The 234,896-nt window shown below is 41.1% G+C and overlaps 17 protein-coding genes across 21 annotated transcripts; 8 read left to right on the forward strand and 9 right to left on the reverse strand.

The window, feature by feature from the left end:
• Positions 1-20,862: 20,862 nt before the first annotated feature.
• On the reverse strand, positions 20,863-42,025 carry LOC146609602 (brevican core protein-like). Of its 3 annotated transcripts, XM_085346040.1 has the most exons (16): positions 42,006-42,025; positions 36,988-37,070; positions 36,496-36,873; positions 35,866-36,040; positions 34,640-34,767; positions 33,950-34,243; positions 31,505-31,872; positions 31,180-31,183; positions 29,730-29,956; positions 28,805-29,420; positions 22,888-22,995; positions 22,524-22,682; positions 22,352-22,434; positions 21,437-21,581; positions 21,120-21,302; positions 20,863-20,966 (listed from the first exon to the last, which is right to left on the reverse strand). In XM_085346040.1, exons 1-16 carry the CDS (start codon positions 42,023-42,025, stop codon positions 20,863-20,865), a joined length of 3,075 nt encoding a protein of 1,024 aa, XP_085202166.1. The 3 variants fall into 3 exon arrangements, with proteins under 3 accessions (XP_085202166.1, XP_085202165.1, XP_085202164.1); XM_085346039.1 differs by lacking the exon at positions 42,006-42,025 and adding an exon at positions 38,448-38,461 and having other exon boundaries at positions 28,805-29,759; positions 29,952-30,646; positions 31,021-31,872; XM_085346038.1 differs by having other exon boundaries at positions 28,805-30,646; positions 31,021-31,872.
• A 6,759-nt stretch (positions 42,026-48,784) lies between these two features.
• mrpl24 (mitochondrial ribosomal protein L24) lies at positions 48,785-53,069 on the reverse strand. The gene is made up of 6 exons (XM_085346312.1): positions 53,020-53,069; positions 52,586-52,772; positions 51,894-51,989; positions 51,360-51,463; positions 50,833-50,963; positions 48,785-50,491 (listed from the first exon to the last, which is right to left on the reverse strand). The coding sequence occupies exons 2-6, from the start codon at positions 52,766-52,768 to the stop codon at positions 50,355-50,357; spliced, it is 651 nt and encodes a 216-aa protein (XP_085202438.1). The 5' UTR covers positions 52,769-52,772; positions 53,020-53,069; the 3' UTR covers positions 48,785-50,354.
• Positions 53,070-54,875: 1,806 nt separating this feature from the next.
• LOC146609604 (hepatoma-derived growth factor-like) lies at positions 54,876-62,722 on the reverse strand. Its single transcript, XM_085346068.1, has 6 exons — positions 62,335-62,722; positions 60,487-60,563; positions 60,201-60,339; positions 58,896-59,054; positions 58,647-58,826; positions 54,876-57,452 (listed from the first exon to the last, which is right to left on the reverse strand). The coding sequence occupies exons 1-6, from the start codon at positions 62,419-62,421 to the stop codon at positions 57,432-57,434; spliced, it is 663 nt and encodes a 220-aa protein (XP_085202194.1). The 5' UTR covers positions 62,422-62,722; the 3' UTR covers positions 54,876-57,431.
• A 3,646-nt stretch (positions 62,723-66,368) lies between these two features.
• Positions 66,369-71,556, forward strand: prcc (proline rich mitotic checkpoint control factor). Its single transcript, XM_085346128.1, has 7 exons — positions 66,369-67,152; positions 67,242-67,289; positions 68,166-68,651; positions 68,913-69,005; positions 69,185-69,331; positions 69,479-69,544; positions 70,029-71,556. The coding sequence occupies exons 1-7, from the start codon at positions 66,847-66,849 to the stop codon at positions 70,113-70,115; spliced, it is 1,233 nt and encodes a 410-aa protein (XP_085202254.1). The 5' UTR covers positions 66,369-66,846; the 3' UTR covers positions 70,116-71,556.
• A 509-nt stretch (positions 71,557-72,065) lies between these two features.
• On the reverse strand, positions 72,066-74,771 carry mrpl9 (mitochondrial ribosomal protein L9). The gene is made up of 7 exons (XM_085346491.1): positions 74,599-74,771; positions 73,385-73,544; positions 73,164-73,288; positions 73,021-73,074; positions 72,834-72,935; positions 72,666-72,749; positions 72,066-72,426 (listed from the first exon to the last, which is right to left on the reverse strand). Exons 1-7 carry the CDS (start codon positions 74,671-74,673, stop codon positions 72,151-72,153), a joined length of 876 nt encoding a protein of 291 aa, XP_085202617.1. The 5' UTR covers positions 74,674-74,771; the 3' UTR covers positions 72,066-72,150.
• A 2,788-nt stretch (positions 74,772-77,559) lies between these two features.
• LOC146609607 (transmembrane protein 272-like) lies at positions 77,560-79,702 on the reverse strand. Its single transcript, XM_085346900.1, has 5 exons — positions 79,640-79,702; positions 79,515-79,557; positions 79,360-79,410; positions 79,066-79,257; positions 77,560-77,810 (listed from the first exon to the last, which is right to left on the reverse strand). The coding sequence occupies exons 2-5, from the start codon at positions 79,555-79,557 to the stop codon at positions 77,560-77,562; spliced, it is 537 nt and encodes a 178-aa protein (XP_085203026.1). The 5' UTR covers positions 79,640-79,702.
• A 2,449-nt stretch (positions 79,703-82,151) lies between these two features.
• Positions 82,152-84,450, reverse strand: LOC146609608 (uncharacterized). Its single transcript, XM_085346794.1, has 3 exons — positions 84,383-84,450; positions 82,580-83,150; positions 82,152-82,448 (listed from the first exon to the last, which is right to left on the reverse strand). Exons 1-3 carry the CDS (start codon positions 84,448-84,450, stop codon positions 82,152-82,154), a joined length of 936 nt encoding a protein of 311 aa, XP_085202920.1.
• A 6,411-nt stretch (positions 84,451-90,861) lies between these two features.
• rpz2 (rapunzel 2) lies at positions 90,862-93,452 on the forward strand. The gene is made up of 2 exons (XM_085346661.1): positions 90,862-90,925; positions 92,554-93,452. Exon 2 carries the CDS (start codon positions 92,601-92,603, stop codon positions 93,285-93,287), a length of 687 nt encoding a protein of 228 aa, XP_085202787.1. The 5' UTR covers positions 90,862-90,925; positions 92,554-92,600; the 3' UTR covers positions 93,288-93,452.
• Positions 93,453-95,132: 1,680 nt separating this feature from the next.
• On the forward strand, positions 95,133-103,454 carry krit1 (KRIT1 ankyrin repeat containing). Its single transcript, XM_085346017.1, has 17 exons — positions 95,133-95,261; positions 97,534-97,703; positions 97,904-98,060; positions 98,158-98,250; positions 98,355-98,484; positions 98,574-98,817; positions 98,901-99,016; positions 99,171-99,314; positions 99,451-99,607; positions 99,826-99,933; positions 101,365-101,521; positions 101,670-101,821; positions 101,916-102,082; positions 102,184-102,271; positions 102,369-102,575; positions 102,964-103,080; positions 103,166-103,454. The coding sequence occupies exons 2-17, from the start codon at positions 97,602-97,604 to the stop codon at positions 103,253-103,255; spliced, it is 2,229 nt and encodes a 742-aa protein (XP_085202143.1). The 5' UTR covers positions 95,133-95,261; positions 97,534-97,601; the 3' UTR covers positions 103,256-103,454.
• A 1,133-nt stretch (positions 103,455-104,587) lies between these two features.
• cyp51a1 (cytochrome P450 family 51 subfamily A member 1) lies at positions 104,588-109,169 on the forward strand. The gene is made up of 10 exons (XM_085345942.1): positions 104,588-104,828; positions 104,931-105,029; positions 105,613-105,789; positions 105,905-106,031; positions 106,140-106,314; positions 106,545-106,664; positions 107,197-107,392; positions 107,726-107,821; positions 107,920-108,088; positions 108,212-109,169. The coding sequence occupies exons 1-10, from the start codon at positions 104,667-104,669 to the stop codon at positions 108,388-108,390; spliced, it is 1,500 nt and encodes a 499-aa protein (XP_085202068.1). The 5' UTR covers positions 104,588-104,666; the 3' UTR covers positions 108,391-109,169.
• Positions 109,170-109,994: 825 nt separating this feature from the next.
• akap9 (A kinase (PRKA) anchor protein 9) lies at positions 109,995-175,647 on the reverse strand. Its single transcript, XM_085347021.1, has 56 exons — positions 175,418-175,647; positions 165,647-165,919; positions 160,620-160,664; positions 159,958-160,020; positions 158,080-158,229; positions 156,966-157,121; positions 156,609-156,764; positions 153,615-156,488; positions 152,649-152,711; positions 151,135-151,280; positions 150,897-150,969; positions 150,664-150,784; positions 150,370-150,467; positions 149,878-149,983; positions 149,088-149,310; positions 147,598-147,649; positions 146,422-146,757; positions 145,910-146,191; positions 143,027-143,154; positions 142,641-142,828; positions 140,429-140,661; positions 134,959-135,121; positions 132,759-132,853; positions 131,015-131,132; positions 130,352-130,390; positions 129,339-129,571; positions 127,171-127,290; positions 124,710-124,730; positions 123,116-123,292; positions 122,563-122,667; positions 121,968-122,120; positions 121,415-121,501; positions 119,967-120,992; positions 119,405-119,539; positions 119,273-119,317; positions 119,014-119,154; positions 118,544-118,588; positions 117,332-118,447; positions 117,115-117,172; positions 116,156-116,271; positions 115,674-115,862; positions 115,277-115,444; positions 114,990-115,095; positions 114,711-114,906; positions 114,389-114,539; positions 113,948-114,292; positions 113,549-113,839; positions 113,214-113,446; positions 112,994-113,099; positions 112,608-112,802; positions 112,102-112,302; positions 111,687-111,919; positions 111,511-111,605; positions 111,279-111,426; positions 110,816-110,946; positions 109,995-110,513 (listed from the first exon to the last, which is right to left on the reverse strand). Exons 1-56 carry the CDS (start codon positions 175,463-175,465, stop codon positions 110,470-110,472), a joined length of 12,639 nt encoding a protein of 4,212 aa, XP_085203147.1. The 5' UTR covers positions 175,466-175,647; the 3' UTR covers positions 109,995-110,469.
• Positions 175,648-181,216: 5,569 nt separating this feature from the next.
• mterf1 (mitochondrial transcription termination factor 1) lies at positions 181,217-183,627 on the forward strand. Its single transcript, XM_085346641.1, has 2 exons — positions 181,217-181,253; positions 182,340-183,627. Exon 2 carries the CDS (start codon positions 182,371-182,373, stop codon positions 183,532-183,534), a length of 1,164 nt encoding a protein of 387 aa, XP_085202767.1. The 5' UTR covers positions 181,217-181,253; positions 182,340-182,370; the 3' UTR covers positions 183,535-183,627.
• A 1,191-nt stretch (positions 183,628-184,818) lies between these two features.
• On the forward strand, positions 184,819-191,307 carry dus3l (dihydrouridine synthase 3-like (S. cerevisiae)). Of its 2 annotated transcripts, XM_085346255.1 has the most exons (16): positions 184,819-184,951; positions 185,159-185,249; positions 185,995-186,250; positions 186,362-186,710; positions 187,189-187,223; positions 187,322-187,414; positions 187,602-187,643; positions 187,804-187,956; positions 188,074-188,190; positions 188,411-188,476; positions 188,827-188,937; positions 189,205-189,301; positions 189,484-189,559; positions 190,532-190,720; positions 190,991-191,119; positions 191,235-191,307. In XM_085346255.1, exons 2-16 carry the CDS (start codon positions 185,173-185,175, stop codon positions 191,305-191,307), a joined length of 1,863 nt encoding a protein of 620 aa, XP_085202381.1. In that variant the 5' UTR covers positions 184,819-184,951; positions 185,159-185,172. The 2 variants fall into 2 exon arrangements, with proteins under 2 accessions (XP_085202381.1, XP_085202382.1); XM_085346256.1 differs by lacking the exon at positions 184,819-184,951 and having other exon boundaries at positions 185,074-185,249.
• A 1,207-nt stretch (positions 191,308-192,514) lies between these two features.
• LOC146609615 (zona pellucida sperm-binding protein 4-like) lies at positions 192,515-195,876 on the forward strand. The gene is made up of 12 exons (XM_085347006.1): positions 192,515-192,659; positions 192,886-193,206; positions 193,287-193,402; positions 193,482-193,728; positions 193,795-193,917; positions 194,002-194,174; positions 194,696-194,793; positions 194,925-195,070; positions 195,172-195,349; positions 195,425-195,560; positions 195,724-195,798; positions 195,868-195,876. The coding sequence occupies exons 1-12, from the start codon at positions 192,515-192,517 to the stop codon at positions 195,874-195,876; spliced, it is 1,767 nt and encodes a 588-aa protein (XP_085203132.1).
• An 8,389-nt stretch (positions 195,877-204,265) lies between these two features.
• On the reverse strand, positions 204,266-205,738 carry LOC146609616 (uncharacterized). The gene is made up of 2 exons (XM_085346267.1): positions 205,654-205,738; positions 204,266-205,503 (listed from the first exon to the last, which is right to left on the reverse strand). The coding sequence occupies exons 1-2, from the start codon at positions 205,736-205,738 to the stop codon at positions 204,266-204,268; spliced, it is 1,323 nt and encodes a 440-aa protein (XP_085202393.1).
• Positions 205,739-207,088: 1,350 nt separating this feature from the next.
• LOC146609617 (cytosolic non-specific dipeptidase-like) lies at positions 207,089-217,189 on the forward strand. The gene is made up of 12 exons (XM_085346265.1): positions 207,089-207,298; positions 208,423-208,501; positions 208,823-208,966; positions 209,061-209,223; positions 211,734-211,822; positions 214,353-214,553; positions 214,636-214,720; positions 214,815-214,975; positions 215,086-215,250; positions 215,714-215,855; positions 216,655-216,802; positions 217,013-217,189. The coding sequence occupies exons 2-12, from the start codon at positions 208,442-208,444 to the stop codon at positions 217,077-217,079; spliced, it is 1,425 nt and encodes a 474-aa protein (XP_085202391.1). The 5' UTR covers positions 207,089-207,298; positions 208,423-208,441; the 3' UTR covers positions 217,080-217,189.
• A 1,540-nt stretch (positions 217,190-218,729) lies between these two features.
• Positions 218,730-220,950, reverse strand: LOC146609618 (GTPase IMAP family member 8-like). 2 transcript variants are annotated; one of them, XM_085346262.1, is made up of 2 exons: positions 220,926-220,950; positions 218,730-220,306 (listed from the first exon to the last, which is right to left on the reverse strand). In XM_085346262.1, the coding sequence occupies exons 1-2, from the start codon at positions 220,948-220,950 to the stop codon at positions 218,730-218,732; spliced, it is 1,602 nt and encodes a 533-aa protein (XP_085202388.1). The 2 variants fall into 2 exon arrangements, with proteins under 2 accessions (XP_085202388.1, XP_085202387.1); XM_085346261.1 differs by having other exon boundaries at positions 218,730-220,309.
• Between the last annotated feature and the right edge of the window lie 13,946 nt (positions 220,951-234,896).

A 234,896-nucleotide genomic window follows, 5' to 3' on the forward strand; every position in this document is an offset into this window, starting at 1 on the left:
AGCAGTGACAATAATATTGTATGCTGTAATCGTACTGGGCTATTAGTGATACAAAAAACCTGTTTTATCCTGTGAATAAAAGTATATGTTTTTGTCAATGTACCATAATAACAGAAGCGAAACGCAATATTGTGTCAGGACAATTCACTATTTATGCACAATAAATAAAGGAGCATAGCGCGACAATTTCTGTTCAGCGCCAGACTTGCTTGTAACCTATATCACCAATTATGTTAAGAAAAATGACGCATTAACTACAACAGCAGACTGACCTTTGTGGAAATGCTTGGAGCAGACTAACCTGTGAGCTGGAGTGTTCTGGGACGTTATATTTGATCTTTGGATGGCTGCAATCCAGTCGCCTCTTTGTTACTTCGGAAACATGGCTCGAACAATTTCTCTTCAACGACGTAATCCGATAACAACCGATCTCTTTACCCGTCGGCTTCCCGTGGCTGTCATGCGACCGGCTATTGCAGTTAATAATACAACAGCTTCTTGACATTTTTGTGTTTCTTTTTATCGCTGTATAACTGATTTTAATTGAAAGCCTGCGTGCGCTAGTACCGCTTGCCACGAGTTCCCAGAATCCTTTGCGGTTCTACCCGTGAATGACGTCACATTTTCAATCTCTATATAATATGCATGTTAAATTTTATATTTGGGGTGAAATATCAAGTCTTTTCAAGTAAACCGGTTCAAGTCCAATTCAAGTCCCAGGTCATTGGTGTAAAAGTCCAAGTCAAGTCACAAGTCTTAGAACATTTTTTCAAGTCAAGTCTAAAGTCATAAAATTAATGACTCGAGTCTGACTCGAGTCCAAGTCATGTGACTCGAGTCCACACCTCTGGATATCGGTATCGGACATAAAAAAAGTGGTATTGTGCCATCTCTACTAGAATGTGAATGGCAATCATAAAGCAATAATGATCAATATTAACAGTGTCTATAACTTATATAAACTCATGCAAACACTAATCTTTCAATCCCACAACATTTTAAATGGTGTTTTCTGAGATGATTTGATATCAGGGAGGTACCTAATAAGACTCAACAGTATGACTGAGACTGGTCTCAAAAGTGTAAATTAAACGTAAATTTACAGTTTTTATTTATGCATCTTAAAATTTCAAAACTTCTAGATAATGATATAAAAAACCAAAATTATCTATCTTCATTTATTTCTTTATTAATTTTTAATTTGAAGATTCAAAGTGTCTCTGCTTTTTGAATTATTGGGGTTTAGAAATGATGCAACTGAATAAATACTACTATTATTGCTAAACTGTAGCAAGTTTGTGAATGCTTAAACTTACGGTAAAAAAACTACATTTTCAAGAATTTGTCAATTGATCGCAAACATGTTAACACTGTGAACCAAAGATAACAAGCACTGAAAATAATTCACAATCTGAAACTGATTGCATCATTGCTCAGCTGTTTTTGTATAGTTGCCTTAAAGGGATTTACATTGTAAGGTAAAGACCCTACAATAACAGAGAGAACCCCATCGATCCAGTGACCCCCATGACCAAGGCCTTGGCAGGAGTGGGAAGGAAAATTCCCGGTTTACAGGAAGAAACCTCCAGTAGAAGAAGGCTCAGGGAGGGGCACCTATCTGTTAGGGTGGAGGGTAGGCAGACAGGAAAAAAGACACACTGCAGAAGAGAAACTAATGATTAAATGCGGAGTGGTGTATAAACACATAGCGAGTGAAAAAGGGGAGTGAAGAAGAAATGTCCAATGCATCGTGTACACTTGAACATTTGGATTGAAGAAGCCTCAAACTGCTAACCTTCTGCTTAGATGACCAGCTTTACCCCCAGTAGTCCTGATAACCCTGATCTGTTTCCTATTTACTTTTTATATGAAACACAGCCAGATGAGCTTGTTTCTACCGCTACCTGTCCTTCAGTTCTGTCCTTCAGCTCCAAAGCTCATGGCTGCCTGCAGTTTTTCCAACGACAGTCAAAAAGACAACCTGTTTTTTCCCTCTATTACCCAGGTGTTCTCAGCAGATCCCCAAGTCAAAGATTAATTAGTCTCTTTGATTATTGTGTGGAAATGAGGAAGCTGCTTTTTTTTTTTAAGCATTCATACATTTAACATTTTGTTTCTTTTGCACAAATTTAATCAGAAAAATGTTACACCAGAAGTTTGATATGTTTTATAATGAGTCCATGCTCTATAGATCTGTTAAACCAACTTTTAGAGGAAATTTTTGTTTTTAAATTGAAGACTTTAAATATTAAAAATCGTGGCTATTAGTAGTTCAGTATATAATAAAATATTGTGTAAAATGTTGGAATTTAAACTGGCTCTAGTGGCACTTACTGGCTAATAATAAAGACAGCATAAATATGACACTGTACAGTATACTCAAAAAATATAAATGCATTGGTAAAACACAAACAGCCCTCTTAAAAATGACTGGAGATTCAGAAATGTCTGGAAAACTCCTGAACACATCCACTGATCAATGTTTACACGCAATGCACAATTGCCGATAATCGGAGTCACATCTGGATGATGTGTTGTGTCTGGGACAGGATGGCACAGCTGCTTTAAAATACATGCAGGCCAGTGGATCCAGCTGCTTCTGTGATGGATGCAACATCTAAAAAAAACATCTGGTTTGACAACCTCCTTACACAAACACTTTAGGGTTAAAGGTCACAATAAGAAAAGAGGTTCCAGAGTGTTGGATTTGGGTGTTAAAAACACGACAAATATAAAAATATCTACAGTATTAAAGTGGCCTTCAGCTCTCATACAGGGCGGCATGAGTGATGGAGATCAGTCATCTGTGTGTTTTTTATAATTGTTTTGCTTGTGGTCTTAATTAGGCATGTAAACTTCTTATCAGTGAAAAAAAAAAGACACATTTCTAATTTTAACCCTGTAACACCAAGTGAAATGTATTTGATACACGAGGTTTTTGCCAGTTTTTGAGACAGCTACGTCATTTTATGTTTGTTTTTTTTCCTGAATAACTTACACAAAAATGCCAGGTGTAGCAAAAAAATGGTCAGAAAGTTCAAGAAACACTCCAGTTTTTGGCAATTGTATCATGGTTCAGACTTTACACATTGTTAAAAGATTAATAAAAATGATGATTGTTTCTTTTTTCCTTCTTTTCCTTTTTTTTAAGATGAGTGTTTGAACTTAAAACAGACAACTATCATCCAGCGAGGGTTTCTTTGTGTCAGCTGGCTGGGATTTCTGCTTCAGGCTAAAAAACAAAGAGGGCGTTTCACAGGCTACCTGACTCTTCTTCCACACAAAATGATCCCTGTGAGCGCGCCACCTACTCTAATCAGAAACAATATCAGATGATGATAAAATGGTGACTAAAAATAAAGATCATAAAAAATATAAGGCAATGCTGTTGTAAATAAGAGATTATTGCTGCAGTTAATATGTTTATTTTAATGCTGAGCGCTCTCTCTGTGCCTCGCTGCACATTAGAGCTCTGAAACATTAATGATGACCAGACTTTAACAAACCATCAGGAAGCATTAAAAACAAAGCTGTATCTAAAACACCTGTTATATTACTTCCGAATTTGAGAAATGACTTTTGGTAACAGATGCTGATGAACTAATGTGTCTACATGGTGCATTTTGACATTTTAGGTTTAATAACAATACGTGTGATTTGTTCTAAATAAAACTAAAAGTCCAAAGTGGTTACTTCATAATGCTATTGATTAAATTTCACATGCAACCCCACATACTGTACGTGTAAGTGAAAATCACAATCAGCAGAAGTACTAGACTGCCTTACAAATGATTCCAGCACATGTGCTTCACTGACTGACCTCTCACCTGCCTTTAGCAAGCTACAATCCAATACCTTAATTAATAGGCTCTAAAAGCTGAGCAGTCATCACGAGAGCCAAATGTCAGCTCAATTATAACTCAAATATACTGGATAACTTGGTCTTAAAGAGACAAAAAAGTCTACCATACATGGAAAAATAACAAATGCAGGGGACATCAGCCACACAGAATAATTTATAATGTCAGAAAGAAATGAAAAGTGTTTTTAAGACCATTTGCATCATTTGTCATTTCTGGAAACGATCTAGTTTCGCTTGTTCTGCAAACACGAAAATTAACATAATTTTGCGTTGTAGGAGATGGATGGTCACCCAACTCAGTGTACCCGCACATTAAATGTGAGCAATGTTGCAGCAAACTACACGGCGAAACCACTAATCGTAAAGCATCAGTCCAGCCTCCTCGTGTGAAAATTACAGTACTTGAATTCAGCTGTAAGCCCAATTACAGAGTGTGCTGTCTTTTACAGGAGCCTAATTACAGAGCGATCAAGATCAAGGCCGTTTCTAGTCTGATGTAGGTCACTTTCAACACGATTAAAATATTATTAACATTTCTCAGTTCGTGCATTTGTCTAAATTCGATGTCTTTTCGGGGAATTTAGCTGCTAAAAGTGCCAACTTAAATGTATTTGAACATGCCACCGCTACTGTAAGCCTAGGCGCCACAATTGCTGTGGTAAACGTGAGAATTAATAGTGCGCACACTCACTTTAAAGAAAAAGATAAATCCTGAATGAATGTGCCATATGACAGGTAGGCCCTCTGCTGCAGTCAGCGCTGCAGCTCGGCCTCCAGACAGCAGGAAAGTTACGGGAACCGTCTGATTACGATGGAATCAATAACAAAACAAAAGACCATGTCTGGGAGGAAAATCGTGGGAAGTGCCGCCGAGGGCCTGATTAGCATTCTGTATTGCGAGTCCCCATAGGCCGTCTCCTAGAGCCCCCAGACCCACAAGTGAAGAATGGCTGCGCGGGAGGGGAGGGGGCGCTGAGAAGAGGCTGCAGAGGGCCAGACGGGGGATGTGGAAAGTCAAGGAAGACAGCTTCACAAAGGAAGGCATGGTGCTGAGGAGGGGGAGACAAGGGGAGGTGTCGGGGGGGCTCGAGGCTGCCACCGTGAAATCAGGCAGCGCGAGGGAACTGGGTTCAAGTTCAACAGCAAATCCCCATCTGCGTGCTGAGGTGATGAAGACGAAGCATAGAAGAAGACTTTAATGAAGAATCCTGATTGACTCAAACTGTGACTTCATCCCATCTGAGTGCGCCTGGTGTTCAAATGAAACTAAACAGAGAGGAACCTTCTCCTTCACCAGAACTCCATTTACCACTGACGAGTACGTGTCAAAGAAGGACATCACTAGTTGAAGCCAATACCAAAGCAAAGAAGAAAATATAAACATGCGAAGATTAAACATTTACACAAGTGTTTGGTTCACAAGTACATCGAAATACTCTGAATCTCAGCATCAAGCTGGCATCAAATATTTCTATTTGTTTAAATCACTGTGCAGCTGGGAGTAATAACCTTTAAAGAGTGGATTAGATGGCAAGCAGCTGATGACAAAACACTGTAAATTTCCTGCAGATCAGAACTGACAATGCCAAAAACCTTCTCACAGATTTCTAAGATTCCCGATCACTCACTGATCAACGCACAAACCACACAACAGCAACGCACATATCCTACAGATTACTTGTTTTTTTCTTGGATTGTGAAATGAAAATAAAGTTTCTCAGACTAAAATCCTCCAGGATTATATAAAATACAGGCAAAAATACAGGCCAGTTCCACCCCTCGGCCTCCTAGTAGATCCACCTATGGTATCAATTTCAAAATTCCACGTTACCTCATTCTCAGGTTATCACATTTATAAGATTTTCAGAAAACCTGACCTCTGATGTTGGCCTTGAGGTTGAGTTCACTAATATTTGAACTCCGAGATCTTTAATAGATCCACCTATGGTATCAATTTCAAAATGCTACATGCTCTAGTTCTGAAATGATCGCATTTACAAACTTGGATGTCCAAGCTACACACCCGCCCCTCGTGAATATCCCAACAATACCCCTCAGATATAAAAGACTGATGGGGTACAATACACTGTTTGCACTCTTCTGTGCTTATTCTAACTACCAACTGAATCACCAGGTTTAGACAAAGTTCTTCACTTCAGAGAGGCAACATCTTTAACATAATAAATCGAATGATTTGGAAGAACACCATATAAAAGCGTTGTCATGGGATATTAAAAGAAATTGATTTTTTAATATACTGGTTCTACTAGTTACTGGTGGGGGATATACCATTTTTGAGCTGATTTTATGCTAAATGTCAGCCAACAGATCTACCAATGAATGGGACTGACTGTCCTTCCTTTATTTTTTTTCATGTGGAATTTGTAAGTACCTTTAGTTATATTAACATGTTAAATATATGTTAGGTAAAGGTTTAAATCACCATGATGGACAGATTTCTCCACACCACTAGGTATTCACCTGCAGAAATACGCAGATATAAATGGAAGCTGTTTATAAGATAAGATAAGATAAGATAAGATAAGATAAGATAAGATAAGATAAGATAACCTTTATTAGTCCCACACGTGGGAAATTTGTTTTGTCACAGCAGGAAGTGGACAGTGCAAAAGTTATGACGCAAAAATTAGAATACAATAAGAATAAATACAGTACACAGCTGTACAGAATAGAATAAAATAAAATACTATATACAGTAGAATAAAATAGAATAAAAATATACAATAAGATAAAAATAGAATACGAATGTTATATACAACTGAGTAAAAATACAACGATGCCAGAAAAGATTATTGCACTTAGTGTTATTGCACATGTGTGGATGTGTGTGTTTGTTCAGTTAAAGTCTTTGTTGTGGAGTCTGACAGCAGTGGGGAGGAAAGACCTGCGAAATCTCTCCGTCCCACACCGTGGGTGCCGCAGTCTCCCACTTATAAAGATTATGCAAAACAAACTCTGAATATATCAACGTCCTCACCCTGCTTGAGGTCAGAAATTAAGTGTGACATCAAGAGGTCTGACCTCAGGGCACAAGGACAATGGTCACTTCCTCCTTACTTCATCACCTTTCTACACACGTTTAAGTGTTTGCATTCATGCATGTGTGTGCGTGTTTGTGAGTCATGGGAGAGTGTGACGGGAGGAGGCTGCACTGCATGACCCTTGTTGATGGCCTTTTAAATCCACAAGTTGTTTGACCTTTGATCCCTGTGATTGTTGTTCTGCTTCCTTGCAGGTCTTTTGGGATTTCCCATAAAGACACCTGTGAAATCCTGCTGGTTGGTTTTTATGCTGACTCACACGCTTGATTTAGTATTATTAATTCTTGCTGAAATGGACAGTGAGCAGGGGATGAAACAGTCAAGTTAGTGTAGCAGCATTACAAGCAGTGATCCACTCCTATTAACTGCTCAAACATTAAAAATCTACATTTTTATAAAGGCTTAAAGAACCTTTTTTAAATCATTGAGCTGTTAAAGTTAAAAGTTATAGGTGTTTCCTGTGAAACTAATAATGAAAAAGGTTCAAAATAAACAGCAGTTGCCTGTGCTTGGTCAAAAAGTTCAAACTTCTCTTTAAAGACTAACGGGGAAATTATGGTTCAGCCGAGGCAGCACATGAGCGGCCCCTTGGCAGCTTTGAGTGCTCGTGTACCTGCAGAGAGTCAAAAATATGAGGTGAAACCTCTCTGTGGGCCACTCATGCTTGTGCTGCTCTTGGTCCAACCAGCAAAGTTATAACACAAAGAGCTGACGTGAAACCAAGTGTTAAAAATGATGAACAATGTCCACTACAGCCAGTCTGTGCTTTTAATACTGCATTTTTTTCAATCTCTGATCTTTTTTCACATTTTTCCTATTTCCGATGAACTTCACTGTCGATCCCGTCCCTATTCTGGCTCATTAGTCAACCAATCAGCATTCTACCAACACGCTGTATCATCTATCTCAAATGGTAGCATGTTTGCAATGGTTGAAAACCCCTCTTCATAGGCTCTCTGTAGAAAAATATCTTGGTAAATGGACGCAACCATGGTACCATATATGGTAATGAAACAAAAATCAAGTAAATTGAAATGTATGACATCTTGATGGGAGTGCGTTTTGATGAAATAATAGACAGATATCAGGTTGACACATCCTGTCCATGGCTGGGGTGGGGGTCAGGGGGGTCAGTGCTGGATAAAGAGGTTGTTGACCTGCTGGTTTCCTGGAGTTTAACCTCTTGCCCCCCTTTGTGATGAAAGCTCAGAGGTTGGGACTCAGTTAGGAGGGGTCAAAGGGGAAGTCTTCCCCGGACGGTGGGCAGGAGGATGAAGCGTGTCGTCGGTCCTCAGCGGACGGTGGCAGTCGACTTAAAACACGTGCGTGCTCAGGCTCACCAGAATCTAACGGTTAATTTCTAAATGTATGCAAATATGTTCAGGCTGGTGCAGAAACAATAAACACACATGTTAAAAAGAATGTCCTGACTTTAGTTTCTGTTGCCACGTTTTGCTAGAGATCATGCATGGGAATGCTCGGCTCAGTCTTTCCCCACAAATGAAAGCTGTCTGAATTTTATTTTCCACCCAGAAGTCCTTCACTTGCTAGTTTTCCATTAAAAAAAACAAACCCATGTCTAGTGAACACTGGTGAACACTTTGTGAATTATCCTTCAGACCATTGACAGGGGGGCGGCGAGCTCGATGGGGAAACAATATCTCATAGATTGCAATGAAAAAACAAAACAAAAACCGATCCATCCAGGCGAAGACACCGGCACAAAACATGGCTAGAAATCAGCCATGAGTATGTCATGGCACGCTGGAGGGTCTGACTACTTAATTAGACATATAAAAAGGCTGGGTCAGACAGAGCAGACAGGGAAAGAAAGGCTGGCGAGATGAGGCCCTTCAAATTGTCTGCGTCACACTGTGGGAGTGTGTGTGTCTGGATGGCGCTGTGAGAAAGTGTGCGCCGTGTCGTTTGCATGTCTGAGTCTCGCCTGTGTGGGTCTGCGTCCGACTGCGTGCAGGAATGTGTCTGTCTGGTGCATCCGTGTGAGTTATTGAATAACATGTTTAAGGCGCGCTGTGGTGGCTTTTTTTGTTTGGTGTAACGGAGTCTGATTGTGTAAATCTGCTTTAAACCAGACGTGTACGGCACACACACACACACACATAGAAACACATGCAGCAGTTTAAGAGCACACAAAAAGCATCAGAATGGGAATCTTAAAGATAAAAACATTAAACTACTTTTGTGGTATGAAGCAATAACACATGCTAAAAATACGTGCTCATGAATACAGAGCTCGGTTGGTTGAATCGCGCCGTTGTCGGCCAGCAGATTCAACCCTCGCGGGGGTCGAGATTATTAAGATGCATGACTGATTAACAGAGCAGCAAAGAAGGTAAATACTACATCATATTACATTTTTCTGTCAGGCCTCCCCCTGCTCTTTATTTTTTATTCTCAGAGATTAAATTATCAGCATCACTGAATCATTTTTCTCTAAAAGTTATTTATATACCACAAGGTCAAACTATGAGAAATCAGCGACAAGGAGTCACCAAGAAGTTTGCACTTCGAGGTCTGTTTGAGGGTGACGAGGAGCCTCACTGCTTACATGAAGTGTTTGTAGCTTCAGGTTGTAGCTTTGTTTAAAACTGAAGTTGGAGTGTATGTTGCAAGGTTGAGCTAAAAACTCTTAACTGGAAAACGTCATGAGGTGAAAGAGAGCCGTGGTGCTCAGATGCAGGACTAACCAGCTGGCGTTGTTAATGTGTTCTGCTGTGGTCAAACTACAATATTATGAAATGTAGTTCATTCATCTAGCCTGATGTAAACATGGCTGAGGTTGAAATTTAACCTCCTGCCACCCTGCACCCTCATAAGGGGACTATTTTTGGCTTTCCTGGACTTTACACTTTATTGTGTTTAATCCTTTCTTAAACAATGGCGACTTTAATGTTTATGCTGTAAAATAAACCCTTTTCCCCCATATGTAGATCATAGCTCATCTGAGATCTTTAGGAGAAACACCTCTACTTCTACATCGCTTTGTTCTCAAGTCTGCCTGTCTGTCAAGCCTGCCCAGCACAATAACGAAAATACTCCATCAATCTTTAATGGCTGAGGGGTAAAAAACCCCAAAAAACCTACTGCTGGCTGCTCCCTGTGGCCACCACAGCAAGTAGCTCTGTTTGATCAGACAGAATTTATGCCGGATACTCTTCCTGACACAAACCCAACAGAAATCAGTGTGTCTGACTCGAATCAACCCAGCAACTTTCACTTGTCAACCAAATGTGTTAATCACTACATCAGCTCTCCAACTCTGTTTATCCATTAAAAATTCCTCAATGTGCTCACAAGTATTATCTTGTGTGCTGACGTAAAACTGTTTGACTGAAAACCTTGACGGAGAAATGAAGCACATGGGAAAGTGGATACTTGAGGCTGGCTCCAACAGCGGGTCAATCTCCAGACTTCACATGGTAAAGAACCCAGTTTGCAGAAGAAATAAATATATTTGCATCCTTAAACATATCATTCATGACAGCTGTATAGGAGTTTGATTAGTTTATTAGAGTACAATAGTCAAATGCTATGCATATTTAACATGGTGAATGTGTTTTTAAGTGTCTCTAAGGCACCCATGTTTTGGTAAACTTAGCTTTTTCTATCTGTTTTGGCCTTTTATCCACACAAACATGAAGCATTTTTAAAAACCAGGGTGCAAATGTGAAGTTGAAAAACTCCTTTGAACAAGATATCTGGAAAGTTTGCCTCACAACATTGAAAGGTGCACGCCTCTATCGCCTGTGTTATTGTTTATGACCTTTAGGAAAGGTAAGGAAAGCAGTTATCGCATTCACAAGATTTTCAGAAAACTTCTGCTGCTGTAGCCCATCTGCTTCCTGGTTTGACATGTTTTGTGTTCAGAGATGCTCTTCTGCATACCTTGGCTGTAACGAGTGGTTATTTTTCTGAGTGATGCATTTCTATCATTTCCAAGCAGTCTGATCATTCTCCTCTGGCCACTGGTATCAACAAGGTATTTTCACCCACAGAATCGGCGCTCACTGGATTTTCTCTCTCTTTATTATTTTTTTATTTTCTGTTGGTGGTGTGGGAAAATGGGAAAATCCAGCACCAACAACCATGTCCAAAATCAGTTAAAATCACCTTTTTTCCTCATTCTGATGCCCAGTTTGGACTTCAGCATGCTGTCTTGATTATATATAAATATGACTAAATGTATTACCCTGCTGCCATGTGATTGGCTGACTGGATAATGGAGTTAACGGGCAGTTGAACGATGTCCCTCATGAAGTGTCTACTGTGTATTTGTCCTCTCATTTCAACACAGCACCCTCTTCAGGACATTAAATACTACATATCTGAGCAGGTTTTGATATTAACCCTAGTTTAACTGTTTGAATTTTAGCCTCCACCGTGTCTCTTTAGACTGACCCGGCCTCCAACATGTTTAAACTACATTAAGTGAATCAGGGACTACATAGAATGTGTCCCAAGAAGTCGTTAACGGTCGAAACAACCACTTATAATAATCACTTATTCTTACTCACTCAGTGTTGCTTGGAGCAGACATCTCTAAGTCAGCCCGTGGGTGAGAACCAACTGGGAACCCTCCATCCCAGCTGCAGCTATTTGTTGTCTGTGAAACATAGAGGGGAGGTCAGAGGTCAAATAAGTTCACAGGAACACGATGCTTTCACATGTTAATGTTCCAGCACGGCACAAGAAAAACACAGTGGTGATTATAATGTTTTTAGGACACTGTTTAGTGAAATGTGTCGTAAACTCATGTTTGATGGATGCATCTGCTTAACTGGCGAGTAGAAATGAGACCGGGGTGCTAACTGTTTAAAATCAACACAAGAAAATACAGAGAAACAGGGTAGGGTGGTAGAGACAATTGTGATGATCCAGCTGCATTTAGAGAGTCATAGCCAGTCAGTTATTAGCATGTTATGCACAGTGGTGGAAAGAGGAATATATTAATTATGGTGTAAAACCTTTAACTGAGTGATTCATGTTCAATTCAGTGTTTTCAGATAGGCATTTTGCACTTTAATGCCACGCCATCTGACACTACTTGTTACTTTACAAAATAAAACACTCTAAAATCTTTTCAAACACTGGTATATTTGAATCCACCCAACATTAAGTGAACTAGTTAGGACACATCTCAACCCCCAACAACAAAAACCTTTGTTTAAGTAAGAGGATAAATCCTAAATCTTCTTTTTTTCCTGTGAGTGTGTCCTGGGCTTAGATAGACAGGCTTACAAACATACTGCACCACAGTGGAGGCAGTCTTGTCATACGGGCACGTATGGCTGCCAGTGGAACCGGCTCACTGGTGTTTGTTGGTGATGTGACTGCTGTTAGAAGCAGCAGAATGAACTGTGAAGTGTACAGGGCTATAATCGCTGCTCAGATTCAGCCAAGTGCTGCTTCACAGTGCAAAAGGATAATGACCCAATAGATAATGCAAAATGAGTCTAAGAGGTTCTCAAGGCAAAGAAATTGTGATGTTCTTCGATAGCAAAGCCGGTCAGCTGATCTCAACCTAACAGAGCACCCAGCTTTCCAGTTATTAAATACAAAACTGAAGAAGGAAGGACCCACAAACAAGCAGCCAGGGAAGGTGGGCCAGCTGAGAATTTCAAGGGAGAAAAAATGGTATTTGGTGATGATTATGGGTTCTAGACATCAGGTAGTCACCGACTGTAAATGATTTTCATCCAAGCAATAAAAACAACCCTTAAATCTAAAAGTATAAAATTATGCCTCTGAAAATAGTGGTTTATGTATAGAAACGGTTAAAGCAACATATTTGTAGCCTTCCTTGAATTAAAGCTGAAAGTCTAACCTTTCAACAACATACAGATTTTTTTTTTTGTGTTTAATTTAAAATCCTCAGTGACGGTGTGCCTACGGCAGCAAAAACTGCAGCAAAATGTGTCTTGGTCAAGCAAATTAAGGACCTAACTGTACACAACCAGCACTGAGGAGGTCTTAAGACCTCAAAATGCCACTGTTGACCGAAACCCAAGAGTGTCATAAAAAAAAGAAAAAATCAGGGGTGTGTGGGTTGAGTTTTAACCAGCTAATGCATTTAAAGACTCACTTTGGTCATGCAGCAACAACATGAGAGCTGATGGTGTAATCACGGTATCGCTGGCTTGAGACTGCAAGGACCTTTTGTTGCTGTTTCTCTTTCCCCCACCAAGTCTTTACTGTCATCTACATAAAAAAGTAAATAACCCTCCCACCCAACACCCTCAAAATACACTAAATATTACACAAAATAGAACAATGTTACACTATCTCACTAAAAATGGGGTTTGACGCTCACAAAAGTGTTATGAAGGCTATTGTAGAGGAATAGCTGTGAGAACAGACGTGTATGATGCTGATGTGAGCACTGACAATCACCCCCAGGACATTTTCACACAAACAGAGGATGAATATTCAAAAAGAATGACTCTCATGCAGTCATCCAGGAGGTACAACTTCAGCTCCTGGTGCCTCCTGCTGGAGCTCTGCAGCAACTGCAGCTACTGAGCAGCACCGTGAGGTCCGAACACTCAGAAAATAGGACCAAAAAAAAATATGACTTCCAATGTGTCTGAACTTTTCTTCTAATAATTTTCTGATTTTCAACACAGATGGCGATCATGTTGATCTTGAAATTTAAAAATGTGATTTTTTTTCCCTTTCTAAATGACTAAAAACAGCCAATTTGAAGTTTTTTTTAATGATTTTAATTATTTTTACTGCACTAGAAATAATTAGAAATTCTGCTTTATCTTATTTTTTTATTATAGCTTCAGCATTTCAAGATTTCTTCTCATCCTGTAGCCAAGATAAACCTGAGAGGGAGCAGAATTCATTTTAAATGACTGAAGAAATAAAGATCAAAATCATTTTGCTGCTATTGTGGAGATACCTGTTTAAAATCTATGTATTTAAATTTATAAAAGAGCTCTTTGCAGCTCATAAACATGTTCAAACAAAGATGGGGAGTTTGGTTTATGGGGGTTGCAACTCCAAAGAAACGGGGAAGGAGGGTTTCAGATAATAATGAACATCAACATGCAAACAACTCTTCCAACATGGAAGATAAACTGATGAAATAAAGTCGTTTTTCAGGAAGTACCTCACCGGTGCAAATATTTCATTTAACCAAAAAACCCCTGAACGTGGTCAAAGTTTAGACCCCAGTAAATTATACTCCCACGTGAAGTGTTTCCCACGCAGGCTGCCGCCTCCTCCTTGTTGCACCTCCACAGGTTCAAATTATAACCTATTTGTCTCCGTGTTCACACGGCTGCCTGTCAATCAGCTCTCCCACCCCCAGCGCAAATTGGTGCAGTGTGAAAACAGCCACTCCCTGATCCCCGTGGGGTCTAATTGGCTCGGATTTAAGAAGCCATTATATCAGTGGAGCTGATCTGAAAGCTGCAGTCTGCAGGCGGCCCGTACTTTTCATCGTGCTGAGAAACCGATACAGCTGCATCCAGCTGCTGCAGCCTCAGCCTGCACTCGCCTTACACTCCACAGAAGCTAACGACTCCTTCTGATATTTGTCACTGGCTGTTTGCAACGAATGATTAATTTTAAAAAGAATACTAGCTGACATATAATTCTAATCTTTAGTAATCAATACTGGAGGCAGGCCTAATTGTGTGTTTGGCTGTGACAGCGAGAAACAGTAAGGACTGAAAATTTTAAAAAAAGAGAGCGAGAGAGAGAAATGCTTGTGTTAGATATGTATTCATGAAACAGTGTATAGTGTTACAAACAAAAGAAAAAGCAGCACAGATGCTTCCTTATTTTATGTTTTATGAGAAATAACTGAACAAGAGCTTAGCCTTTAATGGCCATCACTGGCAGTCGTATGGTTTGCAGCATTGCACATTTAGAGCATGAAAAGTGCTTAACCAGTGACATTTTAGTCAAGAGCCGTGGTCTCAAACTGCTTTAAGCTCTAGTTTGAAGCAGTAAAACCAATGCATAATAACCTACGTTAAAAACACCCAAATAATTTTACTTTCTAGATTTTTTTGTGATATCATCCATTTACATTACAGACAATGAATGGATTAAGATCTCTTTTTAAAAAAGTGCAATTTACCATCTCAGTTTTCATTACTGGAAATGCTATTATCCTAACGCCATCATAAGGCTTAATGTGGTACATCATGCTGAGAGTAAAGTCTTTGTCAGTAACAGGCTGCAAAACTGGTGAGGATTCAGACCTGTGGATCACGTTAAATTAAATCTCATCCATTCCAATGATTCTGCTGCAAAATACACACGAACGTTCAAAAAAAGGTCATTCCCTCCTTCTCCGCAGTTCTGATCAGCTCACCGATTACTGTAAAATAAGCCTGAAATTCTTCAGTCTGTTTACTGAGGTCTATGTTCATTACTGTCTCTTAAGCACCTTTGAAAATGTAAATATGATTTTCTTTTTTTAAATGCAAAATTAAGAAAATGCAATTTGTAGACACACACACGCAATTACATGTCAGTTACATCCCTGAATATTGTAGTATTAAGTCCAGAAATCAGACACCCAAAACAAACAAATAAACAAACAAACAGAAAGCTTCTGCATTTTTCCAAATTGGAATTCAGAAGCACGAGCAGCAACAAAGGCTGTTTGTATCCCAGCGAGCTGTGATGGTGGGGTGAAGGAAGGGCTGTGGGTACAGCTCAGTGCCGAGGTTCCCAGCCAACTTGGCACGCCTTTTCAACTTCGCCCCCCCCACCCCCCTCTTTCTTTCTCTTACTTGTGCAGACGAACGCAATCGTGTTAAGTCTTGAAAGGATTGCCCGATCATTAGCGATATCTTCGGGGGTAAATCATCCTCCGTTTCTCCTGAAACTCTCAGCCGCCATCGCACATCGAATCGTGTAAAATCTGCCACACGTGATGTGGAGAAAGCTTTTCATTGAGAAAATTTGAAGAGCAATAATTCTTTATTTTGATATTTATGGTCTCATTTTTAACGTAAATGTTTTTTTTTTATTATTACATTTTATTTGCCTGTGGAAATAGTTTCACTCTGACTAGTAGCTGATTGGCTGATGGAAAGAAACCATTAAATTTGGGGGTTAATTTCAGTACAAACGTTTTCTATTTTTAGCTTTTAAAAATGTGGAGATTTCCCAAATTTCTGAGCTTTATAATCATTTAGGAAACACATATATTTAGTTCATACTGAGTTTTCAAGACTCAACTTACATGTATATATTTTAAAGGTTAAAATATTACCTATAAATGCCAAAAATAACCAATAATTGTAAAAAATAGTAACGGAGCTGAGCAAAACTGCCACAAAAAGTACTCTTCACTCAATTTTTGTCCCTTTGTTTCACTCCTCTCCCTGCACTTCTCTGCAGCAGTCACTTTTGGGCGTCAAGCGCCTCACACTTGAGGTTTGAGGAGGTGGTTCCTCAATTAGCGAGCCACGCGTCCCGTGGAAGAAAGAGGAACTCCATAAGCAGTCCTTAAAGCCTGGCCTCTGTTCACTCTCCCCTCACCCCATGACCTCGGGGGTCACAGGCCACAATGCGCTCCCGTCCGGAACGGTGTTATCGGCTCCACGACAAAGGGGACGGATACCGACCTCCCGCTTTCAGGCCGAGCTGTGTGAGGCTATTCAGGGCCTGAGAACTGTGGTCCTGCTCTGGCAGGGACACCACTCTCATCAGCTCTGCTCTGTGAATTCAGCTTCACCCCTCGATCACTTCAGATAGTACAGACCTGAACTGCACACACATATAGTGCACAGCAGGGAAGCTGCCTGGGGCAACTACAGACCTGTACGTGTGATCAGTGAGCAGCACTAATGAGGAACTGTTTCAAGCAGAAGTAAATCAATGGAAGTACTGGGAAAGAAAAGCAATTCCTGTTTTTCTTCACACAAAACTACTCTTTCAAAGTTACGTCAGTTGTGGCTGAAACCTCTACTTTTATCTTACTTTATTATTATCTAACTTTCTACTTTCTACTTTTAATTATTGTACTTTAACTGCAAATCTAAACTCCAAATAAATTATGATTTATTATAAATGGTTACGCTGGGATTTTACTGATTCCTTGAGGGCAAGCTATCCAATATAAATAGATAGATAGATAGTTTATTGATCCCACAGGGGAAATTATTGCGTTACAGCAGCGGAATAAACATTAAAACTAGTACAGTTTAAAATAAATAAGTGCCACAAGTGCATAGTGAGGGGCTTATAATGTGAGACGTGCAGTTTTTATATATACACAGCAGTGATAAAAAAGACAAAGAAAATAAAAAACAAATATAAAGTTGAAGATGAGGAAAAAGTAAGACTGACAACGTGCAAGAGAGTGGTGCAAATCTAAAAAACACAACTGCAAGAAAGTTAAATACAACATGTGTGTTTCACGTGTTACAGAAAGAAAATTCAACACTTGGAAGAGGTGGAGCAGACATATCCAAGTCTGTGCTTAGACATGTTTGCTTTTAAATAATCCCAAGATGTAACAAATATACTGAAACACACAAAGGTGTTGACATTAATAAAGCAGGTGAGTATCGTTGTGTTGAACGGCACACCAAGACAATTCTATACTTTTATACTTTCCTGCTAAACATCCTAAATGAACTGATTAATTTTTATTAGTAAAGGTTTTTAGCATAAATCAGAGTTCAGGCTTACACTGAAGATTAATTGGAAGTTTCAGCTTCCTTCTATCAGTAAATTAAAGGAAATACAAGAATAAGGAGATAAAACAGATTTTTAAACTGAACGCATTATAATCCACAGCAGTCTGAGGTATGACCTCGGTAGGTTGCAGATTAGAAATTCCCAAATGGATTATTCTCTATAGCTGCAAACGATTTTATTCCTTTTATTTCAAGAAACTTACTTGAAAGAAAGTGGTGGAAAATTCAAGGTAGAAGAAGATTTAACAAATACTGAGACTGCAGTGCCTGAGTCTCATAGCAGCTGTGTTTATTTGAGCCTTTCTGGTTATTAGTATGGCAGTCAGCGACACGTTTTTTGTTGTTGTTGTAAGTGCTCAGCTGTGACATTAAACACTCCATCGTCGTCTCCTGACAGTTTGCCATTTAGTCTCTCACGTGCAACAAATCGTGGAACAATGCTGCCACCTGGTGGTAGAAAAAAACTGTAACGTGCAGCATGTGAGCTATGATTGATCGCTTTGAAAAATACCGCTTGGTTAAAATTCTTTATTGTTATTAATTACAAATCGAGAAATAGAAACTTGGTGTATCTGCAATAATACTTACGGTAAATAATAATTAATTAATTACAATTATGTCTGTTTGCCCGTTTAAATGGCTCTCTCGACGCTTTTCACCTTTTACTTTGAAACGCTGCACATGCTAGCGTCCGAAAACACTCAGTTTCTCTTTCTCAATTATCACTGCACATTTGATTCACTGACACTTTAATCCGCTATAAAACAAAAAATTAAAAAAATAAATTAAAAATGCATTAAAACTTACTTTCTCGCTGTTATTGTTCCTCAATTTTCCTTACTTTCCCACCCGAAACCACGACACACATTTTGGTAGCCAATGAGCATTTAGATTGATCACTCGATTACCAATAGGAACGTCTATACAATCACCCCCCTCCCCCCCTGATTTTAGCAGCCACCTACGTTTAAACTAACCGGATTCACCTCATATCAGTTAATGCTGTCAATGTTTTGTGATTATTTTACTCTGCTGCAAGTAAAACTTCACTAAACTGCGTGAAATAAAAATGAGAGTCACACTGATTCTGTTTATGTACACGGCAGTGCTCACACGGCAGAAGAAAGCTGTGTTGAATTAAAATACCACAAAGTAACATTCATGTAGTAAATTTATAGTAGATGACTCCTGGGTGCACTAAATACGCATTAAACCCTGAGGAAATTTCAAAATAAGAGCTCTTCTTTTTCTTGGTTATTTTTTCTTAGACTTTACCTAATTTATCAAGAGTATTAAGAACAGCCTTTCCCTCATTTTTAACTTCACTGATCTGTATTTCTTTGAAATGATCATCTCGTCTAAAGAAAACTCGTCTAGCTTATGAATGAATTTGTGTAGTATCATAAATTAGTGTCACTAATTAAATTTCAGTCTCACCTGTTTAAAACTTGTCTCCAGTTTTTGATTTACTGACTGATATTTTTTCTTTTTCTTTCTCTGGTGATGGTATAGGAGAAACAGGTCACAATTCAGTAAGCTGCAAATATGAAGGTGATTTATTTCTAAAGAATGAGCAGCCATATTATCCTCAGAGTTTCCTTATGTTAACAAAAAAACCTAGTTAAAAACACAGTCTATAGTATATCTTACTAAAGTGGAATCACATAGAAACACAACAGAGTGTCAGCCGCTGCAGAAAACCAATATACAATTTTGAAAAACAAAGTACACCCTCGTTCATTTCAAAGGTTTTACATGTTAGAACATTAATTAGAACATTAATCATCTTCTTCTCAACAGGTCAAAATCGAGGTAATGAGGAAACTAAAAACATGAAATTACTCACCATTACATTATGTATTTAACAAATACTGAGCCAAGATACAGAATCAGCATGTGAAAAATCCCACCCCAAGTTCACCTGTACTGCAAGTACACTCTTACTGGTGTGTAATAACACAAATAATCATATCTTACCTGCAGTGGGTGTCTCAGAAAATTCAACCCAAGGTCAGATAGTGCAAGAAAAGAAAAAAAACCCCAAAGGCCTCACTTAACATGTTAAATCAAAGTCCATGACAGACAAATAACTGTGAAGCACGGTGGTGGAGGGCTAATGATTTGGGCTTGTTTGCATTCAGTGAGTCGACCATGAGCTCCTCTGTGTACCACAGTGTTGTAAAGTAAACTGTGAGGCCATCTGTCTGACAAATAAAGCTCAAACTGGGTCATGCAGCAGGACAGTGACCTCGAGCACAGCAACAAATCTCCAACAGAATGATTTAAGGTGTTGCAATGTTCACAGACTACTTCTGCATTCTGGCTTAGTTTTTAAATAAATACTGACACACTGTAATATGTCATGTGACGATGTTCATCTGAGGTTGTATTTAAATCAATTTAAGACCTGCTAAGGACCAGATGATTTTTTTAATGTCCTGATGCGGACAATCTCAGAACTGACAGAGGTGTACTTTTCCTTTCTCACGACTGTAGTTTCAGGTAACACACTGGCAGAAAATACAATACATGACATGAAGTCTACACACAGCACTGAAGGTGAAATAGGAGAAAGCTTTATTCTTTGCTCTGTTCTACAAAACTTTATTACAACATAAAGCTGACGAACAAAACTGCGTCTGCCGGACACGAAAAGTTTCTCTCTGGAAAATGCGGACATCATTTGAAAAGGACTCTATGTACAGTATTTATTGAGCGTTTGTTGAAGGTTCACTTTGGAGTTTTAGGAATCTTTGACAAAGAAGGAAGACGACACAAAGAACAGCAAAACATTTCTACTGGATACTTTACAAATGTCTCAAAGACTTTAGCACCATTTTGTTAAAAAGGTTCTTGATATAACAATGAGAAAAAATAGATTTAGAGCTGACCTGGTAACAAACAGTTCACACATTTATTTCTTTTCAGTCAAAGGGATTTAACAGGGAATCACTGGGAGAATTTTTGATTTTTTTTTTGCTAACTATTTAAGGCATACTTATCCAAACACGGTAGAAAATATTACAAAGGACAAGAAATAGGGCGTTTCATCTCCCTGCCTGTGCACTCAGTCTTGTTCTCATTGGCTGGTGGGAAGTTTTGCTTTGTGTCTTTTTGTGCGTCTGTGGGTTTTTTTTTTTATCCTGTTTTGATTGGTTCATTGGTAAAAAGCACCTGATTCTTTACACCCTGTCACGTTACAGTAACAAAGTTTGAGAAAGCAAGACAAGAAGAGCACGGCTGACTTTTAGAACCTGATGTCCCAGTACTGCAGCGTCGCTTTAGTGGCCTCAAAATCATCTTCGGCTGCAGCAAAATCGTTGTCGGTCGTTGACAGCAGGCCCCCGTCTTCTGAATTAGAAAAAAATCACCGTGGTTAAGACTGAATTTGCTCTTTTTTTCTTCTAATTTAACATTTATTAATCACTTCATATCAGCTATTAAAAGACGATTGAATATTAAATGTATGTTTCATGTCTTTTCTTGATTTTTCTCTTATCTCACCAGTCAAGCAGAGGATCTGCGGCCTCTCCCAGAACCCTCCAGACAGACACCTGATCAGGGGGTTAAACCTCTGCTGGAAGCCCTCTGCGCATCGATAGCGCACCACGGCGTTGGTCTCGTAAGTCTGTCGAGCTTTTCCATATATGGAGGCATTTCTGACCCTTGGTGGTGGTCCACAGGAGGCTGTGGGAGGAGTTAAGATGCTTAAGTGCCTTCTCTGGGCTAGAATAAGTAGAAAACAGCTCGAAGCATCAAGCTCACGAGGGAGTTAATGAGTAATGAAGTGCTCTTAATGATGTCCCATTAGTGTTACTCACAGGTGCCTTTCTTGCAGGTGTATGAAAGGTGATAGTTGCAGGGCACATCGCTCCAGCGTCCGTTATCGTGCCACACCATCACCACACAGTCCTCTCCGGAGAGAAAGTAGCTGTCTGGCTGACCCCTGTACCAATTCTCATAAAGCTGTGAGGTATGTGTTATGTATGTTATTTTTATGTGTATACAAAGAAACAATAATCACAATAGAAATAGTTGAAAAAGCATAATATACATAATGTTTTCATTCTCCTCTTCTTCTTTGAGGTAGTTAATATTTAATAGTCTGGTGCCTTCCTGCATCCTGCTTGGTTTGTGTCTTACATAAGAGGTTTCAAAAAGAAAAACATAAACAGCAAAACTCGTTATGATAATAGATTTTCATTCATGATCATCCTGGCCATCATAAATAATAACCTACAGATGTGCTACTTTCAGATGCTCCCTTATTCACAAGGGGTCGCTGGATTCCTCACTGTTTTCACTGTCTTTTTTTTTCCCTTGTTGTTTGTGCTACCACTTGACATAATTGCCTTTTAGGTTCAATTTTACGGTCACATCTCAGTGCCTGCCTAGCAAATGCATCAGTGTTTCATTCCCCGTCACCCTCAGATGTTCTAGAACCCAGAAAAATGTAACTAAGCACAGGTGCTGGATAGCATGCAATCTGACATCAAAACTTCCAAGTAACTTAAATAGACTACAAGGCAACTAAAATTAATCACGAAGCAAACACAAAGAAACAATATATTTTAGTTATCGTGGCTGCAAAAGAAAAAGAATCTTGATAAATAGAAAGTAGATCTTAATTAATACACCGGGTGTCTGGTTCTCCAGTTTGAGCATTTCCCTGTTTTTGTTTTTTTGTACTCTGCAGTTTTGTTTTGTTTTTTGCACACATAATAAAACCTCCTCACCAGTGGGTTCCCATCAGACCAGTGGAAATCATCCTCAATGGTCTTGTCATTCAGACCGGTCCACTGGTATTCCTTGTAGTTGTCTGTTGACCAAGAAGTGGAATTGAATTTATGAGGAAAGAAATGAAAGCCACATTGTTTTCTCGTTCCCAAATGTGTTAAGGAAACCTACTGTTGATGTAAGCCTGTTCTTCAGGGGTTATTATGGACACCAGGTGAGCTCCCATCATGCGGCAATGCTGCTCTGCAGCCTCCCAGCTCAGACGCTGGCTGAAGTGTCGATAGCAGAAACCATGAAATTTATCCCAGCCCGGTTCACATCGCTCCCGGTCTGAAAACATCACAGAGAAGAGAACAGGACAGCCAAACCAACAAGAGTCTTCAGATGTATCTGCAGGCTTTTATACTGAATAATTATATAATTTTCACTTCAGGCTGCATTGTAAGAAAATTACTGCTTGGCTTATTTTTGTTTGGAAACTTCTGGCTGATTCCCATCATATGTAACGTCCATTAAAGAGCAGAAGCGAGCTCACCGGCCTGACAGAAGTTTCCTTCATACGTCGGCAAACAGAGGCATTTAATGTGACCACCTCTGTCCGTGCAGGTGCCTCCGTTAAGACAGGGGTTGAGCAAACAGGCATCTGAAACACAACAGAGGGCAACTTTAAATCACTGTGCACCTGAAACCACTGGTCAAAGACTCATTTGTTATGTAACTGAATAATTACACATGTACAGGAAGACAGCCTTCATTTATGTGTAAGTCTAATTGGTGCCTGTGTTAATTAGAAGGCAGTTGAAGCACGTATGCTGACATTAGGTAAACAGCTGTAAGTAAATGTAGCAGGAACCATTTAGAAACTAAAGGGCATCAGGGTCGATGTTAGCCAACAGATGGCAGCAGAGGAGAACCTTTACAGCGTGGCCTGAGAGGGAAAAATCGTCAAATCTTCTTCTGGCATGTGTGCGATGCTTCCTTCTCTTTCTTCTTCATTTCTTCATTAGTAATAAACGCTCTCAAAAATCTTGTGGAAGAGGGAATCTAGACATGGATGTATTAATGTTGGGGGGGTGGGGGTTGTTTCCTATAATATGGAGCCCTGTGGTTCTAACAATTAAAAAAAGGGCCCACTGGTCATTTTATTAAGCGGTATGCACTGATTTGCTGGTGTGCCAGTGGTACAATGAACTCTTTTGTTTGCTTTGTTTACCATTTTAATCAAAAGATGAGATGATGAGATGAGAAAAACATGCCCTTTTTAAAGTCATTGGACAGTAATATTCAACTGACCACCTTCTGACCTGCTGCTGCTTTTCATTAAAATGTTGAATTGTGTACATTTATAAGTGAAAATTTTAAAAAGATGAAAAAAACTAAAGAAACACCCTTCAGCCGTGCTAAATGTTGACATTGCATAGTTTGTCCACCAGAAGGCACTCTGCAAATTCCCTGTTTGCATCACATGTCTGCAAAAACATAAAAGTATTCACAGCCTTTGCATTGACACTGAAAATTTAGCTACGTTACATACTGTTTCCACTGTTCATCAAAGTCAGACATTTTTACAACTTAGTTGGAGTCCACTTGTGGTGCATTAAGTTGACTGGAAACAATTTAGAAAGACACAACTGTCTTTATAAGGTCTCTTAGCTAACAGCGCATGCCAGAGCACAAACCAAGCCATGAAGTCCAAAGAACTGTCTGTAGAGCGCCAAGACAGGATTGTATCAGGATTGTACCAATGAGCACAGTGGCCTCCATCAACCGTAAATGGGAGAAATTTGGAACCACCAGGACTCAGAATTAGCCTCCTGGCCAATCTGAACGATTGGGGTAGACAGGCCTTAATCATTGAGGTGACCAAGAATCCACTCTGTTCACATTGACAGAGTAACAGCATTACCCTGTGAGGACAACCATTTGTGCAGCACTCCACCAGTCAGGCCTGTATGGTAGAGCGGCCAGACTGAAACCACTGCTCAGTAGGAGGCACATGAGGGCATACTTGGAGTTTGCTAAAAGGCAACTAAACTTTTTAACCTGAACATGAAGTGCCATGTCTGGAAGAAACCAAACAGAATTCATCACATGGACAATAACATCCGTAGAGTGAAGCATGGTGGTGGTAGCATCATGCTGGGATGTTTTTCAGCAGCAGGAACTGGGAGAGTAGTCAGGGTCAAGGGAAATAAGGATACTGCAATGTACAGAGACATCCTTGTTGATAACCTGCTCCAGAGTACTGTGGACCTTGGACATCTTCTATCAGGACAAATACCCTCGGCACTAACTCAAGAAACAAAGGAGTGCCTTCGGGATCACTCTGTGAATGTTCTTAATTAGTTCAGCCAGAGCCCAGTCTTCAACCCAAGATCTGAAAATGACTGCGGACCGATGCTCCCCATCCAGCCCGATGGAGCTCCAGAAGTTCTGCAAAGAAAAAAACTGTCCAAAAACAGGTGTGCCCAGTTTGTAGCATCATAGTCAAAAAGAGGCTTTAAGTGCTACTAAAGGTTCTTCAAAAAAGTCGTAAGCAAAGGCTGTGAGTACTTATGTACATGTTATATTTTTGATTTTTGATTTTTAATAAGTTTGCAAAAATTTCAAGCAAACTTTTTTCACTTTGTCATTATGGGGTATTGTATGTAGAATTTCAATGTCAAAAAAGGAATTTAGTGGGTTTTGGAATAATGCTGTAACAGGACAAAACGTGGAACAAGTGAAGCACTGTGAATACTTCGTGTGTACTGTATATTTATCCATTTTCCTAACTGCTTATCTAGTTCTGGGTCTGCAGGGGGGTTGGGGAATGTCTACTGGCATCTTGTTATATTTATCACAATCAGATGATATCTAAAGAGAAAAACACTTCTGAAGCTTCATTTTGCTTTTCTAAATTTGTAAAACAAAGGAAAAACGAAACCATGAGTGTTCAAGCTGGAATTAAACATTTTACAAGTGGATTTGGTTTGTTTGCTTCCTTTGACACCCTGTAAACAAGAACTATGTGCTGCCTGTCATTATCCCCACATATTGCTCTCTTCAGAAATCTCTTTCATTGCTCAGATCGTGTGTATGAAAGGTAATAACTGCTTTACACGAATCAAATGAGATTCACATGCACTCAAAGTTAAACCATCATTCAGTTTTGATGAAGAATACACAGATGGTGGATGGAAAACCACTGAGGTGCCTTTCAAGTCTTACCTATCAAAAAATGAAACTTTATACTGTGACGGTGTTCACATCTGAGACTTGTTTTTGTTTGTTTTTCAACAGAAACAGAGTTTAGATTCACGGCTCCATCTGTGAGCCGATTTCCTTCCCTTTTGTCAAACAACACAACAATAACTTGTCTGCAGACGACAATGCAAGGCTAGTAATTTCAATTACTGAATGATTGATGACTTTCTCATTGTGTTTCTCTGCCTCCTTTCCTCTTTAGGCTGCCGACTGCAGTATTTTATCACCATGAAGAGTCCATTGTATAAAGATCATTATTCACCCCAAAAAAGGCTTAATTATGGTGCTGAAGCTGAAATTATGTATGAGAAATAGGAAAGGCTTCTGCATGCACTAATCTATGTAATACTGAGGTTTTTGGGGGGAAGGCAAACAGTTTGGATGCTTGAAAATTGTCTTGTAATAGAAGTGCAGCTTGGAGAATGCACATGTTTTCCATATTTTTCATCTTTATGAGTCCATTTGTGGAGTAAAACCATGAAAAGCTTACTTACTTACTTAAAATATATAAACTTTACTTAACCTCCTAGGACCTGGCATCCACATGTGTTGTATGTGGACATCACATTTTGGGCTGTCTAAACCAAAATACAAAATTTTGCTCTACAAGGGCCTAATATCCACTTACGAGGACATTATACTTCCACTGCGCTATCGAAATTTAAAATGAATGTCCTCATATGTGGATCTCATTTTTCTCATAAACAAAAATCAGGTAAAAAAAAATCTGGTAATTCTTTGTTTTTTTATATTCATCAGGTCCCAATCAGCCCAAACAGCAAAGAGAAATTAAAAATGCATGCCATGAAAGAGTTCAGGTCTCAGGAGGTTAAAACAACAGCAAGTAAAGCCCGCTTGGGTCCAAATTAAAGTAATAAGGTTTGGCATATGGCGGCCACAGACTATTGTGACTATTGAGTGTGGAGGAGATACCAGTACACATGTTTTTCGGTGAGGAGAGCTGGACAGGGCTGTAGATGGGCATTAAGCCAACAGCAAAATAATTTCTGCTCCAATGTGGATGGAGGAACAGGAGAAGCACTATCAAAAACCTTAACCTCCTGCAGGTTACTTATGTGCGTGTTTCTGATCAAACCATCAGATCCAGACTCCATGAGGGTGGCGTGACAGTACAGCATCTTTTACTGGGACTTGTGCTCACAGCTCAGCATCGTACAACTCAATTGGCATTTGCCAGAGAACACCAGTACTGGCAGGTCCACCACTGTAGCCGTTTTCACCTCACAAAAAAGAGCAGGTTCACACTGAGCTTCTGTGACAGAGGCGAAAAAGTCTGGAAAAGCTGTGACAAACATTACGCATTCTGGTTTGAGAGTGGGTGGCCGGTGTGTATAGGCAGTTATTGGGGAACCAATGCGTTGATGCCATTGATTTACCCACACATCCCCCAGACCTGAATCTTATTGAGAGCCTCTGAGATTCAGGTCTGGGAGTAGATCCCCCACAACACCACCTGCCATCGAGTCAGGAGCATGACCAGACATTGTCACATTGTCAGGAGTGCACATGGGGCAATAAACATTACTGCTACATCATGAGACAAGTTGGATCCGACTGTGATTTTGATTTTTTTTAACGTTTTTTTTGCTGTGATTTCGAATCTACAGTTCTCAATTTCGTTTACCTCGAATTCTACATTCAGTAAAGATTTTTAGTGTAAATATTTTGTTTCTCAAGATCCACACGATATCTTAGTTTTTTTTCAAAAGTTGAATTATTCTGAATAGTGTTTGACTTACAATATTAACATACACCAGGTTGTCAGTGGCCTTTATTGACATACCCACATGGAAATCTTAATAGAAGAACTCTGAGGTCGACTTTTTCCAGTTTCTGAAACTGTGCTTAATGAAATGCAAGTCAAGCCTTAAATGGTTTGTTGGTGACCTGGTGGATGTTAAGAGCTTAAAAGCAGCTTTTCTCTTAAATAAGTTTCCATCCTAAATTTCCCATATTTCTTGAAGTTGAGTCCACAATGGCAGCTGCTTCTTTTGAAGATTCAATAAACCCGATTATATGGAAGCCAAGTGCTCCAATGGAAAAATAAAGTGCAGTTTTAAATAAGAGAATTAAAATTCAAAAATATTTCATTTAAAAGATGAATTTAAAACCATGAGAACTGTGTTTTATGTTTGTTTGTTTGTTTTGTGGAACAAATAAGCTTCCATACAATGCATCAATATCCACAGCTGCCACATGAAGTCAAAAAAACGAATGTACCAAAGGGAAGGAATATAAAGTAATGCATTTATCAACTTGTGGTAAGACAAGAAACCAATAAAGATTTGTTGCCTTTATCATTATTAGACCTAAAAACACAATACAAATCTAGAACAACTGTGATTAAACAACAATTTTTAAGTCGAGTATGAAACATTAATGACAAAAGGACACGTGAACATGTTGCTAAATGCAAACACTCGTGCAATCTACAATGAAAAGGTTTTGTGCTTGTAAACATAATAATCTGTGCTTTTTGTACCACAGTGACTAAAACAGCAATGAAAAGGAAGAAAGAAAATCAGTTAAGACTTAAATATAAAGCATTACTGCAGCTTCATTGGTCAGTGCTGTTACATTCAAAGTAATTGTTACTTTCCAGAGAACGATTAAGTCCCTTATTATGTTGCTTCCCAATTAATGGAAAAGATACTATGAAAATTGAAAGATAGCAAGAAGAAAATGATTTTATAATATCTTTTGCACCTGTTTGGTCCAGAGATGGATGATTTACAAATAAAATCTGATGAATTTAGCTATAACCATCACTCTGGCAGGTCCTCACTGGAGAAGAAACCCGTCATTCAAAAACACTAGTAAATACAGTACTTCACAGAAGTCATTCTTTGGATGAGGAAAAAACATCATGCATAACAAGACTGGACTGTGGACAAATGTCAAATGGGAGCTGTCCCAGTGTGAGAATCTTGGAGGGTAGAGCGGGGGAGTCACAAGGAGAGGAGTAAGGAGTGTTTAAGGGGAAGTGGGAAGAGTCAGAAGGGTGAGTGGGCTTGCTGAGACAACAGGTGAAAAAAACGTGGGAAGTCATTTGAAAAGCAGGACGGGTGTTTTACAGAAAATGGAGCAGAGGCAGGTTGGGCAGAGGAAAGACGAGGAGTTTTAGTGCATCACTGTGTCGAGCAGGAAGAGGACGGTTAGACTGATGAAAGTGGCATTAACATTACCTGAAGATTTCCCAGTACCGCCTACGGCTGCCCTCTCATTGGGCATGATAAGCAGAGTTGGCGGCTGGGTGAAAGTAATGTCAACATCTTCCAGAGCGTGACCCACTGGTGGTATCAACATTTTGGGGGTGGTGGTGGTTGGGCTCCAGGTGTGTCTGGACCGGTGTGTGGTGGTGGTGGTGGTAGCTGCGGTTGTGGTTGTGGTGGCGACAGTGGTCGTCTTTGTGGGCTTTGTACCTCGAGAAGAACTTGAAGCTGCTGTGGAGGTTTTTTGGCTGTACTCATTGCGAGATTCTTGGGGTTGAGTTGTGCTGGTCAACAGATCCCACTTGGATGTTTGAGAACTGGAAGGAAAGATGGCGAAGTCCTCAGAGGCATCAGTTTTCTCTTGAGATGTCGGGGAAACATTAGTTTCATCTTCGAGGGTCGGGGCAACAGTAGCCTCTTCTTCAAAGACACGGATTGGGATAACGTTGGCTTCGTCTTCATCAAGCACAACAGTTTGGGAAAAATCACTATCTTCTTCTAGGGCTGAGGAAACATCAGCTTCTTTCTCAGTAAAAAGAGCTGTGCTAACATTAGCTTGTTCATAGACATGGGTTGAAGAAGTGTTAGCCTTTTCTTCATACTCAAAGGAAGGAGCAACATTAGCTTGTTCAAAGACTCGAGCTGAGGACATGTTAGCCTTTTCTTCATACTCAAAGGAAGGAGCAACATTAGCTTGCTCAAAGACTCGAGCTGAGGACGTGTTAGCCTTTTCTTCATACTCAAAGGAAGGAGCAACATTAGCTTGTTCAAAGACTCGAGCTGAGGACGTGTTAGCCTTTTCTTCATACTCAAAGGTAGTAGAAACATTAGCTTCTTCTTCAAGGGTTGAAGAGGTGTTGGCTTTTTCTTCATACTCAAAGGTAGGAGAAATATTGGCTTCTTTTTCAAGAGCTGAGGAAGTGTTAGCCTTTTCTTGCAAGCTAATGTTTGAGGAAAGATTAGGTTCTTTTTCAAGGACAATAGTTGGGAGAACATCAGCTTCCTCTTTAAGGGTTAAAGAAGCATTTATCTTTTCTTCATACTCAAAGGTAGGCGTAATATTAGCTTCATCTTTAAAAACAGCAGTTGGGACAGCATTACTTTCATGGGCTGAGGAAACATTTTCTTCAAAATCAACCGTTGGAGAAACAATGTTCTCTTCTTCAAAATTTAAAGAAAAATTTGCTTCTTTTTGAAGAGCAAGGGTTGGGGAAATTTTTATTTCTTTTTCCAGAGAAACGGAAATGTTGGCTTCCTCTTCAAGAGTTAAAGACACTTCACCTTCAAAGGTTGGAGCAAATTTTATGTCTTCTTGAAGGGTGGTCCTAAGTGTATCAGGTACATGACCACTTGCTTCTTCATAAGTATCGGTCACAGTATCCAAATACATTCTGTAGCCTGATGTTAGATATAGTGCTGTGGGCGAACTGGTGGATGAGTGAGAAGTGTTTGAGACGTCTGGAGAGCGAGTGGTAACTGAACTTGCTCCAGACACTTGCAGGTCTTCAGATTTTGATGTGGGCAGCATTTTATCCTCATTTTCCAAACTGAGCGTGTCTTCAATTTCTAAGCTTGCACTTCCCTCCTGTTTAGAGTTGGGGGACTCCCACAGCTGTGAGGCTGTAGAAAGAATATCCAAGCCCAGTTTGTCAGAAAGGGGTGACTGAGATGAGGCTGTCAAATGTGGAACCACTGTCTGAGGTTCAGCATGGGTGCTGCTGGCAGAAGCAATGGGAGACGGGTGAGTGGTGAAGCCAGAAGTTGAGGAATCTGATGTGGAGATGAAACTGGCTGGACTCATATCGAGTTTGCTTTCTGGAAAAGAGCATAGAACATTATGGGATTACATATTGTTTTTGAGAAGTATATTTAATTGCTTGGATGAGAAAAATTAGAAGAAACAATAAGTCTACTGTCAATCTCTGACCTTCAGACCAAAACGATTAGAAACAGGAAAACAGCTAGCTTTTCAGAAGGTAACAAAATCTGCCCTCTTCACATAGGTGACCAAACTCTAGGACGTTACAGCTCTTAGCCAGAAGGTAGTCCAGAATATAACCCTTTTAGTTCTTCTATTATAATAAAAAACATAAAATGTGACATGGATATCTCATGCTAGCCTAACTCTTGACAAGAAAGTAATTTATCTAAGATAATAATGTTTGAACTTTTGTGGGACATGCACATACCTTCAGAAATATCTCCAGAACCATCCAAAGGAGCCCACACTGAGGTTAGCACCTCCGGAGTAGATTCAGTAGTTTGGGATAATTGTGTAAGAAGTGTTGCCTCTTCTTCTTCTTCTTTTGAGGCCTCAGTTGGGGGAAACATCTGCTCAGAGTCTACACGGGTCTCCTCCAGCTCCACTTCAACCATGGGGTTAAGGGTTAAAGTAGTAGCCTCCAATAAACTGTCCTCTTTAGTACGGTTGCTGTCGGTCTCACTGTAGTTGGGTTCTGATTTGTTAAAAGACAGGGTGGTCTGTTGTACTTCTTTGGTCTCATTCAGAGTTCCAGATGGCTCTGTGTTTACTTCAATATTTGTGTCTGGCTCTGTCTGGTTCTGCATCTCAGGCTCAAATGTGGGTCTTTCAGACTGCTGAAAGGTGAGACTCGAGTTCTGGCTGGAATATGTTTCATTGTAATCAGTGGGCAGAAATGATGTGTTCTCTGCTGAATTGTGGGTTTCTGTGATAGTGCTGCTCATCAGTGCTGTAGGATGCTGGGAATCGTAGCTCATTTCTGTGGGAGATAAAGTTTGGTCGAGCGGCTCGTGTAGTGCAGGCGTTGTGTGGAGGGGAGACTCTGTTGTGTCTGATATCAGCATTGGGTGTGTATCAACCGGGCTTTCTGTAGTTACAGAGACAGTAAAATAAGGCAATGATTCAAGCATGCTCTGGGCCTCTCGCTCCACCTGTTCTGCTAGTTGGTTCAACTGAATTTCTTGATATTTTTCCGTAAGAATAACAACATTGTGTTCAATGTCTTCAGGTTCTGTGCCCACATAGTCCATCGGAGAGTCAGTGGAAGCATTTCTGTTTTCTGCAGAGAGCAGACAAACAATTAAATGTAACATGTGAAATATGGAACAAACAAATCTAGTTATGCTTTCTTTCTTGTTAAATATGCACTACATATTGTTCCAACATCATATTTTTATTCCCTTCTAGAGTAGCTTTTCATGAGTCATAACAGTCAAAATAATGCTTATTTATCTGATGATGGGCTTTGATATGAACTCTCAGTTCATTCTCTGTCTAAATCAATATGTTTGGGCCCATCTCCCTTCAAGCCAAGTTTCAAGCTGTGTTTGAGATTACCAGGTTATCTTCATATACAGATGCCATCATATACAGTGGCTTGCAAAAGTATTCGGCCCACTTGAACTTTCCCACATTTTGTCACATTACATCCACAAACATGAATCAATTTTATTGGAATTCCACGTGAAAGACCGATACAAAGTGGTGTACACGTGAGAAGTGGAACGAAAATCAGACATGATTACAAACATTTTTTACAAATAAATAACTGCAAAGTGGCGAGTGCGTAATTATTCAGCCCCCTTTGGTCTGGGTGCAGTCAGTTGCCCATAGACATTGCCTGATGAGTGCTAATGACTAAATAGAGTGCACCTGTGTGTAATCTAATGTCAGTACAAATACAGCTGCTCTGTGACGGCCTCAGAGGTTGTCTAAGAGAATATTAGGAGCAACAACACCATGAAGTCCAAAGAACACACCAGACAGGTCAGGAATAAAGTTATTGAGAAATATAAAGCAGGCTTAGGCTACAAAAAGATTTCCCAAGCCTTGAATATCCCACGGAGCATTGTTCAAGCGATCATTCAGAAATGATCCCCAAGACAAGGCCGTCCACCTAAACTCACAGGCTGAACAAGGAGAGCACTGATCAGAAATGCAGCCAAGAGGCCCATGGTGACTCTGGACGAGCTGCAGAGATCTACAGCTCAGGTGGGGGAATCTGTCCATAGGACAACTATTAGTCGTGCATTGCACAAAGTTGGCCTTTATGGAAGAGTGGCAAGAAGAAAGCCATTGTTAACAGAAAACCATAAGAAGTCCTGTTTGCAGTTTGCCACAAGCCATGTGGGGGACACAGCAAACATGTGGAAGAAGGTGCTCTGATCAGATGAGACCAAAATGGAACTTTTAGGCCAAAATGCAAAACGCTACGTGTGGCGGAAAACTATCACTGCACATCACTCTGAACACACCATCCCCACTGTCAAATATGGTGGTGGCAGCATCATGCTCTGGGGGTGCTTCTCTTCAGCAGGGACAGGGAAGTTGATGGGAAGATGGATGGAGCCAAATACAGGGCAATCTTGGAAGAAAACCTCTTTGAGTCTGCAAAAGACTTGAGACTGGGGCGGAGGTTCACCTTCCAGCAGGACAACGACCCAAACATAAAGCCAGGGCAACAATGGAATGGTTTAACACAAAACATATCCATGTGTTAGAATGGCCCAGTCAAAGTCCAGATCTAAATCCAGCCAAGAATCTGTGGCAAGATCTGAAAACTGCTGTTCACAAACGCTGTCCATCTAATCTGACTGGAGCTGTTTTGGAAAGAAGAATGGGCAAGGATTTCAGTCTCTAGATGTGCAAAGCTGGTTGAGACATACCCTAAAAGACTGGCAGCTGTAATTGCAGCAAAGGTGGTTCTACAAAGTATTGACTCAGGGGGCTGAATAATTACGCACACCCCACTTTTCAGTTATTTATTTGTAAAAAATGTTTGGACTCATGTATGATTTTTGTTCCACTTCTCACGTGTTCAAATAAAATTGATTCATGTTTGTGGCTGTAATGTGACAAAATGTGGGAAAGTTCAAGGGGGCCGAATACTTTTGCAAGCCACTGTAGATTACAGACCAGACCTTTTTGAAGCCAGGTATTTATTGCAATCTGAAGCAGGATGTTATTATATCAAACTGTGGCCTTGTTAAATCAGATCAAATTAGAGAAACTGTATTAATCCCAGGGAGAAACTGAGTAAATACGAGCCAAAAAAGGGAAAATCATAAAAGGTCCACTTTAGAGTTTTTGTCAAATTAACAATCAACAGTTTGCATTTAAAGGCACAACATTATCACCTTTGAAACAGTAAACATCATGAAGGCTGGATGGCTCTGGGAAGCCAGTCTGGTTGCTGAATTGGTAGAGAGTTTTGACGCCAGGCAGAGCACCCCCACAGCGTTCCCTTGGGGTTATGATGGGGTACCGTACGCTGCCATCAGACAGCCAGCCAGGGCTGCAATGGTCCAGTCTTTCACTCCAAGCCAAGTAAAGCTGTGCTGTTGTAGCCAGCTCTGCCCCTGCAGCTCTGCAGTACGACTGCGCTTCATTAAATGTTAATTGCTGTGGGATGAAGTCATGGAAAACCTCCCCTACAGACAGAAAATTTGTTCAGTCTTTTACTTTTTCTGGATACAAGTGAGTAAAATGCTGGCACATAATGGCACGACTGCAATTATGTGCCAGTCTTAATTTATAATGGATATTTGTATATAGTAAGTGGCATGTTTTTATCTGATGTGACGCATGACATTTCACTACAGAAAGTAAAAACATATAATTATATGTTTGAACTAAATAAAATCATTGTAATAGTTATTGTCCATCACAGATCCCTAATGCCGTTTTCCAAATGTAAAATGTATAATTTGACTTACTGACAAATTAGGCCAGATGTATCATTATTGCATTAAGCCTACTGGCAAAAAAACAAAAAACCCAAATCCTACTATTTACATATAGAAGTTATTAAACTGTTAAATTCCTACCATTAATTTCGTCTACATAACAATAAACATCGAACAGATCATCTGGATCCATTGTCCCATAGTTTCTCACTCCTGGTTGCCCATCCATGTCTCCATAGCAGCCTTCACGAGGCACTTGGATTGGATACCTGCAACAAAGCAGCAAAACAACCATCATCCTCACTTAAGACTCGACAAACATGTGACATAACATCAATGCTGCATTTGGCGATAGCTTGGTAAATCTGCAACATTACCAACTGGTAATGTTATGACACGTTTACTCTGTGGCCACTCAATAACCAGCTCACACATGGGTACTTATAGAGCAACACAAATATAATGTATTTACATATAACAATAACTATATACAATAACTATAATGTTATTTAAGAGTCTGGGTGTTTTTTTTTATCATACTAAAAGGCCTACATGCCCATGCTACTTTATTGTTTCCTTTGTTTATGCTGATGGATGGATGGTAGGTAATACAGGATTTCATAACTCCACTCCACTCCAACTCCAATTTACCTATGTATATCGACAACATGCATATAATGGCATGCCATTTTGATCTTGTGGGTTTGACACATAGTTTCAAATCTCATTGCCTTAAGTACATTTATACAGTTATTTAACTGACATTACATTTTTGATATAGTCTCTAAATACAGTAAACTAGTTTTGTGGGTCCCTTGCAATACTCAGGTGCTGTTCTACTATATAAAATGTTTTTTTACATCATTGTTAGATGGTGTCATTCATATAAATTAGATTTTATTGTCATGAGCCTCTTTTACTGTATGGGTGTATGTTTAACAGAAATGAATATTGCACTATACAGTTAAAGAGGGTGGACAGTGTGTTGCTAATGAAGTTGTTATAGGTGCATAAATGGGTCAGTTTAGAGGTTGGTGAGTGGTTTCTTATGTTAGGTAAGTATAATATGACATTGTTTTGTAATGTTGCTACCATAGTAAGATAATTTTGTTTGTATTGAGATGTGAAGCACACCTGAGGGGCAGGTGGAGAACGGTACCGCTATACTTTGTAAGTAAGCAACCTCTGAAACACTGTCTGACCGATGAAGACGTCAGTGATTACAAACTTATATCAAGAAGTCGAGTAAAACAACAAAAACATCTATATCAGCTGCATGAGCCTGTAAGATATGTTTTATCTATCTCTGTCTTTTTAATAAGTTGTACTGTGAGCATGATACAGAGGGCACACAGGTGATGAAATACCTGACAGACTGGTCTGCGAGCCAGCCCGCGTCACACTGCTCATATCCGTCGTAATAAGATGCAAGCAGCTGGTCGGCGGTGGCGATTCGTGCCCCGATGGCCTCACAAGCCCTCTGGGCCTGATGGAAGGTGAAGGCATACCGACCCAAAGCATCTCTGTAGTGGAACACAACACCTAAAAACACACACAGCATGCACATAATAACATACCTACAAATACATTAACTGCATTACCTGTTTCAACTGTTTTAAGTCAATAATTTGGAAAAGCTCCAGGAACAAAGACATCTTACTAAATGGAAAGAAACTGAGCTGGAAACTGAGCTACACAACTAGAAACAACTCATTAATTATCATTACACAGAGGATTGGGTATCTTTGGGTTCAGGCAGTTTTCAGTGGATTCTACTAAGATGAGAGATTCAGATATTTTCTTACCAAAATCACAGTGTGGAACCAATAATCAAACTGCGATATGATTTCAAAACACAGGAGTTTTAGCAGAGTCAGTATCCTTCTTGTGGTTTTTCTTTCTTTTTCTGAGAATTGTAGTTAAAAAACACAGTCTCTAATAATTCTGTGTAATCTACCCCAAACTTTACTAATGAGCCATGTCTTTCATCGCGTTACCTTTGACCTTGAGCTCCACGAGGTCACTGGCGTCCTCCAGGCCCTGCTGCACCTCGCAGCGGTAGTGAGCCGAGTCGCTGGAGCGCAGATCTCCCAACCAAAGTGACGCATCATCAGGGAAGGAGGTGTAGTTGAGCAACGCCGCTCGGTCTCGGTACGTTTCATTGACCTTCACCTTGTGACCCTGTACCACTAAGATCTGCGTTTCAACCCCCCTTGATATGACTGACCACTTGACCCTCGGTACAACAGGCGTCGCGGAGGTGGAGTTGGAGATGGGGGACAGAGACACCACACAAGGGATGGAAATGGAGCTGCTCAGTGGAGCAACAACTGGTCCTGAGTGGGGGATGCTCACGTGGAGCTGCTCCACCTCATCTGGAAATTAATAAAAAGAAAAGAAAAGTGAATCATGCTCCCACTTCTCAATGCACTTTTGTAGTCTCTGTTTATGGAATCAAAAAGTGATCAGGGGAAATGTAGACACCGTACCGTATGTGTACCGTAGAGTTTGGGTGGGAAAGGCCAGTGTGAGATGGCAGACTGCATAAAGAAGTGGAAGTATCTGCACATGTCTGTGGAGATTAAAAAGGCAAACACAATAAAATATTAATAAAATGAAGAAGAAAAGCAGATATTTTTCTTCCAATTTCACAAATATGTAGAATTAAATAAAAATGGATTTTTAATAAGTACAATGATTTCTGACATCGGAGGTCATATGTTGTGTCGGTTCATCTTATCTTATCTAACCTATAAGAAGGAACAAATGTCCCAGACACATAAGAAAACTGAGGGATTCAGTTTCAGTTTTCAGGATATCAGTTGAAAGACTGAAATAACTATCCATATTATATTGAACAGACTTGGTGTTATCCCGCTGACATAAAGGAGCTGTAATAATGTTTTATTAGCTGCACAAATGTAATTTCTATCCCATAAAATGTCAGAAACAGGTCTCAGTATAATACCAGAGCTTTTAAATTTACCATAAACTTGGCCTCAACACATCAGTGAAACTGCTTCAACAAACACTGAGCATTATGGTTCTCATAAAACTACAATTTACAGCAGGCCTTTTTCCTATAAGTCAGGATTAGTTTTAGCTGAGCACACTAGAAAACTGGCAACAGAGTTTAAACATTAAAAAAATACAATAACTATAAAATTTTGTGAGAAAGACCTTTTGTTTTAAGTTGTAACTTTGGAGCAGAAGCTCTGAGTAAAACACACGTGTCCCAAAAAAAGCTCAGCCATACAGTATAAAAGACCAACTTCTCTGGTTTTCGAAAGGAAGCTGGAAGCAGAGGTTCCTGACCACAATTCATTCATCACCTCCAGGAGCTAATGACACGGCGTTTCAGCCCAGCGGCATCCTGCCAGTTCTCCGTCACCAGCCTGGCCCTGTTATTAACCCAGCAGCCGTGGCAAGACATCCACAGCGACTTCACACAACCTCCTGATTGGGCCGTCATTGAAAAACAATTAAATACTGGACAGTTTCAACAGTCGTCAAGGTGTTTCATCAGTATTCCTGTCAGTGTCATATTCAACCAACCTCACACTTCACCAGAAACACTGATAGTGCAAGGTTAGACCTTTAATCTTGCTACCTAAAGTTGTCGGATAAGAAATTTCTTTTATTATAAAACAGAAATTTTACACTGTACAATACAAGTCTTTATAGTATTAACTTCAGCCACAACACTTGAAGTTGGAGTAAATACCATTAATAATCTCATTATACTGCAATGTTCTGCTCAGCCTAAACGAACAGCACAGCACGATGGCAGCACTCTCCCCCAACAGAAGAATGCTCTCTGCAACAGCATAACTAGACTGAGCATCAACGACAGACGCCTAAATAATCCTGATCGCATTAAGACCCAGCCCACAAACCACAGGACCCAGAGGATTCCCTGGTCTCCTTCTGTGCCCAAATGGGTCAGAACTGTTTTGGCACCATGACGAGGATGTGTACAATGTGAGGCTGGTGGTAATAACCGGTGGCACCATTGCAAAGCAAGCAATCTGACTGTATATTGCTGTACAAAAAAAACATAGAAACACAGTTCAAGCACTGTAAAAACCTGTGACGCCTGCTTGTGTTTTCTTTCAAAAGAAAGTTTAGTATTTACAGTATACCGAGTGATTAACTGACATAGTGGGAGAAGCAGAAACTTAAAATTGTGGCAGAGGCCACAATTTTCATGCCACACATGTCATTTTATCACTGACTCATAGGAAAATTAGTCTTTTTTCAAATGCTCTGTTCCTCCAAGTCAACAGACTTGCACTTTTAGATCTCAAGGCATCTGAGTGATCGAGGGTTTCTGGAGAAAAATGAAAGTGATCTCTATTTCTATCTCACCCCTGCGACCACAATTTTAACATCAGAAACATTAAAAAAAAATTACAGATACTGTGGAGCAATGACTTGGGATCCTTATGCTTTTTAAACCTGTGTAGAGGATATAAGCAGTTTCACAAGAGGTGAGCGAAGCTTGTTTGAGAGATTTGGACGGTTGGATACTCTGAGTTACACAAAATGCCATGACCATGGTAACTAACCGGGCTTGAGCGACACAGGTGGAAGCAACTGACAGCTGGTGGACATTTGATTGGTGGATTTAAATTTCCTCTCTCCCTCTCGCTCTCTAATCAGCATGACTATCCGGTGCCTAACAGGATCTCTGTTTCTTAGTGGAAGACCAGTGTGTTTTTACAATGCCAAATTTTAAACCCCAACCCAGCGCAGACAATCCAACACATCGAGTCCAGCAGTAGCAACAATCACACCACTGATAATCTTAAATTTTTACTGTTCTTGTAATGACGGAGATCACAATCTCCGTCATTAACAGCTAAGGAAGGTGGAGCTTTTGCACTGATTAGTGCTTTGCTGATACCACCGATCCAATAAAGCTGTAATTTGCAAAGAGCGTTAAAGATGATGGTTTAAACAGCCATATATGTTATCACATCACTTAGTTTTTTCCATAAACTTTCTCAATATGAGCCTCAGAGCCTCTAGTTGTCTTCTGCAAGGTACGGTACTACAAGAATTGACCTCCTGTATATCAAGTAGATCCCTGGTAAGGAGTCGGCACACACAGCTCAGTAACTTGTGTCACATTAAATGGCCTTCTTTGATGGTAGAATAACTGTTGTCTGTTTTCTTGCCAGCTGGGTGGACTCCATGATGCTGGTATCACTATTAGTATTCTTGAGAAGACGTTTCACAAAAAAAGCGAGGAGCGGGCCAAGAGGACAGCTGCACACTGTGCTTTCACTTCATACCAAGTCCCTTACAAAGGGCTTCAGGGAAAATTAAAGGACAGGGCACTGGCACACTTGCTTGCTTTTTCTCTTTTCTTTCTTTCACCCCTTTCATTGATGGAGAAGGAAGTTTCAAAGCACTAAGAATCATTCTAGGGCAGGCTTTGTACAAAAGAAAGGGCCACATTAAGACCCCGCACACTGATTCAAATGGTATAATGTGACAGTGTGCTTAAATACCGGTTTGTGCTTTCAGATTGATGACAGCAGAGAAAATCCTAGTTGCTGCTGGTTGTTTTGTGCCGTCTTTAGATCGCATTTTTCGGCCTCGCCTTCGCCAAGCACTTTGCAGGTCTGCTTGTTTTAGTGAGGTTAGCAGTGAAGACAAGTCAAGCTGAAATCAATGCCACCCACTGCAGCTACGGCCCACAAACTGCAGCCAGCACTCTATCCAAAAGGGCAACTAATCCAGAATCTTCTGTGGAATAATCAGCTACAGACTAACGCATTTATGGAAAAGAAAACATAAGAAATTGGCGTTAAATAAACCTCATCAACTTTATGCAAACATCCCTGTCAGTGCTGCACAGACATTCCTCTGCAGCCTGCATCAGTGTCAATGCACACAAACCAGGAAGAGGCTCCTGATCCCAGTTTAGCCAGCTCAGACATGTCAGTTTGACTGATGTGCTGTAAACTCGGAGGAGTGCTGAGCTGGAACTGGCTTTAGGAGGGATATGTCCAGGATAAAACAGAACAGGGTCCCATAAAAATGCACAGTTTTTGCAACTATGGTCTATTTGTTGTCTTCTTTTCTTCTCCTTCTTTTAATATTTAAGATTTCAGTTTTCAGACTACATGTAAACAGAAGTTAAATGTAACATAAAGCAGCCTGTTCATTTATTTCAACTTCTTTTCTTTTTCTAGTGTATGAAAAAATTATTTAAGCACAGAGTTTATACTCTATCCAGCAGCTGCTTCCTAATGCAATTAACATTGAACAAGATGTTTGACCTGGAAGAAGTTTAAACCATATTAACTAAATCAATTTTATTTATTGGCCCTACACACCAGAACTCTGGTCAGCAGCTGGATATTCAGTTGGACAGTTGTGATTGAATAACTGACTCCCACAAGTATACATTCTTGCTGCTATTTGCCTTAATAACAAATCCATTTATGTTGATGACATTTGCCTGACCTAAACCAGACAGAAACCACTTTTACATCCAGCTCAAAACAAATAAACTTAATGTCAGTCTTTACTTCATTTGGAGACCTTGGCAGGGTCAAAGGAGGTGATTCAGTTCAGAAACATCAAACCCAGACTTTGAATATAAACACTGGCTACTGTACACTTAACAGCAGAGCGAGTTGGTAAATGAGGCTATTCACTCAGCACCACACCTCCAACTCCCTACATCATCAGTGGTCTGTCTCCTGTCTACAAGATTACCACTTTGGAAGAGCCACCCACCAGCTGATTCACCACCCACTTTGTCTGGGAACAAATTAAAGTGTGTTTTGCGCAAACACCTGATCCTAGGCTTGACTCAGTGGATCCACAGATGAAGCTCAGCCTGTACAGCTGTCCTTTTATACACAGGAGGCAATTTCCGCTTGTGTTCAGGATCAGGTGGGCTCTGCTTTCTGAGACGCATCACTTTCTTCGTTCAGGGCAAACATGCCCAGGAGTCAGGCACCTGCAGTTTGAGCTCAAATCTGCACTCAAATACTCAGATACACAGACTCTACTAAAGTAGCTTTGCATGAGCGATAGTTAGAAACACTGCAAAGTCTTTCAGCTTACCTGCTTTCTGAAACAAGCTCCTTCCCTTTTAGAGAAGAACCCCTTTAAATAAATCTTATTTTGACTGGCTGCCCCTCTCAAGAAGAAGGTCTTTGTAGGAGTCCAAATTGATAGTAAATGCGTTTAAAATAGCCCGTTATCCTTCCTTTACCTTTATAGGTGTGCATGCGTAAAACACGGAAACACGGTTTAAACACAGTGGGGGACAGCAGTTTACAATTAATTTTAGGACCTTTCGGAGAACATCAATTACTACAGCGCAATTAAGTGGCAATGAGTATAATTGTCTTTAATCATACGTCCATTTAAACTGACACAGGAGATTCAAAAGAACTTTGGAAAGACCAAATCGCATCATCTACTGCGTATCATTGACCCATCGACCTTAAGGGAGAGAAAGAGACAGAGACGGTAAGCCTACCGGATGACTCTCAGCAGCATCTCAGCTGATGCAGGTTGCACTTCTTTGCTGTAAAGAGTATTTTCCGTGAGCGCCTGTCAGCGTGCTGCAGTGCGACTGTCCTGTCACGGGAAAAGCGGCTCTGGATGCTCTGCGCAGGTAAACGGTGGCTGGGACCGGCACACTCAGAGGCTCGGGGAGAAAAGAGGGAGTTGGGAGAAAGTGACGCCAGATATGAAACCCTGAACTGCCCACTTTTTCACCCAACAATCGGGATGGAGATGGCGCATGCCTGTCAAGGGGGATTGGGAGGGATGACAAGTAAAGAAACCGATGTTATAGGCTATGAAGTGAAGCCTGCAGAGAGGAGATGACCTGCATGTTTTTACTGCAGGGAAGCGGAGAACTCACTGAGCGTCACTTGGATGAACCAGGGTGAGGGGAGAGCAGTCAGCGCAGCGGTCCGGAGTGAGCTGCTGAAGCTGCTGCAGGTATTGATATTGCAGCACAGTCACATATCCCGGAGAACGATAAGGGACAATTTAAAGTACCGCCTCCTTCGTTATCTGTCACACCCCGCGGTATATTTTTAAATCATCATGAATAGCTTTGCATTCTGGCGCAGAGAGAGAGGTCTGGAAAATCCTGCACAAGAGCATTGCCCTGTCATTTACAATCGGAATCTGCAGAGCATGCTTGATTTGAATGGAACAAGCTGAAAACAGTATGCAACCCAGAAGCTTTTGCTATGACTGAAGGGTCACAACAAGATCACTTTTACCACTTTAAAGTATGTTATTTACAGTTGAAACTTTTATTTGAAATTGATGCATAAATAAATTCATAAAACAAAAAGATCTGGCTTTTACTCAAGGCCAAATGTGGCCATGTTTGGCTGACTAGCCTCAGACTAGCCTTCCCTATAAAGAACAGATTTCAGGTGTCCTGTGCCATAAATGAATCATAAGTAGCCCACATAGGGCCAAATATGCAGCACTTCTATGAAATGTGATTACTCCTCATCGAGGTTCTGGCAAAAATGAGCAACAATAAAACTTTTCTTCAATGAACAAATTAAAGGCAGGTTGAAAAGTCCACAGTTACAGTCTTATTCATGATGTTGTGTAAGTGATACAAGTGCAAAATGATGGCTGAAGAATGAAAGACTAGAGAGAGAGACAATTTTAGCTCCTCTTGTTTTCAAATTCACATAAAAGGTAATTTTATGTTAAAGGCCTCACAGTACTGTATCATCTCAACACAGCACTCCACTCTCACAATGCTGTCTTACTTGTGGTTCCTAGAATATTTAAAAAATTAAATGGGAGGCAGAGCCATCAGCTTTCAGGTCCTTCTTCTGTAAAACCACGAGGAGGACCATATAGGGCTGCAGGTGACCATGAACAATATCTTAGTAACAAGTCTAAGCTGCTGAGGGTTTCCATTATCCACTATTTCTTCTACATTCATCTCATTTCACTCACTATGTGTTTATACATCACTCTACATTTAATTAGGAGTTATTAGTGTGTGTTTTGTCTCTATCCCCTCACCCTTAGCATGAAGCAGCAGATGGCTGCACTTCCTTCAGCCTGGTTCTGCAGGAGGTTTCAGCTAATATTGTGCTTTAATGTTGTATATTTAAAAACTGTTTTTCTATTCTTCATTTCACACAAACCAGCAGAAACACTATAGACCGAACGTCACTGAGAACCACACAATCAGGCTTTGGTCCTGCCATTTATGGGGTGTGCACTGGCTCATCTCAGTCAGTAAAATGTGACAAAGTGGAAAAGTTAAAGCTTGATGCACTCAATTTGTATTTTCAGCAACGTTCTACAACATCTGTTAATGAAATACGCAACAGACACACACATGAAAGGAGCAAATGTTAGAGCGTACTTGTGCACTCTGCAGCGGGAGTGAATGATGCTTTGTAGTGGTCATACTGTGACTCGGCAGCAGCGGTCGATGCTGCACACCTGAGGAATCTCACACTCAGATAACAGCGGGACTGTCTGGGAAGGAAATGTCAAAGCCCGGAGAACAGACAGCGGTCACACTTACACCTATGAGTGTCTGTCATTGAGCTCTTTGGCACTTAAGGTTCTGAAATCCATCCTACATACAGCAAACCTGCGGCTGAGCTGAGGCAGTGAGACTCACTCTGAGTCAAGGCAAATGTGACACAATCATGAAATGAAGATGCAGGCAGGGCGTGGGCAAAGAATGTTATATTTCACTAGGTTTTCAATAGCCATTACTTGTAACAAAGTTTTAAGTATGCAGTTCATTGATGAATACTCAAAACAAGGACTTACCAATCGCTGAAGAAAACAAAATCAATTTAAAAATTGTTTTAGAAATATATTCATGAAGTTATTTAGATTTAACACAGAGTGGATCCTCAATTGATCGGGTTGCTGTTTCTAAACAGAGCTTTAATGTCTTTTCAGTCCTGAAGATTTGAAGCTGTTGCAGACTTGCTGCTGTGCTTTGAATCATTATCTTGTTACATGACCCAGTTTCGGTCAAGTGTTAGCTGTCGGACAGGTGGCCTCACATTTGGCTATAAAATACTTTGGTATACAGAGGAATTCATGGCCAGCTGAATGACTGCAAGATGCCCAGGTCCTGCAAAACAAGCCCAAATCATTATGCCTCCACCACCGTGCTTGGAATTTGGTTTAAGGGTTTGTGGTGACATTCTGTTTGGTTTTAACCAAATGCGGTGCTGTGAATGCCCAAACATCTCCACTTCAATATCACCTGTCCAAAGGATATTGTTCCAGAAGTCTTGCGGTTTGTTCAGATGGAACTTTGCAAACCTAAACTATGCTTGGAAGAGGCTTCAGGCTTTTTTTTATAATTGTGCTGTCATTAACTTTAAAATTTAACATGCTAACCTAGGCCTGTAGAGTCTGAGATGTAGATCTTGGGGTTTCTCTGAGTATTGCATGGTAAATGCATTTGATTAGCAGTATCTGTCTGCTGCTAACCTTACTAATTCCCATGTAGGCAGTAAGGGTGCAGTTTAGTCCTAAAACTTTCTTCACATGACCTCATGTCCTGAAATCATGACTAAGGAATAACCACAATTTTTTCCACATCAGATTTCTTTTGTCTGAGACAGCCCAAAATAGCACAGTTTCTAGACAGCATTAGAACATTTAAATGACACATTTAAAGGTTATTATTCTTTTTGTGTGTGTGTTTGTGTCCATATATATGTTTCCTACATCAGTTTTTAGATTTTACACACAAAACAAATGACTACTTTACAAAATGTACATTCTCATACAAGTGAAACCTACTCATATATATAAGTAAAATTTGCCACATCTGAACAAGCAAAAGGATTTCAATTCTTCTCTACCTATAATAATAATATCAATAATAACAATAAACACTGAAAACTGGCAGGAGTTAGCATTGTTATTGGATACTTTTACTTAGCAACAGGATGAAATTACTTCTTCCACCACTGATGCCAGAGCCTCGTCAGATGGTTAATAATGTAATGTTAGTAACAGAGTGAGCTTCAGTCTACACCACTCCCACTTAGACTACACTGAATTCAGACAAGGAGTTAAAGAGGTAACAAATGATTTCTTTAGGCTCTCATATACTAAAAAAATCTTCTTGCAACACGAATTTGGAGGGGGATGTTTACTTTAGATTACCTTTAAACATTTTAACTGGCATCTCTGCATAGATGAAATACGTTTAACTGCAGGAACATTTCCTAGAACATGTTGAATGTGCTGAGATGCTGTTTTGCTATCTAAATAAAACATATGCAGCTGCTTTTTCTGTGAACTAAAGGTCGGCATTTAAATGACCCAGCTAACATGAGCATAACATCTTAAAAGCAAAGCATGGATGAGAAAATTAAAGCCCAAGACGAGAAGGAAGAGCTGTGTTTTGCCGACTTTTTCATCTCTTAATTGTGACATATTGAGTTCATGCACAAAAATCCACTGGGAGCCAGCTAAATTAGACCAAACATAGTTAAACATGCATGTGTGCCATGCCTCAGACCTGCATACAAGCTAACGTTAACATTTTCCAGCAGCCTTCAAACAACCAGCCTGTAATTAGACACTATCATTACATTGTAGCTGAGCTTAGATCATCAACTGAGTCAAGAGCAGCACTCAAATTTAGTTTTAAAGTGTCTTCAGATGTTTGAGCTGTTACAAATCTTTCTGGGAAACAAATTTTTAACCAGCTTGTGCCCAATTGCTACAGCATCTATAAGCTTAAGACACATTTTGGACACTTTTAATGTAATCTGACCTGTTAGACTGACAAACAGTAACACCTCTGATGGTGAACGTGACTCTTTCATATACAGCGTGCACCACCAGGTGGGATTAATTAGTTTAAGTTGCTCAGCAGCAAGGGTGACTCAGTTAAAACACAGAGCCCACCATGCAGTTTATTTAAAGTAGTTTTAATTCTGCTTGAGTCATGTCAGTGGTTTCATTTAACTGGGTTGCCAGCATAGCTGTCAATTTACCACAAATTATAAGATGGACAAAAAAAAACTCCCCTGCAGAAGTTAAGATTCCCATAAAAATGTGCTTTTGTGAGTGTAAATGGAAAATGTTCAGACAAATGGAGCAGCATAGAGGTTCTACTTCACCTTGCTGCAGTTGCAGAGCAAAATCTGTACAACACTCATGAAATGACAGGAAAGACGACGAGCCTTTGAATCATTTTTCCTCCCATAAAGAAAAAAAACCTCAAAACCCAGTTTCCGCTGACTGGCTGCTTTTATTCCCTCTTGGATGCAGAGCGGCAGAGGCAAACCGGTTCAGGAGGGACGAGTCTGGGAAAACTGCTGCACTCATCCCGCAAACTGGCCAAACCATCAACTTGCCATGCTTTCTGCATGATGTTGACTGCACTGACCAAAAATTAGGGTATGGAGAGCCACTGTGAAATTTTGATGCAATTATATTATCTGTGACACATCGTTTTTTTGTTTCAATGCCTGGCAGTGACGCTAGTTGCTTCGCCAGCTGGAGATCTGGAAGCAAGTCGAGTTGGTCTTTTAGTAAATCAATATGTGTGGTTAACCAGTGAGGAAAAAGAGACTGCGTTTGCGTCATAAGCTGCCAAACTTATATATCAGTGATAAAACTAGAGCTGATTTTATTCATAAGGATAATTCTGGATATTTATAGCAATGCTAAGATATTTTTTACTGAAGTAACTGTTTTTGTTTGGGCTGACTGCTCTTTTAATGGGGCCTATTATACTATTATCATATATTCCAGCTCCATATTTTTCCTCTTGGACTCTTGGAGAGCACCATTGCATGATTCACAGCTCAAAATAATCTTGGTGCAACACTTCAGTTCATGTAGTGTCTGAAACAAGCCGTTTCAATTGAGTTCAAATAATTAAACGTATATAACGCCAATTCACAACAACAGTTGCCTCAAAGCACTTTATAGTATAAGGTAAATTCTCAAGAATATTAGAAGGAAACCCCAACAATGAAACGCACTCCTATGAGCAAGCACTTGGCGACAGCGGGAAGGAAAAACTTCCTTTTAACAGGAAAAGGAACCAGGGGCAATGATGGGAAGCCAAATTTAGTGCTGTGTGATACTGCAGATTTTGATATTGATCCGATACCAGGTATTGCAGATACCAATACTTTAAACCTATAAAAGCAGCTTATGAAGGTGAGAACAGTGTGTCATTATTTATTAAATGAATCATCATTAATTTGCCAATTGAAAAGGTAACGTTTTGAGCCTAATCTTGAAAGTACTAAGTGTAAAGTGTAGCTAAGAAAACAACGTACTATGAAGTTTTTGCTCCTTCTCATCAGTTGGGCCTGAAATGCTTTAGTAATAAACAAATTAAGCTTACAGTTAAAGCATTACAGCAAGAGGCAAATCCTATGTAGTAATAAGCTGAGAGGTTAAGGAAGAAAAAAGCTAGCTAAACATCTTAAACCACATCACAAATAACCAAATTAAAACCATGTATATGTGATTAAGCACGATTGGGGTAATTTAACCAGTATATTGATATGTAAGTAGTGAAGAAACTGTAATAGATGTTTCAAAGCTTTTTTCCTGCCTTTGTCAGTTTCTACAGTTGTTCGCGAATGAGGTCATAATTGAAACATGAAAAAGTGTTACACAACGCAGGTGTGACACAGTGCCAGTGCATAAAATGTCAAATGAGGTGAGTGAGGACTTTGTTGAGACTACCCAGTCCATGTTGGCTCCTGACGAGCCATTTCTTTCTCCACATGGTTGTCCAGACACTTTGGAAAGACAGACTCATTTGTCTGAAGGTTTTCAGTTTTGGAGAGCTCTGTGTCTGGGCTTCTGTAAAATAATATGGCTATTTTCAGCCTCACGAATCATCCAAGCAGACTGTAACCACCACCGTTATTAATGCTGCCAAAAGCCAGAGTACTGTCGCTTCTCTGACATTAGACTGTATGTATGAAGCCTGCTGTGAACGAGCACTGCTGTTCTCCTAATGCAAGGCTCCTGTTCAAGCTTATGTAACACTTTTTAGTTGAAATGATAAATAAGCTTTAGATACTAATTATCTACCTAATGTTTTGTGCTTCTAAGAGCAAAAGGTTTGCGTTTCCATCTCCAGTCTGTTAATGACTCTACAGTCAGAGCCAGATGTTTTAGCAGTGGCAGAAAATGTGTTTCTTACAATAAGCTGCTTTGGTTTCCATTTATATTATTCTTTCTATGATATAGTCAAGAGCATTCATAACCATTTAAGAAGTTTCAAAGATTTTTATTGGCAAATAATAGAAATTTGCACCAGTGCCAAATGTTCTGGTGATGACTTTAGCCATTTCCATGAAGGAGGGGATTTTCTCAACCCAATCGCTCAACACCAAAGTTCCTGGTTTTATGTGATTTTATGTTCTGTAGCCATGTCAGCATAATCATGTACGAGGGGAGCAAAGAAAAGTGCTTCAACTGCCCATTGTTTCTTCTTTTAGGTAGCCAGATTTTCTTGACATTTTTAAAAGTGGTCTTGAGAAACAGTTCTCCAGGCTTTCCAAAGGTCTTTCAATGTTTTTCTTTGGACCTTGGCTGATTTTTCCCTCATTTTCAGTTCAGTCCTTGTATCTAATTATTTTCAGAGAAGTGGTTTTTTTTGGTTGTTGAGCTACTTAACACTGACCTATGAATCATTCAAGGATAAAAAGGCATCTGACTCCAGGGATCCAACTATTGTGGTCTGTACAAATAAACAACTTACCTCTTGGCCATTCAATTTATCAATCTATTGTTCACTGAAGCCTCACCAGATAGAAGGGAAACGGCAAGAAAAGAAAAGGCTGAGGTATCTCAACTTACACAAGAACTGGACCGAAAATCAATGGCAACAGGTCTTAGGAAATGAAAGGTTTTGGTTCAAATCAATGTGTATGGAGGACGTCAGAAGAGCAGGACAACAGTGACTGTCGAAAGGGACCCAAACACAAACCCAATGCAGCAAAAGCATACCTCGATAGATAAACTTTCGCTATCAGTCGTGGTTCGGCCTCCCCTGGAATCCAGACCCCCAAATTACTGAAGATGTGTGGGATCATTTTGACAGAGAGCAGAACAAAAGGCAGCCAACACCCAAAGAAGAGCTTTGAATGTCCTTCAAGAAGTTTGGAGAACAGGCTGTGTTGAAGAATAAAGGAAGTCGCACAAAACATTGACTCGGGCTTGTTAGAATTGTACAAACTGTGTCTTATGTACTGCATTTTCATGTATGTTTGCACGTTTCAGCAAATTGCTACAAGAATTCCCTTTCTACTGTCTGTGCTTCTGTTATCACTCATCCTTCATTTAAGCTCGACAACATCAGTTGTCCCACCCATGATGCCAATTGGCTAATCATTAGCTTTGACTGTTGAAAATCTGCATAAACTGATTTTTAGTCACACGAGGGAGCGTGTCTTAAACACTAATATTATTACCTCATAGGTTTGTATCCAAACAAGTTTGACACAAACTTAAAATGGGCAACAAGGATCATTGGGTTTTTTTTGTATGAAATCTTTAAACTTTGCACCCCGTGATTGTGATTTTCCACATGAAAATGCAAACACTTTAGTCTGACATTTATTCACAACACTATAAAGAAACAAAGGGACACCTAAGTGAACTGCAGTCTGACTTCACTTCCTCATATTGTTTACAGATCATTTTCATGGTGCAGCAGTTTGTTAAGAGTCCGTACAGCCTCCACTTGGTATCTTCACAGTCTCTGTTTGACCTGACCTTCTGCTCAACTCCAGAACAAGGTATGTCCAGAGCTCCTGTGAAAACTGGTCAGCACAAAGGGGAGGCTAAGTGTCTCTGATTTGTCTGGTCAGTACCAGTAGGACGTTCGGTGCCTCCTGTTCTCCTGGATACCGAGTTTCTCCATGACCTCCTCCTCCAGGGTTTTCAGAGATGGTATGTATGTCTTTTCAAGAGCATCTTCGGGACTGGTATCTTTAGGTCCATCTGTGAAAGCAGAATGCATCGTTTCAATTGACACCAACTATTTTTTCAATCATCAGACACTTCTATCACTTTGTTGGACAAACAGAAGACTTTTAGTTTCACACAAGAAGAACTTGAAATAAATAGTGTGCTGGTTCTGCACTAGCAAAAACAGTCCTGCCTATGTGCGTTCAAGTTTAGAAAGAAATATTTCTTCCACTTCAAAACAGTCAAACTGGATCACTTAAAAACAGAAGTCTGAACAGGCGGAAAAATAAACAACAGCTGGTCTTAATGTGACGACTCTAAGCAACCCCTGAGATAAAATGGCTACTGAAATTTACACACACACAGACCCTTACCTTTCCACTGCTGCGGCACAATGCCATCTCGTCGCTCCACAACTGGTTTCGGGATGATTCTCCCCGTCCTGAGCGACACTCGGACTCTCTCACCCTCTTCTGTGAACCTCCACTCGACCTCGGTGGGTTTCCTGTAAGATCGAGATCAGTAAGTTAAAACTGGTCTGGAAAAATGCCAAAGAGCAGGAGCATTTAAATGGAAAAGGAAAAAGAAAAAGAAAAGGTGAACTATTTTTTGACTTTAGATTGCTGTGTTATCACAATTATTTTAATGGTGCTGTAAAGGAAAAGAATATTGTACAGATGCACAGAGATTACAGATTGCTGTTTTTTCACTAGAAAATCTTATGTTAAAATCTATTACAGCTGTAAGTTTTAACACTTACGGTTACAAAAATTAACTATTTATTTATTTGTTTTTTTTAAGGAGCCAAACTAAGACTGAGAACTAACCCGTGGTCCATCTAGTTTAAGGTTCTGCATAAGCATAGCAACAGATGTTAGGACTGAGGCAGAGTTCAGCATACCTGTCTGAGGGGTCAACGAGGGCAACATCACGGACCAGGATGGGAGCCTCACTGGCAATGTACGTCCCACGGTAATCTGCAGTTTTTCCAATATACCTGTGATGCTACGATGGGAAAAAAAAGTTCACAGTTCTCCCATTTAAAAGGCACAAAATGCAAACAGATGAATGCCAAAAGGCTTTCAATGGTGTGCTTTGTCTGCAGCTACACCCTGACCACCCACATCCCAGACATCTGGCTCCACCTGGTGGAGCAACGAGATAAGTATGAAGCATTTTTAAAAGAGCTAAAAAAGAAATGGAACAGCTAATATAATTTTGGGGGAAATGAAAAAATCTGTAATGTAATCATGTCCAGGACAGTTCAAGTGTATGCTGAAAATTTTTTGTAGGAAAACAGATAGCCTTTCATCTTCTCCCAACACTTACACAATGCTCACTCAATAAAAGGCATGTAACTTACATTTCAAAAGCAAAATCTATAATGCGCATTTCTCAATAAACAAATTAAAAAAAATAAACAACACTTCCTTACTGTGTTCAGTCCCTCCAGGATGACCCAGTTTCTGCGTCTGAAGACTTGGATAACTTTCCCCTGCTTTCCCTTGTCATTGCCTTTCCGAATCTCAACCTGAGAAATCAAAAGCAAACATTTAAACTCTATGTAGGAAATTTACTACTTTAAATAAAATGAATATACTTTTTTGTTACTGTACCACTTTTGCTGGTTTGGCCAGAAAATATTTTACCAATTCGTTGACTGAATTTTCCTAAATTAGTTTTCATGCATGTTTACAACAGATGTATGTTACTTCTCCTGACTCTATCACTTGTGGCTACACCAAAGTAATTACAACATTATTAGCATTAGCTGTATTACAGATTAAAACTTTATCAACATACAGATAAATCACATGAACACATACTGGACTTAATTTTAATATTATCCTCATTATCGGTTGCCTTGTATAGTTTTTTTCTACTATGTATTGCAAAGCTCTCTGTTTCTTCTTGGTTTTAGAACAACGGGGGAATATAAATGGTGAGTGGACTGCTTCTTATATTGTGCTTTTCTATTAGCACTCAATTGTGGGGTGAAACTTTGGAAAGCTTTACACCAAACACTGAATATTAGACAATTTAAACCTATCAATATAAAGAAAAATATTTGCACAATATGAGTCAGATGAAAGCTTGACAGCTGAGTCCCAAAAAATGTTTTCTCACCGTGTCCCCTTTGAGCACAGACCACTCCTCTGGCGCTATCGGCTCAACAAACACCTTCCTCCTCCTCTTCCCCGGTGGATTTAACCTTTTAGCAGCGGCTGTCCACGGCCTGTTGGTGCCGTAACGGTAATCTTTGGGCACAATGACCCTGGCTGCCATCGACAGCAGAGTGGTCAGCCTCATTGTGCTGCAAGTCAAACAAGGGTGCTGAGGTTTTTTTTCCAAGAGGCTGGCAGCCATACACAGGAGCAACGCAAGCTAGGCTAATATGAATTATGCTATCAATAACGTTAGCCTAGAGCGGCTAACTCGCCGCCGTTTACGTACACACAAACATTTCACAAATGAGACTGCTGCCTAATTTTTTTTAAGTACAACCCTAAAAGTAGATGTATTAAAATACAATAAAAGAACGTCATGCAGAAATCACTTACCCTCTGTTGATGTCAATGACACATGTAGCGGAGCTGACACCTACAGGAACCTACCGGTAGCGCCACCTACTGGACAGGAGGGTCGCAACAGGCCTCACGCATGCGCAGTTGCTAAATTGACCGATATGTGGGCAGTATGCAGGCAGAGCAGGCTGCTTTGGGCAAGATGACCTTCACACTGCTGCAGCTGCTGCTCAGTATATTCAAGCCATACAATACTAAGAGTGACTCAATAAAGAACGCAATATTTTATTACATTTTTAAATAAAATATAACACCAAGAGGAAACGTTTTAAAATTAAGTAAGGCAAATGTGTCTAAGACAAACTTAAAATGTTTTTGAATGAATGCCATTTTCAACAATTCCAGCTTCTTCAATAGTGCACCTGTTCAAGTGTTCATTGAATACAGATCGTCTGGACCTGGCTTGATATGCAGCAACTCATTTAGACATGTAGACATGGTCAAGATGACCGGTTGAAATTCAAACTGAGCAGCAGAATGAAGAAATAAGGTGATTTTACTGACTTTGAACATAGCACAACTGTTGGTCTGAGTATTTCAGAAGCTGCTGATCTGTTGAGATTTTCACACACAACCATCTGTAAACAAGAAACAAGAAAATATCCAGTGAGCAGCAAAGAAAAGAACAGCTATACTGCTTTGAGCTGATGGGAAACAGTAACTCAAATAACCACTTATTACAACCACAGCAGCTTAATGCACCATCTCACAACATTCAAATAATCTCAGACCACTTTCCTGAACACTGGTAGAAGGGGAGATTCACATCATGGATGAGCAGCTGAGGAATGCTTCCAGCACCTCATTGAATTAATACCACGAAGAATTAAAGCAGCTCTGAAGGCAAAAGTTGGTCCAACCTGGTGCTAGCAAGGTGTACCTAATGAAGTGGTTGGTGGGTGTATGGATTTGCTACTACATTTTTGCTGATTCCAAAAGGTTATGTGTAAAACCTGAATGGCTCAGTGTGGAAATATTTAATTTCAAGGCCACCCACTGAGGCAGATGCAGGCCGTGATTACAAGCCTCGCTGCTATGTCACTGTGACAAGCACGAGTGATATTTAAGCATGAGAGGAGGCTGTCATTTATGAAAACCTGCAATCATACATGTGACTGTTTGTCCTTGACCTTGGATTTTGGTAAACATCCATGTTTGCTGCAAGCGAAAGACGGATTTTTACCTTTCTGGGTTACAAAGACAGACAATAAAGCTAATCTGTGTAAGCACAGACACAGTCATTAATCTTGAGAGCCGGATGAACAGACACCACACCGCATTCCAAAATCAGTTTCAGCCCACGGTTGGATCTACGCCCTAATACAGTAGTTAAAACAACTTGTGCTTAACCTAACCCCACAGCAAACTTAGAGCTGTCAGGACATGTTACGTAACAACAAAACTAGTTCAGCTACCACAGCCTTTGGGGCCGAACCGCACAGAGAGGCTCTGCGTCAGCAGCAAATTATTTGTGGCAGCTGCATAGAGACACAAAACACGTTCCATTGTTAATTTCCTGCATTTTTTTTTTTTCAAATCAGAGACAATAATTAGATGTGAAACAAGTAATTAATTTTAGTTGTTCTGTAAAGTTATGGTAGCCTTTCCCATGCTCTGAGCTCGATTTAGAGCAACAGATCCCACATAATACTTGGTTTTCAGCAGGCACTGTACTGACTCAATAAAAATAGACAATCCTGATCGTTAAAACCAAACACAACAACTAATGTGACTGTTTTGGGTTCTTTCCAGAAAGCTGATACCCTAGATTAGTTTAAGTAAGGCAGAAACAAGTGTTTTTTTGTAATCAACATGTTTATTAAATGGTCTGGCAACTACAATAGTAAACAAAGCAGCAGATTAAGATGAATGGCAGCTTCCAAAGGTAACAGAAGGCTAACCCCCCCCCCAAAAAAAACAACAACAACAAAACAAAGTTTTACACTTTAATTCCAAATTAAACTTTTGAATAACCTCCAGATCCGGCCTTTGACCATTTTAAGGTTTTTAAATCAGCGGTGTGACGATAGGAAGGTGGCCATCTTCGACACAACATTCAGAGCTGAGCTTTCCCTTAAAAGTTCATAGTGTGATAAACTATCAGCTAACGCTGCTAATTACATGAAAGAACACTGAAGCGATGACGATGACATCCAAATGGCGTGGGTGAAAGGGCCCGAACCCCTTGGGATACTGTTACAGTGGAAAATAACACCATATTCTGAACATGTCGTCTAAACAGATGTTGGAATAAAACACGTCACAACTTTGTTTCACAGTCAAAATAATAAGACCACTGAAGTAAAACAGATTAGTATTCCAGTTAAGAGGGTGGGAAACCAAGAAAAGAAAGTCATAAACTGAAGATTTACAAAAGGTTCACTCTCTGTATTTACCCATATTCAGTTTCTTGTTTCTTTCAATGAATCTCACTTTGTGCAGTCCAGATCAGCGACTCGTTTCAAAGGTGTCGAGAATACATTTCTGAACACAAGTTTTTTTTTTCAACAGCTTCAAGCAACAGTGGAACTACTGTAAGCTAAACATGAAATCACAACATGAAACTGAGTTTTAGAAGACTTTTCCAGATAATTTCCACATGGAGGGGTGATGCCAACAACCTTTCCCTTGCAGTCATTACCACTGCTCCACATTACCTTTAAGGCTCAATTTCCCCAGATAAGGATTAAGCCTACACCAGCATTTTTTTCTAAAATTTTTTCCAAGTCTGCCACTAGAATAAATCGATGTTTGGGAAACCTGATGCTAAAGTTTAAAGATTCTGCCCAGACAGAACATCACTCAGGAATGTCTCCTTACGTAAGGCCTCAGTCACACAGGCCTACGGACAAGTCGGTAACTACCAAGCAACCTCCGGTCACCAAGAAGAAACGTGCACTCTCTGACCATTTGGCGAGCGGTTGTTGCTAGCTGATATCAGTAAAAGACATGGATGAAGCTAACGTGGAAGTGCCCTAAATCTGCATTCTATCTGAACTGTAATTATAAATAGACTTCTGGTCCCATTGAACAGCTTTCTTTCTTGACTCTTATGTTCATGGGCTTAGTCACTAATTCTAGATCTGTTAGAATTACAATTAATCCCTCCTTGTGATTAATTTGGTTACTAGCAGATTACCACAGTCTACTGTAGTTTGGGAGGGAGACACCGAGTTGTCTGCAAACACTTGCCAACTAATGGTTCTGCGGAAGTGAAACTTTTTGAAATTTGACACAAACAGGAAATAAAGAACGTTCCGACTTCAGAATACAAGTTTGCACCCAACATCTTTGGGGAACAGTCTCGTTTCTGAGTTGTGTTTTACTACAGCTACGCAACTAGGTGACAAATGTCTGCAGACAAGTCGGCATCTTCTACACAAGTACAGCAACTTGAGAGCACGCAAAGCAGGTTTTCAGTGCAGCTCCGTATATTTCTTTGCAATCAGTTTCACCTTGCAACTGCCAGCAACTTCTCACCAAGTGATTGGGAATACACATTTAAGTGGTTGCCAGATAGTTGCCAACTGGTTTCTAGGCCTGCATGACTGAGGCCTAAACTGAGTAGCAGAGGGGCTTAAATCCTAAATTTGCTTTTCTCAAAAGGGGTTTACATAATTAATTCCACATATGGGTTCCTGTGAAATGAATCACGTACTTTGGTCACTCGCAATCAAGCATACACACCGAAACAACAAATGTTGTAGGGCAAAACAGACGACGATTAATGGGGGCAGGAAAAAAAAAAACACAAACAAACAAACAGAAAACCTCTGAATATTCAATCATATTTCGAATGAATGAATAAATGATTTAAATGAGGCTGAAAAGCTAGGTAATACAAATGGAAGCAGTAAAATTATGAACTTAAGCTAAGAGCATTGATGAAAATTTGTTCTATCGCCTGTACAATATCTACTTTTTAAAACCATCAAATGGGAGCATTTGTCAAATAAATGTTTTTTTCCTTGTGATTTTAATGTTTGTTTCTTAAATTTACCATATATTCAGTGTTTATCCCCTCTAAGCTGAAAAATGTTTTGACACCTAGCATTCAGTCGTTGTAATTGCACTTAGAAATAAAAAATATATACACACCAAAATCCCATTTATAAATGAGCCCTAAAGTGCTCAATTCAATTGTTTTGAAATCAGATTAGCAAACTTTTTCTTTCTGGGATATATGATATCCCAAAAAATGGCAAATGAGTATTTGTTTGTCTCTCAATACAAACATTTAGGTTGTTTTGTTTTTTTTATTTATTTGTTTGTTTTAAAATTCTCTTATTAATTAAACGGCTGAAATCTGGCATCCTGCAGGTAATTGTGTTGATGCTTAAATTCCAGAGAAAAGCGTCAAAGGTTCGTGGTTTTCTTCTGAGTCGATGTTAAGCGCTGTCTGTCGCAGGCTGTGGGAACAAGAGGGAAAAGCAATTAAAGAATTTATTTCATTTTATTTTCATCCACCGCCTGAAATTCAAAAAGACGTGGGGAATGTACTTTTTATATTACTGATACATCAAGTTTATTTAAAATACATGATGGTAAGCACTGGCTTTTTACATTAATAATTTTTTTGTGTGTAGACAGTTTCCTTAACTAATTTTCAGAAGTTTCAGAACTTGTCCACATGTTTAAAAAACAAACAAAAACCCCCAAAACAACAATACACTATATGGACAAAAGTGCTGTTCCACCAAAACAGTAAACCTACAGCAGCTTCTGGGCAACAAAGCTCCCAGTGCAAGGGTTTTGTGCTGATGTTAACGCCAGAGGAGGTTTAATCTCTGAAGTTAGTGAATCAGCAGAGCGTTTTATGCACTCCACATTCAGCAATCTGCTCTCCATCTTCACATGACTTAGCTGCTGTGATTCTTAAACACTTTCACTTTGCACTTATACAACTTACAGTTGATTGCAGAATATCCAGAGAGGAGGAAATTTCACAAATTGACTTGTTGAAATAGTGACATCCTATTACAGTACCACACTAATTCAGTGATATCTTTAGAATGAGCCATTCTTTAACAAATGTTTGCAAAAGCAGACTGCATGACTAGGACATTGACTTTATGCACTTATGGCAGTTGGACTGAAAACACCTGAACAGTGTTCCAATACTTTCAAAAGTACGTAAAATGAGGAAGAAGGCACATGTTGACTTCTTCCTTGTCCACGTGTAAATGCAGAAATTGGCTTTTACTGCTATATAACAGCGTTTACATGTGGACAAAAGGCCACAACACATGGAAACAGCTACGTTTTCATGTGGAATGGCTTCTAGTTTTGCTGGTGTTTTGGTGGCTTCAGAAAAGTTTCCATCTTTGTCCATTAAACACCTGCCAAAACAGACAAACTTGTTGAATTATTAGTATTCTACTTTGTTTTTTCGTTGTTAATTTATTTTGATTCAGATGGTCTGATGAAGGCCAGGTATGTTCAGGTAAAATTGAACTGCTGACACATTTTCTTGGCCGAGCACCTGCCCCACTTTTTGATGTGAATATGCATGTATTTTTCCTCTCTTATGAAAAAGAAAACTCACCACGAGTTCATTTTAAGGGATGTTTCCCAGGTAACCAAAACGAATAAGAGGGTTTTACCTTCTCTGCTGTTTGCTGGCCCCCTGCTGGAGCATTTTCCTGGGCCTCTGGTTTCGACTCACTAGGAGCAGTCGCCTTGGGTCCAGCCACATCGTTGAGCTTGGGCTCCACGTTAGACTGGTTGCCGTCTACTTTAGAATCACCTTCCGCTTCTGAATCCTTTGGCCGCTTCGGAGAGGTCTATAAAAGTTTGATAAGCATCAGACGGCTTTACAGTGAACTTGGACTGTGAGTCAGGTTTAACCTCACCTCTGTGGACTCCTCTGCTTTTCGTTTGGTTCCTCCCCTCTCATTTTTCTCGTCAATGACCAGGGCTCCTTCGTCCTCGTCACTACTGCCTTCTGCATCTGCTTTTTCTGAACTGCCCGTATCTCCTGCTCCTTCTGATGTGTTGTCCTTCTTCGATGACTACAGGCAAAGAGTTGCACATTAGTGAAACATGGGGAAACTAAGTCTAGATCTACCCATCAATGGCGAGGTGTGACAGTATCACTAGTGACGTAGTAGAGGTTAAACTTCCAGATAAACAGCTGAGTGAGCTTTGAGAGTAACTGATAAATGGTTACATTACATAGTTTGTCCAGCAGAGTGTGCTCTGATCAGAGTCATTACAGTTTTGTATTTTCAGTTGTGCTTTCAACTCAATGTGGTTTCAGTTCATTTTCAATGAGATTTAGTTGCTGTTTAGTTTTATTGTTTAATTTTAGCAGTTCTTTTTATTACTTTCAGTGCTAGTTTTAGTTTACTATAGCATGGGTGTATTTGGGTATTTGTCAGATTGTAAAATTTAATAGGTTTAAACCACCACAGTAATACATAATATTAAAAACCCCTGAGACATTCCAGTCTCAATGAACAGTTGCACCAGAGCCTGTTTGTGCTTGCTGAGAGGACATATTTCAGATTAAAATTAAAAGATATTTTCTCTGTACAAAGCTATTTCAGTAATTATGCACATAACATTGTTTCACTTTTCATTTATGATATTTTTTCACACCCACTTTTAGTTTGGCTTTAGTTACTTATAATAATCTTTGCTCTCACCCATCTCTGTAGCAGTCCTTCTTCCCAAATTACTTCTGGAAACTGTTTACATGTTGAAAATAAATTCAGCAAACCAAAACAAAGCAGCAAATGTGGCCGCTGAAAAGGCGGTGGTGTAGAATCAAACCAGCTCTTTATGTTTCAAGCCAGTTTAGAAAAACATCCCGCTTATGCTATTTCCCCCTTTCAATATTCTCTCACACAGTACAAACCACAAACCACAACTTGTGCTGCTGCTTGCTCGTCTTTGCCACTCATTGGGCAGAGCAGACAGAGGTGCGCCTTTGGCTCTCCCGCCAAAGGCGCACTTACAGGTCACAACTGGCAAACCCTTGTTCACAAAGTCACTGGATTTGTGGGCTATAAAGTCGATAATCACCAAATTGGCAACAATTAGATGAGCTGAAGTGTGATAATCACTGGTATGAATCAGCAGGTGTTCAAGCTAAAATAGGATACATCAATCAACACAGTGTAAATCTAACCTCAGTGGCCTTCATATCTACTTACCTCGTAGCCTTCATGCGTGACCGTGGGGTTGTTCTCAATCTCCCAGAGTCCCTCAGCAAATCCTTTCCTCTTGTTTGCTTTTCCAAACTTCTCCTTGCATTCATCATATGAGGACAAATCCTTGGCCCCCAGGAAGGCCCTACAACAGTCAGTTATTACTTTTTTAAAATAAAATATGTACACACCCCTTTTTAAAAAAAGTTTTGACAAATGATCCAAGTTTCTTCCCATTTTGCATCCACGTGAAAAAATTAAAAAGTGACAACATTAATGGAAAAATACTCACGTCTCATGTGTTCCAAAAAAGAACACTTGGTACTTGTTTGAAGGAGACTTTACAGCTCCTTCGGGTAACTCGTCAATCTGTGAATTAGCAACACAGTTGTTTTAAAAGGAAAGCTGGTAAAAAAACCAACTCAATACTTTAATAAATACTAAAATTATTCTAAAGTTAAACAATAGGCAAAAGAGTTAGGTCATTTCTCTATAAAACCACAAATACAAACAATAGTAATACTACTACACAAATGTATTTCATCATAAAATAATGCACCGTATATAAGAGTGGAAAACTTGTGCAAATGATGCCTTTAGGTTAGATCCTGGATAAATACTCCAAATAATTCATTATGAAGAAACAGTTTAAACAGTAAAGCTAAATTAGGTTCAAAGACCTGCAAATTCTTGTACAGTACTAAATAACAAGCAGTTTTTGAAATATATTACACACCTTGATGCACCCACAAACTCGCTGGTGAAAGTTTTACTGTTTACCATCTTTCAGCACAGTGTTTGGCTCGGACATGCCAATTTTTTTTTTTTTACATGCTTTTAAATTAGCACAGCACTACGCAGCGGCACAGGTAATCACTCTTATGATAGACAATCGTGGCGTGGCTCTGCCTCTGCCACACAGGCCTTTTGGCATCCCCAGATAGGACTACTGTGTCAGGATAGGTGGGGCAGGGCTGTTGACATGAGACAGGGGTGATAAGACCGAGAAAAAGGAGGGAAGATGCAGAGATCAAAACAGATACTAGGTGGTGTAGTGCAGATTATAGAGCATTTCTTTTTATATATTTATTCTTTAAATGAATGAACAGTGATTTTTTTTAAAGCAGGTAGACATAGTTAGTTGACTTTTATGAATGGCTGCAACACCAAAGGGCAGAAACACTGACTGAAAACTGCAATCTAAGTTTTCCTTTTCAACTGCACAAGACAGATGTGGCTGATGGGATTACATGCTGCTTCGCTTTTACATTTTCCTGCTTCAGCTGTAATACAGCATGCACAGAACTAACGTATTGGTTGCAGTAATCATCTTTTTTATTTATTTGGTATAAAGCATGACTTAAAAATGCTCCAAGAGCAGCTTTTCCCTTCATTTTCTCACTTTTTTCTTTTGAATGACAAGGAAAATGCCGACCGCAGTGCCAGTTAGACATTACGTTATAGTCTTACGTGACTATTTTTATTACCATGGAGCATTTTTTTTAACGTAATGGAACTAATTTCGACTTTACGAGTTGCTATCTCTCGAAACGTTTGGGCAGGCGTGTTTACAAAGTACCACAGCATTTGGCTTCACAAGTAGCCATTAGTCTGTAAAGCAACAGTTAAAAAGAAAAGGGGGGCAGTTTGAACTTATATTTAGCGAGCTGCTAACTCACAAAGTGGCTTAGTAGCAGCCCACCGTTGCAGCGAAGCACACGTTAACGCTGCGTACGACATGACCGTTAACTAGTAATCAATGCTGTGTTACCACAGTGCTGGTTTTAACCGTTACAGCTCAAAGTTAGCCTTACAAGGCCCCTAGGGACGAAAAAGACCAGCACACTAAAGGCGGCAAAGAGCAACTGGCAAAAACATTAATATTTTGTTAGCCCGGGAGGTTAAAGAGGTGTCTACTCTGCGATGAATCTCCAGAAAGAAATTCGCAGTGGTTTACAGTAGGCTAGCTGTATGTATGTGGATGGTCGGCACCGCCGCGCTAGGCTAACTCGTGGAGCTAGCGGCTGTTACAGGCCTCGCAGGTAAACAAGTGATTGGAGCCGAGCGGCTAAGGCGCAACGAGATGAAAACCAAACCCCTACGCTGGAAATGAGATATTCAACGACGAGCGCTTACTTACCCTTGCAGGCCAGTGTGGATAGCCCTTCATCTTAGCAAACACAAGATCTCCGGGTTTGTATTCCTTTTGCCTGTTGGACCTCGGCATGTTGAAAATGTAAGATGTAAATATGTGCGTGTGTAACTAATATGGTAAACTATCCGTAGTGGTCAAAAACACCTGCAGCAAGCAAGCCAGGCAGGCGACGGTTTGTTATCCAGAATAAAATCAACCCGCGGAAAACTGGAGCGGAGACACGGCGGGTAACGCACTTTTGCCACGACGTGGGGCAAATATACAGATGTGGTCTGAATAGTGTCACAGTTGCTATGACTAAACGCGGTAGTGTAACTATCTCGTATTAGCGCTTTCCCACAAGCCGCTGGCTCGTCCCTCGGACTATTTGGGTTTGAAATTGAAACCCGCTTCCCTTTGCAGACGCGCCCCCTGTACCTGAAGCGGCACAGCGCCCCTGCTGACCGAAGCACCACAGTAATTAACGCACCTAAAAGCAACGCCGACCACTTTATTAGGTACAGCTGCTCGTTAGCGCAGATATTTAATCAGCCAATCACATAACAGCAACAGCTGACTAAAAGACAAGAAGCTGAGCTGGAGGAGCTCAGCACATCAGAGGGACAGCTCATGTTGAGCATTTTGGAGACAAAGTTAGAGAAGCAAGCGTGAGATGGTTTGCACATGTGAAGATGAGGGCTGCTAGATATACTGGACTAAACATTTGGAATTTGGAGCTGCCAGGCAGGAGGAAAAGAGGGACACCTCAGAGGAGCTTCACTGATGTAGTGAAGGTGGACATACAGAGGGTAGGCAGGATAGAGGAGGATATAAGAAACAGGGTGAGAAGGAGACAGGTGATCAGCTGTGAGAACCCAAAGGGAGCAGCCAAAAGAAGAAGGGCTTGTCTGAATATTTCAGAAAAAGCCGATATCCCGTAATTTTCCTATACAAACATCTCTATGGTTTACAGACAATGGTCTGAAGGAGAACAAATATCCAGTGAATGGCGCTTCTCTGGATAGAAATGCTTTCAGCTGATAAGATTGCAATAGAATCTCAAATAACTACTTGTTACAGCTGAGGTATGCAGAAGAGCATCTCTGAATGAACAGCAACCTTAAAGCAGATGGGCTATAGCAGCACCTATACTGGGTGGAAAACTGAGACTACAATTCAGACTTCACCAAAAGGTCTTTAAAAAGGCCATGCTTTACAACCTGAGGAACTTAACTAAGAGTTAAATATCTGGTTAAAAACAAGTACAAATGTCCAAGATAATTAGTAGTAAGTAATGATGGGTAACTTAATTATTTTTCTTACTCAACCAGATTCAGGGGGTTTCCTATGTATTGACATTTTCAATTGTCCACCAAGGAGGTTTTGGCTTTCGAAAAACAACACACCCACTAGGACTGTGATTTTTAACAAGTGGGCTTTAACAAAGGCTTAAAGTAACCAGGAAATTTTACAAACTTTTGCTAAATTAGATAACACAGGCACTCCAACAGGCTCTAAATTCTAAACTAGTTAAAATAATTACTTAATACAGTTTCTCTCAAATCCTTCCACTGGGTAAGACCAAGAGCCTGTGCAATCTTATCATCGTTGATGGCAGATGTTTATCTCACACTTGTGTAATGCTGGCCTTGGTGGTCACACTGGTGATCCTGTGAAGGTCTTATTCAGCACAACTGTGGTTCATACTACAGCACATCTTGGATTAACCAAAAAATGTAAAGAGAGATTAAAGTCCTGTGAACATACCACAGTGTTCAAATTTAATATGACTAAAGTTCCTGTAGTGCAAAAGTATGAGCCCAGCAGGCTGTCTGGTAAAGGTTGACACACTCATCAAAGATTAATCATCGATTCTCATTTCACAATCCACTCATGGAAACCTACAAAATCTTCCATTAATGGCCACAAATCAATTATATAAAGGAGGAGAAAAACTCTTTCAGTTACTTCAACAAGCAGACAGCTCCACTGTCACATTTTAATTGAAGCTTAAAGGTTTAAATCCTGTTTCTGACTTCTAGCTAACATGATATTTCTCATCCGGTTCTTTGATAGGCTTAGACCACACCACATGACATTCAATTAATCGCCCATTTGATGATGTGAATATTATTATGTACACAGTTTGCTGCAATTTTGTGATGTGCGTGGGTAGACAATGACAATGATGAGAAGAAAAAAACAGGATAACCCTGGAGCTGGAGAGGCTGCACATTGAGCATTTCTCCTCCACTCACCTATTTTTACTTCAGGTGTGTTAATATGAATATACTGCATTTCATGAGCTTTTGCCTAGTTTTTCCTGTAGTTCATGCTATTGTCATGAAGTGTCAGTTCATGAATAAAATTGAATTAAATAACAATGGATTTATATAGCACTTTTCAAGGCACCCAAAGTGTTTTACAATGCCACTATTCAGTCACTCTCACATTCACACACTGGTGGAGGCAAGCTACAGTTGTAGCCACAGCTGCCCTGGGGCAGACTGACAGAAGCGAGGATGCCATATTGCGCCATCGGCCCCTCACCAGTAGGCGGTAGGTGAAGTGTCTTGCCCAAGGACACAACAACCAGGACAGAGAGCCCGGGGATCGAACCGGCGACCTTCCAGTTACAGATACGCTTCCCAACCCCCTGAGCCACGGTCGTCCCTAAACGATAACGTTACTGTGGCTTGTCAAAGGAGCTTGCAAAGAAAAGCGTCTGGACTTCTTTAAGTTACTTGAAGACGTTTCACCTCTCATCCGAGAAGCTTCTTCAGTTCTAAGGTCAAATGGTAGAGAGTCCCAGATATAAACCTAGTGGGAGATCCACCTTATCACCTTCGCATGATAAGGTGGGGCCAGGTTTCACAATGAACTCACCCGAAACTCTGGCTGATTGGGACCCACACCCAGTTTCACACCTTGGCTCAGGTGATTAGAGGATCATCAGGGGGTCCTTTTGTCCCTCTGTGGGGGGATACTCCCACTAGGGACTCCACCATTTGACCTTAGAACTGAAGAAGCTTCTCGGATGAGAGGTGAAACGTCTTCAAGTAACTTAAAGAAGTCCAGACGCTTTTCTGTGCAAGCTCCTTTGACTACGATGACCTGGATGACTGAGAACCTTCACAGACACATTACTGTGGCTTGTTCTTCTTTGTCTTGTTTTGGTTGCTCCCTTTTGAGGGTCGCCTCTATCTCTCTCTGTCTTCCTCTGTCACACTAGCCCCCTGTCTATCATCCTTCTCTACACCCATGAATCTTGTCTGAGGTCACTGATTTTCTTTTCTTTCTTTTTTTCAGCATTATTGTTTAAAGACTGTTTTGGCATTTTCTTCAGAAGGGCAAGAGTAAAAGAGGACAACATGTATAAATGCTCAAGTCTTCACTTTTTATGATGTCTGTATAATTTTGCTGCTCTAATTATGTATACATTTAAATTACTGAAGCAGAACAGTTTACTACAAATCTAAAGCAAAAAATATATATATATTTTAAAGGTTGACGCCAGTTGTCGGTACAGTCCTGATAATCAAAAGTATAGATGTGCTTCGAAATCATATTGTTTCCCTATTCGAGCCATATGGGGCGACAGTGATCTGAAGTTGTTTAAAATGTGATTAATGAAGCGGAGAAGTGGAAGAGCATGTAATACTGCGGTGCAAGGGTTATGATGTGGAGAGGAAAGTTCTGCAGAATAGATTGAAGGAGCGGGGAATTGGGGAATTTAATCTGAAGAGTGTGTTGGAGGGTAGTAGGGCACAGGTGAGAGAACTGGTGGGGTTTCTGAAGGATATAGGTGTTTATGAAAGACTGTAGGGTCTTTTTTTTTTGGTTTTGTGTTGTTTTTTGGATACAGATTGTAAGCTCACTGTCTGACCCATACTCCGGAACAGTAGGAGGCGGTAATGCTCCTTTACGTTGGTTGCCAACCGCCGTTAAACATGAAGAAGAAGAAGAAAGAGGAGTAGGAGGAGAAGAAGAAGAGTGTTGCGCAAAAAGCTGCGCAGTTGTCGCATTTTCGATCACGAACGATAGAGGCGAATGTTTTGATGGAGCCAAGGGACTAAACGAGCTTATTTTGTTGGCGAAACAACACAGCAAAGTTGCGCATTGTGGTGTGAAACAACATAGCTGCTGCTTTATTTATAATAGCACTTTTAAGGAGAGCTGCTTTTTTTTCTGGAACACAGCGGTCAGCTAGCTGATATCGTTTGTTGCGGTGGCCTAGCTAACACTGGCTAGCATTGCGAACTTGGACAGAGCTTTGAGTCAGTCGTTTCATTGCGGCGACCCCTTTTAACTCCCTGCGCTATATTCTACTACAGCTTCGCTCGGCTTCATGTCGTTATCATCGCAGCTTTAGCGATCAGAGATTCCCTTACCTTTTAACAGAAGTCAGTTCGTCGGATAAGCCAGTGTGAGTACGGCTTCTTGCGATCATCAAGGAGAAGAGGTTATCCATGTCCACGAGTTTCTGCAGATTGCTCATCTTTAATAACATTAGCAAACATGTCTTTAGTCGCCTATGGCAGCAGTGATGAGAGTGACTCAGAGGAAACCTCTGCCGTGCCGGAGAGCAAACCCAGCGCAGGAGGGCTCTTCTCACACCTGCCTGCTCCTAAAAAAACGGTATCGGCAGGAGGGACCGAAGGGCCAGCCAAGAAGACAGCATTGAGCACTGCAGTAGAGGATAGCTCATCAGCCGATGATCCAGATCCTCAGCCATCTAAAGGAAGCTTATTCTCCAGCCTACCCAAGCCAAGGAAACGGACAGAGCCCGTCAAGATCACCGTGCCGCAGATCCAGAGGCAGGATGTGAGTACTGAGCTACTTCAAGCTGTTTGCTCATACCTCTTGCATAAAATAAGGTTTTAATTCATCATCTGTAACCCTGTTGTTCATAGTCAGACTCAGATGATGACGAACCAGCAACGAAGAAACTACAAAATCAGGTAAGGAAATCAGACACATGCAGTTATGTGAAGTTTATTCCACATTCCCAAAAGGTTGATTGTGTTCATCTGGATGAGCGTTTTCAATGGGAGAAACCTTTCGTCACTCATCCAAGTGACTCCTTCAGTTTCAGCTGACTGCAGTACTCATGGCCATTGATCAGTGGTTTTTTGGTCAATGGTCATGACAATTTGCATATTAACGATCAAGGAATTGACCTCACAGTCCATTGTTCATTCAGTCGGCTGGTTTGTTATTGTGCAGATGTACTGTTTGTAAGGTTGAGTAAACCTGCAGTCAGCTGAGACTGAAGAAGTCACTTGGATGAGTGACGAAATGTTTCTCCCATTGAAAACGCTCATCCAGATGAACACAATCAACCTTGGGAATGTGGAATAAACGTATTTCTGAATTAGATAAAATGGTAGTAAATAGTAAAAATACAAAACAGGCATTGATATAGTTCAACATGCATATATACCAGTGAGGCACCAATGTTGGTGTTGGGGAAAGGTCCCTATGCTGTTTCTTGAATAAAATGTTACCTCAGTGTAATGAGCTCGTAAACATGTTATAGGCTTGTGTACACAAACTCTAAATGCTTATTTGTTATAAAATACTGCAGATTAACCTGGCTTGCACAGTGGTTCGCATGTAAATACACGTTATATGGTTTCTAGCTTAGATGTAGGTCTGCCACTTCACTCTTCTCATTGTTTCTTTCTTTGATTGAGGTTTAAATTAAATAAAAACAAAGTAGGAACCAGTGACAAAGAATATCTTATTTTCCTCAGATTTCATAGTGTAACAACATTCTCCTATGATGTAGCTGCCATTTCCTCTCTCTTTCAATCCATATCTCCTTTCTCTGTCAGGGTGCAGGTACAGGCTTGTCCTCCATTCTGCCACAACCCAAAAACCTGACAGTGAAGGAGACGGACAGACCTCTGATCCCTCATTCGCTAACTAAACGGCAAGAACCGAAAGCACCCAAACCTGGAACCCCTGCACATGGTCTTGGTTCTAGTGCGTCTCCCTCCGCCATCAAAGCTGCAGCAAAGTCAGCTGCCCTCCAGCTGGCTAGACAGATAGCTTCAGATGACCAGGATAATGAAGAGGACATAACCCCACAGAACTACTTTTCTCTAGGCGAGAGCTCTCAACCTCTACCTGCAGTCGTCCCCAGCTTGGACCCTGAGCCAGGAGCCCTTGCAGAGCCCCTTCCTTTTGCAGCTCCTGATGAACCGGGGCAGTCGGATGCCCCTCTCGACTTTGGGGGAAAACATGAGACAAGTGGCGCATGGGGAGGTCAATATAATGAATATGAACAACCCATAGCGGGCCCAGAGGCTTTTCCTCCGGTAATAATGACTTTATACTGTACATATGTATCAGATTCATGCTGTTAACTTGAGTCATTATGTTCAATTAGATGATGCCAGCTTTTCCTAATAAGTCATAAATCATGTTAGTTCAGACATGCCTGCATTTCAGTGTTTTCCAGTTAAGATAAAGATATCTTTTAAAGTATGAATGCTGTGTCAGACTCTCAATTACAAGAGTCACAATGTAGCTAACATGAATGAATTATATTGTTATCCTATGTCTTTTTGCTTGAACAGGGATACTACAATGAGCCATATTACCAAGATCCCAACCCGGGAATAGCAGAGGCTGAAGAGCCCGGCAACTCAGCCATGTTTGATGATGAAGCGGTAAGAACTATGCTACTTGTGTGCCTCATTTTTCTTATTTGTTATCAGAGCAAATTCTATTATTTACACAGACTGATTTTTGTACCTGTGCTCTATGGTGTTATCATTGTTTTGTCCTCAACTAGAGGCTGTTAATTAAGAAAAGGTTTTGGTTAACCGGTATTTTCTTTGTCCTGCAGTTCATGCGGCTGCAGGGGAAAAGAAACAGGGGCAAAGAGGAGGTGAAGTTTCTGGAGATCAAAGGCGACGACCAGCTGAGCGGCAACCAGCAGTGGATGACCAAGAGCATGACCGAAGAGAAGCAGCATCGGCAGTCTTTTAGCAAGGTGACCCGATCGGCTCGCTTCCTCTTTTGTTTTTGCAACAGATTGTCCTATGTTCCTCTCACTAAAATGTTGATGCACAGCATAATTTTAAGATGGAATATTTTCTTTAATTTTTTGTAACACCCGCTTTTCTTTACCTTTCCACAGAAAAGAGGAGAACAACCTACAGGACAGCAGCGACGCAAGCATCAGATAACTTATCTCATCCACCAGGTGGGTGCTGCTAAAACACGCATTGTGCATTTGTATGATGTAAATTTAATTCAAGACTTTGTAGCTGCAGTCCAACGTCACAGATGATTTTTCTGCTTGTTTTGAAAGTGAGTGGAAATCTGCACTCTGTGCGGCATGTGTAGACACGTAATACTTCTGCTTGGTGGCCTGTTTGTACAGAGCTATCCTAAAGTCTAGTTGTCAGCTGCAGTGTGCCAGTGATTAGCACAATAAGCTGCAAGAAAGAAGCCTGCACAAAGGATTAGGAAAAGCTAAATAGTTGCCCTTATCTCTGCCAGAATGCTAGTGTTAGCTTTGTTATGCACAGGTGTTCCCTCTCTTGTAGTCTGACAAGAGAGGGAAGAGAGGTTTGCATACTTTACTGATCCCACATGGTTTAGCTCACCGTAGCTGCATCTCTTGTCTTCTTATTGGAAATCTGTTCAAATAAACAACATTTCTTACTTTCCCTGTCGTTTCACAGGCAAAGGAACGTGAGCTGGAGCTGAAAAACAACTGGGCAGAAAACAGGTTAACCCGCCGACAGACCCAGGCCAAATATGGCTTCTAAACATCATGACTGTGGACTGTGGTGACATACAGAAATTAGAGTAGAGCTTTCCAAATATACTTCCACAAAGAGGAAACATGTTTAGAAACAGTAAGCATACAGTCTGGATACAGATTTTCCTTCCTGCCCTCCATCCTGTATTTGTGTTGACCTGTTAATATTCAGTAGTTCTGTTGTTTGACCAGGTGTTATTCTTATATCTAAGATCCAGCCACAACCGCTACACTCCCCATTCACTGTCATTTATATTAAATAGAGGCACTATACTTATGTAACAGTATTTTTAAGGTACTTTTGCTCAGTCATTGGCAGAACAGATGTAAAGTGACTCTGAAGTGGCCATTATTCTAAATGTTTTTCCTTTGAATGTTTATGCTTCCTGTTCATGTTGTACTTCTTTGTGATCTACAGAAACAAAGGTTTGGTTCTCTGGGAATGATGCAAGTTATTAATGAAATCTGGATGTTATTCATTTTAAACAAGCTGGAGTCACTGGAAAGCTGTGACGTGTTACATATCTGCACACAGGATCGACTGTTTTCTGATAAACATGTACTTGCTGCAGTTGCTCATTAGTAATAAGAAGTTTGCTATTATATAACTGATACCTACTTTTGTTTGTAAAAGTTTTATTTTTCTTATTTTTTTAATGTGCGTTTCATTTTCTCCCACTGGAAAACTGAAAAAGACCAGAGAACCAAACATGAACGTCATTGTCTTCTTGCTCTGAGGAAACATTGAAGACTCTAAATCAATATGATTTTTAACATGGTAGCAGCATCTGGCGGGCGGTGCTAAAAGCAAAACACCCACCTTAAAAATGGAGATTACATTCATTTTTTAAACATTTTATATGTATTTTTTTCTTCTTCTTTTTAAACATCAAATTTTGGGGGGGAAATTTAGTGATTTGTTCAACTTTCTCAGATGGAAAGCAGTAAAAATATGCTTTTTATATCTCCAGACTCTATGTAACTACATTTTGTCTTTACCAAAGCAATAGTCAAGCCTCCACGAGTCCTCTGTTCTTTGTCCCGACAGCAGAAGTGTTCAAACCTGAGCCAGATTTCCTCTAAATGCAATACATTTCATACATCTTGCGTTGTCAAACTTTAAATGTGAACTCTTATCAGAAAACAACTTATCAGAAACAATTACACAATCTGATCTGCCTCAAATACTACAGCTAAATTCTAAACACGAGCAGAAGAAAGAAGCCGACAGGCTGCTCGTATATCCTTACGCCGAGACGGGAAAATAAATTGCAGAGCTTTGATTTCAGCAAATCTCATGCAACGACTTGCAAACCACACAACTGTATTGGCACTCCACTAACATGACATTAAACAGCATTCCTCGGAATAATTTGTTGGTTTTTGGTTTACCATTTACTTTTGTGCATTGTCGAGTTAAAATTGATCAATAAACTTTTGATTTTCCTGACTGCTTACACTTTGTATGTCTATGGGCAGTTTTCATTATTGCTACTATCACAAGAATACTCATGCTGCATACAGTAAAACAAACTTTCCCACTCAAAGGTTTCCTGTGTAGCTGCTGATCCTGATGGCTCTTTACCAGTTTTGTGTTATTTATTCTCATCCTGAAAACTGATTTTAAAAACTGCTATAAACATTGTGCTTTAAAGTGTGTGGACTCTCAGCTTTAAGGAGCCTGGTCATTCGGGAGGACTCGATAGTGGAGACGCTACACCTCCACACTGCCAGTATACTTCCTCCTGGGTAGGAGGCGACCCTGTGTCACACATAGGACACACCGGAGAGAGATTATGCCTCTAGCTGGTTTGGGAACCACTCAGTGTCCCTGGGAAGTGGATGGGGAGAGGGAGGAGCGTTGGTATCTGACTGCAGCCCCGACAACCAGGACCCAGATAAGCAGTACAAGATGGACGGCTATTTTAACACTGTTCAAAATAATCAGAATGTGACACTGAGCAATTTTAATAGACACACAGACAGCTGTTGCTACGCACACATGTGCATTACAGCCAAACATCATCTGCATTTTGAGTCCTTTAATCTTTTTTCAGGCTTCCACTTGGTGGTGCTGTTGTGTCTGCCGTTGTCTGTGTAGCTGCGGCAGTGGATCCTGCAGGCTCTTCACCAGCCTCGGCCTCTGCCGCTGCGTCAGAAACTGCCTTTAAAACAGCGCCCTCCTCATCAGCAGCTTCTGAATCAGCTGCAGCTGCCTGCTGCCGCTTTTGGGCTTTCAACTGCCGCTGAGAGCTTGCAGACGGATCCTCGTATGGGAACAGAGATATGGGAACGCGAACAGTATCCAAGCCATTAACCTGAAAGAAATAACACACTGCTCATGTTTCTATGTTATCTGGTAAAACAGCAGTCCAAAAAATAAATAATGCATAACTAAGGGTTTATTTATTATAAGAATAATAGGAAAACAATTGTTTTTTGCAGCATGGAGCTTACATGGAGTAACTACAACTTCTTTCTGCTGCAAAGACACAGTACGAAGCTACACTTGGTGCAAAAGGTTGCCCACGAGATGCACTGATATAGTTTATCTTACCGTGACATCGCACCAGTAGTCACCTACATCCTTAATAGGTTCAAATGGAAGATTCAGTGCATGAGGTGGCACCACTATCCCCAACTACGGGAACAAAAGCAATATGAGTATCTTATCTGGTTAACAGAATTAATTAGAAACATGGATAAAAACTGAAAGGCATCACACCTTCTTAGCAAACTGTCTGCAGACTACTTCTTTATTGAGCTGAAACTCCTCGGAGGGCATTCTGTTTATCTTTAGCTTGGAGCATTTCAGGAGCTCCACAGTCTGAAAACAGAAAGAAACCCCTGTTAAAATCTTGGTTTTAAAACTATTTGTTGTACTGAGCAAAAGCGCCTGACATGAAACTTACCAGTTGTCCTGTGCGGGTTTGGATTCTGTCTCCTGCTTTCCCCTCACGCAAAAGCTGTGTAAACAAAAACCAACAAAGGTGATATTGAGTACTGCTCTTTAATACATTTGAAATATATGATGGAATATAAATGGAGTACACACACGTAGCTCTTCTGCAAACATCTCTTTGTTCTCTGGTGATGGATACACTGCGAGGCCTTGAGGCAGCAGCTTGTTTCGTCCAACAGACTTTCTTACAAACACGGTGTCTCCTCGCCCGCCGAGCTCTGTCACAAAAAAAACAAAACAAAAAGATGTTTTCATATTACAAAGAATTTTAGAAAACACATCGTTACTAGTTTAAACTTCCTTGTGATACTCACTTGGTACCGTCTGAGTCAGGATGAGCTCCATTTTCTCCTTAGGAGCATGCTTGGTATCCTCGACCAGCTTGTAGATTCTGTGTCTTCGAGGGTGAAGCCTCGGTGGACTCCCTACTTTGGACAAGGGCACTTGCCACCATCGCTCCACCACGACTGTGTTCTGCAGAAACATCAAGCAACCACACGTGACTTTACACATTTTGAAAGTGGACTCTAGCTTCTGTGATACTTCAAATCATTAATTTCATGTACTGAGAATGTTATTAAGGTTGTTATACATACATATATATCATACATATATATTGCTTTATCCCACAGGTAAGCACTTTTTACAAACAAACATTCAAACAAGGGTTTTTCCCCCCTGTGCTAATGTGCTTTTAACTTAACATTCACACACTCACAGTGCAGTGGATGCATGAGGGGCAATCTGGGGTTCAGTATCTTGCCCAATGATACTTCAACATGAAGATTAGAGGAGCCAAGGATCAACCTCCAACATGACTGTGAAGGTTCTCAGTCATCCAGGTCATCATAGTCTAAAGAACTTGGAAAGAAAAGCGTCTGGACTTCAAGAAACTTTAAGAAGTCCAGATGCTTTTCTTTCCAAGCTCCTTACATCAACCACCAACCTTCCAATCGTCACATCCATCCACAAAATAACTGAGCCAACTGATAATAACTGTAATTTGTACATCCTGAGGATATTTTTATGTAAATATTTTTAACAACAAGAAATTAACCTTCTACCCATCAAAGATCTACCTGAAAATAGTGCAGAAGAAAGACACGCGTATTAATGGGCATTATGCTAAATCTCTAGCCCCTACTGTCATTGGCTTTCTCAAAAATAAAGTACATTCAAGGCACGTAGGTGGGTGTTTAGATGGTTTTTAGCATCTATGCTTGGATCTAGAAGCAGGTTTCTAGATAATTTAATTGCCTCTACCACAATAGCACTTCAGACTTAAACCTCTATGAGAGTCTTAGTGTGGGATTTCTGTATAAAATTGCATTCATTTTATTGGTATGTCTCAACCCAGTTTATTATAAGCTAACTAAAAGTAGTTGGTGCCAACTTTGTTATACAAAATCTAAACAACCTGGTAGAGACTACAAATCTCTGTGCTTTAGCACAGTGGATGTAATGTGCGGGCTAGAGCACAGAGATTTGCGGTAGTGCAGGAGAGCGCAGAGCCCCTGGAAACACCGACCTGAGCAGCAGTCAGAGAGAAGCTCCTGGCGGCAGGCTGGCCGAGCAGAGCCTGGAGGACGAGGCGGCTCCACATGCTCCCACAAATCAGAGGTAAGTCTTCCTGCGGCAGTTTATCATCAGTTTATCTCCGGTCTCTGTAAACTCACCTCTAGCCTGTCTACAGCATGCCTGACAGCGTCGCTTGTTGTGTGGCGTAGGAGGACCCCACCAGCTGCACAGAGGACCAGAAAAAAGCCTGACTACAAAAGACCTCAAACTCAAAAAAGAAAAAAAAAACTTAAATGTAAATATGGATAGAACGCAATAACGCTAATAACGCAAATATTCGTCATATGATTCATGATATTTTTATTTTAACGTGTAAAGACTGAACATTTTGCAGGCAATCATTTAATCAGGCAATATTAAAGGGCAATCTGTTCTTTCAGCGGCTCCCTTTTTAGAGGTCGCCTCAGGATCGCCTGCTAGTGCTGTATCGATACCAAGTGCATTGCCAATATTGCAGATACAATACAGATACCGATACTTATAAAGCAGTGCGTCATGATTTATGAGATTAATCATTAATCTGTAAATTAACACATTTTAATCAACAGTAACCTTTTTACTTAATTTGTACTTTCCACAATAATGATTTAACGCAACAAAAGAGACCTTTTTTTCATGTGTTTTAAAACAGTTTTTTGGAGATCTAGAATGTAAATGTTCTTGTCTCCAAAGGAAATTTTTGTTCTCAAACATACTCTAAAAAATGTCTCAACATTTTTTTGCGACTGTCACGTTTATCTGCTTAAGTGACCTCACCCCCAGTGATGGACTAGTCGTCCCTCACGTCCCCAGACTATGCTTCCTAAATAGCAGATGTATCAGTCAGATTAAATAATTTCTCCAAATATTCCTTTCACCGCACTACAATATCCTCAGTTGAAGTCAGCAGCGCTCCACCTGCACTATACACAGTGCAGGTGGGAAACCCCTTTCCTCTGCTGAGTCATCTCACATTTTCCCAGAATCTCTTAGAGGCAGTCAGAAAGTCTTTATGCCTCTATGAGCTGAAGAGCTCACAAACTGGGGCCTCTGCCAGGTGCTGCCAGCACAATGCCACTAAACACTGAGGCGCACCAGGTCTTTCCAGCATCACCACCTGATCCAAGTCACTACCGGGTGGCTATCAGTTGACAGCTCAGGTCCTCTCTTCACTTGCGTCCAGAACATACTGCTGCAGATCTGGTGATACTACTAGAAAATCGATCATCGACCTGTGGCGTACGGTATCCTAATGCCATGTGCACTTATGGACACCCTTATGGTTGAACATGCTGATCATTATGGACAATTTGTTTTTTTTGCACAGAAGTCCAGTAACAGAACACCACTCTGGTTCAGATCAAGCAGACCGTTTCTCCCAATCATGCCACTCCAGGTCTCACAGTCGTTGCCCAGATGAGCATTGAAGTCTGCTAGTAGGGCGACAGGGGGAGCACCCTCAAGCCCAGGGACTCCAAAAGGCTGGGTACTCTGAACTGAACTCTAAAGTGCAGACAACAGTCAGGGCAGGTTCCCGTACCCGAAGGCACAGGAAATAAACCTTCTCTTCTGGGAAATTCTCCAATCTTCATATTAAGATACCCACAGCAGCTTGCCACCTCTCACCAAGACCAACTTCAGAATAGGAAAGAGTCCACCCCCTCTGCAGTAAGAGTTTTTGCAAAAGCATTTTTATTGTGTTCATCAAGGCAAACCTCTTAAATCCAAACAAAAGGGCTATTCAATTTTATTGTAAACAACATTTAATATCATTCTTGCAATACAGACTTCAGTGCAGTAGATAGTTAACAAAACATAAGCAGAAGAATAAAAATAAAAAAATATTCAAGGTTTGTTGTTTTCTCAGTCGTTTAGAATACATTTACTATATAAAGCCACTACAGTCACAGAGATGCCTGGATACATGCAAACACCCACAAACAAAACACACTGGACCTAGAAATATTTGGCTCCTACCGCTGGTTTCTACATACACACCCTATATACTGTATGTAGGAGCACCAGCTCGAATTGCTGCTGTAATTGACCACCATTTTTATATAGATATAAACAAAAAAAACAGCAAAAAAACAAAACAAAACAAAACACCCCACAGGGTCCACATTGTGTTTTTGCTGGATGCAACGACAGTTACACAAGTTTTAAGCTCAACTCTCTGAAAACTTCTGAACCTGTGAGGAAGTTTTTCCAGCCTAATGTAGTTTTTTTTTTTTTTTAATGGGTTTTAGTTAAAACTATTTCTGTGATACATCCAGCTACATTAGAGGATTCAGTTGCAGGTTACCACTGCTGAATTGCACAATATGGAGAGAAAAAAAAAGAAGAAAAAAAAAGAAGCTTTTATTTTCAAGCAACACTGTTCGGTTAAGTCTTTGTGCACCATACTGAGATGCACTAAAAATGACTCACAGAAACATGGCAGAGCTGAAAATAAAAACACAAAATACCAGTACCACCAACATTTTGTTAGATGCTATTGCTGAGTCACTGACAGTTTTTTCTGGTACAAACAGGAAGTTTCACACTCGTGGTGGCGGTGGCGTGTAAAAGGGATGTGATGTTTTAGCAGTTAATAGGTCTGACTTCATCAGCGTGTGGAAAACAAGGGCTTAAAAAAAAAAAAAAACCCAAGGTGCTGCAACATAAAGCAAACACCTTAAACTTTTTGGTGTATGGTGCAATAAGCCACCTTTATTTATGGCATTTGGGAGAAGTCTGCAGAAAAACAAAAATCAAGTAGCCTTTTGGAAATGTGCTTTTTTAAATACTCTTGTTTGCAGCTGCAGAGGAAAGCTTCAATAACCCTCACAGTGATAAAACAAAATCAATCCTCAGAAAGAGGATCAAAATCTGCATCACTGGCCAAAAGACAATTTCCTTAAATACCTGAGGACATAATCTGGAATTTAAATCACACATCACCAGCAGACTCACTTATTGCACCATAGAAACTGCCTCGGTTGGGTGTCAAGTGACGTCTAGCACACATAGTCCTGCAGCAGATCAGCATGCCGAAGCAACAACCGCAGAAGAAAATGAGACCCAGTGCGACCCACACCAGTGTAGTGACGACAAACGCAAACTGGTAGGTCACCTTGTGGCAGTACGGATCTTTTCCAGGTAAGTAGTTTGGAGGATAGACAGAATAAATCCAGCTGCTGCCTGTAAGGTGAAGACAGACAACACACAGGTCTTCAGTTCTAAGTGAAACCTTAACAATGTATTCACTTTAAAGGTCGCAGCAGCAACAGTTTGAACTACTTCACTGTGTTTTTAAAGGCTGTGGTTTGGTCAGATTTGATTGGCAAAGCCAAATAACCCACTGTCATCAGTTTCTTGACCATGGAAGATACTATGTGCTGATTCGTTACACACAATTACGTCACCATTTTTTCCCCAAACTGATCCACAACTCAGTAAAAGTTGCAAAAACATTTTACACGATCCTTTAACTAAGCATCATGAAGCAAAATGTAAAAAAAGGGGGGGACTGTTACTGATAGATGTGTTTGCAAGACAGAGTGGTTTCTTATTTTCACCACAAATATAGATTCACTGAGCCTTGAAAACCACACATTGTGTGCGCTGGTCTCTGATATCTAATAAGGGTGTAAGTATTTGTGTGGCATTACTACCAGGTTGTGAATGCAGCATTTCCTAAATTTGTTTTTGTCTGCTCAATGCCAATAAGATTAAATACTTCCATTTCCAACATTAACAATTTTACTATAGATGCACTCATTGGACACATTATGACACAAACAATGTGGTCATAAAAGGAAAGGACCTCAGTTTGTAAATGTCCCCTACACCATTACAAAGTCTTGATTAGTAGAAATCAAGGCTCGTGATTCCAGGCAATATTTATCCATTTGAGTTCTTGTTCTTAGCTGACAGGAGTGGCATCTGGTGTGGTTTTCTGCTGTTGTAGGTTTGACATTCAAAGATGCTCTTCTGCATAACTTTGTTTTAACTAATAGTTATCCGAGTTACTGTTGCTTTCCTATGAGTTTGAAGCAGTCTGGTCATTCTCCCCTTACTTCTGGGATCCACGAGGTATTTTTTCAGAGAACTGCTGCTGCTCACTTGATATTTTCCCTTTTTGAATCGTTTTCTGTAATCCCTAGAAATACTCAAAAGACCAGCACGACTGGCACAAACAACCATGCTGTATTCAAAGTCACTTAAGATCACCTTACTTCCTCATTCTGATGCTCAGTTTGATTTTCACCAGGATGTTTTAACCATGTCTACATTTCTGTGTGCACTGAGTTGCAGCCATATAATTGGCTGATTAGATATTTGTGATAACAAGCAGTTAAAAAGTTGTATCTAATAAACTGGCCAGTAAGTGCACGTGAGTTTTGTGTCCAATTTCATGCAAAATGAAGAGTTCAGAAAGTTTTTTTTCTCCCACCTGCTATGAACCAGGCAAAACTGAAGATGTGAAGAACTGTCATACAGGCTGTGGACAGGACGTGGATTGCTCCATCATCAAAGGCGCTGCTGGTGTAGGTCAGAGTTAGTGAGAGGATGCTGTTTGCCCCCAGCACTATCAGGTAAATGGGGATGTGGGGCTGTATGGTACAACTTGTCAGGTGTGTGGCCCCTGTGATGCAACAGAACAACCATATAAGATCATCATCAATCATAGGTGAAATGCTAAAGGTGCCGTTTTCACCAACTGGATAACTAAAGCTGTTAAACCTACCCAGTCCAATGGCTGCTATCATTACCATCCACCATATAATGTTCACCACCACTGCAAAAACAAAAAGAGAAAGAGGGTAAAGGACTGGTTTAACAGTAAAACAGGTTAAATTATGAAAAAGTGAGACAAAAATGAGATGCAGAAACTAATCTAACCAATTCCTGTGACTTGTGAGGCAGTTTGAGGCTTTAGATCCATCTGTGGAGAGAGGTTAATATCTACAGTCAGTTTTGTCACAGCCAAAACATGAAGAGGAAGCAGAAGCAGAGCTCTACGGTACCTGTCCAGTTGTGAGTGGAGCCTTTTTAATCTTCAAGTATTCAGAAGAGGAGAACTACACGAGTTGCCGTTAGCTACTTCTTAGCAAAGTGCAGGATGTTAAGACATACACGTTCGAGCCTTTCAGCGACTGTTGCAACACTGTCTCACTAAGAGGAAATAATGATAAAAATCAGCCTCTGTTATCTGACACGGTTTATGTGCAGTTTAAGATTTCCTTAAGACAAAGTAGTTACATGAAATCCTTCCACTGATCTTGTAAACCATACTGTTTCTTAGATTATATATTTATATATCAAAATGATTTACATTTTGAAGTGACATAATCGGTACATGTTAAATCATGAAGCAGCACAAGGGCTAGGTCATTGTAAGCCACAGGACAGCTTATGTGGTGCACACAGGAAAATCAGCTTTCCTGTTATAACTATGAGCTTTTTCTCGTGTGCCAATAAATACCGACTGCCACTTTCAACTATCAAACAGTTTGTGTACAGAAGCTGAACATTAAAACTGTGCTTCAGAAAGCAACAAACATCATTAAGGACTCATCTCACCCTCACCTCCATTTCTTCAAACTTCTGCCTTCAAGCAAATGATACAGGACACTAAAAACACACAGCAACAGACTTTTAAATCGTTTTTTTTAACACAGAGGGCGTCACCACCCTGATGCTGCTTTAAAACCATATATTAGCACAGGGGTGGGCAACTCCAGGCCTCCAACACAGCTGATTTGAACCAACACAGCTGATTTAAATGGCTAAATTAGCTCCTCAACCTGTCCTGAAGTTCTCCAGAGGCCTGGTAACGAACTAATCAGTTATTAATTAGTTATTTAATTAATGATTTCACTCTTCTTTTATTTGTTTTTTATTTATATCTCATGTAATTTTATTTTACAGTTCCAATGTACAGCACTTTGTGTCAGCTGTGGTTGTTTTAAAGTGCTTTATAAATAAAGTTGATGATGATGATGATGATAATCATGTGATTCAGGTGTGTTGACCCAAGGTGAGATCTAAAAGCTGCAGGACACCGGCCCTCAAGGCCTGGAATTGCTCACCCCTGCGTTAGCACCTTGAATTATAGACTGTATGAGATTTACTTTATTGTTATTTATTTTCTTTCTTATTCATCTCTTATATTATTACTCTTACTTTTTAACTACAGGGAGAACCATTTTTTAAGCAGAAGTGCAACAAATTTTGTTGTATATCATTTTATAGAAGGACAAAATATTATAAAATAAAATATTTGCCAGACAAAGATTGTCTTTGAATAATACAAGGTATCTGTTGATTTATGTCTTTTTGCTCTGAGCTTTCAACAGAATATTGAATATTAGAAAAAGTTGATTAAAGTGAGTTTAATCTTTATGGCTCACTGGCTACTTGTTTTCAGTTTAGAGTTTCAAGCAGCATTTTAAAACCACTGGTGCTAAACTGGGGATTTGTTCTTATCCCTGAATTAAAGGTGAAGCCCAGCAATTTATTATTGCACTTTTATACAGGGGAAGTATTTAGAAAAAAAACTGTTTAATTTTTTTAAACAAAGCCTTTTGAGGCTGTAGGACCAAAGGATCAAATTCCAAATAAATCCAGGAGCCTACATTACCCATGATTCAATCCCTGCACCAAACGTTAAGCCTGAGATTGTGGGTGATAGAGAGTGCAGTTGGCAGTACTGCTCCTTACTTGCAGAGATGAGAATGGAGCAAATGAGAGTCCCGTAGGCTTCCTTGTTTCTACCTCCACCCAAGTGATGTAGTGCATTGATCTCCAGACACTTATTACAGAAGTATGTTTTATCTATGCTTTTCTACATGAAAGCAAGAGTAGTAAACAAACATTGCTGCATAAAAATCAGTGGAGTTTGTTTAATGGAGCTTCAATTAAGAAATGTGGTTCAAGTTCTGCAAATTTGGACAGCTGGAATGGGTCTGAGATGCAAAGGTTAAGCTAGTTGTTCACTGCTTACAGTAAGCAGTAAGCCAGAGGAAGATGGAAGTACCACTAACAAAGCAATGCTGCCACCATGTGACTGGATGAAAACAGCTCCTGGTAGTATGGTGCTGGTTAGAGGTCATAGAGGAGGCTGTTTCAAGCTTCTCTAAAGACCTCAATATCAGCTCAAGTGTTGGACTCATGTTAAACTCTGCGAGTTCAAGGACATTAATGTTACTCAGTTGGCTTGTTTAAGCTTTATTCCAATTTCCATATGACCTAACTGGTGATTTATGTTCACTGCAGTGTCCCCACAGCAATTACAACACATGTCAGCAGTTTTCACAGCAGTTCATTACTGTCAAAAACTCAAACACTTGGCGCCACCTCTGATTTATTTTTGAGTTGCATTTATTTTATTCCCCAAATCTTTTGCAGATGAGACATTTCATCCCAGGCAAACTTTCCATCATAATTACTTTTGCCGAGCTCGGTCAGATATTAGCACCGAAACGTTTGATTAATTACTTTGTCAGTGAGGAAGTTAAGTGGCTAAGAATTGTGTTATTAGACCTGCTCTGTCTTAAAAGCCTCTTTTAATTGGAAGTCAATGATCATTTGAATAATAGGGGCAGCGGGAAAGTCCATGCATATGATTCCAAAGCGCTGGTTCAGGTCCGTCTTGGCCCTCAGGTACTCGTACAGCTGTGGGTTGATGAGCTGTGCGACGGCCCTGGGGTGCGCGAACACTCCGGCTCCACTGCTGTAGGTGAGAAAAATCTGGGCTTTGTTTCCTGAAGGTGCAGCCTCCAAGTGGTTGTAGACACTCTGCCATTTCTCCTGCACATGTGCCAGTGTGGGCACCTGGAGGGAACACCAAGTGTAATTTAAAATAGTGCAGAAACCAAGTAGGATCACGTGGAACATAGGCAAGGTAATGAATATAAAACACTACTGACATCACAGGTAGTTTGAGTATAAAAATGTAGGCAGACCTTCCAGTCATCAGCTATGTCCATTGAATCATAACGCATCCCCAGATCTGGCCCATTGAAGTTCTGCAGGATGATGATCTTCCCTCGAGCCTCACTCATGGTTGGCACGAGTCGGCTGTGCCACAGCAGGTCCCAGTGAGAGTAGCGATTGATGTAGTCTACCACAGCACCATAGATGTCACCCGTCTCACTGAACTCCTCCTTTAGACGCATTAGCACTGTCTCAGTTGGATACTCCTGCAGGAAGTCAGTCACTCCCTCCAGGACGTCGCCAAAGTGCGCTCGCTGGTAGGACACCCCGTGATGAATGGTGAGGTTTCCGTTGACATGACGCACACGGATGTCTAGGAAGCGAACACCAGCACGGAGCTGGGAGGCCAGGCTCCAGGTCTGGCACTCTGCATACACACCACCATATAGGGCCATGGTGTTGTGTGTCCCAGGCATGGTGATCTCTGACAGCAGCCAATCATCAGGGATGCTGGCCATCCAGGCCAGGTTGAGGAACTCTGGGTTGGGTGTGTCATCATAGTCAGGCCTCTGGATTGCACCGTTACTCGAACTAATGACTCTAAAACACAGACAGATAAAATAACTTATCTAGTACAGGGCTTTTCAAATTTTTGCTCTCAGGTCCAGAGAAAGGAATCAATCCACCTGAGCCACAGTTGCCCCATGGGACAGTCCTTAGGCCTACACTACACCAGTATTTAAAATTATCCAGGTAACTTCAGGATTAATCCTGGATTTTCAGTACTACACAGGAGGATGTGGTACATCGCCACTCCAGAATAAAGATTAAAATCCGAAGGTATGAAATCATCAACTACTGACCAGTGAAAGTGGAAAGTAGGGTGTTCTAAATCATTTTCAATAGCAACCAAAGTATTTGTGTATTGTAGGATTATAAAATCTTACATTAATACAGAGGAAAACCCCAACAATCAGATGACCATTTATCAGAAAGTACTTGGTTACAGTGGAAAGGAAAAACTCCCTTTTGACAGGAAGAAATTCCCATTAGAACCAGGCTCAGGGAGGGGCAACCATCTGCCATGGCCATTCAGGGGTGAGGAGATGAAGACGAGACAAATGAAAACAGAATCGTAGATAAAACTTTATTCTTTCATTCTTGCAAATAATTTTACTTTTTTTTTCTTGTTTTATATATGTGATTCTAAAACTTCATGGTCATGGAGGCCAGTGGCCTTCTTCTGGCCGCTCTCCCTTTCTGTACCTCTAACTCTCTGTCTTTCTCACCACCAGTTCTCATGAAGTTCCACTGGTTGGTTGTAGGACCTCAGAGAGGAGTGCCCAGCTGCAGTGGGGCGGCACAGCTGTCTCCCATCATCTAATCTTCACCACAGCATTTAGAACAGCTTTCCTTCTCAACTGTTACCACGTTGGTCAATTTTTGTCAGTGGTAATGCTCTTGTTAGATTTTAAACTCAGTTCTTGTGTCAGTCTTCATTTTCAATTGTTCATGCTGTCTCTTTTTTGTCCTTGATGTGCAATTCCTGCTACTATTTAAATATACTGCTGTATTAATAAATCTTTTAACTGCTTCTATTTTCCAAGGATGTCTTTGGCTTAAACATGACAGAACCTTTGAAATATTGACTCTCTTCCAGTTTTACTGAGAGAAGCACTTAAACTTACTTACTTTTTCTTTTGATTTATTGTGTGTGCTTGATGTTCTGAACTGTTGGTGCAATAAGAAATAAAAGTTGCACTGAACTGGACTAAAACCTAAAATGGAAATATATTTGTTGTGGGTAAGTAGCTCCTCTTTGACTTACTCACCCCAGCAGGACCAGCTCGATTAACAACTTGTGCATTTTCACTGAATCTTGTCTCATATTGTTCCTCATTTCTGATTTTCCAGTCCTGGAAACAGATTAAAATTTAAGAGCATGAAAAATAACAAGATCCAGTTTAATGTAATGATAGAATTGACCCATTTAAAAAAAGAAGAAAAAAAAGAAAAGAGGTGCAACAAAAACTTAAAGAAAAATCTTACAAAATCTTGCATGTAAACAATGACGTGTTTGGAGCAGTCATCCAAATATACACGCTGACTTATTAAAAATGTGCTCATTAAAGTAAGGCAAGCTCTTTTTTCCACAAAATTCACTTAAAAATAAATTTATTTAAAATATTGTCTGTAATAAACTCCTCATTACAAGTGCCGACTTAAATCCATTGTCTGAAGGACAAGGTTTTTTTTTTTATGGTCAATTATGTATTGTTGGATGACAAACATGTAAAACAACAACAGAGAAAACAGAAGCTGAAGAGCTGTTCCCATCATGAAAACACGCCAATCTAAAAAGCAGTAAAACTGTAACAGTGGAACAGTAGCAACTGATTCTGAACCAGCTCGAGGTCGACCTCTGCTGAACCCCGTGGCCCATTTCAATGGCAGGCTTAAAGCTTTCTAATCCCAAAGCTGAACCAAACATCCACAGCTACTGTGTCAAACCTGCTGATGTGCCTCGCTGTTTGCTTCTGTTCTTACCTGAAACGAGCTGGGGAGCCGTCCTCGGTCCAGTCCAGAAACGTCCTGGGAGTGTCGAACAGGGAGAGCGGGGAGTTGAGGTGTCAGAGGCAAAATTTGGTGATTTGGGAGATTACTGTGGGAACTAATACAGAGGAGGAGTTGAGGGGTGGAAGTGCAGTACTGTGCATGTGTGAGGGTGGGTGGGAGCGTCAGTGCGAGGGGTAGCTGTCCCTGAATATACATAATGAAAATAATGCCAAAGAAGTAGATGAAAAATCCAATTTTATATGTGTTTTTATATATTTTAAAACTTTAATTTTTGTCTGAATTATGGTTTAAAATAGAGAATAAAAACACAGAAATTATCATGTTTCTTTGGTACAAGTCAGTTGTATGCAGTCATGTTACAGCTGAGTGATTTCTCACAGCGTTTATCAGTCTTCATAAGTTAATATAAGCCCAGTGTTAATATTGGAATGAAAATTTCAGGGGAACTTAAATGGATTGAATGGAAAATGCTAACAAGGAAAGATCTACACAAACTGCATCGAAGGCTGTGAGGTGGGCTTTAATTCAGTTAAGGAAGCCTAATAATGGTCACTTCCAGTTCTTATTAAGAAGAGAAGGCACATCGTACCCTCGAATAAAATGCAAGTTTTTAATTGTCAAACTTTAAAGGAGAACTGTTATGCAACGTCCTTATTTTCTGTCAAATATATGCTGTTACAGTGGCAGATGCTAATGTCAGACATGGTCAAAATGATGACCACTGTGAGCCAAAAGACTGCTACAAACACTCCGGTTCAACATTTTATTTTATTTTTAATTATCATGGTTCTGCATGATGTCACTTAGGGGGATAACCCTAATGAGGACATCACATCCACACATTTTTGGCTGTCAGGCTATAGGAGCTGTCCAAACCTTCTGTTTAAAAGAAACAGCCAATAGAAAGAAAGTAGGCTTAAAGAGGGAGGAGCCCAAACATTCTTTGGTTTCATGCAGTGGATGGACTTAAGGGCCACACACAGGGCCAGTATAACATAATTTATTCTGAGAATTTCAAGAATTACCACTATATAGTGTTGAAAGTTAGGCTATTAGGGTCTCTTTAGACACAACAGATGAATTTTTACTCAAATATATTTTTAACTCAATCTAAGATGTATCTGGTAGTGTGTAAACATGTGGAAAAATGCAGATGTTTGCTCAGTTTGTCTCATATCACAGTCAAACATTGCACAACAGCCTAGTCTTTGTCTTGTTTAATCATGTTTGCTTAGCTGTCTCTACATGTCACCAATCCAGAGTGTGTAGAACAGAAATTGCTGCAGTTTTGAATAAATATTTGACGCCAGGTGAATTTGAGCGAAACATAACAAATTCACCTGGCACAGACTGGTAAATATACTCAAGATTTAGATCAAATATAACTATAGGAGGAGCTGCTTATCCAGCATACACTGAATGTAGTCCAGGAAAGCATCAACAGCTCTGTAAGTGAAAGAAAGGGTGGAGAATTATTAATAAATGCAACCACGAGAAGAAGATCAGAAGAACATGCAAAAATGAAAGGAGCATTACAATATTGTCGCTTTTGAAGTCTGTCCAGTTGTAAAGATTAAAGAACCCACAATCTCTCAAATAGCTGACATGTGCTTTTTGGAAACTAGTTTTTACTGGAAATAACGTTATTCATAGACAACCTTACTCAGAATAGCCATATTTACTCACTGACAAATTTAGTCTAGGTTAATAAGTGATGGATGATACCTTAAAATGGAGAAAAAAAATCTGTAATATAAAGGAACAAGAAGTATCTTAAATGTCTTTTAATTTAAGCAGAACTTCCCCCTGTAACTTTTACACCATATTTAAATGATGAATTAATGTCTATGCTGCTTTTTACTCAAATAGTCAGCGGAGGTGGAGTGTTTAATGTTCAGTGTTTATAAGATTTTATCACTGTCAGTGTTATGTGCTGTTTTTATTAGATACTGTAAGAGTATTTACATAATCCTTGGCTGTCCTGATAGTTTCCTTGTGAAAACAAGCAGAAAATATCAAATGGAGCCAAAAACTGCAGTTGGTATAATGGCCACTCAATGGCTCCAAATGCAAGTCAATGGTCAGTGCCATTCATGTCAGCTGTTCATGTTTATGGACAAATACAAAAAGTGGTTTGGGTCTATAGCTAGTATGCTTGTTTATAACTTTCAGTATAACTTGTATATTATTTGCCCTTGCTGAAAATATCTGGCTTTGACCCTCCTGTTTTTATCAAACTTCAAGCCACCTTTCAAGTCTCTCTTTTTTTTGTCTCCTCCTGGAAAAAAATATCTACACCCCATTAAAGTCCTTCCTGTATGAACAAAGCAATTCTGGAAGTGTTCCAGTCTGAGTTTAAAACTCACCGCAGCACCAAAGCCACTCTTGTAAAGCTTTTTAATAATATTCTTTTAGCAACTGATTCTGGTGAATGTGTGCAAGTTGTGCTTTTGGACTTAACAGCTGCCTTTGACACAATGTACTGTGAAATCCTCATCTCCAGGCTGGAGCAGTGGGTGGGCATTACTGGCTCAGCTCTGTAATTGTTTAGGGACTAACTCTATGACAGAAATTTTGTGTCAGCATTGATGGTTTTACCTCTACCTCTGCTGTCCTCCCCTGGGGGGGGAACCACAAGGCTGCATTCTTGGGCTGCTCCTTTTCTCTTTGCACCTGCTATCACTTTGCACTATTTTCTGGAAACACAATATTTCCTTACATTGTTATGCAGACAACTGTCAAGTTTATTTTCCACTTACACACACTGGTGCATACTCTGTCCACTCTCTGCCTTATCAACATCAGGAGATGGTTGTGTCCTTTAGAGTCTAGAGAAGTTGCAGGTACTACTGGGTCTAAACTTTAGACACTCCCTGTATGGACTTTTGCTCTCTGGCCCCATATGAGAAATCCATTATCAGTAATTATTAAAATCCTTTTATTTGTCTTGAAGTCTTTTAATGGTTGTGCCCCATTTTGTCTGTGTGAGCTGCTGCACCCATATATCCCACCTCATTGTCTCAGGTCAGCAGAACAGATGCTTTTGCTTGTTTCAAAGATGCAACTCAAACTCAGAAGGGACAGAGCTTTGAAGTTGTGGCTCAAAAATTGTGGGTTCACTTGTTGGTTTGCAATCTGGTTTAAAAACACACTTTTATTCCCTGGCCTTTGACCCAGTGTGAGATGTTGACTGTGATCTTAAGTTACTTTGTATGTACTCCTAGTGGTATTACCTGATAAGATAGCAGTCCACCTGTGGCTCCAAAACAAGCTAAAAAGGCCGATTCCAGGTTTTGGACAGAAGTCTACATCCCAGTGGGTGACTTTATGTTGACTTCAAGGATGTTTCAAATAAAGTCTAAGGTGGAAATGCTTTTTTAATCATATATTATTATGGGGTTTTTTTTAGCCTTTTTTTTTTTTAAAGAAGCCCAGTCTATCTGTGATGGAACAGCTGATTATCTTCAGGGCAATAATTCATCCTTCATATGACCACCTGTGCCAAAGTTATTTTCAAGGTTTAGGTATTCCTATGTAAACTTAAACATGAAATAAAGTACTTCATACAGAATGTGTGTAACACATATGCTGTGACCGTGTGAATAAACTTGTGTTGTCTTAGGAAAGTTAACCAAAGACTTCAGGGTGTGTCCAGAGGAAGTTTCAGGTGAATGCGAACAGAGACAGAAAATCCTGAAAGTTTAATGTTAAAATTAAATAAATGGTAATATTGTCTCTGACTAGCATCAAGTAAAACTTTATACAGAACAAGACATCACAAAAGTCTTTCAATATAAAAAAGTAAAAATAAAAGACATGCTTGGACTTGTTTGTTGAGCTCCTGACTGTTGTATCTGTTAGAGTTGATGCTTTTGAGATTGTCATTTGTGCTAAGATATATATAACCACTGCTTGTGTGTGTGTGCTGATAAAATGTTTCTCCTTCTATGATGGAAGAAGCAGCTTTGTTGCTGTAATTTTTCCTTACACATTTAGAAACCACAAGGTTCTGTTCATCTGAGGTGCAGGACTGCTCACTTCTGCTTTTTACACACCTTAGTTCGTTGAAAGGTCGCATCCTGTATGGGGTGACTGGAGAGGTTGATAAGAAGTTATGCCTTGTATGGTATGACGAGGGGCCACACACACACACACTCTAGTGTCAGTGTTTTATTTTATATACCAAAGAAAAAAAAAGAATAATTTACGAGTGGATCTTTGTAGCTAATAGCAGAGAAGTCTGCCCACTGCCTCTGGTTGTGTAGGGCTCTTGGCCTTTGGCTGTAGGCACTTCATCTGGACCTATCTTTTCCCTCATCTCACCGTGAGATGCGTAGCCTTGGGTCTTTGTACTCTTGGGACCTACAGACGGTCTATTAAAAATAAAGTTTTCTATAAGGGCAGATGTCCAAATTCAAAAAGTGGTTAATATTTAATGACAGCATAATGACCTCAGGAATCCTCTGGATACTTGAGACTTTGATCCAATGACTCTGATTATCAGAATGGCTTCTCTTACACGATCTGTACATATCTGACACTATTTTTTTTAACATTATCTTCTTCATTATGAATGAAATCAGTTTCATCACGCTCTTAAATCTGCCAGGCCTGTTGCTGTCATTGGCTGTTTTTCCCAGCAGACATTGTACCAGGAAAATCAGGCTTTGCAAGGCAAGTTTTGAAACTGAACCTAGACCAGCCTCTTGTTTAAGGCAGACATTTTCCTTATTTGTTTATGTTGGTAAAACTCAAGATCCTTCTGTATGTGTGTCACCTTGTTCCTAAAAGCGCACTCAGTCTGTGTAGACTTTTTAGGATAATTAGAGGGTCACTTTACCCAAGTTGTAAAAAATTATATTTTCTCTTCCCTTTGGGGTTGTATCTGAATTTCCAGTGTAAAAAGTCAACCAAATCAAAAAATATGGAGAGACCTTTGTAAATAAGAGAGGAGGCGAAAGCTTAGACTCAATTCTGGTGGTCAAAAAGTAACACTTTGTTTGACTTCCTCCATTTGACTTCCTCGTGAACAGATGTAATTTTAAATAAACATAAAACTCTTAGGTTTAAATAACATTTCCTCTTGCTAAACTCTTAGTGCGCCAATATTTATTCATTTATTTTTATATTTTTGTGTCTCAAATGTCGTGAAATGCTAAAAAGAAAACATACCAAAAAAATAAAAGTGTGTACGTAAGTTTTATGTGACTAGTATGAAAAATATTCAAATGAAAGCTGCTGTCAGCAGGCAGTGATACTGTATCTTGAAATGTTCTTTTTCACTAGTAAACAAAGCCATTTCCAGAAACACAGGTTTTCTTTTGTTATTCGTCTCAACTCACATCCTGAAAAATGAATGAACGAATAAATGCAAAGACAATGAATAAATATTTCTTTCATGACGATACTGATACTAACACACATAAGCAGCAAAGACAATAGGGAGACATTTGTTTCTGCTCATTAGGCGCGATGATGCATTTCACTTCATTTTACTGATAATTTCTGTAGTATCTCGTCACCCAAACTGGTTGGGAAGGTGTGTGACCATATGATTAAAACAATGACAAAAGGCAACAAGGGCTGGTATTCCAGCATGTGGTTGGAGCTTCAGCCACAGTGTTTCTAGATGGACTCTCTCAGCCAATCAGCACAGAGCACGCATGACTCACTTCCTTGTATCTGCTCCCTTATTTGGCAGGAAGGGGTTGTCCTTATTTGACTATAGGGTGGAAAATGGTGGAAGGCAAAGCCAGACGGCTGCAGTAGACTGAGGATAACCAGCAGTTTTATCTTTGGTGAGTAAACATCTGCCTTCTGTGCTTCACAGTCTCTGATCTGAAGGGTGTTTAGAGTCTATTTGAAAGCGAGTTTGATAGGGGGGACTGGTAGCAGCATGCTAGGGTGATTCATGTAGGAGAGGCAGAGAATCAGGAAATGAGAGAAACAAGCTTGGAAACAAACAGCAACACAATCCCGAGACTGGGTTTAGGTTGAAGCTGCCAAAAGAAATAGCTTCTGGGATTGAAAGTGCTCAGTAGATGATCTACTGAAGTTCACAACCTGGAGCCATTTCTTTGTTTCCAGTCTTTCTAGTGTTACTACAAATAGACACACCTACTGTTATCCCTGAGTTATTTTTCCAGCACGACAACATTGAGATTGATGATTAATGCTAGAAGTATGACAAAGATGCACTGCTATTAGATGTGGATGCATAGTTTCACAGATGAACATTTACACTGATGTGGTAAGTAATCATTCAGTAAATTGTCTCGGTTTATGCTTCCTAAATGAAAGGATTCGCTTATATCCTTCTTTACGTCATTAAGAATTGATCATCTTTGAGTCTTTAACATATTATTTTGCATAAAAATGTATTTTTTGTGCTTTACTGCAAACAAAATGCCGGTGATTGAAATTATAAAACCATGCTTGTTTCATTTTAGCTGAATACTTCTCTTTAAACTTAAACTATATGTTGTTACAAGTTTTCTAAGAATTACTAACTTTTTTTGACATAAAATGACAAAAGTTTGCTCACGTATCATAGACGTGATTATTTGTGGGTCTTTTTTGTGCTCTGTCACATATGAAGTATCACTGAACTGGACTTTTACTTTGTTAACAAAATTCTTCCTTGTGTTTTTACATGAAAAACTTAGAAAACACCAAAAGGTTTATCAGTAATGACACATGCCTTCCCTGTCACATGTTGCCCATAACATTAAGTGTAAGATGACACCTTTAAGTATTACTCTACACGATATGGTGCATAGGCAGCAGCTGGTGACATGTGTGTATGCCAGCAGTTAGCTTGCTTTTAGTTGGCCTGTGAAAAGGGGGGAAACGTTTGTGACTTAACACACCTGTTAGGTGCAAAACGTGGCCAGGCTTTCATTCCAGCGGGGAATTTTTTTGGAAGGGTATTTAATTGTAGTGGCAAACAAATGATAAAATAGTTAACAAAACATGTCAAAAAGTGGATTCTGTTTATCTTGATGTAGCACTTAGATGACTTCTGAAGAGGTCACTTGGATGAGTGACGGGAGCAGCCATAAGAAAAAGAGGGATTTGCGACCCAGTTCAGAGTTAAAGCTGGTGTGGTCATATGCTATATCTAGCACAGTGTGGATGCAGTTTTAAAGGGCCAGTAAGTAGAGAGGGCTATCTACCAGTTGAAAGATCGGTGGTTCAATCCCTGACTCCTCTAGTCTGGATATCAAAGCAACCTTGGGGAGTATACTAAACCCTTAATTGCTCCAGATGTTTTCGATCCAGTGTCAGTGTGTGAATATTAGGTGAAAAGTTTTTTGGTGAATGAAGCTTTTAAGAAGAAAGCACTTTGAGTGCTCAAATAGAGCAGAAAGGTGCTGTATAAGTATTAGTCTGTTTAACCTTAAAATCTTTTGTTCTGTCTCTCCAGATTCACTCTGTGTGCACTTTTAACTTGGCAGAAGAAAAACAGCAGTGATGGCTGATTCAGCACAAATCAAGAAGACCGCAGCCAAAGTGTTGTGCTGTGTGGAGAAGGTTTCCTCCTTCGCCTCCTCCATTGACCCCATCTTTGGTGTTGTCTCTTCCCTGGTTGGAGTGGCTCGCAAGGGCCTGATGGATGAAGAGGATCATCCTCTGGAGAAGGACTTTCAAGCGATCCACACCAAACTACAGAGCATCTCTCAGAAGAACCAGGAATGCCTGAAGAAGATCCACATTGACGAGGTGAACGAAACCTACGGCAAGTACGAGGAGTACATCAAGCACCAGTACAATGCCTTCAACAACATGGTGGCACTGGTGAAGAAAGATCCAGGCAACGCCACGCGCCACATGGAGACCTTTGAGAAGATTTATGAGAGGGACAAGTCTGACATGAGCCTGGATGTGTATTATCGTGGCGTGGTGGGTACACAAACGCTATTCGGAAAACCGCTGCTAAAAGTGTACTTTGAACACTGTGAAGGCGACCGAGAAATCATGGAGCGCCGCTGTTCACACATCACCCACCTCTTCCACATGGGCCTCATCGCCCTCATGGGCTACACAGCTGTTACAGAGGACGATGAAGATGAAGTGCGCGAGAAGTGGACTGGCAGGGTGCAGGACATCCAGGAGAAGATGCAGGAGGTGCTCAGCGAGTGCAAACCCCAAGCATCCTAAGCCCCACAAGGAGAGAGGACATCCTTTGAGTCTGGTGGTACTAACAAGGGGACCAATCAGGACTCTCAGCTGTGGATTTAAAAAAAATAAATTATGCTATTATATAAAAATATATGTAAGACCAAAGCCATGTTTTCATTTGAGCACTTGAGCTGCACTGGATGGTTGTACTGCAGCATCTTACTTGTTGTCTTGACAATGTATACTGCTTTCAGAGTTACCACTATAATGTTCAGCTGCTTTGTGCTGCGCCTCAATAGATGCTGAAATTTTATACAATAAAATGTATGAATTATTATACAGTCAAGTTGTATATTTGTGAAATAAAGCTGCAGCAAAAAAAATAAAGTCAATTCATGAGGGGCAAGTCTGGAACTTCTCTAATAACTCAGTCTGCTGAGCTGCTAGAAACCAAACCCCACTACACAGTTAATAAACTCACAAGAATTTTATTTATATCCATACTTCAGTTCCTTTTGAAAAGTGGCTCTCTGAAACAGAAACTGCTATCATAATACCAGCAAAACAATTGACTTGACTTCATGAGAACTTGATGTCTATTTAATACATTCCTTTCTTTCACTGAGTTCAACAATGTAGTAATTATTCTGGGTTTAAAGAAGCCTGTTAGAGTACAGACTACATAATTCATGAATTATGATTACGCTTTAAGCATAAATAGCACTGGGGTGAATCTACTGTGCAGCTCACTTGGTTGAGCAGGTGACCCATATGCAAAACCCATATGTAGAGGTATGGGTTCAAGGTTGCCCCAAAACCACCCCCAGTGTGTTATTCCCCCACACTCTTTCCCAGAGTTCCTGTCAGCTTTCGATTTTCCTATATGGAAATTTGAGTCTGCCTGTAAAAAAAATTAAAAAAACAAAACGCATAGTTTCAGATTTCCTCAAAATTTCAGCTTAATAACACAAACCTCTGAAAAATTAACTTGAAATTTCAAGTCGAAGTGATTTGGGAGGTCGCTTTTGACAGTGAGTTTCACCAGTTCTTCAAATATATACATAAATTTTTTTCCCTTTTTATCAGTCAGGGTTGAAGACTGTGAGAAAGTGTGGGAACTAATGTGAGGAATATCAATGATCAGGATATATTTAACACACATTTATCTGTTAAATTTGCTAATTCATTATGGTTAATAAAAGACATCGCTAGCTTAAGTTATACAACTGATCCAATTAATACATACGTTTATTTGCTTTATACACCCCTCTAGCGGAGAAACATCTAAAATATCTATCTATCTATCTATCTATCTATCTATCTATCTATCTATCTATCTATATTAGCTGTTGGCTATAATATTCAATTCAAAATGTATTTTTTATTATCCTAAAAATTGCATATAGCCTTCATAGCAAGCGAAACTCGTACTACTACTTGTAAAACTTCTGAATGATTATTATGTTATTATGTCAAAATATCTCAACATTTCAAAGCCTGTAAGTCAAAATTTGAGCTAATGACCTGAAATTTTGACTTATGGATGACAATTCAAAAAAAATATTTAACAAGCTTCCATAGATTTTTCGGGGGAGGCGGTCTTTTAAGAGGACAATAAATCATATTGAAATTCTGAAAAACTCACAAAATTAGAGATAGATTTGATTTTTTTTTTTTTTAAATATATCCATAAATAAGTCTTACGGAGCACAGCAGACGCTACCTGACGCTCATGCTTTGTTATTGAGTGTACGTGGTCCCCCTCACCAGCAGAGTCCTCTGTCGTCCTGCCGCAGCTGCTGCACTCAAACGTAACGTGATTCCTCTGTTTCTCTGCAGCCCTGCCCCGTCTTAAAAAGGCCTGCAACTACCTCAACCCAAAAATAACTGCTCCTGGAAGCGGTACTGGGGCAACCTCCCGGCTTCAGACCGCTAATTTAACCCAATTAAGACGAGCGGAGAGCCGAGGAAAGCTCCGTTTGGTGGTTTTGAAAGAAAGTCACGTCGCTTTCGGTAAGTTTCAGCTGCTCGGAAAAGCGGAAAAAAACATTGATGAAGATGAATGTAGCATCCCAGCTACTGCTGCTGACTCCCCTCTAAAAGTTCTGTCGTTTAACGTGGACAAGGAAATGTATGACAACTGGTTGAATACGACAGTGTATACCGTGTGTGTGTATAAAATACAACATGTAAAGGTGTCCGTGTAATAACAGTTGAAAGACAGCCGAGCCTGGTTTCCGGGGCGTGACCTGTCTTTGAACTCAACAAGTTTGTCTCTGAGATGACTCTTACTAGTTTTACTGTGTGTTAAATTATATTTTACTTATTTATATGCAGTTCAAAAGTGACTAAAAATAAGATACAATAAATAAAACGGTGTAAATACACTACAAAATTAAAAATAGTAGGTATACAATATGAAATAATAAAAGAATATATATGTAGAGGTATATTTTAAAGCAGTTTGAGAATATTTGAGCTTGTTACATGGTGTGTTATCCTGCACCGTAGTCGTAAAGAGATGGACATGGTCAACAAAAATACTCAGGTGGGCTGTGCAGTGTAAATGAGGCTCTGATGGTACTAAAGAGGCCAAAGTATGCCAGTAAAATATCTCCCACACTGTTACACCACCAGCGGCAGGCTGAACTGTGGATTATTCTGACGCTACCATTTGATCGTAGCAGCAGAAATGCTTTTCCATTCTTCTGTTGTCCAATTATGGTGAGCCCCTGTGAATTGTTCTGTTCTTAGCTGACAGCTGTGGTACTTGGTGTGGTCTTCTGCGTCAGGGTGCTCTTCTGCATACCTTTTACCTATTTGAGTTGTTGTTGCCTTGCTATGGCATCAGCAGGGCATTGTCACCTTAGAACTGCCGGTCACTGGATATTTTCTCTTTTTCTGATTTCTGTGTAAATTTGGCAGCAGGTCTAATCTTACACTTCGTGTGTTTACGAGGTGTTCATTAAATTGTGTGATTGGTTTGGGGGAGGGGGGTACTACCTCAGTGTGGTAAACGTGGTCTTTGTGAATATTTTATGTTGTACAAGACAAAAGGCATCGAGGAGGACGGGGTTAAAAGGTTCTCTATGGTGCACCGCTATGCTTCACAACTCCACAGCTGTTAAGTCAAACTTGAGAGTGAAGTTTGCAGCAGTTCTTACCACACTTACTTTGGGTGCAGCATAAGTGCTACACCCGCAAGTGCTAGAAGACAGCCAGAAACAACGACGGAAACAGAAAATGTGTTCATATGCATCAGCCCTACACAGATACACAGTGAGCAAGTTAACAAATCAGCAGTTCTGGACATTGATCCCAGGTTGGATTATGACATCAATAAGGTTACTAGAAGTGCTTTCTATCCCTTAAAATATATCTGACGTTAGAAAATCCTTATCTCAAACTGACTGGGAAATTGGTTCATGCAATCACATCAAGCAGGTTAGATTATTGTAACGCTCTATTCACTGGATTACCCAACTCATCAGTAGGATGACTTAAGATCACAACATGGCACACAGTCCTTACAGGCACATGAAAGTTTGAGCATATTGCCTCAGTATTGAAGGAACTTAATTTGTTCCCATTAAAATTATAAAATTGCCTTTGAAAGCTTTATTAACTAATAAAAGTATTTTAATGGTTTGCCCTCAACACACCCGGTATATCTCTGACTTGCCCACTGTTTACTGGATGACTGAGAACCTTCACAGACACACTGTTTACAACCCTATCTGACCTGGTCCAGATCCAGGTCCAGATTCCCAGAATTAGATCCAAGTGTGTTGAAGGTGCTTGCAGTTATTGTGGTCCAGTTCTTTGGAACAAGCTCACCTGAGATCAGTTACAACTGTGCATAAATTTAAAAACAGACTTGACCCTTTTTAATCACTAAATAGGTGGTGATGGGGGTGGGTTGCTGTATTTTGCTGTTTTCACTGCCACAGGTTTTATGTTTTTGATCTTCTGTGTTAAGCACATTTAGTTTGCATGTAACTGCAAACTCCCACATGGGTGTGTTCACTTTCTCTGTCCACGTGGTGACAGCATTAAACAACGTTGGACATTATAAAATTGTGTGAATGGGTGATTGGTTTTGGCAGTGAGAGCTGTGGGGCTCCAGGTCGGTCACTTGCTTTGGTGTTGGAATCCAAAGTTTCTAAAGTGTAGGCGCTCTGTGATCAGTTAAACCTGTGTATAGACTGAGTGTCACTGCTCAAACACTGAATTACTTTTCTTAGCAACCTTCACCTTTTTTGATATTTTTTCCCCCATGTTTTAGGCATGTCTCTCCACGGCATTTGGCCCCCATGTAGCATATTTTCTCAGGTCTGAGGAAAAGACGCCACGATGGGCAACAAGGACACCCTCGAGGATGTGTTTGTTGCTGTGCTTCGTCCGAAGAATCAAGTCAGCCTGAGCTCGAAAGAATACAGAGCCAAAGCCTATGAGGTAGGCAGACAATCAGTTAACACACTGTCCTCGACGTCTTACAGTGAGGTGGAAAGAACACTGATGTCCTGTAATGTATTGTTGGTTTGGGCATATCACTGCTGTATGCATGAATAATAAACACCCTTCAGTGAATTCAGACCCACTGGAGTTTCTAACTGAGCCTCTGTTTGCATGTTTTTCCTCTGGCGTCTGGGTAGATCCTTTTAAAAGAAGTGCCTTTAGAGGGGAAGGAGAAGAAAAGAAAGAAAGTCCTTCTGGCAACAAAGCTCAAAGCAGGAGGAGACAAATCCAAATCCATATTGGATTATGTTGATGAAACGATCAAACCGCTCTCCAGTAACCAAAGCTGCGCTGGTGAGGCTGACGCATTTGTGCACAAGCTGATTTATTAAACTGTTGTTTGGGGGGAGAGTTAGGAACCACTGATCTAACCAGTGTTTTTGCTGTGCAGGAAAGCGTGTGGTGCACATGAAGAAATTTATTCTTGAAGGTGACAATGAAGGGAAAGAAGCCTCACTTTTTGTTGTACCAGTCAGTGTTAAAGGTAAGTAAACTATATCTCATCCTGAACTGATCTAGCTAATTTTATTTAACGTTTAACAAAGTTTAAGCTGTGCATGCAGTAGATTAATGAGTCCTTCTATACAGACAACAGCAAGCCTGTCCACAGCCCCGGGAGCCCCAGCTTTTACTGCTTCCACGACATAATGCGGGTGTGCAGTGAGACCAGCACTCACTTCTGCTCCGTCACCTCCAAGATGCTCCTGGCTTTAGACAAGTAAAGAGAAGTCTGTAAATGTGCTCTTTAGCTCTGCGATTTTTGTCAGAGGTAAACGCCCCTTCCCTTTGCTTCTTTCCCCTCCGCAGATGGTTAGCAGAGCAGCACACTGTGCCTCATGCCATCCCTGCTTTATTCAGACCAGCACCCGTGGAGCGGGTGAAGACCAACGTAAGCAATCCGGCTTACAGCAGCGAGGGCAAACTGAGTGATGAGGGTCTGCACATGGGCTACACTGCTCTGGAGATCAAGAGCAAGATGATGTCCCTGGAGAAGGCTGACATGTGCATCCTGAATCCACTCTACGGCTCAGATCTGCAGTACACCAACAGGGTAAGGCTTTATATATGCAAAGAAACATAATTCTTCTGGTGGATTTGGAAACTTAAATCGCCCTCCTTTCGTTTTGTCTGCAGGTGGACAAAGTTATCATCAACCCATACTTTGGGCTTGGGGCACCAGACTATTCCAAGATCCAGATCCCCAAGAGGGAGAAATGGCAGCATGGACCCAACTGTGTGACAGAAGACAAGTGAGGGCTTGTTTTGGTTAACTGCTATCGACTTTGTGTCTAACTTTGTCTCTTTTTGGGGCGCACTGGACAGTCTTGATTAACAACGTGGATGCCTTGAACTGAAGTCATGTTTAGTCACTGTTCTCTTCAGCATAAATTCCTGTCTCCACAGGGATCACCAGTGGGTGGACGACTTTCCTCTCCACCGCAGCGCCCTGGAAGGAGACACTGAGCTGATCTCTAAGCTTCTGGACAGCGGTTTCTCAGTCAAGCAGCTGGACAACGATCACTGGGCTCCCATACACTATGCCTGCTGGTGAGTCTCCTGCTCATCTGATAGCTCAAGAAAGGCTTAAAAGTATCCAAAATTTCTTATTTTCCTGGTCTTTTTTTTTCTTTTTTTTTTTTCCATTACTTATGTTTAAGTTTGATATTTATGTGGTTCTATCCAGGCACGGTAAAGTTGAGGCAACCAAGCTGCTGCTGGAGAAGGGTAACTGTAATCCCAACCTGCTGAACGGCCAGCTCAGCTCCCCCCTGCACTTTGCAGCCCGAGGAGGCCACGCAGAGATCGTCCAACTGCTGCTGCAGCACCCTGAGATCGACCGGGTACAAATTTAACACTTTTTTCTTTTTCTTTTTTTTTATTATTACTTCAAAGAAATCCTGTTGCAGCTAAATGTAACTTTTTTTTTATTGGTTTGTAGTAATAATAATAATAATAATAATAATAATTGCTGATTTGTCTTTTATCAGTATCCACATACTACATAATAAAGTGGTAAACATTAATCACTATGTCATGATACTGACTCCTCCACCAATAGCACATAGAAGACCAGCAGAAGAGATCGCCGTTCCAAGTGTGCGAGGAGAACAAACAGAACGAGTGGGAGGAGACTGTGAAACTTCTGCAGCAAGCCAACAGCAAACCAGTGAGTCACACAGTTACACTATTTGTTATTCCTTTGTGTGGAACAACAGCCTTTTCAGGATGTTATCGAGATAAAGTTTGCAATTATTTCTAAATACACTTCAGCATACTTAAGCCCATAAGTATAGACTTCCCAATGCATATATTTTTGCTGATTGATTTGCAGGCGTTGTTGTTGTTGTTGTATTTTAATGTAACATAATAGTTGTTAAACAAATATGGCATCCTAAAGGCATCACAGTACATAAAATGGTAATAACAAAAATAATAAACAATAAAACATAATTGAGGAGTTTGATGAGAATATAAATGCTGCTTTAGATCCTAATCCAGATGAGGTGGCTGTAGCTCAGGAGCACGTCGTGCACCAATTGGAAGGTTGCTGGGTTGATCCCTGGTTGCTCCAGTCTGCGTGCCAGAGGATCCTTGGGCAAGATAATAACCAAGTTGATCTCTGATGCCACGTTCAAAGTCACCTTTATCACAATTCTTCCCCGTTTTAACTACAGCAGGTCATCTTGACCATGTCTACTTGTCTTAATGCAATGACTTGTTCCCATGTAATGGGTTGTGTTGATAAGCAATTGGAAAGTTGTACCTAAAGTGACTTGTGAATGTAATTCCCTGGCAGTTAAGTTTTTTTTTTTTTTTTTTTTTTTTTTTTTTGATCGCCTGTTGGTGATATTCCTTCAAGAACAGTCAAAGGTGTCAGACATTCCCAGGACTAAGCCATGTTTCACTCTTATTTTGCATGTCATTATTGTCTTTTCCTTAAATAGAAACCAGCACTCCATAAAGAATTATGTTTCTGATATTGGGCAAAGGAATGGCCCTGAGGGGTTGAGTCATGAAAGCTCTGGGATTATAGCAGCAAAGCTTGTGGATTTTTGTAGCTGTGTTTTTCATGCTTTTTCATAATGAGCTAGTCATTGTTTAGTTTGTTTGCTCGTGCCATGTTTAATTAACCTTATATGTTGTTGATATTGAGTCTGGCATAGATGCGTTCACTCATTTTGATATTTTTTTTCCTTGTTTGAAGAAAAGGGGTATCCAGTAAAACACATGCACATGTGCAGTTATAACAACACAGAGCAGACATGACAGCTTCCTTCTGATATAACACTTTTTAGTGTTATAGTATGCTTTAAGTAAAGCGAAGTGTATTGAAATGTTTCCTGAATGTTCAACAATGTTGACAAGTTTTTTTGTTTACATATATATGTATACAAATGTTTTAAAGAGAGGTTTATACTTTTATTTTTAAGAGAAAGATTGTTAACTTGTTTTCTGTTATATCGCGAGAGTACTGTTGCCCGCGAGTTTTTGTTGGTGTGTACGGGGTGTAAGATGGCATAAAGAATAAAGCGTCGTGTCTTTTGACTTTAAACTTAATATTAAGAAATCCACCATTTGTGCTGTTTGTGATCCACAGTACGAGAAGGTGCGCATCTACCGCATGGACGGCTCGTATCGCTCTGTAGAGCTCAAGCATGGCAACAACACAACTGTGCAGCAGATCATGGAGGGGATGCGTCTGTCTCAGGAGACCCAGCAATACTTCACCATCTGGATCTGCTCAGAGAACCTCCGTGAGTCCACTCGTTTCTTTTTTTTCCAAATGTATGTATTTATTTATTTAATTTAGTAACATCAATGCAATAAAGACCAAAAGCTGTAGTTAGTGGTGTCACTGCAAGATCCCAGAAAGATTTGTGTGCGTGTGGTTTTGTGTGTTAGACCTGCAGCTGAAGCCGTACCACAAACCCCTGCAGCACCTCCGGATCTGGACTGAGATTGTGACAGATCTCACAGTGCTGGATCCTCAAAGGGAAACGCCACAGCTCTTCCTCCGCAGGGATGTCCGACTGCCCCTTGAAATTGAGAAAAAGGTAGGTCACTTTCACCACCTAAGCATCAGTGACAGCTCAACTCGAAATGTTTTGAGAGCTCTTCATCAGCTTCCTGCTGGTGGCTTTGTTTCAGGTGGAGGATCCGCTGGCCATCCTTATCCTGTTTGACGAGGCCCGGCACTGCCTTCTCAAGGGCTTCTTCCCTGCTCCAGACAACAAGCTGATCACGCTGGCCAGCCTCCTCCTGCAAATCATCTATGGCAACTATGAGAGTAAGAAGCACAAGCAAGGGTTCCTCAAGTAAGAGACTAATCATATTTTGTGTTTAAATCACTTTTAATATCTGCTCTAACAAACTGATTTATTTGCATTCGGATAAAATCTGTGCTTTATGTAAACAGTGAGGAAAACCTCAAATCAATCGTGCCGATATCCAAGGTGAAAAGCAAAGCATACCACTGGACCAACAGGATTCTTCATGAGTATAAAGTACACTTGTGTTTTTATTTTAATTGCTTTTTATCTTTTAAATACATTTCAGTGTTCCCTGAGGTGACATCAGGTCCTGTCCCTCTCTCACCAACAGGCTCTGAGCACCAGCGAGGGGGTCAGTAAAGAGATGCACCACCTGCAGCGGCTCTTCTTGCAGAACTGCTGGGACATCCCGACCTACGGAGCAGCTTTCTTCACAGGCCAGGTCTACACAAAGGCCAGCGCAAGCAACCACAAAGTCATCCGTGTCTACGTGGGGGTGAACACAAAGGGACTGCATCTCATGAACATGGAAACTAAGGTAAAATGCCGTTTTGCTGGGTTTTTAAATTTTTGTTTTTTTTTATGTTTTAAGCTCTAGTTTGTGAATGTAAAGCTACAAAGCTACTTATTCTTCAGCTTGGTGGAGCAAATGGATAGATGACTATGAGCATGGGCCCTCCCACACGAATTTGCCTGTTTTTAAAGCATATGCAATACGTGCTTGATTGAAGCACAATAGCACAAAGCCGTTTGCATCTACAGAATGTATTTGAACTTGCATTCTTAGATTAGTTAGATTTTTACTTAAATATTCCCTCTGGGATTACCATAGGATAGATTAAACGATAATGCTGTATTTTTGTTGGTTTTTAAGTTTTAGTTGAAGAAGCTTGATGTGACATTTTATTACACTTCTTCTCTTGCAGGTCCTTCTCATCAGTTTAGAGTATAGCACGTTTATATGGCAGCTTGGACATGCAGACCAGTATTTCCAGATACACAGTGGTGACAACAAAATGAACTTCATTGTGCACACAAAACAGGTAATAAAGCTTTTCTTGAAATCCAAATAATATTTATTGAAATATATATGGTTGTTAACCTTTAAGGTCTATTCTTTCCCTTCAGGCTGGCCTTATTGTGAAGCTCTTAATGAAACTGAGTGGGCAGATAACTCCAAATGAGAAAGGCATCACAGACAAATACGCCTATGGCTGAAAACTGTTGAAGAAACTACCTGCCAAAAAAATTCCCAGTTCGGGTTGTTTGTTCCGACCATCATCTGACTGCAGTAACTCTGGAAAGCCTTTCCACAAGAGCCTCATTTTGTACAACTGGCTTAGTGATATACTTCACATTCTCTATTTTAATGTTTCCTGGATTTTGATGGCATGTAAATATGTTTATTATTTAATAAAGTGATTGATTGTATGATCAGATGTGTTTTTCATATTTAGGCAGAAATGACAATGTTATTTTTTTTTTTTTTTTTTTAGAGGAATTCATTCGATGGAGGCTGAAAATCAATATTTGCTTTATTATAAATGGGGAGCACTCTCTCTTCTCTCTTCACTGGGTGAAAATGCCCTGTTGATGCCAGAAGTTGGAGAATAGTGGCTGGGCTGTTTTAGCTGAAAGGAAGGCAACAGTTACTCAAATAACAGCTGGCTGCAACCAAGATATGCAGAAGAGCATCTCTCAATGCACACTACATCAAACATTAAAGCAGAAGACCATACTGGGTGGTCTTCTCTTGCCAGTTAAGAACAGGAAACCTACAGTTTGTGCATCATCACCAAACATTTCCTGGTCTCACCTGGTGGTGTAAAGCTATGGAGGATATTTTCTTGGCATATATATATTTTAAAATAATGTATATTAAAGAACTGAACTTATGAGGTTTTCAAGGCTACTGATGAAAATAAACCTCATTTAAAACATATTTGTAGCCCAGCTCCTGTACTAGTTGCACTCCATCACAGGATTTTGAAGTGGTTATTAGTTATTTAAGGTTCCGCAATTGATTTTATGCTTTTACTGAAAGGAAAATGTTGCTATTGTGCACGCTCATGTATTGCTAATTTCATGATAGCAGTCACAATCATTAATGATCCGACACACCCCCAACAAACTGCAAACCAGCTCATTTATTGCTGTTGAGGCGACTTATGTTGTGATTTGGCGCTATATAAATAAAATTGAATTGAATTGCTGTAAACGTTTATATAATAATATAATATTAAACATTATAATATATTTCGTTATCTTTGCAGGACTTTAACGTCCCGTATTGTTGAATTCTGGAGGTACATGAAAAAGTTTAAATTTAAAAAAAAAAAAAAGGTCTTAAAATCGATGGTCGCCCTGCTGGTGTGACATCATGTAGCAAGACATCGGTTCAGGTAGCCTCAACCATTCACAGCGAGAGCTGCTTGACTGACACGTGGTCAGCAACCAATCAAAATCCAGCATTGGTCAGGCGGGGGCAGGACGAGTGTTGACAGGTCGAGACTTTGGGGAAATATCACCAACTGTTCTCGACCGAGAGCCTTTCAGCAGGTGGACGGTGACCGGGGCCGTTTCGGGGTTAAGTTTTTAAAGGTTTTGTTTTCGGGGGCTATCAGGAAAAATGTCGATGCACATTTATCAGATGAGCGCTAAACTGCTCGGGGACACTATGGGGAAAATGAACGAGAACCTGACCTCCGTGGTGTTAGCAGCGTCCGTCTTCACCCTCACTCTGGGATACATCTCCAAACTGCTGCTCAAACAGTCCACAGACGTGGACGTGGTGAGTGTGCTCAGACGAAAAACAGTTACCGTTATCTAAGCTTTAGTTTCAAGTCACTGTTATTTTTTTTTTATTGTTATTTATTTATGTCTCTCTGCGCAGAAACATCCACCCTACATACCCTCCAGCATCCCCTTTCTGGGACATGCCATCGCTTTTGGAAAGAGCCCCATTGAGTTTCTGGAAAATGCCTATAACAAAGTAAGTGTTTTGAAAAATGAACCTGCGACTGTTTTCAATCAGAAGAAATGAAACAGTTTAATAATCAGTCCTAAAATATGAAGATTAGCCCCCCCCTCCAATTACTTTAAGTTATTAACTCTAAACATTGACAGCGGTTCAAAGTTTGAACAAAGCAGATGATCATGAAGATAAACTGCTTTAAAAATGAGGAAATGCTTTTAAACCATCGTGAGTCCATTTCAGCTCCTGTGGTGCAAATGAAAGCGACAACAGGCCAAGGCAACTCTGGCTCTCTCCTTGTAGCTCCTGACTGATTTTGCTCTAGTTTTGGTATTTGTAAACAGTATAAGTCATTTATGAAAAATGAGAGAGAGAAAAAGAAAAAGCACGATACAAAATAAAGCTAAATACAGTACAATATCCCTAATCTGATTTTAGGTTCCATATCTTATCATATCATATATTTAGGGGGTTGGGGACCACTGATCTAGAGTTTAATCTGTATATATATTATTTAGATTTTTTTAACTCAGTTGTCAGAGATTTATTTTACTTTGACCCCTGCGTCTGAACTCCTGCGTGTCTGCTGTTCCCCCCACAGTACGGCCCTGTATTCAGCTTCACTATGGTGGGCAAAACATTCACCTACCTGCTGGGCAGCGACGCAGCCGCGCTGATGTTCAACAGCAAGAACGAAGACCTGAACGCAGAGGACGTCTACTCGAGACTGACCACTCCGGTGTTCGGCAAAGGAGTCGCCTACGACGTGCCGAACCACGTGAGTATCCCAGAACCTGAGAAGTTCACGCCTCAGAAGGAAGGTGGAAATGTATTAAAGAGTTTCTGCATGCTAAGATCAGCTGAGATGCATGTTTCCTTTTAATCTGCTGCAGATTTTTCTGGAGCAGAAGAAGATGTTTAAGACGGGGCTGAACATTGCTCGTTTTAGGGAACACATCGAGATCATTGAGAGAGAGACGATCGAGTATTTTCAGAAATGGGGAGACAGCGGGGAGAGAAGTAAGACACCGATATTTGCAACGCTGAGTCCAAAACAGTTAACCATAAAACTTGATACAGATTAGATCAAAAACCAAACGTTTGTCAATGAACTTTGACCTGTTTCAGACCTGTTCGAGGCTCTGTCCGAGCTGATTATCCTCACAGCCAGCAGCTGCCTGCACGGGAAAGAGATCCGCAGCATGCTGGATGAACGCGTGGCCCAGCTTTACGCCGACTTGGACGGAGGATTTACCCACGCTGCGTGGCTCCTGCCGGGCTGGCTGCCCCTGCCCAGCTTCAGGTAGGTCTCTCACACATCTTCATGCAGTACAGTGCTGCGTCTGCACACAGGGTGAAGACGACACTGGATTTAATTTGACTAGACAGATTTAAAAAAAAACAAAACTGGAAAAAAAAGATGGCATCACACAGGCAAAAGAAATACCAGAGGGATTCAATGTGATATGATGCAAACAGCACAATACTGTTTGGAAATATTTACCTCTGTTTTTTTGTTTGTTTGTTGTTTAGGAAGAGGGACAGAGCTCACAGAGAGATCAAGAACATCTTCTACAAAGTGATTCAGAAACGGAGGAGCTCTGAAGAGAAAGCAGATGACATCCTGCAGACCTTCATGGACTCCACATACAAGTAAGGTGACATCAGCGGCTCAGAACAAGCGCTAAAACAACAAAACAGCCCAGGGTCAAAGAGTAGGACAAAACCAGACCACAGGTGTGGACATTTGCTGTATAAGTAAACAAAGAGCTGGAGGAGAAAGCACAGTTGCCACTATAGACTTACATACTGTGTTTATAAGCGAGGAATCAACCTGTGTGTCAGATATTACTGCTAATGAGCCTCTTCCTTGATACAAACAGAGAGCAGCAGGTTTGTCTGCAGGTCTGTGAGCATAAGAGAAAAATCCATAAATTTCTGTCAAATGAGGTAACACACTTACTGCCCAACTCTTACTGAACTGATGTACCTGCGATTACATAATGACAGTGCAAGTCAACATGCAAAGAAACAGTTTTATGTTTAATGTCATGGTCCAGCCCTGAAAGACTCAAAGGAGACTTGGTTTAACCCAGAATATTCAGATCTTATTATCAAAAAGAAATAAAAATCACAATTAACTCTATGAAGGATTGAGAACTAAAAAAACTTTCTCATTCCTCAGAGATGGACGGCCGCTGACCGATGACGAAATTGCAGGGATGCTGATCGGCCTCCTCCTGGCGGGTCAGCACACATCCTCCACCACCAGCGCCTGGCTGGGCTTCTTCCTGGCCAAAGACAAGGCCCTGCAGGAGCGCTGCTACGCAGAGCAGAAGGCTGTGTGCGGGGAAAACCTGCCTCCACTCAACTTCGATCAGGTAAAAGTCACCCGTGGACTGTGATAAAAATGAGGTTCATTACTGCTAATAATAGTGAAGAGTAAAAAAAAAAAAAATGTGCAGGGTTTAAATGTGAAATGTAAGTATTCTCCCTCAGATGTTACCTCTGATTTGTGAGAGATACTCCCCCTGCTGGCTGTAGAAAATTATTGCGGTAACAGGAGTAAAGATGTTTTTAGCGCCCCCTTGCTGCTGCATTCAGGTGGAGGTCTACATAAATTTAAAAAAAAAAAGCTGAAAGAGGTTATTTTATTCCTCAAAACCAGACTGATGCTCCAGATATTTTCTAAACTTTCATGTCGCCATCTTTAGCTGAAGGATCTCAGCTTGCTGGAGCGCTGTTTAAAGGAAACCCTGCGGCTCCGCCCACCCATCATGACGATGATGAGGATGGCTCGCTCTCCTCAGGTATGGGTCATTCCTCAGCACTGGATTTTATGATGTCATGTATACGCGCAGACAACCTCAGCTGACTGCTGTACCTGCTCTCTCTTCTGCTTTCTCAGACTGCAGCAGGATACACCATCCCTGTGGGCCACCAGGTGTGCGTCTCCCCGACTGTTAACCACCGGCTCCATGACACCTGGGTGGACAGGATGGAGTTCAAACCTGATCGCTACCTCAACGATAATCCTGCCGCAGGGGAGAAGTTCGCCTATGTGCCCTTTGGAGCCGGTATGAAGAAGCGCTTTTTTGTTTGCTGTAAAATAAAGTAAACATAAAACACCTCAAAGCCAAACCAGACATCAGTCAAACTGAGTTCAATGAAATCAAATCCATCCTGTTTTCCGCCTGCAGGCCGTCATCGCTGCATTGGGGAAAACTTTGCCTACGTCCAGATCAAAACCATCTGGTCCACTTTGCTCCGCATGTACGACTTTGACCTGGTGGACGGATATTTCCCCACAATCAACTACACCACGATGATCCACACGCCTCACAACCCCGTCATCAGATACAAGAGGAGGAAGCAGTGAGAGACGGAGACATCCGAGCATCGGAAGTAAAGCTCGAACCTTGTGGGGACTTGAATCGAGGAAAATTGACATCAGTGCACTTTGCTCTTAATGCCCAAGCTGTGCTTTTATTCTTCCTGTATTTCGTCTAGAGTCCGGCTCTCTTCATGAATGAATGTTTGTAGATAAGTGTGACTTTCTGCAGAGAAAAACAGGGGCTGTGAGACTCCAGCGTGAAAGCTGATGCTCTTATTCACAATGTGAATTCTTTAAAAACAATACAAATGGAGAAATAACTAGCGCCTTATGACGTCTTTAGACTGAATGAAGCCTTTGAGTCAACCCGGGAAGACGTATTTACTTTTGTTTTCCAGAGTTAATCATCGATTTTGCAGCAAACTTTAAAATCCTGTAGCTAAAAGTTCTGAACACTGGAAACTTGGTTAAAACCACGAGGTTCATTTACAGCTCTCTGATGTTTGGAGCTATAAGGTTAGTCACATGATCTTCATCTGCAGATGAGTTGTGACCAGTTGTGTATATACAGTATATATTTTTCCTTGTCCTGAGCATTACTCAGTATGAGGGTTTAAACTTGAGAAGAGAGAAAACAACCCTGTGCTATCTGAATAATCTGCTGAGGAAGACCATGTGATTTAATTAAAAGCTCTGGGGTGGGTTACTAAATCTGTGGGGAATCTTTTATTCCTGAGATGTATGTTAAAGTTTTCCTGCTGTGAAGACAAAAGAAAAAACAAACAAACAAGTGAAACTGGGTGAAAAATCAATAAAAATATGAAAATGAGCCTCTGAACCCTGCTGTGTTACAGAGTGTGCGTCAGGATGGGAGATCTCCCACCTACAAGCAAACCTCACTGATGATGAGATCTATACTGAGCCTCGTGTCAGCTAATGCCAGAGGATGAACATTTTATCTTCCAACACAGCTGTTTTTCATCATTTTGGTTAAATAGACTTGGCCGTGTACATTTAGTCATGCACTGTCCAGTACTTTGGGTTCCTTCACTATATTTAGGGAATAGGGAATAACTGTGGTGACACCTAAATTGAGATGACATCACGGATCTGCTCTGAGCCACTTATTGCTTGCAGTGGTGATGGACGGGCTGACAGATGAGGTCAGGCAGGAGTCTCTGTGGACTGTGATGTTTGCAGATGACACTGATCTGTAGTGAGAGTAGGGAGGAGGTGGAAGAGAGGAAGAATAAGGTTTTCATTGTGAGTGATTGTAAGATGGTTTGGAGGAGATTGGGACAAAGGATACTAAAATATTAATAATAACTAAATATGAATCTCCCAGGCAGGAGGAAAAAAGGAAGACCATTAAATGGGTTCATGGGAAGGCTAAGCTCATTTTTACAGCTTTGACCCCCCCCTTGTGCTTTTTAAACAGCTCCCTATGCAACATTTGTTTAGTGTTAAAAGAAATAATTATTCGCTTTCAAAAGGACTAAAGATGTCCTCAGCTGAGTTTTTGTTTCTATTGCTGGTTTATCTGAATGAAGCTTGATGGTGCTAAATTTTTCCACAAAAAAAGTTTAACAAAAAAGATGCAAAAAGAAAAAAAGAAATGAAGCAAACCTTTTTGAAATAACGTAGTCCTCTTTATTTCAGTTTTTGACAAAATACCCAGAAAATTCAAAGCTCCTAACGGTTTACAAAAATACGTTCTCTACAAATGTCCTCTGTAGTCTGTCCGGCCTAAACAAAACAGTGTAGTGTAGAATATCCAGCAGCAGCCTCCTTAACAGTAAACCCAAACATCCTCTACATAACGCTCCACCCATACAACACAAACATATAAATTAATCACAAAGTCTTAAATTAGCATTAGACAAATTATACATGATTGTAGATCATCCACAACAAAGAGGCAGATTAAATTACAAACGTAGCTGTTTTTCCAAGTGCCGGCGACCAACAAAAAGCCTGAATACAACATGTCGTACACTGATAAAAAATGTGTTTTGGTCCACATGGAAAGATACAGTCCACACCAGAATGGTAGAAAACAGCAGAGCGCTCAGCACGAGAAAAAGGCAACTGAGTTTCTTCAAGCCAAAGTTAACGTGTCAGCATCTATCTTCTCAAGCCAAAGTGCAATTGAGCATATGAAGAAGCACCTGGGGAGAGAAAAGAGGAGGAGTTGAGTAAATATGCCAAACCCAGGGTACGGATCACACCTTTACACATGCATTTATTTCACAGCGCTTGCTTTGGGTGCAACAATCAGAATATGTGAGTTCACTGCTTCTCAGCTTTACAGGGCAAACACGTACTGTACTGTAAGCAGACATAACCAAATTTGTAATTATGTATATTCCACATATAGATGAAAGTGTTTTTCTCCAATAGAATTTGAGATGACGAAGAAAGCTGTAACTCGATCACACGTAATGCATGTGAGCTGGGCTGCTCGTGTTACCTGATGTCACGCTGCCCAGCCTCCTCTGCAGGGCCTCCAGCCTGGAGATGTAGTCGGTGAGCGCTCGGTCGGGGTCGTAGTTCTGCAAGTGGGAACAGGTGAGCGGTCCGTGGTCTCCAGACATGTGAAACCTGCACGTTAGAAACACAGATTTAAGAAAGTCGGAAAGGATCTGAACTCCACATTAATGCAAAAGAGAAAAGAAATAAAATCAGTTTACTCTACAGTACTCATGAGTATACATTAGCCTAAACAACTGATGTCCAAAGTGATCCTTCATCATAACTTTACAAATCAGTTTCATTATTTTAATTACTCAGACTAAGTTTGAAGCTTTATTCTCAATAATTTTGGTATTTTCTTTCCTTTAATCAGGAGATAAAATAAGAAGTAGACTGGAAACATTAAAAAAGGAAAACCGTTTAATAATAAATATTGTTAGCATCCTGATTGATAGTTGTACCTGTGATGTGTGGAGGAGACAGCCAATCGAGGGGATTCCCGCCCACTTCTCCCCCTGCTGCTAGACATTCCTCCCCCGCCGCTTCCTCTATCTCTGTACATCTCCGGACCACCTGGGTGAAGATAAGGGGAATCCCTCGCCTCTGTACCTGCCGGAAATTAAGAAAATATTATGAGTATCACATGTAAATGACAATATAGAGAGGTTACAAGCTGCTATATGCTTTGGTTACCTAAGATCTGTCCTGTTCCGTTCTTACTAACAGCACAGGAGGCCGTGGAGCTCATTCCCGTCGCCCTGTGCCATCGCTTCACGAGAAAACGCATTCTAGATGAACAAATATAATTGGTTTAAAAACTAACAAAAAAAAAAAACCTTTTAAAAAAAACCCAAAGCTTCAGATCCCACCTGGAGAGGGCGATAGAGACTCTGGCGATAGAGCGGAAGCGCATCGCACCCCTGCACCGCTGACTGAGGGACTCCAGGCTGGAGAGCGACGGCCGACCGCCCATCCTGGTCAGGAGTGATAACGTGGCCTCCTCACACTCCTGGAAACCACCCAGCAGTAACAGCAGGTACTTCTTCTGGTAGATCAGTGCTTTACGGAAGCTTTCTGACCTCAGGTACTTCCCATACATCCTCTGGAAGTTAAAAAAAGAGATGAAGGGAGAAGAGAAGACAGCAGTTTAACTTCAGAGGCCATCAAATGTCTTTTAACACTGAACTCCAGCATTTAGGCGATGCTTCTGCATCGTTTCTTTGGGTTAGTACAATTAACTCATTACTCAGATACAAAGCAGTTTATGAGCAGTGATCTGCTGACCTTGAGGGCAGCATTGTCGGCATCAGGCCCGGTAATCTCTCGCAGGTTCTCGGACCTGATCTCTCCCCTGAGTCTAGCCACCTGAGACTGAGCTAAATGCAAAGCTTTCTCCAGACGGATCTTCTCTCGAGCCCAAGCTTCCCGCTCCTGAGAAAGCAGCAACCCTGCAGAGTCCATCTTTGATGCTCCTCGTCTGCTGGACTGCAGAAGATAAAACACTCTTTAGTCAGAGGCAAATGACAGACGGTGGAAACAATAATATGTATCATTATGCGAGCCAGTTTGAACGTTTACTTAAGTTCTGAATGGCATTATGAAGGAAACATAGGATTATAAAAATACCTTGGTCATTATCTTTGTGGTATTTGTCTCTACCACATGTCATGTGTATGTAATATTAAGTTTTTAGACCAACCAGGACGGTCACGCGACTGTTACAGAAAAAAATAGCACTGTAGTATTGTGCTCCATCTCAGAATCAGCAGGTTTTTCTGTGGTGTACTCACACTGTCGCCTGACCCCAGTCCAACCTGCCGATAGCGTCGCAGTTCTTCTTCCAAGCGGAGCGTGTGGTTCCTCAGATCATTCTTCTCTTCGGTCAGACGGCTGACGAAACCTGTCAGCTCAGCGTTCTGCCTCAGCAGCCGCTCAGTCAGCGTGTTGGAGGAGCTGGAGGAGCCTCCTGCCAGCAGGGACGCACTCTGAGGGAAACAAGACAAGCAGTCACAACCACGTGTAAAGCTCAGCAGATGTTGTTTAGTAAACGCAGATGCGAACAGCTGATTCTGGCTGGAGACTAGCAGTGAGTGGGTGTTTCTCCTTTTCACATTTCTTTATTTATCCAGAAATATGCGGCGTAGAAGGGAAAACAAAAATGAGACCGTGTGCTGACCTCAGGGACGGAGGGTAGACCAGGGGACTGCTGCAGCAGGGTGATGACCTCATCGAGACTGGACTGGACCCAGGACAACTCCTCACTGTCCACCTCTGCAGTAAGCCTGAACAGAAGAAATGCAGTAAAGCTGTTACAGAGGAGGTCTGTGTGGTGTGATTGTGCTGCACAGTTTCTGAAATAAATATAAAAGAAAAAAGTAAACAGCAGTTTTGTTTACCTGCCAGTGGTTTTGCTCGGCATGCTGCGGACCTTTGAGGAGATGACTTGGAGTTTGCTCACAATCCTGTCCACCGTGCGCCACGGGCCATGATGCGGCCCACTGCTGTGGCCTGTTGAAGAGACCTCTTTGTGAGGGGACGCGCTGGAGCTTTCTGTGTGGAGGTTTCCGCTCTTTTGCTGGAGCACCCAGTCTTTGGTGCGGTCCGTGGAGTCACTGTGCCACACAGCCTGCTGTTAAGATAAAAACAACAGAGCTTCAATGCTCCTGATAACATGATCAGAAACAATAAATGTTACTAAAAGTCTTTTTAAAGTAAAATCTGTGCCACTCACACTCCGGCCATCAGCCTCCACAGGTCCCATCCCCTCCCTCTGCTCTCCTAACTGGTTCAGTCTTCCTTCCAGTCTCTCATTCTCTTCTTCCAGACTCTGTCTGTTCTCCAGCTCTCTTCTCAGCTGCTCCTGGACCTTTGCCATTTCTGCCTCCAGCCTCTCCAGCTTGGCCTGAGCCTCTAGCAGTGCCTCTTGGTCTCTTCTGGATCTCTGACTCACCAGCGTCAGCTCCTCCTCTTTTCGTACCACCTCAAGCTTCTGGGCCTCAACCTGACTGAGTAGATCCACCACCTGGAGAGGGAAACCATGTTTAATCATGATACAGTCAGATCCTAGCCACTGATAAAAGGCCTTGAAGTCTGGTGTCATTAGACAGTTAAAGCAACTGTAGCATCGAACCTGTGCGTGCTTGTCGTCCAGCTCCCTTTGCAGTCTTTCCAGAAGACCTCCTCCCTCTTCAGAGCTTCTCCCATCCTTCTGAACCTGCTCCTCATGGAGGTGACCACCATCAGAGGAAACGCCAGTCCGCAGATCTCTCTCTCTCCCCAGAGCAGTGCTCATCTCTTGGGCCTTAGCTCGCTCTGTTTCAAGCTGGACCTGGAGCTCCTGCAGGCGCCTGTGGAGGCTGAGACGCTCCTCTTCAGCTTGATGGGAGAGCTGAGAGGAGGCCTGTCGCTCCTGCTCCACAGTCAGTTTCAGCTGTGCTACGTGGTTCTTCTGCTCCTCCAGAGAAAGCTGAAGATCCTAGTGGGAAATTTAAAAAACACAATTTCTTCTCAAAAATACTCAAACTTTGGGAAAAAACTTTGACGTCACGCTTGAATGCTCCTGCCATCTTACCTCCAGCTCTTCTCGTCTGCTCTCCTCGGTCCTCCCAGTTTGACACTTCTCCTTCTCCATGGCCCATTGAAGATCTCTGCTCTTCTTCCTCTCCTCTGTCAGCTCATCATTTAGTGCATCCACCTCTGCGGCTTTCTGGGATACCTCCGCCCTGTTGACATCATTTTAAGGCTACATTTTCACTGTACTACTTTTAAATAAAATCTTTTTAAACTCTTTACTTATTATGCAAATATATCCAAAACTGTGATTTTTATCTTAAACATTTAATATGTTTTCTGCGTTTTCCAGCGTTGCTTGTTACTTTAATGTCTGGTCTAACCTGAGTGTGTCCAGCTCTTTGAGGTGTTTGTGTTGAGCTTTGAGGGTTGTCTCCAGCTCCAGTTTAGTCTGAGACAGTTCACCCTTTAGCTCCTCCACTAGCAGCCTGTCAGCCCCCCCGGCTCCATCAGCTCCAACTCGTTCCCTCTGCTCCTTTATGCTACCTTCACCAGCCAATGAGACAGCAGACCGGGCACCTGAAGGACGAAGGCAGACGTTTAACAGATATAAAATACAAAAAGACTTATTTTCAGCAAAATGAACTCTGAACTGGGATCACCTTGGTGGAGTTGCTCTAGTTGGCCACGGAGCTGATGAATCTCAGAGATGAGACTGGACCTTTCTGCAGTGCGGAGTGAACCCATCGCCTCTCTGTGCTGGGCGTCCTGTATTTGAGACACACAAACAGCCATATGATAGGTTCAAATAACTATCTACAGAGACCCAAACTATAACAAATTAACGAGCAGCTTATACTCAGGCTAACAAAATTCTACAATCTTTTTCTTGCAGCTGATGAACATTTACAACAGTTTTTGAAGTCATTATGGTGAACTCTTTACAGACCTGCTCAGCCAGTCTCCGCTCCAGCTGATTCAGGTGAATGATGGCGTCACTGGTGTCCAGCAGGTCCAGCTGGCTGTAGAGGGCATTCTTCAGCACGTTGCGCTCCTTTATAAACACCTGCCGAACTGCATCCAGGAGCTCTCCACGCCAGTCTACACTGCCGGACATCTGCAGTGAATCAAACACACAAATTCAGGCAAATTCAGAAGAGGGCTTTCTTATATTTTAGGGCAGTTGTTGTTATTTTGAAGAGGATGCCAATGCCGTAAAGCCCCTTGACTGACTTTGATGTGACAAACAGACGACAGCGGGATCTTCAAAACCCCCCTGGTGCTTTAAACTTTAATGGTTTTGACTCTTTAGGCTGCTGTAGTGTTTTGCGGTGAGGTTTCTTTACCTGTGATTCTCTGTGTGTCTGCATCTGGCTGATGAAGTTTTTTAGGGACTCTATAGTATCCAGCAGGGCGTCTCGCTCCTTCACCCAGCCCTGGACGTTGAACCGGTCGCCTGGCTCGCTTTCAGAAAGTGGGAGCTCTGACAGAGAAAGAACCTGCATGCCTTCTTGGTGCACTTCACGGAGCAACGTCTAGAGACAAGCAATGCAGAAAAAGTGTAACTTTTACAACGTTTCTGAAGAATAGAAAACAAAATATTGCTCAAATTTTTGCATGCTCACAAATACAGGCAAGGACATTCGGGAAAGTTCATCTGGAGGCAGCATTTTCAGTCACTTGGATGAGTGATAAAAACGCCGCCTCCAGATGAAAACAATTACCTTCTGGATTTTGTTATATACATTTCACATGGTGGGAAACATACTACACAGTACCTGTAGTTTTATGACATCACTCATGGTTCATTAGTAAGTGAAAGCTGTACCTTGATCCGGTCTGGCAGTGGTTCATCTCTCCTGGCTCCCTCTGGAGTCGTCCTGAACTCCTGTTGCAGGCTCGGGAGGTCATATCCTGTCCTCTGGCTGTAGTCTGAGCTGCTGTCTGCATGATGACAAAAACAATCACAAAAGTGAAGCGCAACAAAGAAAACAAATGCTAAACAAGCTAAAATTAAGGATAAATGAGCTCTTTTTGGCACTCAAAGTAAAAAAAGAAAAGTCGATTTCTGTATACTGTTACAAATATGACCAAACTTTAATAAATTGAAGTTAGAGTACTTTTAGCTGCTCCCTTTTGCCAAAGGGGGTCTCCAGACACAGAGAAACATGTTTTAATTTGGATAGAGACTTCTCGATGCAACCCATTACCCATTTATCCTGGCTTGAAACTGACACTAGGAGTACATTGACCCCCTGAGGCTGGATTTGTCTCTCCTCCCGGACTCAAACCAGGTAACGAGAGTATATGCAAGTAATCCCTATGAATCAAATGTCAGGCTTTAAACGACTGTTTTTAGACATTTTTTGTAACTATCATTGATAAGGCCCATCCACATGCTGTTCAAACCTTCAGTTTGAAAGGTGCAGCCAATAACAGGCAAGCTGGCTCGAACGAAGAGGAGCAAAAAAGTTCAGACAGGATGAACAGAAGGGCTCCAGCAAAGCTCAGTTAAGATATGTGTCGTTTATTTTATACTGTGGATCATACAGAGCTACCCTAGTGAGGTTTGTTTCAATTAAATTATTATAACAGATCCACTCCAAGGTTTGGTTCAGAGAGCTCTTGAGGATAAACAAAATTCCAGCCTCTCTGCTTTCAGTATTCATGCTAAGCAGGTTGTAGCCTCACATTAAACTGACAGATACACTCTTAAGAAACCAACTTTCCTACAAGAGAAATGAAAAACGATTTACTCTAGTTTTGTTTAAAACACTTAAAACTTACCGCTGGTGTAGCCATCTTTGAACTGAGACGCAGGGCGGTCTTGTCTTGATGTAGGAGCCTAGAGAGGATGAAAAAAAAAGATTAAAATCACAGACTTTCTGTGTTATGATAAGCAGAAAGAAGAAAGCCATTTAAAAGCATCAAACTACACTGATAAAAATGTAGAACAAGCTAAGGATCCAAACAAACAGACATCTAAAACATCTCGTTTCCTCACCTCAGCAGACCGCAGTTTTTCTATGACGGCCTTCAGAGCTTTGCATTCGTCCTCCAGCGCCTGCGTGTCCCTGCGGAGGTTCTCGCTCTCTGAAATGTGCCGAGCCTCCATATCGAGGATTTCTGCTGCATGGAGCTCCTGCATCTGTACGATCTTCTCCTCGTATTCTCCGATCACTTCCTCCATCTCCTCTTTGGTGGCAGATTTGTTTTCTTGGCTAAGATCAGACATCTGAAGAGGTTCGGTCTGCGTGAACGAGTCTGTTACAGTCGCATGTTGCTGCTCTGAGTTGCTGCTCAACAGTTGGCTGGAAGATTTGTTGGAGGATTGGCTAGAAGGGGTGGAGTTTTTTCTGGAGAGAGATGCTTTGTCTTTGGTGCTGCTTCCTTTACCAGCTGGCTGTTTGCTTCCTTTCCTTTTGGGCTGTGTGGTGGAGGAGGAGGAGGTGGTGGTAGAGGAAATAGGCTGAGGAGAAGAGGGAGATGGAGAAGGAGAGGAAGAGGGAGAAGGGGACGGAGGACCAGACTCTGCTGTCTTCATCAAGACTGTTTGTACCTCCTGGAGCTCCCCTTGGAGCTTAGAAATTGAGATTTCACGGGTGTGAAGTTCCTTATGAAGGTTCTCATTGTGCCGCTTGTAACTGTTGAGTTCTTCTTTGGTGGTATCCATGCTCTTTCTCACCTCCTGAAGCTCCTCCTTGAGTTTAGAAACAGAACCTTCACTCACTTGAAGTTCCTCTTGAAGTTTCTCATTATGCTCCATGTAACTGTTGAGTTCTTCTTTGATGGTATCCATGTCCTTTCTCACCTCCTGCAGCTCCTCCTTGAGTTTAGAAACAGAACCTTCACTCACTTGAAGTTCCTCTTGAAGTTTCTCATTATGCTCCATGTAACTGTTGAGTTCTTCTTTGATGGTATCCATGTCCTTTCTCACCTCCTGCAGCTCCTCCTTGAGTTTAGAAACAGAACCTTCACTCACTTGAAGTTCCTCTTGAAGTTTCTCATTACGCTCCATGTAACTCTTGAGTTCTTCTTTGGTGGAAGCCGCATTGTTTTTGACCTTCTCGAGCTCCTGGGTGAGCTCTGACCACCTGTCCCTGTCTTCGTCTGCTTTTACCTGGAAGATGATTGGACAGGTGTTCAAACACTATAGATTTATGCTGATGCTGATAATACTGGACATTACAACTGAGACAAAACATTTCCGCCTTACTTGGAAAAGTTCTCCCTTGAGGTGAGCAATGGTCATTTCCCGCTCCTGAATAAAAAAAATTATTTAGCTTAGCTTTGCAGAAAGACTGAAAACAGGGTAGAAACAGCAAATTTAGCTCCGTCTAAAGGTCACACAACCCACCCAAACACCTATAAATTAAAAATCTATATCCTGTTTGATTAATCAATGTAAAAAATATAGAGAGAGATATCCAAGTGGCTCTCGTTTGTACATTTGCATTGAATCACACACAATAGTGCTATTATGCGTTTGTGAATATCAAATAGGTTTATGTCCCACAGTATAAACCTGATCTTTATGCATACATAGGAGCAGCACAAGCTAGAAAAGTGTGTACTGTGATAATATGTTTTTATGATATGAAGAAATATCATTCTGCAGCAGTGCAGTTTGGGCAGTTTTCCCTGAACTCAGCAGCTACAACAAAGCATGATTTCTAAGCTCTGTACCTGCAGCAGCTCTTGCAGTTTCTCCAAGCTCTCCTTGCAGCTGTTCAGCTCTTCTTTGGTGGTCGCTGCCTCACTTTGAGCCTCTGTTAGTTGGCGTTTAAGCTCCGACACCTTCATCTCTTCGCTCTCACCAACTGATGTCTAAAAGAACGAGGTTGAAGTTCTGAATTTTTCTCTAAGCATGGTTGTTTCTTAGTAAATTACTGTTTTATGCTGTGGAAAATGTAAACATGAAAGGATCAAAATTCTTTCTTCCTACCTTTTGGAGCTGCTCCTGAAGCCTCTCTATCGTTACAGTTTTTTCCTAGAGAGAAAAGCTTTTGTCACACACTAGAAAACACTTTGACATTCAGTATGAATTAACCCAGAGAAGCCGTTTAAAAGCACATACACAGAGGTCATCCTGAAGTCTGCTGCAGCTCTCCTTGTAGCTCTCCATCTGCTCTTTGGTGGCTGAAGTCTCATCTCTGACCTCCTGTAACTGCTGAAGAAGCTGCGACACATTCTGCTGGTCATCAGAGGAGGCCTGTGAAAAAAGGTCACAAATCATCAGACTTATTAGATCAATTCGCAATGTGAGACTTTATCACAGGGACTACATTTGCATTTTTGTTGTTTTAATCAATAATTACAGTGCAGGGAAGTCATATAATGCAGAATCCATTATGCAGTTAGGGCTCACGGTGTATGATTTTCACTCACGGACAAAGAAATTCACAATTTTGTGATTGTTTTGTGCCTCTATTTGAACTTTTGGAATAAAATATCGGTAATATCTAATGACTTTATCACTCTGTATTTAGGAATTATTCCAGATAACTTTAACTGTACAGATAAACACATTTTGGAAGCTGAGCGAGCTGGCTTCAGAAATCCTGCCGGGCATTTTCCATTTATTTATTAATATAACGAAACATTTACATAGATTAGAGCAGATGATATATGGTACTCACCTCCACAGCCAACGATGTCCTCTGGAGTGTCCCTGCCTTCATCTGACTGAGCAGATCTACAAGCACAGTCAGCCTCCTTTCATACTCGAGCACCTCCTCCTCAGAGCTGGAAAGCAGCTGCTTCTGCAGCTCCTGGTCTTTCTGCATCCCGCTTAGTCCGACCTCCAGCTCCCGAAGCTTCTGCGTCAGACGAACCACCTTCCCGGTGGGCACTTGTGTTTGTTGACACAATCTGCTGACATCCATTTGGGGGATGCCAAAATCACCAAATTCATAGCTTTGTGGTTCAACGTGTGGCTCTGGAGGTTTCTGTGGGTCCTGCTCCTGTCTCGTTTCCACTGACTGCTGCTGGAAGGCCTCCAGAGTGGCCTGGCTCACCAACGCTGCAGCCACTTTTTCCCTTAGATGCTCCTCCAGGTTCAACATCTTCTTCTGGAGATCCTCTGCATGACTTTGAGACTGCTCCAGAAGGAAGCGACAGTGGCTTATCTCTGAGTCTTTTTCACTGACCAAGCCTTCGAGCTCCTCAATTCGAACGCCCAGCTCTTCCACTCTGGATGAGGCACTCTCCTCCAGAGCTTGTACTTGAGCCTGTAAGACAACCAGCCCTGCAGTTTTCTCCCTGAGAGCTTCCTCGAGCTCGCCCTCTGAGCTCTCCAGGTTTTCCGTTTCAGCCAAGGCTTCTGCGCTCTCTTTCAAGCGAAGATAGGTCTCCAGCAGCTTGCTGTGCTCTTTTTTCAGTGCCTCGAGCTCTTTTGTGGCCAAGTCCATTCTCTGCTTCATTTTATCATACTCGTCTTTACTCGGCCCGCAAGCATCACCCTCTGACTCTGCCTTGGTGTCCTCCTCTTCCTCTGTAGGCTGCTTTTGCTCGATATTGGCCAGTTCCTGCTGAAGTTTTTCTATGACCTCATTCAGTTGGTCGAGCTCCTCCTCGTTCTTCCTCTTCAGACGCTCTTGTTCACTCCGAAGGCACTCCACCTGAGACTCCAAGTCTTTTATCAGCTCATCCCTCTCATCCATTTCCTAAAGAGTAAAATCCAGATGTTATGACCCCATTAACAAATAAATAGATTTGAGGATCCCATGGCTATGCCGCTATTTCATTAAACATCTGAGCCCCTGGTGTGCTTAGAGCTACTTCAAGTTTTCATTGCCATTTTGATTTTCGGGCCTTGATCAGATTGTAGGCACTTAACAGAGACTCAGAGGTTTAAAAAGCCACCTCACACGAGCAAATGACCACCTCACAACAAATGATGGTGGAGTGGAACTACTTACTGGGACAAAACAAGCAAACACACACAAAAAACATAGCAAAATGGAGCCAACTAAAATAAAAGTAGACAGAGGGGGGAGAAGAGACCAAACACACCGATGCACTTCCACGGAGGTATGCGTACTTGAAATAGACTCCGTTTCTATTTCACATACGCATTTTGCATTACCTTGTTGTCAGAGGTTGTTTCCATGTGTTGAAGCTTAGTGATCTGTTCATTAAGAAGTGCTATTTCATTGTCCTTCTCCTCCATCACCTTTAAAAGTCAGAGATTATAATGTGATGGCTATTAGGGGAAAAAAAAAGTGTTTTTGGAGGATTGATGAAAATTTACTGACTAAGAAAAGAAGAATAAGTGAGTCCTGCACAGCAAAATAAGAGGTGATGGAAAAGCCTAAAAATGTGCAAAATTATATAAGCAACAGAGAGCAAGTATTTAAAAAGTTTATATAAAAGAAAAGTTTAGTGAGCAGAAATATTGGTTTTATTTAGAGATTGTGAATATTGTTCTAATAAAAGCATAAAAAGGATTTTTGGAACTATTAACAGCTGTGAGCTAAACGTTACATATAAGCTTATCTACTGATGCCACACACGTCACACTCGTCAGTGATAAACCTTTTATGATGTCACCAGTAAGCAGTGCTTCGTCTTAAAAGTTTGCATAAACTCAGATGTAAAAACATTGTTCGATGATGTATGGGGGCTGGGTGCCCGTTTACCTGGAGCATGCTCTCCCTTGTTTCCAGGTACTGCTGCTGGCTGCTTATCTCCTTCCTCTGGATCTCCAGCTGCATGTGAAGCTGCTGCACCTCCTCGCTCTTGTTCTCCAGCTCCTCTCTGAACTGCTCCAGCTGCTCCTCCAGATTGTGGATCTAAGGAGATAAATCATCTTCAGAGGAGAACACCAGGACACAGTGCAAGGTATGGATCTCACTGCTCAGGACTGAAAGACTGGTTCAGCTCATTGTTAGCTACTAAATGTTTATGCACAAGATGCACGTGAATCAATGAAAGTGATTGACAGATACGTAGCGCTAGACTCCACAGTATGACTGAAAATGGCAAATGTTTCTGTCCAGAATAGTTCTTCTGTCTAGTTTTTCCTTTTTGAACGTCACAACCAAATAACCCTGAACATAAATATATTGTGACATAGTAAAAATGAACACAGCACATTTGTGGGACTATCAGGACTAATAAATGAATTAAGTCTATTTTTAATGCAACTGACTCTAGGAAAGTGTTCCCCATCAAATATCTGATTTTATATACTGAAAACTGATAAAACCTTAAAAAAGGCGATTACTCCACTACCTCCTTCTCTTTCCGCTCCAGAGCTTCTCTCTCCGTCTGTAGCTGAGCTTCCAGTGTGGGCTGTCTTGTCTCTGTGATGGATGCATGCTGCTTCTTTTGTTCAACCTGCGACAGAAAACGACACACATCAAAAAAACTGTTTAGCTCAGCAGTTTTTTTTGCAATGTGTGCAGAAGAAAATGAAGGGAAACCTCTTTAAATGAACTGTTGTAATGACTTATTGCATGCTGTCTGTACTGTTATCGTGTGTAACGCAACCTGCACTGCAATTTGTGAACTGAGCAGCCGCCATCCACGAACACTGGGGGGCAAACTTGACAGCTGCTAGTCGTATCTCAATGTAGGCGGCTGAAGTAGACCCACCCACACATTGTTCTCGCTCTTGGAGCGTCCCAGCCCTCCTCCCATTCCTCCTCTAGCTGTCACCTCATCTGCATGCTCTCTCTTCTCTCACACACACTCGCTCTGCCACACTCCACAGCTATTGTTCTGACTGCTTTTTCCTCTGCTGCTGCCTCTGTTTTGAACCCTTCTTCTCCCTCTCCCTCCTAACCTTCTCCAGAGACTCAGCGCTGGCCAGCAGGGCCTGCTCCAGCTCACGGATGCGGCTCTCCAGCTTGTCAATCTCTTCGTCGCGCTCTCCCACCTCACGACGCAGCTGCTCCGAGCTGAGAAGCAGCTCACTGCACCAATCCGCCTTCTCCTTCAGCTGGGAGGTCAGCCGGTCCACCTGGTAGTGAGAAAAGAGAGAGAGAGGAGGAGGAGAAGGGGGGGGATCAGTTAGTGAGATTTGCTCTCAGAAGCCACTCGCTACAGCATAGCTGGTGCATGAACAGCTAGCTGGGAGGTCAGCTGATCCACCTGAGAAAGGAGGGGGCCGGGAGCGAGAAGAGGTGCAGGGACAGAGAGAGAGGGTAGATAGAGATTTTACTGAGGGAGGGTGGGGGGAACAAACCAAGAAGATAGCTGGCAGGTAAGAGATCCACCTGTGAGATGGGAGAACATCAGCAGATCAATGAAGAGGGGGAAGAGGCATCAACGGGAGGAACAGTCAGTTAGGATGAACTACGCACTGGGAAACCTACACATCTTCATTAGAAAGAGATAAACCTGAGAAGATTAATGCTCTCCCTTTCTAGCTGAATAAAGACAATAATCAGTCACTTCCATTACAGACTGAGCAACTTTCAAAAGGCATTTTTAAGCCTGTAACGACAAGCGTGTTGTATTTGATGAGTTTTGGAAACCTCTACAGAATCTGTGTGATTTAATCTATCTATATAATTTTAAACCTAACCTCTGTATACATTTCTGTTTAAGATAAACTAAACTGGAGTTTTCTGGCAATCATTTCATAGGTCAGGCCTTGCAGAATTAAGCACTGCATGCCACAAAAACAGATCCTAACCAAATCGAAGCAAAACTCAACAGATCAAGCACATCTTCTCATAGACTTCCCTTCATTAAATATTTATATGACTAGACCCTAGAATAGGCACATCACAAGGGCCAAGAATGAGCCTCACTGTCTCTTGTGGCTCATGAGTAGAAGAGGGAAAAACAAATCTGATTTCTGGGCAAATTTCTTGCTTTATATTCTTGGAACAACTTTGCAAGAGAGCAGCTGATCATTTTTTCCCTAAAATTATTCAACATGTAATTAAAGGTACTTTGTGAAGCTTGAAGATGATATTTAATAGCTCACCAGGTTGAGCAGGCCACCCATTATGGCGTAGGGCTACAGTAGAAGCCCAGGTTTGAGTTTTCTGTGCCTTTTCTCTGCTCTGATTTTAGATTAAATGATTGTCAATAAAGGCTACAACAGCAAAAAATATATTTTTAAAAGAAAACTTTTAAGAGGCAAATTTACTAAAGAGACATAGCCACAGCTATATCTCTGACTGTTTGCACTGAAAGCTACGTACATCTTTTTTATACAGTGTGCATGTGGGATATCAGATTGAGAGACAAGACAGTGGAGCAGTGAAAGGTTTCTGACACATACAGTAGAGGAAGCTCAAACTGGAAGAAAAGGAGGGGGGGGGGATAAGACAGGCGATGAACTGCTACAGGGTTGGGCGAGGTTACTAAAATGCACTAACTGCTCTCTGGGATAACTTTGTTTTACATGTAGCTAAAAGCAATACCTTAACGGTTACTCCATCCACCTGCAATAGCCACGGGACAGAGGAGGCAGAAGCGTAAAGGGCCACAGGGTGGAGAGTTCAAGGGCAAAAGGAAGGCAGAGGAAGAGAAGCACTTAGTGATAAAAAATGCTACAGCTGTCTATGAAGATAATGTAAGCAGGCCATGTTTGGGGTGAGGAGCAACCGAAACCTGAGCTACAGCTCTGATGTAAAGTTTACACACACTCCTCATGGATGAGTGATTGCACATGAGGCATCTTTAAGAGTTAAAAATAAAATAACAATTTTATACAAAAGTTTAAATTTAAAAAGAACAGAGAGAGACCAGCGGTTACATCCATAAGTGTATGTAAACTTTCAAATTCAAACTGTATATGCTGGGTAATGAGAAAGCAGCAGTCATTAATTAGGAAAACTGGTTACTCTGATCATAGCTGGTTATTCAGGTCAAAACATATGAAGTATGAGAAGCTTGCATGAGACACAAAAGAAGAAACCGACAGATCTGTCCCTAAATCCATTCTTCTACATTTTCTAATGGAAAGTTAGCTCAGTGTTATTTCTTTGAGTTTTTAGAATAAACAAGTTCTTTCATAGGAAACAGGACTGTAAACTGTTACTGGCAAAGTAGTCTGAGGAGTGTGATAACTAAGTCGACTGGTTTGAGGCATTAATTACTGATTCTAATGTCTGCCCCGTCCTGACAACAGTGTTGATCCAAATGACATTTCTCCTTGCCAGCAGTGAGCTGGAGGTCAGATGATGGCTGGATATTAAAAAGTGTGGTGAGTTGCACGAAACAATCTGCTGAATCTATTTTCTGCTGACAAGGAGGCTGTTTAATGCTTTTTACTATTCAATACCTCCCATACTCGAGTAGATTTTATGACAAAAATTGATTAAACAACAAAGACACGGCCAAATGCACAAAGTTATGCAAAATACAACTTTAATCTGGGAAAATAATCTATAAAAGGAAACACCAAAAATTATGCTGTGCCAGACTTTCCATTGTGTGGACATAGTCTGAGTTGGTCTGTGTTCTGAAAATTTAATGACCATTTTTGGCAACTTGGGGGCAGTGGATCTGACTGTAAATCAGCGGTCCCCAACCCCAGGCCTCGGACTGGTACCGGTCTGTGAGTCGTTTGGTACCGGGCCGCGAGAGTTGAGGCTCAGGTGTGAAATGTATAGTTTTCAGGGTTTTTATCGGTTTTCAGCGTTATTTTGTTATCGTTAACTCGGTTTTCCTGGGTCTTTTCAAGTGTGTTATGAATAAATCGTATTTTTTTCGGTACTGGTACTAGTTTTATTTTGTTGTATTTATCCGCAACACCTTAAAGGCTGGTCCGTGAAAATATCGTCGGGTATAAACCGGTCCGTGGCGCAAAAAAGGTTGGGGACCGCTGCTGTAAATGAAACACCGACTTACTGCATATCCTTTAAAGGTTATATAGCACATATGTCAGCAAACAGTTGCTCACTGTTCTCAGGTTTGTTGCCAACTCTGCCTGATGTTTGGTGCTGGGCGAGCGGCGTCACAGCAGAGCGTTTTCCCTGGATATGGGCAACTTTTGAGTCTTAAAGTACGACTGATGGGAGCACTACCATGATACAATAAAGCTAAAAAAATAAAATAACCAGCAGAACCGAGGTGAGGGTTTATGACTGACCTTAACGCAACAGGTAGCTGTAAGGGTCACTGTTACTATAAGAAAGTAGATTAGCATAGACATTTGAATTTAGCCTTTAAGTTGCTGGAGCTAAGCAAATCACTCAGGTTCAGTGTCACACGATGTAAAGCCTCAGTCATGCAACCTAGAAATCGGTCAGTGATGGCCCCTGGCAACCATAGGTTGCTAGGGAAAAATGCAAAACTGGACCTTTTGACGTGTTGTTTTTTACTTCTACTTAGCAGGCGGACGATCAGCTGCACTTTTGAAGTTTCAGTATTTCTCCATGAGCAGTTAGCAAGTGTTGGCAGACACGTCAGCGCCTTCCATGCAGAATACAGACAAGCGCAGAACCCTGCTAGTGACAGCATCCTCTTTCAGACTCATTTTACCCCAGCAACCACTTGCTAACCAGTCTGGGAATAAACTAGTCACTAGTGGTTTCCAGCGGGTTGCTAACTGGTCTGCAGGCCTGTCTGAGAGAGGCCTAACTGACTCTACAGGTTAATGTTTAGCGTTTAAGCCAAAACCTCCAACAGCTTCAGTTTTACATCGTCATGACTGACTGACGGAAATGAAACCTACCGATTACGCATCTTACAAAACACAAAGTACTGCTGTAATTCATTTGTCTTTAGCGTCAGTTTCGAAGCCAGGCAGGTAATTCTATCAGCTCCATTGTTCTGCTCTTGGACTCCATGCAACAACAGTGTTATGCTAAGAAAAAAAACCACAGGTCTCTTTTGCAGCCTGGTCCTCTGGCAGAAAGCGCAGCTTTCTCCTGTTACCTCTTGGTTTCTTTGCTCAGAGCTGGCCTGAAGCTTCTGTGGGTTCTTCAGTTGTTGCTCCAGTTTCTGGATCTCCTGCTGGAAGAAATCCCTCTCATGTTCTCGGTCTACAGCTTGCTCCTAAATGCCAAAATACAGATGAAAGAAAGATCAACAAATAATGAAGACGGAGACCAATACTGATCAACACCACATTACACTGATACTTGTGAGTACAAGTATTTAATGTGTTATTTGCTTCCTCTATCGTTTCCACTTGTTAAAAATGTTTTAAAGATTTTATTGTCTCGTCAGTCCTGCATTACACAAGTGTGAGCTGAAGGAAGGTGCCAGCTGGTGGCCTAGTTTGATGAGTTTAACTCTGAATCACATACTGCTTGTTGTTAATAATCTTCTATCAGGAGTTTATCACATTTAAGTCCAACACGTTCTCGCTGTAGTTGGCAGCCCACAATTGCCACGGATTTTGCTAAATTTGTGTGCAAGGTAAGCACTGAAACACAGCACTGATGTGTCTTTGTTCACTTTCAGAAAGAATGTTTCATATTAATGTCTGAGTTTAGATATATGGCACCAACATCATGATTGTGTAGAAACAACATTGCAAATGACCAGTGACACTGTTGTGATGTCACAGCTTTGCAACGTACGGGGACGAGAGAAAAGATGCTTTTGTTTATATAAAACTCTCTTCTGGAACAAATAGTAAGCATTTCTTTATTAATTTATACAGTATAACAGCAATACTGTTGCTAGTTAAATTTAGGTTACTCGTGTTGGTTTGTTAGTGATAGTTTTTGAAAGTGTTAGCAAACTTCTTGGCTAATGCTAAATGAAGGCTATGTCTGTGAAGGTTCTCAGTCATCCAGGTCATCGTTCTTTCCAAGCTCCTTAGACACCGTCATTGGTCATTTGCAATGTTGATCCTGGACCAGCATTATTTTGACGATGTAGGAACAACAGCAACATGGAAAAACTTAATTCCAGTAAAAGATTTAAATGAGAATAAAATCACCAGAACATTTTTACAGAAAATAAAGAAGAAGAAAAAAACGCTACTGGTTGCCAAAAAACAGAAAATGATTTTTTTTTGCAAACACGTGATTATTAAATACCCAACGTCAGCAGCACAGAATAGAAAGAATTTGCATTCGGTCCACATTTCAATCCCAGCCAAGTGACCCAATTGTTGTGATGGGAACACAACTCATTATCATCAGAGATGATAAGCGCTCAGCCAAAAATATCATGAGAACATTAAGGCTGGATTTTAAACCATCTAGTGTGGCGTGCAGCTGAAAAGTCATGCATTACTTTCACCAGGAAGCTTTAATCTTTACAGCTGCTTCCTGTGTTTCACCTGGAATTAAAAATGAGTCTCTATTCAGAAACATTTAAATGATTTGACGAACAGGTGTCTAAAATATGGGTTATTTTTGTAAAAATGTAAATTTTGACTATGAATGTGCTGCTAAATGTCAGCTGTCACCTATAGACAAGTGACAATTTATAGGAAAAATCCTGAATTCTTAAACTCCTATGCTGATGGGGAATCTGGGGGCATTTGATCCCCTGATGGGGATTTTATAGAGCTCTTTTGTCTGTTATGCCCCAAAAAGTAGTAAAATAACGCCATGGTAAATTTAAAATATTCAAAATGATTAATTTGTGTGAGTAAAAGTCCAGAAACAACATATATTTAGTTAAATGTTACATAACCAGAACATCTGTGATGTACTGCAGTAGATTATCTGGTTATGATACATCACAGGTTATTGTAATGTGTAGTCTGGTTGTCATTGTTTGGGTGCACTGCACAAACTAATGAGTTAAAATCCACTGAGAAGTCATGGCGCTCACAAACGGTCATAACCAGGACAATTTCATCCTGTTACACTAAAATCTGACCAGGAGGAGTGTTGATTCTTGTGAAAATGGAAAAGGTCCTGTAAAACTGCAAATAATACCTTGACACCACTTGGTTGTAGGCAACGTGTGTAAGTTTTACTAAATTCTGACCCCTACTCTAGAAAGAGAAGTGGTTCACACAGGCTCATAGGTTCACTTCTAAGAAGCTGGAAATTTTTTTGCTTTGTTTTGTTTTAGAAACAATGACATACACGATTAAACGATACACGAGGTTAGAGGTTTTTCTCATCGTCACTTACATCCAGAAACTTCCTGTTCTTCTCCAGCTGTTTCTCCAGGGCCTGGATCTGCTGTCGGAGGTCCCCGCTCTCTGTCGTTCGAGTGCTCTCCAGCTCCATCACCCTGTTGACCTGCTCCTCCAGCTCCACCTCCAGCAGCTTCACCTGTTTCAGGAGGTCAGAGTTCTCCTTCTCTGCCTGCCTCTGCACGTCCACCTTCTCTTTCATCAGCTTCTCCGTCTCCTCCAGCAGGTCTGCGACGAAGGAAGGACGGAAAGTTAGGATCTAATGATCGCTGGTTCAGGTTTGATTTTGGTGATGGAAGGAAGTTGAGATGAAGAGTCTGAAGTCTGAGAGCCTTGGGAGTGAATTAAATGCTGCTTGCTTTGTACCAAAATAATCTACTAACAATCTAATGAACAACCCAGTCTTAATTTTCTACACTGTGGTCACCTTTACAACTGAATTAAAGGCTAGAATCAGACTCTTCCAACATTTTAATCCACTTCCAAACATGTCACCAAACATGATCCCCCATCTTTGCCCTTCTGCTGCCACCAGTGAACAACCCACACCGGTTCACCCAGTACCAAAACCCAGAAGATTAGTGCAAAAGTAACAGGGTGAAAAAGTACGAATGACAGGTCTAACACATGGACAGTCCAGACATTGCAATATCCATGCCCAATAAGCATTTACAGGCAGGGGGAAAGTACTCCATGTAGAGTTATAAAGATGAATGGCGATTAGGAAACAATGCCTACATAAAAATGTCGTCCATGTCATCATGCTAACGTGAGTGCCAACATTGACATTTAAAAATGACAAACCAGGACAAAAATCAATCAAAGTGAACAGCCGAAGCACGGGTTAGTGATTAGGACTGAGTGAGTTTATGAGCCCATAGCAAGCAAGCTCCAAGCTGTGCTGGTGAGTTGCTGGATTGGGAGGTTAGAGATGTAAAACAGCGTGACTCAGCTAGACAAATAAGAGAACATATAGACACGACTGAGCCATGCTCAAAGTGGACACACCTGCTTCAGGTGCTGCAACCATTGCAGCTTCAACTAGGCCTACAGGAGAATGAGAAAGCACAGGAGTTTAACATGCTCTTGTTTTTGTAATGAACAGGAAAACTCTTGAGATAAAGAATGGAAATAGGTGGAGACAGGATAGCAGTGCTCATCTGCCTGTGCCACAGTAGTAGGTTAAGGCTGTGGAAAGTGCGCTGTGAAAGGAAAGGTTCCTCAAAGAGCCCCTGTTTAATTTCTAAAATACAGAATACTTACGTTTTTTGTTTTTATGAAAGAATACACTCACGGCACACCTTTTTTTGACAATACAGTGCAAAAAATTAGCTAATACGGTTATCAACATTGACGTTTCTTCAGCAAATACCTGAAAATGTGTGATGTGAAACAGTAGCAAGAGTTTAAGAAATCCTCAGGAGCTTTAATCAAACATTCAACAAATAAACATTTTATTGACTTGTTGATCTTTGATCTCTGTTCCTGTCATTGTTTTCACTATCTAATTACAGCTCATTAAAAATTGATTTAATATAACCAAGTAACCTTTTGACCTCCAGACCAACTGGTGTTTAAAGTTCAGACCATGTTAACTTATTTCCAGCTGCTTTGGGTCATTTTAAAAACACACTTCCTTTATCATCATTAAGGGAACGCCGGGATACGTACGAAGCTCACGGGGCCCGGCGTCCTCCTTCATTGCGTCTTGTTGCCGTGACAGCAGCTCGCGCTCTTCCTGCATCTGAAACTTCTCCTGCTCCAACTCATGAAGTCGAGTACTAGTGACCTACAAGAAAACACAAAAAATGTGGGGCTGTTTTTTACGTTTGATATTCTACATTTGCCTCATTCATCATAACTTTTGGAGTTCAATGGACAACGATTCATTTCAAGGATGTAAATTTACAATTTTATTTTAAAATAACCATTATTGTATTTGTCTAAAAATACTGGGTGATGCAGATGCTGTAATCTGTCTTTGTATCAGTCTTTGTTTTTTAATTAAATTGGAGCACATATTAGTCACTATAGCAGTAACAAGTAATCTTCCTGGGTCAACACAAACACAATCAGAAGCAGCATAAACACAGGGGTGATAAAAAGTTCTTTCACACATCAGCAATAAAGGGATAAAATAAATAACAGACTTGGCAAACAAGGTACACACATTGAAATCAAAATTGACCATTATTACTAGTGTACAGTGAGTGAAGTATTATTCAAGTCTGCACCACAACTATCATCAGTCTTCACAGACATGCTGAGTAACCCCAAGATGATCTGTTTCAGCTGCACTCATGTTTCCATCAACACAGGGTTGTACTACGAGAGCGGGATTAATGTGTCGAGCTTAAAGTCGGAGTTTTCACTTACACAAAAGGAAATGACACAGTTATATATCTTTTTTAGCTAGTTACATCACGATTATGAGTTTCAGTTTAAAATCAAGTGCCTCATTTTCACTAACATCACCAAGCTCAGCTTCAAAGTTACAGCAGAACAAACTGCAAGTGGCACTGTTACTATGATTTGCTAATAAGTCACTGTTACACTGCAAGAATTGCAGCTGCTAAAAACACAAAGAATACCTAACAATCAATAATTAATCTCACTTTAATCTGCTGACAAACTAAAGACATTTTCACATCTCTTTCATTAGACTACAGGACAGCAGCCTTTAATACTTAAATGTGAAAAGTTTAAAGCTTCAGAGCTTGAATTGAAATGTTTATTTCACCGCTCTGTGCACTAAATCCCAAGATTAACGATTTTCTGCAGCATTCATTTCATGTTTTATTTGCAACAGTGTTGCATTTTACAGATTTTTTTTATCATCATTTTAATCAGATAATGTCTGTGACTCGACTAGGTGGCACTCATAGGATCAATTTGTGCAGAAGAATCATGTGACACACAAAACACCTCTTTTTATGAGAGTATAGACAAAGCATGATGCAGAAATCCCCGCTTAACAGAGAAAGTTGATAACCACCGTCGTGACTGAGTTTTAGGTTTTGTAAAACCAGCTAATTCCAGGAAAGCCTGACTTTGTTGGGAGTGTGGTGGACGCAGCATGAACTACAGTACATGTCACTCATTAATGCATTTCATTTTGTGGCTCCATGGCACTAACAAACACAAACAAGCTAACTTAACACACAAAGAGGATCAGTTTTTACAGTTAGTTTATCATCGCTCTCAAGTTTCAGGGGCTGAAACCTGAACATAAAACATGAATATGCCACTAGTGCAGACCAGTACTATTAAATGACTTGGCCACAATTGAACTGAATTCAAACTTCTGCGTCACGTGTCACTGTGCTTACATCTGAGCCACTAATGTGCCAGAGGCAGAATTACACAATCATGGTGTCAAGTACTTAGTAATTGGATTAATATTTTTCCTCCTTACCTGCAGCTCTTGCTCGAGACTCAGTTGGAGCTCTTCCTTGTGACGCAACTGCTCCTCCAGCGCTGCCCGTTCACCCGTGTATCCATCAATCAGACCTGACAGTGGACAATGTGAGCAAAAACTGTTATAAAGGTTGCAGAAAGAGCTATTTATGCATATTCACAGCTTTTTGCTCTCTGATGAATTGACGGATCTACTCTAAAGGAGTTTCTTTGGGTTTTAATACTGGCACCAATTCAGATGAATGAGCATTAAGAAGAAGGATGCAATAAAATTACAGGTTACCAACAACACACGCACGCACGCACACCGACACACAAAACACATTGTATGTGCATATGTGCACGCTGAGGCACAAAAACACGAGTGAGAATGTCTGACCCATTTTGCTCGACATGAATATGTGACCGAGCTGTAAAACACAATGAAATGCTCTAAATGATCTACAGGTCACCAAGCATTATGCACCAGGAAATCAATTCAACTTCATAGACGCAAAAAAGGAGGCATTCACACACTCAAAACTGATAAGGAAATGTTTATTTTGTCCTGCTAGAGCTTCCGCGAGTCTATTTTCTGACTTGATGACAGCACTGAGAGACAGTAGGCGAGTGTCACCTGTGCTGTCAGGTGATTTTATCTCAGACATATCAAATTGAACTTAAGGTGTGTGTAAAGTTTGCCTAAGGAGGGATCTCTCCATGATCAGCAATCAAACTCACATGATTACTTGCTTTAAAATAACAAAAAACATCATTAACCAGATAAACGTAAGCGTCTTGGGAACCTGCAACCACATTTAAGGTGGCAAAGAATTACTGCACCACATCATCGTGATCTTACAGCTAATCTGACAAAGCATTTTTCCCCTGATTCAAACATAACAAAAGCAGGACCTGTTTGTGTTTTCATTGACATCTAATATGTTCCATCAAGTCAAGTACCTTTTGTCAATGCTGAACCTGTCTCTTGGGTTGATTCAAAACCAGTTTGAAAAGGCCACACCCTGAGGTTTTAGCTTCATGGTTTATCCACACAATGGGGATTAGATTTTTCTTCTCTTTCACTTAACTGGTATGTGAACAAGAAGATGTCCAAAAAACACACGCTTAGCAAATTTCAAACACTCCCTTACAGAAGAAGCACCTGACACGACCAGAAAGGAACAGCTGCTCTTGTTTACATGATTGACTGAAAATTACCTCCCAGCTGTTTTGATGAATGAGACTTTTATGTGTGTATAAAATGAGGATTAGTTGATTTTCTTTGAAGTTACTGCTGCTAAAAAAAAAGTTCTAAATGAGTTTTTCCACATCTAAATCAGGGGTCAAAGGACAGAAGGTGTCATGTGATGTACAGTTGCAAATTTATCATCACTGTTGCAGCCCTACCTATAAAAGTATGAAGTTATTTTATGACATCAAATATTTGCATCTCATCTAGGATTACTGAAAACAAACACTGCAACAGGATCTTCAAAAAAAAAAAAAAAAAAAAAAGTGAGATTAAAAATGCGATAAACTCACCGCTGCTCACAGCGTCCACACAGCTAATCAGAAGGGAATAATTGTTGTACTCTACTGCTACCAAACTGGGCTTTAAACGACAGTGTAGTGGATGTAGTGGGTCCCGTGAGTTTCTGGTGTGAGCATGCATATGGGTGCAACAGCTGACCCTAATAGGGCAGCTGTCTCTGACATGGACAGCCAGGCCCATCGCAGCATTCAAACTACTCTACTGGACTTTAATAGCTGAAATATTTAAATTTGTTCTCTCGTGATTACTCTCACCACCATTCACAGTCCTTCATAATGTTGTTGTCACACAGATGCAATCAAATGTTCAAACACAAACCCAAAGACAGGCTCAGAAACAATAATTACCATTTGCTGAGTTCTCACCACAGATGGCCTCTCAAACAGCTGATCCCATCACTCCCCGTGACAGCCTCCAACCCCATGCACACACATTTTCTCTAATCATTCGTCAGACTCACTTTATCACATCATCGATCAGAGTCTAAGAGGCTACTGTAAAGGAAGTGTCCCTTACAAGGCCCACAAAGAACGAACGCTTCCCTGGCTCACATTAAAATTGATCAGCACTTAAATTAAAATGAAGCTATAGCTCAGTTCCTTCAGTCACTTTGTAAGAATCAACATAAACTAGAAGGTTTTCCTACATAAAAGTAAAACCTCACCCTCCGCTCGGTGAAGTTCCAGAGCCAGCTGCTCCCGTGCCCGAGCCTCCTCCATCACCCTCTCCTGCAGCTCCTCCTGCTTCTGGAGGAGCTCGTTCATCTCCTTGTTGTGGCGGAAGGACTCCCGCATCAGCTCAGTCTGGGTCATCCGGGCATGTTCGACCTGAGAGGAGAAGTGGAAAGAGATGATCTTTAACAAGAATGAAGGCATCTTTACAGTAAAGAATCTCAATGTTTCAAACATTACTATGAAAATGCACTATTTCATTAAAGCCCACTAATTTTACATACAACTTTAAATTTTCTACATCAGTGAATAGAAGATGATGACCAGGACATCTCTCATTGAAATGAAAAAGTTAAATTCTGGTTTGGACAGCTTGATGATTATTTTTATTGTGATATTATAATTGTACCCCACGTATAAAAGCATTTTAAGCCTCTTACTGCTGATGTGTGTGTCATTTTACACAGGTGTCAAATTGTGATAAACCACCTATATGCACATATTGATTAGAACTGACGTGCAGAGGAGGGATAATGGACACACTGGACATATCATGTTGAACATGCAGGAGGAAAATATGAAGATCACAGAGAAGATCCATGCATGGAGTGAAGGAGGACATATGCAGAGGGTTGGTGTGACAGAGGAGGATGCTAAGGATAGGATGAGACGGAGGCAGGTGATCCTCTAAAGCAGGGGTGTGAAACATAAGGCTCGGGGGGCCAGAATCAGCCCAGCAAACTTCAATCCACCCCCAATAAACAACTTTGGAGAAGGTAAAAGAAGGCATAAATTTTGGACTTTTAACTATATTTTCAAAAGTTTTACAGCTTTATGTTTACAGATAAAAGATTTCCCACATGGGCATTAATTAGACACCAAAATAATTAGGCAATAATTCATCTTCTTTTTTTTCTTTTTTTTAATAATGGGAGGATGGGCTACACTGTATCCATTACACACTATTCATTGTACACATGGATACACTTTCTGTCATTTTACATATTTATTTCTTACAATTTAAGATGTTTTTCATTTCATTACAACATCATTTCTTTACAATTATACTTCTTTTTCTTATATTAAGGTATCTTGAGGATTAAATGTGTAGTGAAATTTCTTTACACTGACAGAAAGGGGATCCCAAAAGGTTGATTTTGTTCATCTGGACGTAGCATTTTCAATGGGAGAAACGTTTCGTCACTCATCCAAGAGACTTCTTGAGTCTCAGCTGCCTGCAGGTTTCCCCAACCTTTCTGAGACAGAAAGGGTAGTTTCACCTATGTGGCCCAATTACAAGGGGCTGTAAATTGCTCACAAAGTAAAATGAATTTGACATTCCTGCCCTAATTGGAGCAGCTGAAAGAAGAAGAAGATCCAGATATCGATTTGAAGTGTATCCATCAGTCTATTTAAGAATAAGATTGTCAACTTGTCCAACTTAATTTCACCACAGGGGTCCTGAAAGCTGTCCCAGCTGTTACTGACCTCAGAAACACCTGAAGCCAATTTAGAACAACCACACAACAGTGCTAACCACCATACCACTACACTGCCCATCTTTCAAAGGATTTACAGCAGAAACAAAAACTGGCAAATCAAATTAAGTATGTTCAAATTAAAAAAGTGTTGTGTAAGTATAACAACCATTACAAATGCTTTGACAACAGCGTTCAGCAGTGTCTGTGTGCAATGTTGTTATGATAAACTTCAACATGTGTGTTGGCATTGCGTAAAGGGCCAGCTAAAGCGAGTAATAAACTGTGGTTGTGTGCAGGATGTGATACAATAATTATATCATCCTTGTGCAAAGACCTGCTGGTCATGTGACAGAAGGCATATTTTTCTTGTGGACAGCTATGAAATCATTAAAACGCAATAAACCAGGAGCACACTACCTCATTCCACACTACATTTTCCATAGATTTCCATATCTCCCTGAGCAAAGGTCTGATTGTAAAATTATGGGAAGTGGTAACATGATCCTACCACAGAGAAGTTATAATCGTTTACCAAGTGTGCCTACGTGGAACGGTTCAACTCACACCTGAATATGTAGATCTGAACTACTGAGCTGTAAAGAGCAGCACAAACAACCTCCACAAGTATAATTTACACACAGTCCATCTGTGGGTTACCAGGTGTAAACTTACTGTATAAGGGGGAGTGGGCAGGGAGATTTTGGAGACGACTTTAAGAAGGTGGCCGCTAGTCCTGTGATTGACATGTGAAATCTGTGTCTGCACCACCACAGCGTTTTTCTCGTTCAGCGTGCTGCAAAATGGGAACGGTCGAGGAAGGGGTATGCGAGATTCCACCTCGTACACATCCTTGTCCTCCCCTTCGAGCCACGTGCTGCTCTGCATACTCGAGTTCCAGTAAGAGCGATATGAATCCATGGTAGACGACGTACGGATGATGGGAGAACCTCACTTTGAATCTTATCTGAAGTCATCAAAAAGGATTTCCAGGTGCTGTTATCCGTCAGGCTGAGCTAGGCAAACTGAGAATGACAATGAAGTCCAGCGGGGGATGAAGGCGTGAATAGTGTTGTGGATAGCTCCAAGCAACAGTTTCTATGTGTTTGGTACGCTCGGCAGAAGAGTAAACAATCTTTGGAGGTGACATTCACGTCAGCTCAATCACATACTTTCTGGTTGAGGTAGAAAGAAATCCAGGTAAATGCTGAGAGAGAAAATCATCCGGTGAGGGTGAGGATTTTATGATCCTACTAGAAAGTGTCATCCTCGGCAGCAGGTGGAAGTCATTTCTGGGTCCAGCAGGTTAAAGAGCATTCCTGACCGTGACTGCAGGAGGTATGTAAACACAAAGACAAGCATTTCTTTGCTCTATGCCTTCTTTAAAGCTCCCCAGCCTTCTCTCTGCTCTTCTTTTTCTTCGAAGTGAAACCATATCATACCGCTCAGTGAAGCTCACACCCCCACATCTGCTCCCGCCTGCTCTCCTCTCCCTCCACTCGCTTTCTCTCTCTGGAGATTCATTAACAATACTATGCCGCTGTAGCAACCCAAACCTGCCGGGAAGCCTCCCACTGGCCCCCTTTTTAATTGTTTAGTCCGAGCAGCAGTCGGCCAAGGGTGAAATGACAGTGCTCAGATCTGTAGTCACTCACTCTTTCCTTCTTACTTCCTTCTAGGGTTGCTGTCATTCCCGCTCCACGCATGCTCCCGTGCTCTTACCATAATATCCCTCACTACTCTCCTGTCAGGCGAGGTTTAATTACTACCAGCGAGAGATACTCTCACACTGCTAAACTTCCTTTACCCATCTCTACGCTTCTGCCACAGGGGGGAAAAAAAGAAAAAAAGATTCAAATCCAAACCATCCAAAAGCATTTTCAACAGACGAGGGCACTTTTTCCACTTCCTACATTCATTACAGAGAGCAGGATACTGCTGGGGGAAAAAAAGTGGGAGGGAAGCAGGTGTGGCTTCAATCCTTAGAGCCAGAGGGCTAGGTAGATCTCACACACACACACTCCCTATACACAGAAATAACCACAGACAAAACACACTCCCTTCAGAAAGCTGTCAAACCAGATTCCTTTTCCTGTGCACAGCAGAAAAAAAAAAAAAGCAATTAAGGCTTTTTGACACGCTGCCTCTTGGTCAAACCTAAAGTAAAGTCTCCATTTGTAGAGTCAACTTTTGAATTTGCTGCACACGAGCAATTTCCACATCTCGCCCACGTATAATGGGAGTGGGCAATAACCACGCAAACACCTTCCCCAGGCAAATAATTTACAGCAGTTGTTCAACAGACAGTTAACATTCCTGATCGGGCTTGTTACATCAATCCAAGACATGATCACTTAGCACCAGCCAGAGACAAGACAAATGAACACAGGATCAATAGCAGCAGGAAAATCACTGAGACGCCATTAGGGGCTTTGTTGATTACAAGTTTATGGGAGCGATTAATTGCATGTACTTGGAGAAGTACACACAAATTAAAAAGCAGCTTGTAGAAACTTCAGTATTTCTTTACCGGAGAACAAATAAGGATCATTTTCACCTTGTAGCAGTTTCTTAACTACCTTTATAAAATTATTTGGTCTATATGATGCCAGAGAATGGTTAAAAGTAACTATTTAAAATTACTAGAGCACATGTTTCTCTGTTAGAAGAGTTCTGGTATTGCTGCTTAAAATTATTTGGTAACCCAAATTATTACTCTTAACAAAATTTGGAGAATATACCCTTTGAAAAAACAAACAAACACGCCAAAACCCCTAACAACCAGTGATTCCATAAATAACAGTGTGGTGTAAATGGATGCTAAAACAACAGCCTGAAATTTCTTTAAAGCTATTTTTAGATTGCCACGATAAAGCTCACTCGAGCATGAATAACACATGAATTTCAGCCGCTGGGGTGATACACTGTGCATTCAGTTACTGTAACACGCTCACTGGCCTAGTTAGACTGGCCTCGTCTCTGCGCGTTGTCACAGGATATGCTCTACGTGGATGGCCTAAGGGGAGGGGGATGGAGTTGTTCTGGTGGAACTGGACTACGATAGGCTGGGAGGCCGGACAAAAGCTCTGTGTAAATACTCCTCGTATCTACAGGCAACCGCTGGGAATGAGGCTGCTCTTTTGTGTGCACGAGTTTCTAGACAGGACAACTTTGTTGCCAGTCACATTCTGCCACCTCATCCCTATTATGTCTCCATGAACAGGAGTAGAACGAGAGAAGGGGAGCGGGGTGACGGAGTTGAGTGTGTGCATTTAAATACTTTGACAAAGCCTACATGTGTCACTGGAGCTTTCTGTTTATTGGTAACTTTTAGGGACATAAACACAGGGTGATTCATGAGGGATTGTTCTGAAACCTGAACCCACAGAGAACCAGTTTCACTGGACAGAGGACAATAAGCTAGGGCAAGGTGTCAAAATGAGTCAGAGCAAGAAAAATGTCAAATATTAAAGCTTGTGGTCTCTTGCTAAACTTTAATTTATTATCACTTAATGAAGGCTTAATTAGGAGAATGATACCTCTGGTTCCCTGGAAATGGTTTTTATGAGTTGGTTTGCTAATTAATGAAATGAACTGAGTTAATCGGTTAGTTAAAGAGGTACTTTTGGGGGATTTTTGATCTTTGGAGCAAGCCACATGAGCCGTTTCCCCTTGTTTCTAGCCTGTATGGTAAGCTAACTTCCTGCCAGCTCTTCCCTCATATTTAGGGAGCAGTACTCGTCTTCTTTTGCAAGTCTCAGGATGCAGAGAGTACCAGTAAATATTAAAAAGATCAAGCATTGTTTGGGCTTTTTTATTATTATTATGCATGCTTAAATAATTTTTTTTATTATAATTGGGTTAAAAATAACTAAATCTGCCCATTAAGATAAGACTCACAGGTGAGCTACCCAATAAAAAAGTTAATAAATGAATGGAAGGGGACAACTCAAATCATTAACAACCAACAATGCTTGGGGTATACCTGGTTAGTGGTATCAGTGATGGCCATCAACATTTTCTCCAGAGCTGTCTGCAGTCGGCTGCTGATTCCCATTAAATATTCCTCGTTCTCGAGCTGAGGCCCTGGCCCGAGCAGCAGACTGTCCATCATCTGCTGGGACACTTCCAGACCCTCAGGAGTCTTCATCTCTCTGGACCACATGCTCACATTGTCTGCACCAGTCTCACCGCCCTGTAAACGTCCTGAAGTATAACCTGGAATTTAACCAGAGCAACAGAAGGCAGAAATGCATCATGTTTGTTTCAACGTGTGCATATTTTAAGTTAAATCTAATAGTCTGTATCTAAAAGTTCAGTTAGGGCCTGAGTGGTGCCTAATTTGAGATTAACCAAAGTACTGCGGGGAAGCAACATGGACTCACAGATGCTAAGTAAGGACGCAGCAGTTTAAAGCTTCATGTTTGGTAAGCATTAAAAATGCTAGTCATATGCCAAAGAGTGCTAAATATATAACCAAAATAAGGGTGAGCGTGCACACATCATCCAGTTCAAACCGGGTCCAGCACACTCGCATAACTGCCCGTAACACAGCTGACAGATTATGTAACTCACATTATGTTATTAAGCTCATAATCACACAGTATCATGACAGCAGAAGAAGAAGGCAGCGCGACATAAAGATGCAGCACAACAGGACAAAGCAGCTTCTGAAGGACACGAGCCGGTTTTATTATGACGCTGGTTTCTCTAATTGTAACCACAAAAAAAATGTGTGGAACCCAACTGGCTCTGTTCTTAAATGAAAGACTTCTTATGCAACCTGGGAACAAAACTTGGAAGAGTTCACACTGTGGGGGGTAATGCAAAACAAACTAACAGAAAAGTTAATGAATTGATGTGGCACAAAAACACTTAACGCGCTGTAGTTGCTGTGCAACACGGGCACACTTATGTGTGGTGTTTTGTGACTTTTACAGGCATTTGTTGCTCAACTGTGTTTTAAATATGTTTTCATTAAAAAGGGGAAATGAGATAAAGTGCTGTCACGGTTGCATATATAAACGTCACACAGGTCGGTGATTCACCAGCTCCAACTGTTTTGCATGAAAGTATGTGATAAGACCAACCCCGATCTACCGTGCATACACGACTGGCTGGACTTTATGACCGATATCAGTCATGGGACAACAAGCTTTTGAGAAAACTTGTGCAATAAAAAAAAAAAAAGACTTAAGTGTTACGTTGAATGCCTCCCAGATAAGCACAACCATACTTTTTAAAAATACTATTTGGCTTTTTATTCCACTTTGACCTGCAATCAGCAAAAGTCTGTTATAATAGGAATTTGTACAAAAGTGCCAAGAATGTGTTGTAATCCTCAGTGTCCTCTTTAGAGGTAATATTTCCCCCCAAAAAATAAAGTAAGAAGAATAAGGATTATACTCGCTTGTGGTCTCCACAGACGGGTATTATTATAATGTTCTTATTATAATATTTCTCAGTCTGTTTGGAGAGTGCAGGCATACGGGCGGACATGTTTAGTGTCTGTGCAGTGACAACCTGAAATGCATGCATGATAAAGTCTAACATTGGACTTACGCCAGGTTAGCCAAACAATCGTCTAACCTCTGATGTCCTATTGATGACCTGCAGGTCACTGATTACTATGAGCAGCTATGTTTTTTAGGAAGTATCAAAATAACAAATGAATCCAGGATCTAAAGTTAACAAGAGACTGTGTTGTGCTTAGCCTCCATGGAGACATAACCCTCATCTTTAATCATCCATTTAGGTCAATCTAATACTTTTCTAACACCTCAATTATACGACCATCAGCACTGTTATCTGCATCTGATCGCATTAAATGTTCGCTTGCCAACTTTTTCCACAGAAGGCAACATCTCCTTGTTCAGGCACATGGTACTGCATTTCCTATTAATCACAGAAGCAATTAAATTGCAGCTACAGATGTAGTGTTATTGCTTTATTTTGTGTTTTGAGCGAGACTAATCAAATTTGAAATTCAAGTCTAGAGTTTTAAAGAAATCTCAAGAAATTAATCAGTGTCGTTTTTGATGATGACTTTCGTACTACAAGGTCAGCTACTATCAGCAGTATTTTTAGTCCAAACACATAATCATATTTTGAAGTTTTGCAGTCTGCTCTTTCACTTGTTTGTTTGGCTAATAACTGGATTCAGTATTGAATTACTGCTGAATCTTGATGTTGCTCACCTGTGTTATAAAGTCGGAGTGGCTCTGTATTGGCTGACTGTGTGGTGGAGTGGGGAAGTTGTGCTGCACCGGAAGCATCACGCAGACTCTGCATGTGGAGGCCCATCGTTTCCTCTGCTGCTGCTGTGGTCTTCAAGACTTCAACCAGCACCTGACTGAGCTTCATGTTGGCTTTACGCAACAAGTTTCTAAAAATCATCAGAAGATGAAGAGTTAGTACTAAACTCATAAAAAAAAAAAAAACTGAAGAGGAGTTCACATGTGAACAACTGGATAGATAAATATGTGTGCGGCACTCAGTCAACAGGCTATCATAAAAACAAACTGAGCATCTGTCCACACAACAGTGATGTGTTGATACTGAGAAAGCATGAATGCAGAGGTACCTCTCAGCCTCTTTATCAGAAGAATCTTCGTCGTCCTGTGAAGACCGTTTGCGTTCATCAGCCTTCGCTGTTCCCGAACCGCCTGGATCATCATCGTCCTCTGCTTCTCCATCACCGCCATCTTCCTTCTTTAAGGGTTGGACGGGCAGCAGAGAAAACACAGACAGCAGCCCCGTCATTGCAAAGTTTCGGCCGCGTAAACACTCCTGAAAACTCTCGACAGCAGCGGAGAGCGTGCTGAGCGTGCGCGACCATTAGTAAAAGTGAATTCAAATCAGGCCCAGCAAGGCGCACATAGACACACTGGCCTTTTTACAAGCGCACACAAAGACACACTTTAACTCCCTTGGAGCTGAGAGAAACACTACTATCTTTGTGCTGCTATGGCAACAGGTGCACCTGAGGCACAAAGACTGGCAGAGGCGATAGCTCCACCTCCTGGAAGAGCCGCAGTAATGCGAAGTTTATCCCATCGTTTCCCCCAAACAAACAGTTTATGGGATCAGTTTACTAGTTTGGCTCAAATCATAAGTGACAAACCAAAATAAATAAATAGTTGGAGACATCATCTTTCTGCAAAACTGCTAACTAATGTGGATCCAGACATTCTACTGGACTGATTACATGCCAGGTGTTAATGTAGTTTGCAATACGAGCGGAAGTTATTTAAACTATTTCAGCACATGTTTTGCATGCTACTGTTTCCTAATATTCTTTAGTAAGAACACAGCACTGCACACTGTGACACCTGAAAACAGGAAAATGCATTTAAGGCACTGACACTGAAACCAAGGTCAGACTGTGAGTGTCTGTGGTTTGTTGTAGAATATGCAAACTACCCTAGTCATCTATTTCTGAGTATTACAAAAACAAATTTAAATGGATTTTTTAAATTCTTTTCCTAAATGGAACCACAATTAACAAAGCTGGTTTAAAAAGTAATTGTACAATGTCTCGGTCACTCCAGGGAAAACGCTGCGTGGAGACAACAGCACAACCAGAGCTATTGCTACCTTGTGTTATGAATTTGAAAATCTGTTGCCATCTATAGAAATTCACATTAGCTAATAGCATCCAGTCCAGTCAGAACCTTCTAGATATGAAACAGAGACTCAGATGGTTTAATTTCAAACCCCCTCCTTCCCCCAGAAAAACAGGCAGTTGGCAAGGCTGCTTTTAAATAGGACTACAACCAGAACATAACTAGGGTAACCAGCTGAGTGTGGCCGACTTGTCTACTTTTCTAAATTACCCAGAAATTATTTGCAAACGTTCACACTGTCTGAGAGTGATTGCAGTCAGCCTGAGCCAGACCGACCGTTTGGAGGCAAAACGGCTCAACTTTTCATTGTAATTGCCATGCAATCAGAAGTGGTCAACCAAAGGCCACGAGTATTGCACACTCAACGTCTGAGTAGTCAGCTTGTAATTAGTCTCTAAAAGCAAAAAACACTAGATAGTAACTGATCTTTTCTAGTTGTGTGGAGGTTGATATTTTTCCAATTTCAGTCAGACTCTGGCTGAACCAGGGATCTCTTTTGCACAGAATTCATTGATATTATAAACAACTGATAAATATGCATTAATCTAGAAGATATATAGATATATAGATATAGAGAGATAGAGAGATAGAGAGATAGAGAGATAGATAGAGATATTCTCTGCTATAATATGAATATTTATATATTAGAGCCATTGCCTATATTTTGTGAACTTTGTGATATATTGTATTATTTAATTTAGTTTATTTAGTTACTGTTCTAATTGTCTTGGAGCAACTGTAACCACATAATTTCTTTAGTGATTTAGTGAGTAAAGTATTCTGATTCTGAAAATTGTACTTTTGAGATTAAACGGAAAGCTTCAGCATCACAGTTTGTAAATAGACCGACTGTATGTTTTTAGGCTGAAAAGATTTGCCTCTATCAAAAAAAAAAAAAGAAAGAAAGAAAAGTTTTTGCTATTTATTTCTGTGGATCATTAAGATGTGGATCATTTCCACATCTTAATTTAACTTTGAAAATGTCTCTGCAAAGACCCAAAGTAAATACCATAACACATATGAATAATTTAAGGTCCAGATGCATTTTTCTCATCATTACAGTTATTTTAAACCACTTACTGTTGTGCATGAACGTTTTTTTTAAGTATTTTTAAGTAGTTTTTTTTTTTACTATACTATATCGTTAGCTTCATAGCATAAGTGCCTAAGTCATTGACTTAGTCAAATGACTTAGGCAATTATGCTATGAAGCTAACGATATTAGAGAGTGGGCTGGAGTAACTCGTACCACAAGGAAAACTCAAAATGACAGCCTCTGCTATCACACAGTTAAAGCTTAATCATGCAGTAAATGGCTGGTGAAGGCAGGAGGAGTGCTTTGAAAAATAACATTATATTCAATCAGCACATGGAAATCAGGGCACGCAGGGTAGATAGTTGATGAAACTTTACAAATTTCATAAATTACAGCATCATTTGACTAAAATACTTAAAAACTTTTTTTTTTTAATGAAGTAGGTGTGTGTATGCAAAATGTGGAAACTATATTGTAATACAGAACCAAACTGCTTCCTCCACATTATTGATTAAAGTTCTGCATATAAAAAAAATCCCAGATTCAGGAACAAAATTCAAGCTCATAGTTCTCAGGTAAGAGTAGCCAAAAAGCAATACTACTCTTACTACTTAAAAAAAATAAACGATACATAACGTAGATTCAACCCAAGAGATGCAACACCTGAACTGTGACATGGTACATCTTAAAATTAATGACAGCAGCAAATAAGTCGGTCAGAGGGAATAAATGTATGTGTGATGTTGGTTGAAAGTGGAGAGCAGATGCACACATTGCATATGACGGCTGAGTAGATGACACTGACCTGCTCAGGTCCTGATTTTGCAGATTTCTGCAGCTCCTCCTTTAACTTCCTAATCTCAGTGTCCCTCTCTACGAGCTCCCTCTCCAGTCTCTCCCTCTCAACTTCTTCCAGCCTGCTGCCTGCAGTGAGGGAATCTCTGGGAGTCGGCTCCTCTTTCTCCCCGTCCAACAGCGCCTCCTCGTCCGACTGGGTCTGCATGGAGGAGCTTGTCTCACGGGCACGCTTGTTGATTCGAGCCAGCTCAGTCTGCTGTGCAAACTCCACAGACATCTGAACTATAGCCTAAAAAACAAAAACAAAAAACCCATGGGTACAAAGACATTTTCTTCATGATTTTGTTTAATGTGAGACACAATGGAGATCTAAAAGTTTCATTTTTGGGGTCCACAAACTACACTATAAACGTCCACGACCTGAGGATCAAGCCTCTGAAAACAAGATCACACCAGTTGATCTCAGGGGCTTTCTCGACCTGATATTTGCACAAAAACTCATAATACATGTCCACATACTCTGGCGACTTCCTCCTCCACTCTCTCCCGGTGTTGCTTCTCTTCCACAGGGACCTGCGCGGCTACCCCGAGGCTCTCGGTGGAGCTTCCAGCACCGCTGATCCCGTTGAGATCCTGCTCTCTCTCTGCTCTGTCTCCCGGTCTCCCCTCCTGTTCCCTTTCTTCTCTCAGTTGCCTCAGCTCATTGCTGTGCTGTTCTTTGAGAGCGGCGACTTCTTGGAGGTACTTGTGATAGAGCGCTTTCCTCAGTGCCTGCAGTTGTGCTGTCAGGCCTGCAGACCTGACAGATCGGGACAGCTCCACATCTTCCTCTGACAAATCCTCCCCACTCAGCTCCTGAAAAGAGTGAAAGAAGTCAGAAAGTGTACAACAGCAGCAGTGTGTTAAAACGAAGCAAGCTGTGAAGATTTAAGTAATGAAAGTTCCTTAAGACAGTTCCTGAAAAAACCAACTCCTCTAGGTAAGCTCCCCCCATCCTTCATCCACTGCTAAATACAGCATTTTGTTCTCCCTGCCTCCCAGACATGATAAAGAGATAAAGCGATGTCTTGCGTTACAATACAGAAACACTTTCCACTAACACACTACCACTCTGTCTTGTGATGAGACATTCCTTGTCTATTTCACAGTCATTCGCCTTCCTTGCCGTCTTGCTGCAAGCTAGACGCTTCAAATCAAAAACATACAACGTCGGAAAGTGCCTGATTTTTTCCTCAGTTTATCCCCACTTCTGTCAATCTTCCTCTCTTATCTCTGTGTGAGGATGTGAGAGCCTGAAAACATGAGCCATGCAGTTTTGAGGTCAGAGGGAGTAAGAATGACAAACTGAGGAAAGAGAGAAGTTGAAATGGCTTAAATGGACCGCAGTTCATTCACGCAAGACAGAATCCTCCTTTCATGCAGCCACCGAAACTAGAATACGCCCGCTTGGTTAAAACGGCGTTATGCAACATCCAGCCCCTTTTAATCGTTAGATATAGGACTAACTCTCGATGCTGGTTGTGGAACTGAGGCGGGGGATTTAGGGCACGTTTTACCCTGAAGGCTTCAACTGTTCCCTCCTATCCACCCTTACTGTCATAGCATCTTAATGCAAGTTCATATTTCAGCTTGTATTACGATATGCTGCGTGTGACGTGGAAGACTTAGGAAGAGGGTGAAGTGGGGAAACCAAACCTTTAGTTCCTCTCTGTGCTCCTCCATCCTCTCAGAGCCGGACTCTGGAACACTGGAGAAGCAGAAAGACAAAATGCAAAGTCAGCATCGACTGTGACGTAAAACAAGTTTAAAAGTTTAAGAATGACAGCTGAGTGGGTAAAGATGAGCACCTCTGAGACAAAAAAAGGGGGGTATTCACTGCACTGTTCAGATAAAAAAAATAGTAACAAAGGAGAACCGTCAACTCAAGTTTTATTACATTATCATTGAGCCTGCATGCTTTATCTATCATTTCACACAAACGTTGTATCTTTGTCCAAAAATGTATGTAAATGATCTTTTCAATAATGAATAATGAGGCTAACAGATAAAATAAACAAAATTAAATATGCTGCAACTCATCATTTTTGCTTTTTAAAAAAAGGTTTACAAGAAGTTCATTAAGTCAAACGCTGCTGATGTAAATTTACTATTTATTTTAAAATAATGTTTAGAAACAAAAAAAATAAAATTACTGAGTGTAACCCTGCCCCTATGGAGTAACGGAGTAATTTAAGTAAAGATATATACGTAAGAATAATTTACTTGGATATAAAATTGTGACTGAATTCCACATCTCTGGAAATCTTTTATTAGACTTAAGTCAGGAGAGGAAAACAAGCTTATATTTACAATCTCAAACAGTGGAGGGCAGCAGCGTCTTAGTTATAAAAGAAAAAGAAAGAGACTGATTTCATGCATTAAAAATATATAAATATGTATTTAGTTTATCATATCTCTAACTCAAAGTATGTAGGAAGCATGAGCTAGCACATAAAGGCTAACTTTACTGCCCCGGAAACCAAAAGCTGGATGCGTGAAAACGGATTGATGGAAGACACAGGATATATAGAGTTCAGAGATTATGTTTGAGATGCAACTGCTTACAATTTGGCCACAAGGTTATTTAATTAAAGAAAATGGCACTTAGCGTGTGGATTTCTTTTTTTATTGCCTCCCTTCTCTCTGAAAACCACTTGTAAAGGCTGACAAGGTACTTTCACATGTTTGTGGGCGGCCTAGTGAATATTTAATTAGTTAAGGCTTTGTTGTCAACTGAAGTGGGTCAGGTAGCTTCCACGTGCTGCACAGGATGTGCACACCAGCTTGTGTTTGAAGTTATCTTTAGTACAGTCACTCATGTCACTTTGTCTGTTCAGACTTGACATACACAAACTCGGCCAACTGAGCATTAAAATGAGTCCGTGTGTTTCAACGTAAACACGAGATGTTATCAGCGCAGCTGCAGTGCTGTTTAAAAACTAAAAAGTCTCACATGAAACAACAATGGAGTGTAAAGTCATCTATAAAAATTAACTTCGGGGTTTTAAATGTTTTACAGGTTTTTTCCCCCCCAGTGAAAAATATCTTATGCCTTGTTTTTATCTGTGCAAGTTTTCTTCACAAACTAATTTGTCTTAAAATGCGTATAAACATTTAAATAGGGTCTCACTTAACTGGCGCATCACCTGTATTGGGTGGTGACCTCCTGCAGTCGCTGCTGCAGCATGAAGAGCTCCGTTGCGTATCGCTCCTCCGTCTCTGTGGCCTGCTGCTGGTAGTGAGCTCTGAGACGCTCCATCTCTTGCCTGTGACTCTCCTCCAGCTTCAGCTGCTTCTCCTTGGCCTCGGCCTTCAGCCTCTGCAACTCCATGGTCAGGGAAGTAGATGCACCGGGCAGCTCCTCCAGATCTAATCGATACAGAGGTGAAATGTGAAACTAGAAAGCATCAGAGATTTAAATTGATTAGAAGATACTTTTATGTTTGTTCTGGGAATGCAGCCTGCTGCAGTGCCAAAAGCCTACATGCATATATCTAGCAAGAAATGAATGAGCAGAGAAATAACTTGGTCACAATAACATTTACAGGTAAAAGATAAACTAAATATTTCTGGACAGAAGAGTCAAAACGTTGTTTTGCTGTTTACTGCATTGCATTTGCATTCTTTTATACACATTTGAGAAACAGTCTGAATACAAAGCAGTTTATGCAAAAATTAAAATGCACCATGTAACCAGGACACCAGCTCAAAGTATGAGGGACCTTCTGGGCACAAAAATCATCACACACTTCAACAGCACAACTCTGCAACACTTTAAAGCCTGCAGCTGCAGACAGCTTACAAGAGAACGAATAATAGTGATCCTAAACCTGGGATCTTTAAGATGTATTATTATTATTATTATTACACACTTACATGAGCTTTGACATATAATAGCGTTTAATTTTTTATCAGAAAAATGAACTCCAGATTTACCTTTGCTTGCTGAGGGGCTTAAAGAGGCGACCTGTTCTCGGAGATCAGAGATCTCCTTCTCACTGTTGCTCTTCAGCTCACTGAACGCTGTCTGCAGTTCATTCATCTGGAAAACAACAGATTTAGTGGGGCTCTTCCATGCATACTTTAATTTTTACTGGTCCTCAAAACAAACACTTCAGAGCTATAAAATATTATTTCCCATATAGAATAATTTCCATAGCAAAACCTTTTACTTTTCAGTTTTATACTAACATAAAATGATACAGCACAATTCATGCACTGATGCATGCAGTCCAACCTGCTAATTAAGAAATTTCACAGCCAATGAAACTACATAAACAATTCTCATTATTTCTGCTGTGAACATATTCAAATATTTGATAATGAAATATTTGATTGTGATAAAACAAAAGCTCAAAGCTTGGCTGGAATTAGCTTGTAGTGTAGAACTGAAGCACAGCTTGTGGCTGCGGGTGAGTAAGTTTCTACCTTGTTCCCATCGTCTCTCAGCAGAGCCTGGAGCTGTGAGAGTCGACGATGTTCCTGCTCAATCCTCTCTCTGACCTGCTGAAGCTCTCTGTAAAGCTCTAAAAATAAAAAGAAAGAAAAATAAAAAGAAGGGTTACATTTTGTTTTTGTATCCGAGTGTGCACCTGCAGCGGGTGAGGTAAAAGCATTTAGTAGCCACACAGTAATTAACGGTGACCCCGTGGTGCCGCATTCAGGAGACTCATGTGTTTTATTACATGCAATATTTGTTTAATGTACTCGTTAAAAGCGTACCTCTGGCCTCCAGGATCATGGAGGTGGAGTCACTAGTTACTGGTTGTTCCTCTGAAGTGAGCGGCTTGCTCTCTGCATCGACGCTCACCAAAAACTTTTCACCAAAGATTTTTCGAAAAGACTAAAAAGAAACAAAGATGAGGCTGAATGAGATAATAATGAAGCACCACACTTTCTTTTTTAAAAAAAGGGCAAGGATTCACCAAATTCAAATATTATTCCTTAGTAATTACCAGAATAATCGCAGTGCATTCTTCAGACACGGCTTGCATCACATCCTGGTATTTGAAGCTTTTTTGTTCATCTAAGAAAAACAAGCACAAAAATTATGTAGGTAATATAAAATCATAAAGGTTTTGATGTGTAACTATAAGCAGGCAGTATTAAAAACAAAATCGTGGAGGACACATGAGCCCATCAGATTGCTGCTCTGCTTTGCCACAAACACAGATGCACACAAAGCTCTCTATCTGCTCACCGCGATCTTTCAAGCCTTGCAGCTGCAGCTCCAGAGAGCGTGTGCGGGCATCGGTCTCCTCCTGCAGCAGCTCAAACTGGGCAGCGTGGATCTGAGACAGGCTAATGCGCTGGGCCTCCATTTGCAACCTGCACTCACCCTTAAAGCAGGAAGAAGAGATCATCTCATCAACATCAAATAACCCATAATGGGATGTGTCTTTTCATACAGATATTCAGTATATGTATGCTATTAAATATATATACACACACAAGTACAGAATTATGATATTTATATACAAAGGAAAAAAAGAGAATTAAATATAATCACATATCAGTTATAAATGACCACAAATTAAATTATGCAGAATACTACATTAATGTAATAACCAGAAGACATAAATTATTAAATAACATAACGCCAGCAATCATATTTGTTTGGCGGAGCCGTGATACGAGCCATCTGTGTTTAGGATGTGAGGTCTGCTATTATCACTTCTTTAACGAGGAACAAAAGGCCCACGGTGAGGCTTCTCTCTCTAATTATGCATCGTGCATTAGCACAAACTCATTATGGTTACACACTTGTGAACCTGCGATTCTGTTACCTTTGATGTCAAACGTTTTAAAGTGCACTCTACATTCTGAACAGGGTGTACTTTAATGACGCCATCTCCCCGTTCGCACTACACCTGACGGATGCAGAGCAGACTCTTTTCAAACCTGTAGCTATGCAGATGCTGCTGCTTAAAAACATGCAGATGAGAGATGGTCAGTGCCTAACAAGCAGATGGCAGCTGTGCTATTATGTGACGCTGCTACAAAATGACATATTTTTACTCCAAATACTGAAAAAGGAAAAGCTCAAATATATAAAACAATTCCCATATTTGTTTTTAAGAGACTTGCTAAAGTGGGAATGGAGTGGTTTTATTAAGAAGTAGTCTACAGTCTAGTTCCTAATGTTAAACTGAGGTTTTTACATGTTTACAGAGATTTTAGGAGCATATTTTTTTGCACAGAAACCTGCACACTTTGTTAGCTTCTCTCTTCAGCAACCGCCTCGGGTACTGTCAAGGATTATCCCCAGCTGCTCCCTGACATCAAGGACCATTTTACTTTGAGAAACAGACTTTCCCCCCCTTACTGTATTCCTTACAGCATGCTTTTCCTCTGATGACAATTTTTATTTTCAATTTTTCGTGAGGCCGTCTGATACGACTGCTGATGCAGAGTTTATTTTTCATTTTGCCTGGTGAAAATTTTCTGCCTACACAACAAGCACATCCACTTGATAATTTGAGGCACGTCGAGTGTGGAAATGATCAAATCTCGTTGCCTGTACCTACTCGTGAACAGGAGGAATTTATTCATCAGACGGGTGTAGGATAAAAGCACAGGTTGCACTGTACTGCAGCTGTATGAGCGGGTTGTTTTTTAAAAAATATTTTGACCTTTACATCGCGCTGTTTGATGCATCAAAGCAACTGAAAACCAAAAGGCAAGATGTGAGCTTAAGTGACATTTACATGTTCGGTCGGCTCTCCCTCGACAGCGTGCTCCGAGCCTCCGGTCGGACCATGTCCGCTCACCTAAAGAAGCAAGCAAAGTAAATGTATTGTAGTTTTTAAAGCTGATATTTTCCCACAAGCGCTCACAAATAAGACAGCGATGAACAGAAATGTAAGATGCACTGCTATGGATCACTTCCTGAGTGGGAGCATGGAGTACATCTAGTAACTCTTTCCTAAAAGTATCCACTACACTTTACAAAGGATGCAGGGATTTTATAATCTCCTGTTTAACCCAGTATTAACTCTGCACAGAACATCAGTAAAGTCCTTTAAATAGAAATGTGGCTCTTACACTGCAAATCAACTACATATCTACTAAAGTAAAACTTTAAAGTGCTGCGCTGACTGCTTTTCTTCCCCATTTCCAGCCATTTTAAAAAGCAGCATTATTACGCGGAGTTTGAGGAGGAGCTGATTATAAATATTGAATAGCGCCTCTTTAAAAAGTAGAAATGAGCAGAATATCAATGGACACTTCAATGCAACATGCAGGCTGCATTGAGCGTGCATATTTCCCACAATTACCTCGCTGAATGGTTAAACTTGAAACTGTATCTTTCAGCACAGCAGCCTGACTATGTTGCTCAGTGCTACCTTTCAGAGCAAGCCTGAAGGCAATCTGCAATCATAACTGTGTCTCACTACAGAGAAAAATATGTCAGCGCTGAAACGCCTCAGTCACATTCTCTTCAATATTTCAGCAAGATCTGGCTACGAATACACAATCAGCACATTTTTTTTTACAAAGCTAATAATAATAATAATAATAATAACAACAGTGTTAACACCAAGTACCCCAGCATTAATTGTGATGCAGTTTTAACTCTTTTCACAAGCTCTTTCATCATTTAGACATATACTGTAAAAAAGGCAAAGGAAAACGGTAGCAGCGTGCTGCAGCAGATACATGTGAGTGCCTACCTCTCTGCTGATGTAGCCTCTGCCTCCGTCTCCCTGGTATCCGTCAGTGGAGTCCTCCTTACCGGCCCCCTCTCCTGAACGAGACGCAACCTGTCTCTCCATCTGAGGCTGCATCTCATCCTCTGCAGCACTTTTAGCTCTCTCTTCTTCAGTCGCTGCCTCCTCTTTCTCCTCCCCTTGTCTTTCTTCTCTGCTTTCTGAAAGAGCTGAGCCCACTTTGCGCTCCTGCTTCGACCTCTGCCGCCTCTTGCGCCTGCTTGACCCTGAGCCTGAGGATTTCTGCGGGGAGGCTCGTCCTTCAACAGGTCCCTCCCCCGAGGACTGCACCGCTGCCGGGGACGGAGTCTGTGAGAGCCTGTTGAGCTCCAGAGTCAGCCGAATGGCGTCTCTCTCGTGTTCAGCTGCCTGTAAGAGGGACTGAAGAGCCTTGATCTCTTCCTGCAGAGACTGAATCTGAATGTGATGATCCACCGAAGAACAAACTGGCTCAAGAGCTGCCTCATCTTCCTGGAGCTTAGCTTTTCTCTGGGCATCCTGCCCTCTTATCTGCTCTGTCGTAATCTCCTGCTCCTTTTTCAGTTCCTTCTCTAGGATTTCATTTCGGGCAATGACCGCCGAGTTTTCTCGTCTCACTTTCATCAGCTCTTCTTCCAGTTGTCCCACTTTGCTCTCTGTAAACATTAATTGCTCTGTAACTTCAGAAAGCCTTCCAGTCAGGCTTTCCTTCTCATTCAAAGTAACATTAAGCTTCTCCATTAGTTCAGTAGAGTGTTTTTCAATCACAGCTTTATCAGTTGTGTCCTCCATGTTGCTGCTCTCCTCCAGCTCTCGAATCTGTGACTGAAGGCTGGCAATTTTTGCCTCAAATTCAAGCGTCTCCTTCCGTGTCCTCTCTTCCAGCTGCGTCTTTGCCTCAATGAGACACTTGTACTCTTCCTTCAGCTCCTGATAATTGACCTCGAAATTCTTTTCAGCAAAAGAGAAAGTAGTTCTCTGCTTTTCTACTTCTTCCCTAAGCTCAGCTACTTGTTGCTGGATTTGATTGTTCTCTGCCGTGAGTGTCTCAATTTTCGTGATTTTTGAGCCAATCTCTTCTTTCAAAGTGTTATTTGATTGGATCAGCGTCTCCTTTTCCTGTTCATGCTCTTTAAGCTTGTTCTCCCAGTGCTGCTCTCGCTCTTTTGCTTGGTTTTCAAGTACGTCCGTCTTTTTTAGTATTGTATGCATTTCAGTCTCCATTCTTGCTCGTTCTTCTCCACCCTTTCTGAGTTCCTCAAGCTCGACCTGGAGCTCTTGGAGCTGCTGGACGAGCTTGTCTGTTTTAGAGCTGTGCAAAGCCATCTTCAGGTCTTCTTTGAGTCCAAGAATCTGGTGCAAAAGTTCATCCCGTTCTGTGGCAAATTCTTCTTTCTCCCTTTGTAACAAACACACTTCTTCTTCATAACCAGCACGCAGCTCATCCAGCGCTTTCTCGTGTTTGATAGCAGCTTCATTGAGAAGGTTTTCTGTGTTTAAGAAGTTCTCTCTTTGCAAGTCTTCCCTCAGATTGGTGAGCTCTTCTTCATGACTAAACAGAAGCTGGGTCCTCAGTCGTTCCAGCTCTGCTTCCTGTGACTCTGCCATGCGGTCCAGCACAGCATCCTTTTCCCTCTCCATCATCTCCAGCTTAATCTTGTAATTGGTTATTTCAGATTCATGTTTAGTTTCAGCTTCTTGTGCGGCTTCCTGAGCAGCAGACAGCTCACTCCTCAGATTGTCAATGGTCTCTTGGAGCTGCTGCAGCTCAACTTTTTGGCTTTCCTGAGAGAGAAGACTGTGGGATACCTGCTCCACTTTGTCGTTAGCTAAATGCAGCTCTTGAAGAAGACCATCCACCCTGGCCTGCAGGCTGACCTTCTCTCTGGCTACTTCGCTAAGCTCATGTCTGGCTTTTTCGTGCATAGATTGAAACTGCTCCAAAGTTTCTTGGAGCTCCCTAATCTTAGTGTTAAGTGCACCCACCTCAGCAGCACTGCCAGTGGGAGTTTGGGACAGTTGTTGAGCTTTTAGAAGCTCGAGCTCTGCGTGATGTTGCTCAGTCATTTGCTGCACTCTCGCTGCATGCTGCAAATTAAGCTCCTGCTTCATCTGGACAATTTGCTGGCCGTACATCTCGTCCAGCTCCGCCCTGAGAAGCTCCAGCTTCCTCTCGGTCTCTCCCTGCATTTTTTGAACGGTGTCACTCTCAGACATGCTGCCCCGGTGACAACGCTTCTGCAGATCTTCGACTGTGCCCATGAGCTGCATGATTTCATTAGATGACATTCGCTCTTTCTGTCTGGAGGTCACAAGTTCACTCTTACAAATTTCCAACTCCTTTTGCTCCGTCTCCAGTTGTAATTTACAACTCTCTACTTCATTTTTATAACTCTCCAAGTCAGACCTTGTGCTTTCCAACTCATCCAGACATTTTTCCAGCTCAGATTCCTTTACAGCCATTCGCTGTTGGAGCTCGCGCAGATGTTTCTCTGAGGTCTCCAGCTCATCTTCGAGCTGCGTAACAGAACAGTCACGTTCTAAAATGACTGTCTCCTTCTCTGCTATAATGAGATCTTTCTCATCTGACTGCGGTATAATATTCTCATCTGTAGTCCTTCCCACATGAGCAAGTTCATCTCTGAGCAGAGTCAGTGACCGCTCATGTTCTGTGATTATTGCAGTTTGCTCTGAAATTAACTGATTTTTCTCCCTCAGTGTTTGTGCAAAAGACCCCTCTGCTGCTCTCAACTCTGTCAGTGACTGCTCCTGACTCGAAATAAGGTTTTCTTGTTGAGCAATCAGCAAGTCCTTTTCATTTATCCTTTGGACAAATGATTCTTCAGCTCTTCTCCCTGACTACGAAGACAATTACATCTTAGAAATGCTTGGGCTACATTTAAAAAACACACTGTGCAACCAATTTAATTAAACACAAAAATATTAACATGTAGCGTAACAGACAAGGCAACTTCTTACCGACTCCATCTCACTGATCTCTTCCTGGAGTTTTCTGACCTCAACATTCATCTCGTCCAGCTGCTGTTGGTGCTGAACAAGCTGCTGCCGGGCCTGTAGAAGATCAGCCGCGGTGCTGCTGTGGCTCGTATTCCTCAGTGATTCACCTGCCTGCAGCTGTGATGACCAGTCAGATAAGTCGGTACAAAAAATAAAGGGGAAAAACACAGGTCCAGTTTTTAAAGGTTATAAGACCACCTTATCACAAATATGTATTGCTTATTAGACTTTAAATTACAAACAAAAGTATCATATTAAAAGCGTAAGAAGTACAGAACAGATAAACAGTTCGGTTGATAAATATGAAAGTATTTTTACCTGCTGGAACTGAATTTGTAGTTTTTGGCTTTGCTCGGTCAGCTCCAAAAACTCTTTCATGATCTCGTCTTTCTCTTTACGGGCCTGCTGCAGGTTGGATGTGAGCTGGGTGATGATGCCATCTCGCTGCTTCAGTGCTGCTTCAAACTCCTGCAGCTATAAATTTAAAATGGAATTAAGTGAAATCGTCAATTTACACAGCTTAACCAGTTAATACTCATATATATATGACTGAAAAAAAGAGATGAATGAGCTGGTGTTTGAAGCAATAAAAGGAAACGTGCACATACAGGTTGAACTATAGCACTGCCAAGGAGGTAAAGGTCAGGAATAAAAATATTCCCCATCTTGATAACTTTAAACTCATTGTGAAACTGTTTAAATGTCAGGTGTGATTATAACGTTCTGACTCTATCAATTAAAAATAAATGGAAAAATTTCAAAAGGGCTTAAATTAAAAAAAGAAAAGAAATTCCTCCCCAATTTCATCACTTTGTGCACCTTATGAAATTTCCATTATTACAAAAGTTTCCCTTCTGATCACTTGGGATTTGAGTATGGACCTCAAAATTGGCTTCTGAGTTTAATTGGTGGAGCCACTGTACTTTGTTATGGCCTAAAGCCTTGGAAGACTAAACGATCACTCAGGGATACAGATGGATGCTGATGAAATCGAGTAGTAGCACACACTATGTGCACATATGTCTGCCATCCTGGGATAATCAATAAATTACAGGAGACAATGTCAAGACTTTCAAACAAGTGAATCTAATCTTCTTACATAATAACAAACAAGCCTAAGAATCATTTTGATTAGTTTTTAGTTTAACTTACTAAAAAGCATCATCTCCTTTCTACGCATTCTCTCAATACACCGGCTAATGGACAGTGGAAGAGAAAGAGAACACCTAAACCCTGTGTAATGAGGGAAAGAGGAAGACGACAGTGGAGATTCATGGATGTAGTGAAGGAGGGCATGCAGAGGGTTGGTGTGACAGAAAAGGATGCTGGGGATCAGGTGAGATGGAGGCAGACCATCCACTGTGGCGACCTCTAAAGGAAGCAGGGAGGAGAAGAAGCAGCAGAAGAACAGCGTTGTGCTAAAAATCCTTACCTGCTGCATGCCTTCTGCACCAAACGCAGACCTGATTTCGTCAAGCTCTCGACTCAGCTCCTCCACTGCCCGCGTCTTGGCCTCTAGCGCATCCTCCAAATCCTGCCTCGTACCACCTTTTGTCACCTGTTGCAGGGACTCCACCTCCTCCTGAGCAGGAAAATACCATGAAGAACCAATATGGCATTCACAGGGATAGACGATAAGGTTTTAGAACAAGCTTAGCAGTTAGTCGCCACCAAATAGCAACAGCTTTCAAGTTAGATGAGATAAGCAACATGAAAGCCAATGCACAAAATATAATGCATATTTATTACCTATTGAGGTTTCAAAGCATTGTTATTCAAAACGACACAGCCTTGAAACTTACTGTAAATGATACGTTTTACTGAATCGTAGAAAGGCTCAGAATTCGAATTAGATTAGGAGTTAATGAGGCCTTTAATGAGGCGGGTATGAATATTTATAAGTTTCTGCTGAGACCCATGTTTTTACGATTCTGCCTATAAGGTTCATTTTTCCATCAGCTCCCTTACTGACCAATTACTGATCTACTTTCTGTGTTAAAAGAATGAGAACTGAGCGCCGGTTTAGCTCACAGGTTGAGCAGGTGAGCATCTTACTCTGTGCTAAACTTAGCAGCTTGGGTTCAACTTTGACCTGCAACCTTCTGCTGTGTGCCCCCTCCCACTCCATCTCTCCACTTCACTGTACTAATAAAGGCAAAAAAATAGTAATTAAAAAAGGCTTCAATGTAACCATTATCGATTATTATTATTTTCATCGATGAACAGCAGAAAAAGGCTTGCATGTAACCAGATCATCTGTCTCCATCTCACCCCATCCCTACTATCCCCCTCTATCACACGGACCCTCAACACGTTCTTCACTACATCCATGAATCTGTGGTCTTCCTCTTTCCCCCTCCCAAATGCAATCTTCTGGTATGGAGAAGGTTCATCCCACAATAACTGGGATAGCTAAATGCTTTGATCTAAATCTGATTTTTTTCCTCCCCTCCTTCAATTTCTTTGTCTGCCATATTTCAAAAGGCTGGATAACAAACCTCAGTCGTCAAACTCTTCAGATTTATTAACAATCACAAGAGGGACAGATCACGTCACTGTAATTAAACTTTTTTTTTTGCTGAAAGAAAAAGTTTTCCAATCTTTTCTTTCATCAGTGAATACACAAAAGATACTCTTATTAAGTTTAGTTGAAGGTTTTCTATTCGGGAAGAAGATTAGATTTTTCTTTAATGATTCTGTTTTATGTAAAAGGGTTGTAGCAAAGAAGAAAAAAAGACTTCTGTCAACATTTAATCCCATAGTTTGTCTTTGATTTGGTCTTTCGTTTATCCTCAGTATTCTCCTGTAAGTCTTTTTGCACTTGAAACCACATTTCTGGTTTTGCTGTTTCACTGTCTCAGCTGTATTGATCAGCAGCTCTCCGGTTTCTGTCTCAGCTGTATTGATCAGCAGCTCTCCGGTTTCTGTCTCAGTTCGAACATCACCTCGGTGACTTAAAAGAAAACGGCTCTTTGTGTAACACCTTCTGTGCTCTAATCTTCCACCGTATCTCAACTTCAAAGAATTCACGCCTAAGCTATGTCACAAACCTCTGTTCAGTCGGAAACATGTGAATCTTTTGGGCTTTCAAATTTGTCATTTATAACAGTAAGGATTTCTTTTTCTTTTCCACATCTCCCTTTTCAAATACTTCACATACATACAGGTACGGCACATAACAAGTGTGGTTAGTGGGTTATAGGAAATATTACAGGAGATTAAAATATTTAGCAAACAGAGTCAGGTCCAGCAGCAAGTGTTAGCAAGGCCAAAGCAGAGCTGAAAGAACTGCTCGATCAGATTACTGTACCCAGATAAAATCCTTTGAAGACATCATTTGGTGCTCTGTGATCTCATCAAGGCATCCATTTACCTGTTAATTCACAAGGCTATCCGTCAAACATTAAGATCGGGGAAATGCAACAGAGGAGCTCATAATTTTAGAGTTTAATCTCTCCAAAATAGCCTAAAGCATTTATTTAAAAGCATTAACTAAAGTCACATTTGAATTATACCCTAATTTGCTTTTTTTCTCCATCTAGTCAAACATAAAATCATCTTACAGACTCAGTCAACAGAGGCTGTTAATGATTTAAAATGTAGTGTTATTAAGCAACAAAAAACAAAACAAAAAAAAATACAGATTTCAGTTATTGTCCAAGAAAGTGTGCAGCAGCTGGCAAGGACACAGTATGAGAGGAGAAGCGATTTATCCACAAAGAATATTTCCTGAACTATTAAGTGGCTAAGAGGAACAAAGAGAACATCGCACTCTGTCTTATGATTTACAGTTTCCATTTTCACTGGAAACCCAAATAATATCCAAGAGACTCCAAGAAAATGATCAAATAAAATGACAAAATGTGGAACTGTAGCTAAGGGAGTTAATTAAAACACAAGTGATCCTACATACATGCTACAGGTGTGACATTTCTGTGAAAAAGTGAGGATTTATATTACAAGAAGTCTCACCTCTGAGGAATAATCCTCTGCAGTGGTGGAAACTTCACTCTCTGGCTGCAACACAAAAAATGAATAAAACCAACACATTAGCCACATAAAACAAACGATTTCAATCACAACCATTCACTTCACTTTTTTTAAATCATTTTAATTCTTGCAAATGTTGTCCTGACATGAAAAACAGTTACATTAGTTACTGCAATTCCTGAAACTTTATTACTTTGTTTAGAATTCCAAAATGTTCAGCATTAGAATGAGTGTCTGCCATATCTCCTATTTCTGTATGCACTCTGCATTCAAGCATGGGGCTGGGGTACTTGTGTTAGAGCTCTTTTCTCACTCCTGCAGTTTAATGAGCACTAGGGGTGGGGGGGAAAATCGATACTGTGTAGTATCGTGATATTCTGTTTGCTAATAATGTATCGATACAGGGACAGCAGAAATCGATATTTTGTTACAAAAAAAGTTTTTGTGGACTGGAACTCTGACTTCAGAGCATGTTGATCCTTTTTCTGAGCAAGAATCCTGACATTCCTTCACTGTCCAAATGTGTTTAACTTGTTTTTTGGCAGCAATAAACATGACAGTTTACTTCTTTTAATTTAAGACATGTTTTATTTTAATTAAGTTTAAAACTTTTTTATTTAATGTAAAATTATATTTTGTTTTAATTTACTTTCAAATTCTTCAGTTGCTGAATGGGCTGCATAGTTATCATAAATTGCATAGTTCAGAATAGCTATAATTGTACCAGATGGTTGCATTCAGTTAAGTTGGACTAGTATGTAATACAAACCGTTCAGTTTGTCAACAATAAAACTGACTGAAATGAGAGAAAGACTGAGTGTGAGACTTTGATCTTAGATAAAATGAATATTGATAAAGTTTACCTTTATGTACAGAATCTGAATATCGCAAAATATTTTTAAAAATTGCAATAATATCGTATCGCGCGTTAAGTATCGTGATAATATCGTATCGTGGGATATATGGTGATTCCCACCTCTAATGAGCACCATTATTAAAATCTCTTCGTGGGTTCATTCCTGGGTCATAAATTCAAACTGTACTAGGGCAGAGCAGAAGAAGAACTTGAACAACACCTCAGCTGTGTTTAGGGTAACGTGCACTCTTCATTTTGTGAGGAACAGAGCAGTCTACAACTTTTCAGAGACATGAAAATTACTTTCATTTTTATTTTATGAAAAGATTAGAACGTGACAGTAAAGAGGAAGTTAAAGCCAACACAGGAACAGCAGCTCCTACCATCGACTCTCTGCAGGCATCTGTGGGAACGACATGCTAACACAAGCCTCCTCAGCCAGAGTGAGATTAAAGCTGAGAGTATGTCAGACCCAACTGAGTAACCGGAGCTTGATTTTCAAAGCAGTGATGAGCAGTCAGGCTTGTTTCAATCTAACCTCGTTTCTACCCATACATGCTTCTACAGCGGAATCACTGCGGCTCTAACATTTTTCTGTATAATACTTTTAAACACTAAAAGGAAAAAACGAAGAAAAAAAAAAATCAGGAAAGGGATCTGTGCCATAGCTTAAAGTTTTTATTGTTAACAAGTAATTTTGTTACTGTGCATCTAAGGCCATGCTGTGAATTAATGCCAAAGTAATGTATTAGTAGTGTAAGATCGTTGGTGAAGTCCTGTTCTGAATACTTGTGCACACCTGTAATGCGTGAGGGATCGCCTCCACTGTGTCATTTCAAACTTGCAAACTGAATTTCTTATTGGGAAAGAGAACCAAGTCTCATGGACCCAAATCTGGAAATTGAAGATTGCATTGTTTTACCCAAAAATGCCTGCAATTTCAATTCAGTGTGAGTAGGGACACACTGGCAACCTGCTGTTTGGCATTTTTAACATCTGGCATTAAATGTTTTCCCTCAGAAGCCTCAGGATATTACAACGGAAGCCTTCATTGACCCTGGGGGGCCCGTTCACAATAACTCTATGCTTCTTCTTTTCTGTCTCATCTTTCCCCTCAGCCCCAAACCTGTTGCAGCAGATGGCCCTGCCCCTCCCCAAGCCTGATTCTGCTGCACGTCTCTTCCTGTTGAAATGGATCTCCCTTTCTCATTATTGCCAAGTGCTGCTCATAGGGGACTTTTCTCTAATAGCATAGAATATTTGTGCCTTCTAGGATAAAGCGCTTTCTGAACTGATGCCATAAAAATGAAACTGAATAGAAAATTGAAGTGCAGGAAAAACAACAAGCCAATGTTTATGTTCCAGCCCTAAGTCACCATCCTCTTGGACACTGCGTATTTGCCTACAGAACCAAGCGCAGCTATTATCACTTCAGGTTAGTTTGTCACTTAATTAGAGGTTTGTGCAATTTACTTTGTTGAAATGGTCCATGTGCAAGAAAGAGGTCAGAACAAGGCACAGAGTCCTGGAAGTGGTGTCAAGGTGCACAAGCGGACAACACTGAAGGAAAGATCAACCTCATTTAAATCAGTTTTTTAGTTTTTTGTGTGTGGACTCATTAAACTGCCCCCTCGCATTCAAATCGATTGAAATTCCACACACAGACATGATTAATATCACAGTTCTTTTGCTGCATGACAGTTTCCACTGATGCAAAGAGTATTATGCAAAGGTCTAAGAGGCACCAATTAGTCAACCCACTCATATTTGGGTTTAAAACTCTTTGAGATGCTTGACAGCGGAAAACACTGATGCTGTTGTGTTTCCAGGCAACCCTTCCTTTCCACCACAAGCCCCATGAGCAGTTAGTCTGGGATAAGGGAAAAAAAATGTGAGACAGAATTTAAAAAAAGAAAAAGAAAAAACAAACAACCAAACCATTTTACTTTAAGCGACTCAATAATTTATCAAAAAAAAAAAAAAAAAAAAAAATCCCACAATCCCCTCAGTATCATTCAGTGTCTTAAAATTCATGTTTCATTTGTTGTTGATGTGTAGCAGCCCCCGTCCAGGCAGGAGTTAATTAGTTTATCTGGGTCTTTTGTAATGGAGACAGATATTTGTTGCTCCAAGGTAAAGAAATGTGGATGAAACACGGAGGCATTCAGCCAACCTTAAGGTCTGCTGAAAAGTGCTGCAAGGCCACAGGAACTGGTCGCACAGACCGTCACATCTCAATCTGTTTAAAAGGCAATTGTCTGTTTCCATGGCAACCCTGTATTTTGTGGGCATGTGCTGCATGAAATGTGCAGAGGGTTCAGGGAAAGAGTGGCTGTTAAAAGAAACTGAGAGAGCTCGAATGAAAAAGAAAAGAAAAAAACGTTTAAGAACCCTCAGGTCCACATATTTTAAAAAACTGCTTTAGATTGAGTTTCTACCGAACGGTGGATGAATATTTATTTTTCAGGAGTGTTGAGACTCGATTTTAATAAAATATAGGAATTCAGTGCAGAATGAAAGGTTATGTAAGCTTGTAAGGTTTACACCCAAAGAAAATCAGGCTTGGAAGTGTGCAAAAATATTTTATTTATTTGAATATGAAATTAACTATTTAGAAAGCATGGCATGCTTGATGAAATTATCTGTCAGTAACCTAAGTAACTACGATATCGTAAGAATGTCAGACACCGTCAAAAACAGCTTTAAAACAGCACTAACACTGAAGACGAACTGTAGTCATGCTCATACTGTGTATATTTCATTAAAAAATAAAATAATGGAAGCAATTTATCATCTACTTCCAGTTTTTAGTAAATATATTGATATTGACGTACACACGCAGTTAATCGCCAGAAAACTGATTTAAATGTGGCACAGTTGTTGGCGCCAGACAGGCTCGTCTGAGAATTTCAGAAAAACCACACTGGGCATCACTCCCATCAGCTGAGAACAGGAAACTGAGGCTAAAATTGCTGCGAAATTTAGATTGTAGGGTCAGAATTTCACGTAAACAACAAGAAAGCATGGATCCAGTTCAGGTGGTATAATGGTGTGAGGGATCTTATCTTGTATCTCAACACCAAATGACCATCATGACCATCATCTACATGAGTATTCCTGCTGACTATGTCCATTCTTTTATGACTACAGTGTTCTTATATTAATTTAATATATGATTTTTAAAATGTTTAGAAATGTTTCAAATCCAAATCAGGTCAGAATATGTTACATATTAAGGACAATGCAAAGATTTTCAAGCTGGGCCTTTAGCTCTGAGTTGGAGTCACAACAGAGCTGTCAGCACAGCAAGCCAGTCAAATGGCTGGGGCTTCAAACAGCCAGGCAAACTGGTCGGACAAGAATAAAGTCAAAACTTGAAGCAGCTCAATATGAACTTTTGGGCAGATAGACCACCTAAGCATGGTGGATCCTTTAAGTTAGAGGTATATACTTGGTCATGGTCTTTGTTGAACGTCTCCATAATTAGATGCTTTGTAAGAACTAAAGAATCAGAATCAGTTCTGCCAAAAAAAAATTTTTTGTAACTGCATTTATTAACTTTTTTTTTTAATCCTGAAATTACGAAATCAGCGCCCTGTGCTCTGGTTGTCATGACAGCTAAGGAGGGCTCATTAGGCTCAAGGGAGCAACGACCATCTCCCCGCCCCCTCCCCACACAGAGCTTTCATCATTACACTGCCTTTTCTGTGAGCTCTTATAAGTGCTTGTTATGAATAAAAAATTAAAGCCATTAAATGGTCTTTAAAAATTTCAGGAGTGTCTGAGTGCAGGAGGCGCACAAGGAGTGTGCTTTCTGAGGAATAATAACGTGTTAAAAAAGAAAAAAAGACTATAGACGAACCGCTAATAGATTGTGCCAAAAAAATTGAATATTCCCCTGAAAGGCTTAATTTAGAGACTGTTTAGAAACTCTGATTATAAGTGTTGCTGGAGACACAGTTCAGGGCAACATTATCTATTCATTCCACTAAATCAGAGCTAAATCACAAGTTTGATATCTGAAAGGAAATTAATAGGTAACATTAGAATTGTACTCAGGATGTGGCAACTTAAAAATAATCAGAGTCCTCACTGAGATCTTATGAGCATATTTGCGTGACAGTTGAGAAATGGCAATAAAACTAGTATCTACCTCTATGTTGTACGTCTGGTCATGCCTGACAGTCTCTCCACTCCTGAGCGTCTTGGTGAAGGTAAACTCCGTGGTGTGTGGGTCTCTGTTTCTTTCTTGTGATCCATCTTGTCCTCCACCTGTGACCTCCTCTCCTCCCACAGACTGATTCAGTTCAACCTCCACCCTTCCCTGTGAATGCCCCTCCGAATCCTCGCCTGGCTTCTTTTTCTTCTTCTTTTTCTGTTTCTTCTGGGAGTCGGCGTGAGCTTTTCTCTGGCGGTACTCAGCCAACTGGGGGCATAGAAAAAGGAAAACGTTTAGTGTTAAACATAAAAACTTCTGCTTCAAGCTGGTCCTTGAAAATGAAAAAGAATTATCAAACAAAACAGCTATTTAAGTGTTGGTGTAATTCAGGTTTAAAAGTTGTAGCTTCCAGTCAGATCTTTGTTTATCTGACCCACATGTTCAAACATTACATCGTAAACCACCTGCCTCACCGTAGCTATTAGCACCTCTAACTCAATGCTTCTGAAAATTTAAATGATGTATGAACCTACTCTGAGCCGACACAGTTTAGTGAAACTCAAGCGAAACATTTGTTTGCCCCAAACGCGCGATCTTGTTTCTCTGAGTGAATCCTCCCTCCCCGTCTCCATATGACTCGGCACATGCCTCTTGCTGTGCCAGGTGCTAATCCCGACTGAAGGGATTTTTAAACTATGTCAATGATCACTGTGAACAACCAGCAACATGTTACGCTGTCTTCACAACTATTTCCATTTATTTATCTGAAACAAACTCACGGCCTCTGGGTTCCTGAAAAGTGACTTTAAATCCATTTCTAAATCAATATGAGTGCAAACGCCTATCGCCACATTGATCTGTTTAATAAGATGAAACATGTGTGCTAAATGTTCCTATCCTCTAATCTTTCTAAGCATCGTGCTGATCGGCCTCTCCTGGTCACTATCCTATCACTCCACAGAGAAACAAGAGCCATAAACTACAAACTTCTTTAATGTGTCTTATTTAAACAAAACATTTTGTAATGACTTAAAAAAATGTCAATAAAATACATAAATCAATTAATTCCCACATTTCAGAATCACATCTGCTATGAAATTTTTTAAACTGTAAAATACTTTGTGAACAATTTCTGTAACAAACCTACTAATTAAATAATCCAAGCAGATATTTTTGGGACAACAAAAAAACAAAAACATGCTTGCACTACAACAACACTTAATGTTCGTACACAATCTTTATTTCTCACTTACAAATAAAAATATATTCTGCTTGATCATGTAAATATGATCCTAATTAAACAGCCTGAACAGTTGATACTGCTGAAATTTATTATGCAGGTGACGGCAAAAAAGTTGCAGAGTGAGCAAAGCAGGGGGTACACCAGCAGCAGTACACCACTGCTGACGTACAGACAGCCTGCTCACCTGAGAAATGCCCCTGCACCTTACAACAGATGTCACAGCTGTGAGCAACGTGCTCTTCCAGATGGTCAAAGTGACTTGGATTAAAAAAAAAAAGAAAAAGAAAAAAGCAGGGCTTCACTTTGAGTAATCAACACATGTTGACAGGTTACAATGAAGAAAATAATGAAATGTTAAAAATGACCTAGATTCTACATCAGCCTTACAAAGCAGGGCTACTCTGTGACTTATGTAATTATTTTGGTCATTATTGAAATCATGAGAATTACTCATAGACTTTGGGAAAATAGTAGATGTATAAAATATTTAGAGGGAAAAGAAACTTTGATATCTTTGAAGTTTTAGTGAGTAAAGGAAAGACAAAACAAGAGAATTTAAATAAAAATTCCGTTAGTTGCATTGAAATATCACAGGTCACGGGTGAGAGACAGTGATCAATATCATCAAAATGACACCTGCAGTCATGATATTTCTCGAATATTTCTCAAATTATGTTGGCATTTATTCTTTGGGGGTCTTTTGTTTTACTTTTAGGACTTTTAGGAGAGGGTCAGTTAGGTCAATATTTGCAAATGTGGATCACAAATCTAAATCCACATAAAGTGACACTAAGGACTATTTTTTTTGCCACAGATGCTGATTAAACAGATGCAGATCCTGACTACAAATCCGGTTGATGTTTGTACTTCATAGCAAAATTGCAACAACTGTTACATAGATTGTTATGAAAAGTTGATCTAAAAGCATTTTTCCATGCAAACATGGAGAGAACATGCAACTCCACACAGAAAGACTCTGGCCTGATGGTGGAATTGAACTCAAGACTTTCTTGCTGTGAGTGCTAACCACTGTGCCACCGTGCTGCTCCCACAGTTCAAAGGCATGCAGTTAGTGGGGTCTGGTGATTTCTAAATTGCCAATAGGTTTGAATGTGAGTAGAAATGGGTGCCTGTCTATCTGTGTTAGCCCTGCGACAGCTTGGCGACCTATCCAGGGTGTACCCCGCCTCTCGACCTATAGTAGGATAGTCTCCAGCTTCCCCACAACCCAGATAATGATAAGCAGAAGAGAACAGATGGATGGATGTATTAAAAAGTAGTAAAACAGATGAAAGGTTAAACAGATAAATAGTAATAATTCTTATAAAAAGAAATGCTCCTTTCACAGAAGCCATGTGTGTAGATGTAGGATTAAAAGCAAACAAAGTTAATAACATAATATAACAAAGGGACATAAAATGTAAAATGTACTGAGGGTGTTCGTCCATTAGTCTCTCTGTAATCCTGCACGCAAGCGCATGTGCACGAATGGTGAAGCACACTTTAGAGTACAGTACAGTTGACCGCTCAGCCTTAGACCTGCATCAGCGGTTTTATGCACCCCACTCCTGTAGCAGCAGCTTAAAGTTGGCATGTAAGTGGGCACTTTGTGACTGCTCATTTGGTGATACTGCACAAAAGGTCAGAGGCTGACACAGAGCCGAGAGTGGGTGTTGTCTTCATGTTCCCCACCTACAATAAATAGCTTAAAAGCTCAAAGGGCTCATGATCTCTGCCTCTGCACCTCCACGCATGACCCACATCTTGTCCAAGCATACCCACAAGCTTTAAATACCAGAGGACACAGAATGAAATATGAATGAATGCCACTCATACAGTATGGAAGCTATCCTACTTCAGAGAAACAAGGTGATTTCTGCTGGCAGGTCTGCTGTACCTGAGCACCATCACTCATGAGTCCAGGGAACCACCGGCCTTTCACTGAGCTCATAGCAAGCTGCCCTATTTGGCTGAGTAGAGCAGAGCAATGGCTGAGCATATGGAGTAGTGAAGCCTGCGTCGCTCTAATACCATCTGGGAAAGCAGAAATTACGTAGGTGTATCACCATCTGCTGTCAGAAAACATTTACACAGGCACGTTTGTTTTAATATATATCTGATAGTAAATAGTGGATAATGTCAGGTTCAGTTTTTTGTTTTCAAGGCGGCATTTTTAAAGCTATTCTTTGTTCTTGGACTACTTTAGTAAAGTAGCTTTGTATGATTTATCAATGATAAACACAGCATAATAAAGCTTAATTACCACCTTTTTGACAACTTCCACCAAAAGTGAAAAAGTCAAAGCTGGTTTAAAGTCCTGGATTGGGTCCGCTTTTACCTTCGGAACTGCTTTAACTCTTTACACACAGATTAAACAAGGTGTTCGAAAGTTTTCTCAGAGATTTTAGTCCACATTGACATAATTTCATCACACCGTTTTTGCAGAATTTCAAACATTCAAAAGGTGCTTGAACAGATTCATATCTAGTGACTGTTGATACCAATTGAGTACAGTAAGGATTTGAGATTTGTGACATGGAAGATTCACTTTGACCATAAAGAGATGGACATGGTGACCAACAATACTCAGGAAGGCTGCCACATTTAAACATTGCTCAGTTGGTATTAAGAGGAGCAAACTGTGCCAAGGAAATATCCCCCACACTATTACAGCAACACCACCACACCAAGCAGCATGGATCCATGCTTTCATGTTGTTTATGCCAAATTCTGGTCCTGGCACATCACAGCAGAAACTGATACTAATAAAGTGGCTGCAGAGTGTATTTCTCAGGGATGCCTAGTAAAGTGGTACATCAGTATATAACTGAACAGCCTTGCAAAGTTCACAGCTGACAAATCCTAGTAACTGTTTAGCTTCTCTTAACTGACGCTGTATAAAAGTCATTGGTTTCTCAGACACTGAAAGCTCCAGCTCTATAATGACTGCACACAAATGTTTGACTTATTGTCACCAAGTGAAAAATTAGCTTAGTTAATGTGATGCTTACGTATGACTAATACAATAACAGTGTGTCAGACTTAAATACCTAAATGGATTTCTATGGTTTCAGGTCAGTCAGACACACAGCTAAAAGAATTCACAACATCCCTAAAAAAAAACATCACTCCACTGTACCCCAGAGAGGAAGCTCACAGCTCCTCATGTCATGTGCCAATGAGAGAGCCAGCAGCACAGTGTGAGTCAACACTGTGCTACTTCAGGGTGTAAATCCTCTGCACACATTCGTAGCTACTGCTAAGCTGAATGCACACATTTGACTTCAGGTTGAAATAAAACCTAACAGTAACTGAACCACCTCTGCGTCACCTGGTTTATCACCCCTTATCCAGCTGGTGCTACATCTGTGAAACGTTAAAGGGGTTTTAAACACGGCAGTGCAATGGCCACAACACATGTAACACACAGGACATGACACAGGTTGAAAACTGTACTCCGGTCTCTTCCAGGACTGCTTTAAGCAATGTCCTTTCAGTGGTTTATCCTGTGACAACACGTGTACCTACTGTATTGTCAGTGAACAGTTTGCTAACCATGGTAACAAGAGCGAATCAAAGGCACAGTATGAGGCAATTCAATGCCAGCGGCCACATACACGCCTCCTCCTGCTCACTTTCAAAGGACTTAGCTTTTTTTCCCCTTTTGAAACACTGTTGGTCCAGAAATACAACAGAAAATAAAAAATGTGACAGTCTGTCAATTTAATTTGCAGGTATTATTTATCAGCTATGCATTATTTTAATAGCTCTACATGTCTTTACCTTTTAAAAACAAGAGTTAGGCCAGAAGGACTGAGGTATCCTTCAGCTCTTCTAACAAACACCCCAGAAACAGCTCAGTGCAGAAAGCAACACAGAAATGCTATAAGCAAACACCAAAACTCAAACAAGATAAATCAGAGACCAGTGGAGTGCACACGATTATTTTACCGGAAAAGCTGAAAAATAATAATCAAATCTTTCCACCCTGAACTGGTGCTTCTTCACTCTTTAAAAAAATAAAAATAAAAAATAAATAAATAAATAAATAAAAGCATGGTATCAACCATTTTTCTACAATTATCAAATCTCAAGCTCAGCAGCTCAAAGTATATGCTGGATCAGCTGGAATGTATGATGGCATTCAGGATAATATCCTGAAGCATTATTGCATGTCATGTCTTTACCCTCACTAAATCTCAAATTCACTATACCGCATGTTCTCAAGTGTCATTTATAAATGTGTTTTTTTCTGCAGTTTTAATAATTTGTAGTAGAATTTTTATACATAAAATATTTTTTCTTCATCAAATTGCTTTTATTGTCATTCTGCAAATACAATTAGAGAGGGACACATGAGACACTGACAGGAAAACACAAACTTGACACTTTTGGCATGTTGTTTGACCCTGTGAATCCAGTCTGGCGCCTTTCTGTGTGGAGTTTATATGTTCTCCCTTTGCTTGTGCGGGCTCTATCAGGCTTCCTACTAGAGTTCAAAGTCATGCATGGGGTTAGGTTAACTGGCCAAAGGTGTGAATGTGAGAGTGAATGGTTTCCTGTCTCTGTGTTAGCCCAACAACAGGCTGGCAACCTATCCAGTGTGTACCCTTCCCATCCCCCAACAGCAGCTGAGATGAGCCCCAGTGGCCCCCTATGACCCTGAAATGGATAAGTGTAAGAAAACAGATAAATGAATGAATGAGTGGATGTGCAACCAACAATCTGAAGCAACTGTGTGATGCTATCATATCAATATGTAATATAATCTCTCTGCCATCAAAAATTAAGACAATAAATACATTAGTTATTCATTGTTGTGCCAAAAACAGCCCACTTTAATCTTACGTGTAAGTACCATTGAAACTCCCCATTTTTATACATTTAATCAATAACATATCTTAATATAAGAAAAAGAACTGACATTTTAATAGCACCTCTAGGTTTTTATATATAAATGCAATCCATTATTATACATCATAAAGAAACACCTCTGTAGTAAATGAAAGAAATCTGTCAGCATGAGTCTTTGGGCTTAACTTGTAAGAAGTAAAATGTGTAAAATACAGAAATCTATAATTTAATTAACTTGGTGTAATATAAATGTCCACGGGGGAGGTCTTTATCAGTAGGAAAAGCTGTAAAACTTGTGAAAACAGAGTTAAAAGTCCAAAATGCATTTCTATTTTTGAAAGCTGTCCAATGGGCCAGAATATAGTCTACTTCTGGCCAATTCTGGCCCCCGAGCCGTATGTTTGGCACACCTGTTATAGTGTTTTTATAGAAGATGCTCATTGCATCAAGCAAGATGAAATCCCCTCAGAAAGTGTCTAAAAGCCACAATGAAAATTAAAATTAGTCATCATCCAGGCTGTTGCCAATTTAACCTGTGCAGCTGCTACACCATCATCTTCAATTAATCACCTGACAATCCCTTCTGAAGCAGTGCAGCCTGACATAATACGAGTTTTCAAAGCATTTAGTACTTTGTCAAGCATTAGAAACACTAAATACTGCACCCTAAAAATCAAACTTTCCAGTACAAGTTTAGGAAAATAATAAGAACTAGTAAAGGTGATTATACTCCATTCATAACACAGGGCAATGCAGGGCATCCCTGTGATTAGTCGCCTGAAGGATTAACTATTCAAGCCTCAGTTAAGTAGCTCAACTTGTATCTTTGTTGTCGTCAAAACCTGCAACACTGCCTGGCATGGATGGTGGTGACACTGAGCTTTAAGGCTATTTGAATGCTGAGAAATTAAAATGATCCTTTACACGTAGTTCAGCATGTTGTCTCTCCAGGGCTGAAAAAACACATTCTATAAATCTTCTAAAAGATATCTGATGCATAAAATGTTTTAAGATAGTAGTATTGCTTTTTTATTTGTGGATAATCATCAGTATTCATCTGTCAAAAGTACAAACGCATATCAGTGATTCTTCATTCTGCAGAAAGAGCCTGAGGTTGCATAGCTGCATATCGGAGAAGCAGACAAACAAATACACATAGAATCCTTTATGAATTATGAGCATCCCCTGAGCCAAATTATTCCCTGATGTTTCATTAAAAATCAGCTCTGTTCAACGTACTACTGATCCCAAAGACCAGGGTGACAAACAACACGAAGAAGGTACTTTCATTCAGTGGAAACGCACACCTCTGTAAGCATAAAAAAGGAGATATAATAAGCGTCAATCTTAATTGGAGGGAAACAAACAAAGAAACTCTTCATCTGACAGATATATCTACAGACAGATAATTTACCCACAACTACAAAGTGACATGAGAGGTGACGTTTGGATTTGAAAATTGGGAGGGATTTACAGAAAGTAAGTGTAGGAACAGGTGCCATATCTGAGTTCATGGGTTTCTATAACCCAACAGAAAATCTTACACCACCCTGAGTACATTAGTGCAGTCAGCGCAGTGTTTTTCATACAGGGAGCCTAAGAAGATGCTACTCATGTAACTGAAGAACTCAGTGAAAGTCTTGAATGAATAAAACCAGAATGCCAGTAACACGCTTGTCAGTGTGCTCCATTTTGTAGCAAAACATGAACAAAGCATCTGCGCACAACAGCCTGAAACAAAAGCCTGGCAACACCGGCCCACAATATTCACTTTGCTTATTGTCTGGTATGACTCAGTAGGCACTCGCCTGCTACGAGCTACACAATAGATGACAGACAGTTTACCTTTCACTCAGATATCAACATCAACTTTTCCTTCACCTGATTTCAGAAATGCACCATCTTTTTCAGGCAGGCAGGAAATACATGAAAAAAATAATGTTTTTTCATAAATTGAGGAAGCCAGAAGACAATGTAAACACTCCCCACATCTTATAGACTGACTCAGCTCTGGAAGTCCCTGTTAAACATTATGTCATGAGGTTTCTTCACTGCATGAGGACATTGTGATTTGGCATTGTGTGAAAAAAAAAACAGCCTGCACCACAGAGGGGCCTTTTTATAAACCAAAATACCAAAGTCATAACCCGGGAGACGGTCTCCCCTGCGGTGCAAAAACCAGAGAGCTTAAGCAATTTAAAAACCAGCATGCTGAATGTTTCTCTGCAGCATCTGGATGGAAAGAGGCTGGATTTCCCTTTAAGAGACTGCCTGATTTAAGCAGTTTTGACACTTTCTGACTCGACAATTTAGTTCGTAGAGACTCATTCTCATTAGGGCCCTCCTGGAGTAAAAGAGAAGACGTAATCAAACCTAAGGATCCTATTTCCCACACTAGAAGGAAAATACAAAAATAAATAAGATATATAAACACATGACCTATGTACAAAGATTGCAGATACAATCTCTTTACAAGATTTTACAAGTTTGTGCTGCACGGTAATATTTTTAGAAATACACAAGTGCTTTATAAACATTTGGTCTCAATCTAATGGCTCAGGCTGATGTTCCAGTCTTAAAATTTGCAACTTAAAATAACTCCAGTCAAATAAGTAACGACATTCATCCCAAAGCTTTCCCCAGCTTCAACGTCCATAACAACTGGCATACACCATGAAATCTAACACTGGACCCACATCTGAACCTTTAGAGTAGGATCGTGAAAACTAGACAGGTAACATTCCAAATAAGATTTTCCTTAAATATTATTAAGATTGTTAAGAAGCCTCTGCATCAACTTATTTGTATATATGCTTTTGCATCCAGACAGCTGAGGAAAGAATGTATAAAAATGCAACATTCAGGGCTACAGTGCAACACTCAACTGTACATACGCTTTATCTAATTGTCCACATGCTTGCAGCATGACACTGGTGTATTCATGATATGAAAGAAGATGCTCACCACAGGCTGGTCTGGCCAGCTTGTAATTATGTTGCTAAGATCTCTTTGAAAACATCTTTTTTGATAAAACACATCCCCCGCAAGATGTTTGGGTTATACAGACTATAAAAACAGATAACAGAGCTCCTGCAAGGTCATCCACAAGCACCACGAGCCAAAACTGAAAGAGCAGTGCGTACCGTGTCACTGTCGATTAATATAAACGTTGATCCAGTTTGTGGATGCTATCGTTTCTAGAAGACAGCTAATAAAGCACAAGTTTGGCGTGTGAGGCAATGCTGGTTCTAGCCAGTGGGGTTATGTCCTGTAAATCCTGTTACACCAGCCTGTCAGTCAGTGTCACTTCAGGTGGCGTTTATAAATCCCGGGTAGCAATGTGGCCTGCGCACACCTGCACGTCGGTTTCGGGAAAGTAAAAGGAAACACTTTAGTAAGTGCAGACATGCAGCATGACAAAGGAGACTAGCAGCGGCTATGCTAACCACCCCAACCCCGCCCGCCCCATGCCCGGCTGTCAGTGCGAAGCAGGGCGCATGTTTGCGGAGTCCGACAGCTGATAGCGTAAAATGAAAGGAAGGGGGGGCAAAAGCGCCTGACAGACCCCGGCCGCGACAAAACAAGTTGTCGACAGCATTAAGTCGCTACTTCAGAGTAATGAGAGCAGTGTCAGTGAGTTGTGCTAGCACCAAAACTGAGAATCATACCTTTGCTTTGCCGGCCTCCAGCTTCTTTTGCCTCTCCTCGTCTTCCATCCCCGCAGTCCCTGTGGCTAAACAAACAGAGAAACTGCCTCATGCGAAGTATCCGCGAGAGAAATTTAAAAGCTAACCGCTAAATGTCCCTCTCTCTATATGACTCGTGGCTCGCTCCCAGAGACTTCCACTGGCATTAACTAGCTGTCTCCTTGTTGGTAATCCGCCGCCATGTTTTCCACGTAAACATGAGACCCAGTAATGATGACGTAGTGTAGGTGCCTTCACAGTCACGCCCACTGGCAGCCAAACGGTGGTGCGTTCACGCTCAGTCAGAAATACCGTCCAAAACAAGATCGTCTTTTTTTACCACTTCAAATTTCTATATAGAACTATTATGTTATGTTGTTACTGTTTCTGCTGTCCTCTTAGCCATATCTCTCTTTAAAAAGACATGTTTATTGTTAGCGGGACTTTTACTCCTGGATAAGTAAAAGATATATAAAAGTAACATTGTGGAAAAGTGACCACAACTCCCAAATAGTGTCAGGAATGTTTGACAGATTATAGCCCATCAAGTCACTAACAGCAGGCAAATACAGGAAATCATATTTTGGCAGGTGATCACTTTTTGGTATGACCACACAATACTAGAAAAAGTTTTTTAAATACTTTAATTCATTTATAAAAAATCAAAGTTAAAAATTACATTTTGATATATGTGTATATATATTGTCATTAAAAAGTCTGTTGGCTGATGACCAGAATCTGTTATTTATTGCAAACCTCCACCTACTGAAAAATGAAAGTGTTTTCTTACACAAGTTCTCGCATGGTTGCTGAATTTTCTCACAGAAACTTGTTTTCAGGTGAGGTGGGAATACCAAATTCAACTTCCAGCTAATTAATTTGAAAAAATTATGTCACTGTCAAGCTCTGATTCTGACTTTGAGTAAAAGAAGGAGTGACATGACAATTTATTCAACACAGTTTTAGTATATATCTAAACAACAAAAACAAAATAATAATTAAAGTAAAAGTATAACCCTGTATCCAAAAACAGTGGATAGATTTACTCTAACTAATTTTAACCACTGTGTATCCTGTTCTTGGGCATGCCCCGCTAATGCCTTTGGACCAGAGTACTGTAAAGCTTAATGATGCCCAGTGGATGAGAGCATATTAAGTATTTCTATGTACAGCTACATTCTGCTTCTACTTTACCATATTTTCTTTGCAACTACTGTACTTTGCACTCATAAAGTGATATACAAATCAGTGAATCAGAAATTATGATCCAATATATACATGATTCTGAAAAGTGATATTCTATATAATAAGTACATTTACTTTAGACACTAAGTATATCATGATTTAATAACTTGTTCACCATGAAACCACATAAGCCTTTAATATAAATGTTACTTTTTTGTCCATTTTTTTTCACTTTGTGAAACAATTATCCAGCATATTCAAACCAGTTTCACTCCCTGCCACTTGAATGCCCCTGATCCTATTGGGTAGCTTTGAATCTGTCTTCTATAAATATATCTTGACTGATAAAATAACGGAGGCAAAGGCCAGATGCTATCAAAATAAAATACACGTCTCTCCATTTGTACCCACATAAGTATCTCATAAAAATGCATTTAGTTGGCGTCTACCGTTGAGGGTGGTGATGAAACACTTCCTGACTGCTTTAAATCCAAACAAACCACTTTTCTCCATAATTTATGATTCTCTTTTTTTCTCTCTCTTTGTGGTTTGAAAGAAATTTGTGAATTTGTACAGCCATTACAGAAAAGTGTGCTGAATTTCTCACGATGTAAAAGATTATTTAATGCAAAAATAATACATTTAGTGCTAATTATTAATAAGCCAGTCACTATATTTGACTACAATCCCATAAATTTCCCTTCATTCTCTGCAGTCTGAAGTCTGCTTGTAAAGTCTGCTCAGTTTCTATGGTAACAGGCGAGGAGGAGAGGTTGCCAGAGCTGTCCCAGTTGAGAGTTTTCTTTTTTAAACACAGAATATTTTCATATCAAAGATGTTTGCTGCTAATAAAGGATCCAGCTGTCACCTCGCATTCTCCAGCATGGCGTTTGAATGGGCTGCATCACCAAGAGTGCTGCCATATGTTAAAGAGGAAGCACGTGAGCTGTCTCAGCTGAATGGTGCTGCAGGTAATATGAGAGACTGGCATCGGTTTCTAGGACAGATGGGGATGATTAAAATAAATGGACAGGCAATATTTTACTCACAGCCTCCATGTGGGATTGATCTTCAGTCTTAAAATAGTTTATATTTAATTAAAGTAGCGTATTCCTGGCAAACTAAAGGCCTTTTATCTTTCCTGTCATTTTCCCCCAAATAAGTCAGCGATAATATAAACTTTGTGGCTTGATCATTAGATGAACTAATCTTCTTTCTTTAAAGTTTTTATTTGATCACCAGTGAGCTAATAGGAGATGTGGGTAGTAATTCATAGGGGTCTTTGCTGGGATTTTAGAAATCTAGAGATTATTTCTTACATGTTTGCTTAAACTCCATATTTCCCCAGGGCATGCCTCAAACTGCACATGTAAGACTAACAAATTTTAGCCAGTTTTATTATTTCATACTCTTTGATTATTTCATTACACCGTTACATTTTATTTCAATTTCCCTGAGATTAAAGTCCAGGTGGACCAACATTTATTCCCTTTTTATTTGCAGGCCAGTCCAGTCTTAAACAAATATCCTACCTAAGCGTTTTGCCTCAGTTTCATTCGAAGATTTCTTGTTCTAACATCCAGGCTAAAATATTCCTGTAGAATTATAAAATATTAAACTTTCCCTTATACTTCCAGAAACATACCAGTAGTAGCAGTAGCAGCAGCAGCAGCGGGAGAAGATGCTCTGTGTCTTCGGCTGACGGGGGCTGAACAGCTTATTGTCTGGCAGATTTTGAATTCCACCCATCTTCTTTTGGACATTCTCACCAGCCTGATCTCACCTGTGAAAGCTTGCTGTTTGAGCACCAGCGTCTGCAGGAACTTTTGAAAGTTTCGTCAGCCTCTGAATTATTGATTCACTCAGGGAGTATACAGAGTCTACAATTACCCAAGTGACTTTACCAAGACAAGCTCAACAAATGAACAGCATGCATGCTATATTTATAAGTCAGAGGGTGGTGAACAAAGGCTGTTAGAATTAAGATGATAGAAACATCTAGATACTGAAAAGTAAAATGAAACCACTCTAAACCATTTTTCTTATAACACTTTAAATACATATGGTGGAAAAAAGATGAAAAGGAGCCTTAACTAATCTAGATTATCATCACATCCAGTGCTACAGCTTTTTTTTTTTTTTTAAATTAAAGTGTATTTATAGCCCAGAAGTGTAATATACGGTAGTTTCACCTTCTGAGATCCTCATATGATTACATTTTTTTTAAAGGCTTTTCTTCATCCTTATACTTCATTCTGCTCAAAGTATTCTAAATTTTATTACACAAAGGAGACTTTGTGTTATACTTCATAAACCCAACATGTAAATATGAGGACATGGTGCTTGACAGTAGGTGGTGTGCTGACATGCTGTACTTGGCTTTCACCAAACATGGTGTTGTGCATTATAGCCATAGATCTCCACTTTGGACTTTTTAGAGAGAAGAGGTTTTCTTCTGACAGTCCATCCAAACAAGCCATACTTGTTAGAGATTAGCAGCACTTGGCTGCCACTTGCCCACTTAATTCCTATGGAAACAGTAAGGGTATACTACCTCTTCAGTGTTGTAAGCGACTGATAAAGTCCTGTGAAAACTTCACGTGACTTTGTATTACTAAAACATGTATGATCCATTTCTATGTTTAAGAAATCTTGGCATCTTGTAATCTCTTATGAGGCCAAATAACTTTTATGGGGGGCTAAAAAAAATATATTTCACACTCCAGTAGGGTTAGTTAAGTGCAACAAGAAAGCTGGAAGCTCAGCAACACGTGGGAATGTCTCTGTTTCAAATACAATAGCAGCGTAGATCAGATTGAACCACTCTTACCATTTATGGTGTCTTATAACCTCTCTTTATTGTCTGTCATAGAGTATAAGTAATTAAAAGACAGACACAAAGACCATAAGGGTCCCTAAAATACTTTGGATAGGTTTAAGAAAAATGCAGGTGTGCAAATGCAAATGTAACTGTGACCTGTGGATGTGTGAGACGAATTTGAATCGAGACTCCAGTTTCCCAGCTGTTGCGATGGAGCTCACTTCAGTCTTAGAGCAGCAGAGCAATGTGTATTTGCATAATGACAACATCAGTGTCATGCATTAAAATATGCATAAGTGGGGGGACTCATCAGTAAAGAGACGCACTGGGTCAGTACGTTTATCAGTGGTAGGCTGTGAATCATAACACATGGTAAGTGTCCTCTTGTAGCTTGTACGAGAGCATCTGCTAGCTGAGACAGAATTAACTATTGATGCCTGTAACAACAGTCCAGTCCTCTATAATGCTGTGTTTTTATTATGTAATTGAAGCTTCCCAGGTTACTGAAAAATGTCATTGCTCTCCGAGAGCTTCACTAGTGACTGAGCACACTGTAATTTAGAATGTACAGTATGTGCAAAGCAGAAAAGCACTTATTCAGGAGTCATCTCCATGGAGATGTCCCTCAAATTGTTTGTGAAAAATTCAGGTTTTTATCAAACTAAGAAAGGAAAAATTCTCGATGCACACAGACCATACATTTTTGAAGGTTAATTTTAATTAAACCATGTCTTTAAATTTGACTAATGGTAAGGAAATACATTAATTTACACATCACTTACGCAGGATGTAGTGAATTAAAAAGAATTAAAAAAATCAATATAATGTTTGAAAATTGATATTGAACAATATTAATAGAAATTAGGGGAAACTGGGCAAATGGCCTAAGTTTTTCTAAAATCCCGCTTACCGTCCTTACACCAACCATTCACAACATCTGTGTAATATTGTGTGGATCGTCCTAAAAGCTCTGATGTTTTGGAGAATTAACATTGAACTACTGGGTATCCTGTGCTTTCTGGTCCTGTGGACTGTGAGGTGGGACACCTGTGGATCAGGTTCAGGTGGGAATGTGTGTCATTTGGAGGTCTGATTAAATCCTTAGACACCTAAGTTTATCAAATTATGCACAGTTTCTGAGGTGAGCCATGCTGGCGGAATCTGCTGCCAGTGAAAGGCTCTGTTGTCATTTGAGTGTGCTTGTTCTGCAACAGTAAGCAGATGTTTGGTACATGTCAATGTAAGATCCACACCAATGCCAAGATTTCCTAGCAGAATATGGCACTGTAACGTTATTCACTTCACCTGTCATTGGTTGATATGTTCTATTCTTTCAAATAGAAGATCTTTGCTTCCATCTAGTGGTTATAAATCAGTATAAAGGCAATGGCTTTACAGATTTCAGAGGAAATGTGCAGAAATGACAAGGAACAGGTGAGAAGTCTCTGATTTAAACACGCAGAAAAACACTAACAGAAAAAAATTAATCACTGTCAGCAGAAATATGAGGCTGAAAAAGGCAATGGCTGGAAAACCTAATTAAAAATAAAGTTAAACGGAGTGTTAGCAATATAGTCAACAGCAAAAAAAAAGAACGAAAATAACGAAACTTACACTGTATTAGATTATCTGAGAAAAAACATGTTTCAGAAGATGTGAGGTGGTGTTTGGCACAAACTCCACCATACCAGTTGTGTCGCTATCGTATTATTTTGTCATTTAACCTACAGCCAATAAATATAACGAAGAAGAAGAATCTCGCGAGAGTTCTTGGAGTTCACGTTACCGACATGGAAGAAATGTTGGCTTTTGGTATGTTTTTAATACTTTTTAAAGCAGACTGGTACTTAAAGGGCTATTACTGATTAGATATTGTACACCGCTAAACAGAAACGACTGTGTGCTTTGGTTGGACTCTTCAGTTAGTTATTCCCGGGCGAATAAATAAAAGCTTCCCTTTGTATTACTAACGTAAATAACTTTGCCAAAGTAACGTACGCATTATGTAGTAAATAACTAGTAAATGGCCAGTATCAAGCAGTTCACAACTAAGTTTAAGAATACTTGTTTGGAAAGTTTCTGTTACTGGTGTAAGCTTGGAGCGGTGTGTCAGCAAATCAGATTAGCAAAGAAAAAGATTAATATACCAATGTCTTAATGGTTTCACTAAAGATTCATATATTTGTAAATTAACATATCCAAAAGTAAACCAATCATATCTTACTAATAGCATCTGATAATAGATGTGCTCACCAGTTACCTGTCTGCATCTTTTTTGGCCAAGTGGCTTTTCTTTTTTGTTTCTTGGCTTTTCTTTAATTATATTAAAGCCTTTTTTTTTTAATTTAGCAAAAGTGCTGTGAAAAAACTTAAGTACACCCTTATTACTTCCATAGGAATTAAGAGGGTTTGTAGTAGCTAGGTGCTGCTTATCAAATGCATGATTGCATGAGTTTTTGGCAATTTGCTGGTCCGGAGCATTCAGGTGTGTGTTAACACAATGCCGCAATTTTTCCAGGATCTCTCTGAAAGCTAAAGCTTGGCCCGAACTGGGTCATGCTGCAGGACAATGATCTCAAGTATAGCAGCAGCATCTACAACAGAATGTCTGAAAAAGAGAAGAATCAAGGTGCCGTGGTGGCCCAGTTAAAGCCCAGACCTTGGCCTGACTGAAGTGCTGTGGGGGGGGGCTCCACCACCTCCAAAATTCCTCTACAATGTAGTGAGAGACTGATAAAGTCACACAGAAAACAGTCACTCCAACTTACTGATTATAAAGGTGGTTCTACAGCTGTTAACCAGTGGGGTTTGATTAGTTTTTCACAGGACTGCAGCTGTGAAAACTGTCTTTTCATGAGTGTATATTAACATGTCTGTTTTTTCTTGTCTGAATTGCAGTGATGCTTCAGTGTGGCCCTCCTCAATAAAAATGGCAGGAGTTCCTGGAGTGAGAGCCCTCCTCACTGTGCAGCGATCGGTGACATTGCAGCACAGCTTTTTTGGCTTCACTCCAATACATTTTGCATCAGCCTGCTTCCCCAGAAGGCTTTACAGTACTTCGACAGGAAGTACTGAAACAAAGCCGCCGGTAAACCCGGAGAATGAATCTCTGCTCGAGAACTTGAACCTCATGGGAGTTGACGTGAGGATGGCACGCCAGCGTCAGCCTGGGGTGCTTCGTAAAATCTTCACTAATGAGAACGGCCTCGCTCAGTTCCTGCAAGGAAAAGGTGCCGGCCGCAAAGTCATTGCTAGCATAATATCCCGTTATCCCCGAGCCATCACTCGCTCCATTGAACACTTGGAACAACGCTGGCAGCTGTGGAGAAACATCTTCCAGACAGACGCAGAAATCGTAAGCATCCTGGATCGCTCACCTGAGTCGTTTTTCCGCTCCAGTGATAACGACAACTTGGAAAAGAACATAGATTATCTGGTCTCACTGGGACTAAATGCCAAAGATCTCCACCGGCTGCTGACCACAGCACCGCGGACATTCTCCAACAGCTTAGAGCTCAACAAGCAAATGGTGGAGTTTCTGGAAGATATCTGCACAGAGCTCGGTGGAAGTAACCCAGAGCAGTTTGCAAAAATGGTCATAACAAGAAATCTTTACATTCTAATCAGAAGCACTAAGAGAGTCAAGACAAACATCGACAACCTGAAAGCATCACTTAAGTTGAGTGATTCAGAACTGCTGGCTCTTCTTCAAGGCCACGGGGCAGAAATTCTGGACCTTTCCAACGAGTACCTGAAAAAGAATTTCAACAGCCTGGAGCAGAAGATGACCGCACTTGGCTGTCGGAAAGCTGATGTTAAAAAACTGATCATCAACTATCCGATGATCCTCTACATTGGGCCTGACACTCTGAGCTCTAAACTAGACTGTCTTTTAAAAGGAGGAATAACAATGAAGCAGATACTGGAAAAGCCCAAAGTTTTGGACTACAGCACACAAAACATTACAGGGCGACTAGAGGAACTGAGAAGGTTGGGCTATGACTTCCAGAAGAATGGCATCAACATCCTCGATTCAAGTCGAAAGCGGTTTGCCGCAAAAATAGAAAAACTTTCTGCCTCACCAGAAGAATGAGTGTAGCTTGCTGCCTGTCAGACAGTGTTGGCTGATACTTTTTCATCTTTTTGACTTAAGAATAATCAGGTTTTATGTTCAGAGATAATATGATTGAGCTCTTTTAATATCCCAAACTTAATTCCAGTATTGAAATCTAAACATTGTGCCTGTGATATTCTTCTAGTCTCACAAAAGTAATTAAAGCAGTAAAAATAATAAGTTGAAGGTCTGGGGACATGGAATTACATTTGAAGCTAATGAGTAAAAGGAAATTGTCAGTGGATTACCCATTATGTAATGTTTCAGCTCAAATACCAGGTGTTTTAATCCATCAATACGCTGTCTTGGAATTAAAAAAAATGCAAAAGATGAAATACATTTGACTGAATGTTTCATTCACAGGTAAAGTTATGGAATGACTTATGTGATGTTTGTTTTTAAGCACTGAAGAAGACTTTTGGGCCATTTTAAAACCAACACATGGTAAGAGTCATTAAGAAAATGGGTTTTTCTTTTAGTTAAATGACTGGAGCAAAGATCTCCATTTACACTCACCATACAACTTTGTTAGGCACACTTTGCAAATACCAACTTGGACCCTCTTTTTTTCCCTTCAGAACAGCATGACACAGATTCATCTGAGATTTTGGTCCATTTTGAAATGACAGCATCACACAGTTGCTGCAGATTTGTCCGCTCTTCATCCATGATGCAAATCTCTTTTTAATATATATTATTAGAATTTAAAGGATATTTGTCAGCATTTGTTACTTGTTTGAATAAATATTACAATGTAAACATCAATTTTGGAGGGCATATGAATCACAGGCATGTAGAAATCGCATGTCTCAAACAAATGCATCAAAGCCACATCAGGCAGGCTGATAACACATTTTATTGTCATTCGAAGTTTTTAGCTCTCAAATGGTTCAGTCAAAACAAAAGGAAAGAAAACTGCACAAAATAACAAAACTGGATATAAATAGATACATTATTGAATAAGGTTAAAAACTAAAAATAATACGGTCTAAAATAAACAATAGTCAGTTAAACTAAAAAGCGAGGGCCTTGTGAACCGGCTGCCGCGACAGACTTGACCAAATTGACAAAGACTAACGATAAAAACATTTCATGTATATTTTTAATTTGTTTTACTTAGTCACACTCCAGCCCAGTAGGTGAATCTGAGTGCTGGATTTCAAAGGCAATGAGAAAGATTTGCAAGCGGTTCGCGGAACCAATGTTGAGCAGCAGGTTTACCACGGACGTATCTAAGGTGCTGCACAACGGTTTCCTCGCGATTCTGGGTTGTGCATGTCCAGTTGTGGAAAAAAAAACAAAACCCAGGAACTTTTGACTTGATTTCTACGTTCTGTACATCAGTTGTCTTTTAACTTCACGGTTGGAGCAAGGCGGTTGTTTACTCAGTATATCGGTAAGTGGTCTAACTCAGCTACAAGAGGAAGCTAACTGGTGGAAGTGTAAGGTTAAATATGGAGCACAGAGAAAAGCAGGCAAGCTGATTATGATAATAAGGCAGTACCTGAACTGGTTTAATGTGTGCATAAAGTGTCCTAACGTAGGATTGGGAGCTGAATGGTCCTGTGAAGTGTTTAATTAGAAAGGTGTTAAAATGTTGCAGGAAGAGAGACTGTGATGGAAACAGCGGAGGAGGTGAACGTTTCGAAGAGTGCAGACGTGGCTGCAAAGGGTGAAGCTGCGATCAAACCAGAGTAAGATACTGTTAATAACTAAGAAAACTGTGGAAATCGCATTTATATGTTTTTGCAACAGATTTCAGGAGAGGGAAGCTGCAAATTAGAACAATCTTTCTCCAACTTTCAAAAGAGACAGCCATGAGTCAGGGGACTGAAGATAACGCCAGATTTTTATGATGAACGTAAGCCAGTTAGTAAGATGGGAGCAAGCATAGCTGAATAAATAACCATGTGTTTGAGTTTATGAAAGAACAAAGCAGACCATCTGACCTGAGCAAACAGCACAAGCAAGGCACGTGACTATAAGGAGGCTGTCTGCATCTGAACTTGTTAAGATGTTCGTGTGAATTTATGTGAAAAAACTGTAGAAAGTGTCTACAAGAGATAATAACTCGTTTACACAACATAAAAAATATGGCCCTGTAGGGGTGAAACAGGGGCTTTGTAACCCCCAGTGGCGTAGTAAGGACTTACTGCCTTTATTTTCAGCCTTCCTGCTGCTTTGTCTGATGAAGCAAAGAGTGTTACACTGTCAGCAAAAAGGCTGTTGAAGGCCCTCAACTCTTTGCTTTCAGTGTTTCAGTGACCCATGCTACAGGGTCTTACTGGTTTAGCATAATTTACTCCCATTATGCTCTTTTTTCCCCAGTGTGAATATAGTTCATACTAAAATGCTTTAGTGACACACAGACTGTTTTTACACATAATTTAAAACAAAATTTATCAGGAGGATTCTTTCATCATCTTCTTATGTTTGCAGATTCCTTACAACCAAAGACAAGTTTCATGGGTTGTTAGACTCAGAGTGGCAGAGCTCAAAAAGAGAGAAAGCCAGTGAAAGTGATGCAGTTGAGGATTCAAAGGAGACTTCTTTGGAGGAACCTGAACCTAAAAGGCTGAAACAAAATTTTGAGGGTAGACCAGATGGCAAGCGTCTTCGGGGACAGAATAAGTCAAGGCCGCACACAAAGCCCACAGCCTACGATGAAAAACGACTTTGTCACTCAATCATTCAGGTATGAAGCTCTGACTCTGCATTCAAAAAAGGCTCTGTGCAATACATTTTGATCCATATAGTTATTTTTGTGACTCCCCCCCCCCCCCCCCCCCCCCCCCCATAAATTTAGAACAAAGAATGCCCCTTTGGAGCAAAGTGCTTCTTTGACCATGACATTGTCAAGTATATGGATTCTAAGCCTTCCGATATTGGGGAAACCTGTCACATCTATGAAACATTTGGAAAATGTGCCTACGGTTTGTCCTGCCGCTTCGCCAAGGCCCACACTACGCCTGACTTCAAATCCATGGAGAAGGCCGATCTGGTCAAGGTGTATGAAGGCAGGACTATGGTGAAGAACAACATGAGTAAGGAGCTCCAGGGTCGCCTGAGGAAGCGATCGGTGTCCTTCGAAAAGTCAGAAAAGTACCTGAAAACACTCTCAGACAACAAAGATAAAGGAGCACAGCAAGGCGACGGTAAGACAAGTGAAAAGGCTTTTATAAAGAATGCTGCCATCACAAATTTTGCTCATGCTTTTTAGGAAGAAACAGATACTGAGTATGTCACTCAAGCCTCTTTTTCACTAGTACCCACTTGCCTCGGCTCGGCTTGACACTGTTTTGGTCGTTTTCCATTACAATTGAGTAACATCTATTGTGCGTGGGGTCGTTATAGCAACACAGCCAAAAGTCCAGTGATTTACAGCTTGTGATTTTCTATTTTTGTGAAGGGGACGTTCTCATGATTCATCAAGTGTCACCATTGATTGGCTTTTGACCAGCTCACCCAGTTTTAGCAGATTAAATACACTCCTATTCTGTTTCTTTTAATCTGCACATGTGTTGACCTGTTGCTTACATACTCATACATGCATTATCAATTTTAGTGTATCTTAATTTGTTCCTTTGTCTCACTCATGGGATCTATGTGCATCTGAATTTTCTGCTGATCCAGCTGGAGAAAAACAGCCTGTTTCTAGTGAAGTACAGGTAACCTTTTCTACCAACAGCATTCCCTCTTACTGACCACTCTGTCATTGAGCCTTATGTTTATTGCGTGTGTTTTTCATGTTTCTGACTAACTGTAGACCAGCTCAGATAAACAGTCTGCTCCAGTGAAGACCGTCGGCCCGTTGACTGATGCAGATGTCATCAAGCTGCGCCCGTGTGAAAAGAAGCAGGTATATCTCTTCCAGTCGCTTTCCTCCAGAGTTTTCATGTCTGTTTAAACGATAAACAAGGTGTTTTAATAAACTGTTCTAATCAGCAGACATCTGATACTCATATATATATTTAGGGAATATTTACACGATTTAAATTACAGTCAAATTGCATTGCTTAATGCCTCTTTTTGCCTTTGTTCTTAAGGTGGATTTTCAAGACAAGCTCTATCTCGCCCCTCTAACAACTGTAAGTACCATCACACTGAAATCAGTATTGGAGTTAGTGGTAGTTGTGTTTTTTAATATATTTCTATCTTTAAATCCAGGAATGTAGCAAGTGCAATTAAATAATGACCTGTAAATGAGGTCTGGATCTGATAAAGCAAGTATTTCTTTAATTTCTTCAGTGTGGAAATCTGCCTTTCCGTCGCGTGTGTAAGCGCTTTGGTGCAGACATCACATGTGGGGAGATGGCCATGTGTACAAACCTGCTGCAGGGGCACCAGTCTGAGTGGGCCCTCCTGAGGAGACACGAAAGTGAAGATGTGTTTGGTATTCAGGTGATGTTTAAAATCTTCTGAAGGATTCAGTCCTATAGAGGGCGTTGTTGGTAAGACGTCTGGATTTGTGTGAGAGTCCAAGACTGTGATTTTTTAAAGCCTGAATTGCGTCTCTAGGTGGAGGGCAGTTTCCCCGACACAATGACGAGGTGTGCAGAGCTCATCAACAACAACACTGAAGTTGATTTTGTGGACATCAACTCTGGGTGTCCCATTGATCTCGTATACAACAAGGTAAACTCTTAACTTGCCCCCCCCCCCAAATGCTCAGACCGTGACTTTTTTTTTTTTCTTTCATTTCCTAATAGACAAATTGAGACTTCCTATTTTGCAGTCAGATGCATTTTGTGTGTTTATACTACAGCACAAAGAGCACAGATACCAGCATTTGAGAGGAAGTGTTAAACATTAATATGACAGTCACTGACAGATGGCCTTTGTTTTTTCCCATCAGGGTGGAGGCTGCGGCTTGATGACACGTACCAGAAAATTTGAACGAATAGTCAAAGGAATGAATTATGTAAGTATGACTTTTTGCCTATTGTATGGTAATGATGCAAGAAGGAGAGTTTTGTTGCTCTTGTGGATCATTGCAAAGTTACAATTCAGTTCAATTTTATTTATATAGCACCCAATCACAAAAAACAGCTGTCTCAAGATGCTTTATATTTTAAGCACAGTATTTGAGGGAAAAACCCAATTCCCCCTCGAAAAGCATTTGGCAACAGTGGGAAGAAAAACTTTATTAGATCCTGGCTCAGGGAAGGGCAGCCATGTGCTGTGACTATTTTAGGGTGAAGGGAAGAAGACAGGATAAAAGACACACAGCCTTCAGTTAAAGGCTGAATGAAAACCTTTTTCTCCCTGTAGGTCCTTGATGTCCCTCTAACAGTCAAGATCCGCACCGGTGTTCAGGAAAAGTCTAACATAGCACACAAGCTCATCCCAGAGATGAAGAATTGGGGCGTCTCAATGATTACAGTAAGTAAAAGAGGAGCATGTTTGAGCAATGTGAAATCGTCCCTATGCCATAAATCAACATGATTAAAAGGAAATTTCATTTCTAGGTTTACAGAGTTGCCAGATGTAGCTGTAAGCATCCATAATTCTGAATCGGTATCATTTATGTAAATGTAAATATCCTATGGTGACGATTCATTCTCGAGATGTTATTCTGTTCGGTGATGTATAACATGTTTACATACGCCTCTCCTATTAAAAAACATTGACGCTGTGTTTTTCCTACAGTTGCATGGTAGATCCAGAGAGCAGAGATACACAAAGTTAGCCGATTGGGACTATATCACAACATGTGCAAAGCTGGCTAGCCCCATCCCACTTTTTGGTATGTGGATTTGTAAAGGTTACACAAAAAGACAAAAGCCTCCTGATGTTTAAACAGTTTCATGCATTTAGTTTGGCGTTCTCTAGGTTGTAAAACCTTGCACAGAATGCAGTGTAGTGTTTTTATTGTACATGTTTTTATAGTACATATTAATCACAGGTGATTTGGTTTTATTTTTCTAGGTAACGGAGACATTTTGTCCTATGAGGATGCAATGAAAGCGAAAGAGACCGGAGTTTCTGGGATTATGATTGCAAGGTTAGTGTCATTTCCTTGCAGCGTAAAAAAAAAGATCGAAATGCCTTAAAAACAGATGACATCTGGAACTGATATGGTCTGCAGCCAGTGACTTTTGTTTTTAGATTTCACTTAAAACTTTTTCCATTATTAGAGTTCAAGTATATTTGTTTACACTCACTGGCCATTCATTAGGTACACGTGTCCCACTGTTTAACACAAATATTTCAGACTGCTTCCAGTTGACAGTCAAAATTGCAATACAATATAAGACTGCTGCCTGCTCTGGTGAAACTCCACTTCTGCTAGAACATTTGGATCAAAGGTTTAGAATTAGGTATAAACAACATGGATCCATCCCGGGTTGTATCTGTGGTTCAGGCTGGTGGTGTAATGATGTGGGGGATATTTTCTTGGCACACTTTAGGGTTGTGGAACCAATTGAGCATCATTTACTGCCACAACCTAACAGACTTCACAGTAACTCCACAGTCATCAGATCTCAGTCCAACACAGCAGCTTCGGGATGTGTTGGAACACGAGAGTCACATCGTGGATGTGCAGCTGACAAATCTACAAGAACTGTGTGATGCCGTCATGTCAATATGGACCAAAATCTCTGATGAATGTTTTTAGTATCTTATTGAATCTATGCCACAAAGATTTTATGTAGCTCTTAAGGCAAAATGGGGTCCAATCCAGTACTGGCAAGGTGAAACTAATAAAGTGGCCATGAGTGTATTTTGCCTCAGTGAAGTCAAGAATCTTTTTAAGTTGTTTTAAAACCCAGCAGCAAATTTGTCAGAGCTCTTAAGGCTAATATGTGGGTGCCTTTTTCCATGTATAATTTTCAGTTGAAGTGTGGAAACATTGTTTCTCAGAGGAAAATACAAAGAAAACACTGACCACAAATTACTCCATAGGATGGAAGATCCTTATACATTATTTATGTATGTATGTATTTATTTATTACCTTTTCTGGGTTCTCTATAGGGGTGCTCTCATTAAGCCTTGGATCTTCACTGAAATCAAGGAGAGCCGACACTGGGACATTTCGTCCAGTGAGCGACTGGACATCCTAAAGGACTTCAGCAACTTTGGCCTGGAGCACTGGGGCTCTGACACTAGGGGCGTGGAGAGGACACGCACCTTCTTGCTTGAGTGGCTCTCCTTCTTGTGCCGGTGGGCTACATCACATTTCAGAAATTTTGCATTTGTTCTTCTGTGAGCAATTCGATTCATATATTCTGTGCAATTAAGCTGTTTTAATATAATTTTAGGGTAACAGACTTATTTGTGGTCTTTTCCCATTAGTTTATGAGACTGGGGACATGTAATAGCTGAAAATGTGTGATAGACTATGTTGCATTCCACTGCATCTGACTCTCGCTGTTAAGTTTTCCTGTTTGCTGTGGTAAACGTTGCTTTCCTTCTCCCTCCATCTGTTCTCAGATATATTCCAGTGGGCCTGTTGGAGCGAGTGCCTCAGAAGATCAATGAGAGACCTCCGTACTACATGGGCAGGAACTATTTGGAGACACTGATGGCCAGTCAGAACGTAGAGGACTGGATCAGGATAAGGTGAGTACAAACATGCCTATTTTCTAGAATTACATTTCAAGATTGCACAAAATTAAGATTTTAAAAGTGCAAAATGTAATAATGAGTGTCTTATGAATTGTTTTCTACTTTCCAGTGAAATGCTGCTTGGACCCGTACCCAAGAATTTTGAATTCTTGCCTAAGCATAAAGCCAACTCATATAAGTGATTTTCTTTTTTGCTCAACTATTAAAATCATCAAGATTTGTGGGTTTTTTCTTCTTTTTTCTAATTTGTTCAAGAGATCAAGCTCAAAGACAGAAGATATTTTATGTTTTAAGTGATAAAGACTCTAGAATAGTTTGTTTATTTGACCTGTGTTGCAGTAGAAACATACATCGGTTTTCATGTAATTGAGTGCAAATAAATGTTTCGCAACAACAAGATGTTTGTGTCATTTTATTTTTCTATTGAAGGAAATTGTTTGATTTATTTGACCTTATTAAACAAACATACTGAACAGAGATCATCTGTCTGCATGAATTTTGTAAATATGTTTTGAAGTTCTATATTACCCTGGGTAAGCCCAGTGATGATTAAGTATGTAAAGTATTTTTTGGTTGGAAATATTTTGTTAAAATATGCAACAATAAAAAATAAAACAAAAGCAATAAGAGAATCTGAGCAAGAAGTGATAAATGATGTAATTAAGGCAAATAAAGAGGTTTTAAGGGAAGCTCGTTTTCTTCACTGGAAAAGTCAAACTTTTGGATTATTATCTTAAATTTGAGGTTTCAGTAAGAAAGTTGAGATTTTGAGATATTAACCCAACATTTGCATTTGGACTTTGCAATTTTCTTCCACAAGCTCAGACACGAATATTGTCATAGGCGGGGAAGAAACCACTTTCATCCCCGTTTCCTTATATATAAATAGAAGCTACTTTATTTAAAATATTTTGTAAGTCCAATTTTCTGGACTGCTTTAGTGCAGAGGTCATTTGATCTTTCTCAGCGCGCCCCACTAGTCCAGCTAGTCCACTTCTTAAACATGCCTGCGCCAAATTAAAACGAAAATAAACTAACATCAATCGAGAAAGATAAATTGTTGCGTTTTTTTTTACATCTAAGGTTTACGGCCACCACAGAGAAACTTTAAGTGATTTAAAGATTTTTCATAGTATCTAAAAAGAAATTGCCATACCCTATATAATAAAATATTGGCCAGATTAATGTAAATTAAATGAATAATAATTAAGGTTGAAAATAAATAAATAAACAGGCGAGTTTCCTTCCCGCCTGTTTATTTATCCTTCCCGCCTGTAACGGGGCAGCAGGTGAAAAATCAGCAGCAGTCAGGTGCAATCAATTAAGCTAGAGCCAGTACTTGTAGCGGGGCGCGAGGCTTCCTGCAGCTGCATGAGAGCTTTCACGTGAATGGCTGGGTGTAGGCTCGAGCTGCTGCTAGTCCTGACTTGGACTCTGCTGCCGGTGTCCGTCCGGGGGTGGGAGCGCATAAATAAAACTGAGCTTCGCAGTTTGTATGAGCCCGGAGAGAGGGGCGAACCACATGACCCTACAGGTAAACGGCAGGGAGACGGTTGGGCAGGTGTATTTATCAGGATTGGTCACTTACGACTTGTGGCTTCTAACAGCTTGTTGCCTGACGGCTAATTCTGACAATCTAAGATATAGATTTGAGAGGAATGAACATCATGCTTATTACGCTACACTTCTAGCTTTTCCTGCCCATATGAATGGGGTTTTTACTTGTTATCAGTGACCTAACAACGACCTCTGTTGTCCAGATTACAGTAGTGGCCTTGACCAGGGTGAAGCTAAAATTCTTGAAGATGTGGTCCTTGAAGCCGAAGGTGTTGCCAGCAGTGAAAACTTTGACTCCGATGTTGACTATGTTGACTATGATGACTTGGCCGTAGATGATTCTAGACCCACGCACTATGGTGGTGGTGTGGACCGTGGGTTCCAGGTAAAATTTGAAGATGAGCCTCCAAGGAGCTGGCCAGGCAGTTGTAATCCAACTGCTGCTGATCTAGAAGTTGTTTGCAGTGAAAGTGGCTTCCAAATTACTCTGCCAACAGGACCTTTGAGTGAGGTTAAGGTGTTTGGTATGTACTTGGATTAGATTTTTAGATTTGTAATAGATTGAATTGCTCCGTCTGGTAAAACTGGCATGTACTTTCTCCAGGCTCTGGGGACAGTCTGCTGCCTATTGTTGGTGCGCCAGAAAACTGTGGTTATGAAGTGGATCCGCTGAAGAACACCTTAACTGTACCCTTCAATGGGTGCAATGTGGAGCGGCATGTAAGTTGCTTAAGAGTTTCTCCCTTGACTGTTTTGCTTAACAGGAAGTCATTAAACTTTATTTTACAATTTATTATAGGCGGATGGCTTCAGTCTACAGCTGTTGTACACCGATACACTTGGCCAGAGACGAGTGTCGACCACATCTTGCAACAAGTTTGATCCAGAAATGGTGCCACGTTCAGGTGGTGGGCCCTTGCCGTGTGTTAAACTGGTCAGAGATCCACAAGCACTGGTTCCACCACCTATGTTACCGGTTCCTCCAGTACCACAACCAGGATTGCCCCAACCAGCATTCCCTCAATCATCACCAACATTAAGACAACGTGAGTGGTTTGTAGAAGATGCTTTAACATTATTCAGATGAAATTAATTGTTTTTCCCTTTTTCAGATTGCAGCATCCCTGTGGGAGAGCAGGTGAGATGTGGTCATTATGGAATATCTGTCTCAGAATGTCGGGCCATGGGCTGTTGTGTGGATTTGCTAGCGTCTGTCTGCTACTACCCACTTGAAGGTAAGGCTAGTTTTTGACAGATGGTATAAATGTTGAATTTTTAATCTGTGAAACTTAAGTGGCTTTTTTCTATCCCTCCTGTAGAGTGCACAGTGGATCAACATTTTGTATTTGCCATTCGGTACAACTCTGCATCCATCCCTGTGGATCCTACCAGACTGATTGTTCCTGGAAATCCAGAGTGTAAACCAGCCATTGTTAACAACCAGGTCGCCATCTTTAAGTTCAAAGTTACAGAATGTGGAACCCATTCTTACGTAAGTTACCCCTCCAGCAAAGCTGTTACTTGGCAAACTTTGTAGGAATGCTTTGACTTTTTGGCGGCAACCTGGTATATGTCCAAATCTGGAATAAGAATGCTTTGGTGCTTGACTTGGAGATGTTGGTATATGCTACTGCAGGACTAATTTTAATGAGCGGTCATGACCAGCTATCACCCTGATTTGCCACTGTAACAGCCTACACGTTTTGCTGCTAAATAGCAGGCAGCAGTACAGGGGGCAGTACTGCTGACAGATTGGGGGGGTTTATGCAGCTTAAACTGGAAGGATGTCTCTAGTATGACATGTCTAAAGCTTGTTGACTGTCTGAACTCTTCCATGCGCCATCTGATCTGTCAGAATCAACTTTTAATCTAAACTGTCACTGGTATGAGGTTCTCCTAAAAGTTACAAAGGTTTTGAGACTTAAGCAGACACTTGGCTTTTAACATGCTGGCTTGTATTCTTGTAAATTGCACCTCAGTAAGTAAATCATCCAATGTAACTTGTGTTGACAGGATGTTGGTGAGGTGACGATATACCTGGCTGAAGTGCAGAGTATTGTTCTTGCTCTCAATCTAAAGTATGGTGTCATTACAAGAACTGATCCACTCAGGTTAGTGTCTTGTGCTAGATTTTAATATGCAAACACAAATCTAACAGACTGAGGGGCAGGGGCACATGGTGAGCAGTATGCTGTGTTCTAGACTGGCACGTGGTATTAATGGCTTATTTGATCTCTTGTAGATTTCTGATTGAGTGCCGCTATAACAAATGGGGCACTGCTCAATCAATGGCTAGTGTTGGCTACATGGTGAAGACCCCACCTTCCAGTATGCCTTCTTCAGTCATCTCTAACAGTTTATATGGTGTCGAGTTGAGAATTGCCAAAGGTTGGGCATTGCATTGTCTTTCCAACAAACTACAGTAGACGGGCTTGACAAACTCTGCTGGTGTGAAGACTGGCTAAATGCCTTCTGTTTCATCCCAACAGATGAGACTTATTCAAGTTTCTATGACCATCACCATCAGCCCTTGCGGCTGCTCCTCGGCCGCCCTGTGTATCTTGAATTGCGCCTCAGCTCTCCTAACGCAGATGCAATAATTCTTGTGAATTACTGCCTGGCATATCCTCGTTCTGCAAAAAATGCTCTGGTGCTAATCTATGAAGGGTAAGCACGACCATCAACCTTTTAGAGCTTGAAGGTTATCTTGAACTTCTGACTGCAAGTTATGCTTGTCTGCAGGTGTGCCAATCCTCATGACCCACATGTGTCCATACTTAAAGTCAGCAATGTTCCTGGAGTGAATCATGAAAAACGCTTTATAGTGAGTGCCTTCCAGTTCATGGATCAAAGGACAAACAAGTACCTAAATGAAGAGGTGAGTTGGAGAAGTTAATGCTGGAACAGTTCCTAATTTACATGTGTTTAAAAAAAAAAAAAAAAAAGGTTGTCTGGGTTCTAAGCAGAACTGTTTTTAAAGTCAATGTTTGCCTTGGATATTGAAAGATTAACTTTGTTTTACTGTGTTCATTCCCTGCCAGATTTATTTCATGTGCTCTGCAGAAGTTTGTCTGCCAGCAGAAAAGAGATGTGATGAGCAGTGCTTTGATGGGAGGGTGAGTCTCTAAATCTTGGTGATAATTTGCAACTTGTTTAATGGTCTAATTAGATTCATTTTCTTCCAGGTTCAATAAGGATTTGATCTGGAAACTAACATTGTGATTTAACTAAGAAAATAAAGCCTTTTAATTCACTATGCATGGATCTTGTCGTCATTAAGAACTGCAAGGTATAACTAGTGTGGACCTCAGGGTTTGGCATTTCAGATCCAGACATTGAAATGTTGTTTATTGAACTTATCAAGCACTAAAACATGACACAATTCAGTGATCAGCAATCAAAGACTGCGGTGCATGCTACACAATGGAAACATTGAGCAAACACATGAAATGAGATGATGAGAGCCTTTATTTGTCAGTTGCAGGTCTTTTGCCCACAACAGAGATGACGGACATTGCTGACCGTACATACAATACACAAACATCACATTGGAGAGACGGGTCAGGCTAGGTAGCGAGGGAAACACATCGAAATGTGTAACACAAAAGGATAATACAGGAATGCACAGATATCAACACACCATAGCACAATAAATGCAGACAAGCAACATGGGAAAGAGTGCCAGTGTGTACATCTGATCTAGGACCGCTGCAATCTTTTGACTGTGCCTCCAACTGACCCGATGTCCACATCAGAGGGGAGGTAAGCATTTGAGGTGGCGTCGGATCCAGGGTAGGGAGGGTGATGAGTCAGTGAGTGCTTATCAGTATATGTCTGAGTGTCCATAGTTCAGCTGAGACGGTGTCCTTCGCCCTGCCAGGCTAAGTAAACAGTCTTCCAGCCAACCCAGGTGGCCTTGCATGGAATGGGAAGGAACAGAGTAAACAGTCGTTATCAGGGTGTTTTGTTCAGCTCAAGCCTTGTAGCTGGCGCAGAGAGGGTATCCGCATGAAGTGTGTGGGTTTTTTTTTTTTTTTTTTTTTTTTTTTTTTGAAAAAACTATAGTGCGAACAGCTCATATATTTCAAAGCAGTTCTACAGTCCAACACTGGTCCCGTTGGAGAGCCGTGAGCTTTGCCATACTTGCGTTCTGTGATGTCATTTCTTGTGCTCAAGGAGCAGATTTCTGAGAACTCACGGCAGTGTGCCTCCCCGAGATGTCATCCAATTTTGCACCCAGAGATGTTATTCCGGGCTAGCCCTTCCGAGATGTATCCAGTCTGCAGTCAGATCTTATTCTGAGTATTCACAGCAGCCGTAGCCTCTCCAAGATCTTATCCGTGCTGACTCAATGAGCCCATTTTGAGAAACTCACGCCTCTCCCATCGTTCCAATCCCAGCGGGCAGCCTTGTGGGGGTTTGAACAGCCGGTTCCGCTTTCTTAATTCTTCGATAAGTCTGGGCCAAGCCAGCTCCGATCAGCAAGAACCCTGTTACCATGGTTCCGAATAGGTAGATATCTTCAGCACTCAGGCTCACCCAAGCCCAAACTTCTCGTTGAGAAAGGGGTGTCAATTGCATTTAGGGACCAGTTGATCCAATCCATAATTCCTCTTTTAGGTTTTAGAGAACAGACTGAGTGTTCCAGGGAAAATACAAAAACAAAACACGAGACTAGACAAGGACATAAGCAGGGATGATAAGGGAGAGGAGGAAAAAGTGCGTCCGCCTCCTTCGAGAGCCAAAGAAGAAATATTGCATCTAGGTAAAATGACCATAAGTTTAGTGCAATTTCAAGTGTAGTTTGCCATCATACTGCATAATGTACTCAAAGGGAACCTGGGTCTGTCCTGGGGCCTCATTCCAGTGGGATGTGCTAGAAATGCCTGAGCTGATTCTTTTAGTCATGGAGTAGTGGGTCTGAACCCATCAGACTCTGTCCAAAGTTTGTCTTCATCTAAAACTTGTAAAAAGCAGGGTGTGGAGGAAGAGCTGTAAAGGCGGTGTGACCTTGGTTGATTAGCACTTAAATGTGATTTGATCACAATTCACTGTGTGAAATGTGAAGCTGCACCAGTGTTGGCCTGTCACTGTCAAGTTACTGTCAATTCCTCAGATTCTCATTGTGCCAGACTGCAAAGCCATATTGATCACACAACCGGAAAATCATCTTGCAATCCAAATAAATACTTGATACAATGCCTTATGGTTATTGCTTCAGCTGTCAGTTTAAGACTTTAAAATTACTTGTACTTTTGAATAATTGTCTTTATAGATGTATACCTGGCAGACCCTTTTGATAATTCATTGGTGACATCCAAGTGGTCCCACAAATCTAAAGGAATCTGGCTTTTATCACTGTAGCCTCCCCTTTTTCCCCAGTGGTTGATGTTGGTTTCATAACACAAATTTAAAAGCTTCCCCTCTTTGGGCCTGTCATTTACATGTGGCTGCTTGTCATTCACATGCCTTATTTTTTTTTTTAATAAAGTCCTCTTCAGAGCTTCCTGACATACACCCATCTTGCAAATCAGGTTAAAAGTATAAGCATCCATCAGTAAATGACCTAAAGCTATGTGCTGTTAACATGTAGACTACATCATTTGAGCTCCCCTATAAATTAGAAGTTTTCAGTGAGCTTGATCCATTTACAACATTGTAGGAGCCATATGAGTTGTTCCTTTTTTTGGATTAAGAGGGTTGGTTAAAAATGCACACATTGTATAGGGCTTCGGAGTTGACGTCACGCCGCAATGCATTGTGGGAGCGCAGCTCCATTTTCGGGGTCTACGATCCAAACAAATACACTGTATTGGAACGGCGACTACGACAAGAAACATGCTTAAAAGCAGCTCGAAAGAAAACGGACGGTATAGAGATCGATTGCGTCCAGAGGCGAAGCAGCGGTATTTGAAAAAAATAGAGTGCATCGCAAATCTGGACCCATACGACATACGACTTGTGTCAAGCCAGCCTCCAATTCGAGACTTGCAGTCAAGCCAGCCTCCAGTTTGTTTTACGTTCCCTGTGTATTCAAAGTATTACGGGAATGGATGTGGAAACCGGATTTCAAAATAAAAGCCAACTTCGAGTGAATTAACATATATGTTAAGAACATAATAACATATAATTTAGGCTCTTTTTTTTTTACAAACTCTAATGTTAGATCTATATGACACAGCCTTGTACCCTAATTGTGCCCTGTCACTATCAAGGCCATCTTATTTTGGATTTCAAAGTAAAAGCCCTGTGAATCTTCATTTTTGAACTACTCTTTCAATGACTTAATAATGCTCTTAAAAGCAAAAGTCGTATTTCCAAATACTATTTGAACTTTATATCAACACTTTCCAACCACAGTCTTTTTACAGTGATACCATATCAATATCAAGTCAGTCTGATTTTGCCTTTCATAGTAATGGCCCTTTGAAATTGTCCATAATTGACTTAATCTTCTAACGATTCAAAATGCTCTAAAATGAAAAATTCTTGTTTCCACAGGGTAATTCCACCTTAGATCAACAGTATACAGCCCCACAGTGATACCATATCAATATCAAGTCATTCTGATTATGCCTTCCAAAATAAAAGACTTTTCAAATTGCCAAGATACGACCTACTCTTTTAAAGATTTCAAAATGCTCTAAAAGTGAAAATTGCTGTTTCCACAGGATAATTTCACTTTAGGTCAACAGTATACAACCTGACGATGTTACCACATCAATATCAAGTCATTCTGATTTTGCTTTCAAAAATAAAAGCATTTTCAAAATGCCCATATCTGACTTGATCCTGGAACAATTTCAAAATGCTCTAAAATGGAAAATTCCTGTTTCCACAGGGTAATTCCACTTTAGATCAACAGTATACAGCCCCACAGTGATACCATATTAATATCAAGTCATTCTGATTTTGCCTTCCAAAGTAAAAGCCTTTTCAAATTGTCCACAATTGACCTAACTTTCAGTGATTTCAAAATGCTCTAAAATGGAAATTTCGTGTTTCCACAGGATAATTCTACTCCAGATCAACAGTATACAGCCCCACAGTGATACCATATCAATATCAAGTCATTCTGATTTTGCCTTCCAAAATAAAAGACTTTTCAAATTGCCAAGATACGACCTACTCTTTTAAAGATTTCAAAATGCTCTAAAAGTGAAAATTGCTGTTTCCACAGGATAATTTCACTTTAGGTCAACAGTATACAACCTGACGATGTTACCATATCAATTTCAAGTAATTCTGATTATGCCTTCCAAAATAATGGCCTGTTGAAAATGCCCATAATTTACCTAACTTTCAGTGATTTCAGAATGCTCTAAAAAGGAAGATTTCAGTTTCCACAGGGTAATTCCACTTTAGATCACCAGTATACAACCTCACGATGTTACCATGTCAATTTCAGGTCAGTCTGATTTTGCTTTTCAAAATAAAAGCTTTTTCAATTTGCCCATATATGACTTACTCTTGGAGCGAATTCAAAATGCTCTAAGATGGAAAATTGCTGTTTCCACAGCATAATTCCACTTTAGATCAATAGTATCCAACCCCACAGTGATACCATATCAATATCAAATCAGTCTGATGTTGCCTTCCAAAATAAAAGACTTTTCAAATTGCCGATATACGACCTACTCTTTTAAAGAATTCAGAACGCTCTAAAAATGAAACTTGCTCTTTCCACAGGATGAATCCATGTTAGATCAAAAGTGTACATCCACACCATGGTACTACTTCAATTTCAAGTCATTCTGATTTTGCCTTCCAAAATAATGGCCTGTTGAAAATGCCAATAACTTACCTAACTTTCAGTGATTTCGGAATGCTCTAAAAAGGAAATTTTCTGTTTCCACAGAATAATTTCACTTTAAATCAACAGTATACAACCCCACAGAGATACGATGTTAAGATCAAGTCACTCTGATTTTGCCTTCCAAAATAAAAGTATTTTCAAATTGCCCGTAGACGACCTACTCGTTTAACGATTTCAAAATGCTCTTAAATTGAAAGATGCTGTTTCCACAGGATAATTCCACTTTAGATCAACAGTATCCAACCCGACAGTAAAACCATGTAAATTTCATGTTGGTCTGATTTCGCCTTTCAAATTAATGGCCCGTCGAATTTGTCCATACTCTTTCAATTATTTCAGAATGTTTTAAAAATGAAAATTGCTGTTTCAACACATATTGGGTTTTCATTTTGAAAAGCAAAATCAGACTCAATTGATTATGATAGAATTGAATCATAAAGATGATGTAAAAGGAAGCTGAAATTGCCACTAGGTTGTAATTGATAGTACGTTTATATTTTAAGTCTGTGGAAAGATGTCATTCTAAATAAAGAAATTACAAAACAGCTTGCAAACCAACCATGACATCTTTCCACAGACTTAAAATATAAACGTACTATCAATTACAACCTAGTGGCAATTTCAGCTTCCTTTTACATCATCTTTATGATTCAATTCTATCATAATCAATTGAGTCTGATTTTGCTTTTCAAAATGAAAACCCAATATGTGTTGAAACAGCAATTTTCATTTTTAAAACATTCTGAAATAATTGAAAGAGTATATCACATATGGACAAATTCGACGGGCCATTAATTTGAAAGGCGAAATCAGACCAACATGAAATTTACATGGTTTTACTGTCGGGTTGGATACTGTTGATCTAAAGTGGAATTATCCTGTGGAAACAGCATCTTTCAATTTAAGAGCATTTTGAAATCGTTAAACGAGTAGGTCGTCTACGGGCAATTTGAAAATACTTTTATTTTGGAAGGCAAAATCAGAGTGACTTGATCTTAACATCGTATCTCTGTGGGGTTGTATACTGTTGATTTAAAGTGAAATTATTCTGTGGAAACAGAAAATTTCCTTTTTAGAGCATTCCGAAATCACTGAAAGTTAGGTAAGTTATTGGCATTTTCAACAGGCCATTATTTTGGAAGGCAAAATCAGAATGACTTGATATTGATATGGTAACATCGTGAGGTTGTATACTGTTGACCTAAAGTGAAATTATCCTGTGGAAACAGCAAAATTCTTTTTAAGAACATTTTGAAATCGTTAAAAAAGTAGGTCGTATATATGCTCAATTTGAAAGGGCATTTATTTTGGAAGGCATAATCAGAATGACTTGATATTGATATGGTATCACTGTGGGGCTGTATGCTGTTGATCTAAGGTGGAATTACCCTGTGGAAACAGGAATTTTCCTTTTTAGAGCATTTTGAAATCACTGAAAGTTAGGTCAATTGTGGACAATTTGAAAAGGCTTTTACTTTGGAAGGCAAAATCAGAATGACTTGACATTGATATGGTATCACTGTGGGGCTGTATACTGTTGATCTAAAGTGGAATTACCCTGTGGAAACAGGAAATTTCCATTTTAGAGCATTTTGAAATCACTGAAAGTTAGGTCAATTATGGACAATTTGAAAAGGCTTTTATTTTTGAGAGCAAAATCAGAATGACTTGATATTGATATGGTATCACTGTGGGGCTGTATACTGTTGATCTAAAGTGGAATTACCCTGTGGAAACAGGAATGTGCCATTTTAGAGCATTTTGAAATTGTTCCAGGAGCAACTCAGATATGGGCAGTTTGAAAATGCTTTTATTTTTTAAAGCAATATCAGAATGTTTTGATATTGATATGGTAACATCGTGAGGTTGTATACTGTTGATCTGGAGTGGAATTACCCTGTGGAAACAGGAAATTTCCATTTTAAAATCACTGAAAGTTAGGTCAATTATGGACAATTTAAAAAGGCTTTTATTTTGGAAGGCATAATCAGAATGACTTGATATTGATATGGTATCACTGTGGGGCTGTATACTGTTGATCTAAGGTGGAATTACCCTGTGGAAACAAGAATTTTTCATTTTAGAGCATTTTGAATCGTTAGAAGATTAAGTCAATTATGGACAATTTCAAAGGGCCATTACTATGAAAGGCAAAATCAGACTGACTTGATATTGATATGGTATCACTGTAAAAAGACTGTGGTTGGAAAGTGTTGATATAAAGTTCAAATAGTATTTGGAAATACGACTTTTGCTTTTAAGAGCATTATTAAGTCATTGAAAGAGTAGTTCAAAAATGAAGATTCACAGGGCTTTTACTTTGAAATCCAAAATAAGATGGCCTTGATAGTGACAGGGCACAATTAGGGTACAAGGCTGTGTCATATAGATCTAACATTAGAGTTTGTAAAAAAAAAAAGAGCCTAAATTATATGTTATTATGTTCTTAACATATCTGTTAATTCACTCGAAGTTGGCTTTTATTTTGAAATCCGGTTTCCACATCCATTCCCGTAATACTTTGAATACACAGGGAACGTAAAACAAACTGGAGGCTGGCTTGACTGCAAGTCTCGAATTGGAGGCTGGCTTGACACCAGTGACATACGGCAGTGGAGTAAAGACCCAGACGACTTACCGCCACTGTCCTACCCCGATATCTTCACCTATCTTGTTTGTGGAGTAAGTGCTTACACTATGAACCAGTTTCGTAATTACAAGTCACTGGAGGCGCATATCCAATTTACAAATGGCTGGGTGCAAGATTTGGCTATTTTCAAGCCGCCAAAATCTGAGTACGTCATCATTCATACCAAGGTAAGTCAGCTGGAGTGCATCGAGTGACATAGCCATTTTCCACCCCCCACCATAATTAATGTTAAATCTTTATCATTGAACTGTTAAAATATCGTTATCATATTATGTGCCCATAATTGTATAGTAGATGCAAATTAACACATTGATAATCGGGCAAATTATTAACGCCAATCAGTGTCCTCCCTGTCTCATTTCATTTATTGTCTTTACATCAACCTTGTCCTTGCATGTTACAGGTACTGCACTCCCAAAGATTGAATGAACCTGCATTACGACCATGGGTAATTGTAAGCACCACAGGGAAGGTCGAAACTGCACACTGCACCTGTATGGCCGGAGTTGCTGAGACCTGCACCCATGTCGCTGCACTTCTGTTTAAAGTGGAGGCAACAGTGAGGATACGTGGCACAAAGACAGTCACAGATGAACCAGCCTACTGGGTTTTGCCGGGGAACACAACCAAGATACAGCCAGAGGTTGGCCATAACATTGACTTTACATCTTCAGCAGCACAAAAAAAGACTCTTGATGAAAATATAAACGGACCGTCTGTGGTGAAAGGCAGAAGAAGCCGTCCTTCAAAAAGAAAGATTCCCTCTGCTACATTTGAGTTGTCACCAGTGTTAGACACACTTCAAAAACACAATAAAGCAGTGTGTTTGTCTGGATGTTTGTCAGAAGTGCATTGAAATATGTATAACTTGATTTCAAACGTGCAGCACTTACCATGTACCAATTGTCAAAGTGTGAAATAAAGAGTGCAAAGCAGTTATTTGTTATCTTGCTTTTATTATAACGTAATTTTAGTGAAACAAAGAGTCCAAAGTGATGATAAACTTTTGCTTATAGTATACAGGTACAGAAATGGTTACATAACGCAATGTCAATGTGTTCATACAGTCACACATACAAAAAACTAAAAAGGTTTTCCTTTTTTAAACAATTATTAATTAACAAGTACAAGTCTCATGTGTGCCTGGTTTCACTACCACACTGGGGCACATGTTAACCAAAACACAACACACCCTCACAATTTTATCAAGGAAGGTAACGTCTTCACCCTCACATGGAAGAAGAGAACGGATTGGCATGGTAGTATGTAGCATTTTGAATTTGTTGCGCAAACTGCCAATTACTCGTTCAACATGGATTCTTAGGTGTGCAATGGCTCGTGTATTTTCTATGTCCTTGGCATCTAGTTGACAGAAGCCCCTTGTAAATGCTGGGATCTTTACCTCTGCACACATCATTCCCACCGCATCTCTGATGTCAAAGCCTCTGTCAGCCAAAACTACATCCCCTGGTAACAGCTTGTTAAGTATGCCACATTGCTCTGTGATGTGTTTATCTGATGCACGGCCCCCCCACCCCTTAGAAATGAATGAAATTGCACCTTGTGGAGTAATCCCGATCAGATATTTCATGGTGTTTGTACCCTTGTAGTGTGAGTACGTTTGAGCACGAGCCTTTAAATTAGATGGTCGTTCTGTACGAATTTCAAAACAGTCTACAATGATGGCTACACGATTTCCAAAAGTGTCCGTAAATTGTGGTGGCATTGTTGCTTGCAAACAGTGCCTCTCTGGCCAGTGTACAAGTATTCCAAAGCGAGCATGCAACACGTCAATTGTATCAGAAAAGACAGAAGAAAGAGTTTTGTAGGAGACATTGAATAGATAACTAAGATGCTGGACAGGAAGATCAAGTCTAAGTCGCATAAGTGTGAGTAAAAGCATTTGGAAATGCGACAGTTTCTTTGATGCTGGTAGGAAAGCTTTTACATTCTCGAGCACGGACATAAAAATAGCAAAACAAGTAAAACCGGTGTAATATTTCACTTTTTCCGTGTCACCCTTTAAAAAGTTTTCATTCAGCTCTGTCTTGTCCAACTTTGATTTAAGCTTTCTGTTCTCCTCCAGCAGCCGGTTTATTTCTGCTCTGCTCTGTACACAGTGCACACAATCACTTGTCAGTTGTTGATCTTCTGTCTGTTTCTCTCTGATATCAATGTTTTCTGCATCAGCACCCGTTACCTCTACTTCTACTTGTCCAGCACAAATTTGTCCCTCAGCCAAAATAACAAGGTTGTTATGGTGTTGCTCTTCGGTGGTGTCCATCTCTGGCTGCTCTTCTGTGGTAACTTCTGCTGAGGCTTCACCTTCACACTCTGCTGCTCCATTGTCAAAGCCTGTCCAATAAAAAGAGTGCAAATACACAAGGGAACTTTTAAATGGTTTATACATTAAGGCCGTATGAATACTCAAAAATGTTTGTGTTAATTGACTAAGATCAACTTTTAAAATAAGAGACTGTGGCTGGGGGTGCGGTTGTCGTTTACCTCCAAATAGTACTTTATTTTGTTGACGTTGTGTTCGCCTCCTGTGACGGTCTGAATGTGATGTTCGGATTTCAGAGTGCCCCATGTGTAGCGTTGGTACCCAGTCTGGATTTGTTTGATCCATTTCATAGGCAGGCTTCCCTACAGTTGTGCGAAACAATTAGCGAATCGTTACATAGCACATATGTCTGCAAAGTCACTCCATTCGATGTTTGATCGCAATTTCTATAACTTCCGAGACCATCAACGGTAATATTATTCAGCTATAAAGTGTGATAAGAACATATTTAGAACTTACCGGAATGAAAATGTCGTGAGCACACCACTGGAGACGTAACAGAACTTGATATCAGCTCGTCTCACGGCTGCTATCCAGGCTAGACGCCTTCGTTTGGTAACATCCGATACATGAGCTCCTTCACGTTGCTTCCAGGTTGGGAAAGCATAAAAAGACAATCCAACCTTATTCCCGTGCCGGTCGTAAGATCGAACATTGCAGCCGAGCACACAGCAAGTACGAACCATGGCTATGCTATCGCTCCTAGCTTAGACCCCCAAAATGGTGAATCGGGCCAAAATCCTTTCCACGCCCACCCCCGTGACATCACGCTCCGAAGCCCTATTGGTGCACGGGTGTGGGGCGTGACTCATGGGTGTTAGGTGATAAATGTGGTTGCACTCACCTGTTCACTGCACCTGATGTTGAGCAGAAAGGTAGGTAGGGTGAGCATGAGGGGAAACCTTCTGTTGACCGCATCTTGATGCAAATTTTTTATTTATTTTTTTGCATGCAGCTTGAGTTTAGTTTGGTGCACTAATTTATGCCAGAGGCTGTAGTTTGGCATAGTAATTGGTGTAATGTTTGTAAGTTGCATTCGTTTGCTTGTGCAGTCTCTGCATTTGTATCATGCTTTGATCCCATGTTCTGATTTTGTATAGTGGACAGTGGAATTAAAGGAGCAAATAGTACAGAGGTCTATCTCATGTGTTTATTGTTGCGCGTCATCTGTGTCCTCATGTTTAGCCTGCAGCGACCGTTGGTTGGAAGAGCCGCAACAATAATTTTGTAAGAAATATTATATTTGTATGAATATGCATGTAAAGTCCTTTATACAAACCAGAGGAACTGAAAGTCCGCTATACTTAAAATATTGAAAGCTTTTTTCCATGTGCCATACTGCTTAACATTGGAGTCATTTCTTAAATATTTTTCTCTTTCAACTTTATTTCGTTAACTTGAACATGCAAAGAAACAGATGTGCAACTATGTTTATGTGGTGTTGGTAGATAAAATAAAATAAAAAACAATTATTTTTTTGTCATTTTTAACAAACGGGAAAACAATTGAGAAGTAAATGTATTTTTTTTTCCCGATGAGACGCCCGTGACGAAGCAGCTTCCGATGACCCATAATTCTTTGCGCTTTGAAGCAGTTCATATGGTGGGTTGTTGTTTTTACCCCACGAGTTGAATCGCTTTGGGTTTCCCCCCCCCACAAAACAAGTAGCTTTTGTTGTTTTGCTTTTTTTTTTTTTTTACTGCAGACCTCAGAGTTGTCCGTCGTTAGCAAATACAGGAAGTCTTTGTCAGCTGAGAAGGGCCCGGAGTCACATGTTTACATCAGCTGATCTGGAATAAAAACACAGTAAGTCTGTTTGACAAGACGGGTAGATTTTAATATTTCTCTTTGCAGTTTATAAATGACCAAAGTATTTGGCTAGATCAGCTCTCGGTCACATTAACCCAGACGGTAGATATAACGGCAATGACCCGTTACCTACCTTCCAGCATCCGCTTAGCTTAGCCAACTTAGTTTCGCTTCACTTGCCATTTTACCACCTCATTATTCGTGTTTCATAGCATGCTGTACAAAACCCGCTGGTACCAAGCCGAAAAAGGTTATATCCGCTTTAAAAAAAAAAAAAAAAAAGAACTATATTAACTATTACATCTAAGTCTCTGTGCCTATTTTGCATGGAAATATTCAGATATATGGTCTAGAGGAGTGGTCGTGCAACAACAAGGGCGAGTCCAAATTTCAGTGCACACCTGTGGAAAGTAACCTCCGTGTGTGCTGAAGTTTTCATGACCTTCTTTCAGTTTCTCACTCAGTACGAAACGGTTTAATTGTTGTTTATGGCTTTCTTCACACAATTAGTGATCTTTTCACGTCTACACATGTTATCAACCATAGTCTACCTAACTGTTGTTTTAATACTAATAAATAATAAACTATTATCTTTTGTGCAGCTCGATTATGTTTGGTCGCCACACAACTCTAAGCTGTTAAGACATGAGATGATATTTTCTATGATAAGTACATTTAGTTTAAACAGTACTTTAAATGCAGTTACTCAGCGAGTGAGGCATTTTACAGTAAAGTTCAACTACCTTAATTAATTTACTGCATCAGCATGTGGCTTTTAGGTTATCTGATAAGTGTAGAAGCAGGGACCAGAAGGCACAGAACTGAGCATTATCCTTTACTGCGTCAGTTGTTGTAACTTTGTACTATGAGCCTCACATTTCTTGACATTTTCTTGCTGTTTTGTTCTGAAAGCCTGGTGTTAAAGTGCTGATCAGCTGCAGCTGTAGATCTGAGAAATTATGATGTGAAACAAGCTTAAGTCTCATGACCTAATGTGCAGGATGGGAGCTGCAAATTCAGCAGCAGTCAGCAAATTTGCAGGAAGGCGTGGTCTTTGTGCTCTCATAAGATTGCACAAACCCAGAGGTGGACTCACACCAGTCTGCTTGTTTAACCCTCAGATCCCATTGCTGGCACAAAATGTCTCATCTCACAGAACTTTTCAAGTATGTGGACGACCACCAGGACCTGTATGTGCAGGTAAGATTACTCAGGAAAAATATAATAGTTATGCTGGACTCAATGTAAGACCTCTTGGCTGTTTAATCACTGTATGGTTGTCATTTGATTTAATAATTTATTGAGCTAACTTTAAACTGGACAGCATTGTAACTCATTCACTTAAGCTGGCGCTATAGTAGATGCCAACTGTAAAACCAGATATTATAACTGCTGCTTTAGTCAAATTTTGTAGAAGGTCTGATGTCCTAAGAATAACTCATTGTGGCTCTTTTTTGAGCATGACGAAAGTGCCTAAAACACCTATTTTAATTTAAATCCCTTTTTCATAATTGTCCTCAGCGCCTCGCTGAGTGGGTGGGTGTCCAGAGTGTGTCTGCTTGGCCTGAGAAGCGCGGGGAGATCAAAAAAATGATGGAGATGGCAGCCAAGGACATTGAGAGGCTGGGAGGGACTGTGGAGTTGGTGGACGTTGGCAAGCAGAAGGTCTTGCACTGGTTACATTTCTTAATGCATTAATGATTTGTATATTGCATTATCTTTTCTACTTAAATTTCACCATAAATCATTATTCATGCAGCTTCCCTCAGGAGAGGAGATCCCCCTGCCTCCTATCATTCTGGGGCAGTTAGGATCAGACCCAGCCAAGAAGACGGTGTGTATTTACGGGCACCTTGATGTTCAGCCAGCAAACATCGATGATGGCTGGGACACAGAGCCTTTCACTCTGGTGGAGAAAGACGGTAAGAGGAGAATACTTTTGGCCTGCGTCCTGCACAAAACAACCCTGGAGCTGTTTCTGAGCTGGAAAGTTATGCGAGTAACTGAAGTCAGCTGGAACGCGCTTTGGGCTTGTAAAAATAGATGAAAATGAAAACTTTAAGGCTACTGTATCCAGCTGTTTGTAAGTTACACCGGGTAGTTTTTGGTTTAGCAAAGTTATAATATCAAATATGACTGAAAAATGAGCTACCGTACTGTCCTGTAGATAGAATAGATGGCAAAACTAAAAGAAGACGAACTAATTTTCTAAGATGAATAAAGCTGGTCAATTACTATGAAAACAACAAAATAATGAGGACAGAGCGTTTTAGTGGTCTTAAATGAACAGATTACAGAAAACAAATCCAGTCAGCAGGTAGGTAGTGCAAGATGAGAATGCTATATGGCACTATAACTAAGAGAAAGCGTGCCATGCTAAACTATGTAGACTACGAGTGTGTCTGACATGCAAAGATGAGTAACACAAAACAAGTCACAGGATTGTCTTGGGAGCTTGAAAAAACAAGGCAGTTGGCCTTCTTTAAGTTTGCAAAGGCATTTCACCTCTCATCCAAGAGGCTCCTTCAGTTCTAAAAACAAATGGTTGTGTCCCAGGTATTTAACCCTTAGTTGGCGTTATTCCCTTTCAAGATGGCCCTGAGACGCGTTGATCATGTCATCACCTGATATGAGGGCTCACCTTGGCTCATGTCATTACAATCACTTGGTCATTAAACCATCGTTGGAACAAAAGTGGTGGATTACAGCACCAGCTGTCACCCACCTCCAGTGCAGGCCTGAGACCCGATCCCAGGTGCTTCAACCCACATTCACACCTGGCCTTAGGCGATCTCAACAGGCCTCATCGTGGTGTATGGCAGGGGTGGTGCAAGGACAGGGGTCATCTCGCGACAACATCAATAACATCAAACTCTCTCTTTGGTGTTTAGATTGGTTGAACTATATTTGAATGTTCTTCAAGCTTTAATCAGCTTTCTGCTTGCAGTAACAGCTAGCAACATGTTTCCAAAGTCCAGCCTATTTAGCTCATCTTTTGTTAGAGCTGCAGTCTTATCGCCAGTCTTCTCAGGCCAAGTTGAACCCATAAAGTTGTTATTATTAGAAGCTTTTGGAACAGACTCGGCTTGTGAAAAGGCAAAATGGCTCAAGTGAGGCGTTCTTTAGATGTTCTGTGTGTTGTATTATTACGACATATATCTGGATTTAAACAGACATGGATGAATGTTAAAGAGCTTTTTGCTTCCTTAAAGTTCTGGTTTGTTGGACTCGGCATGCGTGATCTTGTGCGTTTTGAGTCAGCTGACACAAAATGCCACATCCTCTTCCCGTTGTCTCATTCCTGCCTGCTCAGCTGTGTTAGTGCTGATTATGTCACATTTTACAAAAACTTGCTGCAGACCTTTTTTAAAAAAAACCATGAACAAGGGTTTCATATTGTTACACATAACTAGGGATGGGTATCGTTTAGGTTTTATCTGATACCGGTGCCAAATCGGTACTTTTGAAACGGTCCCGGTGCTCAAACGGTGTTCAAACCGGTGCATAAAGACTGGAGAACACACAATTGGTCCAAAAACCTCTCATATTCAGCTGGTTTTTTTGTAAAAAGATAACAATGTTAGCCTTTTCTGCAGCTATGGGGCATATATGGTATCACTCTTAGCTGGAAGCAGTGCTTAAACAATGGAAAAAAATACAAACTTTGTCCAAAAACCTCTCATGTTTAGCTGTTTCCCTCTTTTTCTTTGGTCATTTTAGCCTTTTTGGCCAGTGTGAAGGGAGTATCTGCCATCAACCAAGAAGACAGCCGCATGTAGCTATGATGATGTTTGCTAGTTCACCTTACATGCATTAATGTAATAATGTGGTTAGCCTACTCAACGTAAATTACACACAAACAACATTAAGCTACTCACGCAGAGAAGAACGGCTGCTGCTGCCATTAAATACGGCGCATTTCTCTGCTCTTAAAAAAAACAAAAACGCTATGCGTCGCCAGGTGTTTCATCGGATTCGAGGTGTTACCTCCTTTGACAGTATCACAGTATCAGCTTAAAGCACTTGTTGCAGGCTGCTGAGTTTGCATATTTTGCTGTGAAGTACAGCCAGACTTTTGACCGCTTCGCCTTGGACATTTTTAATCTGTAGCTCTGCATAAAAGAACGTACGTACCTAGCCCCGCCTACTATCCTCGGAAACGTAAAATGATTGGCTAGAAGTGTATCACAGCTCAGGAAAAAAAAGCACCGAAATAAAGCACCGAAATGTGCGCTGCTTTTCGGTCTGGTTACTACCGTTTATGTCAGAACCGGTACCCATCCCTACACAGAACCTTAGTCATGATTTAAACAAGCTTAAAATGGGGCACTGTCGTCTGTTGACTATGTAATAAACATAACCTTAGTGTCATTTGTCAACTCCACTATCTTCTCATTAGAACCTTGAAACTGAAATAGTTTTATTTTTGTAGGTAAGCTCTATGGACGAGGATCTACTGATGACAAGGGTCCAGTGTTGGCCTGGTTTAACTGCATTGAAGCGTATCAGAAGATCGGAAAGGTACAGTTACTGCCAGATTTAAGCTGGCCAACAAAAGGTGTTTCAAGTTCAGATAGTTTAAAGATGATATGATATTTTAGTGTTTCTTAAAAAAAAATCCCTGTTTGAACAGTGACTTGAAACGCTTGAAATTACTGACAGGAGTATATTGAGGTGTGATGGTTTATTTCAGAATCTGTAAACGTACACCGCTACTTAGAATATTATTAAGGTTTTTTTTTTTTGTTTTTGTACAGTGATGATAAAGCAGAATAGCTACTATATAGCACTGTATTCTAAAATGATATGTGGGTCATTCATATCACACATAAGATTAATTATATGCTTAGTTTGGACTCATGCTCAGTTTTATTATTAAAACTTATTGTGAGAAATGTAAAACCTGTGTAATAATAAGTATTAGGAAGTGTATTTTTGGGTTATGTAGGTTGTATTTGATTTATTAATGTGCATAATTAGAAATAAGGTGATTTAAAAACAAAGCCTTGCAACATGGAACAGCTAAGTACATGGCTGCATTTCCAAACTGATTAATCGTCATTCTTAGAAATGGATTATCTCTGTTAAAGTACACCACTGATTTGCAGATCACTTGTTGATTGCTTCAGAGCTGTCAGCAGTAAATGTCTTGGTCAAAGGTCCCGGGGTAGGATTGTCGTACAGGAATCACTTAATGTTTATGATAGGATTGTAGCATAAACCTATTCGCTGGAACGTTAAGGACAATTTAATTACACAGCAAAGCAAGACACGAGTAGGCAAAGTTCTTTATGTTTCTCGTGCACGGGAGAGAACTGGACAAACACCGTCCCTTCGCTTGACCCCAGTTGCTCTCGTCCGCTCCCCCGTAACACTGCTCTTTTATTGAGGTTACATGAATATACCATATTTCCCGGACTACAAAGCGCACCTGAATATTAGCCGCACAAGCTAAAATCAGGGGAAAACCCTGTTTTGTACATACATTAGCCGCACCTGACTAAAAGCCGCAGGTGTTTCAATGTTGACTTATCATATGTAAGAGAATATGCACAAAGGGAATTGTCAGGAAAGAGATGGCTGTTTGGAGACACACCCCTTTTATTAATATTTTGAAAAACAAGTTATGGGTACATATTTGCACATGTAGTACATAACAGTAACCTACAGCACACCAGAAAAATAGATTCGGACTACCTTTTAGGCTCAGGTGCAGTGACACGGCTTTAACAAGAAGAAAAGTCAGTCATTCACCATCTTTCTCTTCTTCCTGCGCTCTAAAACCACCAAAGTCCTCTTCTCCAGTGTCGGATACAAACAGGCTCAGGATGGCTTCGTCATCCACTCTCCGCTTCTCTCCTTCGTTGTCACTTTCAAAACCAAAGAAATCCTCGTTGTCAGTGTCAGAGTTGAACACCCTCAGAAGGGCCGTGGCGGTGTCCTCTCCATCATGCAGCAGTCCAGCCCTTCAAAATCCGTTGGTGATCGTGGATGTTTTCGCACTTTTCCACGCTGTCAGAATCCACCGGTGGAGTTGGGCATAACTTGCTTTTCGCAAGTTTATCGCCGCTCGTCATCCACGCCTCCCGCTGAATGCGTAGCGCTACTTTGAAGTTTGTTTTTCGCGCTACTTCGTATGGCACTACGTTGCCTGGCGGACGGACATGTGACTAACATACCACTCTTGAACCCCGATCCTTCTGCCAGGCAACGTAGTGCCGTACAACAGCGGAACAAACAAAACAAATCGTCTTACGATATGACAAAAATCACGGACAATCCATAGAAAAGCCGCACCTGACTAAAAGCCGCAGGGTTCAAAGCTTGTGCAAAAAGTAGCGGCTTATAGCCCGACAATTACGGTACATAGGTGCATTAACATATGACGTCTACATACACACAAAGAGTACCTTGCCTGTGCGTTTTGTAAGCGTGCGTGTGTGTGGTGTCAGAGTGTGACCCCATAAATGACTTCCCTAAACCTGCTGGTCTGGAAGTCCAGTAGTTCATCTAAACAAAAGGCACTTAGACTAAAACTGACATAGCTACGTTTATCCTACCACAAATCAATAAAAGAAGGTAGACCTCTCCCATGCTCCCAGGATGTGGGTGTGAATGCCAGAACACTCAGAACACTTTGCAGACTCCTAAGGATCACACATCCTATCACTACACAATTGATTATACACCTCTAAGCATATATGGTTAAATATTTCTAAGCATAAATGACAATCAACAATATAAACCTAACAGTTTAAACTGAAGCACATCGTCTTTGCTTTTTCCTGAATTGTACTGGACTGTACTTTAAAGCGTTAAAGGAAAGTTCTCGCGTAGCAAAGACTGGAGATAAAAGATCAACAGTCAGCATGTGCAGGGAGTCCAAATTAAAAATATGAGATTACTCAAGTACTTTGTCTTTAGAAAATGAAAAAAACTAATTCACAATGAGCCTGAATTTAAACTTGAGCCAGTGACCAAATTGTAGTCTTCTGATTTTTTTTTTATTTTTTATTTTTTTCTTTCTTATGCATCTCTCTTCTTGTTGCAGGACCTTCCCATCAACATCAAATTCTGCTTCGAGGGGATGGAAGAATCTGGATCTGAGGGTCTGGATGATCTTGTGTTTTCTAGAAAGGACACTTTCTTTAAAGACGTGGACTACGTCTGCATCTCTGACAACTACTGGCTGGGCAAGAACAAACCCTGCATCACCTACGGTCTGAGAGGAATCTGCTATTTCTTCCTTGAGGTGAAGTCCTGTTGGATTATTGTTGGTGGGGAGAGACACAAGCTGTGTATTTTAAAATAATGTTTTACATTCCAACCTCAAGGTGGAGTGTGGTGGGAAGGACTTGCACTCAGGGGTGTTTGGTGGCTCTGTTCATGAGGCCATGACCGACCTCATCGCACTTATGGGCAAGTGAAGCTGATAATTGTGATTTTTGGTCTCACCGACCTTATTTTACAGCAGTTTAGAGTTTTAATCATGTGTTTGTGACTTCCTGCACAGGCTCCCTGGTTGACAAAAGGGGTAAGATTTTGGTTCCTGGGATCTATGACAGTGTGGCACCTCTGACAGCAGAGGAGCAAAAGCTGTACGAGAAGATCGACTTTGACTTGGATGAGTACTGTAAAGATGTGGGGGTTGACCAGCTGCTGCATGACACAAAGGCAAAGAAATTATTTATGTTGTTCGCATCACTCATTGGTGGAAATGTGCTGTATAATTTTGGGTCATTCACACTTTTTGAACCTATTGTTCTTTATTTCTTCCACCATAGGAACAAATCCTCATGCACCGTTGGAGATATCCTTCTCTTTCCCTTCATGGTATTGAGGGGGCTTTCTCTGAAGCAGGAGCCAAGACGGTTATTCCTCGCAAGGTCATCGGCAAGTTTTCCATCCGCCTTGTGCCTGACATGGACCCTAGAGATGTGGAGAAGCAGGTAAACACTGTGATAGGTAACAATGATGGCATATAGCACTCACCTAAATAATGTAGCAGAAGTCGCTCTGTATCTCTGCCACTTATTGGTAATTTGTTGCTCAGGTGATTTGCTCAGCCATGCATTTTTTTATTTTTTTTATTTTTTTTTTTTAAGGAGTGTGTAAAAGAAATTGCAGTGTATGAAAATGAGAAATATTATGAATATATTAAATTATGAAGTAAAAAAAAAAAAGTGGAGTGATTTAATTTGAATGAAGGTAACTTTATTTAGACAGAAAACCAATGTCACAGGTCATAAAATACACAGGAATTATAATATACCTGCATAAAATTAGGAAAACCAATCAAGTCAGTTTCTTTTGCCTCACCTAATACAGTTCAACCCTTTGCACTCATAGTGAGCACCAGGTTGTTTCTGCATAAAAGCTTCAACAAGTCTAAGTTATCTTCCCCTCTTCAAGGTCGTCGATCATCTGCAGAAGAAGTTTGCTGAACTGGGAAGCCCCAATAAACTGAAAGTGAACATGGGCCACGGGGCAAAAGCCTGGGTCTCAGACTTCAACCACCCACACTACATGGCAGGGAGAAAGGCCATGAAGACAGGTACAAGGACTTAATGATAAAAGCTGTTAGATCAAAGAGGGAGTTCACTCAATCTCACGCATTTCTGTTATCTTGATACAAAGTCTAAATCAGTTCTGTGTTTATTGTATTACAAAAGTGTAAAACACTTTCTCCTGCTATAATACAACTGACTTTCTTACAGTTTACATTGCAATGCTTTTTCTTTAAGAGAAATCAAATATTTTTGTCATGTTTCAGTTCCTGTCCTCGGGCAGATGTTTCAGGACATTAAAAACAAAGACAAGCAAATTTATTATCCAAAAGCCTTGTACATATTGTGGCGAGCTCAGACAAGGAGGAGACAGAGACCTGCTATTCCTGCCTTAGCCGAAATGCTAAGCTACAGGGAGGACAGCCTTTTATTACGAACGCCCATTCACACACCACAGCAGTGAGAGGTGGTAAACGGGCACAGCCGTCTAACTCACGGTGCTCCGCTAGCCACACAGAACACACAGCAGCATTAATGTTACACACTAACACAAAAATGGTGAATCAACACCTGATAACTCTTAACTGCTGTTATAACACTAAAACTTAGAACACGTTAACAGCAGCTATACAGCAAAGTCCATAAGTTCTTGGGCCAGTGGCCCCTCCCATAGACCAATGAAATATCTTTATAAGCTTTTCTGTTATATGCATATTTTTGTGGACGTTTTTCATGTATTTTCACTGATAGGATTATACCCAGTTTAATGTGAAAACAAAATATTATTATTATTATTAAAATTGTTATTGCTTTTTGCCTTGTTTTTTCCTCCTCGCTGTGCTGTAGTGTTCGGGGTCGAGCCTGATCTGACTCGCGAGGGTGGCAGCATCCCAGTCACCCTGACCTTCCAGGAGGCCACAGGCCGTAATGTCATGCTGCTTCCTGTAGGGTCCTCTGATGATGGAGCTCACTCTCAGAATGAAAAGATCAACAGGTTGGTCACAGCTCACACCGTTTCACTTCTTTTGAAATGTGGAACAAGTAGGAACTATTGATAAAATAGATGAAATATTGCAGTAAAAGAAGAGGATCATGTTTGTCATCTCCAGATTATTTCTGTGCTTAACTTAATGACAGGTAAAGTGAGTTTTTTTTTTTTTTTAAATTATAAACCGTTGTCATTGCTTCATTTCTCCATTTTCAGATCAAACTACATTCAGGGAGTCAAGCTGCTGGGAGCATACTTCCATGAGGTCTCTCTGCTGGAGTGATTTGATGGTGTCTCATAATGACAGGTGTAATATATGCTCATCCTTCATTTCAGTACATAAACTTAACCTAAACTGTAATTACCTTTCACAATGAATGGTTTTACACACCCTGCTGATAATAAAAGTGTTTTTCGTACTTTGTTTGAATTGTCCTCTTTTGTCTTTGTTCTTTTCATGATGTAACAGGATTTACTTTTGATGCAGTGCACCGCTTAGCATGTGGGTCATAACTCACAATAATACTGCCAGGTCTCTCTTGGAAATGAGATTTTTAATCTCAATAAGATTTTTACCTGGATAAATAAAGGACTAATAAAAAAAAGAAATAAAATAATGTTGGTAAGCTTAATTTAGAAGCTGTCAAATGTGTTTGAGGCATCAGTGACAGCAGCATGACCAAATGCTGTTATTGTATTAGTGTTTTCCACATCACAGCGTTAAAAAAGTACAATCAGTCAATTTGAATGTGTCGATATATGTAGAAGCTTTCCCAATGTTAACAGTTGTGAATGTCCAGTTCTACAAATGACTATGCTTGTTATATGTAACCGGTCCAGTCAGCCCTTTTATTCTGTGATTTCTGACATTACTTGTCTTTATGTTACTTTAGGAAAGATAAATCAGGGTGAGTTTATATCACAAACTTAGTTAATGCCATTTCCTGAGAGAAGGATGAAAATACCACCAGGTATTCTGATAGCAGTCCATGGTGATAATCAAAAGGTGTAATGAAGCTACCTACCACTATTTATTCTTTTACTATACGCTATTATTTTTGCTAGTTCATAACCCAGCCATGGGGGCTTCCAATAAACCAGTGTACTTTTAGTACTGGTCCCGAAACCTGTGGCCAGAATCTAATGGTAAAGTCTTGTTTAGTGGTCGTCTTGACACAGAACAGGTGAGCTTTTGTGCACAGATTTCACAGGTTTACTCGCTGAAATAGTTTGTGACGTAGCAGCCCTCCTTTGGATGAATCCTTCCTCCCTCCTTTAGATCCTGTTTTACAATTTTTAAATCAGATCACTCTGAGGGTAAATAGAGGCTCCAACATCTCTGCTAAGGAAACAAGGTGCATTTGCTTAGTCTAAACTATGATAGAAAGAAAATCAAGTATTTATTTTCAGAAATTTATATCTCAAAATGCAATCGATTATATACCTCTAAACATTATTGATGCTCTGTTTCTAAGTACAAATGACAATCATAAAAATATCATTCCAACAACTAACATGATCAATAATTAATAATTCGTTTTAATTTAATCCAATATTCACCTTATTTATGAGAATAATGAGAAGGACTTGTGAATATGGTGCTTTACTAGTCCCTAAGGACCCCAAAGCACTTTACACAACCAGTCATCCACCCATTCACACACTGGTGATGGCAAGCTACATTGTAGCCACAGCTGCCCTGGGGCGCACTGACAGAGGCGAGGCTGCCGGACACTGGTGCCACCGGGCCCTCTGACCACCACCAGTAGGCAACGGATGAAGTGTCTTGCCCAAGGACACAACGACCGAGACTGTCCAAGCTGGGGCTCGAACCGGCAACCTTCTGATTACAAGGCGAACTCCCAACTCTTGAGCCACGATCGCCCAATATTGACTTGATGATGTGAACGAGCTGCTGCTGAGTGAGTATTTGTCACTGTGTAGTACACGCCTGCTTCCTCACTTTAGCAGCAGTAGTACGATCCAGTGCAGCTCCAGCTGCCACACCCAGTCCAACTCCAACCAGCACTCCTACTGGACAAGCTGCAGCTCCCACAATAGCTCCAATAGCAAGCTCGGTCGCAATCGCAGTACTGACTCCAGCAGCTGCTCCAGCACCGAGTCCAGCAGCAGCTCCAGCAACAGCACCAACCCAGCTGCCCCGGATAAACTTGTTTTTTCTCTCTGCTTCATATCTTGCTTCAGTGGCCATCAGCCCAGGGTTTTTCTTCTGAAGTTGTTCCATCTCTTTGGTTATAGCGCTCTCTGCCTTTTCAAACATCTTGTTGGTGTAGTAGCTTCCTCCGTTTCTCTGAACCATTAGTCTGATCTTCTCCAGCAGCTCTCTGACCTGAGCAGGATCTCTGCTATTGTTGTTAAAAACATGATATCGTCCTCCACACTGACGGATGAATTCACGAAGAGCTGGAGTCTTAGTGATGAGTTCTTCTATGGAGGCATTCAGATCTACATGTGTGAACAACACCATGGTGTAACGAACGGCTTCATCTCCAAACACCTCCTGAAGGATTCTCAGGGTTTTTTGTTCTTCATCTATAAATATGTTTGGCTGGATCACAACCAGGAACACATGAGGACCAGGAGCAGCCAGTGAGATGCATCTATTGATCTCCGTGTTCACCTGGCCTAAGGTAAACACAGAGTGAAACAGGCCTGGAGTATCAACGACAGCCAGGGTTTGAAAATCAAACAGAGCTGCTTCCTGCTGACACTCTGACGTCACTGAGGCAGGGGATGAAGCTGATGCTGTTTTAAAGGCTTTTCCTCCCAGGATGGTGTTTCCCGATGAACTCTTCCCAGCTCCAGTTTTCCCAACAACAACAATCCTGAAGTCTTTTTCAGCTTTTCTCATGGACTCCTTAGCCTCTCCGAACATCTCATTGGTGTAGCAGCTTCGTTCGTTTCCCTGAACCATAGTGTTGATCTTCCTCAGCAGCTCTCTGACCTGAGAGGGATTGTCATCATCTCGGTTGTTAAAAACATGATATCCTCCTCCACACTGATGGATGAAGTCTTGGAGAGCTAGATTTTCCCTGATGAATTGTTCTATGGTGACTCCATCATGCTCCAGGTTATCTCCACATGTGAACAAGGCCATGGTGTAGTCTGCTAAGTGTACTCCAAACATCTGCTGAAGGATTCTCACTGTTTCTCGTTGTTCGTCTGTAAATCTGGCCACACAGATCACAACCAGGAACACATGAGGACCAGGAGCAGCAAAGGAGATGATTCTCCTGATCTCTGTCTTCATTTCCTCTTCAGTTTTAACATTATCAAACAGACCGGGAGTATCGACCACAGCCAGTTTTTGACCTTCAAACTCTCCTGTTTCCTTCTGACACACTGAAGTTATCGAGCTTGAAGATGATCTAGATTCAAAAGCACTCTTTCTTCCTAAGATGGTGTTTCCTGATGCACTTTTTCCAGATCCAGTTTTTCCAACAAGCACCATCCTGAGCTCTGGTTTCTCTTTTGTATTCTTTTGTGGTTCTCCTGACTCTGTTTAAAGAAATTAGCAAATTTTAACATCAGCAACTGTGTTAACATCAGTAAAACCAAATAAACAGTGTGAAAAAGTGTTTGAGCTCCTTCAGATTTTTTTGTATGTTTATCTCTGCATGAGAATCCTCTGCAGGTTTGTGCAGGATAAACAGGTTAGTTTGCTGCACTGTATTGGGTTTAATGTAAAGAACAGTGTGTGACTGCTGCACAGTGGTTGTGGGTATGTCAATCAATGAAACAAAAGCCACAAACAAGAAAACAGAAGAAGCTACAAAAACCGAAACCTGCCCTTTGTTTTTCTGTCAAAAGTGTTAAAATTGTGTTTACTTCTCGTGTCATCCACAAACTGCTCCCATCAAGGATTTTTTTAACCATTGGTCGATTAATGTTTACGTCGGTCATTGTGCTCATGTATTTAGATCATATTGTACAATCTGCTTTACAATAACAACTACACAAAAACGTCAACTATTGTAAAAACAAAGGAAACCAGTGAGAGGAATAGATCAAATAAAGATAAAACCTGAGAAAGATAAAGTGAGTGTTGAGTTCTATTACTGTTTAATTAACACTAATATTATAGATTGCTCTTTTTAAATGTACTTGCCGAGTCGCTTGTATTTGCTGGCCATGTTCGTCTTTTACAGGCAGTTGATGTGTGGTTTCTGTCTCTGCTGAATAGTTTCCTCTTTATTACCCCATGGTCTGAGTCTGCTGTTAACACTTCCCTTTGAATGAGTGACATTTTAATAGGACGAAAAAGAAGCAGATACTTGCTGGTTATATGTCAGCAGATGTGTAATTTTGTGATATCGTCTGTGTTTAGTGCAATCTGTCTGTTGTACATCACTTCTGTAGTGTGCATGCAGCAAGGCACAAATTTTGTTATTAACAGTCATGTTTCTGCTGCCGTTACAGATCTGCGTGCAGACGTGAGACACACAGAGCAGCAGGCTTTACTGCGTTTGTTTTACTTGCAGGGAAGCAAAAGCATACACTGTGGTGGACCACTGGAGGGCTCCACTCACACCCAGTTCTCAGGAAGTGTTGTTGCTGTGTTTTGGAGAGAAAAGTATTCACGAAATATCACCATGTGGTGGCCTCTCGACCTGCTAGCCACCCGTCGTGTGATGACTCTCCTCCGGCACCCACCCACCCAAGGGAAATACGCCGCCCTTAAGGAGCTGTTTCTTCGGCGCTATGCCCTCTCCGACGCAGAGAGAGCCGAGAAGCTCCTCTCCCTCTCAGGCCTGGGTGGCAGTACGGCTCTCGAACTGATGCAGCACATGCTATCTTTTCTCGGACCGGACGACGGGGGATTGCTCTTCGCCCACATCTTCCTCCGACAGCTGCCAGTGGCCGTGAGAACCGGCCTCACCAACTCTCCGCTTCTGGGCGTGAAGGATTATCGCTCCCTGGTTGAGGAAGTGGATCGTATTTTCTTGGCTACCTGCACTTTCCACGATCACGGCCTGATCGTCAACCCTTCCAAGTGCCAGTTTGAGTTGCCGGTTCTGGATTTCATGGGCCACTGCATTTCCGCTGACGGTGTGGTTCCGTTGCCAGACAAGGTCCGGGCCGTTTCGGCTTTTCCACGTCCCACGTCGGTTAAAGCGCTGCAGGAGTTCTCAGGGATGGTCAATTTCTACAACCACTTTTCCCCCAGAGCTGCGCACCTGCTGCAGCCACTCTGTGCTGCCTTGAAGGGTAAAACAGCTAATGACCCCATTGATTGACTCCCTGAACGCATCCAGCCATTTTCTGGGGCCAAGGCCGCGCTGGCTAACGCCGCCCTGCTGGCCAACGCCGCCCTGCTGGCCAACGCCGCCCTGCTGGCCAATGCCGCCCTGCTGGCCAACACCGCCCTGCTGGCCCACCCGTTTCCATCGGCGGAGATTGCGTTGAACACCGACGCGTCAGACATGGCGTTTTCGACTCAGTACACGCCCTCTCTCATCCAAGGGGTCTAGGCCTCGGTCAAGCTGGTCAGCTCTAGGTTTGTTTCGCTGAGCCTTTGTAAATCGGTGAAAGACTGGGCAGCAGCGCTCATCCCACGCCCCAGGGAGGCGTTTTGATCATGTGCATGTGATCTGGTTGGTCCTCTGTTGCAGTCAGAAGGTTTCACGCACCTTTTGACTTTAGTGGACCGCACAACCCGCTGGCCCGAGGCAGTGCCTCTGGCGTCTACTAAAGCAGCAGCGGTGGCCAGGGCATTTTTGTCATTTTTCGTGTTTCGGTTCCCCCGCCAACATCACTTCAGACAGGGGCCCCCAGTTTGTTTCAGAGCTTTGGTCTGCCATGGGTGACGGCCTGGGAATCAAGGTCCACCGAACAACTGCGTACCACCCGCAGGCCAACGGGATGTGCGAGCGTTTCCACCGGTCGCTTAAGGCCGCGCTCCGTGCTTCTCTCACAGATGGCAACTGGGTTGACCGTCTTCTGTGGGTTTTACTGGGGTTGCGCTGCGCGGTTAAAGAAGACCTCGGGGTTTCCCCGGCTGAACTTGGTCAGCCCCTCCAGGTCCCCAGGGAATTCTTGCCCGAGAGTCCACACCCGTGCTTCAATCCCTCTGGGCTGTCTCTCCATCCCCCAAGAGACTCGTTTTCTGTTCCTGGCCCAGTGCACCATTGTCTGCCCGACACATTTGATCCAAGGTCGTTGGACTCTTCACAGTTTGTTTTCATCAGGCATGACGCTCAGTGGTGGACCACTGGAGGGCTCCACTCACACCCAGTTCTCAGGAAGTGTTGTTGCTGTGTTTTGGAGGGAAACGTATTCAGTTGTGTGGTGATGAGTAATAAACAAGGATCGAGACAATCGAGAGCTCTTGTGTTGTCTGTGTTTACCTCCACAGTGGATCTAAATGTCGACCCCTGAACAGGATCCAGTAACAATCACTGTGGCAGATATCTAAGAAAATGTCTTCAGTATGAAGAGTTGGAAAACACCAAGACCAAACATGATTCACACCTACTGGCTGCACTCCATGAGTGTCTGGCTTCACAAATGAACCAGTAGCTAGTAGATGAGACACATCCAAAATGGCTCACTGAAGGCCAGACAGTCCTGATTCCTAAGGATCACCATAAGGGACTGGTCCCATCCAACTACCAGTCAAAGACCTGCCTCAGTGCCAAATGGAAGCTTCTGTTTGGCATCATAGCAGCTAAGATGAACAGGCATATGGCTCAATACTTGGCACGGAAAGGAATGGGCAGAAACACCAGAGGGGTAAAACACCATCTACTGATAGAAAGCACACCTGGATCCTGGAATGCCCTGAGCTATACAAGATCAACAGGATCCTAAGAGCCTTCATCAGAAATTTGATGGCGTTGTGGTGAACATCAGTCCAACTTCAAGCCAATCGATTTAACAAGGAGGTGGTCTTCCGTACTGCTGTTCCACATAGGCCTGAACCCCCTCAGTGAGATCATTGACAAGACTGGCTAGGGAAACCAACTACAGAAAGGCAAAATCATCAGCAAATCCTCTACATGAATGACAGCAAGCTGTATACCAGGAGTGAACGACACATCGATTCACTGACCCACACTACTATGATCTACAGCAATGACATTGGAGAAGTGTATTTGGATGGTAACAAAGAGAGGGAAGGCGGTTAGAACTGAGGGGATTATACAACCAGAAGGCAACATTGCAGACATCGAGGACAGCTATAGGTACCTGGGACATCCACATAGTAAGGCAAGTCCTGAAAAGTCAGCTGAATGGGTAGAAGAATGTCCGGGCAATTAACACCTACGCTCTACCGGTGATCAGATACCCTGCTAGGATAATAAGCTGACCAAAGAAGGAGACAGAAGCAACTAACATCAAGAAAAGGAAGCTCCTGAGCATGCATGTGGGATTTCACCCCAAACCCAGCACCATGAAACAGTACGCTAAGTGGAAGGAAGGACACTGAGGACTAGCGAGTGTCAAAACCACTGTCCAGGTTGAAAGTGAAGGCAACAGACCCCCAAGCTGGGTGAGTGGCTCTAGCAGATCCCAGGAACAACACCCAAGATCTTACTAGATTAATAAATGAATGAACCATACGCACAGAAGGATTAGATTATTAAAGTGTTTTTTATTTCTATACTTGGCTATAATTATTCTCACCGACACTGCTGTAAGACAGCTAAGAGTAAAGATAAATAGTTGAAATGACAATAAAGGTTTTGACCAGCAGGGGGTGTGGGGTTGTGTGAACATAAAGTCTCGAGAAATGAAACCTGTTTTTAACCAATTGGACAGAAAGCTTCGAGGCTTCATCTGACCATCAGTAGTATCAATATTATCTTCAGACAACAATAAAACTATTTTAATAAAAACATAACAAAAGGTGTTGTGCCTGATCTTTAATCTCTGTTTCTGCAACATAAATCAGGAGCCAACACACCCACGTTAACTGATGATAGTCACAGTTTGACGTGCCGTGTGACAACCGTATGCTCAAGGTAACATGACGTCAACGCAGTAGTCTGAAAACATTGACAGCTGCAGGCAGAGGTGTGTCTGATGCGTTAAACACCAAACTCGAAACACAAAATTGTTGAGCAGTCTAACATCCACTCTGAGTGTGCTGTAGTGTTTTTTTTTTATATCACACAAAAGTGTGTGGGAATCATAACAAAGGCAGTGGTTCCGAAAGTGGAGGGGGCACGTAAAATAAAATAATTAAACGTTAAAGATGGTTAGTTTAGTGGTTTATTTTATTGCAGCCTGTAATTTTTTACAGGGGGGCAAGATTTTCTTGTAGACTAGGAACACTGGGTGAATGTATTTTTAACAGGCAAAGATAAGAAACACAAAACAAGTCACAGAAGGGTCTTAAAAACATGAACAAAAATGCTTTTAAAGGGGGCCCTAGCAGAAGAAGTTTGGGAACCACTGCTTTAACCTATCAGCGCAGACACCTTCAGCCTGTTCTTTGGGGTTTAGCGTCTCCCGATAAAATCACGTGCTCTTTACTCTTTTTTTCAAATCTAAAACAAAACAAAACAAAACAAAAACAACAAGCACACGAATGCATGTTTAAAGACGAAATATTGACTGCGTTCTCCTGGTTTGTTAGCGGCTCCTGAAAAGCAAGTCTAGCACACATATCTTCGACCAACAGTAGTCAATCTGTGACACCAGTTAATCTGAAACACCGGAATAAAAACAAAGTAAGGCTGTTTTATGGGACAGGTAGATTTTAATGGTTCCCTTTGCAGTTCAGACATGCCCAGGAAACGTATTTGTCAAAGAGGGCTAGATAAGGTCTTAGCTATGGAGTGTTACCTACCTGTTGTGTCCACACATACTATTGCATTTGTTCTGTAGATGCATTTACCAGAAGCGCTAGAGGGCGCTAGTGAGTATGTTGTTCTGGTTGTGGTTTTGAAGAAGAAAAAAAAGAAAAATAAAGAAAGGAGTCAACTCCGGTAATCCTCTGTTCCTACCTGCGTGTGTGTGTAATGCTTGCTGAACTAACACCACACAACAAGTGGCGACGAGAGTAGTGGTGATTAAGTTATGGCTCTGCTCTCTTTGCAACCCCCGGCTGTGTTCCTGGATTGCCCGGGCGAACCGAAAATTCCATTTGCTGCGTGGAAAAAGTTGTTCGATAACTACTTGCTGGCGATCGGGGGTAATGACTTTGCTACGGAGAGGAAGAGGGCCCTGCTCATTCACTGCTTGGGAACGGAGGGACAACGAATCTACAGCGCCTTACCACTCGCTACGGATGATTACGAGGGATCCGTAAAGGCTTTGGAAACGTACTTTCATCCTAAAGTCAATGTTGTCGCCGAGAGATACCGTTTCAGGCAACGAGCCCAAGCTGTCGGTGAGTCTACAGATCACTACGTTGCAGCACTGCGTGAGCTCGTGAAACAATGTAAGTTACTTACAATGGCAAGAGTGCCTCCACAGATCTCTACATTGTGAGAACAGGAACACCCATACTGGGAATGGACTTGGTGACTGCCCTCCAGCTACACATAAAAGGGGGACAATTAGTTCTTGACAGTCCCAAGGTCTGTGCTGCACTCCAGCAAACCTCGGCTCTGCCCACTCAATGTAAACAGGAATGTGAGTCTCCAGTTGCATTCGGATGTGCAAAGGACTTTGTACATAAAGTGAAGGTGCGACCTGAAGTGAAGCCAATACAGCAGAAACTTCGACGCTTACCCCTGTCAGTCCGTGATGCTGTTTCCGCAGAACTCAAGAACCTTGAGGAACATGGCATCATAGAGAAAATTGATGCATCTGAATGGGTCTCCCCGATTGTAGTCACTAGAAGGAAGACTGGTGGCATACGCATGTGCGTTGATTTGAGAGAACCTAACAAAGCGGTGGTCGCTGACAGTCATCCCTTGCCACTGATAGAGGACATACTGTCTGAGCTGCGTGGGGCTGTCATGTTCTCCACCCTGGATCTAAAATCCGCCTACCATCAGCTGAAACTACATGAAGAGAGTAGAGGGCTCACTGCTTTCATTACACATGAAGGACTGTACCAGTACTGCAGAGTTCCCTATGGGTTGAGTTCAGCACCTGCAGCCTTCCAAAAGATGATGACACAAATCCTACGCGGCCAGAAAGGGGTGCAATGCTACCTTGATGATGTCATCATATACGGAACGTCAGAAGCTGAACATGAGGCCAACTTGCGTGCTGTGTTACACAGAATCAACAATGCAGGACTGAAACTCAATGTTGACAAATGTCAACTCCGTCAAACTACTCTGAGCTTTTGGGGTCAAAAGATCGGTCCAGAAGGTCTGCTGCCAGATGACTCTCATGTCACTGCCATCCTGCATGCTCCGCCCCCTACTGATCCTGCAACCCTGCGCTCATTTCTTGGCTTGAGTGCATGGTACAGCAAGTTTGTGCCAAATTACGCGACTGTTGTTGAACCTATGAGAGCTCTTCTGCGTAAGGACTGTTCATTCCACTGGAACGAAGCAGCTCAAGCAGCGTTTGATCAAGTCAAGCGGTTAATCGTGCACAGCCCTGCCCTGGTGATGTTCGACCCCAGTAAGCCAACCATAGTCTCAACAGATGCCTCAGACTACGGTGTAGGTGCTGTTTTGACTCAACTTGACGGTAATGATGCAGAACATACTGTTGCATTTGCATCTCGCAGCTTGTCTGATGCAGAGAGGAAATACTCAATCGTTGAGAAGGAAGCTCTAGCTTGCGTCTGGGCTGCTGAAAAATGGCGCACATGGCTCTGGGGCAGAAAATTCCTCCTACGAACAGATCACCAAGCACTGACAACACTGCTGACTACTAAGGGCAATAACAGAGCTGGTCTACGCATAGCCAGATGGTCAGCTCGCCTGTTGGAGTTTGATTATGAAGTGGAATATAGAACTGGGTCACTGAACCATGTTGCTGATTGTCTTTCTAGGCTTCCACTTTCCGAGACAGACATGGCATGTGCAGAGGATGGGGAGTCAGTTGCAGCCATCCTCACTGATCTGAGTGCTGTGTCTGAGGATGACTTCCAGTCAGGGTGCAAAGACTGTCCAGTGTTCACAAAGCTCCGTGTGCAGATACAGAAAGGCTGGCCTGCTAGGAAGACATCACTGGATCCTGACTTACAGCCGTACTTCCCAATCCGCCATGAACTCGCGGTCTTGAACGAGTGCATCATCAGAGGTACACATCGATTGCTAGTGCCTGAGTCGTTGCAGAAAAAACTCACTGATATAGCTCATGAAACTCACCAAGGCATCGTCCGTACCAAACAACGCCTGAGGGAAATGTACTGGTGGCCCAAAATGGATTGTCATATAGAGACACTGATAAAGAACTGTGCAACGTGCAGACAGAATGACAAGTCCGCTGTCACCCATGATGCTCCACTCCAACCCATTCCTTTACCAGCTGCTGCTTGGGAAAAGGTGTCTGTGGACATCATAGGCCCTTTTGAAATAGCCCCTTCTGACTGTAGATTTGCCATCACATTGGTAGACTACTTTAGCAAGTGGCCTGAAGTAGCTTTTGCTCCCCGAGCTGATGCAGCTACTATCATTCAATTCCTTTCTGTAGTTTTCTCTCGTGAAGGGAATCCAAAGACACTGATAAGTGACAATGGCTCTCAATTTCTCTCTGCTGAGTTCACTGACTTCCTGAAAAGCAGGGGAATCCAACACCTGAGATCCTCAGTGTATTACCCAAGAGCTAATGGGGAAGTTGAGAGATTCAATAGATGCATTAAAGACTGCCTACAGACTGCCTCGATTCAAGGACAACCCTGGAAATCGTTCCTGAGAACTTACCTGATGGACTACAGAGCAACCCCTCATTCAACAACTGGAGTTTCCCCTTCAGAACTGCTCCATGGACGACGAATGAGAACAAAGTTACAGGTAATGGATATGCCTGTTCCTCAGACAGAGAGGCATACCATGTGCGAAAGAGTTAAGAATAAGCAAATGAAAATGAAAGAATACACTGATGCTCGCAGACACGCCAAACCATCCAACTTTCAGCCTGGTGACAAGGTACGGGTTAGGAAGCCGTGGAAGGTAAAGAAAGGCGAGTTAAAGTTTTCCAAACCAAGGACTGTCATGACAAGGAAAGGACCAAACACTTATTTGCTGGATGATGGACGGACCTGGAACGCCTCACACTTATCGGCTCTGTCAGAGCTGAACGCAGGTACTGATTCTGACACAACAATGGACTGTCATAAACCAGGAACTGATCTAGCATCTAACTCTGAGTCTGATAGTAGGCTTAGGCCCACCAGGATGAGGAACCCACCTTGCTGGACCCAAGACTTTGTCATGGGAAAGTGAATGTTACTGAGTAATGTGAAATATGTTAAAAGTGTATTAGGTGACATACATCAGAATGGTGAAGTCAGGTTCACATAAGAAATCCTTGTTCAAAGGGGGAGATGTTGTGTCCACACATACTATTGCATTTGTTCTGTAGATGCATTTACCAGAAGCGCTAGAGGGCGCTAGTGAGTATGTTGTTCTGGTTGTGGTTTTGAAGAAGAAAAAAAAGAAAAATAAAGAAAGGAGTCAACTCCGGTAATCCTCTGTTCCTACCTGCGTGTGTGTGTAATGCTTGCTGAACTAACACCACACAACACTACCTGATTTGCTTTCGCTTTGCTTAGCGATTACACTCAAGATACTGTAACGATGGTTAAGTGTTATTGTACAGTGACATGTTGGTGATCTCTGCACACTGTTGTTGTTCCTTTAAGATTCATGTTTGGTTGTGGTGTACAGGAAGGGGTGGGTGGGACCTGGTTGTTCTGTGTGTGTGCCAGGCTGAAGAGAGGTGGAGTTCGAGAGCGCTTCCCCCTGAGTTAACAACCCGCTGGCTTATGTGCCAAATAAACGGACAAACTGAGACCCCAACCGTCTGGTTCTTGTGAACGTTACATTGGTGTCAGAAGTGAAGAAAGAAAAAAGAACCCCAGAACGCCCGACACCCTGTTGCTGGCGACGCTTGCCGTTACGAGACGAGGATGTTGCCGGGCAAGATTAAGAAGGAGACGGAGGAGAGGGAGGTTCGTCCGCGCTTGCCCGCCCATGGAGTGAGGGAAACGGCGCTGCGGCTGTCTGCCGAGGCTGGATTTTCTCCAGGTTTGACTAGGCTCGGGAACTGTTCGCACAGCGGCCGCGATTCCGGCGGGAAGGAGTCGACCTCGCTTGGCGCGCCGTCACGTGATGTAAACAAACATGGCGGCGCCCAGCAAGCTGCAGCGAATATAAAAACGCCTAAGTTCAGTGGCAAGACGCCATGGGAAGTGTTTATCGCACAGTTCGAGCTGTTAGCTGTCGCAGCTGGCTGGTCTGAGGAACATAAAGCTCTCCAACTGGCTTTGTGTCTGTGTGAGGATGCAGCTGCATGCCTGCTGCTGCTGACCGAGGAGCAGAGGGGAGATTATAATGCTCTGGTCGGAGCACTTCAGAGGCGCTTCGGGCAGTATAACCAACCAGTGCTGCTGAGGTCGGAGTTCCACAACAGACGCAGATTGCCAGGCGAGCCCCTCCGCATTTTGGCCCATGAAATCGAGTGCCTTTGCCGGAGGGCGTATGACAGCATGCCACCATCAGTGCAAGCGGAGTTAGCTCGGGACCAGTTCCTGCAGGCCCTGAGCCCTAAAGAGCTCCGTATGCAAACTCAGCTTGCTCGGCCAGCCACACTCAGTGCAGCCCTGGAGCTAGCGTTGGAGAGGGAGATGCTTGCAGGATCCTCTGGGGGCGCTGATGACGCACACGTGGTGAGGGCTGTGTCAGCACCTGTGGAACAGATGGAGACGCCAGCGGGCTTGTGCAGTTTGGTGCAGGCGGCTTCGCTGCAGTCGCCTTCCCCTCGGGCTGGCCCACACCGCCGACCACAGAGCTGCTGGGGATGTGGACAACCCGGACACCTCATCAGGCAGTGCCCCAAGCTTGCAGCGGTTCAGGGAAACGCCCACGGGCCCGTGTAGGCGGGAGTACACGGGCCTGGGAGAACGACATCCCCACACCACCGCCACCTCCACCCGGTGCGGCCATTGCTGTGGGCTGGACCCAGGTTGGCGGCTTTTGCCATGTTCCAGTGACGATCGCGGGGGTGTCCTGTACGGCCCTGCTGGACACGGGGTCCAATGCAACGCTGGTCCGACCCGATATTGTCCCAACCGGAGCTGCTGTGCAACCGACTAATGTGCAACTTAAGACTGTGACCGGTGATCTGGCCCCAATGAGAGGGAGGGGAGTGTTCCAGTTCAAGGTGGGGGACCTCGGTGTGTCTTATGCTGCCTGGGTGGCTGACGTGCAGGACGCCTGCATCCTTGGGCTGGATTTTTTACGAGCCATTGGCGGTGTACTGGACTTAGGCAAAGGCTTCCTCGTAACCCCTGATGGGAAGAAGGTGCCGCTTATTCCTCCCCCGGTCTGCACAGCATCTGCCGCGGCGTCCACCTCCACCGCAGAGACCGCTGCAGACCCGCCAGCAGAACAGCGAGCGGAGGAGGAGGAGGAGAGGCTCTTAGCAGTGAGGAGTATCTGGTCAAAGAACTGTGAGGGGCTGACTCCACAGCAGCAAGAGAGTCTATGGCAGGTACTAAAAGAGTTTAGTGACATTTTTGCCCTGAAAGAAAGTGATGTTGGCTTGACACACTTGGTAGAGCACGTCATTGAGACCGGGGATGCCCAGCCTATTAAAGTGCGCCCACGCCGCCTGCCCCTGGCTCATCAGGAGGCTGCGGACAGAGAGTTGTGTGAAATGATGAAGGCGGGCATCATAGAGCCATCTGATAGCCCGTGGGCCTCCGCGGTGGTGATGGTGCCTAAGAAAAAAAGTCCTAGGATGCGTTTCTGTGTGGACTACAGACCACTCAACAAAGTGACGAAGAAGGACTCTTACCCCCTTCCCAGGATTGATGAGTCTCTCGACTTAGTAGCCGGGTCCTCCTGGTTCTCCACCCTGGACCTGCGGAGTGGCTACTGGCAGGTGCCACTGTCCCCGGAATCCAGACCGAAGACAGCCTTCTGCACTAACAGGGGACTATGGCAGTTCAAAGTCCTGAGCTTTGGTCTTTGCAATGCTCCTGCGACCTTCGAGAGGCTTATGGACAGTGTGCTGGCTGGCGTCCCACGGCAACGGTGTCTGGTTTACCTGGATGACCTTCTAGTGCACGGGAGCTCCTTTGATGCTGCCCTGGATGCCCTGAGACAAGTGTTGGAGAGGGTGGCAGCTGCAGGCCTGAAGCTGCACCCCGACAAGTGCCACTTCATGAGGAGGGAGGTGGAGTTTCTGGGCCACAAGCTGGGTCGTGAGGGCATCAGCACGTTGGAGGAAAAAATTCACACCATTACCGAGTGGCCCACACCAGCAGACCAGAAACAGCTCAAAAGCTTCCTAGGACTGGCGTCTTATTACAGGAGGTTTGTGAAGGGCTTTTCCTCCATAGCCGCACCACTCTTCCACCTGCTGCAGAAGGACCGTGACTTCATCTGGACCCGGGACTGTCAGCAGGCGTTCGACACCCTCCGCAGATCGCTGACAGAGTCTCCAGTCCTTGCCCCCCCTGACCCCGCCCTGCCTTTTGTCCTGGACACTGACGCAAGTAATGTGGGGCTGGGAGCGGTGTTGTCGCAGGTTGGGCCGGAAGGGGAGAAGGTGGTGGCGTACTTCAGCCGGGTCCTGAACAGGAGTGAGCGGCGCTACTGTGTCACACGACGAGAGCTGTTGGCTGTGGTGGCGGGGGTGAGACACTTTAAGTACTACCTGTGCGGCACAGCATTTGTTATCAGAACTGATCATGCTGCCCTTCAGTGGCTGATGTCTTTCAGGGAGCCAGAGGGACAGGTGGCTCGCTGGCTGGAGGAGCTCCAAGCCTTCAATTTCACTGTGGAGCACAGAGCAGGGACGCACCATTCTAACGCAGACGCCCTCTCTCGTCGCCCATGTGCTGCAGCTGGCTGCCGTTACTGTGAGAAGCGAGAGGAAATAGAGCGGGAACTCACGACAATAGACGGAGCAGCACAGCTCGCCTGCAGGGCTCTTCTGATGGTGGATGCAGCGGAGTGGAGGGCACGGCAGGAACAAGACACGGACCTGCTGCCGGTCCTGCAGTGGCTGGAGAAGGGGGAGCAACCCCTTTGGGATGAGGTCACTGGGTTTTCCATCTGTACCAGGGGGCTATGGGCCAAGTTTGCAGCTCTCAGGCTGAAGGAGGGGGTGTTGGAGCGTGCCTGGAAGGATCCTGCCACGGGGGAGGAGAGGTGGCAGGTTGTGGTGCCAAGGTCGCTGAGGTCAGCTGTGCTGGAAGCCTGCCATGGGAGCACTGGCTCCGGCCACTTTGGGGTCTCCAAGACTCTCCGCCGCCTCCGCCAGGGCTATTACTGGGGTCAACAGCGGAGGGACGTGGAGGACTTTTGCCGCAGCTGTGATGCATGTTCCTCACACAAAGGGCCACAGGACCAGTCCCGGGCTCAGCTTCAGCAGCAACCAGCAGGAGCCCCAATGGAGCGAGTAACTGTGGACGTCATGGGCCCATTTCCTCGCACAGACAGAGGAAACCGCTATGTTCTTGTGGCCATGGACTATTTTACCAAGTGGCCGGAAGCATACGCCATCCCAGATCAGGAGGCTGAGACGGTCGCTGATGTATTAGTGGAGGGGATGTTCAGCCGCTTTGGAACAGCAGAGACCCTCCACAGTGACCAGGGGCGTAACTTTGAGTCCAAGGTATTTGCTGCCATGTGTGAACGCCTTGGGACTAAGAAAACCCGCACCACCCCACTTCACCCCCAAAGCGATGGGCTGGTGGAAAGGTTTAACAGGACGCTGGCCCAGCAGCTAGCCATCCTTACCTCAGAACACCAACGGGACTGGGATTACCATCTTCCCCTTACCCTCATGGCCTACAGGTCGGCAGTACAGGACTCCACCCAATGTACGCCTGCCCTGCTCATGTTAGGGAGAGAGCTGAGAACTCCTGCAGAGTTGGCTTTTGGGAAGCCCCCGGACGCGCCAGAGGCACCACCGGGCCGGGACTACGCAAGGAAGCTGCAGGACCGGCTGGATTCTGCACATTCCTACGCCCGAGAGCAGCTGGCGAAGGCAGGCCTGCGCCAAAAGAGGAATTACGACATCACCACTAAGGGGAGGCACTTCCATGCTGGGGAGCTGGTGTGGGTCTACAGCCCAAAGAGGAAGAAGGGACGGTGTCCTAAACTGGATAGCAGCTGGGTGGGGCCTTGCAGCGTCCTAGAGCGAGTAGGGGAGGTTGTTTACAGGGTGCAGTTGCCTCCTAGGGGGAGGATAGTAGCGCTGCACAGAGACCGGATGGCCCCCTACAGAGGGCAGTCCCTCCCCTCCTTTCCAGAGGGACGTGTACAGAGCGTCCGTGACCCTGCTCAGAGGGACCCCCGACCGGGGCTGCGTTCCCCTCCCTCGGACTCTCCACCCCAAAGCCCCGAAGCTCCGCGTCCACCTCAGGGGCTCAGGAGGTCAAGGAGGGAACGTAGGCTACCACCCCGCCTCAGAGACTGTGTCGTTCCCTCGGGGACGAGGAACTTATTGCTGGGGGGGCAGTGTAACGATGGTTAAGTGTTATTGTACAGTGACATGTTGGTGATCTCTGCACACTGTTGTTGTTCCTTTAAGATTCATGTTTGGTTGTGGTGTACAGGAAGGGGTGGGTGGGACCTGGTTGTTCTGTGTGTGTGCCAGGCTGAAGAGAGGTGGAGTTCGAGAGCGCTTCCCCCTGAGTTAACAACCCGCTGGCTTATGTGCCAAATAAACGGACAAACTGAGACCCCAACCGTCTGGTTCTTGTGAACGTTACAATACTTTCACTTCACTTGCCATTGTTGGCATTCAGTGCACACCTGTGGAAAATTACGATGTGAGTATTTCATTTTTTATTTTCAGATTCTCACTCAGCATGACACAATTTGATCGTCATTTATGGCTTTCTTGACACAATTAAATGACATTTTACCCAAATAAAACTAAAAAAAATAAATTCCATATTTAACCTCTGTGCAGATCTAAAATGAGAATTCTCTTTTATTGTCATTTTATGGCAAAGCTTTGTAATGTAAGCCTTATACGTGTT

The sequence above is a fragment of the Diplotaxodon limnothrissa genome, linkage group LG22, assembly GCF_057381915.1.
Source record: "Diplotaxodon limnothrissa isolate DT_005_m linkage group LG22, D_limnothrissa_male_GT1.1, whole genome shotgun sequence".
Taxonomy (NCBI): Eukaryota; Metazoa; Chordata; class Actinopteri; order Cichliformes; family Cichlidae; genus Diplotaxodon; species Diplotaxodon limnothrissa.

Bases quoted from the DNA above. Each gene is read 5' to 3' on its own strand.
- LOC146609602 (XM_085346038.1), bottom strand. From the start codon at position 42,025: ATGCTGCTGAGAGTCATCCG. The intron at 34,768-35,865 runs GTATTTCATCAC...GCTTTGTTGCAG, and splicing joins CTCGCAGACCAGTCTGTCAG to GTATCCAATCCAAGTGCCTC. The intron at 22,683-22,887 runs GTGAGCTCGCTT...TGATGTTTTCAG, and splicing joins AGGAAACTTCTGTCAGGCCG to ACCGGGAGCGATGTGAACCG.
- mrpl24 (XM_085346312.1), bottom strand. From the start codon at position 52,768: ATGAGGCTGACCACTCTGCTGTCGATGGCAGCCAGGGTCATTGTGCCC. The intron at 51,990-52,585 runs GTGAGAAAACAT...TTGATTTCTCAG, and splicing joins CTGTGCTCAAAGGGGACACG to GTTGAGATTCGGAAAGGCAA. The intron at 50,492-50,832 runs GTAAGGGTCTGT...CTGCTTTCACAG, and splicing joins TGTGCCGCAGCAGTGGAAAG to ATGGACCTAAAGATACCAGT.
- LOC146609604 (XM_085346068.1), bottom strand. From the start codon at position 62,421: ATGCCGAGGTCCAACAGGCAAAAGGAATACAAACCCGGAGATCTTGTG. The intron at 60,564-62,334 runs GTAAGTAAGCGC...GCTAATTCACAG, and splicing joins ATCCACACTGGCCTGCAAGG to ATTGACGAGTTACCCGAAGG. The intron at 59,055-60,200 runs GTAAGTAGATAT...CTTTGCCTGTAG, and splicing joins TCACGCATGAAGGCTACGAG to TCATCGAAGAAGGACAACAC.
- prcc (XM_085346128.1), top strand. From the start codon at position 66,847: ATGTCTTTAGTCGCCTATGGCAGCAGTGATGAGAGTGACTCAGAGGAA. The intron at 67,290-68,165 runs GTAAGGAAATCA...TTTCTCTGTCAG, and splicing joins CGAAGAAACTACAAAATCAG to GGTGCAGGTACAGGCTTGTC. The intron at 69,332-69,478 runs GTGACCCGATCG...ACCTTTCCACAG, and splicing joins ATCGGCAGTCTTTTAGCAAG to AAAAGAGGAGAACAACCTAC.
- mrpl9 (XM_085346491.1), bottom strand. From the start codon at position 74,673: ATGTGGAGCCGCCTCGTCCTCCAGGCTCTGCTCGGCCAGCCTGCCGCC. The intron at 73,075-73,163 runs GTGTGTACTCCA...TTGTTTACACAG, and splicing joins TGTTTGCAGAAGAGCTACGT to CTTTTGCGTGAGGGGAAAGC. The intron at 72,936-73,020 runs GTAAGTTTCATG...TTCTGTTTTCAG, and splicing joins AAACCCGCACAGGACAACTG to ACTGTGGAGCTCCTGAAATG.
- LOC146609607 (XM_085346900.1), bottom strand. From the start codon at position 79,557: ATGGATCTAAAGCCTCAAACTGCCTCACAAGTCACAGGAATTG. The intron at 79,411-79,514 runs GTTAGATTAGTT...TTGTTTTTGCAG, and splicing joins CTCACAAGTCACAGGAATTG to TGGTGGTGAACATTATATGG. The intron at 77,811-79,065 runs GTGGGAGAAAAA...TTCACCTTACAG, and splicing joins TTTTGCCTGGTTCATAGCAG to GCAGCAGCTGGATTTATTCT.
- LOC146609608 (XM_085346794.1), bottom strand. From the start codon at position 84,450: ATGAGGAACAATATGAGACAAGATTCAGTGAAAATGCACAAGTTGTTA. The intron at 83,151-84,382 runs GTGAGTAAGTCA...TCTGTGTTTTAG, and splicing joins ATCGAGCTGGTCCTGCTGGG to AGTCATTAGTTCGAGTAACG. The intron at 82,449-82,579 runs GTCTGCCTACAT...TGTTCCCTCCAG, and splicing joins ACATAGCTGATGACTGGAAG to GTGCCCACACTGGCACATGT.
- rpz2 (XM_085346661.1), top strand. From the start codon at position 92,601: ATGGCTGATTCAGCACAAATCAAGAAGACCGCAGCCAAAGTGTTGTGC.
- krit1 (XM_085346017.1), top strand. From the start codon at position 97,602: ATGGGCAACAAGGACACCCTCGAGGATGTGTTTGTTGCTGTGCTTCGT. The intron at 97,704-97,903 runs GTAGGCAGACAA...GCGTCTGGGTAG, and splicing joins ACAGAGCCAAAGCCTATGAG to ATCCTTTTAAAAGAAGTGCC. The intron at 99,315-99,450 runs GTGAGTCTCCTG...GGTTCTATCCAG, and splicing joins CCCATACACTATGCCTGCTG to GCACGGTAAAGTTGAGGCAA.
- cyp51a1 (XM_085345942.1), top strand. From the start codon at position 104,667: ATGTCGATGCACATTTATCAGATGAGCGCTAAACTGCTCGGGGACACT. The intron at 105,030-105,612 runs GTAAGTGTTTTG...TTCCCCCCACAG, and splicing joins TGGAAAATGCCTATAACAAA to TACGGCCCTGTATTCAGCTT. The intron at 106,665-107,196 runs GTAAGGTGACAT...CTCATTCCTCAG, and splicing joins TTCATGGACTCCACATACAA to AGATGGACGGCCGCTGACCG.
- akap9 (XM_085347021.1), bottom strand. From the start codon at position 175,465: ATGGAAGACGAGGAGAGGCAAAAGAAGCTGGAGGCCGGCAAAGCAAAG. The intron at 127,291-129,338 runs GTAAGTGACGAT...TTTGGCATTTAG, and splicing joins AGAACAGGAAGTTTCTGGAT to GAGCAAGCTGTAGACCGAGA. The intron at 117,173-117,331 runs GTGAGGAAACGA...CATCCTCTCTAG, and splicing joins AAAAACTGCGGTCTGCTGAG to GCTCCTACATCAAGACAAGA.
- mterf1 (XM_085346641.1), top strand. From the start codon at position 182,371: ATGGCAGGAGTTCCTGGAGTGAGAGCCCTCCTCACTGTGCAGCGATCG.
- dus3l (XM_085346255.1), top strand. From the start codon at position 185,173: ATGGAAACAGCGGAGGAGGTGAACGTTTCGAAGAGTGCAGACGTGGCT. The intron at 187,415-187,601 runs GTATATCTCTTC...TTTGTTCTTAAG, and splicing joins GCCCGTGTGAAAAGAAGCAG to GTGGATTTTCAAGACAAGCT. The intron at 188,191-188,410 runs GTAAACTCTTAA...TTTTCCCATCAG, and splicing joins TTGATCTCGTATACAACAAG to GGTGGAGGCTGCGGCTTGAT.
- LOC146609615 (XM_085347006.1), top strand. From the start codon at position 192,515: ATGGCTGGGTGTAGGCTCGAGCTGCTGCTAGTCCTGACTTGGACTCTG. The intron at 194,175-194,695 runs GTAAGTTACCCC...TTGTGTTGACAG, and splicing joins AATGTGGAACCCATTCTTAC to GATGTTGGTGAGGTGACGAT. The intron at 195,561-195,723 runs GTGAGTTGGAGA...ATTCCCTGCCAG, and splicing joins ACAAGTACCTAAATGAAGAG to ATTTATTTCATGTGCTCTGC.
- LOC146609616 (XM_085346267.1), bottom strand. From the start codon at position 205,738: ATGGGGCACTCTGAAATCCGAACATCACATTCAGACCGTCACAGGAGG. The intron at 205,504-205,653 runs GTAAACGACAAC...TTTATTGGACAG, and splicing joins AAATAAAGTACTATTTGGAG to GCTTTGACAATGGAGCAGCA.
- LOC146609617 (XM_085346265.1), top strand. From the start codon at position 208,442: ATGTCTCATCTCACAGAACTTTTCAAGTATGTGGACGACCACCAGGAC. The intron at 214,976-215,085 runs GCAAAGAAATTA...CTTCCACCATAG, and splicing joins AGCTGCTGCATGACACAAAG to GAACAAATCCTCATGCACCG. The intron at 215,856-216,654 runs GTACAAGGACTT...GCTGTGCTGTAG, and splicing joins GAGAAAGGCCATGAAGACAG to TGTTCGGGGTCGAGCCTGAT.
- LOC146609618 (XM_085346261.1), bottom strand. From the start codon at position 220,950: ATGGCCAGCAAATACAAGCGACTCG. The intron at 220,310-220,925 runs GCAAGTACATTT...AAACAGAGTCAG, and splicing joins CAGCAAATACAAGCGACTCG to GAGAACCACAAAAGAATACA.